The sequence below is a fragment of the Salvia miltiorrhiza genome, chromosome 2, assembly GCF_028751815.1.
Source record: "Salvia miltiorrhiza cultivar Shanhuang (shh) chromosome 2, IMPLAD_Smil_shh, whole genome shotgun sequence".
Taxonomy (NCBI): domain Eukaryota; kingdom Viridiplantae; phylum Streptophyta; class Magnoliopsida; order Lamiales; family Lamiaceae; genus Salvia; species Salvia miltiorrhiza.
The window spans coordinates 63,872,872-64,160,251 of NC_080388.1; the positions used below are offsets into that span (position 1 = coordinate 63,872,872).

Sequence of the window (287,380 nt, forward strand, 5' to 3'; positions counted from 1 at the left end):
TTTTCACATCTAACTGCTCTAGATGCAAGTCCTCCGTTGCAACAATACTCAGGACCGATCGGATTGTTGTCAACTTTACAACTGGAGCAAAGATATCTGTGTAGTCAATTCCTTCTTCCTGTTGGAAACCTTTGACTACCAATCTTGCCTTATATCGCTTTGAACCATCATGCTCTTCTTTGATTCTGTACACCCATTTGTTGTGTAGAGCTTTCTTTCCTTTGGGCAACTCAACTAGTTCCCACGTCATATTAGAGATAAGAGATTTTATCTCTTCTTTCATTGCAAGCTCCCACTTGACAGAATCTCCGACTTGACATGCTTCTTCATAGAATTCAGGTTCACCAGCATCGGTCAGTAACATTTGATTCATGTACTTCCTGTTTGGAACATGAGGTCGAGATGACCTCCTGGGTATAGGAGTTGGAGCTGGAACTGGAGACTGTGGTGGATCAGCCTCAGAGTTGGGCTCCTCCGTCTGCAAACCTTCATCTGTTTGCTTTGATGTACTGCACTCTGCAGTATCATCTGGATCAACGTATGTTGGATCGTCACTTGTTGTGTCGGTGGACTGCACTGCATTCCTGTCCTTGTACATCACATTTTCATTGAATATGACATTCCTGCTTCGAATGACCTTCCTGTTTTTGTCATCCCAAAAACGGTACCCGAACTCATCTCCACCATATCCAATGAAAGTACATTTTAGTGATTTGGAGTCGAGCTTACTCCTGGCATTATCACTAATGTGTACATACGCGACACAACCAAATACTTTCAAGTGAGAAAGTTTAATTTCTTTGCCGCTCCAAACTTCCTCAGGTATTCTGTACTCCAATGGTACAGATGGCCCATGGTTAACGAGATATGCCGCTGTGTTGACAGCTTCTGCCCAAAATTGTGTTGGCAGTCCTGCATGTATCCTCATGCTCCTAGCTCTTTCTGTCAACGTCCGGTTCATGCGTTCTGCAACTCCATTTTGTTGTGGTGTCCCTGGCAACGTCCTTTCTAACTTGATGCCATCCTGGTAACAAAATTTCTTGAACGCCATATCTTCGTATTCTCCACCATTATCGGATCTCAACTTCTTTATCCGTAAGCCAGTTTCATTTTCCACCATGGCCTTCCACTTCTTGAACGCCTCGAACACCTCTGACTTGTGTCTCAAGAAGTAAACCCACACCTTTCTCGAGTGGTCATCGATGAAAGTCACAAAGTAAGACTTTCCGCCATTGGATGAAACTGCTGCTGGGCCCCAAACATCTGTGTGGACTAACTCAAGCTTTACTTGCTTCGGAGTTCTACCACTGGTATTGAAACTCACCCTCTTCTGCTTCCCGTAGATACAACTTTCGTAAAAGTCTATATCAACAGACTGAAGCTCTAGTAGTTTCCCTTTCGAATGCATATACTTGAGCCCTTTCTGGCTCATGTGCCCAAGTCTTTGGTGCCACAGATTTGCATTCTTCTTGCTATCAGCAACTGCAATTGTCACACACGCATTCATCGTTGTGTATAGGCTTCCAGTATCCTTGCCACGTGCAAGAATCATTGCGCCCTTAGTGATTTTCCAATAATCACCAGAGAAGTGTGTATCACATCCTTCTCTTGACAATTGCTTGACGGAGATCAAGTTCTTCCTCAACTCTGGAATGTGTCTCACGTCCTTCAATTTCCATACAGATCCATTGAGTTTGATCTGTACTTCTCCTATGCCCACCACGCTGCATGGGTGATCATCTCCGAGATATACTTCTCCGAAATTTCCCGACATGTAATTTATGAAGGAATTTCGATTCGAGGTGGCATGGAAAGATGCTCCAGAGTCTATGACCCAATACTCGGCCCTTTTCTCCATGGAACATATCAAGGCATCGCCTTCTTCTTCAGCCACAACATTGGCTTCGGTCTTTGTCTCGTTTCCCTTTGAAGGTACTTTACACTGCGTTCTGTAGTGTCCGACCTGACCACAGTTCCAACATTCAACAGACTTTGATTTGTTGGAATTCTTGTGGATCCTGGAGCTCTGCCTGCCATTCCTTGACTTGCTCCGTCCACGCCCTTGACTTCTGTTTGAGTTTCTGCCTCTGCTTTCTGCATTTAAAGCGGCACCTGAAGTGGAGACTACATCTGACTGCCTCCGGATCTCCTCGGTTAAGATCATGCTCACGACATCATCGAACTTCATTTTGGACTTACCGGCAGAGCTGCTAATGGCCGTGACTGTGCCATTCCAGCTCTCAGGTAACTGCCCAAGAATTAACAAAGCCCGGACCTCATCATCGAATTCGATGTCCACCGTGGTAAGTTGGTCCGTCACTTCGTTGAACTCGTTCAAATGTTCTCCAAATCTTCCGCTCTCCGTCATTTTCATATTGAACAATTTCTTGATCAAATGAACTTTATTTGCTGCAGACGGCTGCTCGTACATGCTGGATAAAGCTTTCATGAGAGACGCTGTTGTCTTCTCATGCTTTATGTTGAAGGCGACTGACTTTGATAAGGTCAGTCTGATTGCGCCGAGTGCTTTTCGATCAAGCACCTCCCACTCGTCGTCCTTCATATCCACTGGCTTTTCCTTCAAGGGCTTATACAGGTCCTTCTGGTACAAGTAATCCTCCATTTGCATTTTCCAAAATCCAAAATTCACACCATTGAATTTCTCCATTTTGGAAATTTTATCGTCTGTCGACATTGCTCCCACTCGATCAAAAAACACGATAATTTTCTCAAAAAATTCGTTTCTGATGTGGAGGTTCAGTTTACACTGCAACCACAGAGCATACTAAGAATTTTAAAAGAATAATTACCGTTGCGCACGAAACACTGTTCGCAAAATTCACTATTCACGAATTCACTATTCACATGAATAGTACCAGCGCAAGAAAAAAAAATTTCGCCACCAACGTGGCTCTGATACCAGTTGTTAGGAAATTAGACGCAACTAATTCTGCCCGGGATCTGGTGTGACGCAATATTTTGGATATCGACCGATATGAAACGAGAAAAAAAAATGACACCGATATTTTTAACGTGGTTCGGCCAAACTGCCTACGTCCACGGACCCACACCAATATATTAGAGAATCTCAAAAGGAGGAGTACAACAAAAATACCACACTGTATTTTGTATCTGCCTACGCAGAGGCTATCTCTCAACTCACTTTTATCACTCGTGTATAACTTCCACACTGAAGTTTTCTCTCACAAGATTTTTCTCTCTCTCTCTTTCTCTATCTCTCTCTAGCTGAAAGTTAGATTGTTGTTTGGTGTGTTGTATGCTGCAGAAGAGCTCTCTATTTATAGGAAGATTTGGAGGTGGTAGGTGAGAGGTGGTTGGTGAGAGGTGGTTGGTGAAGAAGGTTGGTGGCAGCCACTTTTGACTAACAATAACAATGACCAATAAATTTTAGAAGTTAAAGATGAACTACAACACAAAGCACCATGTAGTCGTAGCAGTGACGTCGCAGTAGATAAGTGGATAGAGGTGAAGGAAACAGAGGGATACGGGATGATGAAACGGCTGCGCTCCAGTATGATGTAGACGGCCAGCGAGCCGGACCGCCTCTAAGGCGGCTGAGGATGATGAAAGGCGGGCTAAGGGGACTAAGGATGAGGAGAGGCAGGCTAAGGCGGCTGAGGATGAGGAGAGGTGGGATGATCCTCCTCAGCAGCCTTAGCCCACCTCTCATCCTCAATCAACGCCCTCTCGTTCTCGGCCTTCTCAACTCTCTCCTCAGTCCCTGCATATCAGCCTTCTCACTCGCAATCATCTCCACTGTTCAGATTAAATCGGTTGAGAATTGACACTCGAGTTGCATTGAGAATTAGCATCTATATGCCTTGAAATGCATTGGACCTTGTTCGCTATTATTTTCACCATGCCGCAAGTATACGGGTAGTTGCAATATATGGAAGCAAGGTCGTATTCCACAAGGATTAGTAGTTCAATATAGTGATTATCTTAATTCATTTTACTAAGACTATTTAGACTAAACAATATGGTGATTGGTTTGATTATCTAATTAATTACCTAACAGTTGAAAGACTAAGCAAATTAAACAAGCAAAAAGGATTAATGTGATGATTAAGAAGATTTAGGGACTAGGCATTGATGGTCAAGCAAAGGACTTTAATTATAACTCAATATTAATCTTGGCGATCCTAATTATCTAGAGTGATCTCCCAACTAGTTCTAGCCCCCTCCCAGACGACTAAAACGGTAGATTACGGATCATAGTTGCCGTCTCCGGTCAACTTCTAACCTATAACTCCCAATAGCACACAAAGATCGACATACTCTCACCCAACTCTCAACCTCCCGGTTTATCGAATTGATATGTTTCAAACACCTTATCTATTGCAATTATCCTCTCCCGATTCAAATTACAAATTAGAAATGCATAGAAAGTGGCCAACAATCCATACAAGATATAAAGCAAGGGTTTGAAAAGATAATGTGCAAAGGAACAAACAAGATTTATACTGAGCACAAATAATCAATCCATTACAATAATCATCTAGCCTAATCCCCAAATCAAAGGGGAATTTAGCCTATCATGTTCAACAACAACCTACCTAATATAAAAGAAAACATAAATGAAAGAGAGAGAAAGAATGGACAAATCCTATTGAAGGGCTTGCTTCAATCTTCTCTCCTCTTCAATGCCTTCTTCAAATGGTAGCTATGAGTATTAATGGAGGTTTTTGGGTTTTGGATAGAGGTAGGAGAGTGCAATGAATGTTGGAAAGGATGATAGATATGAAGAATGGGGGGAAATGGGGTTTTAGGGCTCAAAATCGTGACTGGGGCCCACTTGGGGGAAGCCCCGCCTTCTTCCCGTGGTCCCGGCCCGTGTCCGCGGCCTTCAAACGTGGGCAAGGATCAGGGGACCCGCGGCCGCTGGTGGTGACCGCGGGTGTGCATTGGAGCTGAGAGACGATGCCCGCGGTCCCACCCCGCGGCCGCGGGTGGTGACCGCAGTCGATGGTGTTCCCACGGGCGCCCGGCCGCGACCTCGACCTCCTGTGCACGGCTGACTTTGTCGGCTCCGTTCTCCCTCGCCCGAGCTCTGATTCGGGCGTCGTTCGCCCTCATGGAATCCTCTCGAGACGTACTTCGATCCTATGCCCTCACAAATCTCCAATTAACTCTTGATTTTCCCTGAAAACACTCCAAAAATTATACCAAGCATCAAATATAGATAAAGCATAACATTTAGATACAAACAAACACTCACAAGCAAAACATGAAGGAAAATGACAACAATTCATACGAAAATGAGGTACGAAAACCATGTTTGTCAGACCTCAACTGACATTCTTCAACCCATTTACCCAAAAAGAACCTACCCTCCCGTACCCAAACTCTAAAATTTGATGTTGCATTTTAAGATAATATTTACAAACTTGCAAAACTCAGTTTTGCTTTCAGCATCCCTACCTCTCGTAAGAATCATTAACATTGTCCAAGACACCTTTCACCATCACTTTTTAAACATTTTCTTACAGTTATATCATGTATCCAAGATCATCACTTCTTCATCCAATAACACTACATGTCACATTTTCCGAAGGTACACAATGAGCACATCTCATTAGCAATCATGTGTCGTACAAAATCCAATACCATTAGAACATTTCGGCAGCATTTGGTCTCGATATGATCGATTTTGGCCGAATTTACATGGATCCAACAATAATTCATTTTGGCAGCCAGAATAAGATGTGTATGGTGTTATAATTTTTTTTTCAAATTACATTAAATTTATTTTGTAATATATAGACATTCCGGTTTCACTTTGTCTTGATAGAAATGGATTTTGGCCTAATTGGCATGGATCAAGTGTGCAACTTGAAGAAATCAAAGTGACAGATTCAACAAAAAAAAAAGAAGGGAAGTTACAACTAGTATCAAATTGATTCCATGAAGAGGCTTTTCGAGCAATAAATCCCAAGTATAGTGGCATTGGACTTCAACTCCATACACATGGGAAAATGACATAATATCTATCAACCTTAGCACCAACCGCAGCAGACGACCTAGGATCAATAGACCTTCTTACAGACCCGAACTCATGTTCATGAAACCACAGCTGTGATCCACCCCAATGTGGACCTCTTCCATAATGTATGAATATATGGCCTAAAATATGGAGTACGTTGTGGAGGAGCAGGCTAAATTTTTAATTTTTTTTTTCGAATGTATTAATTTTAACACTAATTACATTAATTTAATTAATAATAGATGTATTATTCTCACGTTCTCACTAAAGGAACAATTCTCATTATATATATGTTTTTTTTAGGCGCTCATTATATATATGTTTTTTTTTGTTGCTCATTATATATATGTTACTAATGCATGTTTTATAGCATCAGCAGTACTCCAGTTTGGACTTACGTCATTTTTAATTTTTCTTTTGAGAATGGAATTGCGTCAATTTTCCTACTCTACTAGCTTAACGACTTAATTCTTTAATCATTTTGTCATGCAACTTACCAGTTACCAACCTAATTGAGTGCATATTTTCTTTGTTGTTGACCTATCTTAATCTTTGTTACGAGTCTCTCATTTATCTTTAGTTCAAAGTCATAACAATTAAACATTTCGCTTAATTTTGTCAATGCCACTACAAAAATTAATTAGCATATTTGAAATTAGAAAGAGTACTGCTAAACACACATAATATGTGCGCACATAATTGGACTTTTTGGTCATTTTATGTATTTTCAAACTCTAAAACAATTAATTTTATTTATTTGAATTTATGTTTTACATAAATATCCATGATACTATAAAGGAAAAGATTATCCATAATCTTTCCATAATAATTTAAACCTTACTTTCTTCAATTATATCAATCAATCCCACAAATTGTTTAACTATCCTTTTTTAGGTGCAATTAATGTTTAACTATTCTATTATCAAACTCCACCATGATTATATAGCTAAGATAGAATACATGTTATAACTAGTAAACAAATCGTTATCAAACTCCATCATCATAAAAACTCCATTCTCATAAATTTGGAGTTTTCGATTTTCTTATTTATTTTTTTATTTCTTATTTTCTATAATAATGATATATTTATATATTTTTATAAGATATCAATTTTATTGTTTTTATTTGCATATTTTTTTATTACGATAACTATTATGCCATTAAGAAGAATGCGATTAATCCATTTTAGGACTCTTTATTTTCTTTTTAAAATTGCAAAACTAGATTTTGTGTTAATATTAATTTAAAGATGAATAAGTAGCTATATATTTAAAGTATATAATTTTTGGAATAGCTTAACGAAAAAATCATAGCAAATTAGGGAAGTAGAAATAAAAATTAGAAAATAAAAGTGAATGACAATATGAGCACATTGATGGACAACTCAATAGAAATATACTATACAATAATATATTATAATAAATTAGTGAAATTGAAATAATAGAAATAAATGAGTAAAATTATAAAATTATGTCTTACTTTGAGCACATCGATCAGTTGCTCAATGGAATTATAATATAGGACATTATATTATAATGAATTAGTGAATATAAAATATAAAATATGAAAGTACTGTAATAATAGTTCAAATGATAACACACTCTTAGCTACTTTCTTTGATTAATTATTTTATAAAGGTATATATTAACGAAAAAATCATAACAAATTAGGGAAAATAAATAAAAAATTAGAAAATAAAAATGAATGACTATAATTATTTTGGAATAGTGTCATTCGTTGTCACATGCATCTACAATTCAATACAAATATACTATAAGAAAATATATTATACTCCCATACATTAAGCACATCGATCGTTTTCTCAATGAAATTATATAATAGGACATTATAAATTAGTGAATATGAAATAAAAATATATAAAATATGAAGGAGTTTTATAATGGTACAAATGATAAATGACGCTAGCTAATTTCTTCAATTATTTCATAAAGGGAACTTGAAATAAAAAAAATATAAAATAGGAAGAAATTATTTTAATGGTTTAAATGATAACACACCGTAGCTAATTTATTTGATTATTTCATAGAGGTATAGGTTAACAAAAAAACCATAGCAAATTAGGGACATAGAAATAAAAACTAGAAAATAAAAGTAAATGACCATAATTATTTTGGAATAATGTCGTTATGCGTTGATCACATGCATCTACAATTCAATACAAATATACTATAAGAAAATATATTATACTCCCATACATTAAGCACATCGATCGTTTTCTCAATGAAATTATATAATAGGACATTATAAATTAGTGAATATGAAATAAAAATATATAAAATATGAAGGAGTTTTATAATGGTACGAATGACAAATGACGCTAGCTAATTTCTTCAATTATTTCATAAAGGGAACTTGAAATAAAAAAATACTATAAAATAGGAAGAAATTATTTTAATGGTTTGAATGATAACACACCGTAGCTACTTTATTTGATTATTTCATAAAGGTATAGGTTAACGAAAAAATCATAGCAAATTAGGGACATCAAAATAAAAATTAAAAAATAAAAGTAAATTACTATAATTGCTTTGGAATAATGTCGTCATGCGTTGAGCACATCGACAACTCAATAATAAATTAGTGAATTCAAATAAAATTGTATGTCAAATAAAATAAAGAAAAAATTAATAATATTGATACATACTATATCATTTTCCAAAAAAAAGTGGAGAATTTTTAAAAAAAAAACAGATGACAAAATAAACTGACCGTATAAAATTGTATGTTAAATAAAATAAAGAAAGAATTAATAATATTTATACAGTATCATTTTTAAAAAAGTGGTCATATTTAAAAATAAAATAAAAAAAGAAAGAAAAAATTAATAGTTAGAGTCCAAATGATAATATTAAATAAAATAAAGAAAAAATAATAATATTAATACATATCATTTGCAAACAAAAGTGGCCATATTTCAAAAAAAGATAAAGAAAAAATTATAGTTAGAGTCCAAAATAAAAAGAAAAAAAAGAAAAGAAAAGAAAAAGGTGACCATATACCTAGTGCGTTTACTTCTAGGGCATTTATTTACAAAGCTTAAATTAAGGAAGGTTTATTTTTAATGATTAATCTTTATAGATAAATATAAAAAATAAATCTTTAAAAACTTTCCAATTTGAAAAAAATTAACAATATCGTTACATATCATTTACAAAAAAAAGGTGGCCATATTTTAGGAAATAAATCAATAACTTTCCAAAATTATCAAAGTTGAAAAAAGAAATAAAATCTGTAAAAACTTTCTCATATAAATTAAGGGTAATTTAGTCATGATTATAATTTAATTTAGATAATAAAATTTTAAGGGTATTATGTGTGCACATATTATGTGTGTCTAGCATTATTCTTGAAATTATTCCCTAACGTACGGTGATGACCTTCGTATTAATTAACAATGAGCTTTAGAATTTAAACCCCCCAAGTTTCCCATTTTCCAAGGAAAAAAAATGCCTGAAACGCACTACAAAAAAAGTTTCCGCTATTGACAAGAAGTTTGGTAGCTATTATGTGTGTCATAAAAATTAGTAGCATTTAATGGTGTAGCTAATCATTAATAGTTACAATTTTAAATGTCACTAATTTTTGTGACACGCATAATAGCTACCAAGCTCCATGTCACTAGTGGAAACTTTTTTTTGTAGTGAACAGTAGTCTATAACTTTTCATTTTGCTTAAGATGTGGCTCGTGATGAATAACTCGACACACACATTAATTATGCTATTGAATGATTATTTATCACCCAAAAAAATGAATTAATTATTTAATCATTCCTCAATTTTATATCAATCTTATTTATCTCATCCATTAACTCTGAATGGTTAAATTTAGGTCATGACTATACAGTACCATCTGTACCTACATCTTATTGTCGCCCCTTCTTCGTCCAAGAGGAGAATCCCTCTTTCGATCCCTTTTTTTTGCGGTAGAGGTGGATTGTTTTTTTATTTTTATTTATTTAATATAAAATGATGTTTCATATGGCTAGTTGAGAAAAAATACACTTCAAATTCAATAACATAAATCATTTTTTCATTACTGAATTTCATATAACATAACATTTTATGAAAAATATTGAAAATTGGAGGTTTTGAGAAGAAAACAAAAATTAGGAACAATTTTAAAAAAATATTAAAAGTTAAAAGATTCAAAACACTATTACACCTATCATTTTCATTGCTTAACATTTACGTATACCGAAAGTACTGGGATAATAAATTGGATTCGATTTCTCACATTAGCTTTTTTCTGATGTAACAAACGTAATGATTATTTTAAAATCTTAAATCTGACTATAGGGCAAACTGATCAACAACGACGTACAAATAAATGATTCTACATAATAATTAGTTGGGCTAGCAAAGTAGTTATAATGTTAATTCAAAATATTGTTGGCTACTAAAACAAACTCCTAACGACATAGAATTGATGGATCAATACATTATACACGTACACGCACAAAAGTAATAATCTAATTAAATTTGGGATGATTAGGCATCACCGGACCTCAAACTTTTGATGATTTTGATTCCAAAATAGGGAAAAACAGTCTGTCATGTAATTAATTGAGTAAATATATCGAAATCCAAATTATTAGATTGCATGCAATGTATCACCACTATTTATATTGTTACATTAAAAATTAAAAAGTGTGACGCGCGTTGCTAGTGTATTTGGACTTAAACCATTTTTTTTAAATCTGGATTTAACCAAATTTAGTAGTTTAATCTAATTAGTTGTCGTTACCGCGATTTCTCTAACTTATATTCACAATCAAATAAAACCACACGAACAGTAATATTATTATTAGTTTAAACCTATGTTGACAATCATATATCCGACGTCATCTAACTAGGATGTTATTAGTCCCTTCCTGAAGAGAGAAAAAGAAATAGAACTACAAACTAGGATTAGTCAAAATTATACTTTAATTTATAAACAACAAACAACTAAGTAGACAACTAATTGCATCTCAGAAAGCAAATAATACTTGTTAGTATAAATTAAGAAAGGCGACAGTTTTATCTTAAGCTTAACTAATTAAGGAGCTATCAGTGGGTGTAACTAAGTTCAATTCCCCCCACTACCATAACCTAATCCGCCAAACACATAGCAACCTCTCTCTCTCTCTCTCGTTGTGATTGTGTTTTGTTTTGTTGTTGTTGTATTATAAAAGGGAGTCCTCAGCACTTAACTCTGAGAACACAAGCAAGCAATAATATTTTCATCATCTTAAATATTACTTGTTGAAAAGAAAAGAAAAGAAATAAAGCAGCTAGAAATTAATGGAGAAGAAGATGAGCTCTTTGTCTGCGTTGGCATTGTTGCTCCTTTGGATGCCTCTAGCAATGGCCAAACTGCACACCCATCAGTTCGTGGTAAGTCTGTAGCTAGCTCTCTTTTATATATAATGCTATTGCTAATTAATTTGAAGGTTGATCATCAATAATATATATAGCGATTAAGTAGACATTAATATAATGTCATGATATATAGGTTGAAGCAACCCCAGTGAAGAGGCTGTGCAAAACCCACAACACGATCACGGTGAATGGGATGTATCCGGGGCCAACGTTGGAGGTGAACAACGGCGACACTCTGGTGGTGAAGGTTATTAACAGAGCTCGTTACAACGTTACAATTCACTGGTATGTATAGTATTTTGCATGCATGCATGCATGCACACTAGCTAGCTAGCTTGTTGTAAATTGTAATGATCGATGAATGAATGAATTAATTAAGATGTAGATGATGAATGAATTAATTATTGTTAATTATTAGGCATGGCGTGAGGCAAATGAGAAGTGCATGGGCTGATGGCCCAGAATTTGTGACTCAGTGTCCAATTAGACCTGGCAAAAGTTACACTTATCGTTTCACAATCCAAGGACAAGAAGGCACGCTGTGGTGGCACGCCCACAGCTCGTGGCTGAGAGCCACCGTCTACGGCGGTCTCATCATTCGCCCCAAACAAGGCGATGCATATCCCTTCCCTAAGCCCCACCGTGAAACTCCCCTTCTTCTTGGTGAATGGTGGGACGCCAATCCCATTGATGTTGTGAGAGAAGCTACCAGAAGCGGAGCTGCTCCCAATGTCTCCGATGCTTACACCATCAACGGCCAACCTGGTGATCTTTACAACTGCTCCGCCAAACACACTCTTATTGTTCCGATCAACCCCGGGCAAACTAATCTGCTCAGAGTCGTCAACTCCGCACTCAACCAAGAACTCTTCTTCAAAGTCGCCAACCACAAGCTCACCGTCGTCGCCGCCGACGCCTCCTACGTCAAGCCCTTCTCCACCTCCGTCCTCATGCTCGGCCCCGGCCAGACCACCGACGTCCTCATCACCGCCAACCAGCCACCCAACAGATACCACATCGCAGCACGTGCTTACGCAAGTGCTCAGGGCGCCCCCTTCGACAACACCACCACCACCGCCATCCTTCAATACCACAACTTCTCCTCGCCATCGGCAAAGCCTGTGGCCGCCCTCATGCCCGCTTTCAACGACACCCCCACCGTCACCGCCTTCACCAGGAGCTTGAGAAGCCCCAGGAGGGTGGAAGTGCCCACCAAGATCGACCACAATCTCTTCTTCACGGTGGGGCTGGGCCTCAACAACTGCCCGCGCGGCGCCAGGGCCCGAAACTGCCAGGGCCCCAACGGAACACGCTTCGCCGCTAGCATGAACAATGTGTCGTTTGTGCTGCCCTCCAACTTCTCACTGCTGCAGGCACATCAGCAAGGCTTACGGGGGGTTTTCACCACCGATTTTCCGGCCAGGCCGCCCACGCAATTCGATTACACCGGCAACGTCAGCCGCTCGCTGTGGCAGCCTATGAGAGGCACCAGGTTGTATAAGCTGAAATACGGGGAGGCCGTGCAGGTTGTGTTGCAGGGAACGAGCATCTTCACGGCGGAGAATCATCCCATCCATCTTCATGGCTACGATTTCTACATCGTCGCCGAGGGATTCGGGAATTTCAATCCCACCAGAGATACGCCCAAATTCAATCTGGTGGACCCACCTATGCGGAATACGGCTAGTGTACCTGTTGGTGGTTGGGCCGTCATAAGATTTGTTGCTGATAATCCAGGTTACTTACTTACTTAATTACCATGCATCATTAATCTCTCTCTCTCTCTCTCTCTCTATATATATATATATAATACTACTATAAGTTAATTAATTTATGATAGTATCAATTAACACATATATATATATGCAGGAGTGTGGCTGATGCATTGCCACTTGGATGTCCATATCACTTGGGGATTAGCCATGGCCTTCCTCGTCGATAATGGAGTCGGCGAATTGCAAACCTTACAGCCGCCTCCACCGGATCTTCCCCTTTGTTGATTAGAATAGAAGAATTCATTTGCATTATTTCCTTCAACAACCCCAAATTCAGTTAACTACTACTTTTCAATTTGTATTGTTTCCCCAAATTTCGGGAATATTGTTTACTCTTTTCCTGTGGTTTATCTACGGGACTTTGTGTCATGAGAAAGGTTAAGGAATCAAAAAAGAGAGAAATGTTATAAGGGAAGTAGTAAAAGAATTTTCAATTTGTTTGGTTCAGCACCGCAAAGAAATTCGATTGTTTTTCTTTCCATTTTTCCACTATTTAATGATGATGATGATGGTGGTGGTCATAAAAATGAATTTGAAATTCCAAGTAGAAAGCGAGAATTGTGCGAATAGAGAAAAATTGACAATCAAACAGCCATCAAGGGAATCAAATCCTGGATGGTCTCTGGTTCAGTGGTTCCCTTTCTCTTCCCTCATTCTTGTCAACCAAACTTGTTGATTTGAAGAAGGCATAATCATCGTCTAGTAATTGTTTGAAGATATAATTTTAATCAAAGTCATCGTTTAGCCATCGATCCCCTTCCCCTCTTTCTATTTGAATAGTCGTGGACTCTTTCTCTGGATAGCCGTACCCATTGATAGGGGCGTATCCAGCATGGGGCAATGGAGGTATAGTTGTATCCAAAAAAAAATATTTTATAAGTGTATTAAATATATTACTTAATATATTTTTGTACCCCTGCCAATAATTAAATGAGAAAATTAATTGATCAGTCCATAACCCATTCTCCAATTCTATATGTTGTGTGGGCTTGGGCAGTTGGGCTTTGTTTAATTTTCTTTTTTTTTTTTTTTTTTTTTTTTTTTTTTGAATTGAGGGCCTCATATGGTTAAGAAAGGCGGCTGCACTGCATAGATTAATTAATAAAAGAAAATGGGATACCCAAAAAGGAAATGTGACCACTTTTATTGGGACGGAGGGAGTAAAAGAAAAATACAAACCAAACTAAAAATTAAAGACAAACACACAGGCAGTTTTTTTTGACGATTTGAACATACAGTCAGAGACGAGACAAAATTTAAAAAATTAGGGTGTAAATTGCATGAGAGTTTTGGAGTTAACAAAAAAAATTCTCTTACTGAGAAAAATTTATATTTATGAAATTATTTTTTTGTAACTTCAATTTAAAAATCCTATATAGACCATTGTCCATCGACACACGCTCTTTATTTTGAATAGTAATTATGGAAACACTCTCTTTCTTTATGTTAGTTGTCCACTCAATCCTCACTATTTAACTTAAAATAAATATAGTGATTCCTGCGCACTACCCATTACCGATTACATGTCGGATCCTCTATCCCACAATTTAGTGTGTAGTATGTATCATTTTTAATTTATTAGTATTATTTTTAATTATATTTTTCTTCAATTTTAATTTATTATATTTTAATATAATAAAAAAAATAATTAACAAGGGTGGGACTCATCCAATTAGGTTTTATAATTATTTTTTATTATTTATTTGAATTAATAATTAATTATTTGGGTTAATTAATTCAAAGTTAGAGTATATAATTTTTTTTAAAATTTTAATTTTTAGTTATAAATATTAATTAGAGTTTATAATATAATAATATTTTTTATTTTTACAACAAATAATTATAAAATAGATAAATTAAGAGTGGTATATGGAGGTACACACTAAATTGTGGGACAAGTCAAATTTATCTTTTTTTAATAATTAAATTCAAAAAATGAGAAAATTTTCGTAATCTGTCATAAAAATGACCAAATGGGTATTAAGACATCATAGATGGTTTAGTCCATTTGGATAGATTCTACAAGATTTTTATAGATATGAGTATTTTTATCAAAGTGAATATTTTAAATTTTAAATCCCAAATTTCTCCTAGTGAAAGTTAATATGGGGTTAATTCTATAATGTATGTGTGTTTTTTTTTTTTTTTGACATGGGGGAGGGGAGCAGTGAGATTTAAACCTTAAATCTCATTGTTCGCAGACATGAGTTCGCACTGCTTGGTGTGCCCTTAGAGACTAATTCTGTAATGTGGTTTACTATGCATGTTTTATACATTTGTGACTTTTACATGTTTGCTTTTTATTGCAATTAAAGAGTTCTGTGTTTTCGCATATTATTTCGCAGCATTTACTTTAAAAATTAACCTAAAAATAGATAAAAAAAAAATAATATAAATAAATTTATTATTTACTAAAATAGATTGGAATTTTAAAATATTCCAACCACCCTTAATAATTTAATTATTTGAGCCATTCATATCCCATTGAAATAGTGAGAACGAAGAAATTATAATAACAAAAATAAAAAATCAAATAATACGTCTTATCAATTATGACAACTAAACACCTTCTTGATATATATCGGTCATATTTACATGTACAGATGTATTCTTGATGATATAAATTCATTTTCCCCTCATGATTTTTTCATATCCCATTCATGTACTATTTTACATTATCGCAGAGTAAAAGAGAACATTGCAAATCTATAGAGCAGGCGCAGGCAAATCAGGACCTACATAAAGATTGCGGAAACATTTAATTGATTGAAATCATGCACCCAAATTATTTGTTACACGTGGAATTCAAGATCTTAACCCTCAAAACCAATCGAAGATGAACAAACTTTAGAATATGCATGAACAAGCTATGGAAGTCAGCACAGTCGTCAACAGAACCGACACGAAATTTACAGCATTATTGTCGAGTATGCTAAGACCGGAGATCCTCTTCACGGTCACTCCTGCTTTACTAACAACCTGCAATTTCAGGATCACACAACTTTCACTTTACACTAATTTCTTCAAACTTATACTTCGCCCCATCATTTTCATGCAAACCATATAGTAACTCTAATTGATATACCAATTTTTTGTGATCATATCAATAAAACTACTAAGAATTGACATTAGTACCAAGCTAAGCTGTTAATAGGTACACATTATATGGATTTGAATCAAAGACTACATAGTAATTGCAATCGTTTGGTTGACGAGTTAATTTGGAAGACTAGAAAATGACTCATTGCGCAAAAAATCCCCCCCCCCCCCCCCCCCACAAAACTTGTCATGATAACAATTAGCATTTCAAAGCCTTCAATGATATTCCTCAACGGGGTCTCACTAGGTTTTTCCTTATCGCACTCATGGAAAAAAAGAGTGAAGAAATGGGAGCGCACCTGAAGTCTCTAATAACTCAAATAATATATTAGCCAAAATTCACTGATAGATTTGGATCAATTCATGGATGAGCACATAGATTCACCAAACTCATAAGATCTGAAATATTACCTTCTTTCGGACACTGCAGAAACCACTGTATTGGAGGGTTGCTCCCAATAAAGAATCGATAACACTTCCACACAACCCAGAAAGAGCTGAAACTGGTATCAACAATAGCTGCTTCATAGCTACATTGAAAGTGCAGCTGGTAGTGAGAAATCCTAAGATAACAAATGTAAGTCCAAGCACAGAGCCTGCAGCTGCAGCAGCAAGAAATCCTGCCTTTGTCACCCCACCATTAGTACCCTTCTGAACTGGCTGTATAAATGAAAAAACAAAGGGTAAGAGTCAAGACACTAGAAAATAAAATTACATAAAGATACACATCGATTTTTCTAGATAGAAATTTCTGATCTTTTTCTTTCCTGAACCCAAAAAAAAATATCTCCTTTTCTTCATAAGAATAATAAAATTCCAAAATAATTATTTTATAACTAAGATATACTACCTAAATAGAATTTTTTAAATACAGATTTGTGATCTTTCTCTAACCTGAGCCACCAAAAAAATAAAACAAACCTTTTTTAGTTTCATGCAAATAATAGAATTCCACAATAGTTTCTGTAAAACTAAGATTAACATCCTACCATGTTCAGAGAATTGAAATAAAGGGATAAATAACAAATAAAAATGCATTCCTCTAACCATCATTGCACTCTTAGTGTACACAACATCCCATCAAATCTACAAAATGAACTAAATGGATAAACAACCCCGAAAGATCAATTCAACTTAGTATTCCTCTATCGGTATCCACTTGTTATTAGTGCTCATGCAAGGTCTCCAATCACACATAAGAGCATAGTATTGAAAATGAGATAGGTTGAACAAAGTATTCAGATTTTGATCTTTCCAAATTAAAACATGGAAAGAATGATCTGGGAACATGAACCTTAAGGAAGCCAAGGAGACATGCTAAACTTCAATTACAGACAAAATGAAGTAGAATGGAAGAAGTTATATCAGTAAGCATGAGTAAAAAAATAATCATAGTAGTATGTGTCCACCTTGAAGTTCGTAATAAGCCGTGGCTGCTCATCACTGAGAACCCCGAGCTCAGAAGACCATGTGTCTCCATTTGAGCAACAGTAGTGACCAAGAATACCACCAGCTAGAGAGGTCATAAGACGTGATTCTTTTGAATTTAGACAAAAGTCTTGCATGCCCACCTGTGTCCAAGCAATCAGGACTAAAATTGTCGCTATACCACTATTAGAAAAAACTTGTATCCTGTTAAACAAAGACAAGTTAAAGTAATTAAAGTCTCAACTTTACAGAACACTACTTCAAAAACAAGAGAAATAGCTTCAATCACATTAACTAGGTGCAACAGACACATATGTATGAAAATAACTTTTGGATGATGAAACATAAATTACAAACAATTTTAATGAAATCAGCTAGAGACCGAGACTTGATAAGTAACTGCATTTCCTATGTTTGAAGTAGTGGCCAGGTCACTTTCCAGCTAAAGTAGCAACAGTTCATTTCTAGGGCAAGGAAAACTCATACTGAATATATTAATATAAGGCCAAGGCAGATCGTCGTTGATGATGTAAAGTGTAATTCATAAGTCATCAGCAACTTATGCGCGCGCGCGCACACACACACACACACACACATATATATATATATTGAGAGAGAGAGCCAGGGATGATAGAATGATACCAGTTGCGTTGACCACCCTCCTTAAAATCTGCATCAACTTTCTTCTTTTTGTCCTCTCCAACTTTCGTTAACATTGAAGAAGTAACAAAGAAGCCAAGTAACAGAGCACCGAACCTATAATAATGCAAATACCATAAGAAAAGAGAAAAAAGACCATCGGCAAGCACAGGCATGTTAAACATGTTCCAAATACATGGGAGAAGAGATACCTGTAATTGACGGCAATATGAATCGTCATGACAGCAAAACCAGAAAGAGCTCCAGAAAGGTCAAGGGACTTCTTTTTATATGACCTGGTGGAAATTACAGCTGAAAGAGCTACTGCAACCAATGGTTGGACCAAATTTCTTTCCATATCACCTGTTGACTCGTCCAAGTCCAACCTTGGAACAGGCTGAGAATAAAAATGAAAATTTTGAATTAGTGAAGCACCAGCTTTTCTGCATCACTGTCTCCTATGGCTCAAATGCGACTGCAAATCAGACTACGAATAGTTTTATACTAATATGGTATACCACGTGCAATACATATACATGCTACACCATCCAGCTTGTTCATATTTTAATATACCATAATTCTAGTTCAACATATTGGGTGCACAGAATTGCTATTCAACCAATATGTTTCCAGCAAGTTGGCAATCAAATAGGCGTGGTGGAATCACGGAGAAAATGAAACTCAAAACGAGTTTCCATTTCATGGTCCAGCATTGCCACCAACAAGGATAGTAATAGTAAGCTCATAAATTTAATGTAACAACATACATAGTTAGACCCTAGAATGAGAAACAATCATAAGCTATTTTCCAGCAATTCTTTGAGTGAATGGACGTCTCATTTCATCATGGACCATTGTAACATAAAATTTGGGTACATGAATCTTATAGACGTAATGAATCAATATCATAGCAAATTTCTTTAAATCATTCTGGTGAAATCACCGTTGACGAGCATGAACTCATAATACATAATATGATGAGCAACACGTAAAATAACTATATAGGCTTCTGCATGTCATAATATTTGAGCTTCCACGAGATTCATAATACCATATGTTTTATTTTCTCTTCCAGGGACATTTTAACAATATATCTGTGAGGTGCATCAATAAACCGACTACTGTTCTTCTGTCTAGACCTTGTAATCACGGCACAAAAGGCATTCCCTTCAAAGATGGAAGTACAGAAGGAATTAATGAGCATAACAGGTTATCCAACACAAATAAACTGTACGGACAAAAAATCACAACGTCTCAAAACAAATTCTGTGATTTCCACTAAATCTTAGTATCAATATATTATCTCCCCTATAGAAAATAATGCCTACACAAGTAAGATAGTAGATAATAAAAAAACTACTCCATTAATCACGTTTCTGCATTGTTTTGGACCTCCAGCTTAACACAGCAACATTCAATCAAACAAACAAATCCCACAAAAGTTTGAAGCCCTAATGTTAACTTCTCATTTTAAACAATACTATTGCTCACTTGCTTAATCCTCGATCAGTCAAGCAGGGCTTTCTTCACACACACATTCACGCAAAAATTCAACATAACAAAAAATTGAATAAAGATTGAAGTTTTACCTCGAAAACTCCTGAAAAACTGTTATATGAATGAAGTTTCAACTCTGTATTCGGCGGTTTTGAATGGGAATCGAATCGAGCCTCCCAATTTATTAGTCTATGTAGAGTAGAACTGCCTGCTTTGTACAATTGCACCTGCTACTTTTGACCAGTTGCGTAACCCCTATGGAGTATTTATTATTGACATTTTTTATTTTTCATTTTTGATATTCCTCTTATTTTGTGTTGCCTAACTTGGACCAGATGAAGAAATCTTCCCATGGCTTCGTGATGATTCGTATTTTCTTTAATCAAATGAAAAAAAAAAATGTTCAAATAAAAATTTATTTGGCGTATAGCATAATGTTTGATGCGCCCTCCGTTCCAATTTTTAGTATCCAATTTTTTTTTTTTACTGTCTCATATTTTAATATTCATTTCTATTTTAATAAAAATAAATGGGACGCTTATTCCACTTTAATTATTTTAATATTCACATAAAAGGTGAGATTCTTATTCTACTTATTAAAATTTGTGTCACTCTCAAATGGTTACTAAAAGTCTCGAGGAAGGGAGTAATTTCTGTTGACTATTCAAACTTTCATGGCCAGGCGCCGGCCGCCGGAAACGGAAAGATATTTATGAAATTGGAAATTTGTTTGGATTGATATACTTATTAATAGAGTTCCTCACATTTTTAGACATGTGGGTGAGCTGGGACTAAGAAGCTGAGACTATTTATTTCCAAATACTCATTTACTGATCAAAATTAAGAGTGATTGTTGGCATTATAAGGTCATCTGACGAATATTCAGGAGGACTGAGGTCAACCACTTGAGATGGTCTCCCAAATCCCTCTAAGCTTTTCTAATCTTGATCAGTTTTATATTCACTCCATTCACATGGTTTCAATCTGCTCGTTCCACTATTTGATAGTTAATATTATTCCACATTATTGTGTAAATTGTATATACAGTAAACATATAAAACTATTCCTTCTTTTTTATATATTGCAATATTTTTTTCTATAGGATGATTATTGGCACAACATCCACTACAAGAAAACTCACTGGAAGCCGACAAATTTAACGACGGACGTCATTTTGTCTCTGTTCTAGGATGGAATTGCCAACCGTATACCGATGGAATTGACATTTCCGATCTACTGTTGGAATTACAGACGAAAACGACGATGGACAATGACGCGTTAATTTCCCAGTAAATCAACGACGGAAATAATGATGGCAACAGTCATCGACAGACGGTGTCCGCAGTAAATCAATATCAACATTTACAATTTTTTAAATCTAAATTAATCAACGACGGAATCAATCCGTCGGTATATCACTGATGGCAATAACGACGGTCACACGCCCGAAGATGTCACCGACGAACGCTTTCTGTCGGTAAAATAAAATTTAGATTTATAATTTTAAGCTTATGAGATCCTTCATAAGAACAAGGATGACACTTATACAGACGAGAGGTCTAGACATTTTGGACTACGTAGTCAAGTATTATTTGTTTAAGTATTGATTTTGTCGCTCTAATTCTTAAATATAACTCGTGATATATACATTAATGTAGGAAAATGTGCATGAAATAGTTACTTCTCAGAGTCAGCCTGTGGATGATGAGTTTGATCCACCAGAGGTCGATATGAGCAAGGTGTACGTGGAGGTTGTTGGTGGACTCGACAAGAAGAATAGAGTACTGTTTCGAGTTGGTGGACTTGCAGCCAGCTATAGTAGTGAGGAGTCGAGTGGTACATCTCACTTTTAAGGCCCTATTGTCGATCCACAACAACTTATGGAGGTGGAGCAGCAGTTGCAGAAGGCCCTGATATCATGGCTAGATTCGAGGCTCAAGAGAAGGAGCTAACAAGGAGAGACGAGCAAGTGTAGTCTCAGTTTCTGGCACAACATCGTCTTATCGAGATGCTGGCAGCTAAGCTTCCACCTGGACCATCATATTGATATACACTTATATTATTATCATGTTTGTGTTATGTACTCCGAATACTTGAATATTTATGTATGTTTTGAACACTTGAATATTTTTTATTTTGTTATGAATATTTGAATGTTAGTTTTAAAATTGTATTAAATTTTATTGATTTGGTGTTTTGTAGTATTAATGTATTGTTAATATAGTTGTATAAAAGTTTATAAGAGGTTGTTGACAATTGGGTATATCGATTTTTTTTAAAATAAATAACGACGGAATCACATTCCGTCGGCAAAATAGACACGCAAATCAACAACGGAAAAGGAATCTGTCGATAACGTCTGTAGTGGATAAAATCCGACTGACCAGAGGTCAGTGAAATCCTCGCCAGAAGAATCAGCGAATTCTCTGCTCGGGGCGACTTCCCTGCTCGCCGCGATTCCTCTGGCGCCTCGCCAGAGAAATCAGCGAAATCCTCGCCAGAGGAATCATCGAAGTCCTCGCCAGAGGAGTCAGCAAAATCCTCGCCAGAGGAATCTGCAAAATGATCCCTCTGCTCTGGCAGAGGCGTGATCCCTCTACTCTGGCAGCAACATGATCCCTCTGCTCTGGCAGAGGCGTGATCCCTCTGCTCTGGCAGCAACATGATCCCTCTGCTCTGGCAGAGGCGCGATCCTTCTGCTCTGGCAGCGACATGATCCCTCTGGTCGGGCAGAGGCGGGATCCCTCTGCTTTGGCAGCGACGCGATCCCTCTGCTCTGGCATAGGCGCGATCCCTCTGCTTTGGCAGCGGCATGATTCCTCTGCTCTGGCAGTGGCGCGATCCCTCTGCTTTAGCAGCAGCGCCATAGTAAATATCTCAACACGAAAGTATACAAACTGGATTATAAGCTTACAAAGACCTAGTCAACATGAGTGACTAGGTCAAACGAAGGTTACGACGGGTGGACTCCAAAGAAGTCGGAACTGTTAGGGTTTCAAGGAACATTCCAACAAACCCTAACCCTAGTCATCCCTCCGCAGCTTCATAGCCTATATATACTACTTCATTAACACAAAGAGGGGGAGGCCGTCATTAACATTCATACTGATACTTACGATCATTCGCATTTCAACACATTCTCTAGCACTATTCTGCCTCCACGCTCCCAGCCTTAGGTTTTCCGGTGATCAGATCAACCGGGACGACCCAACGGCCCTCGTTCATTGTTCAATCGTCTTCAACTCCGTCGACCAAATCGATCCGATTCACTATTTTATTTACTTTCAATTGCTTTCAATACGATTTTTATTACTATTGTTTACTAACTTGAGCGTCGGAGGCCCTTCCATCGATACCCCTACCGGTGCTCTTCGGAGGGCTCTAACGTTACTTGTGGTCTCAGGTTGCTAGTGCCCGTCGATCCTGACGTGACTGACGTCACTTCCGTGATTGTTGGATTCATCCCCCACAACGTCTGCAAGGTATTTAGCGATGGAAACACATTCCGTCAATTGTAGCGACAGACAAAGTTTCCACCATCTTTGTAGATAATGCCTCAACAATGATGTGGCAATTCGAATTGCTAAAGAAACATTCTCCAGGAGCCGTAAATTGTCATTAGAAGGTCAGTTGTTTCATGTTAGGTGTACTGCACATATATTGAATCTAGTCGTTCAAGATGATCTTTCTGAGATTATAAAATCCATTGAAGATGTCAAAAACAATGTGTGATTTATTAAGCAATCAGAGTCTAGGTTGAACAATTCTCTGTTTTTGTGCATCATTTTGGAATTCATGTGAAAACGTTGATCATTGATTGTCCAACTCGTTGGAATTTTATATATGAGATGTTACTTGAGACATATAGAGTTAAAGATCCATTTCCTATATTTCAACAAGGAGAGCCTTCATATCATTGTTGTCCTAGCCTTGATGATTGGATGAATGTGACATTTTAGAGGTTTTTTATAAAGCTACTCATGTGATTTGTGGAGTTGATTATCCTATCTCCAATGTCTATCTTGTTGTCATTTGGAAAGTCAATCATATATTAAATGAAAAGAACAATCATGTTGATGAGTTTATTAGAGTGATGGTTAAAAAGATGAAGGAAATTTTGAAAAATATTGAAAAAATTACAACCTTTTGATGGCTATTGGAGCAATACTTGACCCTAGGTTCAAAATGAGATTGGTTGATTTTGCTTTCAATGAGATATATAACGAGGTTGAAGCACGCATAAATATTATGAAGGTTTGAGATGCATTATATAGCTTGTACTTTGAATATGTTGAAGTTGATAATGCAAGGTTTGGAAAGGGTTCTACTTCAGAAAGATGTTCTTCTACATGTGCAAACTCCTCATTTCAAAGCAAATTAGTGCCTAATAGTTTGTTTATGTTTGATGAGCATCTAGACATTGTTGAGGTTAATGGTCATTTGAAATCGGAGTTGGACATTTACTTGGATGAGGGGGTTGTTAGAAGTCAAGATGGGCATGGATCTGAAGCCTCTGAGTTTGATGCATTAGCTTGATGGAAATCTCAAGAATTGAAGTTCAAAATTCTATCCACTTTAGCTCGTGATGTTTTGGCTATTTCCATTAGTATTGTGGCAACAGAGGCCACATTCAGTGCAAGAAGTCGAGTGTTAGATCTTTACCGTTCAAGGTTAGATTCTGATATGGTAGAAATTTTAATTTGTGGAGCGGATTGGATTCGCCAACTTCACGGAGTCAGGAAGCCTATTATGCCTCATGTAAGTTCTATTTATTTTCTACTTATTTGTCATATATGTATATTTTCATAAAATTGTGTTCTGATTGTTTTTTGTTGTTTATTTAGGAGGAAGAAGAACATTTCCATGTCATGTTGAACTCCACTTAATTTACAAGCTTGGTGGAAGATTGGATGTTTGACAATTGTTTTATTGAAGTGTTATTTTTATTAGGTAAATGTATTGAAATATACCTCTATATTATTTAGAATATTATTTTATATATTTTTTCCTTTACAATTTCGAATCAAATCGAATCGAATAACATGGAAAACAAATTGAATATTCGAATCTAATATTCAAATTCTTTATTTTGAATATTTTCGAAAAATGAATCGAATAAAGCGAATAATTCAAAAATTAATTCAAATTGCATTTTGAATTCGGAACCTAATCGAAAATAAAAATAATTTCACGAATACGAATCGAATATTGAAATATTCGTCAAGATTCAATTCGATTACAATTCTAGTTGAGACTACATAAATTATTATCTAAATAACAGTATAGTTAATGTTTGATGTCAAAGATCTTAAATTTAAATTTATTGTTAATTATGTCATGTAATATTTAAATTTACTTATTATTTTATTTTAGAAGAAGAAGAAGTCCGTCCATATCGTCAATGGTGGCAGCGGTTGTTAGTTTGTGATCAAATGCATTTCAATAACTTGATGTTTTTTATTTTTTTTAGATTTTGGGATTATAATGAATATAGTGAGTGCTGTTTGAAGAAGTTTCCATTTACATGAAAGTTAGTTAAGATCTGGCCAAGCATTAGTTTTGCAGAAGCTGCCCCAATTACTGAACCCAATTGATATAGATTGGGCCAATATGTAATACGAATATTCTCCTCAACAACACCTATCAAACTTCGATTTTACCAATAATAAATAAGTAAACAGTGAAAAAAAACGCAAATTTGTATTTTGTCAGCATCGTATTGTCCGCCCAATATGTAAGAACCGGACAAAAATTATTGTTTACAAGCCATTCTTGTTAATTTGAATCACAACAAGGAATTTAGAATATGTGTATACACACGATAAAATAAGTTTCTCCTTATCCCCGAATTGGGGTTTGATCTTACTCTTTTAAAGTCAATCAAGACTCTTGGACTACAATATGTCTCTGATAAAATGAATCAACTAAAAGTCTACTAAGCTGTCCTTGAATTAAAAAAATTGAAGTTGGATTAATTCAGAGAAACAATTTCAAATATATAGTTATTTTCAATTCTTTTAACTGGGGAGGAGTATCAATTAGCTACAATATAATGTTCGAAGAATTTAAATTGTAGAGTTTGAATTGATATGATCACTGGAATTTAGTTAATTTTGGATACGTTTCAATTTTCATTTTATAAATACTGCAGTGATTACACACTGCACATGTACATCCAGAGCCAGACAAGCGCATGCAGACATACACACAAATACACACTACACATAATTTAAAAAAAATACACACTACACACATTAAAGAAATTATTAAGTTCAATGGTTGTTATTTTATTTACATTAACATATAAATACACATAGAGTATTTTTACTTTTATATATCAAATAATGATTACGATAAAATAATAAAATCTCAAAGAAAATTGTCAGGACACTTCATTTGAAATTAGTCAATTTTAAATTCAAGAAGGTAATGTAGTTCTCAGTTATAAATAGGATTAAGTACCAATTTTCTCCCCAAATGTTGCCACCCCTATCGCCTTTAGCACCTTATACTCAGGGTTAACGTTGTTTACTATCTCAACATGGCAAAAAGAACCAAATACACCCCCGCTATTTAATGGTACACTTAATACCGTTTTTTTTTTCAATTAAGGTGGACCCCAGTCCAACGATTTAGCATCAAGAACTGTACCTAGCACTTAGAAAGGAAAATGGGGCTTGTGTTATACCTGTTCAGTCTAGCCGGGGGAATGATAACAGCGAGCTCTTGCTGCCTTGCCAGAATCTGAGTATAACAGCAATGGCGGTCTAAACGCAGTGGTGGACTTCGGAGACAGAGGCGAGTTTCAGGTGGCGACATTGGTAGTGGGCGGCGACAAAGCCCAAGCGCTGGAGAAACTGGGCTCAATTTGATTTTAGGAAAAGAAAACAAAAAACCAAACACACTTGAAGTCACAGATCGTAGCACACAACCACAACTTGCACAAAGGCTTCAACCCAAACCATTAGTACATCAAATTTACTGCGCGCGCCAAGTGATCGACGAAAGGCCTTAATGAAAATTTTCCAATAACCTCAACACTCTTCAAATAAACGACCCAGCTCAGCGACAAAGCCTCCGAATCAACCACTCCCAGCGCCACCCATCCCAGACGAACTCATAATGAACAGAACGAGAGTGATGAACTTACGTTGCTGAACAAGTGCTCCGAAGATAAACCTCCGACGTCAAGCTTCGTTGGTGCGGGTGAATATGAGGAGAGAGGGGGTCGGTCTGCTGATTTTTGGAACCTCGATTCACGCCTAATGAATTGTGATCGCCGGCGAGATGGATAATTGAGGCGGTTGTGAGAAAGAAGTACGATGCGGCGGCGAGCGTAGAGAGAAAAGAAAAAAAAAAGACGGAAGAATATGTGCCTATCAAAATAATGATATTATTAACAATAAAAGGAAATTATTAAATACTCCCTCCGTCCCCAAAATAAGTTCCTCTTTGGGGACGGCACGGGTTTTAAGGAAAATGGTAAAGTGTATTGATAGTGGGAAAAAACATATTATAATTAGTATTGGGAGTGGTGAAAAGGTGAAAAAATATTATAATTAGTATTGGGAGTGATGAAAAAGTAAAAAGTAAGAATAAATAAAGTATTATTAGTGGTGGGGTAGTTGTCCAAAAATAGAAAGAAAGAAAGAGGAACTTATTTGGGGGACGTCCCAAAATGGAAAAAGAGGAACTTATTTCAGGGACGGAGGGAGTAAGTAAAAAAAAAAAAAAAAAAAAAAAAAAAAAGGAATTAAGTTGGGATAAAGATTATCGCTCAAGAAAGTCGCTCAAAAACTAGACACCCCTAGAGCTTTGACCCCCCCATTCTCGACCTTGTTGCAAAAACTTCCCCCATAGTCCAGAATAAGGGTGCATTTAAACCTATGAAGAAAACGGTTGTTTAACGCCATTTCCTTTAAAAATATATATTTTTTATTTTGTGGTGGGTCCCACCACTAACACTTGCAACAACCAGCTCCTCCACCTCGCCACTGTGCTATCCTTCCAGAGAGAAGCTGAACGAAGATCGGCACCGGCCTCGCCGAATTTTAGAGCCGCGGCAGTGGAACTTTTGCTGAAGACGGAACGAGGTCAATCCCCAAAACCTCCGTCAATAAAATAGCATTCAACGGCTAATCATAATGCATCGGCCACGCTGCCATCGGAACCCCATATATCATGTTTTTGAAGCACGAATTCCAACCGCAGTGCGTCATGAACCTGTCGGTCGATCGATGCGCGAGAATCTCCAGCTGCGGCGCCTAATCTCTCACTACCATGCCCCTCTCTCTCACCCTCTAGATGACTAGATCATGTGTCTGGCCGATAAAATTATGTGTCCGCCCAATGAAATCATGTGTCTGCCCGACCAGCCACATGATCTAGCCACCCACCAATCATATGTACTTTTGACTGATAGCTATCAAATCATTGACTTTTATGACTGATAGAAGTCAAATCGATCAAATGTGTAAGACTTTCACAAAAAACCAAGCAAACTCATCAACATCAAATGGTAAAATATATACTTCACATAATTTGGGCATAAAATGCTTAAGTTTATAAAGTAGGACATTTTTCATATACAACATAAGGAATATGTCATTTTTGCCTATTAATACAATTATAAACATGTTTAAGGAAAGATAAATTACAATTATATACTTCCTCCGTCCTAATTAACTTGATCAATATTTATTTTTTTGTAGTTTCAACTAAATTAATTAATTTTTTTTTATTTTTTCGTATTTATTTTTTGGAGCGGGGGGGGTAGTATTTGCTACGTTATAAACTTATAATTGTTGCATTTATTATGTGAGTCTTGGTCACATCATCACTTGAATCAACCAAACTTGTTGTGCTTCCTTTTTTTGCATCTCTTTTTCTTCTTCCGGACACATTTCGTGATCGCAACGGGAAACCGGCAATGTCGGTAACAGCCGCCCCGTCCGCCGTCCGACCGTTCCATTTGGCGCGATTGGGGGACGGCCCCCGGCGGCCTAGAATGGCGGTGACGGTGGGATCATTCAACACGGTGTCGGCAGCTTCGATCCTCACCAAGCTGCAGAAGGACTGCGCCACCCCTTTGCCGGTTCTGCAGCAAGTGGCGGACGCCATGGCGGCGGACATGCGGGCTGGCTTGGCGGCGGACGGAGGCAGTGATCTCAAGATGATTCTTAGCTATGTTGATGCCATGCCCACTGGGTACGTTAATAGTCTGGCTTGCATTTTCTATGGCTTTAGATTTGCTAAGACATTGATTTTGAGCTGAATTGAACAAATTCGAAATTGGAGGGCCATCTCACATTCTCAGAATCAATTGCTTTTAATGGTTCTCAAATTTATGATGATGTTAATAGTAGGCAAATTCGACCCTTTTCTGTTGCAAACTAAAAAAAAAAAACTTTTTTAAGATTCAAGATTACAAGTATGCTGTAGTTGTTGAAAATGCATATGCTAATGGTGATGTAGTAATATTTGAGTGTTAATTTGATTAGAAATGGTAATTGATGTTGATTTGTTAGGAATGAAAAGGGATTATACTATGCATTGGATCTTGGTGGTACGAATTTCCGAGTGCTGAGAGTGCAACTAGGAGGGAAGGAAGAAAGGGTGGTCGCAACAGAATTCGAGCAGGTCTCCATCCCTCAGGAATTGATGTTTGGTACCTGTGAGGTTAGTTCAACAAGATGTTGGTTCCATGGTTCTGCTCATTATTGGATTTTATTCTTTAATCTGTGATTCTTGTCGTGCTCTCTTAGGAGCTCTTTGATTTTATAGCATCTAGACTGGCAAAATTTGCTGAGAAGGAAGGCGGGAAGTTTGAGTCCGCCCATGGAAGAACAAGAGAAGTAGGATTTACTTTCTCTTTTGCAGTGAAGCAGACATCAATTAACTCAGGCATTCTCATCAAATGGACTAAAGGCTTTGCAGTCTCAGGAGCTGTGAGTATTCATTCCTCGATTGTTAAATAATTGATCTAAATGAAGAAAGGCCAATCTCAGCTTGTTTACTGATTTTCAGGAAGGGAGAGACGTAGTCGCCTGCTTGAATGAGGCTATGGGAAGGCAGGGCCTAAATATGAGAGTGTCTGCCCTGGTGCATTTTCATTCATGTTGTGACTTATTTTACGAAGATGTGTAGATTCTTGCTCATTATTATTGTGTTTTCTGTATGGTATTAAGCTAGGTCAATGATACTGTTGGAGCATTAGCTGGAGCTAGATACTGGGACGACAATGTCATGGTCGCAGTCATTCTAGGAACAGGAACCAATGCCTGCTACGTGGAGAACGTGGATGCTATTCCTAAGCTGCACGCCCCTAAATCAGCAAGTGGAAGTATGGTATGTACAGCATATACTTGTCTGTCAGTGATTTCGTGATATCATTAATGAGGAAGTAGTGTCGTTTCACCCTCAGATTATAAACACGGAGTGGGGGGCGTTCTCGAGGGGCCTTCCCTTGACTGAGTTTGACAGAGAAATGGATGCTGCGAGTATCAATCCCGGGCAACAGGTATCCAGCCAGCCTCGTTCGCCTCTCTTTTTTCCTTCTTTAATGCATTTCCTGATTGATAATACAACGAAATTGGCAAACAGATATTTGAGAAAACAATTTCTGGCATGTATCTTGGTGAAATTGTTAGACGAGTGTTGCACAGAATGGCCGAAGATATTACATTATTTGGCGACTCCTTACCAGAAAAGCTACAGGAACCGTTTTCTCTCAGGTATAAATTGCACTACCTAAATTTATTCAACACCAAATGGGCTCCAACTACAGAAAAAGGAAAAGAAAGAGTAACATTGTTATATTGTTATGATGAGTGATTTTTAAATTAGCACCCCAGTAAGCAGTAGTAATTTGCATTACTACAGATTTCTTCTCTAAATCCTCTTCATCTAGTTTCAGATTTGTATGCAACAAACAAAATGTTGTTGAGAAATCTGATGCTATTTGGATAACATTATGAGAAGAATTTCCCTTGAATATGTTTAGAAATGACTAAAAATACTAAATCCATTCTCATGCTTAACACACTCCAAACTGTATCTTGTAGGACACCAGACATATGCACCATGCAGCAGGACTCATCCAAAGATCTCGAAGTCGTTGGATCGATCCTCTACGATGTGGCTGGGGTAAAACCTAATTTACATTTCTAGAATCAAGATTTTGATTGTATATCTCACACTTTGATCAATCAAGAGATCTGCTTTGCATATCATCCATAGAAATAATGAACCTCTCAGTTTACGCATGACTTATGAAAAGCTATTAGTGATTGGTGTCACACACTTGTTTGGATTGCAAATGACTACACAGCTAATTTCTCAGCTTGATATATATATATATATAACATATACATATACTTCAGGTGAATTCCAACTTGAAGTTGAGGAGGATAGTAGTAGACGTATGTGAGACTGTTGCAAAACGTGGGGGACGGTTGGCTGGGGCAGGCATCGTTGGGATGCTCCAGAAGATGGAGGAAGATTCAAAAGGTGTGGTCTTTGGTAAGAGAACGGTGGTGGCAATGGATGGCGGCTTATACGAGCATTACCCTCAATACAGAGGGTACCTTGAAGATGCTGTGACCGAGCTTTTAGGACCAGAGTTATCCAAGAATGTAATTGTACAACACTCTAAAGATGGATCTGGTATTGGAGCTGCTCTTTTGGCTGCTACTAATTCCATCTATCAACATTGATTTCTCCATCATCATTGTCAAACTCTTGGTCCATCAATTTCTTGTCGTTGATTGTGAGGGACAATTTTTTGCAGCTCTGTGATCTTTTTTTTTTTTTGCTAGCCCTAGAACAAAATATCAAGTGGTTGAGGAAGGACATCCTAACCTCAGGGCTTGTCTTGCATTCTTTCTTATCTATTGCACTACATTTTAATTGGCCTTTCTTTGCTTGCCTGGAATCATCAAATCAAGAATGTTTATGTATATATTAGAAATAAATGAGGACTTTACGAGGCAAAAAGAAGTGGGTGTTGCTCAAACAAGCAGAAAATAGTTTAATTAAAAAATTAAACAGCCAATTTGGCAAAAAAGAAAAAGAAATATCCAAAATTCGAATTTTATGGATTTGAAGGAAAAAAAATTAAAGAAAGGAGAAAACCGTGTTAATAAATACTGTATTAGCAATTGACGAGTTCTTACTTGACTCCAAGAAACAAGGAAGAAGGTAAGGTTTCTCGCTTACTCATCAAATATGCAACCTACTATCTCTAGTTGTATCATGTTTCTAAGCATATGTTGTTTTCCATGCATCCTTTGATTGGTAAATTTATGTTGAAAATTGGACACAGCTAACTTGTCGAGATGAAAATATCACAAGTTGATAGTTCAATAGATAATCCGTTGTAATAAAATTCACAGATTGATCAACCCATGGTGTAGGAGCAATTCAGTGCCTAAAACTTCATTTTTAACCATCCTTTTACATTGGAAGTCCTGTTATTATAGACACAATCTCTCGTTTCAGTGTGTCATTTGAAAGTAAATCTCATTTACAAGCCCACGTGAAGGAAATGCCTAAAATTAGCAGCAAACTGGATAGTTGTTAAACGAACCAAAATGTGAAGAAATTATGTCAAAGGCGGTGGTTGCAGGGTAGTTGCAACTGCGCTATGTTTTGAGGATGGATTACGCCTCCATTTCTCAAAGGAAGGTTGTGATGTCGGAACGACGAGTCGATAACCATAAACTGCTGCTGTGAAGGTGAGAGTTGTTGATACTTGGCATGCAGATGTGGGAAGAGAGAGTGAGCATAGTTCACCACAGCTCCATTGCTCCAGTCCGGGGGAAGCCGTGGCAGGCCACCACCTCCTCCCGTGTTCTGTTGCTGTCCCGCGAAACTACTGCTATGATATTGAGAGAGCTGCAGCACCTGCACGTCGATGAAGCATGAATTCTCTCGTCATTCGGACTATCATCAAGGCAGCAATGAGAAGTTAAAGAAACACGAGTTTGAAAGTAGCAGCAAGTTACCCGTTGTGCTGCCGAAGCTGAATTATGACTCTGTGAAGACGCAGAATAGCCATTCCGGGGCAGTGAACAAAGCACAGTGGACTGGTTTTGTGACTGCATGTATGGCACACGGTACTGTCTAGAAGGCTCGAGAAAACATCCTGCTTCGTTTGCACTCTCGCTGGTGTCCAAACCACTATGCCCCGTCCCCAAAGATAAAAAGTCGTATCCCTGCAAGAATTTGGCATTCAGATAAAAACCAAATTCTGATTCAGATGGCATCATCAAGGAACTCACCTGTTTTGCAGAGGTTTCAGAAGCCATCTGCTGATCGTGGATGGGCCTCTTATGCAAAAGGATACCATTTTGGGTTTCAGTTGAATCTTTTTCAGCAGCAACTATGTCGATGCCACTAAAATATGTGTCGCCGTTTCTACCATTTATTCTCTGCATTTGGTTGTCTGCACCTTGACAAGTTGTTGGTTGGGTAGGCTTCACTGGCATTCCTTCTTTTCTGTCTGATATTTGCAAGACTTTTATAAGACGACTTATGTAAACGTGTGCTGAACATCTCTTCCACAACTTGTTCGATTCAGGGCCAACTCTTGTATGCTGAACCATTAAAAGGTCAAGGAACATGCTAATAGGCTTGTTGGGTTCAAAACACATGATATTTCCAAATATTATCTTGAAGCAGCTCTAGCATCATACCTTTTCAGTACTAATTGTGTTCTCAACGACACGAGGCTGAGTGGAAAAAAGAGTGCGGCTCCTGGCATTGGATAACTTGAATTGATAAGTTCATGGGAAGCACAATATATATATTTGACATAAGAATTTGAAGTATTCAAGGGAAAAAAGATTGTACCCCAGGCATGATTTGTGCGTCTCAGAACTCGTGGCTCGGGTTGCAGACAAGTTGGGTAAAGGAAACAATTCTATATTTGGAAAGCACGCATACCCCATAAATACACAAGAACATAACAGATGCACCCAAACTAAACTTTCTGGTGATGAGAAAGTTAACTTACCCTTATATTTGTTTTTGCCATGCTGAAATCCAGAAGCTGCAACCTGAAAGATTCAAGAACATCGTCTTAGAAACACATATTTAGATGACAGACCTACCTTAAATTGAATATTGAGCATACCTGATCCAAGTGAAGTTCCTCTTCACCACTTGGGTTCATGCCAAGCATCAATACTAGTGGTCTGCAAGATAAATATTGACCGAGTAAGAACAAAATAGCTAAATTATTAACAATGTGAAGAAGAATTTTGCTTCACCTTGAAGTGGAACCCGGTCTTAAATCAGATTGGTCTCCAGAAGGATTAGGGATTGCCGCCTGCTTGCTAGAGAATAAAAGCTCGGGTTGTCGAGCTTCTAATGTTTGGTATATGACTTCTTCTGCTGTTGAATTCACCACACTTGAAGGACAAACAGCTCCAAGAGTTACTTTTGAGCCAATTTTCCTAGTCTCTTCTTCTAGTGTTGGACAGCTATCTGCTCAAAGAATGGTTAAGCATGTGACGAGAGGATATAGTCATAAACCGATCACAAAAAAAAAAAGCACTGCTCAAAACCTTGTGATGCATTGATCAAGATACCTTCTTCTAGTGTAGCCAAAGATTTTATTTCTGGTTTTTCGTCGTCTATTATTTGCTGATCTGCCTTGTCTGCATCAGAGAACATACCAGCCAAAGCAAACAAGGTTTCAGCCACTTCTTCCTCATCCTTGGTGATGCGTCTCTGCTTCTGAAAAAGTAATTCCGCCGAGAATGTGAAGAATTCATAATTGATGTCTCTCATTCAGTTTTTTCTTTCTTTCTGTCATTTAAGTGAGATATACGACTTAATGTTTCAGAACTGCAATCTCCAACCTTATTCAGTTTGGATTTCTTTGCACCATCTTTTCTGAGCGTATCACCTGTAGTTGACACACGATGCTGCTTCCTTGAAGTTAGGAATGGCGAAGTAACAGACACCCGGCCCCGCTTTTTGATGGCTATAATATTAAAAAAAAGAGATTAATTAAACAAAGCTCAAGCATTGATCATTGCGTATTTGATCTAATTGAACCCTCTACTATGACACACTTCAAAAACTAATTTCATTTGGTTGAAAGAGACTTAAAAATTGCCTTTTAAGCTTCTGCAACCAATTGCAGCAAATATGTGTACACCACAAATTACTGTAACTGTTGAACAGAATAAGAGAAGTAAAAGATGACTACCAAATAAAAGAAATTCCCTCAAAGCATCAAACTCAGTGTTTCCATCTGGTACCCCACCCCCCTCTTCCCTCCCCCACAAAAAAAAAGGATATATTTATAAACCAAATGAAGAAGTCAGTCAGTCATCACGTGGAAAGAGTCAAAGTTACACCACAGCTAAAAAAGACTTAAAAAAATCACATCATTTCCATTTTCCAAAGTACATTCTTCAGTAGTTCAGATAAAGCAACATAGAGAATCTTCCACTGCCAACACCAACAAGAAAAGCCAGTAAAGAAAGAAAAGGTAAAAAAAAGTTTGGTACACAAAAAAGCAACAAGAAGATGAGTAGGAAACTCCAATATTGCAAGAAATAATCAAAACACTAGGCTCCAATCAATCTTCCCTAAAACACAAACTTCAATTAACAAAAACAAATCAAATAATCGCAATGATGAACTTTAAACTTCCATAACTACGCACCGGACCGTAGCTTGCGAGGAATCGAGGCATGATGATTAGCAGCACCACATCCATCAAGAATCTGCAGAATTCGAGAATAACATCATGAACAAACTCGCTGGTTTCATTTCTCACACTGCAATCATAATGTAAAGCTTTTTTTTTTTTTTACCGTAGTTGATAACTTGTAACTCTTGCAATTACTAGTACTAGGCTGAGACTCATCTTCATCAGCAAATGCAGCAGAGCCCATTTCACATCCCCCCTTTGAAAAAGTTGAGCTCAACTGCAGCTTCAAATATCTCTCTCTCTTGTAACACAAACTTCCAAAACTATGAACAAGACGGGATAACTTCAACCGCAAAAAGATAACACGAAAGAGCATAAGAGATAGAAAAGGAAGAATATAATGCTACACGTAGCTCAAGAAAACTCAGTAGCATAACACCAAAAAGCATATCACCGGACAAAACTATAGCCTCCGGATGAAGACAACGCCCTTTTGTTGTTTAGTACCTTCAATTTAATTTGCAAGTTGAGGATGTTTCGGTCATTTCATATCAGATGCAGAGACGAATTTGATGATCGTATTAGTACCGAGGAAAAATATGCATAAAGCAACCGACTGCACAATAAATAATCCCACATTTGTCCTTATCTACTGAAAGAGAAAGACATGTGGGAAATCGGCTGAAAGAATTAGAAAACCAGGGTGTGAGTTTCAGATTTGAGAAAAAGGGCTCAACGGAAAGGAAGAAACAATGGGTTTGGGAAGATAAAGAAGTGCATTCTTCTTTGGGTAATGGGCTTTGTTCAATTTTTGTGTGTGTTAAAGCAAAGGGGGGGAAAAGGAAAGTGATTGTTGTTGTCCTTTTTACTTGGGGGATGTTGAGGGAATCGGGTTCTTCTTCACGCAATTAAAAACGACTCATTTAACTCCCTCTCTCTCTCTCACACACACACACACACGCCTGCACACTCGCAGCTTTGTCTCTCACTGTCTCACAAAAGAAGAAGATAGACAGTGAGTGATGAAATGCGGAGAGAAGAAACGGAAATACAGATGAATAAAACACACGACGAGAGTGGGAGAGAGGGCAACATCGTCTCTTTTGGAAATTCTTGACCTCAATCATGAGACCGAAAAGGGAAGAAAAGAAAAATCTTGCACCTTTTTGCTATGCATTAATATGAACTTAGCTGATCCACAATGCCATTATTGCAAATCAGAAAGAAATAGAATATAATGGCATCTGGGTAAGAAGCAGAAAAATACAGAGAAGGAAATCTTCAAAAATAACACTAAAAAGAAAAATCTAAATCGGAGAGCTCCGATGAGAAATGTTCAATTTTTAAAGACACCTCTTTTTTACAGTCCAGAAGAAAACTCACACAAATTTGAATCAACTACAGGGCAGGGACGTGGCGATGAAAGAGAAAATGCTCTCTCTCTCTCTCTAGTTCGATAATTTGCAGAGAATAAAAGATAGAATACCTCGGTTGAAAAACAGCAGTCACGCTGAGTGTGTGAGGTGAAGCGAGTATTCAAGAGACGGGAGAATTAAACGATACAGTGCAATTAAGAAAAGAAAATAACGACCGCATTATGTAACTGTTGTCAGTGACTTCATTTGAAGATCGACGGCTGCGATCAACCGGATCCCTAGACCCGTTGGATGCATGTACAAGACAAGATCACTGCGTCCGACGTGTCCGCCACGTACATTGCTCTTTCTCACACAGACATAGGTGAGTATTATGGTAATTCCATCGGGTTTGGCCTAAAATTTAAACCCAAACTATCGAATTTTTGGTATCAAATCAAACCAAATTTATTTCGGTTACCCAATCGAAATAATTGACAGTTATTTTTTGTTATTTCGATTTTTTTTATAAAATAATTAAATACTATATATTAAACTAAATATATGTTCTATTAACAAATAAATTAATCCCTCCGCCCGGTCGAGCTTCAGTCATTTCCTTTTTTGATAAAAATTAAGAAATTTAATGTACTAATTAATAAAACTAATTGTACTCCTTATTTGTCTTTAATCATCCCAAATAACTCATTAACTCATTTCTCAAAAAATCAAAGCTCAGTGGCCATTCTCACTTTCCGACAGCCGAAGAGGATGGCGTGCGAAGAGGATGACTGAGGACTATGATTTCCGGCAACTGTTGAGCTGTGGGGGACGGCTGATTTTGCTGGGGATTTGAGGGGGTAGGGGGAGGAATCCCAACCGACGAGATTGCTGTTAATTTTGTGTGGTGGGGTGATGGATTATTATTTTTTAATTAATAAATAAAAAAAATTAAAATTAATTCATTTAGAATTTGGATTTAAAAATAATTTAAAATTACTAATTATATAGATAATTACTTAATCACAAATTTACAAACAAACTTAAATAACTAAAAAATAGCTCTTTAAATCCTGTGTCGAAAATAAATGTCTCAAGTTCAGCGAGACGGAAGGAGTACATTTCATCCGTCCACAATATCTTTGTCACTTTCATTTATAGTAATAGGGTCCACAAACTCCACTCAAAACAATAGTGGGACACAAACTTCATTCATAACAATACCCACTATTATCCATAATTTTCTTAGGGTAAATATCATGAAAACCCCTGAAGTATACGCACTTTATCAAAAATACCCTGAAACTTTTAAAATGTTCTTTAAACCCTCAAACTATCAGGTTTTTATCAAATATATCCCGCATCTATTTTTCGATCACCAAAAACGTGATGTGGCTCGCCGGATGCCACAATGTAATTTATATTTTATTTTTTTAAAATACAATGGCAAAAATGACGTCGTTTCCTACCATATCATGTAAAAAAAAATCCACTATGAAATTTAAAATTCACTCATATCATGTTTGAAATTCACGCTAGTAACATAGAATTATGGATAAAGACGATAGAATATGGTACGAAACGAAGTCGTTTTTTTATGTCATTTTAAAAAAAAATAGAATACAAATTACATTGTGGCATCCGGCGAGCCAAATCATGTTTCTGGTAACTGAAAAATAGATACGGGATATGTTTGATAAAAACCTAATAGTTTGAGGGTTTAGAGAACATTTCGAAAGTTTCAGGATATTTTTGATAAAGTGGATATAGTTCAGGGGTTTTCATGATATTTACCCATTTTCTTAAAACTTGTGTCGTCCACAAAGTGACAACGATATTGTGGATGTAAAAAGTATATAATTTGCAAAATATCACAATTCAACAAATAAAAATAAATAATTCAAAATATACAATCTTCAAAGTTTCAAATACATCATTATCAATAACACAACAATACTTAATATCATCCAAAATTCCAACTTCGAAGTTGCAAACAAATAATAAATCAAGATAACACTCAATATCTTTCGAATAGGCTTTGGGTAAAACTATAAGGGTCAAAATTTAAATATTAGAAAAATAAATAAATATATATATATATAATTCGGTAAAAAAATTATTAATATCCGACCTATTACCGAATACCACAATTTGATTCGATTTTAATCAAATTAACCAAAATTTATAATTTTGGTATGATTCGGTTCAATTTTTCGATTTTGATGAATTATGCTTACCCCTACAAATAGGGACATGGTAGCTTTTCGAGAAACTTCATAATTTACTTTGATTTATATTAAGTTAACATTCAATATCTTTTGAATAGGTTTTCGGTAAAATTATAAAGGTTAAAATTTAAATATTATAAATATATATATATATATATATATATATATATATATATAATTTTTTTTTTACGCGGACAAGATTGACAAGAAAACCCCATGCGCGGTCAATTGGCGGCATTGTACTTCTCCCAAGGCGGAAGGTGGGTTAGGGATTCGTTCTTTCACCACGATGAACAAAAGTTATCTCATGAAGATGGCGTGGAAGCTTGTGAAAAGCGAGGATTTTACCTTTTCTATCCTCCGCACTCGTTATTTGAATTCGTTTGGTAGGGCCAAGTTAAATGTTGCTAACTCCTCTGTTTGGATTGGCTTGAAAAATGAGGTTAATGCGTTGGTTGATGAGTCTTATTAACTTGTGGGCAATGGGCATCATTCAAGATTTTGGATTGATGATTGGCTTGGTTACAGACTCTGTGATAGGTTAGGTATTCCTCGGTATATGCATGACTTTCTCACTCAGTCTATCGCTGATTATTTCTATGAGGGTTGTTGGCATTTTTCTACTAATTTTGTTGAGGCTTTTCTTGACCTTACCTATGATATCCTCATTTTTCCGATTGACTCTGGTGCAGATGTTCGTTTCTGGAAACCTTTTATTCGTGGGGAGGTTACTGCGTCCTTGGCTTTTACTTTGAATTGTCATAGCTTTCCCAAAGTGGTTTAGGGTTTGTGGATTTGGGATGCCTTGGTCCCGAACAAAAGGTCGCCGGTTTGTTAGCGGATCCTTCACAATCGGCTTCCTACTCTCGATTGTCTTATTCGTCAAAGCCTTATCACCCCGAACTTTTGTCCCTTGTGTATGAGTGTGGCGGAGTCTATTGATCATATCTTTTGGCAATGTTCTCAGGTGCAGTTTGTCTGGAAGGTGTTCCTAGGATGGTTTCAGTGTGAGCGGCTGTTGGATTGTATTAACATTCATAGCTTCCTGGTGCAGGCTTGGAATGCTTCTTTTAGCACCCTTGTCAGGAGTTATTGGAAAATTGGGATTCTTTTGATCATTTGGAAGATTTGGAGCATGTGTAATAAGGTGGTGTTTGATGGTGACTCGTTCTTTCCTAACAGTGTCCTTAGCTTCGCTAAGGTCGCTTTCAAGGAAGCTGATGAGAGTTTTCGGCGTTTGGGGAATATGGCTAACTCTTGGCAGGATTATCTCATTATGCGTGCTCTTGGTGTGACTGCTCGGGCTGCGTTTCCTCCGGAGTTCATCAATGTCCATTGGTGGCCTCCGGTGAATGATTGGATTAAGGTGAATACTGATGGGTCAGCGGCCGGTTCTCTAGGTAATATTGCTGCTGGCGGACCCAAAGGCTGTTTCCATATCAAAGGTGGCACTGATTATGCCTTTGAGGCTAAGCTCTTAGTTGTGATTACTGCGATTGCTAATGCTCATTCGCGTGGTTGGTGGCGTCATTGGATTGAGGTTGACTCTACTAATGTGGTTCATTTTCTTGAGACTCGCTCTTCTGATGTTCCCTGGAGATTTCAGGTTTACTGGAAAGACACTTTGATCAAACTTCAGGACATCGATATTATGGTGTCTCATATCTATCGGGAAGGTAACTCAGCTGCAGATATCATGGCTAATCCTGATATAACGGAAGGATGGTGGCCTTATGCTATCGAGGAGATTACTAGTGTTGTGGCTGCCGACATGAGCACTCACAGCTTTATTCGCCGATTGCGATGATTTTGCGCTAGTCTGGCTGCGGTTCCTTGGTGGCTCGGCGGTGCGCATAAGCTCTCTGCTTTTGTTCATCGACGTCGAGCGTGTTTTCCTGCTGCTGCTTGGTTGATCTTGATCTCTCCGTTGTTCAGTTGGACTGTTCTTTTTTTATGGTTTGGTTATTCTTTTATGTCTTCCCTGGCGGCTTGCTTGGTTCACTTTGGGGCGATGGTCAGGCCGGAGCTCTGGGAGTGCGCCAGTGTGCTGTTGGGTTTCTGGGATGACTCGATGCAAGCAATGGTTAGTCCAGGGCTTGCGTCTTTGTCATCCCCTTTGGTTGTTTTCTTCGGTTTCCCGTTATTTATATCTAGACGAGCACTCTTTTTTCTCTTAAGGTTTTTCCCTTTGAGTTTTTCTTAAAGATGTTTTACTGAGACTCGGCCCTTAGTTTGTTTCTCTTTGTGCTTTCAAGGGTTTCAGATTCTTTTTTCCTTTTCCCTTTTATATAGCCTCTATTTCATCGTTCATATATATATATAATTCGGTAAAAAAATATTAATATTTGACCTATTACCGAAATACCAAAATTTGATTCGATTTTAACCAAATTAACCAAAATTTAAAATTTTGGCATGATTCGATTCAATTTTTCAATTTTGATGAATTATGTTTAGCCCTACAAACAGGGACATGGTAGCTTATCCAGCCAACTTCGGAATTTATTTTGATCTAATGACATGTAAAACCACAAATTTTGGGCATATTCTGATTTTAAAATCTAACACGAACTTTAGATATATTCTGATTTTAACCTCTAATAAAATATATGTGTATAAATATTTGAACTTTTAATTATTTTTTATTTTAACTAAAGGAACAGTTGTCGTCCAAAAATAAGCTAACATGGTAACCTAACATCTAGCGTGGCTTCATCGACGGTGACATTGAAACAACGTCATTCCTTTTGGGATTACAAAATAATTGAAGAAAAATCGATGAATATCGAAGTGCGGGCGCCACAAAATTAGGATAGATTTAAGAAAAATGAACGTAAAATTGAAGTTGTTCAGGGTGTTTTCTATCAGTAGAAAATATTTTACCATACTTGGAGAAAATTTGATTTCTATCAGGGTGTTTCTCTTTTAATTGATAGATTTATCATGAAAAACTTATAATAAAAAATCTTCCTTTAAATTCTCTATTTTTTCCCTCTTATTTTCTACAAAATAGAATTTCACTATATTTTATTTCTTTTTTTCACTTCAAAAAGAATAATATTATCACACGTTAATAATTTTAGATCAGATTACATGCATATATATTATACGAGTTGTAGTTAACATGAAAAGCCCATATAGAGTGCAAATTTTATGGTTTAGAACTCAAATTCAATGATCGCCCGAACTTTATCTCATGATCCTATTTATTTAACCACCTTTTTTTTTAATCCATGGGTGGTGCAAATGTGTAATTCCTGAAAATAAAAGTTCTTCCTAAGAGGATGATAGACTTTAGCTAATCTAAATGGATTTAGTTCTCTTGCATGATTGACTACGAGTATATATATATATATATAGTTTATGGTCGCCTCATTTTCATTTGCACGAAATTGAACCGAGTCGTCAAAAGAAAAGGATAGTGAAAATATGCATAACAATACCATCAATCAAGTTTCAAAAATAATTATATTTGAACTTATGCAATTTATATAGGCCGAACAGATAAAATTAATTATAGAAATAGTGAATTATATTAAAATATGTAATAAATTAATTAGGAATGTTTAATAAATACACTCTTCTTAGAACTCTCGTGACAATTTGAACAACAAAAGTTCATATAAATCTTAAAATTTAATGAAAAAAATATTATTTCAAGATTTAGTTGAAATGATGTTCAAAAGCTCAATGTTCAAAAATCAATTATGATCTTTTAAGCTTCAAATGAAATAATACTTAGAAATCAATTAATTATGATCTTTCAAACAATGCTCGAAAGTTTGATGCGGATACCCATAAGGCCATAACTCGCATCTTACTTTTAAATTGAATTTGAGACAAATATAAATGGGTAAACGGGTCCGATCATTAATCTATATACTTACATTGTATTTTTTTCTATTTTTAACCTTTTTTATTATTTTTTTTATTATTAATGTTTACTTTATAGTGTTTCAACTTTTAAGACATATAACCAATTATGTTACTATATAGTTATATTTATAAATTTATAAGAGTTTGGGTTATTAATTGGGTTTGAAACAAGTACGAGAATATATATTTTATACGAATTCAGATGGTTAAATTTAACTCATAAATTCAAATTATCTTGGTGTTTTGCCTCGATCACTAAGATGTGCTTGAACTCTAGTCAAATATAAAATTATTTATAAATTTTTACTTATAAACTGTAATGTAAATTAATTTTCCATCAAGAAATTGACAATATACAACAAATATATAAGACCCAAAAGCATCATCCTGATCATATTGTTTGTTTTTTTTAACGGAGCTACGGATTTAAAAAAAAAAAAAATTGATATTACAACGTAAAAATAATTAATTTCCCACATTGAAATTCCTCGGACTAGCTACTTTTCATATAATGTTACAAATTTTTAAATTTAAATATAAACCATTAATTGTTCAACTTAAAACTAACCCTTATAAGTAGTGGTCACATAAATAGGTTATTTCACAATCAATATTTTGCATGCTCGGGTTTTTCTATTAATTATCACTGATTTAGTTAGTGATGTTCATTTGTAAACTTTATAAGCACAAACTGAAATCCGATGAATATATATAGTGTTGGCAGTAAGAATAAGATTAAAAAAAATAATAAAAAATTATGAAGTGCATAAAATTATGTTCAATACAATAAAAGAAACTTATTACAACGTACAAAATAATTCTCCATCCATACTAGTAATAATTCAGCTACAGAATTCTATTGCATGTTGGCATGAGAATCATGTGAGATGCGCGTCGCCAATTATTAGTAGTATTTAATTCGGCAGAGGCTGAATGGCTCTTTTAACTCTCCAAAACTAGTGGAACGGATACGAAATATACTTCCTTCGACTACTCCCTCCGTCCACTTCAATATATTCACTTTTTTTGGACATGGAGATTAAGAAAATTTATTTTTTAATAGGAAAGTAGTAGTAAAGTGGTGTGGTCCACACCAATTAAGTACTCCCTCCGTCCACGAAAAAGAGTCTCATTTCTCCTCTTTTATTTGTCCACAAAAAAAAAGTCCAGTTTCACTTTTTATACAATTATACCCTTTATAACTTTATGTATTTACTTCATTTGCCATTGAGGACCCACCTCAATAATTAAAAACTCTCCTCACTTTAAACTTAATTAAAGACAATTAACCATAAAATTCTCTCTCTTCTCTCTCATCAGACCTACGCCCTTCTTCCCCTTCCCCTTCCCCTCTTCCCCGGCGTGGTTCCTCCTCCGGCGAGGCTCGGACCCGACCTACGCCCCTCTTCCCCTTCACCTCTCCGGCAGCAGCTAGGTCGTCGCCTCTGCCGCCGTGCCTCGGCTCACCGCCCCCCATCAACTCTTCAAACCCTATCTTCTAGATTTGCGCCGCCTATCTCCGACAAAGGTGACGCCTCTCTCCGGCGAGGCTGCCCCTCCTAATGGCCTGAGTCGGTGACCATTGATGGCCCTCCTAACACCTCCCTTCTCTCACCTCTCGCCTCACGCCTTCTCTCTCTTCTCAAACTCTCACGCACCCTTGAACCCAGACGCCGCGCCGCCTTCATCTACTGCCGGCGAAGGTGACAGCAGCGAGGGCTGCGGCCGCCGCGGTTCCCGCTCCCCTGGCTTCATCTCTCTCTCTCACCACTCAGCCCTAAATCCCCAAAATCCAGAATTTGTGAGAAATTTTAATTTTTGTTTTGTTAATTTGATTTTAGAAATTTTGAATTTCGATCTTGCTTGGAATTTGGTTGTGGAATCTTATTTAGTGAATTTAGTTCTTGAATTTGTTGATTTTGGTCTTGAATTTCGTTCTTGGATATCTGAATTTGGTTCTTAAATTTGTTGATTTTAATGAATTTGTTCTGAAATTTGTTGATTTTTGTTGAATTGTGGTTCTTGAATTTTCGTTGAATTTGGTTCTGGAATTTTGGTTTTAAATTATGAATTGTCATCAAAAGTTAATTGAGAATTAGGGACTTTAAAAGTCATATTAACACTACCCCTATAAATTTATTTCTCTCTCCACTTACACCTACTTTAACAACTTTCTTAAAACCCGTGCCGAGTCCCAAATGGGACTCTTTTTCATGGACGGAGGGAGTACAACTTTTTTACCCAAAAAGAAAAATAAGCCTATTGGAGTGAGACATCCAAAAAAAAAAAATGAGCCTATTGGAGTGGGACGAAGGGAGTATCTTATTTGAAGTTGAATTTTGTATCTAGATAAGTATTAGATTTCATAATTTAATGTATTTTTTTAATGTTTGATGCAATTATTGAGGATAAAAAGAGTAAATTTATTTACTCTCTTAGTATGTGTATTTTGATGATGATTGAAAACACTTATTTATGGACATATTAAGTACATAACTTTTCAAGTTTTTCGATTGAAATTATATTTTGAAAATTATTTTCAATTTGTATGACATTGATGTTGGCCATGGGTTTTGTTAGAGAGGAGGTTGTTCAATGCACATGCTGTTATTATTTAGAAAATGATATTTTAAATAGAGCGAAGGTTGTGATAAGGGACGAAACTAGAATTTAAAAAATGAACGGATGAAATTATATTTTTATATTTAAAAAGAAATTTAGACGGATACAATTATAATTTTATACATAAAAACATTTTTTTTTACAAAATATAACTTGAATATAATTATTTTAAAAAAATTGTCCAAATGATCGATGGGTCGTGCCCCGGGGCTTGGCTCTGTCTCTAAGCTAGACACTCAAGTTTAGAATTTTTTTTTGAAAACATATCATTTTAATTTCCAATATCTACATTCATTACAATTATACTCTAATGTATGCGAGATTGTAAATTAATACTTATATTATCGAGTTTGTCATCTGTAGTTTAACAATTGAATTAGTGACCGCTCCCAAAAAAAGATGTCTTGAGCATTTAAGTATAAAAAGAACTTAATTTAGTGTTTAAAGGATATTTATGTAGTAGTAGTAGTATATATATATAGTGTAGCCAGACATGGGACTAAAATAAAAAAATAAAAGCGCCTAATTAAAAATTAAAAAAACTCGAGAAAAACAGGGGTTAAATCAGACAGTATGCCACAAAGCAGATTTTATGTACTCTGTCAAAAGTTGGTTACAACAAAAGCAACAAACTTATTTATATCAGCGCAAGCATTTAATGATTTCAGGTAATAAGAGTTTGGATCAAGATGAGACACAAAAACATTGTGGTATAATATGCATCAATCTGCAGAATTTTCTTACAACTTCCCATAACAAAAAAAAGAAAGATAGGTGAAGTCCATAGCAGTGCGTTCCATTTGAGGATTTTGACTAGAAATATGATAATGTCAACACATCCAAGAGGCAGATCTTTTGATATGAGGTTTCATCTGCTTGTCTTCTTCGAGTGATATCATTCCTAAATGAGACGGATCCTCAAGCATCATTTTCGCTACCAAATAACCCGCAATCGACCAAGTCTGGTACTTGCGCGCCTGCTTCCCCATGTAACGCCCCAGCTTCCCATCATAGTACTCCGGCCAGTGATCCTTGGATAAACGCGATTCCACGAGCTCAATGGCGCGCCTTGCTAGTTGGGGGCGTCCGGACTTGATGCACGCTGCTGTCAGGAGCCATATGAGGACTGCACAAAACATCATGTCCTAACTTAGTGTCCACCAATATTATATCACCCAAGATCAGGGCATGTAACAGGCCTTTTATCTACCATCATTAAAGCACAATGTGTGACACTCAAATATATATACTACAAACCCCACCTTTTTTTTTTTTTTTGAGAAGGAAAGAGAGAGATTTTAACTACAAACCCCACCTTAAGAGTATAAAATACGAACTATTATCTCATGGTGAATTTGTTGTGAAAATTGAAAATTGGTGAATTCAAAATTAATTGTATTGCTGCCCACCATGGGGCTTGAACCCACGACCACAAGATTACGAAGGGTATTTTGATCAGATATAACATGCTTAAAAATGATGAATTCATAACTCTTTTTAGCATCTACATAGATCTTCATAATCTAAGGTCCAAAAATAATTCCTATTTTATGTTTAAAAAAAGGTTCTTATTTGAACAAAATCATATATATGTATCTATATTAGATTGGACCGGGTCTAGGGTCCCTTGTAATTGTATATAATACTATGGGCAGTTGCCTAATATTTTGGGCTCTGGGCCGTCGCTCACACTCGCGGCTCGCCCACCCTTAGGGCAGGCCCTGCCAAAGATGATCAGTCTATGGAAAAAAAAGACAAGTATGTAATATGTTAAGGTACAGCTTATTGCCATGTGAAAGATGACAAATAAATGTAAATGTTATTGAGGAGGAGACAGCAAGTTACCTGGCCAAGAGCCTCCATTGTGGTAACTCCAGCTAGTATTCTTTGGATCGCAACCTGTTACGATTTTCCATTCATGGTTTTCCATGGACGGATAGCATATCTTCAGCGGCATTTCCCCAACCAGCTCGTCCCAACGTGATTCAATGAGATCCATTATAGCTGAAGCTTGCTCGGGAGTTGCCAAAGATGACAAAATCGCCACGCAGTTGCCCAAGCAGAACCAACGGAAATCCATCCTTGCAGGGCTTACATTCCCAATGAAATAACCTCCACGGGTTGGCATGAAATCAAACACCCAATCAGGGAGGGAATCGGGCATCACATTGAACTTATTCACTGCAGTGTGTGAATACTCTTCAGTCTTGTAACGGTAGATGTCGTTGAGCTGTTTGATGTCCAGCCAAAAGTAGCTTCTCATGTGATAGCTAAGCGCGTGCAGGCGCTTAACTACTCTATCAGAAAAGTCTTTGCCTTCCTCATCATTTTTAAGTAGATGTAAAGCACACCTCAAGGCCATAAAGAACAATGCCTGTATCTCTATCGGATAACCATAAACACCCTGAAAGATGAACATGAAGAAGCACTGTAAGCAGTAACTATTTAAGTTTGGCTAAAATGAGAAACTTGACGAATAGCTAATACTGCTTTGTGGGTGTTACCATACTAGGTCAATAGTACTGTTTCGCGAATTTGATAGGCATACATTCAGATACAAGTTCGACTCAGAAAGTGACAAACAATTTATTTTAATGAATAAAAGTCGAGAGGTTTCATGAGACTCACCATCCGACGATCAATCATACTACAACCATCAGCACACAAAAGAGTTGGGAAAGTATCATAGCCTTCAGATAGGCATAATGCCAAAATTAATTTAATGCCCCTCTGAAATTCCGGCATCTCAGCCAAAGTATTGTCACCTGTAGACTTTGTATATGCTCGTAGCAGAATGATCCACCAAAAACCTGAATCAACTGGAGCCACTCTACCAATAGCACATTCGCCAAAATCAGCAATGATCGTCTCGTTGTTCCTTACAGGATCATGAAGTACCTTAAAACTCGCAGGCATCACCCCAGCCCCTAGAGTGAAATTATCCACCTTTTTCTCCCATGATTGGAGGCGCAACGTTTTCAAAAGAAAGTTTTTGACAATTTCAGGTTCACCGTTCATCAAGAAGGCCAGAGCACTAGGAACAAAGTCCCTCACAAACACCTGTCACCAAGTGAGCTTTTTAGCCTTTTACAACAAAACTTTAAGAAAATATCCAAAAATCTCAAAGACCATATATACACACCATATATATATATACGACACCAAAAAGGTATTATCCTTCAATCCATCATCATAAGCAGCAAATCTTCAAATAGCACAAAGAAGCTTGTAAAGAAACATAATTACTAAAGCTGGCTTTTCCTCTTCATCTAAAACATTATTGGTGCTCTGTGAATTATTTAACCACACCGTTTCAAAGAAGTCGAAAAGGTTTGATGACTGAGCAGAGATGGGAGGAAGCAAAATTCAGATACAAATAGTTTTAGGCCTCAAATCTATGAAGACTTCCAAGACAGCAAGTATTCTTGAAATTTGGACAACAACAAAATATATCATCATGCAAATCCTAGGCCAGAGGAAAATAATATCAAATCAAACAAGTCTTTCTCATATTGAGACATAACATAAGTTATCTCTAAGCAGAAACAATAAGTGAAGTGCATATAAAGCTTCACCTGATCATAATTCAGCTCTTCAGTTGAATTATCCAAAGCGGCTAAAGTCCCCACAGGCTGCTCGCGGAAGTGGACTATGGATCGCTGCAAGGCCTCCCACGCCTCAGCCACTATTGGATGCGTCTCCATACAATAGAACGATCTGGGAGTGCTCACGCCAGACCTCCCTGGGGAATGAATGCTCCCGAAGTTGTCAAAGACACGCGACGAATTCTCACTGTTTTTGTAAAATTGGCGGGGCGGGGATGAGATCGACAGCTCACTAATGGATCTCTCATCAAAAGATCTCTTCCTTTCTATGTTTACAGGCTTTGGTTTCTCCAACAATCTGGACAAATCTGACTCTCCAATCTCAAAAATCGAAGAACTCGATTCGTTATGTTTGGCATTTCCATTACCATCAACAATTGGAGACATCTTGACTTATCTGTTCAAAGATAGATTCCTAATCAATTGGTGTAAAGATCTGCAGTTGAGGACAAAATGAAAGCTTAAGCTCAGTATTAATAAATCCCAAATTCCATAAATGTAAAGTCAAATCAATGCTTTTGAAATCTTTACAACAGCAATAAGCAACACTACTACATCACAACTCACGAGCACCAGAAAGTCAACTCTCACAAAATTTGAATAATCAATAATTCCGCTAAGCAGAGGGCGGCATTCAACCACCCTAAAATTAATGTTAAATATCAACATTAATGACGTAAATGGCATGAAAAGCATGGATCACACATCTAAAAGTTTCTTAATTAGGGATTTATTATATGCTCCACGCTTGCAGCAAAACACATTAGAATCATTAAATAAAACGCATTCAGCAGAGGTGGGAACTCTTCCATTGCTAAAAACAAATGCAGATTAAACTAAAAAGAATATCATTCTGCTGCAAATTTAATTACAAACTTAACCAAACTATCACCCAATCCACAAATCTTGCTATTGCATTTCAACCGAACAACTCCAGAAAAACTCATTCACATAAGTTTAATCGAGTCCCAACATTAATAATCAGAAAATAAAATGGGGGCACCCAAAAAAAAAAGGAAAAAAGAGGAAGTAGAGAAGCTAACCTTATAGGGATGGGCAAAAGATTGAAAATTTTAGTTAAATAAAAACTAGAAAAGGACTGAAATGGTTGAATGAAAGGAGAGAAGAAAGACTTTGTGATGAACGAGGCAATTATTTATACGTTTAAGTACGTAAGCGGGCCGACCTACCGGAATATCCGGTTGCAAATTTGGTGCGACTTGATAAGCCGGTAAAGATCCCACCTAACCGAAAGCAAGAGGTGACCGCCACGTCAGACTTTATGGGAAGGTCCGAAGCCTGGATTGGGAAAATCTCCACAACGACTTTGTCCGTATTTTGGACATCAGTTATTACATTAATTAATTGATAAAAGAAATTAGATTTCCTTTTTCTCATTTTCCACGTTGGATTTCGCACAGAGACCCTGTCACGGTACGTTCGATGTCTCTGTCTCGGTAGTCAGAAGTTATGACAAATGGCATCAAGTCTATATATTTTTTAATTTATGAAATCTATATAAGCTAAAATTGTAATTTTATAATCCTAAACATTTACCATTTTAATATGAAAAAATCATATATATTGACAGTCAATGTTTGGTCAATTATCAAATTTAGGCACCTGCAACTTTGAGTATTTTTTTAGGAACAAATTTGATATTTTAATACATACTAAATTCATATACTCTCCCACCCCAATTCAACGAGAGCAACAAACCATGTTTCATTATTTAAATGTCTCATTTAATAAGCCATTTCATAAAACAAAAATTAATGTACGACAAATAATCATATATAACTCATTATTTAAATTATACTTTATTCGCCCATAAAAAATAATTACTACTCCCTCCGTTCCACGAATCTTAACACATTTGATTTCGGCACGGAAATTAAGGAATTGTAGATTAGTATAAGTGTGTAGTTAATAAAGTATAAAAGTGATAAAGTATGAGAGAGAAGGTGATAAAAGTGATAAAGTAGGAGAGAGAAAATAATAAAAGTGATAAGTAGGAGAGAGAAGTTACCTTATTTGGAAATGTGTCAAGATTCGTGGGACGGAGGGAGTATCTCTCTATGTTTTTTTTTTTAAATTAATCTATCTTCTACAAGAATAAATTAATTCTTATTATTATTTTGAATTTTTTTATCTATCTCTGAAAATTGGACTGGGCTATGAACTGAACTACATAGATATTAAGCTAAATATATTAATATATATAAAACAAAATTTTGGGGTTGCACTGGGTTGGAGCCCAATGCAACTCCAATGAAGATCCGCCCATGCCCGCTGAAGCGCGCACCACCATCGACCCATCTGCACTTTCCGTTGCTCCATTGGTGTTCTGCCGGATCGCCACGCACTATGATGTACTCCCTTCGTCCACTAATTCAAGACTTAGGAGGCAAAACACGGGTTTTAAGAAAAAATATACTTTTATTAGTTGGGTGGAGAAAGGGACCCACAAAATGTATTGTTTATTGGTTGAGTGGAGAAAGAGACCCACAAAGTGTATTGTTTATTAGTTGAGTGGAGAAAAAATATATTGTTTATTGGGACCCACCAATTAAAATATGAATAAAAACTTACTAAAAATAGATAGGCATTGAGTTGGTGGACGGACCAAAAAGGAAAGTAGGCATTGAATTAGTGGACGGAGGGAGTAATTCATTCATTTGCAAACAGTGCATATATACATGCTATTGCTTAAAGAGATACCATGACACTACTGCTCTTGCTTTTCTTTTCTTAAAAGAAAAAGAAGAAAAAATCTATTAATTCACTCCCTCCGTCCGCCAAAAGTAGACCATTTTTACTATATCGGGCGTCCGCAAAGAGTATACCACTTTCCTTTTATAGAAATGGTCCCACCATCCACTTTAATCTTTTATCCTTACAAACACTCTTTATTTACAATAAACCACCTCAAATTCAATCTCAACCACACATCTCATAAAATGGTGGAACCCTTTCTCCACTACATCAAAATTATCACCAATTTTATTAAATCTCGTTCCCAATCAAAGTGGTTCACTTTTGACGGACGGAGTATAAAACATTAATATGTGGCATTAACTTACAATTGAGGCTCTGGCTCAATGGATAACTTACCTATTGAGCAGGGTTCGAATCTTGCAAGCTTCTTCGTATCCGGTAAATACAAAGGTAAAACATCTTTAATATGCTTATTCCGTCCAGTAAGGCTGTGCACGAGCCGAGCCGAATTGAATTACTAATAGGCTTGAACTCAGCTCCTTTAAATATTTTGGTGATCGAGCTTTTATCTTGTTGATTGAGCTCGACTCGTCACCCACTTACCGAGTTCGAGCTCGGCTCGAGTGATGCTCGATAATGTCGAATTCGAATTTGAGCTCAAGTTCGACTTGTTAAATCTATACATATATAAAAGCTGATCCGACTAGCCAAAAAAAATTCCCGCTCTTTTGCTCAATCTATTTTTGGAAAGTTCACTAATCTAGGATGATATATATAAGTTGCCGGGCCCACTTGCTACAATCTATAAAGTGCTCTTTTATATCATGCAATATATAAATATCCGGTATTTGAAATTTAAACCCACCAATATTTTTCGGTGTGAATTTATATAAATTTTGAAATATATATTTTTTCGTGTCAATTTAAATATCCAATATTTAAAATTTAAAATCACCAATAGTAAATTTATGAATTTATACTTAAAATTTATATTCTTTTTGAAAAATATCCTTTTCTTATATTGAAATATCCAATATAAATTTATAGTTTTGTAAAAGTGAATCATATGCCTCTATGCTGCGTGTTTCCTATATAAAATTATGTGAGTATGCATTTAATTTCCTATATAAATATCCAATATTTAAAATTTAAAATCACCAATAGTAAATTTATGAACTGTTTTAAGTTTTCATTGTGTAACAAATAAAGACAACATATATGATGTTGGTCCGATGGTTATGCCAAGATTTTATGAAATATTTTCACATTTCAGTTAATCGTTTTGTGACTATATACTGAATATAATATAAACACACACATCACCCATTTCTAACACAAGTACACATCACACATTTTTAACACACAAATAGATGCCAGAAAAATTTAAGAAACTCACTTTACTTGCAATCTGTATAAATGATTGATATTAGTGCCCAGGGCTAGAGCTCCATACCTCACGACATTGTAATCTTTGGCCTCACGAAGCCGTCAAATTACTGGACGCTCCCAACCCACCCTCAAATCCTTGGCGTCGGCAAGCCGCATCCTGCCTCCACACAAAACCCACCACACAAGATCTCCCTCCTTACCTCTTACACTTCGGACCGGGACTCGCCGGCCCGCCTCGCGTCCTAAGCGAGGATCACACTGGAAAGCGTCGACCTGTTTCGCCTCCATGAACATCCCGTCGTGGTGCCGTGCGTTGATTCCGGCTGCGACTAATTCAAACATTTTTGCCGAGATCGACGTCTTTATGTATTAACTAAGAAAATATATAGTACGTGTGACAATGAGAGGATGATAGTACTTGTGTTGATTTTTTTTTCTCGCGAATATTTGTTGCCGAGTATATTATATCAAGGCTATCTATAGCTATTTTTCTATTTGGCAGCGATATTATCAATTTTTAGATGAACAAATTAACCTCTTAAGCAAGGTAAGATTAAAAAATAAAGAGCAAGAGCAACAATCATGTCTTTTAATGAAATTTTTATTCTAATTCCTTCCAAAGTTGGCTGGTATAAATATAAAATATGGCACCTTCTTTTATTTGATCAATACATTTGTACAAATGGACGTTTGCTTTTATAGATTTTATTATTACCTTTTAGTGCTAAGAGTTTTGTTTCCCAATTAAGTTGTTTCCCCATTTTTTCATAACCAACAAATAAAACGTAAATAAGCATTACTTTGTATTTAAATTGGTCAATGGTTAATTTTTAAATAATCAAGATTATTTTGAATAGTAAGCATGATTCCAAATGCATAGCTCGTATCCGTCAAGCGTTACAATAATTTTGGTTTCGAACTTGTGTTTGCTTTATCGATTTTGATCCTTTGACGTGCTGGCTATTGTAGAGTTTTAAGGCCTCATCCCGACGAGCATGGAGGTGTTCGACAGCATCATGGGCGGCAGCGCCGACCAGATCCAGTCGACGAGGCGCGAGGACGCCAACCAGATCCAGTCTTGGATGATTTTCTCACGCTTCATGCCTACAACCACATCGTCGTCCATCGTCCACCCGGATCTTGGGCTTGTGACATTGAATTTTAATTGTGAAAGCAACTTTCTTACGTTGTGGCTTTTCGCAATTATTTTACCGTGTCTTAGCTACTACAAGTGTAATTCTACTTAATGTTAGATCATTTTTGTATTACTTGTCTCTTAGTCCAACTCCATAATGTTATTTGCTCTGTTAGAATATTAGTTTATTAGTCTTTTAATAAAGTAGATTACTTAAATATGTTGAGAAGACTTTCATTACTTAGTTTTGACATAATGGAATGCATATTCACTTTTCTCCTCAAAATCGCAAGTTAACATGGTATCAGAGCAGGAAACTTGCAGCCGGAATTGGATCTCACCTCCTACGCAGTGAGAAGCGCCACCGTCCGACGACCCGACGGCCGAAAAATCGTCCGTGGAAGCCGCGCGTGTGGCCCACACGCGCCTCCGAGTTCCAGCGACGCCGTCGCCTTCCGCCGGCGCGTGACGGCGCGTCCGGCACCGGACGGAGCTCCGGTCGACGCCGTTCGACTCGTCTCGTCCTTCTCCTTCGATTTATGTACCTGTTTGTGGAATTCCGGATCCGACAGAATATTTGGTATTTTCTTGAAAATTGCTTCGATATTTGATTTTGTTGGTTGGTGATTGGCATTGTTGTTGGTGATCTTGCTTGGTGTTTTGTTGAAGATTTGTTGGTTTTGGGATTGTCTGTTCTTATTTGGTTTTGAAACTTGTTTGGTGGTGTTATTTGCTACTTGTTTCATCATTATGACTTCCGAAAGAGACGACTCGCTTCAGTCTATTAATGTTCGTTTGAATGGGAAAAATTATTCTTATTGGAGTTATGTCATGAAGAATTTTTTGAGAGGTAAAAAATTATGGGGTTATGTGTCTGGCACACATTGTAAACCGATTGAGGAGAATAATGATAAGTATGTTGAGGAGCTTGACTCTTGGGAAGTTTGTAATTCGAAAATTATTACTTGGATAAATAATTCTGTTGAAAACTCCATTGGCATGCAACTGGCTAAGTATGATACTGCAAAAGAAGTTTGGGAACACTTGGGGAAACTTTACACTCAGTCTAATTTTGCAAGACAATATCAATTGGAAATGGATATTCGTTCTCTCAATCAGAGGGACATGAGTATTCAGGAATTCTATACTTCCATGTCAGATTTGTGGGATCAGTTGGCTCTCACTGAGTCTATACAACTTAAGGCTTTTGCTCCCTACATTGCTCGGAGAGAAGAACAACGCTTGGTTCAATTTTTGATGGCTCTTCGTGATGATTTTGAGGGCTTGCGTGGCAACATTCTACATCGCAATCCCCTGCCCTCTGTGGATTCTGTTGTTAGTGAACTTCTTGCTGAGGAAATTCGACATAAGTCAGGAACAGTTAAAGGCACTCAATCTGTATTGGCTGCTCACTCTCGTCCTCAACAAAGAAGCCATGGAAGACCTCCGAGCTATTATCAGAATAAGAATCCAATCTCTGATACGAGCATTTGCAACTACTGCAAGCAACCTGGTCATTGGAAGGCTCAGTGCCCTGAATTGGCAAACAAGTCACACACTACAGCTGGTCGTACTCCTCCTACTTTTGGCCAGAATCAATCTTATAGACATCCCAAACCTCCTCACACTGCTGCTGCCACATCTGAATCTACACAGATAGATTCTGGAATCTCTACTTCCACATCAAATGATCTCTTTGAGAAGTTTCAAAAGTTCATCAACTCTCAACCTCATGCTATGACTGCTACAGCAGGTTTGTCGACCTCAGGTTCCACAGGTACATCTTCTTCTTCTGCTTGGGTTTTAGATTCTGGAGCTACCAACCATATGTCTCCCAATGCAGATACTTTTGCTTCCATTAGTCCATCACATTCCATATCTGTTGCCACAGCTGATGGAACTCATATATCATCTTCTGGAATTGGTCATGTTATCTCACATAATATTTCTCTTCCACATGTTTATCATATTCCTAAACTTGCCTTGAATTTAGCCTCTGTTAGTAAAATTTGTGATAAATATTCTGCTGCTGTCACATTTCTTCCTGATTCTTGTCATATTCAGGATCTACATTCTCGGAGGGAGATTGGGACAGGCCATAGGCAGGGCGGACTATACATTTTGGATCATCTTCGACCCCCAGGAGTTGCTGCCTCTAGTATTGACTTGTCCAATTTTCATTTGAATTCGTCATCTTCTAGTTTTTATTTATGGCATTCTCGTCTTGGACATGTTTCTTCTTCTCGTTTAAACTATATGGCTAATAATGGATCCTTAGGGTCCATCAAGAGTCATGATATATCTTCTTGTAGTGGTTGTAAACTTGCAAAATTTTCTGCCTTAACTTTTCATCACAGTGATTCTGTTTCTCATTCTCCTTTTGACTTGATTCATTCTGATGTTTGGGGACCCTCCCCCATTGCTACAAAAGGGGGGTCAAGATATTATGTCTCATTTATTGATGATCATACTCGATATTGTTGGGTTTATCTTATGAAACATCGTTCTGATTTTCTAGGAATTTATCAAGCTTTTCGTGCTCTTGTCAAAACTCAATTCTCTTCTGTTATTAAGTGTTTTAGGTGTGACTTGGGTGGAGAATATACTTCCAATAGCTTCAGAGAGTTGCTTGCTAATGATGGTACTATACATCAAAGTTCTTGCACTGACACACCACAACAAAATGGTGTGGCAGAAAGAAAGCATCGTCACATTGTTGAAACAGCCCGCTCTCTACTTTTGTCTGCCTCTGTTCCCAATGAGTTTTGGGGAGAGGCTACTCTTACCTCTGTTTACTTGATAAATAGGATCCCATCTGCCATTACCAAAGGTGTGTCTCCTTTTGAAAAACTTTTTGGCTATGCCCCTGACTACACTCATCTGTGTGTGTTTGGATGTGCTTGCTTCGTTCTTCGCCCTCATGTTGAGCGAAATAAGTTATCCTCTCGTTCTGCCTTGTGTATTTTCTTAGGGTATGGGGAAGGTCAAAAGGGTTATAGATGCTTTGATCCTGTTAGTCATAAGTTGTATGTATCCCGTCATGTCTTTTTTATCGAGCATATTCCTCTATATTCCATTCCTTCATCTCCTAACAATATGACTAGATCTGACCTCATACATGTTGACCCGTTTGTTAGCGATTGTGAGCTTGAACATGCAGGTACTAATGATGATGTTACTAATGATATTGCCCAACCTGCCTCTCCTGCTCCTTCTCCACCTCCTGTGAATGTGGATCCACCTCTTCGTCGTTCTACCCGTGTCAGTAAGTCTACTCGTCTTCCTGATTTTGCTTATTCTGCATATTCTCCTTCTTTCACTGCTTTTCTTTCTTCAATCCACAAAATTGTTGAACCCACCTCCTATAAGGAGGCTTCTCTTAATCCTTTGTGGCAACGGGCTATGGATGATGAACTTCAAGCTCTACACAAGACTGGTACTTGGGAGTTGGTACCCCTTCCACAAGGAAAGCATGCCATTGGTTCCCGATGGGTATATAAGATCAAAACAAAGGCAGATGGATCTATTGAGAGGTATAAAGCAAGGTTGGTTGCTAAGGGGTTTTCACAACAATATGGTCTAGATTATGAAGAAACATTTGCTCCTGTTGCCAAAATGACCACGGTTCGTACTCTTATTGCTGTTGCTGCTGCCCGTCAATGGGATCTCTCTCAGATGGATGTCAAGAATGCCTTCTTACATGGAGATCTTATTGATGAAGTCTACATGACTCCTCCTCCAGGGGTCTCCCACAAAGCTGGATACGTTTGTCGGCTAAAGAAATCTTTGTATGGTCTAAAACAAGCCTCTCGCTCTTGGTATGACACATTCTCCATTGCTCTTATTTCTCTTGGTTTTCGTATGAGCGAATGTGATCATGCACTTTTTGTCAAGACCTCGGATTCTGGTATTATCCTCGTTTCTCTATATGTTGATGATATGATCATAACTGGGAGTGACACAACTGGAATTTCTTCATTGAAATCAGATTTAGCATCTCGCTTTGAAATGAAGGATTTAGGTCCTCTTAGATATTTTCTTGGTATTGAGGTTTGTAAATCCCCCAGGGGGTATCTCTTATCTCAGTCCAAATATATTGCTGACATTCTTGATCGTGCTCATCTTACTGATACTCGCACTATTGACACTCCTATGGAAGCAAATGTTCAGTACTCCACATCTGATGGTTTACCTTTGGAGGATCCTACCTTGTATCGCACCATTGTTGGGAGTTTGGTCTACCTAACTATCTCTCGCCCGGATATTGCTTATGCTGTCCACATTGTCAGTCAGTTTGTCTCTTCTCCTACCACAGTTCATTGGTCTGCTGTTCTTCGCATTCTTCGCTATCTTCGAGGTACGATGTTCCACAGTCTCTTGTACTCTACCACTTCATCACTTGAGCTTCGTGCCTTTTCTGATGCTGATTGGGCCAATGATCCTATTGATCGAAAATCTACTACTGGGATGTGTGTATTTTTCGGTGATTCTCTTATCTCTTGGAAGAGTAAGAAACAAAAGGTTGTTTCTCGATCATCTACAGAAGCCGAGTACCGAGCCATGGCCTCCACTACTACTGAGATTATCTGGCTAAGGTGGTTACTCTCTGAAATGGGTGTCTCCATCTCTAAACCAACTCCAATGTATTGTGACAATAAGAGTGCTATTCAAATTGCTCACAACTCTGTCTTCCATGAGCGTACTAAACACATTGAGATTGACTGTCACTTCACTCGCCATCATTTGCAGCAGGGGACACTTGAGTTACCTTTTATTGCTTCTTCTTCACAGATTGCAGATTTGTTCACCAAGTCTCTTCCACTTCCGCGCTTTCGTGCTCTGGTTGGCAAACTCTCAATGCTCGTCGCAGCGACATCTTGAGTTTGAGGGAGGGTGTTAGAATATTAGTTTATTAGTCTTTTAATAAAGTAGATTACTTAAATATGTTGAGAAGACTTTCATTACTTAGTTTTGACATAATGGAATGCATATTCACTTTTCTCCTCAAAATCGCAAGTTAACATGCTCAAGATTTAAATAAAAGATTTCAGCCATTCCCAACTCGACAAAAATTGATACGTTAAATAAAAGATTTTAGTCTGCTTATGTTTTAGTGCTAAAATTGATTTGTTTAGCTGTCAAGATCATAGAAAAATCCCATTAAGCATGCATACCAATCAATACCATACCCTACTTAATAGGTGGGTCATGATTTATGGAGATGTTATGATTTTGGCTGATCTTTTATTCTATTTTTAACTTGGTCTATGTTACCTTTATCATATACTTTGCCAAAATCACAACAAAAAATTAACAGCCGCCTTAATATAGCCCTTATTTTGTTTCATACTTTTTTTTTCTTTAATTCTTTTTATTGATTAAAAAATGTTTGATTCTTGATTCATTCCCATCCTCTATCGGTGCTGATCAATGGTGGGTTGATTCTACTTGGCTCCAAAGAAGACTGTTTTTAGGTAAGTTTTTCTCTTTATTTCTTCTCATTTATTGACTTTCTTGCTTTATTTGTATTTTGTAAGGTCAAAGTTTGCATCTCTAGGTTTGTTAGTGGTGTTTCTTGGTTTTAATGGTGGGTTGCTCATGGAATGAAATACTAAAGCACTACATTTTGAAATTTCTGTTTGTGGTGGGTTGGAAGTTTCTGTTTGTGGTGGTTTTCCATACCATGAAAATTCATATAAATAATTTAGATATCCGATTATTGCTCGAAATTTAGGGATGAATATTGTATCGATTTTTTCTCGAAATTTAATATATCGATTTAAAAGTATTTTTATATCAATTTCATATTATTCCTCCTACCATAATATAATGGAAAAATTAAATTTCTATTTAATTTTAAATATATATTTGTCATAAAGACATATAATATTTATAAAAAAAATTAAATAGAAAAAAAAATCATTTTTCTATTTCATTATTTCCTTATTCATATTACGAGCAATAGTGTTATGAAACTTATGATCCAAAAATAAAAATTAATTAAAGTAAATGAAATTTAAAACATTACAATGAAATAACGAATTTAGAGGTCAATAGAAATTCTATAATTTTTTTTACACAAATTCGTTATCAATTTCGTCCACCCATAAATAATTTATGTAATTTATCCTATATCAATAGGTATGCTTCGTTTGACTAGATTTGATAGAGATTGTAATGTGTGTGATTACTAATGCGTCTTATTTTTGAGGTTTTAGATATTCGTTTGTGTGAAAGATGGTATGTGCATATATTATTTTTGCTTATAACTTTTTATTTGCTCGTATGCTTAAAGTAGGAGAATATATACTTAAGTTTTGAACATATAATATAGATTCAATAGTATATTAACTTGCATGTTTCATTTCAATTTGAATGACACCAGCTGATCCAAGACTACCGTTCAAATTTCAACGGCGACAGTTTCCTATTATTATTTCTTATGCAATGACTATAAACAAAAGTCAAGGTCAATCACTCTCTCATGTGAGTTTGTTTTTGAAGAGGCCTGTTTTTAGTCACGGTCAATTTTATGTAGTTGTTTCTAGAGTTACAAGTCGAAGGGGTCTGAAAATCTTGATATGTAATGAAGACAAAGTAGAATATTCGTCTACTACAAATGTTGTATATAAAGAAGTTTTCCAAAATTTATAATAATAAGATGAGAAGTTTCCAATTGTCTTTTCATGTATTATTATTTTTACATTGATTTTTATGTAATTAAAAATGATAGTCTTAAATATATTTTAGTAGTAATATAATTGGTATAACAATTGTATAATAAAATATTTTTAAAACTAATTTATTTTAGAGATTATACAAAAATGTATTCCAGAATGTTTCAATAAAACTTTAACAACATATGTAATCCCGTGCATCGCACGGGTAAAACACTAGTGTTTGTATATATGATGTTCGAGCTTGAATTCGTTATAAATTTAGAAAAAAAATTAATTAATATATTGTTCGAGTTCGACTCGTCTAAAGCTCGTACACTAACTCGATTGAAGGTTCGATTACAGGTTTGTAAATAGGCTCGCAAACATGTTCGTGAACAGTCGAATTCGAACATGTTCGCGAGCTCAACGAACCGAGTACTGTCAGGCTCGAGCTCGACTCGATAAAAAATTCGAGCTCGAACTCAGGCTCGAGCTCGGTTCGTTTAATCGAGCTACTATTGAGCTTTTTTCGAGGACGAATTTCAAATAGCTTGCGAGTAGCTCTGTTCATTTACAGCCCTATCCGTCCCGGTTATCTTGAGACCTTTTTTCTTTTATACGGAAATTAATAAAATAGTATTTTGTGTGTAAGTGAAAAAGCGAAAAGATGACTTTTTTTTATACGAAAATTAAGAAAGTAGTGTTTTGAGTGTAAGTGAAAAAATGAAAAGATGAATATTGTCTCAAGATAGATGCGACGTTCAAAATGAAAATTATTTCAAGATAAGTGGGATAGATGGAGTATCAATTAAAGTTGAAATTTGAAATCAATTTTAAAATTGAGTGACAATTTTGTTGTTATAACTAAATTAAAGATTTGTTTGTGAATTATATTTTTTCTTTTTATTTCTTTTTTTTATATATATTCTTCTTTTTAAAATTATGAAATTCGATTAATTATAAAATATTTAATAGATATATCAAATTAAAATCACGATAAGAGGTTTAATTTGATACTCCCTCCGTCCACGAAATGAGTACTCATTTGTGGACGGCACGGGTTTTAAGAAATGTATGGAGTGTAGTGTGGATTGTTTAAGGGTCCCACTTTTTGAGAGTATTAATTAAAGGGTTGTGTGGGGTACACTTGCCAAAAAGGGAAATGAGTACTCATTTTGTGGACGGACGAAAAATGAAATATGAGTACTCATTTCGTGGACGGATGGAGTATATTTTATGTAAATATTTGATTTAAAGTATAAAATTTATTATTTATTTAAAGGTCAAAAATTTAAAATAACAGTCTCTCATTTTTCATCTTTTTTTTTGAATAAATCTATTTTTAAAATTATTTTTTTTGCCTGTTATAGTATCAATTAATTCTTGTAAATTTTTCTTTATTTATTTTCTTGTTTAATATTCAGTTAAAATATATTATATAAAATTAATTTTTTATTATATTTATTAATATAATAATAATTAAATTAATCTCAATTTTATATACATATAAAAATATAAAACGTTTTCTATTCATGTGGTGCAAATTAGTGGAATAGTAAAACATAAAAAAATGTTGAAGCCCGCTCTTCTTAAAACTAAAATTTCGACCGTTGGGCTTTATTTCGATCCAACGTTTTCTCTCTCTCTTTCTTCCTCCTATCTTCTCTTCTCTTTACTACTCTTTTCTGCTACTTCGCTGTGAAACCTAAGTTCCTGCTATATTTTTCTCAATTTGTACTGCTTGAAATTTTACCTTTGTACTCGTATAACTGCATTTTTCTCCAACTTTGCAATGGGGAAACGCAGATCCCCCGAGAAAGATTCCGACCGCGAAAAAAAATGGAATAAGATTTTCAACGCGTTGGTTAAGTTGTCCCAGAATCTGCAGAACGAGAGGCAGATTCTTGAAGAAAGAGTTAAATTTTTGCACGAATTTATTTATAAGGTAAAACAATCTTCTCGATTGTGTGAAGCTATATCTACTCTCGGAGCAATAGGGTTTTTTGTATGAATTGCCAGTGATTGGGAATTTTTAATGCAGATGAAAATGGAGCAGAAAGTTGATTCTTTGAAAGCGGAATTCACTCTCGGTTTGAAGGAACGGGAATCTATCGTTTTTAAGCATAGATATGGTTGGTTTTTCTTGTCCCGCAAAGATTTACCATTTGATTTCTTTTTGCTTTGAAAATTATGTTTGTATTTCGGGATTTTAGGCAGGAATGTTAAATAAAGAACACAAGTATGTTGCATGATTTGGAAGCTGTAGTAGTAATTTCATTTAATGAAATCCAAGATTCAAGAATCAACTTTTCTATGGTTCTTTTGTCAATTTAATTTTCTGTTGGATATTTTTCTCTTACTCGGGAAGAGTTGTAATTGATACTAATATAAATTCATTAAGATTCCATTGAGAGAATGATTGAAATTTATGTGAGCATCCATCACCACATTCTCCTAGTAAAATGGCAGTTCTCTTGTTTTGGGGATTTTAGCATGTTCATCCATTCTCTAAGCTTCTAATACAGAGAAGAAATTTCCCAATTTAAGCATACTTCATCTAACACGTTCAAACTTCCTCAAGAAGCTTAGGTAAGGTTGTGCTACAATTTTAGAACTTTCCAATTGGAACACACAGTCTAAGTGAGTGTTGCATAAAAGAATTTCCAGCACTTTTCAACTTTTGGCTTACAGAAAACAAATTAGAGTGTTTGAGAAAGACAAATTTTTCTTCAACATCAGGTCTATACTCTATAGTATAATATTCTCAGTAGCATCTAGAAGCTCCCATCAGATGCTTTAATCAACTTTTGGATTTTGCTCACTAATATAAAGTCTTTTGTCACTGTCCTGTCCCTAATAATGTGACAATATTCCCTAATCTCCTTTTGCATTCTGCACACTTTCCCCATTTATTGTGTTGGATTGAGCCCTCTTCTTCCCATTCATGAAGCTGTTCTTCTCAACTGGGAGGCATTGTACCATCGCCGAAGCATGTAGATCTTTTATGGTCTTTAAAAAATAGTCTATTTCTGTATATTGGTTTTTGTAAGGAATGAGAAAGGAATATCACCATGCACCAACTACCGACTTCAAATGTGAAAAAACAAAAAAGTCACCGATGTTGGTGAACTGGCCTGCCAGCTCGACAGCTGGGTTAGTTGGTGTTGGGGTTCGGTGGAGACAGGTGGATGTACCTTGAGGAGAAAAATATTGTTGGTAAAGATGGGTTGCTGTGGGGGTTTGGTGGAGGCAGGTACTTGTTGGCTGTTGCTGTCAAGCTTCCAATCTGGAGGTGATAGGAAAAGCGGCGGGATTTTAGGCGGTTAGCAATGGACTTACATATGTAGATTGGAGTATTCTGGAAGAAGAGGAAAATTAGGGTGGTGCGAATCTGGGAAAGGCTGGGGCTGGAGGCAGGACATTTATAAATTTCAGTTTATTAGAATAAACTAAAAGTCATAATTACAGTGCATTGAAAGTACATGACTGAAAATGTGTAATGTAAGTTAATACTGGATTATTAGTTATCTTTGTAAAACATTATTATTAAATATTTTCATTGATTGATAATACACTTTATGATAATCATACTAATTTTATATAACTTGCATATATGTATATATTTTGTTTATCGAAAAATCATGGAATAATTGTTACACATGAATTGAGGATCATGTATCGTGCTTCAAATTTGTTTGTTTGTTTGTTTGTTTGTTTTTTCACATTCACTTTTATTGCTGAATCTATAAATCTAATCATGGAATATTTTGGCTATACACGATTTTAGAATATTTTGGCTATACATGATTTTTCCTTAACCTATAAATCTAATCACCATAGAATCACATTTTTTTTTTGTAAACGGGCTCTGAGTCCATTAATATATGTAATCAAAGAATTGGCAATGGCTTTTAATATATCAGAGAACTGTCAAATGTTAGGAAACATTATGGCTCTGATTTCCTAAATTGGGTGAGTTTAATTGAGGTTTTTGCTTCTTTAAATTCTTTCGTCTTCTGAAAACTCTTTCACAGTTAAGTGACTTTCTCACTGGTGTACATGGCATACTGCTTTAAGAGGCCTGAATTTGTGTTCTGTAGAGCTTCACAAAATGAAAAACAAGCAGAAAAGCATAAGGAACATTATAATCTTTCGGATCTGCGCTTCTTCACCTTTCAGTTAAAGCTGTTTAACATGGATTCTTAGAGGAACATTATAATCTTTATGTCATTCTTTATATTATCTTAGTATTGCTTTTCTGTGAAATGTAGAGAATGCTGAGAATGACATGGCTGACTTCAGAGAATGGTGTGACTATCTTGTGCGGAAGTTTTCAGGACTTACTGTACGTTCTATACTTTTTGCATGCTTGATGGCTAACCCATGATATAAATGTACGCATATGTACTTTGTTGTTCAAATTTTTCTTGTAATTTGCAGGGTGAATCAATTGATATTAGCAAAAAAGGTGAGAGCTCGCGAATCAAGGCACTTCAAGATGAGGTGAGGAAGCTAAAAAATGAAATTGAGAAATCTAAAGTGGAGAAGAACGCTGAGATTTCAGCTCTCATGGCAGAGAAGAATTTTATATGGAACCAGTTTGAACAAATGGAGACCAGCCTCACTGAAAAATTAAGAAAGGAACGCGATGAAGTTAAAAATGTAAAGGAAAAGTTTCAGATTCTTGTAAGCAGGGCAGATGAGTTACAAATATCAAATGAAAAGTTGAAGGCCAATATCTTCACGATGGAATCAGAATCAATTAAAAAGAATGAGGAAATCGTCAAACTTATGAAGGAAATTGAAACCTTAAAATCCAGATCTGGGTCAGCTTCGACGTTACTGCGTCCCTGTAGGGCTGATGCTGCATCATCTTCCAGGCGAGGCAAGAAAAGTAGCACAACTCGCGGAAGCATTGGAAGAGTGAAGAAAGAATCAGATCCTTCACAAACCACTGAGAAGGTACGCTGAGGATCAAACCTTTTTGCTGCAAACATATTATGAGTCTTGCATAGCATATAACTAAATGCAAATGTCATTTAGACTCTTGATCGATGAGATTGCAAGCATGTCGTTCTTTTGCTTTCTGAGTGAGTTCTGCTGATTTCAATATATAATCCCATGATTTGATGAAAAATGCTGGTTCCTTTGGCTACTTTGATAACTTTTTGTGCATTTTTATATTTTGAAAACTGAATACAATGCCTGAAAATGACTAAATGTATCAAAATCTATTTCCAAATTTTAGAGTTTTCTCTGAGTATAATATTGGGTCTCAGTTGCCCAATGTTGCTGCGACGTGTTATTATTTTGGTTGCTAAGATCCTAATTATGAATGAAGAATGAATCTTTTCTTGTGATTTTGGTGGACAAGTGCATAGCTCTCAAGTACAGTGGTGGTGGAAAGGGGACTGAACTTGGCTGCTTGTCTCATCTATATGACTGACTACTTGTTGCAGTAATTTTCCTCCAATAGGGCTGTGATTGTGAAATTTGAAGTACAAGTTTTTCAAACTTCACAGGGTAATAGAGGGAATGGAATACTGGGTTATCAAAATTCTATTGTTTCGAGCCTTCATTTGCATGCATGTAACTTGTTTAAACAATTAATGTTTCCATTACGTTACCGTTGTACACCCCAAACCACCCCCAAAATGATACAATAAAATAACAAAAGACTAAAGAAGTTGTTGTCAGAAGTGCCAGTAGGTTCTATGTGATAGAAACCGAGTGCTTTGTAATTGTGAACATCTTCTGAAACTTGTATATGTGGTCCCTTGTAATCCTTTTCTTTTCATATTTTCCTTTCCCGGATTCTGCAAGGAGTATTGAAGCTTCTTATGATAGCTAATAATGAGGGTTTTCAATGCAAAACAACATGTCACATTTTTACAGACGGCTCGTACAAAGCCAAGTGCTCATAAATCAACAGGAGGAAGGGCTCCTAGGAAGCAATTCATGACTAATCCTATCTTTTCTACTTAAAGATCCGTTCATGTAAAAGTAGTCAAGCAAACACCTGACCTCTAGCGAGTACGTCTCTCTCTGTCTCATAATCTGTTCAAACATAGTGAAGCCCTAGTTAAATATGTCTAACTACATAATTTCTCATCTCTATTAGAAGCTTACCAGTGAAGCGCCATATTCACCATAAACTGAACAACTTTTGAAGGACTGAACTTTGAATGTCTAAGTGCGTGGGAGTTTCGCCTGAGGTACTTTTTGGTGTGTCCTGAATGTTTGTACGGCCTATGATCTTGCCATTTTAAGCACTTTCTTTTCTCAAGTTTCTTAAATTTCTGTCTCTCTGGTTTCAATTGAGAATGATTCATTTCTTGACGTGGTTTGCAGGGCAGCAGTAGTTTGAAGAGAAAAGGCATTGATGTTATTATAATCCCGGATACTCCGAAGCTGTTCACTTCTTCCTTTAAAGTTCCCAAATTGAAGAACTCATCATCTCCAGACAGAGTCTGACCTCCATTGCACCTCCTCCTGACTTACTTATTTAAGTAGCTGTGTACATAGTCTTACCAATTTGTTTATGGTAATTATTTAGTTTTCCATTACTGTAACACTATCTTCCACTTGCTAGTATTTCAATCAAGGGGGTGGCGAAATTATTTGTAATTCACGTGTGCAAAGTTCGTGCAGTGTTGTAATATGTAGAAATTAATATCTGAGTTTTGAAATGCTCTTTCTGCTAGTGTGAGACTATATTGAAAAATCTCTCTATTAGCAAGAGTTTCAATCATGCACCCCGACATTATTATGTAGTTAATCTATCTTCTCAAAATATGCAATAGGCCTTACCTAGGGTATGATTTTTTAACTAACTTAAATTACAGTATAAACTACTACGAATTATGAAACATTATGAATTTCTTGAGAAATATGATAAATTTATTGTAAAAAATGATGAATTTAAAAAATGAAATTTTTACCTTCACTAAATTCGAATTCATTATCATGAATTTATTCAACAAACGAATGAATCCACCTAATTTATATTTTAAATTTGGTTTTCATTTTATCTATATTGGAGTATTTTTTACAGCAAATATAGTTTATACAACTTCCTCCGTCTATGATTCAGTGCCTCATTTGGGTGTGGGCACAGAGTCTAAGAAAAGCTGAAAAAGGTGATGTGGATAAGGTATAAGAGTAGTGATTAAGAGATTAGATGACTTTTACTAATTTTGTGTTAAAAGAGTGTTTTTAATTTATGAATTTATTTTTAGCACCATTTGGATTTATTTTTTTAATTTAAAATTTTCAGTTTATTAAATTTCGTTTTTTTGGCCCCATTTTACCTTATATTTCATTTTTTTGGCTAAATTTTTCTGCCATTTATTTTTCCCCCATTTTTTGTAAAAGAAAAAATAGGAGCAGAAGTCATAACGTTCTACCGTGTTTGATTTGATAATACTAAAATATGTTTTAGTGTGTGTGTATATATATATATATATATAGGGTTGGGTTCCGGTGGATCCCTATGCTTATAATAGATCCGTAGATCCAAATCTAGACCACACATTTATGACATGTGGCGCATCAAGATGGTGACACGTGGCAAGGCATTTCAAGGCAAAATCTGGAGAGGGGTAAAATTGGAATGTAATTTTCGAAATTAAAAAAAAAAATTAGATTTTCTCAAAATAGGTATATTTTAGATGCATAAAGTTTCATACGAGAATGCATGAACTTTCATATAAAAATGCATAAAGTTTCATATAAAAATGCATAAGATTTCACCCCACCCCAACCCCACCCCCCACACCCCTGAACCCCACCCCACCCCCACCCAGAACCCCACCCCCACCCACCCCCAATTTTTTTTTTTTTAAAAAAAAAAAAAACTGATTTTCTGACCACTGACCCACCCCTACCCCCCACCCCCCCACCCACCCACCACCCCCCACCCACAATTTTTTTTTTCTCAAAAACTGATTTTCTGACCACTGATCCCCCCACCCCCCCAAATTTTTGTTTTGAAAGTCAGTTTTTTTTTTAAAAAAAAAAAATTGGGGGGGGGGGGGGGGGTGGGTGGGGGGTGGGCCGGCAATCAGAAAATCAGTTTTTGGAAAAAAAAAAATTGGGGGGTGGGTGGGGTGGCGAAACTACCAGATTTATTAAAATGAAATGCATTTTTTGTATAATTTAATGCATTTTTATGTGAAAACTTTATGCATTTTTGTTTGATTTTATATGCATGTGAAACATGCCTATTTTTTTTGGGGGGGGGGGGTAATGGGGAGAGTTGGGGGGTGGTGTGGGCTGGATTGGGGGGTGGTATGGGGTGGGGTGGTGAAAATACCAAAACTGGAAAAATTAAATGCATTTTTCTGTTCAAAGTTATGCATTTCATGTGAAAACGTTATGCATCTTTGTGTGAAACTATATGCATTTAAAATATATCTATTTTGAGAAAATCTAAAAAAATATATATATATTTTTTTAATTATTAAATCCGAAAATTACATTCCAATTTTACCCCTCCAGATTTTGCCTTGGAATGCTTGGAAGCTCCTTGCCACGTGTCACCATCTTGATGCGCCACATGTCATAAATGTGTGGTCAAGATTTGGATCTAGGGATCTATTATAAGCATTGGGATCTATATGATCCCATTCCTATATATATATATATAGATATATATATATATAGGAGGCCGCTCCAATGAAATACTCTAATTTTAGTGAGATCTAGGTCACGATCTGGTGCGTTTATTTTATCTGGAGAGAGATTTTTTTTTTGCAGGGTTCGAATCCTGGAGGGAGCAGAATATTTTAAATTTTGTTATTCATCAAGTATATACTGCATTGTTCATCAGTATATAATGTCTTGTTCATCAGTATGACAGTATATATGTCTTATTCATTACCAATTTTTTAAATTTTATTTTTCATGAGTATATACAAATTGTTCGTTAGATATACGTCTTGTTCATTAGTATTATATGTCTTATTCATTGTCCTCACTGTCTCACGAAAAATAGGAAGTCATACTGGAGCGCGCCCATATATATATATACTGATGAACAAGGGCCACAAGACAGTATATACTGATGAATAATGAAATTTAAAGAATTGGTAATGAATAAGACATATAAACTGATGAACAAGGCAATATATACCGATGACAATACAGTATATACTGGTGAATAACGAAATTTAAAATATTTCGCTCCCTCCAGGATTCGAATCCCGAGGAAAAAAATTCTCCCTCTAAAAGCATCCGCAATGGGGTTACTTGATAGTGGGGGACCATATTGAGTAAGTAGTGCTGCATTGAGGTTACTTGATAGCCTACTTGATTTTTCTAGTTTTGATTTTTATATTTTTCATTTAATTTTAATTGCTCATATTTAAAAACACATTTTACTAATAATTAAAATTCCATTAAAATAAAGATCTTAAAAAAAATCTAGAGATGTAAATTAAAAATTACTTAAATCCTAAAAATGTAATTAAAACTAACATTAAAAATGGAAGAGTATGGAAGAATTTGGAGGAGTATGGAAGAAGATGGAAGGGAAGTATTGATTTAAAGAAGAGAAAAAAGAAAAAAGTTAAATGCTCAAACGGTCATTTTGACCGAAAATTAAAAAAAAAAATTGAATTTTGCCAAAAACGTCACCAATTTCAAATTTCAATTTTTTTTATAAGGGCATCGGGTATACTAGAAGGATCGAGTAGCCCTCGAGTAGGGAGGGCCTGCATTAGGCTACTCGATGCTTGGGCTACTCGAGTAAGGGGCATCGAGTAGCCCAATGCAGATGCTCTAAATATAATATCAGCCATATAATTGATGAAATCAACGCACGAGATTGTGTCTCAGGTCTCACTAAAAATAGGGGGTCTCATTGGAGCGCTCCCATATATATATATCTATTCAAAAAACTCCTCTTAGACTTTAAAATAAGAACAAATCAAAGCCATCTATTTGAGATTTTGGACGGATAAGATTGAATTTGAAGCCATCAGTTACATCTGGATTAGACTCCCTATAATTCATGCCTATTTGTCGCCACAAGGTAAATTAGGTATTGAAAATTAATCTCTTTCATCCTTAATGAACTGATTTCCAAATTTATTGCATTATTTGTTTGGAAAATAAAATGCCAGAATGGAAAAAGTCTACAAGGCAAAAAAGAAGACAATTCCGGAACAAATCTTTAGTTTGAGCATGTAATTGTCGTCGATGCATGGTTATGTGTTGTTACTAATTATTTTGTAATATGATTGCTTAAGTTAAAATAATTCAGAAGGGTGTATATCATAATTCGGAGTGATGTATAATATAATTCATCCGAAATATTATAACTGGTGAGTGTCAAGTTAGGTTATTTAATTCACTTAAAATAATTCAAAATAATTAATTGTTACACTGATAATTCGTCAAGTTAGGCCATTTAATTCATTACAACATAAAATAAATATAAATAGTGAATTAGTCTAAAAATAAATAATCAATATAAATAATTCATATGTTAACGCATAAAAAAAACGTAAAATTAGTACTTAATTAATTCATACGGATTCATACTAGTTCAGGCTAGTTCAACAATAAAATAAATAATGAATACGTCTGAATTAAGAGTCTACCCATGACGAACTATTAGTAATAAAAGAAAAATAAAAGAAATTTGATTAAATATAATAAAATGTTAGTAATAATTCATACATTGTTAATGCAAAATTCGTACAAAGTTACTAGCGAAATTCGTACAGAGTTGTTAGAAAACCTATTTAGTACATACATTGAAACTGTACAAATAATACGTGATAGTAGTGTATTTAACATAATTCATGCATATAAAAAAGTTAGTTCATACAATGAAACTTACATGTATCATTGAACACGAAGTATGAGGGATAAACCCAATAAAACTTATGAAGTAATATGCAAAAAAAATAGAACCTACAAAGTAATATTCCTATGGATTTTTTTTATATTTTTTATTTTGGGTTTCTTGTACGCATGATCAGTTCTATCGCCGTTGCGTACACACACACATTTCTAGCTAGCTTTGCGAGGTTTCATAGTTTTTGAAGATTGATTTTAATTGATTTGTGGGCAATGATGATGTACGCATTATAAATTATATGTTTAGTGGAGAAGAAATAGAGAATATATTAGATTAAATGTAATCCCACTATTTAAGGAATGATATTTATTAAAATAATAGAATTACTTCTTTACCCTAACATCATATCTGTCAAAATTATCTACTGAAATCGGCTTGCAAATCTGACCATTGATTAATTAAAATCTAAGGGCTTATAGTAGTTCCTATTTTATAGTCTAACTTTGATTTTTATTTTAGCCTCCCCCTATATATATATATATATATATATATATATATATGGGTGAGATCCTATAAATCCCCTTCTTATGATAGTATATAGGTTCAAATCTGGATCACAGATTTTGTCTATGTGGCACACTAAGCTCGCGATACGTTGCTAGGGATGACAATCAGGTATGACGGGTACGGATAGTGACTATCCATACCCATACCCACGAACTAAATGGATAGTAGTTTTTAACCACGAAATTATCCATGAATATCAAATGGTATCCAAATCCGCCACCCGCGGATACTCGCTACCCGTCGGGTATCCGCGAACCCGCTACTCGTCGGGTACCCGCCACCCACTATCCATCGGATACTCGCCACTCACTATCTGTCGGATACCCACCATCCACTATCCATTGGATACCCACGAAATAAAATTTAATTATAAATTTATAATATATTTAACGGGTAATTGACGAGTATTTCACGGGTAATTGCCGGGTATTTTCGCGGAAATTTTTTACGGGTAAACGGGTTTCGCGGGTATGGATAGTAAGTATCCAAACTTAGGGGTGGTAAATCGGTTTCGGTTATCCGGTTATAACCGTAACCGAACCGAAAAAACCGATTACCGGTTAACCGATAACCGAATTTTTTCGGTTCGGTTCGGTTACCGGTTATTGCTTTTGATGTTAACCGGTTAATCGGTTTAACCGGTAACCGGAACCGGTTAACCGAATTAACCGGTTTATTAATTAAATAATTATATGTATATATATATATATATATATATATATATATATATATATTAAGTTGTATTAAATTAATTCAAATTTGAAAGAATAGAATAGAATAGCGTTTCCATCTTCTGTAATTCCATTTCTTTCTTTCTCCATTCCAGAGCCGCTTCTGAGTTGTGACTCACCATTTCTCCATTTTTCCACAAATTTATCCAGTAAATAGATACAGATATTCAGTTTGTGTATACATTACATATACATAAAATAGTGCAGAAAGCAAGCTATCACATCCATTGTTAAATATTTAAAATGAGCCATACAATGTGGGGTCTCCCTCTTCCTTTTTTTTTTCAAATCCTTTTTGCAGTGGAATCAAAAGGGCCATAGCAGACTCACCAACTGTAGTCTCTCCTCCATCAAAATCCAATTTGCTACCATTGCAATGTCACCCATGCGGGGCATGAAAATCGTGGGTGGAGGAATGCACGGAGGAATTCATAAATTTCATAGAGTCGGAAGAAATGGCCTCAAAATGATTCTCCTTTCATTTGGGCGAAAATTGAAAACAATTGAATTAACCGGTTAATTCGGTTAACCGATTAACCGGTCCGGTTAACCGGACCGGTTAATCGGTTAACCGAATTATAAATCGGTTCGGTTTTCGGTTATCACTTAGGCCATTAATCGGTTTCGGTTAACCGGTAAATCGGTTCGGTTATAACCGAACCGAACCGATTACCAGCCCTATCCAAACTCATACCCACGAACTAAATGGATAGTGAATTGTAACCACGAAACTATCCGTGGATATCAAATGTCTCTCAAACCCACCCTAATAGGTTCGGATTTTCGCGGGTATCCATTACCCGCGGGTAAATTGCTATCCCTATACATGACAGAGACATTCCAAGGCAAAATACACGTACGGATAATAAATTAAGAATTATGCATGTGACAACATTATGCATATCTGTATGTGACAACATGCATATTTGTATTTAATTATATGCATATTTTTGCACAAAATTATATATATATATATATATATGTATTTAAAATATTCAAAATTGATATTTCATCTTTTACCTCTCTGTGTATTCTGTCTTGAAAGGTCTCTACCAGACTGTCACGTGTCACATTCTTAGTGCGCCACATACACATAATGTGGTCCATATTTGGATTTATATGCTATAATAGAAAGGGGATCTATACAATCCACTTCCTATAAAATTATTATATCTATACTGTAAAAATTAATACATTTGGTGCTAAATTTATTGCACTCGAAAAAAATATAAAAATTTCGCTCCTTTTAAGATGGTGTGTTTCTTAACAAGTATATATCCATACATTTTAGTATTATATATCTTTATACATTAACACATTGTATACAGTATATTGCGAATAAACGATTTTACTTTTATCTACTTAACATTTAGTACTATACCTAACTATAGATGCCGTAGATTTATTAATACATGATGATCTGGAAGACAGGTTAAATATATTCAAGAGCCAAAACATAGAAACTATCAATATATTATTCATAGGGTCAATTGTGTCTGAACTTTTAATTTATTCAATTGTAATTTTGTATAGAAACTAAATTTTTTGCCTTTATATACATTAACTTTGAATTATCATAATTTTTCACACGACTCTCAATTTTCGACGAATTAATGTCATCATGATTATTCGAAGTGGTAAATACCATTATAATTAGGCATAAGCATTCCACTAAATCATTAGTACATTAGTGGTGAATTTTTTTATTTATGTGTAAAGTCAAAAATTTGTGTATTTAAATGCGTGCGATTAAATTAAAAATTAGCTATAGATAATGTTGTTATAAGTTCATCCAATAAAAGGTGAGATAGCCACGGTCGCTAATTAACCGCATAAATTCATTAATTTGCAATTAAACATAGAAAACGAAATCAAAACACAAATTAAATTAAATAAATATAAAATTCAAAGTTACAAGCTTATTTTATTCTGAATTGGGGAATGAAATTCGTATATGGGTGCAACACATCATCATCATCATCATCATCTTATATATATATAGAATCCTTTGGTTTTTCCTGATGAGGAATTTAATGAAGCAAGCATGTATTGAAGATGAAGCTTAATTTGGAAAAGGGTTGTTTTGGTTGGCGAGGTTCTTGAGGCGGGCGAGCTCAAGATCGTTGCTCATCTTCCTCTTATACATCTCCGAAAACGTGATGCTCTCCTTCATTATTGATTCCTCGCCTTCCCCCATCTTCAGCGGGTAAACTTGAGCATCAGGGGCTGGGTTCTGGAACGTCGCTATCGATAATCTGCTGCATTTTGAGTTTACTACAGCTCGATGATCTGCATTCTTCAACCTCCCATTGCTTACATACTGCATGCATAATTCACTTTAATTATGCACTCTGCCTCTATTATTACAAAGTTTGCGCCCAAAAAACACATGATTGAATGTATTCTCATTTCTCACAACATTTATATATCCATTTCATAATCTCATTGGATACATTCTCTCTTAAGGGTTTTGTTTTCTATGTTTATATAAACTATACAATTGTCATGAAAAAAGTAGTATTACATATAAAGAATTAACATAAAAATACATATTGATGTAAAATATCAAAAACATAAACATAAAAGAAGCATTATTATTTGTATATATAAAAAATATTAATGTAAACTCTAGCTAGCTAGTGGAGTACTACTTTAGTTTACATGGGACAACGCGCGGTTTTATTATAACCGGCCAAAACCTACCTAGGATCATTATATTAATGCAACATTTAGTGGAGTATTAATTAATTAATTAGACTAGTACTATTAATTCAATAACTCCGCGGAATAATCAAGATCGTGTTAGAAGATTAATTAATTCTATGTTACCTATGCGTAGCTATCTGGCTTGGGAATTCCAAGGCTAATTACATTAGTTGTAGATAATGCAGAGACATCTAGGCAACGAATTAGAGAGAGAGAGGGACTTACATGAGCATAGTCACCAAGATTGACCACAAAAGCCCCCTGGATGGGTCGAATCGTGATCCATGTGTTGCCGTCATCCCGGGTCGCCTGCAGCCCGCCCACTTGATCTTGGAGCAGAAGAGTTATCAAACCCGGATCCGTATGCCGCTTCAAACCCAAAGTGAGATCCGGCTGGGGGCATTTCGGATAGAAATTCACCACTATTTTCTGATCCATATTAACGCATGCTTTCGAGAGTGCATCCTTTTCAAGATCCATTGCTTCTGATAAAATCTCCAGCAATTTGCACCCCAATTCCATCACCTGCCGGCTATACTCCTCCGTCGCCGCCCGCCACCCCTCCGGCTTGTCCGGCCACCTCGAGTAGTCCCGTGCCGCCACCGGATACGAAAAATAAGTTACTATCTCGCGCCAGTCTTGTACAACTTCTCCCTTTCATCCAAAATATGCATCATCAGCTTTAATTAATTTACCACTCTTTTCATAAATCTATATATCTATATCAAACTTCTTGTCAAATGTCACCACTCCACATAAACGTACTAGACAAAACCCTCTTCAACGAAAAATAAAACTTTTTGAAAAACTCAAAATAATATCAACTTCACACTAACAAAACATCAAAAACCAATTTGGGTAAATATCATTTTAGATCTCATGCTATTTTCGAACTATCAATTATATCTTGAATTATATAAACCTATCAAGTTGTATCTCGCATAAGACTTTACAATCTTTATATCTTCACGAATGATGATTGTTTCATAAAAATCAAATGAAAAAAAAACACTAAATTTTGATAAATTACAGGTCCTTAGAGTTATGTCATGATGATGGTGATCGGAGTAGTGGTGTGTGTGTGTGTGTGAGAGAGAGAGAGAGAGAGAGAGGATGCGTCTGCGTAATTACTACTGCATGCAGCCTGAGGTATAAGAATTTTCAATCTACAATCCTTTACGAATTAAGAAATTTCATAGAATTAATTAAATTTAGTTCCAACAACAGCTTTGTGTTGATGATGATGGCAAATAAATTAATTTTCATTATGAATAGTTTGCAATCTTATTTGAATTAGAGAATTAATTTAGACTCAGCATTAAAAATTAATTAAGAGAGAGAAATGGACAAAAATACTACTACTACAATTTTAATAAATTAATATACTAATAAATTATAACTTTTGAATCTTATTTCTTTTATAATATATAAATATATATGTATAGGGAGAGGTTCAGGAAAGAACCATAAATAAAAAAAGAACGGAGAACCATTTTCAGCCATTCGATCATCAAGATCTACGGTGGATGCATCATCTTGTTGGATGAATGCAGATCCTGGGTTCGAATCCTGAAGGGAGCAATTTTTTTATTTTTTTGAGTGCATTAATTTTAACAGCGAATGCATTAATTTTTACAGTGAATGCATTATGTTTGATGGTTCTCACGTTCTCACAAATAATGTAGTTCTCTCTAGAACTACACCCTGTATGTATATATATATATGTATATATATATATATATATATAATTTGTATAAAAACATAAAAACTTTTTTGGGGGCTTCAGCCCCCTCCGGATCCGCCCCTGCGCGCAGGAGAAGGTGACGAGAACGGCAGAAAGGAGGGGAGAGAAGAAAAAGAGAGATAGGAGAGGTTGGGGAGATTGGATTTTTTAAATATTTTTTAATGACATGTGGTAATTTGATAAACTGTGTTAATTTTGTGGAGCTGAAAAATACATATTGTATAATTGATATAATTTCGACGATTTAATGATTTATAATTTTTACTCCGTTTTGTGTCTAGATAAAAATGTGAATAAATGGTAAAATTTTTGTCAAATAACAAAATGTCTCAAGATAGGTGGGGTACTATCAAAATAAGTGGAACAAATGAAGTATTTTTTTGAACGGTTCATAAAAATTAATCTTTTGTTATTTTTGGACAATCAATACAATTTTTTTTCTTAATATGCCTAGTTATTTACCATTTGTATACCATGATGGGTTCTAGATTTGAAAAGGTGGGAAGAAATGGAAAAGGGAAAATGAAGTACCTGAAGGTGGCTAGAGACGATGAAGCCACCTTTCTTTCCACCAGACATATCGAACCTCAGCTTCTCTTGGGATGGCAATGCAAAGAAGTCTCGAGCTAAGCTACTCATCCTTTGAAGCAGCGTGAAATCCACAGCATGATCAACCAGCTGAAAAATACCCCAATCCTCACTCGCCGCCACGATCCTCCGCCACGCCTCCGCCCTCTTCTCCCCGCTCTCCTCAATTCCGGCGAAAGATATCACCGGTATATCGTCGCTGAATTGGTCGTAGGCCACCTTAGGCCTCTCTTCTTCATCTCTGATGAATTTGGGGTGGAGGGCGCCGGCTTCTGCTTCTTCACAAACACAGATTTTCATTTGTGCAGCCATGAATAATTTCAGCAGTTTGGAAGATTTTCATATGATTTTTATAAGGGAAAACGTGGTTTTGTCTGCACCTAACTTTCTCGGCACTTAACTTTCAACATCGAGTGGGTACATATATGTTCTGTTTCCGCCAAATGAGGATAAACAAAAAAATGAAAAGTTTTTATTTTGAACTTGTTCATCATATTAGGATTTGAATGTTATATCTATAGAACGCTAGGATACAACAAATTAAATTGTGATATTGGGAAAAGTTTTTAAAAACTTAAAAATACTACTTCCTCACTCTATATGAAAAACATGCACATTTTATCATTTTAGATCGCCTTAATTTTAAATACATGCATTTTTTATTTTTGAACACTACCCCACCATAATCCATTTATTTTTTATCCATAATATTCATACTCATTCACAAAAACCATCATAGTACATCATTACTTTTTTGTTAAAGTATCCCTTTTTTTTACTTGGGGAAGGGAGAGCGGTTGGGTTTGAATCCTAAACCTCACTGTTCACATACAGGAGTTCGCACCACTTGGTGTTTCAATGCAGTGATAATGAAATAAAACTTTTAAAATTTTAAAATTTATAAAATAATCAAATAATGAATCCTAAACCTCTCCAAAAAAACGTTGTGGATGGGGATAAAATAATGAAATAAAACTTTTAAAATTTATAAAATAATCAAATATTTTTTTAAAAAAAGTTTCAATGCAGTGATTTTCGTTTTGTTAAAGTAGCATAACATTTTTTTGTCTAAATTTAAAAAATTAAAATTTTCAATTTTCAATTTTCATGGGATTCAAACTCATGACCATAAATTCATCAAACAAATTAAGTCATGTAGATTTTGATGATCTAAGAGCTGAAATTGATCATATTTTGTATTTATCTATATATATATATATGGAATTGTTCATTAGTCTCGCATCTCACGAAAAATAGGAATCTCACTAGAACCTAACCATACACACACGTTAATAATTTTGCGAAATTTAAAATTGTTTAACATATCAATAATTTTGATGAACAAGTCAATAAGAAAATTAGTACTATTATCTATAAAAATATGATTAATTTAATTAATTGCGGTTAGTATTTAAATTACAATATTTAAATTTGTGATCTCACGGTAAACGATGAGAAAAATTGTATTCTATAAATTTCTAATTGCATACTCGTTTATACATACACTGATGTTTACGAGTAATTTGGGCCCTATTAAACTAAAAATTAAAATCACATTTTAGCAAAACACAAGCATTATTAGGAATGACAAAATCTATTAATTAATTCACTCTAAACGTCCGGTACATTCACTCTAATTAGAATTAATCAAATATCAATTAAAATCTATTAACTAATTAATTATAATACATATACCGAAATGTGCCTCACTAGGAACATCAATTAAAATCTATTAACTAATTAATTATAATACATATACCGAAATGTGGCTCACTAGGAACAAATCTATTTGAAAACCAATGCCAATTAAAATAATTATGATTGTGATTGGGACTGTTCATAATTGAGCGATGGAATGCAGAAATCTCACATTCCGGGTGGGTGGCATGCATGCCTACTTACCTTTTTTATTGGGTCAATTGGCAACATTGCCCACTTTATTAAGTGTAAAATTTAAAATGTCCACTTCTTATAAAATTTTGATCATATGTCCAAATTAAAGTGAAAAGTTGAAATTGTCCTTGAATGTTGATGGTTTTGCATCATTTTTTGTGTAATGTCATACACTTTTCTGATACAAGTAAAAATATTTAAAAAAATACTCCCTCCGTCCACGAAAGAACTTCCTATATTTCCTTTTTGGGACGTCCACGAAAGAACTTCCTACCTATTTTTGGACTATACCCTACCACTTATAATCCTCTTACTTTTCACTTTTCACAACTCTCAATATTAATTATAACACTTTTTCACCACTCCCAATACACTCAACTACCTTTTATCCACCCTCAATACACTCAACAATATTTTTTCTTAAAACTTGTGTCACTCCCTTCTAGGAAGTTCTTTAATGGACGGAGGGAGTATAATTTAAAGTAGTCTGCTGTCGGAAAATTTAGGTTGCCATGTATTTAAAAAAGTTAAATACTTTTAAAAAATTGTCAGATTAAAAAAAAGTTAAATACTTTAAAAAAATTGATTTATTTAAAAACCATGTATCATAAATAGCATTATTGTTATATAAATTTACCTGACTCTTAAAAACCATGTATCATAAATACCCATTTTTTTCAATTTATTACATTCTATATCCATTTTAAATTTAAACCAAAATTTTTAAATAAATCAATTTTTTAAAGTATTTAATTTTTTTTGTCCGTACAATTTTTGTCCAAAAAAAAATTACAATATGGAGAAAACAATAAAACTAACCAAATTCTTTTTTACTTTGGACCAAAAAATTTAAATAAAATTATTTTTAAAAATAATTAATCATATTTTTTCCGGACATATTTTGTCCAAATAGTATTATTGATAACTAAAAGCATATAATATTAGCAGGAAAACATATAATAATTAATATGTCACCCTCTCCCTACCACGTCACCCTCCCCATCATCCTCCCACGTCACTCTTCCCTCATCCCCCTCCCCTTCTCCCCGTCGGCTATCCCCATTTCTCCACTGTCGCCACTTCTTCCCCCCCTTCCCTCCCTCTCTCTCTCTCTCTCTCTCTCTCTCTCTCTCTCTCTCTCTTCCACTCGATTCCCGATAGATTCAAGCAGGAAATTGCAAAGGAACGAATGAGAGGCCCAATCTTCCTGCTCCTTCCGTAAGCGGCTGATTTCAGCCCAATTAACCGCTTCCTTCCTCTGCCTCAATTTCATATATGCTCGAGGAACGAAATGAACGAACGAAGAAAATTACAAAGGAACGAAGGGGAGGCCCAATCTCTCTGTCAAGTTCTGCCGCAGCCGCCGCGGCTCTGCAAATCCGGCGAACGCCGGCTTCCTCTGCCTCAATTTCATAAGCCCTAAATCTCCTCACTTCACAATTTGCGGTTGAGCCCTAAATTTTCTCTCTTCCTCAATCTCAACGAAAACACACAATTGGGGGAGAAAAGTCAAACCCCGGTTGAGCCCTAAATTTCCACTCTTCCTCAATCTCAACAGATCTATTGTTGCCGCCTCTGGGAGCCCAGCAAGAGTCGACACGCTTGGGTTTCTCGATTCGCCGTCGGGCTTGGGGTTCGTCCCCAGACACAATCGCCTGGATACCTCCCGGAAGATCCGCCGCCACAACCGTCGCTACAATTTCGTATCTGAAAATTTTAGGACTCGAGAGTTATGTTTGAGGCGATTGGTGTGTCAATTTTGTTGGTGGGGGAGGGCGGCGAAGGGAGAGGTCGGCGGAGGGGTGAGGTGGGAGTTGAGAGAGAGAGCGTGTGTATGAGAGAGAGGGAGTGAAGAGTGGGTAGGTGGGTGTGATTTGTCATTTTTATGCCACGTTGGCATTCCGGCTTCCACGTTGGTGGTCCGACTGCTAACTCAGATTTAATTTAGCCTGAAAAACACCGGGGATGCCAATTGCAATAAATTGAAAGGTCGTTCAATTTCTTGCTACAGTTAAAAAGTTTGTCAAAAAATCGAAATTTGGTATAAAGTGAGGTATTTTTATGCAATTTGCCCTTTATTTTATTATACATGATATTAAGATTTACCAATTTATCCTTTTTGGCTGGACAAAATTTGTCCAAATAGCTTTATTGAAAATTAAATACTATGTTGCATTGTGGTGTTTCTACAAAAGAGTGATGAACAATTAATGATTCCAAATTTAGAGAAGAGATGGGTGAGCTTAATTTCTGTAGCATTATCACACCTGTGCACTTTGATTATTGAGTGTGTATGTGGTGTGAAAGAATCGTGCGAGGACAGTTAAGCTTTGACATTAAATTTAGGGTTAATTGCATGAAAATACACGAACTATAGTCACTTTTTCATTCTGCACACGAACTTTGAAACTTATATTTTTAATCATGAACTTTGCATTTGTTCCAAATTTTCCATAAAATTAAAGTCCGGCAGCTAGAAAGCTGACGTGTCATTAAACATGACACGTGTATGTAACACGTCATTAATTAAAATGACGTGGCACGAAAACGACGTCGTTTTATTACTGGTCTTTCGCTCCTTGCTTCGCCGCCACCATCTCCGGCGAGGGCTGCCATCGGCAGCCACGCCGCGGCGCCTCGCCTTCGTCCCTCGCCCCCTATCTATTTTTCTCACTCTTTATTTTCTCCCTCTGCCGTCCTTTCAACACCTCTCTCTCGCCTGACTCTCCTCCATCGCCGCGCACGGTCTCGGACCGCCGCTGCACATGCAGCGCCGGTCACCGGCGTAGCTACCTCTTCAACCCGACACCATCTTCTCTCTCTTTCTATTCCGACCTTCTACCCAACAAAACCCCGAAATTGAATACCCTAGCCCCCTCAATCTCACAACCCTCTCCCAATTCCAACGACAACCACCCGACGAAAATTGCCGGCACCGCCGTCCCTTAGACACCTCCATCTTGCTTGACTCTCCTCCACCTAAAGGCCCAAATCAAAAATCTTTCCCCCTCAAACACCACTAGTCGCCACTTTTCCTCACGCTGAACTGTACAGCATCAACACCAGTCGACTCTCCTCAAACACCACCAATCGCCTCTTCTCCTCCCTCTTGCCCGACGAGCAGCAGTAACAACCACCATCGCCGCCTGTCAACAACCTCCACCTTGTTTTTTCAGCCATTTTTGGAGCAAAACAACGTCGTTTTGCACTTATAAAAACGACGTCATTTAATTTATCGGACGACGATTTAAATGGCACACTTCTGGTTGCCACATAGGCGCCACATCATCATCAAATTGGAGGTAAATTAATTTTATGGAAAAATTGAAATAAACGCAAAGTTCATGATTAAAAATCTAAGTTTCAAAGTTCGTGTGCAGAATGAAAAAGTGACTATAGTTAATGTATTTTCATGCAATTAACCCTTAAATTTATGTATAAGGGTGCGTTTACTTTGATTGTAAAATTTTCAATGGGAAATGATGAATAAGAAAAAATGAGAAAATATTACTCCCTCCATTCCGCCTAAGATGAGGCGTTTCTTTTCGGTACTGAATTTAAGGAGTTATTGTTTAATTTTTTTTGTAAATTTATAATTAAGTAGTTATCTATATAATTAGTAATTTTGAATTATTTTTAAATTTAAATTAATTAATTTCAAATTTTATTTTTAATAATTTATAAAAAATCCAACCCATCCCCCCCCCCCCCGCATATCCGTCGGTCTTCCACCCCAACCTTGCCGCTCTTCAATTTCAGTTCAACTTAGATCTCCGACAACCGCCGTCACTGATCCCCATCACCATCGTCGGTCTTCTTCAAGCCATACAGAAGCCCCAACCCAGAAAATTTGTAAAAAAAATTCCGCCGGGCATGAGGTAATTAACGACCGTTTGCAAAAAGATGGAAATGTTTATCACACATTTTAGTGGTTCCCACTTTATTTTTTATCTCATGTTCTTTTTGGTGGAAAAATACAATATGAAAATATTATGAAGAGAGAGAAAAGATAGAGGGAGTGGAGAGAGAGAAAAATGAAAATATAGATAGATGAGTTAAACGGTATAAATTTTGATGATAAAATTGAAAGATCATTAAAATATACAATATGAGAAAATATTATCGCACCTATAATTTGTGATAATATTATCATGAATTGGAGTGAAAAGGTGGAAAGAGAGACTGCTCGGGAAGAAACCCTTGTCTAAAGAAAATTTTCCAACATATAGAACATGTGAAAAGAATGGAAAAAAGGGGAAAAGATATGTATTCCGCTATTTTCCATCAAAGAGAACGCACCCTAAATATCATCGAAGTTTCTCGGTTGTTAATTTTGTCGCTAAAATAATAATTTAGCGATCCAAATAGTTAACATAGCTAGTTATGTCATACTCACTTCATAAATGATTGGGAGATGTTTCTTTCAAAATATAAATAATTGAGAGATGTGTATAAAATTAATGGAGAAAGTGACTCACTAATGTTAAATTGTTAGGCAAATTTGTTAAATGAATTTCTTGTAAATACAATGTAAATAAGGTTGAAAATGAAAAGGTATGTGTACCAAAAATTGAAAAATCACATTTATTATAGATGAATTAAAATATAGCAAAAAATCATGTACACTCTTCGTTCGTGGATGGAAGGAGTGTATGATAAGGAAGTTTTTGTCTTCAATTTAGGTTTTGCTTGCTATATCATCCGGTAGGCTATCTTTATCACAACTTACATCAACCCAACTTTTTAATAAAAAAATTATTTCTCTCTTTCACATATACACAACTTATAATTCAACAACCTTTAAAGTAATTATATAAAATTATTAAGGGTTAAGGTGCAGATAGGCCCCTCAAGTGGAGGCCCTTAGAGCGTTTCAGTTCCCTTACTAACTATGTGTGCAAATTGGCCCCCGAACTCAAAAAAACGGTGCAGATCGGCCCCTCTGACTTAACACCGTTATGGGCCGTTAGCCAAGGGGGCGATCTGCACCATTTTTTCGGAGTTCAGGGGCTAATCTGCATCTTTTAACTTTTTAATTAATTCATCTCTCTCGCTCAAAATTTGATCGTCGTTGTCGCTGATTCAAGCTCCGGCGAGGCCGGCGAAGGGCGCCGCCCCTTTCTTTCTCTCTTGGGCCCTAAACCTCGGAGCTCGCTCGACTGCACACGCTTAGCGTCAAGGACGAGCCATAATTCTCCCATTCCGCCAGAAATCGCCGTCGCAATATCCGGTGAACCCGCCGCTTGGCTTTTCTCGATGAGGAGTCGCCTAGCTTTTCTCGATAAGGAGTCGCCTCTTTCTCTCAAATTCGACGAAATCCGGTGATAACGACCGACGATGCTCGTCGCCATCTACACTATCGGCGTGCTGTTGAAGAAGGACGCCTTCAAATCAGAGACCATGGCCAACATGATCTCGATCTCGATTGGGGTCACGATCATCGCCTACGGCGAGGCGAAGTTCGATTCGTTGGGGGTGATTCTGCAATTGGGGGCGGTGACGTTCGAGGGAGAATTCGAGTTTCCATTTCGATTATGTGATTTTCGGGAGCAATGACGCCGATTTGGAATTCCCGATTTGGGGCTTGGGAACTTGATTTCGTGATTTTCCTCATCTGACGGTGATTGACGCCGGAAAAGTTGGTCGGAGAAGATGAGATGTGATTTTTTTTAATGAACGGTGTGCAGATTAGCCCCCGAACTCCAAAAAGAGAAAAGGTGCAGATTAGCCCCTGAACTCCAAAAAAACGGTGCAGATCGCCCCCTCTGACTAACGGCCCATAACGGTGTTAAGTCAGAGGGGGCGATCTGCACTATTTTTTTGAGTTCGAGGGTCAATCTGCACACACAGTTAGTAAGAGGAGTGAAATGCTCTAAAGGCCTTCACTTGAGGGGTCTATCTGGACCTTAACCCAATTATTAAAATTAACTAAAGAATCATTAAATGATAACACATGAAAAGTTGTTGCCACGTGTCAAAAGAATAATAGAGGTTGTAAAATTGTTAAAGAATTGGTCTGCAATCTATTGCATGACCGGTTGTCATTTTCACTCCATTTTAACTTTTATTTATTTATTTTGATTTCGTCTTTTAGCTACAACTTGAGATAATCGGTTGTCAATAAGCTTAGTGATGCGGATGTGTATCTTAACTTCCAATAGACAGAAATTGTAAACGAAAATTAGTAATGCTCTAAAGATTTAGATATATCAATATACCATTTCTATGATGAGAAAGATTTAAGAATTCAAACAAGATATACTCCCTCCGTCCTATGAAGCAAGACCTAGTTCTTTTCGGCACAGAAATTAAGAAATTGATATTTTGTGTGTTAAGTGTGGTAGGTGAAAAAGTGAAAAGATGAATAAAGAGTAACTTTTTTACTATTTTTAAAAATTGGTCTTACTTCGTGGGACAGACCAAAAAGGAAACTTGATCTTGCTTCATGCGACGAGGGAGTACGAAACAAACACAAATCTCTCACAAAAACCAAGCTTCTTATTATGAGAACTAGCTAGTATAAACCCACTGAACTTAAAAATTAAGTACACACCGAACAAAAGTGATCTCCTAGTTATCAAAATAAGAAAAGAAAATTAACCAGACCTTATATATATAGTTCTTATTAAAATGATCGAAACCAAGAGTGGAACGAGGACTGGTAATGAAGCATGAGAAGCAGCAGCCCAAGCACGAGCAACAAACCCCACGGCGAACTTCCCTCCACCGCCGCCGCCTGGTACGTCGGGAAAGTGTTGCGCCACCACCTGCGGTGGAACATGCTCAGATTCACCACCACAACACCCACCACCGGCAGCAAGAAGAGACCGAGTTTCAACCCCATTTTGCTTCTCTCAACTTTCTCCTTATACTCTGAATAAGTTGCAAAATACAACAGCATAATAAACAGACCAAGAAACACCACCAAAGGCAACGGCGGCGCCGCCACTGACTCTAGCGTTTGCTCTTTCCAGCTTACACCCCTTCTTTCTCTCACAAACCAACCCATTTTTTTATTGCTTTTAGTTTTTGTGGGTATATATTTTGCGTAATTGGTGATATAAGGATGCGGCGTAATGCTTTAGCATAAGTTCCATCCTAAAAGATTTATTGATCTAAAACGATAATATTCCTTCCCTTGATAATATATTGATCAATCCGGAAATTAAAGCTCATTTTCACATAAAAAAGCCAAGAGAATATATTCATAGAACAATCTAACGGCCATAATCATGCAACGTTAGATTATGCTTATGTTAGTATTGAATATCGATATTTCCGATAATATATGCAGTTTTAATTTTGAAATACTCAAAAGCTTTAACAGCACCTTTTTTTTTAAAGATCAAAAATATTTTCTCGTCATTTTCCTAATTTTTTAAAAGAATATTTTATTAAATTAATTTATCAGAGTCTCTAATTTAAAATCCAATTCAATTTGTGCCATTAAATTTAATGAATAAACCAATTTGAAGCATTGTGTTTTTATTAATTCAATTAAATCTAATATCGGGTGTTATGATTAGTATGTTTGAAACTAAGCAAAATTATACTATTATAAGCTACAATGTTTATTAATTAAAATTAATGAAAAAAATTAAGTAAAATAATTAATCTTTAATTTAAATTTATTAGTATTATAATTAGAATTTCATGTAAATGAGTTTCTTCTAGAAGGTTTACAGTGTGTTTTTCTATATAAGCAACAAACAAAAAGAACTTATTGGGCCTTTATAAGAAAAAAAGAAGAGCTTATTGGGCTGTGATACCATTATTTATAAAGCCCAGTTCTTAAATAAATCGCGTTGCAAGAAAACCCTTCCCGTTTCGTTTCGTTTCTGCTTCTCCTTGTATTTGCCCAGAAAATCATCCAAAGCATAGTATTACACTTCCACGAAAAATATCCGGATTTTCAATTTCAAATTACTTGGAAAGTTGGCAAAATGCCTGCAGAAGATTCGAAACAAGTGAAGAAAGAAGAAGTCGAAGACGACGAGGACGACCAGAGCTTAGCGTCCGCATTCGCTAGCAGTAGGAAAAAATCGCTCAACAACAGCAATGCCGCCGCGAAACCCAGGAAAGAGCAGCAGAAGAAACTGAAAAAAGAGGAAGATGATGAAGATTTCGAAGAGCCCACCTCCAACAAGCCTTCCAAAAAGATCGAACCTAAGGTTAATTTTCGCGGGTTCTGTTCAATTCTTCGGAATGAATGTTTGCCTTTTGCTTTGCTCATTAGTTGAGGTTTAACCGCTGTGATTTTTTGGGTAAAGGGGCAGAAGAAGAAGAAGAAAGAAGAAGTGGTGCAGAAGGCGAAGAAGGGAAGCAAGAGTAACGATGTTAAGAAGAGAGAGAAGAAAGTGTTCGATTTGCCTGGTCAAAAGAGGGACGCTCCTGAGGAAGTGAGTTTTCTCTGCCTGTTGTGTCAATTTTTATGTAAAGCTTAATCCTATTATGTCTATAAAAGAGGTTTCTGTGATGAATTTGGATTCAGAGAGACCCATTGAGAATTTTCTACGAGACGCTGTACAAGCAAGTGCCAACTAGTGAGATGGCTGCAATATGGTATAGCTTCTCTTTCCCCACATATTATGTGAATGAATGCAAAATACAATCTGTCATAGAATTATGCTTTTCTTGTTTAGCTTTGTAGAATAGTTTACAGTTTTAGTCAATCATATGACTACTTCCATTGTCATCAATTCCTTTGTGCATAGACAAGACTGTCTTGACAACCCGGAGGAACGGATAACTTGCCTTTGGTGGAGCTGATGTGTTGACAATTCTGTCTTAGTAAATATTTGTCTCTGAATGCATCCAAATTGTTAGGGTTAGAATCAACACTAAGTTAATTTACCATTGTCGTAGCTAAAGAGAGATATCATGAGATATTTCATACACGCCCAATCGCCCATTGTGCTTGCTCTGGTTCTTCCAATCCCATATAGTAAGATTGGAATAAGGAGGTGATTGTGTGGTCGAATTTGATCAGACCTGCAGCTTTGTGTTAGTTTAATCGCACTATCCCTAGCATATGCTATATAGATTGGCACAGACGTGTAAATGATATTTCAACAAAATTTTGACCTCTGAAATTTACTTGGCTTCAATAGGTTGATTTTGGCTAGTGGACCATTCATTTTTAGTTCATCTAATCTATCAATGTGTCTCAATATTAATCGTCTTTGATTTGCTCTGCAAGACTATTTCTATGTTCGAGATTCTAGTGCATGAGTGTCATTTTTCTACAGTTACCTATGGTGATATTTGCCTTTTATTTTACCTTTTTATGATTTATGAATATATTGCATATGTAAGAACTAATTCACTGTATTAGTCTTTAGTTATATATAATGCAAAACCTTCACATACTTGCAGCTTCTGGTAAATAGTAATGTCATAGGTTTATACACGATTGCTACTAAACTTTAGGGATTGATTTTATTGCTTATGTCAACCCACAAAATAGTTCTGATCTGAATAATAAAACTATCTAGCTGAAAGAGGCATAACCCCCCCCCCCCCCCCCCGGCAATTATTTTCGGTCCAGGTGCAAATATGTCCTACCATTTCACTCCATTAACATTGTTGATCAGGTGGGTATTTGCCAAAAAAAAAAAATAAGTTCAATAAATTAATAAGCATTTTCTTTAGACATTTGTTCCAAAATGAAGAAAAGGTTAACAGAGAGATTTACCTTTTGACCTAAATGTTAGATGTGTTTTTGTACATTAGCCCATTTATTTTCGTACCCTTCTGTTTGTCAAAACTATGTGAAATATTATTGCTTGATGATAAATAAAAGTGTATTTCACTGAGATTTTTGCAGCAATCTTGATTTGGTATCTTATTCGTATCATAAGAGCTTTCGAAGTTACTAGCAGCAAGTAATGTTAGGCATCTTTCCCGCCTACTGTTTGATGTGGAATTAGTAGAACAACCTGAATAATGGACCTCTATGCTTGATCCTGTCGTCTATGTAGGTGTTTGCCTTTATACTCCATCAATTCCAAAGCTACTACTAGTGCCCCCTAGTAGAACTTTCATTTGGGGTTGGAAAAGTGATTGCAGTTAGTTGTTTCCTGTCCTTGAATCTGTTTCCTGATAAATTTTCCATACGTTGCTGTAGGATGATGGAGTGCGGTTTGCTTCCAAAGGAGGAAGCAAAAAAGGTCTTCGAGAGAAAACAGAAGAAGGCACAACAGCAGAAGCTCAGTTCACCGATGAAAACTGTTGTCACCGTCAAGAAGAAAGCTGAAGGTGTTACTGTCACCAAAAAATCATCGAGCACCCGAGTTTCGACCCAGAAGAAGACACCGGAAACAAACCCTAAGCAGCAATCAAGGAAACGAAAGAGCAAGGAGGACTCTGATGAAGACACGGATGATGATTTTGTACTGAGTGCTGCTAAAAGGCCAAAGAAACAAAAAGTATAGCATCTTATGCTACTAGGTGAGCCAATTGTCCTTTTTTTTATAACCTTTGTAGGAGTGATGTAATGAATCTTCATTCATCTTCAACCTGATGACTTGGAGCTTCATCTTTTAAGGAAAGGGCTTCTTTGTTTGCTTGCTCATTGTCCTACATTCACTCTCTTCTCTCTCTCTCCCGCGCTTATTTATGTAGTTTGATTTTCAAAATAAACTATCAAATTATATACTACTGCTTCTTACTAGGGATAGAAGTTAATCAAATAATTTTGGTTCGATTAGATATTATATACGATTCGAGAATTACGATATCTGATTCGGTATTCGATGTATATATATATATATATATATAGATATTAAAAAATAAAGAATGAAATAAATATAAAGTAAAATAAACAAAAAAAATATTTATTTAGATAAAAATAAACAACAATAAAATAATCAAAGTTTTGAAAATACTTTGATTCCAAATATAATTCAAACGAAAATGTTTTATTTGAAATATTATTTAAAATTTTTCTCTATCAAAATTGTGAATTGAATATTGGATTTGAATCAAATAGTATAAGTTGAATCAAACAGTAGGAATTTTCGAATTGAATATTCGATTTATATTATTTAAAATAAACTTGTAAAAAAAAGAAACGAATATTTAATTCGGTTCGAGTAATCGCGAATCAGTGTACGAATTGAATACGAATATTAAATAAGATTCGAAAGATATTCGAATATGCAATTATTTTTACGAATATGAATCGAATCCAATCCAATGATATTTTGATTCGATTCGTTTACATCCCTACTTCTAGTTACGCCCATAAAAAATAGTCATTTTTTTGTTATTTTTGGACATTCACAAAAATTAATTCATTTTTATTTATGAAAATTTTCTATTACATGGTGAGCCCATTTCTCCATTCACAATACAAACAATTATCATTATCAATATTAGTTTTTAAGTGTGATCCCTTCTCCACTTCAATATACTCAATTATTTTTATTAAAACTCATGTCATCTCATTTTAAAACTAATTTTTGTGCAAGGAGGAAGTTTGTGAAAGATGTGTGCTTTTTTGGTCATGCATTTATTAAGGACGTGAACTTCTGAAGATTAGTCTACATAGATGGAAATAGTATAGATTAATTATTTAATACTCCCTCCGTCCCATATATATAAGTTTGTTTTCCTTTTTTTGAATGTCCCATTTATATAGGCTTATTTTCATAAAAATTAATATTTTTTCACTCATTTACTATTATATCCATATTTAATTCTTTATTTTACTCCCACTTTAATATATCATTAAATAATAAATATGGGCATACTAAGAAATTTACTTATATATTTTCATTTCCAATTATTTTTCTTAATCCTTGTGAAAATCACAATCAGCCTATCCATATGGGACGGAGGGAGTAAGATGGATTGTAATTTTGAGATATCTCAATAAATAATTTATATAATTTGAGTTAATTTTTTTTAATTCATATTATATTTAGAGGATGAAATTGTAGATATTCGAGTAATGAATTTTTTTTTTAATATAAAATTACAAGAGATGTCTAAATATAATCAAATAATTTATATAATATGAGTTAATTTTGTTTAATTCATATTGCATTAAAAGAATGAGATTGTAGATACTCAAATAATGATTTTTTTTAAATTAATTTAAAATTACAAGAGATATCTAAATATAATCAAATAAGCAACCCGCACGCAGGCACGCGAGACCTCCACACCACACAAAGATGGAAAAACTACACCGCACACATGCGGGATTGAACCTAAGACCTCTCATAAAGGAGAGTCTTTGGGTGCCTCAACTTTACTTTACCATTCGAGTTAGGCCTCATTAGTTGAAAAAAAAATATTTAATCATATATCGTATCAATCATGAAAAATAAATGCCCTCTTAAGTGAATATTTAAACTCCTTCTTTCACTAATAAAAGTAAGCCAATTGTTCCACTAATAACACATTCACCTAATATTTATTAAAATTCGTGCCACCAACAATCATGCACGTTCTTACAAGCACATGGATCCTATGTCCCATAATTTAGTGTGTACCACCGTGTACCACTTTTAATTTATTATAATTTTTAATTATATTTTCTTCAGTTTTAATTTATTATGCTTTAATATAATAAGAAGATAATTAAAAAGGGTTCACTCATCCAATTAGGGTTTATAATTATTATTTTTATATTTATTTGAATTAATGATTGATTATTTAGGTTAATTGATTCAAAATTAGGGTAGACAATTTTTTTAAATTTCAATTTTTAGTTATAAATACTAATTAGAGTTCATAATGTAATAATATTTTTTATTTTTACAACAAATAATTATAAAATAGACAAATTAAAAATGATACACGATGGTACACACTAAATTGTAGAACAGAAGATTTGATCTACTTACAAGGGAGTACATCTTTTCAATTTTTGCAATTATGCCTATTTTTCTGACGATCGAGTAGCATGCGTGTGTTCAACATAAAGTTTATATATATATACACACACTAAAATCACTAATATATAGAGTCAAAGGACATCGTATATATAACATTTTTTTGAAGAAAAAGGACACCATATATATAACACACTAATCACTAATAACTCATGAAAAGTAGCTGCTTTTGTGAATTAAACCCCGAAAATGCATGAATTAATATTCAAATTGGATTTAATGCAAAAAAAAAAAAAAAAAAAAAAAAAACTATGTTATTTCATAAGATACCAATGACTAATGTCACCCCGTGTTTCTTTAACTCGATCGGTTGGTGTCGATAATTAATCTATAATTAATTTGATTTGTTGTTGTCAGTAATTAACCTATAATTTTCAAACTAATACATTAGCAATTTACACAAATTTGTTAAAAATACATACTGAGAACATGGTTAAGTAAGAAGTCCCGCATGCGCACAAATTGTATGTGGGTGACTTATTTGATTATATAATGAATACCTCTTGTAATTCTTAAAAAACATAAAATAAAAAACTATGCGATCATATTAAAGGACATACATAGCTCATTTGAAAAAAATTCATTATACTTTATGACTTGACCAAGTTATAAAAATAGCAGTATAAGTTTTTCCATTAATTAACACATATTAATATCGCTTTCAAAATCAGCCCATTAATTCAAAGTTTTGCGCTTATGTTATCAGAGAATTCGGCCGAGTAGACTACTGCATGCTACTGCATGATAAATTAGTTTCATCCTTAACGTTGTTTTAGACATGCTTAGTAAATAATTTGATTGTATGATATTGATTAGCAACTTGGGTACGGTTGAGTGATATCAAGTCAACTCATTAGATAACTTTACATTCTTCTATTTTGTTTTCTTTCTTTCTTTCTTTTTCATTTTTGTATATGATTTTTTTTTCATATCTTTGAAGTAGCTAGGATACTAAGCTCATGTTTGATTGACCTTTTTTGGAGCTTGGAAATATTGGATTCAATTAATTGAATTTATTATTTATTGTTTTGTTTGAGTAATAAGTTAACTATTACCCTTACTTAAAGATATCACAATCACTCAATTTGTTACCCCTTAAAATAGAATAGAAATAAACATTTAATAAAAGTAACAATTATTATTATTATCATGGATCCTCTTTATTTGATTCTATTTTTTTCCATTCATCTATTCGAACCGAACAAGCACTAAATCTCAATCTTAGTAAAACTGACCTAGTTTGTGGACTAATCCCCATTTCATGACTTGGAAACGTCAGGCAACGACTTGGACGTGAATGATTGATGATTCACACCCCTTTAATTAACTATTATCAATTAGGAATGATTTGGGTATTTAATTATAATTAATGATCTATTAATAATTAGAGTTAATATCCCCTATATAATTAGAGTTAATATATTAAAATAGTTATTTTCATATTATAAAAACAAATTAACCGTAAAGATAAAAATAATGATTAAAAACATTTTTTTTAGTTTAAAGTACCATACATCTATATAATATATAAAAGAGCAGTTTTCTCCCTCCATTTTTTCTCTCTCTTCTCCCATCAATTTTTTAACTATTTTTTTTTCTCTTTTCTTTTTTATAATTTTAATTCTTTTCTAAACATGATCAAATTTAATTTATAAAAAAATATTTAATGTGCATCTTAAGCTTAAGTTCGTCAGAAGATCTTTAATATGGTATAAAAAATTATCGAAAATGAATTTAAAAAAATAGCTTACTAAAATTTTAAAATATTTTATTTTCTTTTTCTTTGTTAAAATTTTACAACTTTTTATTTATGTTTGTGAATGAAAATATTTATTTATTATTATTATTATTATGTGAAATACTCTATAATAATAATGTGTAATATTAATTTTCATTATCAAATAATTTAAAATAATTTAATAACTATAATTATCATTACACTTTATACATAATTGAAAATTATGTTTTTAAATTCAGAATTTTATTGAGTAATTAGTATTTTATTTTTAAACCATATTTTGCATTTATTATATTTTATTTCTGATTAATATTTATATATTTTTATTTAAATATATCATTTAATTTCGATTTCGCCGTGCATCGCACGGATGGTCTTACTAGTTTTGCTCTAAATTTAAAGAAATTAGCCATAATTTAAGATTAAGAAACTTTGCGTTTGTGAATTGTATGCAAAATAAAGTCAAACTCACAATTGATAGTGAATTTTAGATATAATAAGAACAATAATACATGTATATGTATTAGAAGTTTTGTGGTTGTGAATTACAGGTAAAATAATACTAATTCACGATTAAACATTTGTGAATTATTGTAATAATAAGGGTAATTCTGTAAAAGTGATTTTTATTTTTTATTTTTTCAGTTATGTGGTTATTTTTATTTTTATAATAGTAAATGCCTATTTTATTAGTTCACTCCAATTAATTAAAGTTAATATAATTTTTAATTAGTGTTGAGTAATCTCTAATTAAAGTTTATTAATTTATAATTTTGATTTATTACTCTCCAATTAAAATTTATTAAGATTAGAGTAGATGCTACATGTATCCTACAGACACACATGGTTCGCAAGTCGCAACATATGAATCTCAACGATAAATTGTGAAGCTTATGCGTCCGCTTGATCACTCAATACGTTAATCTTAATTATGCAACCATCACTTGATATAATTAAAAAGCCAACTTAAATATCCTTTAATCCAGCTGCAAGAATACAACTTAATTCAAAAAGTGGCATTTGATCCAATTTGGAATGTCATATTTTCTAAGAGTCGATAGGATGATTTAAGAAAAAAACTTGAATATATAAATATATATGGTGAAAAGAAAAATGAGTTAGCATAAACCCTAGGTGACCCTCCATCTCTAGTCGATTGGCACGTGGCATCAGCAGCTCCCCTCTCTGGATTTATTTGTCCAACCCCCTTTCCACCACGCTATACCCCTTCTCTCTGCAAATTCTTCGTTACCATTTTCCTCATCCAAATCTACTCAACAGAAAACAGAGGATGCTACAACAGCCATCAATAGTCAGAAGCACAGAGAGCTCTCTGCTCACTTCCGCCACAGACGACGAAATTCATGTCGCTCAAATTCTTCTGCATATGACCACCATGATCTGGGCCGGGTCGGGTCTCAAATGGGGCAGCAAAAGGAGAAGATCTAGATCGGATGAGCCATATCGGAAAACCGACGTCCGAGAAGAGAGGGCCAAGGCGGAGGCCAGCCCCGTCACTCCGCTCGCTTTCCTGCCCAGTGAATCTGATGACAACAAGTCCAACAAAACTTGCAAAAAAAGGGTCGCCTATTTATCTTATCAATGCACCTTTGTTTTGTTATTTTCATCATATTTGTATCTAGATTATCAATGCCTATTTGTATCTTATGTTACTATAAACTTTGTGCAGTCAATGGAGGCGTATGTTGACATGATTGAGGAATTAAGTCAGCAGAGAGATTTGCTTAGAGGGGTGAGTTTGTCAACAAACAGAGGCTTTGTTTTTTGTGGATAAAAAGTGTGAGTTCCTCCAACGTTATCTTTTAATTACTCAATTAATTCCGACTCTTTATTATGACTATAACAGGAGATTGAAAGCGTGACCAACTATTACAACAAGTTGATTAACCACAATTCCCAACTCAAGGCAATGAAGCAAGAGGTAATAACTTACTATATTCTCTCCAAATGAATTTTTTTTATAAAAAAATGGGCACTGTTATGTAATGATAATCATATTTTTGGCCAAAAAAGCATAATAATTGTACATATATATTGGTAAGTATTCATCTTTTATTTTGAGCAATATCGATAAGAATCTTGATTCATACAATGGGTATGTTTATTTCTGCTTTTGTGACGCAGGCATTAAATTCTTGGCCAAGAAAAGAGGAGCCCAAATTGGAAAGTAGGAATCTTGCAATGGAAATAACCTCAAAAAATGAAGAAATGAGTTCCAGTGAATGTGAACCGCTCGTTGAGGATCAGATGGCGGAGATTTTTCGGCGCTCATATTTTGGGCCGATTTCAGCCCAATCGTATAATGGGCTTAAATCAACCAATCATATGGACCCCACTGGGATCCCAGATCTGAATGTTTCTGCTGAAGAGATATCTCCGCCGTTGGATTTGAATGGTGATAGACGGGCGAGATTTGCTGAAGCGAGGAGGAGGAGAATGGATATAATTAGGGTTAAGTCTATGCGGGCTGCTGCTTCTGTTTTTAAATTCCCAAGAAACAGATAATATTTGTTGATGCAGGATTTTAATTTTGAAAAATAGTTTTGCTTTTTGTTGAGATTGAAGTACAACGGAAGTGTAAATTTTTGTAGAATTTTACATGATTTATTATAATTTTAATCAAGTTTATGGAGCAGTTGGGTTAAGAAACTTGACATTGGTGTAGCGAACCAATTAAAATGTGTGCAAGAAATAATTTTATCTATGGCTATCATTCTACAATTCTATTCACCATGTGCTTTATTTAAAATAATACTCTTCCGTTTCATTTATAATAATACACTTTCTTTTTCTAATTTATCTTATTTATAATGATATTTTTTGAAAATAAGATGTGATCTTATACATATAAAATAAATAAGTAGAGATTCATTTTATACTCTTTAACACCTTATTTCTTATTTGTAATCTATGTGTTTATTTATATTGTACCATTATAAGTGGAATGAAGGCAATAAAAAAAATTATAAACTTATTATTTCATTTTATGGTCCATATCACCAAATTGAAGTCGAATCATCTTTTGGTTCGCAAAGTCTTGCCCATTACTTCTTCATGTAGAGGATAAGTGGACTACTTAGATCATGTATTTTTTCAAAAGAATTCATAACGTGGTTAGTTGGTTACCGCCTTTCTAACCTCTTTAGTTTCCTTTTGATATCGTGCAAAAATTTTAAAATCTCATCTTATTTCCTTGATATCTTACTCACCTTAATTATGATATAGATTACATAGATAGGTAGGGATGTATATCGGGCTAATTCATCGGGTTTCGAACTAATTCTATCAAATTATCGGGCTATTCGAGTGCGGGTAAATTGAATAAAAAGATTTCGGATTAGAAATTTTCAAAAATCCTAAACATTTGGGTCTCGGGCTAGTCTATTTGGCTAATCAGACTCGAAAATTTATTTTTTAAAAAATTATTGTTTAAAAATTAACTAATATAATTCTCTAGCTAATATTATATTTTGTAAGAAACAAATACACGCATAAATAAGTAACATTTCAACATCGACTTAATACAACTCTTATAAATATAAAAATGTAATATTTTTGTATCTAAATATTTTATGTTAAGTATTAGATTAAAATACAGAGAAGTGAAATGGTGAGCATAACTTTCCAATATTAAATTTATAATAGTGAATCAAATTTCATTTCACTAACTTTTGAAAAAAAATATCTTATTATATACTAATTTTCATAAGCAAAGTAATGAAGTAAAAATTAATTAACGAGAAAATTTTCATAATCAATCGAACATATTATTTTTGAGTCAGCCCTATAGAGTTTCGGGTTATTTTCGGACCAACCCTATATGGTGACGGGATAATTGAGCTGTAAATTTATCGCATTAAAAATTTTCTACTCTAACCTTCTCGAATTGGCGGGTTAATTGGGTCAAACCGACTGGATTGACATCCCTATATATAGGTTATTATAATATTTTGTGCAAGAAGTTTAAAATTCCCTCTTGCTTCCTTGATATTTTATTCACCATATGTGATAAATTAGCTTAGGCAAAAATGTCCACATTCAGTACATTTTAGACATTTTTATAATAAAAAAAATAATAATAATAAACAACATTTTCATAGATAATATAGTTCTAATACATTTGAAATAACATAGCTATAAAAGTTCAATACATTACAAATAACCTAAGAATAAATACTTGGTGAACTAGTTGTTTCTGTTTGAGAAAGTGATGACAATTGATTGCGACATGTACTCGTCGACTGAAAACGTTGCAATATCTTCTCATTATCAATTGTTGAGAAAATATCCTTTTCAATGTACACGATCAAACTGTCATTCATCCACTCGTCCTGCATATGATTTCGCAAATCACTTTTGACGAGCTTCATTGCAGAAAATGCTCTCTCAACAGAAGCAGTAGCTACAGGTAAAACCAATGTCAACTCAATCATACGATAAACTAATTGAAAAATTAAATGATTGCCACTTTTAACCATTTCTTGAGCAAAACTTCCCAAATTAGTTATCGTAGAAAAGCGAGGATGATGTCGCACAAGTACTATGAAATTACGGAGTTGTTGTGGCAGACATAAACAATCACCTGTTAAATATTTCACATTAATAAAGATATTATGAAATTATTGTAAAAAATAATAAATAATCACCTGCAGAGAAGTCTTCAGGATACCAAGTAGTAAAACGCATGAGTTGATTAATGTCGAATTGGGAGAAAGAATCTCTTGGATCAAGACATGCCATGCATCTAAGTAGATCGGTGCTAGCTTCAGAAAAACGATTATTCATCTCTTGTATGATTAAATCAACAACCTAACATTGCAAGAATAAATAATAACTTATTGTTAAGACATGAAAAATTAAAATAAATAAAATGAATTAAATATTTGAAATTAAAAGAAATACCTCTGTAAAAATCTCCACACGGTAATAATGATCATTGGTGATGCTCTGCCTTCTATAACCAGGTCGTGTTATCGTGTCTTCCATATCAATCAAAGAAATAGCATTCACCTCACAAAATCTATTGACTTCATCACAAATTATTTCCCACCCAGTGTTTCTGAAGTCATGTAGTTGAGATTTCACTGCATCAATCAAAATCATGGCTTGCACAATATTTTGATCATGTGCCTTGAAAAGATAACACCAAAAGCAAAAGCAAGCGTCTTTTGAAACACTATACTCTAACCACACAAACTTTTCATACCACGCATCTTGAAAACTCTTTAATTGAGTGCCGAATTCAGTCTTCGGATATGTATGTCCAACTACTTGACAAGGCCCCATAGACCAATATTCTCTACGTACTTGATCTCGAATAGCAATATCAAACTCATCAATTGGTTTCCTTAATCCCGGATCACGAACATATTCATTAAAATTTGTTTCAGTTTCCACATTTTCTTCAACTTCTACATTTGCTCCAATAAAAGGTGTAATTGAACAACTTGAAGATTCACCTCTACGTTTTTTAGAAAAAAAACATTCCATTTCCTATAAAATTAAATTAATTCAAATTAATAAATTGATTGCTAAGCTGAAATTAATAGATAAATAAGTCATACCCTATTAATAAACGAAATTAATTCACAAATTAATAGACGAAATGGAGAGTGGAATTAATTGAATGTCATAATCACAATTCTCAAATTAATAAATGAAATTAATTGATTCACAACAAAAGTTAAGCCACTGACTCCACCGTCCAACTGTCCAAGGTGGAATAGCAATTTTCAAGGTGGAATGTCATTATCAGTTTATCACAATTCATAAAATTGACTCCCATCTCTAAAATGGAAGGTGGAAACCGTGGAATAGCAAGGTGGGTTTCATCTCACAATTCACAAATAAAATTCGCATATGCTAATTTCAACAAACTACCTATTGATCTCTAAAATGGAAGGTGGAATCAGCAGTTCAGCACAGTGGTGGTGCCGTGGTGAACCGGTGGTGCGACGGCCGACGGCGGTGGCGCGAGCGGCAGGTGGTGGCGGCGCAAGGTGGGTTCAGGCTGGGTGGGTTCTCGCGGCCAGGGTTTGTGAGTCTGTGACGCTGCCCCGTTTTTAGCTTTCGTTTTATATATATATATATATATATATATATATATATATATATAATTTAAATAAATAAAAAAATTAAAATTTGGGAGGGCTCTAGCCCCCCTGGCTCCGTCCATGATTATATGCCCTAATTATGTGAAGTACCTATTTTACCCTTTGATGTTGATGGGTGTGCTTGGTTTTTTGTGAAAGTCTTACACACTTGACCGATTTGATAGCTATCAGTCATAAAAGTCAACGATTTGACAACTATCAGTCAAGAGTACATATGACCGGTGGGTGGCTAGATCATGTGTCCGCCCGGCCGTACACATGATTTTACCGGGTGGACACATAATTTTATCGGTCGGACACATGACCTGCCACCCTGATCATGTGTCCGACCGATAAAATCATGTGTTCGATCGGTGAAATTATGCGTCCGCCCGGCCGGACACATGATTTTACCGGGCGGACACATGATTTTATCGGCCGGACACATGATCTGCCTCCCAAATCATGTGTCCGACCAATAAAATCATGTGTCCGCTCGGTGAAATTATGTGTCCGCCCGATCTAGCGACCTATCGTGCATATGTATTCTTGACTGATAGTTGTCAAATCGTTGACTTTTATGATTAATAGCTGGCAAATCGGTCAAATGTGTAAGACCTTAACAGAAAACCAAGCAAACCCATCAAATCAAAGAGTATTTAAAGAATAGTGCATAGAATGCTTTGTATAATAAGAGAAGGCATTTTTACAAAAAAAATAAAATAAGGAAGTGGTCATTTTTGCCTATTAACACTTAGCTTATTGTCATCATATTTACCCTCCTCTAAATTTCCTACAATTATATGTTGATGGAACATATTGATTTGATCGTCTGGAATGCCAAAAATAAAACTCGTGTTTTATTCTTTTGCTCCAACAAGTATGTTTCTGATGGTGATTTCTTTGAATAATGAATTGCCGCCTCCTGAAATTAGACATTAATAATGATAAAATTTTGATACATTATCATATTATTGCGGTATTTCCAAAGACTTTCTCTAGATTCTTCTCCGTTTCTAACCATCAGTCAAAATATTTTTCTTCATTTTCTAAAGTTAAAATCTGTATGTATTATATCTCGGACAATCATCCTAATTCATCTTGACTGGAAGCCTCCTCCACATTATAATTAATACATATAATACAATCTATATCTATATAATATATAAAACATCAGTTTTACAACTAATATTTTGCCGCCAAATTAGTGTTAAATTTGCAATTATAATCATAAAATAAGGGCAATTTATAAACAAATAATTATACAGTTTTCTATCACATGCCCACTAACTCACCCACTACTAAATACTATTTTTTTAATTGTTATATAATACTAAAATATTATTAAAACAAAATTATGGCTCACGTTTCTTAATTTAAGAAGATAGCATACTATTATTCTAATATTAAATGGTATATTATACTTTATTTATACATAAAAAAAAAAAAAAGTGTAACCTTTTCCATTTAATTTCTCTTTCTTTTCTTATCCTCTATCATTCTAATATTAAATGGTATATTTAATATACTTTAATAATACATAATATAAAAAAAAAGTGTAACCTTTTCCATTTAATTTCTCTTTCTTTTCTTATCCTTTTTTATCTCTCTTCTATTCTTTTTATTTTTATTTTAAATGTTTCCTTAAAATCATTAAATTTAATTCATAAAAAAAATATTCAATATGCATTTTAAATTAAAGATCATAACAAGATCAAGTAAAAAAAGATCTTAACATCTTTAATTTAGTGTGAAAAATATTATAAATACTTTTAAAATAAATAAGTTATAATTATTTAAAATTTTAAAATAAAATTTTCTTCTATTCCTCTCTCCTATCTTCTTAAAGTTGGATTACATTACTTTTTCTTTGATTTTTTTTCTATATTTATTTTATTTTATTTTCTACTCTTTTGCTAAAAATATGTTTTTGTATTTTTTATTTATAAATAGATTTTAATGCAATTAAGGAGAAAAAAATATTGGTTATAAATAAACTTTTAAAAATATAATTTTAATTTTAATACAATTAAGGAGAAGTAAAATATATTGTTTAAATTATATTTAATATTTATATGTAATTACTAAAAAATAGTATCAATTGATTTTATAATTTTCATGCATCGCACGAGTCGGGTGGGTGTCTTGGTTTCTCAATAAAAATTCACTTTGGTATCAAGTATCAAGAAAATCTGGTCCAAATTATAGTCCAGTTAAGAGGTATATATAAGATCATTTAAAAAAGACAAAAGACTAGTTAATTGAAGTCCGAAAATCTATAAAAGCTATAGAATTATTTTGATTAAGATGACGTTCCAAATTTAAAATTTTAAGGCGCTACCGAAATTAATAAGGATAATTCATATAAAACACATTATTGTTATTCTAAAAAAACCGTTGCCGATCCGGATTCAGATCAATTTGATCCAATCAGAGGATAATGGATAAAAGAAATAAAGCCAGATTAACTTTTTCTGCAAATTTAACATAAAAAATGACAATAAGTGCATGTGAAACAAAACAATGATTATGGATACCAAACAAATGCACGCTAATGTTTAATACCAACAAACAAAAGCCAGTAGTAAGATGCTAAGTTCAAAGCAGAAAAAAAAAATGAAGTTGGATGAAGATAATACAGGATCCGATCATCACACAAAAGCAGCAAGCAAAATATTCTTCTTCTTCTTCTTGTTCATACGCTGGTCTGTTTTAGGTGTCATACTGCTCTTCAGCATCTTCTTCATAGTCTTCTTCTTCGTCGGCAGTGGCATCCTGATATTGCTGGTACTCTGCCACCAGGTCGTTCATGTTACTCTCCGCTTCAGTGAACTCCATCTCGTCCATGCCTTCGCCAGTGTACCAATGCAAGAAGGCCTTGCGCCTGAACATGGCTGTGAACTGCTCGCTCACCCTGCGGAACATTTCCTGGATTGATGTTGAATTCCCCACAAAAGTGGACGACATCTTCAGTCCTGTGGGTGGAATATCACACACGCTGGACTTGACATTGTTCGGAATCCACTCAACAAAGTATGATGAGTTCTTGTTCTGCACATTAAGCATCTGTTCGTCCACCTCTTTGGTGCTCATTTTACCCCGGAACATGGCAGAGGCTGTCAAGTAGCGCCCATGGCGAGGATCAGCAGCACACATCATATTCTTTGAGTCCCACATTTGTTGCGTCAGCTCAGGGACAGTTAGAGATATATAGTGCTGTGACCCACGAGAGGTGAGTGGAGCAAAGCCCACCATGAAGAAGTGGAGACGTGGAAATGGAATCAAATTCACTGCTAGCTTCCTTAGATCAGAGTTCAGCTGACCGGGGAATCTCAAACAACAGGTTACACCACTCATAGTCGCAGAGATCAAATGGTTCAAATCACCAACTGCAAACATAAAACAAAAGAAAGTATATTCATTAGCTTTACTCTGAAAAGTTCAATGTCATATTATTGTTTCATAGTCGTGATACTCACAGCTTGGAGTGCTGAGCTTCAATGTCCTGAAACAGATATCATAGAGAGCCTCATTATCAAGGACCATACATTCATCTGCATTCTCCACCAACTGGTGCACTGAGAGAGTAGCATTATATGGTTCAACAACAGTGTCAGAGACCTTCGGTGAAGGGAAAACAGAGAATGTAAGCATCATTCTGTCTGGATATTCCTCTCTGATCTTTGAAATCAAGAGGGTACCCATGCCAGAACCTGTGCCTCCTCCAAGTGAGTGACAAACCTGAAATCCTGGCAAAATTGAAGCCACAAAAGGTTTAGTCACAAGTTTTTCTAAAACATAAATATGGTAGTAAAAAATATTCATCTCAGTTTAAGATAACAAAGAAAAATCTGTTATCATATTTAATTTACTGAAAAAATTACTGCATTGATATATTGATACGCAGTTTCTCAATGCTACATACAGTCGTTAAAAAGATGAATGTAAAACGAAGCTCAAACAAAGTTTGATATTTTGCAAAAGTAGGAACTAAATAAAACCCATACATATCTTTAATGAATGTTAACACTAATCACCAAGCACAGGAAGAATTTATCATGATTTAAAAAAGCAGTGACATGACATCTCTTTGATGTCTGATGATTGACCTAAAATACATACTATTAGTTTCATAAACTAATAAACTAAGTTAAAAAGAAAAAGAACTTGAGACAAGAAAAAAGCAAGGACTCCACCAGATTGGTGCAGCAGTTTCACCACAATTAGTACAAGGGACCTACCAATTCCTAATAATCAATCATCAAAATCAATAAAAAAAGTCGAAATGGAAATGTGCATAATTTGTAGGCAATAGGCATGATTATAATCCAGCAACCTAGAAAATGCTTAAAAGTATAAAATGGCCCCATATACAAAGTAGAAAATCAACAAAGTAGAATACAAGAGCAGCACGATTATTAGGGGGAAAATTGCAAATCTGCAATCATGGTTACCATATCATCATGTCATCAAACATAGATCTCGCAGCCTAGCTTGACATTATAATCTATTTTACATAACCATATCAGGCAATGCACAATATGAATGATTCACAGGCATTTTCATTCAAAATATATACACAGCAGAAGTTACATTGTACAGATCAACTATCTCCTACCACATTCCATGGCTAAGAATCCAATGGTCAAGCCACATCTAATTTAATTCCAAGTTACATATGTACGGTTTAAATCAACCCAAATAAGCATCTGTAACTTGTACTATAATCTTAAAAAATTGCATTCTGAAACTCAAACAATATTTGGCGAATAGAACCACAGAATCTACTTTCAAACAGCCCAGATTCAACACATTCTCTACTAACATAGAGACACAACTATAGAGACATACCAGAGGAAGAAATCAACAAATAGCAAATAGAAACCATATAAACAAAAGGGTTAAACTAAAGAAATGAAACGAAAGTAAATATAAAAAACTTTTAAGAAATTTCAACAGATTAAGCAAAACAGAGCGAAAGTGCAACAGAAAAACAAGTACAACACATATAGCACATTAATACTCATTGGCCGACATTCTCAAATGCAAGTATCAAAGTGAAAGCAAGATCGAAAAAGTTAAAAACCGAATCCAAATCTCAAAACCTTGCAAGCAGTCGCAGTTCTCGGCTTCCTTCCTGACAACATCGAGGACGGAATCAATGAGCTCGGCACCCTCAGTGTAATGTCCCTTGGCCCAATTGTTGCCGGCGCCGGACTGACCGAAGACGAAATTGTCGGGGCGGAAGATCTGACCGTAGGGACCGGATCTGATGGAATCCATGGTTCCAGGCTCCAGATCCATGAGGACGGCGCGTGGGACGTACCTCCCGCCTGAAGCCTCATTGAAATAGACATTGATCCGCTCCAGCTGAGTGTCGGATTCGGAGCCGTCGCCCTTGTACCTGCCGGTGGGATCGACGCCGTGCTCATCGCAGATCACCTCCCAGAATTTGGAGCCGATCTGATTTCCGCATTGTCCGCCCTGAATATGCAGGATCTCCCTCATAGTGTGTGTGTGTGTGTGTGTTTTCCTGTGTCTCACTGGCAGAGATACGAGGGCAGTTGTTTGAGGAGAAGAGGTGAGGGAGAGAAATGGGAGGGAGATATTTGAAGAGAGAGAGAGAGAGAGTGCCGCGATTTTCTCTGCAGTGAATCAAAACGTGGTGCGAGCAGTTGTGTGGGAAAGGCGTGATATTTTGAAGGGGGAACCGGAGGGGTTTGGGTGAATGCGGACAATCGAACCGCTGGCCGTGGGGCCCACGTCGGGGAGGTGGGATGCTCTGTGTCTCGGCTGCATATTTAATGACCTTCTGACGGTGGAACTTACTATTTATTCACTCCGTCCAATTATCGTCACGATCTTCTTTCTCTAAATACATTAAAAAATCTCGCAATCTATTTTTGCAACTGCTTCCTTCAAAATATTATTTTATTCATGCAATTGTTTTACTAGTTTATATCCTTACCAAGATGTTAAAACTTTCGGACTAAATGATGCCTAATTTTGTGACTTATGCGTACAATGATAAAATAGCCGGAACAATATAATTTTATGTTATTCACAGTCTTATCATTAACTATGGTCTATGTAATAGACAAAATTCACCTGCATACTACAATTCCAATAAATAAGCCTAATCTGATAAGATTTCAATAAACTCGTTAATCTAGACCGAACATCCATCCACATCTAGCCTTTCCCAAAAATTCGAGAGAAGAACAAACGACAATGGTCAAATGGATTGGGGAGCGGATGAGAAGGCAACGGGGAAAAAGCTCTAAAAGCATCCGCAATGGGGTTCCTTGATAGCCTACTTGATAACCTACTTGATAGTGGTTGTATTATTGAGTAGGTAGTGCTGCATTGAGGTTCCTTGATAGCCTACTTGATAACATTAGTTTTGATTTTATGTTTTTCATTTAAATTTAATTGCTCAAATTTAAATAAAATAATTTACTAATAATTAAAATTGCATTAAATAAAGATCCTAAAAATATTACATCAAAAAACACCTAAAGACATACATTAAAAATTACTTCAATTCTAAAAAATATATTTAAAACTAACATTAAAATATCTAATTTCAAAGAAAAGAAAAAAGAAAAAAAAAGCTGATTCTCGGGTATACTCGAACAATCGAGTATACCTCGAGTAGGCAAGCTCTGCAATGGGGCTACTCGAGTAAGGGGCTACTCGATAGCCACTCGAGTAAGGGCATCGAGTAGCCCGTTGTGGTTGCTCTAATAAAAATTCTTTGATTGGCATAAGAATATTACTACTACTATTACATTGGAAACGTTATTTGAAAATATACTTTTGTAGAAATAAATTTTAATAGATTTTGAAAAATTCAAATAATTGTCAGGATTATGAATTTGCATTTGACTAGTTAGATATAATTAGTCAATATATGTGATAACTAAATTGTAATTAACATAAATAAAAGAATTTTCTAATCACTTTATGATGAGGATGAAATTAGGAATATCTTTTTGATAAAAAAAAGGCCCAAATAAAATGCTCTAAGGCCTAAATATATAAGTTATACGCAGCTATAAATAAATTATTATTTATAATATTTTAATATTGTCATAGATTTAAAGTCACACGCTCGGGTAGATCTGGAGTTACTACAAATCTAGGTTCAACGTAGTTGAATAATATAATTAGGCAAAACTACGACAAGAACCGAAAGTCAAACCTGAAGACCAAAATTAGGTTTAAAGAAGATACATAGACACCGAACAGACTTAAAAATTGATCAAAGCTGATCACTATTGCCAAATCTAAAAGATAAAAAATATATGTAATTTGAACTTTCTCTTAATTACACCACTAGATTTTCGTCAGAAAATTTTTAACAAGACTTCGACCAGAGGATCTTTGTTAATGGCCCTTGGTATTGGATTTTAGTTAGGTTTAGACTGTATATAGCAAGAGACATTCAAATGTAAGAGCATTAAGAATCCTTCATTCAAAAATGAATACAGAAAGAAAAAAATCATATCTTCTTCACGATTTTTTTATGTTTTGAGTTTGATTTCATCCCAAGCTTATCAATTGGCGCCGTATGTGGGTACAATGAAGTTAAGATGTCCATGTTCCTCTTCGAAATTCTGGGTTTCACAATTCAAGCCGCCTGTGCTCATCTCTTTTCACTCTAAATTCTTCGGCAAAAATCAACCCCACCTCCAATCAAACATTATACAGAAAATCACAAATTTGGACTGGCTTTCATATATGCATAGATTATAGCACCTTAAAAAAAATGAAAGAAAAATGGAACATATTGGTCAGTTAATCCATATACAATAAAATTAAATCCTTAAACGTATCCATCACCAAAAACGTAGCCTAGGAAAAGGGAGAAAAAGAACAATATTTCAAAATACATTAATTTAACAGATAAAAAGGCAATACTCCCCCCCGCAAATATACATTATTGACTACAATACATGTTTTAATAAAAAATTATTTAAAGTATTAATAATAAAGAAAGAATTCCACGTTAGAGGTATTGTTAAATAAATTGTGGGTAAATAATATACTATCTCTATCCTATAACATGTGTCCTAATTTAACCACCACCTTTTACCTTTTTTGCCTATAATTATCTCTACTTTAATTTTATTCCTATCACAAAATAAAAACGAACTTTACCACTTTTTATTTTTTTACTCTTTAATCACATTCACCTAAATTCACGTGCCAAAACAAACTAGGATGCTTGTTATGGAACGGAAGGAGTAAATTACAGGAGTATAATTGTAAAAATTGTCTGAAATAATGTCTAAAAATAAAAACGTACCAAAAAGGAAATATATGTATAAATTTGAAAGGCGTATCAAAAAAGAAAAATATGCATAAATATTGGGGGCGAACACGACATAAGTCGGGTGGTACTAAGGGACAATAAAAGTATAGAATGTACGTAATTTGCAATTAGAGTTTCAAATGGAAGTATGGAAAGGGGTGGGATAGAACAAATTGCACCATCCCTTTTCAATTGTTGAAAACATAGTAAATGAAGGTCAAAAAGGTCAAATTACCAACAGCAAAGTTACAAAAATAAGAGCTTAAATAACAACGTAGAGTAACAATCTTGAGTTTCCACTTTCCAGCTAAAACTCTTCCAATAACGACTATATATAAACTCCATTAAGAAAAGGAGAGGTTAAATTACAAACTTACTGCGCATCAAATTCCTTCACAAGAATACCAATGCGTGTGATCAACAGATTAAATTTTGTAAACAGGCGTAATTCCTAGCAAATGGAAACATTTTCTCATAACAACTGCTGTTGCCTCACACAACAGGAGTCGGCTTGTCTCCTCTGCTGATCCCACGACCTACAATTTTCTCAATATTAGACAAGTTACAGAAACGAACACCAATAATATGTGGATTGTCGAGAAACTAAAAGTCCCATACCTGACAGTTGGTATAAAATCTAGTAAAGTCTTCTGATAAATTGTATAAATATTCACACAACCCATTTGGCAACAGATTTGTGCATGACTCCTCAACAACCTAAAGAAAGCAGAAAATAGTGAGATCCAAATCATAGAAACTACCTTTAAGGATTGGGACAATGAATATCCATAACATAATTACCTCAGCAAACTGGAGCAAATGAAGTCCTAAAACACGTTCATCGGGATGAGCCAAGTCTATTGTCCCAATCTGTTTCAAAGTTAATGAAGATAATAAGATGTGAATAGCAAGTTACTCTTGAAGTTTGCCCAGTATGGATATGATCCTAATTCATGGGGGAATGGAATGCATACTACTTAAGTAAGAATGTGAAACCGAATATGAGCACTTATGTAAGTAGGGAGAGCTTAAAGTCTATTTTGCCTCGTAAGAAAACATTGTGAAATCAATTAAAGCTCATAGTCTAGAAGGGAACTGACATACCTTTTTTAATTCTTCAATATCTTTTCCTGATTTTCTGATAATTGAGCATATCCGAGCATGTGCATATAACAAGTACACTGCAGTATTGCCCTGCACGAGATAGAAGTGCCCGCTTAAGAACAAAATTTAGAGAACACATATGGATTTCAACAGAAACAAAAGCCAACGACTCAGAGACCAGCATTAATAATAATAATAATAATAATAATAATAATAATAATAATAATAATAATAATAATAATAATAATAATAAACTATGAGAAGATTAAATAATAATAATAATAATAATAATAATAATAATCATTTGTTAGCAATAAGCGATGTGCAAATAGTTTAACTATGAGAAGATTAAATAAGAAAGTAGGTGGAGCAAAACATTTATTTTACAATATTAATAACTTGTCATTTAATGCTCTTAACTAATTCTTTCACTTATGCTTATGATCTTTGTAACTCACCTTATCATTGAGCATCTGGTCAAAACTAAATGTATAGTTCGTTGTCCGGTTATTCTTCAGATCAGCATATCTGTTTATGGACAAAAATTGACTATCATGAGAGATCTGGTTAGCAACAGCTAGTGAAAGATTTATAATCTCTCTAGCCAAAACATCATAGAACAACACTCATCAGAGAAAAACAGTCAACGATGCAGGTAACTTACTTAACAGCCCCATATCCAACTGCTTCAGCAGTTTTATCAAGCTCCTCCTCAGTCCATTCTTTATCTTTGCCTGGCATGCATTTAAGTACTTGTTAGGTCCGGTTTTCTCATTTCAGAGCATATGCAGAACAATATGAATCAACTCAGGTATTAGGGCCGAGGACAAAGAATACACAACTAACCTCTTTCAATTAAAGCGGTTTTGCATCTACTTTTGGCTTCAATTAGTAAATCAACCAGTTTGACAGTTTCAGTACTGCGAGTACGGAATCGTTTTCCATCTTCTCCAAGGACAAGCCCAAACCCGACATGACTAGCTTTAGGATACTTACTGCCATCAGCAGGAAGCCAACCGGCTCGTTTGGCCGCCTGAAAGTGCATCACTCTCTCAGCATGAAATTCAGCATGCAAGGGAGTTTATGTAAAGACATTGAAGTGTAAGACATTCAAACTTACAGCAAAAAGCATTTCAAAGTGCTCTCTTTGGCCAACATCAGTAACATATATAATCCATTCAGCCTTTTCCTCGTTCAGTCGGTACCTACATATTGTACATGTAAGTCTTAGAACAAGAACACTTTCCAAGGCTTACATTTACAAGTTTTTTATCAGCACCTGTTATAGCAATAACAGTAAAAAGGCACCACCATTGTAGGTATCTGACCCTATTCTAAACCAGGGGTACACTACTCCTAGCAACTAGTAGTGTGCTACAATAAGAAAAAGGATCAGAAAGAACCTTTGCTAAATGTGGCAACTCACCACAGAGCAGCAAGATCTGTTGATGCATAATTGTACCCACCATCCCTTTTTACAACAATAAGGGGTATGTTTTTTCCTTCAATGAAGATGACACGAGCTCCTTCGCTTTCTTCAATTAATCCCTCTTTATTCAGTAACTCTAGAGCACCGGGAATGTAGGGATTATAAAAGCTCTCGCCCTGAGAAAAGGAAAAGATATGATATGCAATGCAAGGCGCATAGAAGCCAAAAAGTTAGTCCAAATAAATGATTATTATAAGCACGCCTAAGGAGCTGTAGATGTTCTCTTCCAGTGAAAAAGAAAAAAACAAAACTTGCATCAAAGCATATCTTACACCAACTGAAAAGAAATAGAAGGGGTTCCTTGGTCATAATAACAAAAAGGCACATACACTAGTCACCATAGATCTTCTAGGAAATAATTCCATAGATGTTAGAACAACCTTGCAGGATATTCGCCAAATACTTCAAATAAACCAGCCGGAGCAACTTATAACATAGATAGAAGCCTACATACCTTTTCCTCCAACTGAACTCCAAGATGCTCATACACCTTTTCATATCCACATCTACTGATTTTACAAATTTCAGCCCATGCCTTCCGGTACTTCTCCTCCCCAGCCTGAAGTATGGATACATATAAATATATAACATCACGCAAGGAAAATATAAACAGACACTTCTGTACACTTTTGGGGATCATTCAGACAAGACAAGTTACTATGTAGTCTACCTGAAGGCTGACAACGGCCTGCTGAGCCCTTTCCTTGAAAGCAGGGTCACTGTCAAATCTTAGCTTCGATGCCTTATAGAATGCCTGAAAAACCAGCAATTGGAAAATAGTTGACCCCATGCACTATAACTCATAGTAATTTTTATAAAATGAGCACTTGTATTTATTTTAAAATTACAAGCATGTCCTGAAAAAGCACTATCAAAGACTTATTAACTGACTGTTACCCAATTTGATAAATATTTCCATATTAAGGTGAATATTGATTCTTGATATAGTTCTCAAATATTCACATAATTCTATCCCCAATAAGCTAAATCCAAATAGGACATTCTCAATTTAAATGACTACTACAACTAGAGAGTAGCGCAAGACAATAATTCTGATTGAGTGGTATATGAAATCGCAATGAATATAATTGAAACTTCCAAAGATACAGTAAAGAATAAGAAAGCTTCAACAAATGTTGAAAAGCCTAAAATCGACACACAAACATGTACAAAGAAAAGGATTAGAGTAATTTAAGGTCAGATCAGATATTAATAAGTATATTGCATATTGGGAAGAACAGCATGTGTCTCTGCTGAATTTCAATAAGTAGATCATGATTATACATGAAACATCTGATTGGTGTTTATATATAAGTGTTTGTATTACTATTACAAAAGAGGTTATAAGTTTATTTGCAGTTAAATGTGTAATTTCATTATAAAAAAATATAAATAATCTTCTACTGCATGGTGTTTGTTGATGGCTAACCAATCCAATGAATCTAGGAAAATCAATAAATTTACATAATCACATGCTCCCAACTCAAAGTGAACAGGGATACTCAAATTTGCATCTCACCTCCAAGTCTCCTATGGCTTGATCATTGACAACTTCCAGGCTGGGAAACTTTTCGAATAGGAACTCTATTAACATACCAAACTAGAAGACAACCAAACAACATTAGTATCTAAAAGAATTTATAAAGAACAATCATAGCTACAAGGAATTAACTAACTTCCTAATAAGATAGTGATTAAGATCAGCATTGGAGCCCCACAAAGGTTTCTCATCTTCAACCAAATGGGAAATTGTAGACAGTTTAAAGGAAAATCCAATAAAGAGAAAGATGTTTGACCAATTAAGGTTAGAAGTTCAAATGTTTGATTTCGCTTAGGTAAGTCCAATAAATGCAAAGTTTTTAAACAATAACTAATCAACAACATCAATCGATAACAGTAAATCAATCACTACTACTTATAATTGGCAAAAAGGATATGTACACACCTGTGTCCCCCAGTCTCCAACATGGTTTCTCCTAAGAACCTCCACATTTGAATACTCCAGCATACGGGCCAGGGTGTCTCCAATGATAGTTGACCTTAAGTGACCAACATGCATTTCTTTTGCTATATTAGGTGATGAGAAATCAACCACAGCCCTTTTGACCGAAAGCTTAGGAGCCCATGTTTCAATACCATCCATTAGCATGTTTTGAATGCACTGTAACAATTCGTGTAAGGTCTTTATCCATGCAACTTATAGAACATTTAACTAAAGGTCACTGATATTACCTTGGCTATCCATTCCCGTGACAATTTAACATTTACAAAACCAGGTCCAGCAATTGAGCTTCCATCTATCATTTCTGATGCAGGGAGATTTGCTTTAATGGCCTAGAAAATAAACAAACAAATGACTACCTCATATAGTACCAACTAATGGTATACTACATTTACTGCATGAGATAGTATATCTATTATCATCCTTTAGCATATTACAAAATGAAGGTATATATTATAAGTGAACATATTCATCAAACCTGTCCTATTTGTTGGGGATTTTTAAACTGGGTACTCCTTCCTTTAACTTTTGACCACAAGCCCATTGCATTGTTGCTGTAGATAAGAAGAATTCAACTTTATTTAATAATAGCTGGGGTTAATACAGAATAATTACATATTAGTTATAACCCATATATAATGCTTTCAAAAATTATTAATCCAAAAGTTTAAGACCAAACAAAATACCCTATTAAAAGTATTTATTAAGCAAAAAGGAAAAGGTAATACCATTGGTAATCACCAAATTTGGGATTTTGACAAGGAGCAATAGCAGGGTCGATATCCAACTCCTCCGGGACTGTGAGTCTCAAAGATTCTTCAAAAAGTTTTGCGAGCTGTTGCTTAGGACTACCGGCAATCCCTTGATCCTGTTAATGATACATTAAACAAGAATTAACAACAGGAAAATCACATTTGTAGCCTGTTTCAGTTTCTTTAACTGTAGTAAATGCGTGTGCATATATAGAGCTTACATTTAAATAAACTTTCTTTGGATGTACAAGCACCAACACATAATTTCTTAAATATTATTTAAGTTTCTGTGACAAGATAGTAATATGAACTTACATTTGCCATAGTCGTCAATGATGATGCCTTGGTTCTGAAGAATATTCTTTTAGAAGTTCTAAGAATACCTGTCTAGTTTTATGAGAACCAGAAGAAAAGTTACAATGTGTAAAGCTAAACTCACGAAATGAAGATATTGAAGCATATTAAGAAGAATCAGCCATCTTTCCCAAAATCACCCAATGACAAGTGCAAAGAAATACTTCATTGGCCAACTCTGCATTTTATTTATTTTTGGTCATTAACGAGTATACATCCCCAACTGACTTTCATCAGCAATTGTTGCCTCTACGGACCCAGTAAACTAATAGAAACTACACCAAGAATCTATTTGCGTTTATTATAGCATAAAGTATTTTATTAGCATGCACTTACTTATTCTGCGGATTGGATTGAAATTTTAGCATTTCATAGCCCTCAGTCTACAGAAAATCCTAATTCCTGACGCAGAGAGGAAAGAAAGACCCCAATTCTAAACAAAATCTCAACACAACAGAACTCTCGCCATCTCATCTTCATTCACTCTAAAAATGAAGTAATATTGACCCAATTTTTCAAAAGCAGAACAAAAGCAAATGGGTAACAATCCCCGATATTCACACGCATAAGAAGAAGCAAGCCTAAAATCAAATCGCAATCTATTTCCAACCAGCTAATTCAAAACTAAGTTCGGAATTTCCAATGCAATAATGCCATGATTTTCAATCTCCTCGACATAGAGGCAAGGCGTCGCACTAACGCAAGGAATGTCCTCCAACACATGCAATCAGAGAGAGAGAGATAGACTCTTACAGTTGGTTGATAAGTTAGGGAGCGAGAAAAGAGGAGAGAGAGGCAGAGGCGAGTGAGTTGCAGAGGAGAGAAAACCGGCGCGGAGGAGACTGAAATGCGAGGAATTCATTAGTGTGTATTTATACACAGATGAATTGCATGTATGTATATAATACTGTGTGGGAGTCTGACTCAAATGGGGTATGGTTTGGGGTTGAGGGACTGAGGTGGAACTGCGCTTGCTCGATTAGGGTTTAATAAACTACGATTGTCTGCGACGACTTCAAATATTTGGTTGACAACAGCCAATGATGTAGCGCCACGACAGAGGGTGACGGCCTCATCAGAAAATTTAACCTCTTGGCGTTTGGCATTTCACAGCTACAGTGTTTTTCTTTCTTTTGTTATATTTCTTCTCTAATTTCTTTTCTTTTAATCTTAACTTTTGCGTTTCTTACAATTTTTATTTTAGCTTGAAATAAAATTTTGTATCCCTTAATAAAAAATTAATTAGAATGTCGAAGCTTTTTAGTTTATACTCCATATTGATAGCTCAATCATCGATGCTAAAGAAAAATTATTAGAAAACTTTGTTCAATATCATCGATCTATTCTAGTTTATTATATTTTGGAGAATAGTTCTTGCATTAAATATATTTTGTGCATTTATTCATTATAAATCGTAATATAGTGCCGAATATATATAATAGTATCAATCCCAACTTGTTATTTGGTAAATACATTTGTCACCTTATTTTTTATTTGTATATAATGTAATGTTTAACTTGCTTGCAATATATATATAGGGAAGGCTACGTACGGTATAAACATTTCTTACTATATAAAATACGAGTTAGCTAAAATATATGAATTTTTATGAATTCGCTGTGTAAATGTATAAATTGTGAAAAATAAATTTTTTGCTACATATGAAATTCGAACTCATGACCATGAATTCATCCAACAAGGTGATTAATTAATCGTAAATCTTGATGATCTAAGGGCTAAAAATAATTTCTATTTTATATTCTAAAATATGATTTATTTTAATCGACTCCTATATATATATATATATATATATATATATATATTATGAGCATGGTATATCGTAAAATAGTCAAAGTTGACGTTTGTAATAATGGAAGAGAGAAATTTGGTTGAGATAATTCTAGAAAATGAAGAGTAAGCAAAAAAAAAATTATTATTGCATGTGTAATTTTCAAAAACTGTATCCTTAAAATATTTGTTAGTACTTGTTTTTCATTTTTAAAAGGCATACAAATTGATGTGTACAATTTGAGTAAGCGGATAGAATAGAAAGAACATTTGATTCTCGAAATAAGAAATGTAAGTATCATAATATGTAAAGATATGAGTTTCAATTTAGTCTCTCTATTTCATTTCAATTGGTCACCTTATTTTATTTGAATTTTCATTTCAATAAGTAGAAATTCAACACATAACAAATATCCCAATATAATGCATTATTTACATTATATATTATTATTGTCCACAAATAATTATTTAATATCACTCGTAATTAATTCTTTCTCATACTTATTTTGACAAATGAACCTTGGAAAAACTTACATTCTCTCTTTTATTTTATACAAATTACTCATTTCTTAACGTCCAGACCTTAAAATGTACTACTCCCTCCCTCCCGGCCTAATAGTCTTGTTTTTTTGGCACAGAGATTAAGAAACTTATTTTTTGTATAAAAAGTGGTGTTATCCACTTTAATTTAGCCATTTAACTACACTCCTAATTTTTTATTAATCTTCTTCATTGAATTAGTTCATTTTACATTAAAAACTGAAAATGATAATTTTAAAAGGTTATCAATATTAATTTGAATTTCTTGCTGAACTCTACATATGAAAAACGAAAAAATGTATCTTGGTGCTTCAGATACAGATGCAAATCAACAAAAAAGTAATTCATCCAAAATTAATCTATTTACAAGCTAATAACTCAAAAATTCAACCCAACTCCATCAGCAAATTACTCACATAATTTCTTCATAATTCGAACCCAGCAAAAGTAGTTTCTTTTCAGCTACATCATATTAATTTCTCAAAACGCAAAAAACTTCCGAGACTGCTGCTTACTGAGGCTGATCTAAAAATTAGGTACATATTTTTTTCCTGTTTTTTTTAAAACAATCGAGTTTCTCTTGAAGCACTTAGGAAACCTACTATAGCAAAGATACATAATTACGGATACTACAATTGGATCACCAATTGAAGCAATGGAGACACGGGAAGAGCGTATGGTACAAGACTCCTCACCCGGTAGGCAAAGCAAAACTGTACCCCTCATTGTTGATTCAACTGATTGCAATACTTCTTGAAATTCAAGGCCTCGTCCGCCAGAAAGTCACTGCCACAATAAATACCCAGGGAACATCATCAAGAACACTCAAGGATCTGTTAGAAAGGTTTTTTTCTTCGCCTACTCAAAAGCACTACTTACAAAATGCGATCAGCCTTTTCTGATGGAGTCCATCTAGGACTCCATGGATATTCTGATAGAGTAGGTGACTTGACAGGTGCGCCATGTGAATTGAAATGCTGCAGGTGTATAAGCTAACCTCATTAGTTTATAGTACGAGTGAGAAATGGCATAGGCAAACACTGAATTTTATCAAATGATAAATGGATAGAAGGTTGATTCCATAACTTGTGAGTAATACAATCGTAATGTAAGCCATCTCAAACTAAAATATAAACTGGGAACTACTGTGATTTGGAAAGACTCTTGCCTGGGAACTCTGAAGTATCAAAGCTGGTTGCTGCTTTGGGAACTGAAGAGAGAGAGTGAAATGAACCTGACAAGAAAAGGATGAAAGGATTAAAGTCCATCACTGTAGCACAGCACCATCACTATAGAGTAATTCTCTCCCTAGTCCCTAGTAGTAAGCACATCTGGTTGCAGTATGCTAGTGCACCTATATTCAAGCAAACAGCAAGCTAGACCGTAACGGGCTATCAAACCAACATAACTTGCGGTATCATATCCACAATCATATAAAATGTACAGTGCAGAGAGGCCGTTCCTTTTCATGTTCATTGATAACAAAACAAGGTTTGAACTATGGGGTGGAGGAGAGAAGCCAGAACAGCAGGACGAGTTGGAACAATAGAGTGAAAACCTTTAGGCAAAATCAGTTAGAAAATTACCACATTGTAGTGAGAGTATCAGAAGCTAGAATCATTAGCTATTATTGCCCTTGTTCCTCCAGACTCATCATGACAAATATTTTGTTTGTACTAGAAAATATATATATATCTATCTAAAGATTTAGTATCAGTACAAGCATCACGATATATCCATATAAAAGTTAACGCAAATATTGCATGAATAAAAGGCTCATGGAATGAGAGAAACACCCAAAACCAGAAAAGATGAGGAAAAAGAAGAACTCATCATCTGATGTTTCGTTAAATGGTAAAGTCATTTAAAGAAGAAAGACACATTGCAAAGTTTTACAACAACTTTAATCAAACTGGAGTTATCACTTCCAGGGCTATTCCTTTGAGGATGTGAACTTTTCAATCCTTGTTTCTTGGTGAAAGATCAGGCAACAAGGGGAAGATAAAAGCCAACAATCTTCCAAGTATGTTCAATGCATCCCAAAGAAATGGGAACGATGACTTCAATAAGAACTTGAATGGTCGTAGAAACTTAGTCTTGGAGAATAGGGCTAGGATTGTAGACGAAGCAACATAAAACAGAAAGTATAGAGCCTGTTAGAATATCCTACCTGAAAAGTGAACACCCCAGATGAACATAGGAATGTTGCTTTTCTGCAAAAGACCTGGGATGAAAGCAGCGGCGATCAGTTTTATATTAATAAAGATCCAGCCACAGATAAATGAAATCCAACAATAAGAAGTTTCATTGGTCAAGATAAAAAAAGGCAAACCGGATCAGCCTCTATGGGCCTTCCAAGATGAGGAGCCAATGACTGGATAAACTTCCTTCTAATTTCAATGGATGAGACTGCATCTTTAATCTGTCAGAGAGAAGGGAAGTATTTCTTATTATTAGCTTGAACTTACAGTATGTTATCAATCATTAGAAATGGAAAATTTGAAATTTGTAGCAAACCTGCGAATTCAGCATTTGTTCCAAATTTGGAAGATATTCAGCTGTGCACCTGTAAAGGTATACACGGATCAAATAGAGAAAAAGGACACTACAAAAGTCAAATATATATAAAAAAGGGAAAAGTCAGTGTTTCATACACGACATTTACACAAAACTCTCAATCTAAGAATCTAACTATAAAAAGAACACATACTCAACCAGAACATAAACTTACATCCCGTCCACCCAAGTAGGAAGTTTGAAATCTTCAGTAGAAAATAAGGCTTTCAATTCCGGAGAAGAAATCAACTTTAGACGTGGAGGTGGTGGTACAGCTGAATACTTCTTCCCAACTGGAAATATAACCTATTAACATTATAGAATGGATCTTGGTCAATAAATGGAAGATGATTGAATATAGTTAGTATAAGGGAAACAAAGATGTGAACATCTATATGTTTGTAAAGTATCATTGTATTAAGTAGTCAAACAAGTATAGAAGATATGGTGGGTGGGACTAAGAGAGTTAGAACTAAAGCCCAAAGGCTCTAACAGTTTCCATTGATTGCTGATGTTGTAGCCTCTGTGTACCATAGGACAAACTATGTTTACCATTATTCTTGGTACTCTTTCTACCGACAACAACAGAGTGCTTATCTGGCTTTCCCTTTTCTTTCTGCCCCTATTTCTTTAACATTGCTAAGTAAGACGAAAGTGAAGCTGCCAACATTGGCTGGCTTTCCCTTTTCTTTCTGCTCCTATTTCTTTAACATTGCTAAGTAAGACAAATGAAGCTGCCCCTATTCCTTAATCACGTCAATGTCATTTAGATTATTCCGAAACTGAAATTACTTCTAAGCACTGTATGATTTCTTCTACTTACAAGAGGCTAAAGGCCAACCAATTTTTCCATACCAACCTGTAAGTATACTTTCTGTGGATGTCTCCAGGTGGATCCAGCAACCAATCTATTTAAATCCATATCCAGTAAAGGCACTGCAAATTTAACCTCTTCTGGCTACACTACAATCAAATGGAAAAATACCACCAACCAAGTTAGAGGGTATATATCAATCTAAGATTCTCAAATGATACAAGATAGGGAAAAGGTTATGATTAGGACCCAAACACATTTATCATCTTGAGTTACCTTGTCAGTCCCTAAACTCATGTACATCTCAATTCCCTGTAAAAGAATGGAGACGATCAGAACTTATTGAGACATGAAACTGCTGCAAGAAACAATAAGGAAGGAGGAGAAGCGTTCAAATGAGAAATTAATTAGGAACCAGTTTCTAAAACAAAGATCGGCAAGTCAAGGAGGGCTCCATAAAATCCTATATGCACAAATGGATGTATCAGTAAATTTATTGAAAAAGGACATGAAGCAATTAGTAATAATATCCCTAATAGACATCCAAATTTCACAGGTAATGAAGAAGAAAACGATGCAGTGTTGGTTTAAATTAGCTATTCACTTTAAATTGTTCGCCAGACATAATTGATGACTTCCAATCTGACTCCTAACACCCTCCGACACCAAAGTTCCAGGCATTGTTTAAACTACATATCAGGGAAGAAAGAATATGTGACATGTGTTGGATAAAACAATACCGAATTTCAAAAATGAAAAAAGCCAAATGCTTTCTTGTAATTTTAATATTATAAGATAAACTGTGCAAGAAAACTAAAAAGCATGGCATTATTGATTTCAAATCAGACCTTTAGGAACACAACTATAAATCCAGCCTTGACATCCATCACAAATCAACAAGTAGCAAGTTAATATAGGACAAGGCGTTGGAAAAGCCTAAATGCCAAGGATACATGCATGATTAAGACTCTATCCCAGGTTAAGACGCATAGGCATGGCAAAAAAGATTAAAACATCATTATAGTCCTTAATAACAAGGCTACATGATTGCATGTGAGGGATGTCAATCGGGCCAACCCACTCGGGTTCGAGCTAACTCACTCGGGGTTGTCATGTTATTCGGTTCGAGTTATTCGGGTTGGCATTTTTTTGGGGTTAGAAAATTTCAACCCTAACCCTAAACTCTTGGGTTTCAGGCCAACCTATCGGGTCAATCAGATTCAGGCCAGAAAGCTTATGAATAAAACTTAATCTATATATTTTTTTTCTTAATGATCCAACTGAATTATATCACTGGAAGCTACCATTTCTAACTCATCCTTGTATTAAAGAAGAAACTATTCCACAATCCGATTAAACCTATGAAAGATAGTAGAATATAGCTGTTATGAGATTATATCCAATTAAACCTATGAAAGATAATAGAATATAGTTGTAACAAGATTATTCAATTGATGGGGTAAAGAAACACACGAACTTACAACATAAGATCTCATAATTATATTATCTGTCCATTTTTCTTCACTTGATATCTTCCTATTTCATCTAAATAAATGCTACTTTACCCGAACTAACACCATTAAATGTTAGTTTTAGGATAGAGGTATGTGATTCTTGTCTAAACGGTGGAGAAAGCAAAGAAGCGGGATCTAAAGTGGTGGCTACTGGCTACTACAAAAATAGACTATTGCTTTGCTTACCCCAGTCCATCGGGTCAACCGTCAACCCGTAAACTCATAGGGTCAGCCCATCTAACCTGTTGACCTAATCGGTCTAGTAGCCCGTTTTCTATTTCAGGTAATAAAAATTTGACCCTAACCCTTCAATTGTTTTGGTTTATTCGGGTCAATCCATAGGTTTCAGGCTGGATTGACATAGTAACGAATGAATAATCTCATTATCAAATTCCTTATTGAGAATGAAAGACACAAACACAAGAACATAAGTACATAACATGACATCAAATTGCATTAGAAGAACATCAAAATATGTGTAAATGAAGACATGAGAAGCTAAATGCACCAGAAGGTCACTGCTTGTAAATCTGAAAGCAAATAGCAAACTTAAATATAGTAGCCTTTTCTTGCAAAAACGGAATATATTAAGTTATTAACACTAACCTCTCTTGAAAGCATAGTACTGATTTCGAATTTTACTCTCTCATCGTCAACCTCACCTATCCGTTTCCTTTGGTACGCCATATATGCATCCCTACAACATTAATTCAGCAAGGAGACAAACGCCTCATAAGTAAAACACAAAGAAATTAACCATCCTCCCTTGCATTGCAGTCAGATGTAGACAAAAAAGAAAAAAATAAATAAATAAATAAAAGAACCTTCACCTTAGCTCAACAATAAGAGAATGTAGCTGAGACGGATCCCTACTGTTCCAATTGGCCAAATAATTTTTACTAGATTTACCAGTGCCACCGACATACGGCTGGAAACTTTCATCTTCAGGTCCAAATATCACATCGGGCGCCGCCAACGGATACATAGCATTGAATGTAACATCCCCTAATATTAACAATCAAATTTTATAATTCAACATATTTATAGAAATAGGCCATAAAAAACACAGAAGTAAAACGAACACAAGATGAAAATGTTCTCACTCACATTTTATATGGTCAAGGCAGTACGGGATAACTAGAGTGAAGCGATCAAGAAAGTTAGGGCTTTTGCATCCCGACCACATTTGCTCAACCTGCAATGTCATTTCATCTTCTTGCTGAATTGAGACTTTAGGTATTCAAAGAAGATTCCAATTTGTCAAGTTACAACGGTAAAGTAGTAGGTGCAACGCCGTCTACATAGGGAGTAAAGTGCGTTTACATTTGTGTTTCAGAACAACAAGGTGCGTACCTTGACGGAGAAAGGGCAGTGGCTGAGGAGATAATTGATTTGAGCGGAGATGAGCGGCGGTACGGTGTCGATCGCCATGGCTCCGGTGATTAAGCGGAAAAGCTTAGAAGCTGAGGTTCAAACCAGTGAAGGATGACGAAGAAACATTTTAAATGGGCCGTCACAGCTACGGGTTGAGCTTCGTGTTATGTAAAAAAAAATTCATCTACACCTTTACTTCCCAAATAACTTTTCAATAGTGTACTGACTCTATAAAAAAAATTATAGTAATATGTATTTTATTTTTATTTTTCTATTTAAAATTTAATATTTCATTAAAATTAAATTTAAAATTACATTAATTAAAATAAAATATAATAAATAAAAATATTACAATAATTAAAAATTAGGTAAAAAAAATTAAAAGAATTTAAAAAAAATAAAAATTAAAAATAAAAGAAAATATATTAAAAATAAAAAACATAAAAAACAACCATACTAAACCCGCCGCCACCACCCCTTTCTTCTTCCTTTACAAGCATCGGCATCGCTGGGTGCGATGGCCGGATCGAACCCGGCCTATCGCACCCAGCGCCGTTGCTGCACCCGGGTGTGAAGGGGGGGCGATGCATTGCACTCGGCGGAGACGGGAGCGAAGGAGGGGGCGTATAAACATGCGCCCCATTTCAAACCAAAAAAAAAAAGGAAAATTAAAAAACAGAATTTAAAATGAATCAGTAGCCGTTTTGTACCGTTTTTTTTTTTCCGTTGGCGTTTTTTTTTTTTTTTTTTTTTGCTATAGCCCCTCTATATATACATATACAACCTCATTTTCTTCTTCATCCTCAAACATTCATTCATTCTCCTCATTTTCTTCTTCATCTTCTACATTATTTCAACAAATGGAAGGCGATTGGAGCAACTATTGGCGTGAACACCCTCAAAATCCATCCCCCGGCGAATCAAATGCTTCCAGGCAAGGATTCTCGCCGTTCACGCAAGAATCGAATGCCTTTCAAGCGGCGGCCACCAATTTGAACCCCCGCTTTGCCGTTGTTGCCGACCCCGATCCCGACGTGGAGGAGATTGCTTCTATGCCGGTGGCCAAACATAGCAACTATTATCCGCCAGAAACGGTGCTAATTTACCGTTTGTATTGCGAGCACACCCACGACTCTGTGGTGGGTGTCGATCAAAAAGGGGCGAAGTTTTGGGGCTCCCTCTGCACCGAATACAACGCTAAAAGGCCCCAAGGATCTATTTCACGCGACGTCACGCAAATCAAATCTCACTTTCAACGGGTGTCGAAGGATTCGAAGAGGTTTGAGGCCATGCACAAAAAATGTCACGATCAATGGAAATCAGGCATGAGTTTGGCGTTTCACATGTGCAAGGTGGCGGAGATCAAGCAACGAAACAACATCCCGTAGATTTTTAGAATTTTTTATTTTATGTTTGTTTTAATTTAAGTAATTTAGGATTTTAATTTCTTGTATTGCAACTTTATTTCTATCAATGTAGGATTTGAATTTTAATTCAATGAAATTTTAATTTATCAATTATTGTAAATTTAAAATGGAAACTAGAATAAAACTAATTCAAAAATAAAATAAAATCTATTGCACCCGAGTGGGTGCAATACCATTGTTGGAGTGGGTGCAATAGAAGTGAGACACATTCTATTGCACCCACTATGGGTGCAAGCATTGTGGATGCTCTTAAAGGGGACGTGCGTAAACACGTGCCACGCATTTGCTCACTCACACCCAGCACTAGCCATCGTTCCCGCATCGCACTCAGGGGTGCGCCAGCGCGCGACCGCCTCCACGCTGCATTGATGCGGCTCAGCCACCCTCATTGGAGGTGTTCTTAGAAAAAGAAACACGAGTTTTAAGATGAAAGATTAAAAATGTAAAAAATAAAGATAAATGAAATTATGAAAGTTGCGAAAATGTGAAAAGTAAAATAAATAAAAATTATTAATAGTGATATATATTTGAAAAATGGAAAAAGGAAATTATAGGGACAAATAAAAAATAAAATATAAGAAGTTACCAATCTATTCTATAATACGATTAGGCCTTAGCCTACGTGGCAGGCCTCAAATTCTTTCTTTTCAATCTCAATCTCGAACGTGACATTTGAGAATCCAATCTATATATTTTCATTCTCACTTTTAAAACAAAAGTCATGCTTCCCTCCCCATCGCCGCCGTCCCTGAATCCGGTCGGCGTCGTCTCCCCATTCACTCTCCATCTCTTCTCTCAATCCTGTTCTCTCTCTAAAGTCGATTGCACACTCAAATCGAGCCCTAATTCCCCCCTTAAACTGCCCGCCTCTCTCTCCCTCTAAATTCCAGCGTCGCCACCGTCCTAAGGGCGGCGTTGCTCCGCCTCATCTTTGACTCCCTTTTCCATTCCTTAATTAGTTCGCTTCTGTTTCCACTTCTTAAACCCACGAGAATTCTCCATTCGAAGCAATTAATACAAGAGCCCTAAGATTTCTTTTTCCTATAACCCATTGTCGTTCCTTCTTCTAGACTCCGGCGAAATAGTCGCCGCTGAGCTTGCGGTTCGTCCGCCGCCGAGTCATCGCTGAGCCCTGGAGTTCGTCCACCGTGCCGTCGACCCCCACCCCACCGACGACTTCTCTGTTTTGATACCTCTATTTCCGGATCTGCCGTGATTCTTCCTACACACCTATGGTAGGTATTAAATTAGTTTCCTAATTTAATAACACGTTTCACTATTTTAAATATAGAATGATTATTATTTTAGAAAGAACAAATTTTGAAAAGAATTTTAACAATGGAAACTTATAACCTAGATTTTTAGCTATAAATTCCTTAGTTAATAATGATTTACGCTGCATCGTGTTTTTTCAGCCAACACGAGGTACTTTAATACTTTTGTTATTCTTTTGTTGTGTTTATGGAGCAAAGCAAACCGTTTGCTGTGTAATTTTAGTGCTTCGTATTTGAATAAAATTTGTTTCTGACTTGTGAAAGATATGTTATAAGCCTTTCGACGAAATATGTAAATTACAGTTGATTGGGTCCATATATTTCATAGTGATTTATTCTTCTTTTGTTGTGTTTAGGGAGCAGAGCAAACCTTACAGAAAGAAGGTCCGAGTTTTGGCAAGACCATTCATCACCATCACGTTCATGCTCTTAATCTTAATTAATTATATTTGATTCATAACACATCGATCACACTTCAATTCCTAGATGCTAACTCTCTCCACTGATTCAGAAAGAAGTGTCGGCTGACTGCTCAAGATTCCTAATCCAGGTTACAAAGTACCACGCTGCACGAAATTGCAAGGTTACATTCTTAATCCTCGCTTTTCCGATATTTATAAGTTTTAATTGCATACCTAGATTTTTAGCTATAAATTCCTTAGTTAATAATGATTTACGCTGCATCGTGTTTTTTCAGCCAACACAAGGTACTTTTGTTCTTCTTTTGCTGTGTTTAGGGAGCAAAGCAAACCTTTTGCTGTGTAATTTTAGTGCTTCGTATTTGAATAAATTTTGTTTCTGACTTGTGAAAGATATGTTACAAGCCTTTCAACAGAATATGTAAATTACAGTTGATTGGGTCCATATATACCATTTTGAGTTGCCAGAGTAAAGCTTCCAGAGCAGAGCTGCCAGAGCCAGAGCTAACCAGAGCAGAGGGCCAGAGCCAAGTTGCCAAAGCAGAGCTGCCAGAGCAGAGATGCCAGAGCCAGAGCTAGCCATAGCAGAGATGCCAGAGCCAGAGCTAACCAGAGCAGAGTTGCCAGAGCCAGAGCTTCCAGAGCAAAGCTGCCAGAGCAGAGTTGCCAGAGCAGAGCTACCAGAGCAGAGCTAACCAGAGCAGATCTTCCAGAGCAGAGGGCTAGAGCCAAGTTGCCAGAGCAGAGATGCCAGAGCAGAGATTCCAAAGCTAAGTCATTAAAGTCAGAGCCCAAGTCACCAGATTCAGAGTCAGAGCTAAGTCATTAGAGTCAGAGCCAGAGCCAAATCACCAAATCCAGAGTCAGAGCTAAGCTATTGGAGCCAGAGCGCGGAGCCACACGCCAGAGACAATTCGCCAGAAGGCGGAGCTACTTAGCAGAGCGGAGCCAAAGAGTAGAAGTCTGCCCCAATGAAGGAAATCCAGAGCGGGATGATGAGGACTGAATCCAGCTCTGTAATTAGGGGACAATAACCTGACAAGTTATAATCTAATAATAGCCTTAATTAGTTTAATGGCGAGCATGCGGAATAGATGACCAGACGAATTTATTACTTTACCCCGACTGTAATGCCTATAAATACGTACGATGATGAAATAAAGCACACGCTTTCTCTTTTACTGCTTTAAGAACTCTTCTCTTTCCTTTCTCTCTAGAGTTTGAACTAATAAAATTACATATATAAATAAAATATCTAAATTGTTAGAGTTATGTTTGTTAGATAGTTAACAATTGGAGTCATGGTTGAATATAATTTCATATTTGATGATGCTCTCTCAAACTCTAGATGAGATGATGCTCAAAACTCCAGACGAGATGATGCTCTTTCAAGTTTTAGACGAGATGATTCTCTTTCAAGTTTCAGACAATGATGCTCAGAAGTTAGAGGTGATCTGTCAAGTTTGCGACGAGATGATGCCCACAACTTGGTTGGTCTTAAAACTCCAAATGATACGATGTTCGATAAATCAGTTATGGTCTTTTAAATATCAGGCGAGAAGTTCGGAATTATATGATACTCACAATTCAATTATGATTTTTCAAACTCCATATAAAATTATGGTCAAAAGGTAAAATAAAAAAATTGAACAAAATTAATAAATCTTGTAACAACAAATGCAACAAATCAATCCTCCATCATACCTATGTCAAATTTATATGTATTTCTACTCTTTTTTTTTTTTCTTACGCGTCAACTTTTTATAAAATTTCATATGAAAACTAATGGGTATTTTTATGTTCTCAACAAAATTAATAATTTAATTGCTAAAAGTTGTTGAGATTAATATAATTTAAAATGTATTACTAATTTAATTTAATTTAATTTAATTAATTATATAAATAATTTACATAAAAAATTATTTTATATAATTATCATAAGAATAACATAAAATATATAAATTACAAGAAAATATGTACCGTCGAATTTCGACAGGTAATACACTAGTAATCAACCATATATTGCTATTTCAAAAATGTGTAGTTGGCGTTGAAAGTCTTGATTGGTCCACAGAGCTATTGATATTAGTTTCTTCACTACTAATGTTGCATGTATGGAATGTTTTTGAAAAATTATCTTTCTGTTTATAAAAGAAGACGATACAAATTTTAATAAAAATAATTGAATGTATTATAAGTGATCGAAAGTTTCATTTGAATAATAGTATTAATAATGATAATTAATTATATTGTAAATAAGGAAAGATGGCCATCGTGTAAGAGAATAGATAAACAAATTGATATATTGAATGTAATATATTATTGACTCGTGTCTATAAATAAAAATAGACTAGTAGTAGTATATTATTTTAGACGTACCAAAATGATAAAAATTGAGTATTTGTAATATACGAATGGAGTATAATATTGAATTCTTATTTCTTAATGTCATTATTTGTAATTAATAATTATAGAGTGTTGTTTTTTGTCAACAATATTCATAGTGTTGTTAATTACCGTATATTCACAATTTAAATTATTCACTTATTTAGAATTGATATTTATCGCGTATAACTTAATTTTTAATTTTTTCTTTTTTGAACCAGAACTTAATTTTTAATTGTTGATCAAATACATTTCTATTATTTTTTTTTATTTTTTAATTATTAATTAGTATTTGTAAATGGAGTAAAATCTAGGGCTGGTAAACCGGTCGGTTCGGTAACCGAACCAGTTTATCGGTTAACCGGAACCGAATTAGGCCTTATGGAGTAACCGAAAACCGAATCGGTTAATCGAATAACCGGTCCGATTTATTCCAAAAAAATCGAAATTAATGAATTTGTAGGAAGTGGGATTCGAACCTTGGCCTTTCAAAAAAAAGATGAAGTCCTATCCACTCCACCAACTAATTTTTTATGTTTATTTAGAACAAAAAAATATTTTATTAACCGGTTTATTGTGAGAGTACTAATCGATAACCGAACCGAATCGGGAAAAATCGATTTTCGGTTAACCGATAACCAATTTTTTCGGTTTGGTTACGATTTTAACCGAAAAATCAGCACCGGTTTACCAGCCCTAGTAAAATCTAAGAATTGAAAGAAAATTACTATCCCCTTCGTCCACGACATCGTTCCCACATTTGCCATTTCGATCTGTCTGCGATATCGTTTCCACTATAGTTGTAAGATTCACATAACACTTTATTTTCTTAATCTTATATTGTCATTAAAAAATATTTTATTGTGGGACTCACACTCAACTCATTACAATATCCACTATTATCTACTATTATTCATCACTTTTTTTAAAATTTCTGTTGTTTACAATGTGAAAACGATATCGCGACAGGGAGTATATTTTACACCTAACTCAGTGGTTGAACTTGAGACTTGAGAGAAATATTTTCAACATTTATCAAGAAAACGGTTGTGGGAGGGAGGGTAAAAATGAGTTTACACAAACAAAACAGAATAACCCTAATTCAACAACGCGCCACTCTCTATCTCTCCTTTAAATAACAGTGTTCGTCTTTCATTCCCCATCCTGAAAGAAAAATGGATTCCACTGTTTCTAAGCTACTGAAGCGCACTCGCTGCGCGAATCCACATCTTTATTCTTTTCGGTACATGAATCTCATAAAATAAATACTCATATTTTGCTTATTTTATTTTTGTTTGCATATTCAATTTTGGGAGCCAAATGATGAAGTTGGATTACAATATCTCACGACGGTCGTCTGATACTTTGATGTAATCATAGTCCAATTTCCTGATGGATTTCTATATCCTCACGCTACTTGAATATTTCCTTATTATTCTATAGATTTCTTACTATTTCCATTTCACAGATTTGCGAATTTGATCGCGAGAAAGTTTCAGTTTAAATTTCATTCAATCCGTTATACACATCATTAAAATTTTATTAAATTTGAAAGAGAAATTAGATGGTTTATATTTGATATATATAACAGATTTGATGAAAAGTTTTGGTAATTAGAATGGGGCTGAAGTTTGACTCTCTGGCGTATAATACAATGCCTTTGGGATGAATGCAGCACCCTATATTAATTCTTTCTCCCGGATGAATTCAGATGTGATTTTTCTTAAATTTCGTCACAACATTCATGAGGAAAACATCAATTATAATTACCAAAATGATTTCCACTAACTACTTTTCTTTATACCGAAGGGAGTATAAACCGCATCCAAGCGAGAAACACACGAGGGAGTCTTTGGGTACCGCAGCGGTTAAAGTTAATTGAGATTTACTTTAGTGAAGTGACCCGGGTTCGATCCCTCTTGGGAGCGAATTGGAGATTGGAGATATAAGGTGGATTTTGGTGAATGGAGAGATAAGGTGGTTCTTGGAGTGGATGGGGAACTAACTACTAACATCTAACATGACTTTGTCCGATCAAAAAAAAAAAAAAAAAAAACTTTAAATTTATTATTTTAGAGAGTTTAGAAGCTTCAATATCCATGGATCTTAACATTTCAAGAGCTTATAAGATTTAAAAAATAATTGAATGATTTGTAATAATAAATTATTCTACATTAGCGTTATTTTGCTAACTAATTTTTACTTATTAAGTAAAAAATTGATAATAAAGACTTTCTTGTATTATTCATACATTAGATGATGGGATGCAAATTGACATTGATATTTAATTATCTAAAAGCATTTATTTTGTTAGTTATGTGTTGTATTAACAAGTAAATGAGTTGAGCAGAAGCAAGTTTGTGATTTTTTTTAATCAAGTGCAATTCGAGCTGATTACACCCTTAAGTTGAAACAAAAATTGAAAATGCAGAGTGATGACATCTGCGTGGCGCAATTGATGATTCAGAAAATTTTATTAGTCCAAGCTCCAAACCTGCAAATAATCGACAGAAAAATAGGATGAGATAGCAAATGGTAAAAGAGTGTTTTTTTGGTTGGTTGGTTGTGAAGACGTTACCTGCAGCCTGCCGTCAGACATTCCGGCGAAAAGCTTTTGGCCGTGGGCATCTGAGGCGATTGACGTCATTCTTGCATGGCCTGCGCTTCCCATTTTGATGTAAGCAATCTTTGTGACTCTTTCTTTAAGCCACACTTCTATGATCCCACATTTTGTGGCTGTGAATATGTAGTCATTGTTAACACTGCTGTGTTGCACATCTACACCAGTTGCCAAAGATCCTACCACGGCCTTGCTCGACAGTTTAAACACCTAATGCAATCTTAATTTAGTAAACATTTCCCTCACTTTTAAAACGTTTTAATTGTCATACCTTTCCGGCTACACCATCAACGGTGGAGCCGCTGGCGTATAGAAGACCATCTTGGATTTGTAAGGAGTGGATTGTTTGTTTGCCTAATAACTTCTTGGCGCCAGAGTAGAATGCTGATGATGAATATGTATTCAAATCCACCTCCTGTTATCATTTTCCACATTCTTAAAACTTGAAGATATATATATGTACCAAGTTGTATTTCTTACCTGGATAGAGTAACCAGAACAACCACAATAGAGTTTGTCGCCTTCCAGTCTCAGGCACTTCACTTTGTTGCTGAAGCTAATGTTTTTTGGAACACCTGACCAGTTATACACCTGTACAACGTTGGTGTTCTTTAAGCATTCTCATTATACATTGTCTTCTTATAATACATCAGCTTTGATTTGCTAGAATGGAAAAATCAGGATGAAATTGCAATAAACGTAAAATTTGTGTATTTTAAGGCTATTACTCTTCTACTAACCTTGACTCCATTTCCTTGAGTTGAGAAGCATGCCACACTAGCATTGGCTGCTAGAGCCACCACTGCCTCCCTCACATCGTGCACTTGGATACAATGAATCTCCTCTTGTCTGATTGTCCAAACCTATTATAATAAAAATGAAACAAGAATCTTGGGTAAATGGTAAATCATAGTATTAAACAACTCTTGTATAGAACAATGTAATAGAAATTTGCTTTTGGAGCTTGTAATCTGTAGAGTGGAGGCCTTACTCTGATTGTTTTGTCCAAAGATCCACTGTATAACTTGTCGCACGAAGGAGGAACGTAAAGGCACGTGACAGCCTTCGTGTGCTCACGCGCCTCTTGAATCAGTCGGGGAGCCCTTTTTCCAGTGTCCCATACCTGAAGTGCAAACAGAAAAACTTCATAGAAGGAAACTAAGAATGTGGTAATGTTGCATGCATCTCAACATTCAAGAACTGCACATATACATGACTTAAAACACCATTCATTATAACCTTTATAGTCCCATCAGAGTGGCTGCTTATAAGCCGATTTCTAATATGGAGCATCGATAGGATCTCCCCATTCATCGACATATCCAATTCAGGACCTTCGACACAGGACCACAGCTCTGCCTGCACAAATAGGGGTATGTTTTACTCTTCAAGTATGTGAAAAATTTACAATGACGACAGATTTATCATTTATACACACTACTTACAGCATCCATATAGGGCAAGTTCATCAATGCTTTCATTATATCATGAACCACTGTGCAACTCTTTTTAAGCCGCCTCAACGTCTTCCATATACTTTTAGCATACGCCCCCATCTCATTCAGCCCTCCTTATGCATGAAAAAAACAAACCTTTAGTCACTAACTCTTACAATTTTCATGCTTGATAAATAAAATAAATGATAATCATACTTGTTTCACTGACAAATCCTCGCAGGGCAAGGGCAGCCAGTATCTTCTCCTCGAGGTTCTTTGATGATTGCAGCACACTGATGAATTTCTCAAGCAAGGATTTGCGTGCAACGTCTCTTATGCCACAATCAGGAAAGCTATAGAGCATGTACACGAGCCACGTAGCCACGATGAGGCTAGACTTGGCAATCTCTATTGAGTTACTTACTAAGCATTCCTCCAAAGCTTTGAAAATCAACCCTTTCTCATGGTTTGACAGCACAAATGCCATCCTCTTCTCCCAGTTTCTTGATGCTTTCTCTTCTTCTCTCTAAGAATATGCGTTTTCAAAACAAAATCAATACACCATAGGAAAATGAAATCTACATAAAGTCATAAACAGGACCATTTCTTACAATTTCAGCATATTCTGCTTCATTGGTCTTTGTTTCTTCCCCTCTCATCATAGCATTGTAAGGCTGGTCGAATCCTGCGATTTTTAGTAGCCAACACTCCATATATGTCTTCTTAGAGCCAGCAAAATGCCCCGAAAGAGATGACAGTGTGCCAAGAGCCATGACTTGAGAAGATGGAAAATCTTTTCTTTGAAGAGCTTCTAGTAATGCTTCCATGGCTTCTTCTCTGTAGATGCTCATCTTCCGTGGAGCAGTCTGAGATGAAAAAGGTACGTTGAAATCAGAACACCTTACTACATCAGACAATCTGCATTACTTGACCTCGATTTTACATGAACGAAAGAAAACAAACCAACAGGTCAAGCTGAAGAAGAAGGGTGGCGATGGCTGGTTTCTGCACCATCGGTGACATTTGCAGGTAAACCAAGAGGGTGTGCATGGTGCTAAATGTTCCTTCATCCTTTATTATTTGCAAAATCTGGTTGCTGAATGTTCTCCTGAAATTTTGGAAGGAATGCATATCAAAGTTTACATGGAGCAAGTATGTATATTTTGGAAGTTGAAAAAAGGTTAATGGCCTTGAAATGCATTAACTTGTGTCCGTTCTTGGTTTTGCAAACGACTTTGAATTTTTTTCCATTTGTTGCAATTTTCATGATTCAACTATTCCTGGCAAACCAAATCTGATGTGGCATTGACGTGGCTACTTGGAATACACGTGCATAACGATGTAGTATAGGAATTAAGTTTTAACGATGTCCTTCTTACCCTTAAAATATTAATTAGTAGCTTAGCCCTTAATTCAACATAACACGTCGTTCTGAGTTTTAAAGGTAAGAACAGCGTCGTTTTTCACTTAATTCCTATACTACGTCGTTTTGGACTATACACATGTACTCCAAGTAGCCACGCTGATGTGCAGTTTGTGTATGGCAAAAAGTTTGTGTATTTTAATGCAATGAAAATGCAGAAGATGTGGGAATTGTGATATACCTTCCCATCTGTACCAACTCACAAAGAAACTCTATGCATATCCCTCTCACACTGTCATTCCCACCATGAAATAATTCAAGAATTGGAGACAACTCAATCTTGCTTGCTACAGTTCTCTTGCATGCAGTATCAATTCTGATGCAGCATAAAAGAATCGACAGAATCGACTCTCTTCCATCCGCCTGATTAAGGCAGTTCAGCAAAGCAGGAATCCCATTCTCCTTTATGACAGTCATTGCATTGTGCGATCTCTCACTCTCATCTCCACCAGCAACAATTTGTTCAAGCAATGCCATTGCAGCATCTTTGGGTGCTACAGCATATTGGAAACCAATTTGATCTTCACTTTTCTTGGAAATGATATGGAGTAGAGTGGTTACCAGGTTATGCGAAGAGAGCTGCGAAAACGACGGCCTCAGCAGGTACACAAGAAGTGCTGCCTCAGAGAGTCCTTTCCTCAGCAAATCAGCCAAGCAGTAGAAGTCAGAGTCTATGCTCGTAAGCAGATCACCGACACGATCATCTGCACATATCAGCTGTGACAGAATATATATGGTTGTTTTGAGTACTTCCTTGTTCCGAGAAGCAGACAGTATTTCAAGAAATCCATTCACTATAGTTGGTGAAGATAGGTAGGAGTGAATTCCTGAGCCCACATTGGATTCTAACCAAATCTTGACTATTTCCAAAACAGCAGCTTCACATTCTTGCAAGTCCTCAGAGTTACAAAGACATAGAATGTAAGGTTTCAACACATTGATCACTGCTTCATTGGAAGTTTGAGATATTACACTGGTAGGCGACGTTGATAATGCAACAGCTGCTCTTGTGAATCTTTGAGTCTTACGGCGATCAGCTTCACTGGTGATGTTTCTTTGGCTTGGAAGAGTCGATGCCTGAGATGAAGGAACGTCGCTGCAGCTTGTATAACTTCGCGGTGTTTCAATGCATGAAAACTCCTGAGCAAGCTCAGGGTGCTGATCTGTCCAAGAGGTGATTAGCCTCTTGAGAACATAGTTGGTTTTGGGGAGTGAGGCTGCAGATAGAGGCTGCCGTGTGATGGGACAAGTTGTGTTTCCTCGACTCATCCATTCTTGAATGGCTCTCCTTTCGTACGTCTGGCCTGTCTCAAGTGTGACAGGATCATTGAAAATCTGGCCAGTGATAGGGCATACAAAGTCCTTTGGCGGCCTTGACTTAGGAGTCAACATCTCAGATGTTGGAGATGACATGTAGCTCAGGCTGCCATCTTCACCTTGATTAAGCGAACTGGAACTCAACAAATGCAAATAACAGAAAACATGAATTAGTATTTCTACTGCAAATTGAGTTGAAGAGAATGAACTTGAACAAGTGATTAGCAGTTAAACCTCTTTGGTAGCGCTTGTCTCTCGCATGGTGTGTGATGAGTGCTTTTCCTCGGAGATTTGATCTGTTCCTGCTCGTCTATTCCACTTTCAGTTTAAGTCCCAAATACGAAACTACTTTGAAGTAAGATGAGGTTTAAAACGTACTGTCGTTTCTTCATCAGTCTCTGTTGAGCTAATGCTTGAGTTGTCATTACATAATATAGGCAAAGAGTTGGAAACTGAGTCCATTGCACGGGTGGAGAGAAGGCGGAGCATAGATGTCTGCATCTTTCCTGAGCTTTTGGCTGATTTTGGAGATGAAGTCCTCGAGCAAGGAGTTGTAGGAGAATCTGTTGGAGAGCTATTATGAGGAGATTGTCTTCGACTGGTAGCCCTTACGCTTTGCCTCTCCACCTCCTTGCTTGATCTGATGCTTCTGCTGCTCAAAACTGACACAATGTCATCATCCTTTTCTTTTGATCTCTCCATGGCTTCCATACATCCATCTGAATCTTCGCACTCCTCTGGAATCTCGTCCTGAGAAATCAGAATATTCGGACATGAAAATCTTATCCATTCATTCACAGAAGACGATGCGATACTGCTCAAGAGTTAAGAGTTAATCATGAATCCATAACAGCCTTACCACAACATCCCAGCCAGCAGAGTCTTCTACATTTTCTGAGGTGGAGACGGCCTTCGTTCTGATTGAAGAAAAACGAAGAATCAGTTTGGCTACACACTTTTTTAGTCTGTGTCAAGTTACATAAACAGGCCAAAATATGAATACCTAATAGGAAAACCAGCACTCTTGGGCAAGATTGGACCAAATTTTACGTAATCTGGAATTGAACGACTGCTGAAGTCGTGCAGAGGAGTCGTGGGAGGCTCTGCAATTGGCAACATAGGGACCACCCTCCTGCTGGTGGCAGCATCATAGTTCATGCATTCTTTATAGTGCTTTGCATATAGCCTTGTATTCTCATCCAAAGATTGACCATAGAGCTGTTCCAGTTGCTGGATTCTCTCTGCTTGCTCGGGCCTCACGGATAACAGTAGAGACTCGTCAAAATCAACGGTGAAGGACAGGTCCGAGGAATCCGGGATCACATCCATCACTATGCTTTTCCTCTCCTCTGTATACCACCCAAGGATGGAGCTCATATGGGGCAGGAAAATGGATTTCCAAAGCTCGGGAGCAAAATCAATACGCGAGAAAAAGGGTTCAACGATGAACATTTCAAGAATGTGAAGCACAGCATTGTGACTCTCATTCCTCAACTTCAACAAGTATGATAGGTTCAGATGAGCCCAAGCTGAGAGGTAGGAGTTAGGGACTCCAGCTGTTTGTTGGGTCGAATTTAGCAATGCACACACTTGCAGCATCTTCTCAGCATAGTCTAGACGTGCCATCTTGGTCTCCACATGGGAAGTGCTGATCGCCTCTTCAAGGGCATCGATCCCCCAGTCAAGATTTGCTAGAACTGCTTGATCAGAGTAACGGACCTCTGTGTCGTTGTGAGGGCTTCCGTTCTCAGCTGCTAATCTCTCCGCGCACTGCTCCTTGTGTCGGAGCCTCTGCTCTTTGTCTATCAGTCTATCTTGGATGAAACTCCCAACAATGGAGGTCAGTGATCCAACTATATCATTTGCTTCCATTTTAAACCTATGGTTACCAGCCATTACTCCTAGTTTCTTTCTTTCTTTTCCTTTCCTTTCAGGAAGAAGATGAAGAGCAGTTCAAAACTCCATTACTGCCAACCTACTGCTACAAGCAAAATTGAATCATAATTTAGAGTCTTTATTCAGACCACCTACAGCTATAAGCAAAATTCAATCATAACAAATAAAAATACGGTATGATGAATATATGGCTGATGAAGATTTGGATTTCATCACTTCCGTATTTACCATGGTATCATTGCTTCTAAGCAACACCATTTAAACAGAAGAATTGGGTGTTCTAAGCTTCAATTTAGCCTAACATATAATCACCAAGATATTGAATACCAAAATGCACAAAATAACGCAATAATCTAACAAGAACTCATTTCAATGAGGTAATTAACTTACATGGAAATATAATATTTGAAAAAGTAAAATTAGCGAACAGAAACTGTGTTGTGTGTGAAAAAAAGCTAATAGAGAGAATAGAAGCAGTAATTTGCAGAATCAAATATTGAGAATCCGAAAGGCTTACCTGTTGAAAGAGTATAAGCATCTTCTGAAATGGATTTCATTGATAATAAGGACAAAATTGTGCTAACAATGATTGATCACTTAATTAATTTATATTTCTAATTTCATATTCGGACCAAGAGCACTATGGTTTGAGTAGTTCTCCATGGAGATTGTCCTACGTATCAAAAAAATAATAATAATAAGACTTAGTAATCTGATTTTTTAATAGAAAAAAATTAATATACTTTACTATTATTTTGATTTTTTATGTCATGTTTTTTGATAAATTGAGTCTCTCAAACAAGTTTTAATGAAAGGTGTTGTTCATGCACAATGGGTGGGCAATAAAAATGAATGAAAGCCGGCTTGGGCCGGCGTTTGAATTAGCCTTGAGATTAGGCGTGGATTCCGTCATTAGCATAAGATTAATTCTCTGCATAGCTTAATTAAGACAGCAATATGGCATGATGGATGACGACATTTGAGAAAGGGCTGGTGCCTATATATTCAATCATTGGTATTGTCACATCAAATAAATAATAAATATAGGTAACGACGAGACGATCGATTTAAGTTTGGACTCATGGAGCTGCAAATTGTTTGATTTAATTAAATACACTATTTAAAAGGTGACAAGAAGAATATGGCAGCAATTACATGCACTATCAGCTTCAACTATATGTAATTTTATTTTTGGCGGGAAATGGCCCAACTATGGAGAAGAAAAGCCTAATTCTTGTAAGCAATGAAGTAAGAAAGAAAAGTCCAAATTAATGATAAGATCAAGTGGGATTTAGATTGTAGAGTAGAGCCAAACTCATATATACTCACTACTACAATAACCCACCCCATGAAGTCGAGAGTACAAATACCAAACTCATATATATGCTGAAATTTTTTTGAACTCATAATTTTTTTAACTCATTTGTGATTCCATGTGTGTGAGAAAATTATGTAGCCCATAGATTTTTCATTAGTTTAAAAGAAAGGCAATTGAGGATTGAAAGGCGATGAATAAATTAATTAATGTCGGGCTTGAATTGGATCCATGCCACGTTTCTCCCAATAAGTTGGCAATAAACCTAAGGGATGATTGCCTAATATATCATGTTTTTGTCATGTTTACTAAAATTTAACATGTAGTATCAAACAATTTAATAACACCACCCGCTTTTATTTCCTAACAAATTAATGAGAAAAAAATTTCAGCATAAAAAAGATGCCGTTGGATAACTTTCACACCAAAAAAAAATAATACTAATAGATATATCAATTTAATTTGTTGTTAATCGAATGATATACTCCATTTTAGTTAAAAATATTTTAACCGTTGTATGATTTTGCAAATTTGGATAATTTCATATTTCATCACAGCGTTTTATATTTTTGAGTAATGTCATGTTTTTTTTAGCTTTTGACAAATTTGTCTTTCGGGCGAAATACTATAGATTTTATTTCATGCCACGCCGAACAATGTCCAACAACCATAACTGAAAATTCGACTTTTAGCTCATTACATCATAAAAAAATAACGAAATCGCTAAACAATGCGTCACTCGATTAGCCTCCCTTCGAACGTGGTAAAAATAAAAAACCACATGCTCCTTAGAGTGCATAAACATCTAATGGAGCTCGTCACAAAGAGAGTTGACACTCCTATAAATAAATATTATATATCTATATATGTCAAAAAATAGAAAACATAAATTATCAAATAAAATAAAAATAATACTATATCAGTCCATCAAAAGTATGGTGTGATCTTTAGGGCACAAGATTTAATAAATGGTTGATAGATGTGTATAAAATGGAGAAATGAACTCACTATATAATTAATTTGTTCGGTAAATGATTTGTGATATGAGTGTTTTTATAAATATTGAGTGCGAATGTATCAAACTGAAAACATCTTACTTCCTCCGTCCATTAAAAGCATGTCACTTTTGTTATTTTTGACGTCCACCAAAAGTATGACACTTTCATTTTTAGGAAATGACTCTATATCCCCCCCCCCCTAGTTTGACCTCTACAAAGTACCTTTTATTTAGAAAAAAAATCACTGACGACCACACTTAATTCAATCTCAACCACTCATTTTATATAATGGTGAGTATCCTTTTTTCCACGATATAGAAATTACTAAATATTTTATTCAAATTTATGTCAACTAAAATTACCTTATTTTTAATGGATGGAGAGAATAGTTATTAACTTATTATGAATGGAGTAAAATACTAGTACTACTTAATAAACATATACTTCACCTGTCCACAAAAGAACTTCGTACTTTTTCTTTTTGGTTGGGATGTCCACAAAAGAACTTCCTATCTATTTTTTGATTATACCCTATCACTTACTTTTCACTTTTTCACCACTCTCATACTAATTATAACACTTTTTAATCACTCTCAATACACTCAATAACACTTTCTTCATTTTTAATATATTTAATAACTTTTTTCTTAAAATTTGTGTCACTATTTCCTAGTAAGTTCTTTCGTGAATGGAGTATTTTGTAGTAATAGGAAATATATTATGAAAAAGTAGGGTATTTCTTTTAGTGAAAATATAACAAAAATCATTATTGGTAAAAAAAAATATACGGTTTTAGTCTTAGAAATGTGAATGTGTGAGATACTTGGCGTGCCGGGTGGACCCGTTGTGTTGAAAGTGGAGTACATGGGAGGCACCCACCAATGGGAGAATGCCACGGTGTCATTGCAACTACCTCACGCCACACTAAACAAATCCAAGTGAAGACGTACCACTTTCCTCATTCTTCGCTATTTCTTCTGACCATTTCAATTCAAAGCTGGGCTCCACCTACCACAACTCACTATTCCTACTGACGCTTCTGCCCTTCACATTCCCATTCCTGCCTTGTCAATTAATCAAATTAATACTACTCCTTAATTACTACTACTACTCTCTCCTCCTCAACCTATTTCTTGTAGGCACGAATATTTAAAAGAATAAAAGTAATACTAGTATATAAATATGTGTGGGGTCATATTAATTATAGTGTAAAATTATTATAATAAATAAAAACAAGTCAATATTAATTGAACCCCTTTAAAAAGAAAATATGTCAACAATAACGAGAGAGATGGAGTATATCCGTCCAAATTTTTAATATCAATATTTTCATTTTAACTTTTAACAAATTTTTAATATCAATATTTTCATTTTAACTTTTAACATTCACGTACAAAATGGAAGTATAACGATTAAACTAATGACGACTTAAAACATACAAAAGTCAAATTTTAGGTGCTATATTTGCCAAGTTGTTTCGGATTTAGATGAGTAATTTTTGTATAGTTAGTTGTTTTTCTTTCAAAACCAATTCTCTGGGTACATAATTATGGATATTAGCCTATAAATGATCAAATTTTGGCTAAAATTTTGTTTCCAACTACATAAAAAATTATCCATGTAAGTTATTATACTTATAAGGTGCATTTCTTTTGAGGTATAAGAAATAAATAAACTTCATATTTTATACCTCATTTATTTTGACGTAAAATATTTCTTTCTTTCTTGGGTAATAGTAGGTATATAATTTTATATCACCTTATAAAGAGTCAGATAAATATATTATCATTCAAAATAAATAAGATAAGTGATAAATTTATACCTCATTATATCCCTATATTTAGAGTGTGTTCTATTTGATTTTAAATTTATCATTAAAAAATAAAAGATAAAAAAATAACTATAAAGAGAGAATTTCACCGTATCACATTCATCGTTTTCACTTCAAAAGAAAATAATATTACCCCTCCATATTTTGAATTAGTAAATGAGGAAATAATGAATCTTTCTCCAAAAAATTGTCTCTTTAAATCCCTTCATTCCAATGAGAAATAGTGAAAAAAAGTATTCATCATTTTTCTCATAATAAATTTACAATAAAAGATAACACATCCTTAAGGATTAATTATCTATAAATAATTGAACTTTCATCGAATTTTAGTTTCGCATACAAACTTCAAAGTTTGTGTGATAATTAATCTAATTTGACTATCGATCAGGATTCCAACCAAACTTATCGTTGGCATGACTAGCTGAATAATTGATGATGTTTCATACTAAAAATAACGTCGTTTCTACCAACCGATTGTCATGTGAAAACGATTATGTTACGTCAATTATTCGGCTAGTCATATTAATAGTGAATTTAGTCAAAATCCTAAGTGACAATAAAATCAAATTAAACTAATAATTCAATAATTACCACATCAAACTTCAAATTTAGCATGCAAAATCAAAATTAAAAAAAAATTCTTAATAATGTATAGACAATTAACCTTACTTTTAATTGATTATAATTCTTAGATTGAGATTGGTTTATCTCCAAATTAATACCGACATAGCAGTTAGGGTTGAGAATCGGTCTGATTCAATTATAATCGAACCGGTTTTTCAATTAATCGGAACCGATTAAGACATAATTTACTAACCAGTAATTGAACAGATTTTCGTTTCGATTGATCGATTAACCAGACCGGTTAATCGGTTAACTGGAAATAACCACTTTACTGGTGTTTGGTTCGTTGGATAGGATAGATAAGATTGATAAAAGTGATAGGATTTGAGGGGTGATTAAATAATCCACCCAACTTTGGGATGATAAACAATCACTCATTTGAGTGATTAGATGCGGGCCGAATTATCAGTCACAGACTCTATTATGCAAAATAAATACTTAATTAAGATGAATTATTTTATCAACCATGCCTTATCACTCAAATCAAACGCTTAAATGTATAAACACTGATGAAGAGTCGGAGACTCCCAAGTCTATGAAGAATGCCGACCTCTCTGGAAAAAGATAACGGCTAAAACTTATGATTCATGAAATATTATTATAGCAGATATCATATAACACAAACACATATATAGTATTAAAAGTTCAAGCATAAAAAATTAAGGGTTAATTCTCTCTAAATCCTTAAACTATAGTCATTTTCCGTTTTTTCCCCCAATCTTTGAACTTCCCACAGAAAATCATCAACTTTCAATTTTTCCTAATTATCCCATGTCGGGTTTTCCGGCCAATTTCGATCACACGTGGAACCGGAATTAAATGACGTGGACTCGCCGGATTCTTAATAGAACAACGTAGTATCTAATGTACATAAACGGCGTCGTTTTTAGCTTGTTCTTCTTCAATTAAAATTAGGGCTCTCGCACGTAAACCCTCATTCCACAAATCTGACGAGTTCCTTAAAATCTTGCAAGGATTGAAGAAAAAATTTTGTGCGTTTCCAAAAATTGAAGAATTCGCAGCTCTGGCATGGGGTTGAATCGATCTTCCGGCAGCTCCACCTCAAAATACGATTTTGAGAAAAATCAACAGAAGATGTGTAATTGTAAGGTGCCTGCCGTGATTTTGACGTCGAGGACGACGGCCAATCCGTTCCGGCGTTATTATTGTTGTCGGTACCATCATCAAGTGAGTTATTAGCTTGATTTTGTTAGCAATTTTCCCTCACTTTCACCTTTAGTAGTCACTGCGATTGAGCCCTGCTGTGTAGGAACTCGACTGCCGATTTTTTGATTGGATTGATTCAGAGGAAAAGTAATCACTACCCTTTCTGCCATTACTTCGTCGCCGATCAACACTTCGCACCTCGTCGCCGATGAACCAGAAACGAGCAGGAGGAACTTTGCTTTGCTTTCGATTCAACTTCCTCTCTTGTGTTATGCGGGTATGTGTTTGCAGAAGTTGGTGGTGACCATTCAGATTCTTAGCGCCATTTACCCCCCCCAACCATTAAACGACGTCGTACTAGGTGATTAGGCATTAAGAGTCCACGTTAGAGCCACGTACCGCCACGTATGAAATGACAATTGCCACATAAGAAAATTCCGATTCCAAAATTGGCCGGAAAACCCGACATGGGATAATTAGGAAAAATTGAAAGTTGATGATTTTCTGTGGGAAAAAACGAAAAATAACTATAGTTTAAGGATTTAGAGAGAATTAACCCAAAAATTAATCATCATTTACCAATAAGATTCGAGAAGAAGCAATATGCTATTACTATTATTATTATTATAAATTATCATCCTCAATAGGGATGAGTGTGAATCGATTAGTTTGAGTTTTGACATAAAAATAATAACATATTAATTAGTTTATGTCTAATTCGGTTAATTCGATTTAATGGGTCGATTACCGATCAAACTGAATTTTAAAAAATTCAATAACCGGTAATCGAATCAAACCGATGAAAATTGGTTATCGGTTAATTAACCGATAACTGAAAATTCGATTCGACTACGGTTATAATCGAATCTGTTTTACCACCCATAGTAACAGTATACATGGATTTTGACCACCTTAAAATTTTAAACAACCATGTCAGATCTATTTGGGAGTAAATTAATTTGAATAACAGAATAAGGCCCAATAAAGAATATAATAATTTAGAGGAAAAATCTTTTTGTTAATCAATTCTTCTTTACGCATAAATTTATTTGGTACGAAATCAGCCTACAGATAAGTTTTATTGCTTTCATCCATATGCAGAAAATCAGAAATTGGCCAAAATTTAATGATTTACATATTATTCCCTAGACAGTAATTGGACTTGATTTTTGATCTAAAGCTAAATGGAATGCAGTGATTATCATTTTCAACAAAAACGAAATTCTACTTCATTCTCCTTTTTCTTTTCTTTTCTTTTCTTTTGGTGGTGGTGGTTAAAGATAAAGGTGCAACGCAAAGTGCCAGCAAAGTTGATGGATTTGTTCAAATTGCACTTACCTAACTTGTTACACCGTTCCTAAAAAAACCTGTATAATAATAATAATATTAATAAACTTGTAATTACAATGTTGGAGCTTTTTCACTGCATCTAAGACATTAATTTTAAAATTCAATGTCAATTTTCAATTTATAATGTAAGAAATTAAGGATGCAAGTGTCTAAGACAAATTACCTCACATTTTTTTTTACTATGATTTTCTTTGAGATGATTCTACTATGAAATTTAAAATAGTATAATTAGCGCTAAAATGCATGAACTTTTATCAGATTTTGATTTTCACCACGACTTTTAAAATTTAGAAGAAAAAAATACATAATCTTTTAATTGGTTCTGATTTTTCCCACGACGAACTCCTCCAGCCAAATCAAAACCAACTTTTCCCTCGAAAAAAGAACAGAAAAATTAACTTACTAATGCTGACTGGGATACACCATCACTTGTGATTAAAATTAAAATGCAGCCATGTGATAATAAAATGACATCGTTTTATTGCATATTTTTAAATACACCCAGTTTTATCGGATAATAATTCTCTCCCTCTCTCATTCGTGCGCAAACAACAGCTCTCTCTCGTCACTTTTTAAATTAAAGTTTGTTTATTTTCTTAAAAATAGGCCACACTTTCGGCATCGATAGAATTATGCATAGTAAACTAATTTTGTTTTTAAATTTGTTGTATCCATTACATCATATTCGCGATTGCAACGAAAGATTTTAATGGAGTTAATACTTGAATAAAAATAATAATGTACTAATTTTTTTCCACATCAAATGAAAACAACTCCCTCGTGACATTAGCTTAGCTTTATGCACGGCACGGTACGGTACCGAAAAAAGTATACCGTTTTTGTTTTCAAATAATTTCACATTTTTTTTTGATAAACTGATACACATGTAACACATGCATCGCTTATATCTTTTCAAAAATATCACAAGCTCAAATTACTGCATTGAAACATCCACTTGGCACACCGGATCAGCCGTAGAGTGGGTGCCACGCCACGTCAGATCTAATGTGCCATGTAATTTTTTGATAATGATTCAATTTTTTTGAGCATGCATATTAAGAGAGGGAGAGAATTATTAATGAGACACATGAAATGAATTTGGACTATTATTAGGGAAATGGAGTAAATAAAAAACATAATATTAGTACTACAAATATTGTGAGAAACGAAAACAAAAGGATGTGGCGGATGATCCAGAAGCTTTTCACCACACACAAGGAGAGAATGGCTGCTGTTGCTGTATCTGTATAAGAGAGAGAGAAGAGAGGGTTGTTTGATTTGAAAAGTGAAAAGCAAATAAATACACAAAAAAGGGTGGTCAAGTCAAAGCTCAACATCATTATCATTATTAAAGTTTAAACCAAAAACAATTAGCAACGTGGATGGAAACACAAAGGGGTAGAATAGTCAACCCAAATCCTTCGACGACCGACAGCGACAGCTACCGGCGGGGACTCTCTCCATTCAACTTCACAATTAAAATCCAACAACTTCCTTTCATTCAGATTGGAAAATTTCTACATCTTTTACTAAAATTCATTTTCTGCTGATAAATAAATAGCCGAAAAAAGTCAAGACTTCACTACTGCTGACCCCGTGTTTCGTGTCCTTTTTCTTTGCCATTCTTCTTTCCCCTTAAATTCAATCAACTCTGTTTTGTTTAATCAATTCCGATCCCATCCCGATCTCATTTCACGCGCTTTTGCTGATTCCGTATTTCAACGCTTCGTTTCCTGATTTCCGATTTCTGTTAACCATTTTTTCATACAGGTATTGCTCAATGTTTTTTTTCCTTCAAGTTTTTGCTCTCGAATTTCCGGTTTTTGTTTGTTTAATCTGATGACGACTCAGCGAGTTTCAATTTGCGCGGATTTCGAGGTCTGATTTTTGCTTGTTTCAATTGAAGTTGATGTGAATAGGTGTGGAGTCGTGCACAGTATGGGAGGGGTTTGTTCAGGAGGAACTGTTCATAAAAATAGAAAACCTGTGGACGTTGAGCATGCGAAGAGTTCGGGGTTTTCGGGGAAGCTAAAATCAGTTGGGAGTTTTGGGAGGCAGAAGAAGCAGAAGAATGATGATAATGATGATGATTCGTTTTCGTTTCCTGCTGAAGTCGATGATTTTAAGAAGGCGGCGCCGCGCAGATTGTTTGATTCCGGCGAGCTGCACCCGTCAATCATGTCCGGTGATTTGAAGTCATCAGCGCCGGCCAGGACACCAGCGTACAAGGTATGATGTGTGCTTTTTAAATGTTCAACGTGCTTTTGATTTTTTCACTTTCCGATGTTTGGATATAGTTTGTTGCGGAGGAAGTGCCTAATTTCACAAGTAAGAATGCGGTAATGGAAGTTTTAGATGTCTGTTTTCTTGAGTTGGTTGAGGAATGGGGTTGTAGTTGTGTCGTGAAGATCTTTGCAAAGAGGTGAACAAGCTTTGTCTTGATTGAGCTTACTTCTGCAGAAGGGGAGACGGTAAGTGATAGAATAGGCTGTAAGAAAGAGGAGTTGGAAACAGACTAATCCTACCAGATTCTAGCGTTTGTTATGGACGTGTGAGATTGTAGTGCATGAGGCATGTTGATCTGTTTGGTGGTGGATTGTTTACTGTCATGAGAAAGAAGAAGCCTTTTTGGAAGCCCTTCAAGATATTTTCCACGGACAACTTTTCAGTTTTATTCTTTGCAAAACTTGCAGAGCAGATGCATGAGGAAGGGAGAAATAATGAGAACTACTATTAGTGCTGCTATATCAATTTGCTACATCTCTTCCTGTTTAAGTGAGCTGGATTTTAGAGTTCTGATGAGCTTTTCCAAAAGTTTTTTCAGTTTTAGTTCAGCTGAGGGTATACCAACCGCCGTTGGAACATGTGGAGAATGCCTGGAGTTGTGGGCATACAACCTCTCATATCTTAGTTTGTTTCATTCTGTAGCAGATTTAGGGAGACAACTGCTACAATACCTTTTTGTTTTGTTGGTCTTACTTTACAGATTTATCGTTCTCTTAAAGAGCAGAGTAGTGGATACTTTTCGGTTTAATTCTTTTCTATTAATAGAATCTATTGTAACTGAGCTGCATGCTTCACAAGATTTTGCTCTGACATTAACTCCAGTTATTTCTTATGCTAGACACCTCAAGTGACATCGTTCCTTGGAAAGGCGGGCATAGTAGGTCTAGAGAAAGCAGTGGAGGTTCTAGATACTTTAGGTAGTAGCATGACCAACTTCAATTCTGGTGGATTTACAACTGGTGTGGCTTCAAGGGGAAATAGAATTTCTATACTAGCATTTGAAGTTGCCAATACCATAGCCAAAGGGGCAAACCTGTTGCAGTCTTTGTCTGAAGAAAATGTCCAGTTCCTGAAAAAGGAAGTTTTGAATTCAGAAGGGGTGCGGCAGCTTGTTTCTACTGATATGGACGAACTTCTTAGGATTGCGGCTTCTGACAAAAGGTATCATTTGCATAGTTTACACCATTCTTGCTTATAAGAATCATTCTCTCTCTCTCTCTCTCTCTCTCTCTCTCTCTCTCTCTCTCTCTCTCTCTCTCTCTCTTTCTATATATATATATGGGAGGGTTAAAATAAAAACACTTCTTAAAATATAAAATATAAACAATTTTCAACTCTTAGATCATCAAGATCTATGGATGATTCGTAACCCTGTTGGATGAATTCGTGGTCGTGAGTTCTAATCCCAAAAGTAGCAAAAATTTAATTTTCACAATTCGTAACCCTGTGGGTTGAATTCATACGTGTTCTACATATAATTCGTACATTGAAAACGTTTTTATTTTTATTTTAAGAAGTGTTTTTATGCTTCTTTTCCTGATTACTCATCTGTCTAAAGTATCATGTTTGGTTTTCTCTTTGCTGATTATCTCTTACGCCTGTATAGGGAAGAATTTGAAGTATTCTCTCGTGAGGTTGTCAGATTTGGAAATTTGTGTAAAGACCCACAATGGCACAATCTGGATAGATTTTTTTCTAAGTAAGTGGTCCTTCAAGTTATCTTTAGTCTACTCATTTGTGTCTTGAAGAATGACATTGATGTTAACACCTGTTGTCTCGTTAGGTTGGACTCAGATACCGATATCAATAAACAACTAAGAGAAGATGCAGAAATGACTATGCAAGAACTGACCTCTTTGGCCCAGCATACATCTGTAAGTTTAATTGTAGTTCTTGATTCAAGTTAAGTGTTTTATCGTTGGAAACAAACAACAATGATTCTAAGCACCTACATGGCCGAACTTTGTCATAAAGAATTTTCCTTTGGCTATTCCACACTTTGACAATGTTTGAGGTTTTCACTTCAATACCTGTGGCTCAAAATCTCCCACATGAAGATAAGAAGGGTTTTTATTCATCTTTTAGTTATGTTTTGGTTCTGTTTGCAATTATGAATACAAAGGCCTGCTTTTGAGGTGTAAATTGTAATGCAAAGATCTCTTACATGATGACTTACTCCCAAACATTTGCATTTAAGAATTTGCTGCCTTGATGGCTCTATTAATTGCAGTAATTCCTTCCAAAGCTGTCTTGCATATGAAATGGATTTGTTGACGCTGAGTTAAATAAGTGTTTCCTCCAAGAAATTCGGACATGATTGATGGCAGATTTTAATCAATTAAATCAAAACTTTTATTGATTGCATTAATTAGTGCTAATACTAACACCTTTTCATATGATATACGTCGAGCTCTTGTATTCTTCTGTTATTAAAAAAAAAGTTAATGTTGCTGTGTTTGCAGGAGTTGTATCACGAGTTCCATGCTTTGGACCGATTTGAGCAAGATTACCAGAGGAAGCTGGAAGAAGTAGATTCATTGCACCTTCCTCGAAAAGGTTTGTGATATTGCTAATGTATGGTTTCATTTTTATAGATCTCAAATTGCATCAATGTTTATTTGGCAGCCTTTCCTATAGATCTCTCATTTATATGTAATTTAGAGGCCTTTTGCTTACTAGTACGAGTATTTTTCCATGAGCTCACGTATACTCTCATCATGGAGCCTTATAAATTGTGCACTGTTTTATAGTGTAAGATGCTTCTTTTGTGCCTATATGGCCTGCTATGCTAAAATTTTCGAAGTGTGGCCTGGTATACTAAAATTTTCAATATAGCAATGATATATTATGTTCAATGAGGGAAACGAGCTGTCATGAATTATTAGTTGCTGCTTGATGTTTTTATTTAATTTTCAGTTATGTTTTGGTTGCAGTTACATTTTCATTTAAGTGCCAGGCACATATTTTGCACGGGTTTTGGAGTAGGGTTTGCAACTATAAGTTATAGCTTCTATTATCATTGTGGGGGTGTCTTTTGTTTATTAGTATGAGGAGATTTCTTTGCAATATATCTTTCGTTTTCCAGTGTCAAACACCTTTACTCTATCAGATCTGATCAATAGAATACTTACGAGCTCGTTATTGTAACTAGAAAATGGTGGTAATACATGGAATTTGTTCATCTCGCTCTTTGATAACCCTGGAACTAAATATATTTTTCCTTCTTTTACGACACCCCCTGCCTGCAGTGGTACCCATGCATGACAACCAAAATGTCTTAAAGAGGATGCTTGCTTATTTTGATGCACATGCCCTTTCTATGGTTAAAGTATTTTCTGTTGTTGTTGTTTTTTTTTTTTTTTTTTAAATTCTGCTTCTTCCTGTTTTATCAAGAAGTTTATTTTACTTTGTTGCATATGTTTCCGTAGGAGAAAGTTTGGCGATGTTACTGAGTGAGCTAAAACATCAAAGAAAACTTGTAAGGAGCTTGAAAAAGAAGTCCCTGTGGTCTAAAAGTTTAGAGCAGGTATGCACTCAAACTGACTAGCTATCATAGTAATTACTAAACAGGTTGATGAACTAAAATTTTGAAAAGCAGGGGACTGAAACTTTAATTTAAAATTATCATAGTAATATCTTTTATCTATTTTTGTGATGGCTAGTTAGGAAGAATTTTTTATAATAGTCACCATCTTTATATACGTGATCTCACAATAAATGATTCAGAATCATGGCTGATCGCCATAACAAGTGCAACCTAGAAACAACAATAGATATGTTTGACTTCAAATAAACTTTTGAATAGCTCATAGTAAAGTCTCAAAGATGACTGCAATTGGCTTCATTATGTATTATTTATACTCTAGCACCCAAGTTGAAAAATGTCTTAACAATTGTTGGTTTCTTTTTTCTAATTTGGAATAGAAAGAAGAAAGATTGTGTGATGAGTTCCGCATGGATAAAATATTTTATCATACATAGCAGAGGAAACTAAAATAACAATACATCTTATACCTCTAAAAAGATCTTTCAGAGTCAAACTGCCATTTGTCAGTATCTTGGAAATAGCATCTCTTGTTCTTGATTCCCATTTCCATAGGGATAAGAAGATTTACATTTTGAACATGCATGAACACAATTTTTAGGATAATGACATCTTTGTAAGATATACTCTGATTTCTCTCAATATCAAATCCAGTACACAAACAATTGGTTCTTTCAAGCGAGGTATGTGTTGTGTACTGTCATTTTTTTCTATAATAAGGTGGTAAGATGGTATCTCGAATATTTACATGTCCAGGATTCCAAATAAATAGATGCATCACAAGTTTCATATAGTTTGCTTCTCAAGTGCAATTTCTTTCATTTTTTTTTTTTAAATCTTGAGCTTAATATTTTAAATCTGCAATACAAATAGAATTGTTGAGAATTCAGAGGGGCACACGGTAAATGAGAGAGTTTTTTTGATAGGGTCAAAAATTTATATTTAAAATTGTATCAATACCAAAATTTCAAGGGGTGCAGGTAGGGATCACTGATCAGGGCTTCAGCACCTTTAGCTTCATCTCTGAATGCAACGACAAGCAATATGAATCATTACTGTTATATAACTTATATTTCTAGATAAGTTTTTGCCTATCCTTAAAGTGGATTACTTAACATCATTATTTTTGGATTTTTTGGGTGATTCTATAGCTACGGTTGACACACAGGAGAGCTCAAGATTATATATTGTGATGTTTATCACTGATTAAACTTCACATCTCTATTTTATCATGCATAGGTAGTGGAGAAGCTTGTTGACATAGTTACATTCATTCATCAGGAAATTCCAGCAGTTTTTGGAGATAGTGGTAAGTATATATTCTACATTTTCACCATTGTCCCTGTACTTAACATCTTCATATAAAGAAAATGGGGAGGGAGGAGTTTCTAGTGATTTTTTTACTTACTTTCTATGGGTAATTTTTATTGCGCATCTCATATCTTTCATTGGGCTACATCATTGAAGGAACTGTGTCATGGTATTATGTAATGACATTACTGCTAAAAAACTTTGCAAATTGGCAACCAATTTATCTATTTATTCTTGGGTTAATTACCTATAAATTACTGAACTTTCATCAAATTTTGATTTGGCATACAAACTTCAAAGTGGCCGGTAATTATTGAACTATTGATTTAATCTTATTTTACTACCAATCAGGATTCCGACCAAAGTTACTGCTGATATGGCTAGCTGAATAATTGATGTTGTTTCATAAAAAACGGCGTTGTTTCTGCCAACTGATTGCCGTGCGAGAACGATTATGTCAAGTCAATTATTCGGCTAGCCATGTCAAAAGTAAGTTTGGTCGGAGTCCTAATTGGTAGCAAATCAAATTAAATCAATAGTTTAGTAATTACCATGCCACAGTTTGAAGTTTGTATGCAAAATCAGAATTTGATAAAAGTTCAGTAATTTATAGGCAATTAACCCTTTATTCTTTTGGTGGTTGAGTTCTATTTGATAATTCTTAGGCTCCCTCAGAAATTCCGATTTATGTAATTCCTATAAAATGGCTCACCTTTTCTGGAGTCTGTTTAAATTATAGTTTATTTTGTATGTCAGTATTCAAATGTAGTGGTACATTGGATGATGACAATACCATTTTGAGTCTTTTCCCTGATCACCTTTTCTTTTTTTGTTTCTTTCAAGGTGAATTTCACATGGGACAAAGAAAAATCCCTGCTCGATAACTCAATTCTTACCATTTTTTTGTTGTGCGGGGAAATTTTTTTATACAATTTACAAATCAGTCTCCACAAAATGAAAACATAGTACCTTTGAACTTTAAATTGCATATATAATTTATTTTTCATCCATATATACTCGCACCTAATTTCCATTTTTAACTATTTTCTCTCCTTGCTCAATTCATTTTTGACTTTATTCTATTATTACATGTGATGATGTAAAGAACATAATTATCTCAATAGTCATGTTTTATGCCAATGTTTGGTTCTGATAGGAATGAACTTTTTATGTATCTCTTACTTTGTATTCCTTAAATATGGCAGGGTTGTCACAAGCTGGAAAAGTTTCTAGCAGTAAGCCAGAGAGACTAGGTGTTGCCGGTCTTGCTTTACATTATGCTAACATAATTACTCAGATTGACAACATTGTGAGTTGATCAAAGGCTTTAGTTCTTTCATATCTAGTACATGGCAGATTTTCTTTTTGTACTGATATTAATCTTGAATTGAATTCATTTAAGGCATCCCGCCCTACTTCTCTTCCCCCAAATATGAGAGATACATTGTATAATGGATTGCCACCAACTGTCAAGGCTGCTCTTCGCTCACGGCTACAGACTGACATTAAGGAAGAGGTATGTCCTTCAGATGACTGCATCTAAATTACCTTTCCTATTTTCAAATTCTTTTTGGCAGTATTTTGATCATCAATTTTTGGTGTAGAAAAATATGCATTGTCTTGCATTGGTGTAGAGAAATTTGAAAATGTTCTGTTGCATCTTTGAAGGGCTAAGATCATACTTTTTTCCCATTGATTTCCTTCCACAATCTAATGGTTCACATTTTCTTGCATAGACTTGACGTTGGAGGTGTTTCGTAATGCAACAATTAAGCAAATATGGAAGATAAACCTCATTTTCTTTATTTTTTCATTCATTATCTAGAATACACTCCCATATATCAAGCAACTTTTTCTTTTTTTTTGTACTTCTGGGAGATGTCTTTGATTGCCTGTGGCCTAGGTAGATGAAAATGAATTTGTAATTTATATTTTTGAATAGTAACTTATACTGATTTATTTTTAAGAGTTAAAGTTTGTTTTGGTGGGGAGGAAAAGTTATCACAGATGTCATGACTTGTAATAAAAGGTAGTAGAGAAGAAAGGCATGCTCTCTTGGTCATCTTTGAAATTGGGTGGGCATATGCTTTGAGGTTTCCTCTCTAGATTTTAGATTGTTCTTCATGCCTTATCATCTTCTGTTTCTTTTTGGTCTGCACATTGATTTCATCATGCCTCATTGCAGCTCACTGTTCGTCAAATCAAAGATGAGATGGAAAAGTCTCTACAGTGGCTTGTTCCTGTAGCAACAGATACTACCAAGTATGATAAATTTAGTGATGAACTTGGTGTTATCTTAATTTGAGATTTCTTTTCCACCTTTGGTGTGTGCTGATGAAATAACATAATTTCTTTTCAACTGTTATCAGGGCACATCAAGGTTTTGGATGGGTTGGAGAGTGGGCTAACAATGGGTCAGTCAACACACAAACCTCTTTTCTTTATTCCTCTCTCCCCCGCAATATATGTATATCTTGAATCTCATCTATCTCAAGCGGTTTAATTGTTGTTCCTGACAGTAATGATTTCGGAAAGAAAACCACGACACCCAGTAACCTGATTCGCCTCCAGACCCTGTATCATGCTGACAAACGTAAGGTGGATTCCTGCATCCTTGAGCTAGTGACTTGGCTTCATCGTCTGGTCAGTCTTGTGAGGTATAGAGATAACGGACTCAAGGCTCTGCCACTGCGCTCTCCAACTGGCAAAGGATCAAACATAAACGTTGACAAACATAGTGACAATGCCAAAGGCCATAAAGCTCAACTCTCTTCAGAGGATAGAAATCTGTTAGAAGATGTGATGAAGAGGCGAAATTTGGTCCCTGGGCTGAGCAAAAGCCAAGAATTCGCAGTGGTGAAGAGCAAGAAGAACAAGGTTTGGGCACTAAGCAGGAGCACCGGGAACTCGCCGCGAAGAGAAATGAAGCATCACACTGCCCATGTTTTGGATATATTAGATGGTTTAGATTCATCTTTTTCAGTTCCCAGTGGAGATCTCATCAGGTGAACATAAATAATCCATTCTTTTATTCCATTCTGCTCAAATATATGAATCTTGGGCCATATTGTATATAGTCGTATCGTTCGTGAGGAATATGTTATAGCGTGGTATTAATATATATGATATATAATACATCTACAATTTTTGTATTCAAAATTAATTGGGAAGAAAGTTCAGAAGTTTGCTGCTTAGTTAGAGGTAGTATTCCCTTTAGCAGCTTAGCTCTTCATTAGTGTTCTTGTTTTTCTGTTTTCTTATAAACTACATGAGTTTAAGGAGGGGAACTGGGAGTGAACATCATATTTATATCAATAAGAGTGATTAGGGATGATCAAAGTATCTGGAACTCGAATAAAACCAAATTGAAATATTAAATCGGTTCTTATCAAGACTGAAAATAACAGCTGCTGTATTGTGTTTTGTGAATGAAGTGCAGATGGCACAGTTATTATTAAGACTGAAAATACAAATATGGCCCATGGGTGCTGAATTGGGCCCACATGTGGCCCACGAATGCCAAATTTTAAACGCTATTAATGTTCACTTCTTTCCGACTCAAAATAGATGCATAGCCTGACTCAAAACATGTGCAAAAATCAATAACATAAAAATCTCTGGTGAAATGCAGCAATGTTATCAATAACACGGCATTCTCTCAGAAATCCTCTCTATTTAGTTTGTTTCAACTCATCCATGCCTCACTCATTTTGAAACTTTTAATATGAGTCGCTCTTTTTGCGCTGATGATCACTCTTGACTTGTGTTATATATGTGAATATTCTTTGCGCATCTAAAAACATGATCATGATACATTATGATCCAAGGAAAATTACTAATGTGTTAGGAGATCTTCATCGAAATAATCCTTCTATAGTTGAGTGTGTTCCTCCTCGCGATCTCGATGCACCCATCTTTTCGAGAGCCAAATATTTTCCTCTAGAATCAATATTGAAGCATTCTAAAATCCTGTCATTCTCACTATCATTATAGAAAGAAAAAGTATATATATATATATATATATATATATATATATATATATATATATATATATATATATATGCGATGAAGACATTTTTTATGAAGATGGAGAGATTATGAGTTCCCGAATGAAAATGTAATAGGAATGAGAATGAATAAAATTTAGAGGTATAATAGCAAGGGGGGAAAAAGGAAAATGATGGTTTAAACTACGGCCATTTCTTTTTTTTTAAAACGACACTAACGGCCATTTCTTGAAAACTGAATAACAGTAATTGATTCGTCAACGATCATTGGCGGAGAAAAATATCACAAAAAACAAGGAAAAGTCAACCCACCTAAAACTAAAAAACAATAAGGAAAAGTTAAAATTTGGGTACCCATTTATTCGAACGTGTGACGTAAATACGGGGCACATAATACTTTCATTGGTACCCATTTTCTTCTTTACAGATACAGAATATATATCATATTATATTATAATAAAATAATAAATTAATCAATCAAATACAAACTAGATCACACCTTAATCAACAATCAAATTAGATAAACAAAATTAAATACCTGAATTTACTCAAAAAAAAAAAATTAAATACCTGAATAAATAAAAAATACAATCTACGGGATATCAGTCCCATTATAAATGCTCCACTTTTCATAATGGAATGTCTCATTACAAATGTCTCATTCTTTTTTGATAACATATTTTCTCTATACTTAATTTTTAAATAATTTTAACTAATCCACTTTATCTACTAATTATATATTTTTTAGTTTTCGTACTTAAAAGTAATGAGACATTTGTAATGGAAATGATGGAGTAATAATCTTTTGTAAATGAAAAAATTGGTGACTCATCGTTATCCAATTCATGGTCTCTTAGGCATTAATTTTTGGCCCGATGTTGCAAAAATTTGGCATCCAATTGATATCATGTCAACAAATGCCAACCTATTGTGGGTGATCCTATTATCCTTATGCATTATATGGGGGCACCACACCACCCATCACGTGTTGATGACTACTCATGTCAACATTTGCACATATTCAATCGGATATATTAAATAAAAATAGAAATTTCGTAAAATATAAAGAGCGATGTCTCAACACCTCGTAATCATCATATAACATAGAGATACTTGTATATTTTGGAAATTATTGCAAATTCAACCTAATTTTTGAAATTAACCTTTTTACTTTTAAATTTGTTTTTGGAGTTTGAGATTTTAAAGATAATGCAATTATCTTTAATATAATTGTTTCCCATAATTTGAAAAAGAAATACAAATTAGTTAGTCGATTTAAAATCCATAAAATTCAATCCGCAAACCTAGGATCTATGCAAGGTGAGCCAATGAAGAGGCCTGTGTGTTTTCAGACATTGAACGATAATTCTATTAATCCTAATCCTTAGATGAGTGTCGCCTGTCGGTGTGGCTCACCACATATAGCGCCGCGTATTAACATAGAATCTAGCTGTTTATTTATTGATGGTGCCATAACTCCTCATTAATTCATTTATAATTATTAAATTTCACCGCCAAACTCACAGTTTAGATTCCCCAAATTGAAACACACATGTTCGCCCGCCGACCATAATTTCCGATTTTTTTTCTTTCTTTCTTTTGAAAACATAATTTCCGATTCTTAATTAGTCCATTTCTTAGATTAGTGTTGGGTTGACTTTTTAAAAATCAAAATAATTTATAAGTTATAAAAGAGTTGTAAATGCTTCTTAAGTGTTGGCTGTTGTTCGTGAAAAATACACTTTAAATGTGTATATTGTAAAAAGAGTTATAAACTCTTATTTATCATTGGTTCTTGTTTTTCAAGAGATTAATTAATTAAATGCGTCTAGAAAGTTAATTGTTATTTAACTTTCAGTTATTCACGGTTGATGAGATTTTGAGAAGATGTATAGGTTAAGTATGAGAGAGTCTTATTGTGTAAGTCCTTGTATATCTTAACTTCATATAGTTGATAGTTTTTCTTGGACGATCTCAGATGTAGGTTGTTTAACCGAATTGAATTATCATTCCCGATATGCAGAATTCCTATATATCATATGCAATTTTATTCATTGATATATGCATTCTTCTTTGAGATTATATACAGGATAGTATTATTGATGTGTATATAACTAGGGGTCCCATTTTTCTTAGGAAAAATCTTTAAAAGGTACATGAGGGTGTGTTTGATACACAACTTGAGATAAGGGATGATAAATAAAACATAGATAAATAATATAGATTAGGTGAGATTGTTAATATTTTATAGGTGTTTGATAAATAAGATGTCTAAGATAATTAATATTATTGTCCCCAAGGGGACACCAAGCGGTGCGACATTCTGTCTGTGAACAGTGAGGTCTCGGGTTCAAACTCCACTGCTCCCCCTCCTCAACTCCCCCAAGTCAAAAAAAAGAAAAAGATAATTAATATTATTATTTGATATAAAAGATACAACTATAGATTAATGAATAAATTATAATTTTAACCTTATATTTAAATAAATAAATTAAACAAAAGAAAAATAAAAAAATAATTATCCCATCCCATCCCAACCCCAACACCAGTACCCCCAACCCACGCCCCTTTCTTCTTATATGGGTAGAGAGATAAGTTATCCCACCACTTTGGTGTAATTAGTAATTTCATTGTAATAGTGAAAAACATGCGGGTCTGACCTTTATTGCGGGCTTGGACTACTATATAAAATGCCTATCAAATGGAAGGAAAATGTGAGAAATACAATTTATCTAATCTAATAGCCCCTATCAAACGGATAGGGGCTATTAGAAATAACATATTTTATCCACTTGAGGTCCAAATATATAAATTCATATGCGATTAGAAATAACATATTTTATCCTTTTTGAGAGGAAAATAACATATTTTATTAATATTCTTTTAATAATTTAAAATTATAGACAAAACTACAACGTTTATTATAAAACGACAACATTTTAAATTAAATTGTAAACGACGCCGTATCCTCGTCAGCATTAGTAAGCCACATCAGTTTTAATTTTTGTCGGAGAGGTTCATCGTGAAAAAAATCAGAATCATTTGAAAGGTTATGCATTTTTATCTAAAATTTAAAAGTCATGGGAAAAACGAGAATCTGGTAAAAGTTCGTGAATTTTGGCGCTATTTGCCCTAATTAATACTCCCTCCATCCACGAAAGAAATTCTTAAGAGACAGTGACACGGATTTTCATAAAATGTTGTTGAGTATATTGAAAGTGAAGATGAAGCTATTGAGTGTATTAGAAATGGTGAAAAAGTATTAGTAATTTATCGTATTGGTGAAAAGGGAAGGGTAATTGAGGTATTTTTAAGTGGTGGGGTATAGTCCCAAAATAGATAGAAAGTTTTTATATGGATGTTTCAAAAAGAAAAAAATAGGAAGTTCTTTCGTGGACGGAGGGAATAGTAGTGAATATAAAATTAAAGTTATTTGAATTGTAACACTAGATTCTTTGAGACAACAAAAAGTTATTTGAATTGTAACACCATAAAATTCTAACAAATTAAAATGACCCCATAAATCATCTGATAATAATTGAAAAAACTCATTCCAAAAGATATATCCCTTCTATTCCCTATAATTATGCATAGTTGAACATGACATAAATTTTAATAAAAAGTTATTTAAAGTATTGATAGTGAAAAAGGGCTGCACAATAAAGATATTGTTAGGGCTCATTTGGTTTTCTTTAAAGGATTATGTATGATAATTTGTAACCAAGATATTTAGCGTGGATAATGACAGATTATTAATACTGAGTTGGTGTTTGCATGGCTAAATACAGAATATCCTGATTTAAATTAATCCTAGGGGGATATAGTATTATTAATTCTAAGAAATTTGGATTAATAATACTGGATCGTGGGATTAAACCGAGTCATCCACATTATTACTAAATACTAGTACCAAACACTAGACTGATCTGTACTAAATTAGCTAATACAGTGTATTAGCCAATATCAAACACACTCTAAGTAAATTGTGGATCGGATAAATAGTGTAATGTATAAGTTACAAATGAAAATTGTGAAAATTATGTGTGCAATAATATCCAAAATTAGAATGTATCTAAATTTAGGGTATATACAAAAAAGAAAAAGTATGCCTTGTTAAAATTAGGGTATATAAATATCTTGTTAATGCTCCATAGACTATAGTACGCAAACATCGATCATTTTGAAATCCTGACCTTAAATACTATTAATGGCGGTTAATGATGTCATCAACTTTTGATCTGCAATTGATCTATTTTCCTTAAATTAAAGGATGAACTGCTTTAATCACAACACTATAGTTTAATCTTCTATAAAAAAAAAAAAAACACTATATTTTAATCTTGTGTGTAAATCCAATTTTTTTCATGTGAAACTTTGTCGGGTGCCAAACAAACTATGATTTGTTACCTCTTGAAATAATGTAGTTCTATCACAAAAAATAAAAATAAAAAATTGAGTTACTGTAGTTGGGAAAAACATAAACAATGATATTATACTTGCTGCGTTGCTGGTGTGTTTTAATAGTCATATAATAGTTGTAAAATAAGATAAAATAGTTGGACAATAATCCAAAAGGGACGTCTTTATCAAAGTTTTCCGAAATTAACGTTTTGAGTCAGCAAATCAGGGTTTTATCCACATCCTTGGTCGACATATGGATAAGCGCAGCCTATTACATTGCCAACGAATCTCCTGCATGTGGTCCACTGCCATTTATGTACTAAAGTATTAAAGGATAAACTTATTCTATCCAGAAAAATGGATAAATTATTCATTTTCGATCAATCATAAATAGCAACTACCTAATTTTATAATGTCCAAAAAAAAAAAACTACCTAATTTTATAAAAGTATGTAAGAAAAACTTACATTTAACAAATGAGCGATTTTTTATTTCTATTGAAAAATATGCCTGCATCATATATATTTATATCGAGTTTAGATCGAATTGATGGGATCGTCTGAATTTGATGGAATCAATTGAATTGAGATTATCAATTGATGCAGGGGCGGGGCTAACCTACGGAAGGCCCGGTACGAAATTTAAAATCGGGCCCTTTTTATTGCTAAAAATGTGTCAAAATTATAAAACAAAAAAATATATATTACCGAACGATAGTTTTTATTATTATTATTATTATTATTATTATTATTATATTACACAATAAGCATGTAAAAACTAAAACATTTACTTGAGAAGTGTTGCTCTCCTTGTAAATTTTGAAACAAAATCACTAATAACACTTTGATCATCAATTTCACACGCCACTTAATGAAGGAAAAGAGCCCCAAAGCAATAAAAATATAAAATTATAACTAAACAAAATCACTAATAACACTTTCATCATCAATTTCACACACCACTTAATGAAGGAAAAGGGCCCCAAAGCAATAAAAATGTAAAATTGTAACTCTCAAGAATCGAACCTACATCAACAAGATTTCACATAACTTGAAGAGGGCATCTTTCCACTGAACTAGTTAATAAATTTATTTATTTTTTAATTATTTAAGTATATATAAATATATAGACCTATATATAATCGGAGGCCCTCAATATTTCGGGCCCTGTGCGGTCGCCCACCCCGCACACCCTCAAAACCGCCACTGAATTGATGGATCAGTCGAGTGTGATAATCTTCTGATATAAATTCATTAGCTGACGAGTTAATTGATTGGTTGATTTTGCGCAACAATTATTCTATTTATTTATTGCTCTCGTTACAGCTAGTTTCGAACGAATTTTTCAATTATAAATATGAGTTAGTATAGTACAATTGGTGTGGGAAAATTTTGTTTATAGTTTATGAAAAAAATAGTTAGAATTGAGAAACAAAGAAAAATAGTAGTCAGTATTCCTGACTTGAGAACCACTCAGTTCTTTTCTATTCAGAAGAAAATTGTGTGATAATTTTATTAAGTTAAGTACATCCATCTTTTCCTTCCCATAAACATATTATAATCGAACCATGTAATTTTTTAGGTGGTGTTTTTGTTTTTAAGTGATTTGGGTTTGATCGAGGCCAAAAAAATTCTAGAAGGTCATATGTAATTTTTGTTCTGAATTTGTGTTTTCTTTCTTACATTACAGACAATTAAACAAGTTTGCATCAAGACAATAAAGTGCAATCTGTTGATAAGACGCTTCTCCTTCAACCAATAGATCGGGGGTTCGAGTCACCCTATGAGCTTAGAGTGTGAGTGAATTTTTTTCCTTTTTTTTCGGTTGTAATATTTTTTTTTTTTAAAAAAAAAAACAAGTTTGCATCGCTCTTCTATAATACTACCATATAAGTATTTTAAGTTTAAACCACTACTCTTTTTTTTTTTTTTTCCATTGCGCGTCTTCGAAGTTAGTCATGTGTTTTTCATCATCAATTTAGCTGAAGTTAAGTTTAATCAATCAAATCCATTAATTTGGTTGGAACAGATAAAAGAAAAAAGAAAATAAACCCAACAATGAATACCTTCCACTACTACTCTATATATTCCACCTTAAACACAAAACGCATCAATCATCACCTCTCACACATTTCTGCGTTTTCCTCCAATGGCTTCCTCCACATCATTTTCCCTCCACAGCAAGCTATTCTCCCGCCGCTTCACCGCCAATCCGCCCCCGCATTCTCCGATTACTCTCCGGAGCTCGCTCCGCATCTCCGCCGGCTACGCCACCGCGGAGATAAGCAGGACCGCCTCCCAGGCGGCGTCGTGCTACGACGTGCTAGGGATCGACGCCGGCGCAACTTTCCAGGAAATCAAGTCCGCCTACCGGAAGCTGGCGCGGACTTTGCACCCCGACGTCGCCAACAAGGGCGGCGAGACGGCGGACGAGTTCATTCGAGTGCACGCCGCGTACTCCACACTCTCCGACCCGGAGAAGCGCGCGGTCTACGACAACAGTCTATCCTGGCGGCGGCGGCCGGCAACGGTGACGCCGCGGGGGCGGTCGTGGGAGACTGATCAGTGCTGGTAGCGGAACATCTCCCAATTTCATTATTGGATCTGTACATATAGTTAGTTTCGAGTAAAAAAGTTTATGAAGATTTGATTGACGATTAATAGATCTGTGAGTCAAATTAAATTAACAAGCAGTGGAGTAGATCATATTTGTAATTCGTTCCGCTGTTATTCTAATCTTAGCTTATTAAACAATACGAATATCGCCAATTCTGTTCGATTTGTTTTGTTTTTGTTTTGCTGCTAAATGAATAGGGTTCTCTCTTTTTGTCACTGCCACACGTTTCCTTGTATCCGAATGTGCGCTAATTTTAACCTAATTGAATTCTACTGGGTACGTTAACTTTATCCTAGGAACTTTTATTGCAATTAACAAATTCTAATGAAAATTTAATAAATTAAAATTAATGTTTATGTTAATTAGCTAGTGTTTGAGTAGGTGCTCCAAGGCATTGGATCAAATAAAAATTTCACTTAACGTACAAACTAAAAATCACTTACACTTAACTTATAAAATTATTGCACTTTACACTATAAAGTATCTACACTTTAGTGGTCTTGTGTTTGAATTCCAAAATTAGCATAATTATAGTGCAATTTATTACTACAAAAATACAGATATTTTATACATTAAGTGCAATAACTTTATAAGTTAAGTGTAAAATTTTTAATTTTTACATTAAATGGATTTGTACTTGAACTCAACCTGGTGCTCCAAAACCCAAAAGTTATAGTAGTAGATTCGAATCTCACTAGCGCACTCAATTTACCAATTTTTTAAGGTTTGCGAGTTACTGTATAAATTCATGAGTTTATGAAGTTTATCCTATAGGCATTTAAGGTAGAGTTGCCGGGTTAGCATGAACATAAAAGGAGGCCCAAATGAAAAGGACCAATTGTAAACAAAAATTGATGAAAGTATATAAAATGAAACCCAATACAATGATAAAAAATAAAAATAAAAAGGCCCAAATCAAAGGGACAAACCTTATTGTATGAGCTATAAACTTCTCAAATTGGGCATTATATTATTTATCATTTGCACTAGTTCAACATATATTACTTATACATTTGATAATAATACTTTCTATGTCCACACAAATAATTCTTAATGAAGGGCGGTACGACTTTTTTTTTAAAAATAATTATTTATTTAATGAGTAAAAAAAGAAAAAAGATCCCATAGATTTAAAAAATAGAAATAATTAGTAAGAGAAAGAACCCACGAATGAAAAATGTTGTAAATCTATAAATGATATAGACAAACGAAAATAACAAATCAGAACATATTTTCGTAGACAGATGAAGCAATAAAAACACCTTACATGGACCCAAACTTGGGGAAGACTTTTAGTCTTTTGTGTTTTGGGGCCCTATGGTATCCGGCAGCCTTTACAGGCCCAAAATGGCCCATGGTCGGCTTGTTGGAAGTTCAAGTTTGTCGCTCAAAATCAGGATTAGATGTTATCTTATGTTGCTTCTTTGAACGCCAAGAAACCAAAAATGATCCAAGAAATAAGCGAGAAACAGTGACAGAGCTTCTTGTATCAAGGCATGCACCCTAATTTGCATTGCAAATGCGGAGCAACACGGGGACTGGGGGCTGGAGCACCCCCCAAATTTTGAGTTTAAGTATATATGTCTTATATCTACTATAAAAGAACTTTGTCTTATAAAAGTTGATTTACTTGTTACGTCAACTCATATATATTTAATTTAATGTTAATTATGTTATTTAAAATTATATAATCTATAAAAATATTATTCGTATCATAGTTATTATGCTTTTCTTTTAATAAAAAATGCTTAAAATGTACAGAATGTCTCAAAAAAAATTGTAGTATATTAAAAATAAATAATTTATGAAAATAGTGTTCGTTATTATTATTATTATGCTTGTTTTAAATAAAAAAATGCCTAAAATATACGAAATATCCCAAAAAAATCGGGGGTACCGACCCCCAATCCGTATAAATTCAGCCCCCTCAATTAAATTCCCCAAGATGGAGCGATGAAGAGCCTCACCACCAATTGTCTTTTAAGTATGCATTCAAGCATATGGCTTAGCCAAGAATGGGCTCAACCTATTTCCCATGCTAGACTTAACAACATATGCTACTTTATTCCTTCGTTAGGGGTATATATTTTAGTTTATCTCAAAAGTCGCTTAGAAAATCGAATGAGTCGGCCTAATTAATGAATATTTTCTTTATTAATTGTCAAAATCAATTATTTTACTTGTAAATTTGATAATAAAGTTTAGAAGTATATGAAATACTAGTATGTTTTAATTTTTCTCCAACAGTTCATAAAATAATTTCTGACACTAAAAGTAAAGAAAGATCATAACTTATATTAAATGTATGCCCCATTCTTACCTCATAACAAAAGTATTTAGTTACGATATATTACTACAATGATATTCAATTTTGAATATAACACAAAGTTAATTGTTTTAGTTCAAAACATATACGACCTATTTTGCGATACAAGAATACGATTATTGAGAAAAGTTAAACCTGTAGTGACTTTTATTTGTAAACATTGAAGTTATGGCCGAAATTTCATTTAAATAAAATTTAGCCCGAATGAAAAAATAATCCAAAATCGAATGACCAGCTCGAAATCGAATGGCGTGATGGGATTAACATCGAGTTTTAAAAGATTATAAAACTATATGTGTTGGCAAAATAAGTCTAAAACAAAACTACAAAAACCATGAAAGTCCGAATGAGTTGGGTACTACTGTGTCAAGTGCAAAATTTTGCCATCACATGAGCACCATAACATCTACAGAATTGTGTGTCAAGTGCAAAATTTTGGACACAAAAAAAAATTATATTTCAAGAATTGATGAATTGATTCAGCGTAGATATAATTATATGTTCCATACATCTGACAATATATGTATGTACATACACTACACAGGCAAAATCTCAAGTCCCAAATATCCATTTATCTATGCACGAGCCATTACCTTCTTACTTTAAATTTCAATTTACAATACCAGCAAAAACCTTTCCACGCACACAAGAATTTTGCATCAGCTATTGAAAAGCATGTGTAAGATTTTTAGATGGAATAAAACAAGAAAATGCGAAGAAAAGCAGAGGAGAAGATGTTTTTTTATCTATATATTTCCACCGATATATATGTACACACATATTATATACTCCTATGTTTACAATCCCTAAAAATTCTGCTGCAAAACAGATTCTCGACACCGATTTGAATAAATTTTATAATTGAGGAATTATCAATAATGATGATGGTGAGGGAGGCGGAACCGGACCTGAGAGGCCGGCGATTTGACGGCGACGCCGTGCCAGCAGATGCCGCCGCGACACATTTCGTGTGGGTGATCGCGCGCTATGAGCGCCTGCGTGACCTTCCGCGAGACGTCCCAGGTGAGGCTGGCGATGACGATGGCTGCCACCACCGCCGTGGAGAGGGCGAGGACGTAGCCGCTGCCGAAGCTCCGCCCCACGGCCAGGCCGTAGGCCTTCATCGCGGCGATGACAACAAGGTAAATCGTCGTCAAATTCCCCACCACCGCGTTCGAGATCGTCATAGCGCCGAATCTTCTAGAGCATTCGGGTGCGTCGGTGCGATTTTTTGTGTGTTAAAATCACAAATCAATACGAGTTTTGATTGATTGGTAGGTGGAATTTAATGGCTGCGGGTGAGGTTTTCTTATTTTTCTTTTCTTTTTTTTTTCTTTTTTTGTTTTTGAAAGTGAAGGCATGAAGATTGAAGACGTACGAAGCTGTGGTCGGGTGGGGAAGGTTCGGGTCGGGTCGTATGGTTGTGATTTTCTTCTCCAATAATTAAATTTTAATTTGAAAATTTGGTGTTACCGAGTCCGAGAAAGTGAAAGGGAAACAAACCATTTAACAATCCACAGTCTCTGCGCCGCTTGATTTTCATTATCATGCCATCAAAAAATCATTGCATACGTGGCGCAATCAGATTTCTTCGCATGCTTACCGAACAACATGTGGCCTAACTTGTCATTATTGTCCATTACTTAAATGAAGCTACAACACAGTAGTTATTCTCGATGTATACAAAAATGTCACTTTATTAAGTGATAACGAAAAAAAAAACATTTCTATAAAAATATTAATTTTATATTTAAGTTTAAGTGAATCGTCTAATATATTTTTAAATATTAATGGATTGCTTTGTTTTTAAAAAAAGTATTACACTTTTTGTATATAATTATATTTGTGTCAGAAAAATACTAGTTTAAGAAAAATATGTAATAATAGCAAAAGCATTGTATCAGTCAATGATTATTTTTTAATTGGGAAGATTTATTTAATTTATATGATTAAATAATGCATTCGATCATTTACTAAAATCTTGAATTATTTCATTTTATAAAAAAATATATAAAAATTAGTTTCTTATTGAATAAAGTGTGTAGCCAGGCGGAAAATAAGCATCCAAAGAGGTAGCCGCTCGGACAGCTACTTTTCAGACATATAACCTACTTTTTTGATCATATAATCAATTATTATAATTGAAAATCATGTTTTTATTTTTTTAGAAAAAAGAAAAACATGAAGTGAAGGAATCGAGATTTAATAAGAGAAAAAGAAAAATAAATATATTGCAAAAGGTTCAAAACATACATTTATGATTAAGACATTAGTAATTTAGTCAATTTGAACACAAATACAGGTATTTTTTTTTATAAAATTGGGAATTGTCACTACAACCTAAGAATAATGGGCATTTTTTTTTGTTTTTGCTCTAAAAATAATATTGAGCTCCTTTAAAAAATAAAAAATAATAAAAATTGGGAAAAGATCGCTGGTTAGATTAGATAAAAATAATATTATGAATTGATTTATTATATTAAATTGTATTGTATTATTTGTATATTTTAAATTATTTGATAATTTTATCATTTAAATTAAATCTACTAATTCATATCTATTAAAAATTTGAAACTAAATATATTCTACTGAAAATACTCAATTATATACTCTTTTCGTCCCATTTGTATTGACACCCTTGCTATTTTGGGTTGTCCCAATTATATTGGCTTCTTTATTAAAATAACAAAAATAAGGCTCCTAAGTGGGCAAAGGTAAAGCATTTCACCTACTTAACTTATAAATAAAGATTTTTTTAATTTTCGTGTCCAAAAGTAAGAAGTCAATACAAATGAGACGGAGGGAGTATTTTTCAGGTCATGAAAAGTATACACCAATAAAATTACAGCTCATCTATATGGTATGTTTGGGACCAATTAAGGTTTTTTTCTTCACGTACTTACTCGTCGACTAACATGAATTGAGATGCCGTTATTAAAAGAAACATGATCTCTCATAATAATAATAATAAACATGATCTCTCATTTATTTTAATAAATTAATAATTAAATAAAAAATTTAAAAACCATGTAATGATAGAGTCGAAACTAAGAGCATTTCTACCGAGGCTCGCGAAGCGGGTATGCACGAGCCCCGTTTGCGTCCCCTGGTGCGCTATGATTGAGCAACTCCGCGACCTTCATGGTTGGAAAATTTGGCCCAACATTTCTAATTTGAATGTTATTTTAATTTTAGTTTTAATTTGGCCCAACATTTTATTTTAATTTTAATTTGGCCCAACATTTATTTTTATTTTAATGTTATTTTAATTTGAATTAATGTAGGTTTTTATTTTAATGTAATTTTAATTTTTAATTAGTGTAGTGTTAAATTTTAATTTAAATTAATTTTATGATTTTAAATTTAATGTTTAATTTAATTAAAAAGTACATTAAAAATAAAGATAAAATGAACAAAAATTAAGAGCTTGTTGTAGGGAAATGGCTCCAAAATGGTGGAGACCATTTAAGAGCCCCTTGAGGTGCTCTAAGTCAGGGGCGGATCCGGGGGGCCCCCTCCCAAAGTTTGACTTATATATATATTCCTAATTATAAAAGAGTATTGTTTTATAAATTGATTTGCTTGTTATATTCTCTCGTAGAGATTTAATTTAAGGTTAATTGTGTTATTTAAAATTATATAATTTATGAAAATAATAATAATAATAATAATATTATTATTATTATTATTATTATTATTATGCTTGTCTTTTAATAAATAATGCCTAAAATGTTTGGAATGCCCCCAAAAAATTTGTAATGTATTGAAACTAGTTTGAAATGTATTGAAATTATATCACCCATGATATTATTATTATGCTTGTTTTTTTGAAGAAAAAATGTCTAAAATGTACGGAATTCCCCAAAAAAATTTGTAATGTATTGAAGTTATATAATCTATGAAAATGTTGTTCTTTATTATTACTCTTATGTTTTTATTTTGATAAAAAAAAATTGCCTAAAAAAAACCGGGGACAACCGCCCCCGAATCCCGGTAAAAGAGTAGCCCCTCGAACAAATTCCTAGCTCCGCCACTGCTCTCAGTTGTGGATGCTCTAAGACCTTTGAACTTAGGCACTAAACACTTTACTGATCTTTCATTTTTATTTTTATTTTGAAAAGTAAATAAATTATTTAACAAACTGCAAATCGCGAGAGCTGAAACTGATTAACTGTCCGGACATGATAAAAAAAACTATCAAGAGCCTCCTCAATTTTATTCTCATAATAGCGGTTGTATTCTATTTTATTAAATGTCACTCCTAAAAGAATCAATATTAATATCTCAGTTAATTAGTAAATTAGAAACAATTAAGTTGTTGATGCATGGAAGGTCCCGGCCCTACCTAGCTATGTCATCATCACACAATATGATCGATTTCATCGTATAAGTTTCTGTTTGCTTTCCAAAAGAATCAAACAACTACCAGTCTAGCTTGTAATTCCAGTAAAGTAGCAAAACTTTGCTTGAAAGAGCATCCCCAACAACCACTGTCGAAACAATTTGAATTCATCCCGAAGCAATTGCTAATTTTTTTTCTCTCTTATTAACTAAATATATAACAAATTAAAAAAAAAAAAAAACTGCTGAATAACATGGTCCTAAACAAATAACGAAATTCTATTCACATGTCTTGCAAAAACTGAGCTTATCAATCTGGTCGTAATTAATTTGGCGAGTGTCTAAAAATGAAGAAATGAGAGTGACAGAAAAATTGTGGCAGCACAAATAATAATATGAGATGGCATCATGGTATCTGGTGATGAGCCCCCAATCAAAAAATTGGGCAGCCAAGAAGGAAGGCTTCCGTCGGCCGGCGGAGGCAGCCAACTTGGCATTCCGGTAGTCGTCGTTGCCGGTGATGATGTAGAGTCCATTGAAGATTTCTGACTGCACAAAAATTATTCATTCCTTAATGGTCTGATAAATATCTGAAGTACTTTTGTGCACATAATTTTAGTGGGAACACGAAGAAAGTAAAAGAGGAGATTTTTTAATTAAAAGTACAACTAGATAACACACTCTGATAAAAAGGGAGAAAGGCTGAAAAGAGAGATATATTATGATGCAAGGAAAGTGAAAGGAAAAGCACTACTAAAAGATTCTTCTCGTTAGCCACCGCTGCTAATACGATTCTTTGTCGTTCAAGTAATAATATATCAACGTAGAAAAGTTAAACAGATCAATATCCCAAAACATTAATTGATCGATTTTGTAATAGTGCTAAACATTATGGAACACATATAGCTGAGAGATATGCATGCAAAAGAAGGGATTTATAAAATATAATTGGAATGAATAAGAATATGTTGGATTTGAAAGAAAAATGAATCCTAGTACCTTGTCCGAGAAGGGCAGAATGTAATCTTATAATCTGCAGCAGTGCACGTAAAAGTACTGGTAGCATCATCATAGGCGTAGCTATAGGATCTCGGGCAGGCATTCTTGAACATCTCCGAGTAGACCGACGGCCGGCAGGTTGCGGGTGACCCATACGCGCCGCTGCAACAATACTCCGGATTGCCAAACGCCTCGCATGCACTCTTGCACGCCTGCCCGTCCCCTGCCCGCAACTCGTTCGGGCACACCCGGTTCAAATCACTCACGCACCCGGTCGCCCCGCAGCCACCCGAACCGCCCACCGCTTCCACAATCATGGGCAAGTTGTAGCCGTCCACCAGGCTGACGTCGTAGAAATCTTGCGTTCCTGAACCGATGGTGAATTCGGCTAGGGTGGCCGGCGGGGCGGCGCCGGCTCCATTGCACTCGATTTGGTTGGAGCCGCAGTCGCCGGTGGTGCAGCTGCCTTGGCCGCTGATTGGGTCGAACGAGCAGCCGGTTCGAGCCCAGAAGCGGCCGGACCATCCCGGTGGAGCTTGGAAGGATTGGGTGGCGTGGGGTGTGAGTTGGAAACCGGTCGTGCCTAAACCGGAGCTACCGGCATTGGATAGAATACCGGGCCAGACTGTGTAGTCGCACCGGTTTACGACGGTGAATGTAGTAGCTGAAGTAGCTGAAAAATAAAATACAAATAAGAGACATGCATCATTAATTGTTGAATGGGATCAAATGAAACAGTGTTTGGTTAGGTGCAATAATTATAGAGTGTACGTACCTTTGGGCAAGAGGAGAAAAATGAGGGTGATGTAAACCGCATAGCCAGAAGAAGAGGTTGAGTACATAAACATTTGAGGACAGGCCGGGGAATTAATTAACAACACTGAATGTTTATTGAAATTTGAGATGTTTACGGATGTAGACTAAACTAATATGGATGTTTAATTGGGTGTAATTTGTTGTTTTCAATCAAGCCCATCAACTTAGAGAGAGAGGAGAGATGATAGAAAATAAAAAGTTTCGGTCTCACTCAAACCATATATATGTATATACACATTGAATCTGCTGTGAGTTAAATAAGATTGAATAATTTAGAAAATTGAAGCCTGATTACATATCACATGATATATTGTGCATCAAAGAAAGTAAGGGTACTGACGGTGGGATATTAGCTGTGAATCTGTGATGGTGAGACGAAGGTTTTTTTTTTTTTTTTTAAAGATAATTAAATAGCATATTATGAACTTATATAGTATATACTATATATACAATAACTAATTAGATTAATACAAATTAAATCATATCTAAATCAATAATTCAATTAGTGTAGATTTTACATTAAACCATAGTAGTATTTTGGGATTATTTTGTCGTCCTCCAAAAAAATAATTTAGTTTTAATTGATATTTTAAAATTACTTTTTAAAAAAGTAATATAAAATTGCAAATTTTTATATTAGTGTTTATATTGATAATCACAATCAATTTGGGGGAATACAATTGTCGATACAGAAAACTTGTATGTGAATGATAGAACTAGTAATTAAGATTCGTAGTAAAGTTGGTAGTATGGTATAAATCATTAAACAAATAAAATTGATCGCATAACATCATATATAAATGGATCACAATATGAGTGAACTTGAAAACTCATGGAAGCACTATGCTTTAAATGGAAGCAAGTGACATTAATATATTGAGATACCATAAACTCCAAATCGTTGATTAAGTCAAAAGGATCCCTCGCTACCTAGCTCCTTATCGTTCCTAAATAAAAGTTTTCAAACTTATGCAATATGAACGCATCATTGAAATTTTAGGACGAATAAAGCTATCAGCTTTAGAAGGAATTAGATTCGATGATTACTTAAATATGTCTGACATTGATTTTTGGATGCTATATAGGACCACGCTTAAGACAGTTGATAAATACTCTACTATTACTAATATCAGATATGCCCATCTTGCAACAATCAAAGATAAATATTATCTCTCTTTTACTTTTTCACTACTCTCTCTATGTCTCTCCCTATTTACTTTATTTTTATTTTCTTTATATATACATTTTATTAATTTACGTGTCCCATTTTTTGGGACTCTATTATTGAAACGGATGAAGTATTTTTTTTCCATTTTGACAATTTCAATATTAGAAAATTATACTCATCATTTCGCTTCTTTGTGTTCTTAATTTAATACTTAGCATAAAATGTTTATATGTAAAAAATTTAAAAATGATAATCATTTAACAAAAATGTATGCATCTTTATATCTCTATAAATTGCATATTAGTTACTCTGATCGATGTTGAAATGCGACTTAATTATGTGTGTATTTATTTGTTATAAATATAATATTGTTAAGAGAAATATATTAATTAATTTTTTTTAATAAATTTTAGAGTCCGTTTAATCTGAAATCCGAAAATTTAGAATTATGGTTAAAAAAATTAGCTTGAATTTTTTTTTAAACTCAAAATTTGATGAATTGGTCCGATTGACGTCCCTAATTGCGGGCCAACAAATTGTTGTTTTCATTGGAGGAATAAAAGTTGTACAACCAGTTTAATGTCTGCAGACTGCACGCACTGTATATCGGAGTCGGTGTAGAAAGCGTTAGTTATATTCGAACTTGAAAATATTTGGAGTAGAAAGCTTAATTAATTTATTCCATCTCCCGTGATTAGGGTAAACTTTTTCCCACTTTATCAAATATATTCCTCTAATAAGGGATATATTTAACCTAATTTGGTGCTTTAATTGCATAACAAAAGTATGATTAGATTAAGAGGGTGTTTGGCTAAGCTTATTTTAAAGAGCTTATAAGCTCTTGGAGCTTATAAGAGCTTATAAGATGTAATTTTTAAGAACTTATAAGCTATTAAAGTGTTTGGATAATTGAGCTTATAAGCTAGAGAGATAATTTTTTTGCTAGAGAGAGAAAATCGAAGAAAAATGAACTTGAATGTTATATGATGAAAATAATAAATTATAGTTGAAAAATATTTGTAAAAAGATTGTTGCATATGAGATTATAAAAAAATAAGTTGGGGTAGAGGAACTTATTTTTTGGGGAGCTTATAAGCTCTTGGAGCTTATTTTGAGAGCTTATAAGTTGTTTAATTAGGAGCTTATTTTGTCAAACACTTTGAAAGAGCTTATAAACTCTTAAACATCTTATAAGCTGTTTTGAGGAGCTTATAAGCTCAACCAAACACCCTCTAACAATAAGAACCAAGTTGCTATATATCAATCTATTGAGATTCATTACATTCACATGGTAGAAACTAGTTTGCCCCTTAACTCGAACAAGTATATAATAAACCTTAGCTTGTATCGACCACAAATATAAGGTCATCCCAAATTAAGGATCGAAAAATCGAGCACGTAATTTTTAGTTATTTTTGGCAAATGTTGTTTGACGCTTCTTTCACAACTTAGGAACGTGCATGGTCGTGATTTCCATGGTGTAAAGGCCCACCAATATATATGCATCTTCTTTTCACCCTACGCAAATTATTTTAATTATTACGGGCATTTTGGTAAGAATTAATATATTTTGACAAAAACTTATATATTTTTAAACTTTAGCTATTATTTATATATTGACTAAGTAAAATGACTATTGTAGTATTTTTTGCATCTTTATTTGTACTTTATGAGAAATGGATTGGGTACAAAGTTGGAGGAATGATTTTTATTTTATTTTTTTGTTTCTTAAAAGAAAGGTCAATTTAAAAAAAAAAAAGAGAAAAAGAAAGGTCAATAATAATTCTTTATTTTTCTTCTGTGATGACTCAAATCTCAACTTAATGATTGGAAGGGAAACGTCTTACCAACTTAAATGTGTCTTATTTTCTTAAAGATTGATTTTATATTTAGGTAATTTACAATTTGCCATTATAGGCCGGATTTGGTCGTTTTTACACCTAAATTTGTAAACCACATTTATGAAATTGAACTATACGGGAAATTTACGTACACTTTGCAGCCTTTCAATTTGTGGTGGTGTTACTACAAGAAAAATCTTACAAAATATAAAGATTAATTAATTTGATTTACCCTTTCAAATTTATATTGCAATAATCCTTATATGTACTACAGTCTAACGATTAGATTAGATTAGATTAGATTAGATAATCTGGTAGTTGTCATGCAATTAGTTTCCCAATTGTAGATATGTGCATTATGGAAATACAGATGGATAAGATTAATGGAATGAAAGGGTGGTTATTAGTAAGCAAGCAGGTGAAGGATATATAATGATACGTAAAGCAATTTTGGTGATGTGGAAACAGTTGAATATAAAGTTGTCCACCACTTTTTCGTTGCTAACGAATACAAGCTTCTTTATGATGCAGCTATATCCTATCAAATTTGGAAAAAAGGTTGGATCCTTGGAAGTGGAGTTGCATATATACAGATACAATAGAGAGAAACACACACACACATGTGCTACGTAACCAAAAGTGATGGTGATCGATGGAGAATGTTGGAAGATCTCTCAACTTTTACTAGCAATTTAAGACAAGTGTATTTTCATTCAAAATATAAAGGGGAAAAGAAAAGACAACTTTTGATCCATGCAATTGTTTAAAAGAAAATTTATGCATGCATGAGTAGATTTTCTTCTCAACTAAGTTACTACCTCCGTCCCATTAAAGTTGGCCACATTTCCTTTTTGGGCGTCCCACTAAAGTTGGCCACTTTCTAAATAAGGAAAATTTTAACTTAATTAGATCTACTAATTAAGTTACTAAAGCAAACCCTAATTTAACCTACTTAAGTCTAATTTTCCATCATTTACACTTAATCATAGCCGCCCACTCTCTAGACTCTCCTTCTTGCTTCTTCTCCGGCGGCCGATACCGCCGCCGGCCGTCGGCCCCCGCCCCCGCCCCCGACCTCTCTTGCCTCTGCTCTCCCCCTCTCTCTCTCTCTCGTTGCGTGCGCGCGCGCGCGCACAAACGTCGCCTCTAGATCTGCTCTCTCCCGTCTGAATCTATCGTCGTCTCTGGTGAGCAAGGGTTCCGATTCGCGCGATTTAGGCGTGGTTCGCCCAGATCTGAGGTGGTGCGATCCCATGGCCGCCGTCTCTCTGTCTGCGCCGCGACCCCATGGTCGTCGTCCCTCTGTCTGCACCGCGACCCCATGGCCGCCGCCTCTCTGGTCTGCGCCACGACCACCGTCGACCCTTTTCCCTCTCTGAGGGTGGCGCAATTTGGGGGGTATTCGCCTAGATCGAGGTGAGGCTGATGAGCTCTAGTTCTCTCGGCTCAGGCAAAATCATTGGAAGAGGGGTCAGGAGCAAGGGCTGGAGCCGGAAGGGAGTAGGCGGCGGTTCAGAAAGGAGTACGCGGTGGCGGCGGCTTCTGGTTTTGGGGCGAGAAACAGGGCTGAAAATCTAGGGCTCCAGTTGGAGCGAGCGGCGGAAAATCGAGACATGGGGCCGTTGAACATCGAAGTTAGGGAGGGTTAGCGGCGGTGGGATGACCGCCGGCGCCGTTTGGTTTTGATTGGGGTCTGATTTGGTTTTGAGGAAATTGGGGTTTGATTTGGTTTTGGTTTTTTATTTTTTTGGTTTTTTTGGTGAGAAACGAACTCGCATAGCCAGAAAATTTGGGGCGATTTTCGTCGGCGGCGTCGCGGTCGCCGGCGCCGGCGTCGCCGTCGCCGTCGGCCGGAAAATGGGGAAGAAGATACAAATTTAGATTAAAGAAAGACTTAATTATCTCTTTAATTTTGTTGGACAACATTAATCTCCACTAACTATCTCTTTCTTAATCTTCGTGCCGAAAAGAACGTGGCCAACTTTAATGGGACGGAGGGAGTATATCTTATCCTTTTAGGTGTTTTGAACAATATAATATACTGAGAAAAACAGAAACGCCCTTTGATCATTTAACATTGAGTAAAAGTTTACTTTATATATGCTTATATTGACGAGCTTCTTCATTTCTGAATCAGACAGCGTTAGTATATTAAGAGAATAATTAATCAAGAGAATAATTAATTGGGACTCTAGAATGATTTTTTATCCCTACACGAAAGTTTTGTAGAGATCCTCTTCCTAGCATGTTCATAGTTGAGGATGAGCTACTCAGTCTCATAGGGAAAAACTATAGAATGGATCGGAGCTCAAGGAATTAGTTGAGTCAAACTCGAGTTTCACCGATTTTGAGCTCAATGACTCACTCGTGTCAATTCGGTCAGTTCATTCAATGCACCAGACTTGTTTGAGGTATTTTAATTAGAGTCAATGTATGAAAATACCACTTTGTTATAGTAAAAATAAAAAAAATAAAAGTACACATTTATTTAACAGAGGATCGGAGCATTCGAATTAGAGAAGGCTCTCTGAGAAACGTATTGCAGATGAAGGTGTGGACTTGAGCGGCACGAGGAGATGAAGACCACGACGACGATGGTGTTTGCGGTGAGAGAGAAAAGATGAGAGCAGAGCTAATTTTGGCACCAATCGAATTAACAAATGTTGGAGGAAAATTTGATATCTAGGAATTTTATTTCTCGGTATGAGAGAGAGAGAGAGAGAAAGATGACAGCACATATGAAGAAAAGATTGATTCCCAAACTTTTTGATCTGCAAAATTCGATATTTTATGCTGGACGCGTCAAATTAAAATGGGAGAAAAAATTAAATCTCGGTTTGATTAATTAAAAAAATACAAGTGAGGGAGATGATGTAGATTTAATTAAATATGTGAGGTTGTGCACTACAAAAAAAACGCATAATTAGTGACGGCGGAGACGCCGCCGCTAATTGCCGGCGGCAAAAACGACTACCCGTTTTTTGGAATTTACCGTCCAATTGAGTTTGTGTTCTTAATGTTCTTCAATTCACAATTAATTCTATGAATTCACAATTGACTCGTTAGTGTTTTATAGCTTGAATTCATAACCAACATTATTGCTAGTTGTGAATTTGAGTTTTAAATCTTGAATTCAAGACCAACACTATTTCTATTTGTAAATTCAAGTTTTAAAACTCGAATTCACGACTAGCACTATTTCTAATTGAGTATTCAAGCTTTAAAATCTGAATTTACAACTGAATAGTTAGTGTTGATTGTGAATTCAGGTCTTAAAATATGAATTCACAACTAAAATTAATGCTAATTGTGAATTCAAGTTTTAAAGCTAGAATTCACAATTATAATAGTCTTGGTTGTGAATTTGAGTTCAAAAACTCAAATTCATCACTAAAAAGTTAGTGGATAATTTTCAAGTTTTTATGTGAAAGGTAAAATAGTAAATATGGCTAGTCTTTAAGTTTTTTATTTTAGTGAATAAATTTTATTTTTACTATAGTAAAGTGTCATTTTAAAAGTCCACTCTTTTTTTTTAAAATAAAATCTAATACTCTACAAGCCAAATTTTTGAAATTCTGATATGCCGGTTCAATCGGTTTAACTGCGAATCGATTAGTTTTTTTCAATTGACCCGTGCAAAATTGCTACTAATTGGCAAATCCGGTCAAAATCGGCCACTCGGGGTAAGCTGGATCCATAAGTAAGAGCGACATGTGCTTTTAAAAAAATAGGCAAATATCGTATTAAAATCCCAAATTGTCTCCATTTTAGTAAAAATATTACTCTCCCCATCCCACCTCACTTGACCTACTTCTTTCCAACACAGTTATTAAAAGGAATAAGATTATAGTGTAAAATAGTGTGAAGTATGTGGGCCATATATATATCTATTGTAGTGAAAATTTGTTACTCAAAAACGAAACACGGCCAAGTCGGGTGGAACAGTTTGAAAAGAAAAGCAGGCCAAGTGAAGTGGGACATAGAGAGTATGAATTATATGAAATGTTTTTTAAAACCTCCAAACTATTAGATTTGTATCAAAATTGTCTTGCGTCCATAATTCGATCTTCGAAATCATGACGTGGCTCATCAGATGCCACCGTGTAATTTATATTTTACAGTTTTAAAAGACATTGTTTTGTGTCACATTGTTGAGCTTAATATACCGTTGGAAACTGTAGGCACAAATGGTCTATAGATGCAATCATGCCTACAGTGCATATATCCATGTCAATTGTATTTATGAAGCAATCATGTTTAAATATCTATAATGTCTACAAATTAAAGCAACTGTATCAACAATGTAAGCCAATGTATCCACGGTGCATTTGTGCCAACTGTATATACAGTGCAATCGTTCAGCATTTGTGGAATTGTATTTTTTATTTGAAAAAGTGAAAAATTGTTATAAAATAATAATTCATGCAGATATAACATTATACTATATGTTACCTTAATGCGTAGTAGTAGTAAAACGATAGTCAATACAGTGTTCGAGCTATCGTTCCTTGTGTAAGTCGAGCTAAGCGGTCAATTGAAAAAAAGAAGATTAGGTACCCTCATAAAAAATACAGAGAAAGAGGTTCTATATTTATAACCTTAAGATCAAATGGATTAGGCAACTACTATATATCAAATGTCCTTTCTATAGAAAATTGCATATTTCGAGTAATTTTTAGTTTTTTTTAGAATTAGTAAGTTTTAGTTAAGTAGGCATCATTTTAGAATTTAATGATGTGAGTGGACTCAAAGTATTGCTTCGCAGGAACCACGTGTTATGCATTGTGTTAGAAAAACACACAAGTGCACACTAAGTCCACGTTTAATTGGGTAATTTTAGAGGTTGGAAAGAGATTTAATTAATTGAATCCATTACTTGTTGTTTGGTTTGAGTAATGAGTTAATCATTACTCTTACTTAAGCGTAATCTAATCACCCAATTTATTACCCCTCAAAATAGAGGGGAAACAAAAGAAAGAGATCGAATCTCTTATTAATGATTCATTTTCACTGTTTAACCAAACACTCAATAAAAGTATTGGTTATTGTTATTGTTACCATTCCACTCTTTTATTTGATTTAATTCTCTTTCCATTCCTCTACTTGAACCAAACGAACACTAAGAGTAAAGCAACGGAAACAAATTGAAAGACACAAGAATGAAAAATCTTCTACAAGTTATAAAATATATTCTCTCCGTCCATCAAGAGTATGTCACTTTGGTTGGGCACACAATTTAATAAAATGATTGATGATTTTTATGTAGTGGAGAAAGAGTATCACCATTATTTGAAATGGGTAGTTGAAATTGAATAAGAGGTGGAGTTTTTTTTTTTTTTGTAAATAAGAGGTATTTGTAAGAATGAATGATATGGAAAAGATGTGGGACCATGTCCTAAAAAGGAAAATGACATACTCTTTGCGGACGCCCAAAATAATAATTGTGACATACTCTTGATGGACGGAGGGAGTAACTTGTAGAAGCCCTATGACAAAACTTCACTAAACAAGAGAAAGACTTACACTCACGTTCAATACCTTTACAAAGGCTTAGGTATTGGACAAAAGACTCTCTCAAACTAAAGAACAAAACTCGATTCAAGAGCTATACTCTGAAACCTTACAAAACAATATGCATAATGCTATACAAAATGCTATCTAGACACACAAAATCACACTCGTACACAATTGCTCTAAATCACTTGAAATCTCTCCGTAAGTTCTGAGCATAATGAGGACTCTTCCTTTGCTTTTATAAGCATCTTCAACTTGTTCCCCAAACTCCAAAGTCGTGGCTAGAAGATGGATGAAGTGGGTGTAGAGGTAGTTAGGCTTAGACCATGTTTCCTTCTATGTAGGAAGTAACTCTCTCCTCTATCTTTCAATGTCATTCTTCTTTGTAGAAGTCTTCAACAATTTTTGACTCCAGCTTTTTAGGCCCTACAAAATACGCTTGAAGAAGGTAAAATAAAATATTAACAAATCCCATTAACATAGGAAAAATTTTATGGAGTTAGAATTAACAATAACAAAAAACAAAGAGATAAGAAAACCTAAGCCTGGTGCGACAATGTTGTTGGAGTCAACGTTGATTTGAATAATGTTGCTCCAAACTAAAGAGGCCGGTACGGCTAGCCTAGAAATAGAATGGCATGGGTGAGCTTGATGGATCAAATTTGTTTGCGTTACGTCATTAATTATTAATTCAACTTCATTAAACTATTGAATATGATGATGCCTTGATTTACATACTTGTGGTTGTGGATGTGTTTTAGGAAATAATATGATGACGATGTCTTGGAGTCATCAACAACAGTTATTTGTCTTTTTATTCCAATACTTAGATGAAAATTTTAATCACGTGAAAATTAAAAAAAATTGATCATTTAGGAAAAGATTATATTGTGTCCGATTGTTACTTCTCATGGAGTTATACTTATTTTTGCATCTAAGGCTGCGTTAACGTTATGCAAAATGAGAGAAAATATATATTTCATCCATTTTTCACTACTTTCACATATTTATTATGATGGAATATTGTTTTCAGGTGTGGTGGGATATTTTCTCAGTAACTCATTTTCTTTCCATTGTTGGATAATATTATTCTAGAGTGAATAGATGTGTGAAACCTTTCTCATCTTTTCATCTCTTGTAAACATATGTTAAAACAATAAATAAATAAAAATTAATATTTTCTCATCTTTTTTTATCCTTCATTTTCCAAAGAAAATTTTACAACCAAAGTAAACGCACCCTAATAAGTGTCATAAGGTAAAAGTGTTTGCCAATGAATTGTTTGATACAAGAATAAATTTATCAAGGAATTCTATACATTTTTTTAATGACCTTTTCGCTCGGTAGAGTTGCACAAAAATTGAAGGTTTTAGAGCTAGGATTGAAAACTTGTTGCTAGAGAAAAAAAAAAAAAAAAAAAAAAAGCTTGATTGACCTTATTTGCATCCCCACATCTGAATACACACTGAAAAGAACGTAATCTCACACTCTCGTAAATGATAAGGGATTTAATAGATGTTATGAAGAAACTTGTTCAAATAATCTCCGCAACACGAATGTAGCCAAACATCTCACTGTTAATACACAGATGTTGTCAAATCTAATAAAATCCACGCAACATGATATGAAATTTACAAAATCCTAGTGTTTAAACCAATACATTAAATATTGACTAAAAAGCAAACGTAAAATCAGTCATATGTGTCGCCACATCACTAATAAATCCATAAATATTTAGTACATATTAAAGAATGGCTTCTTCGTTGAAAAAATAAGGTTTGCGTTATTTTAAGTTACCTTCTCGAGTTTAATCATTAAGATAAAGTAGAATATATTTCTTTTTCTTTTTTTTATTGGTACAAAACTACAAATACACCGGAATGGACCGATCGATATGCGAAGATTTTCTCACTTTGACTACAAGTCTACAACTATACATTGACACCAACTTAATTCTTCTTCTTCCCTTTTTTTTTGAGGTTTCAATATTGACCAACTAGAATATTAAAATTGTAATTCAATCTTTAATTAAAAGGTATAGAAGTTCAGCTATGTATTTAAACATGCAATCTCAATCAAGAAAAAATAATGCAACTTCTATGTTGCAGTTAGATCGTGGGGATTTTAAAATGAGTTCCGAATGCATTCAAATGTAGATCTCAAATTTATACCAATTACTTCATAATATTAATTTAAAATAAGAGTCGTGAATTATATGTTCATTTCAATCTAAAATTTGGATAAAAAATTCTAGCTATGTTGATAAATGAGTCATTTTAGTATGTCACTTAGTAAAAAAAATCTAGCTATGTAGATAAATGAGTCATTTTAATTAGTATGCTACTTAGGGTGCTTTCTCAATTAAATTTGTCCTACCAGATTATTTTTGGTGCAATTTGTCTCATCATATAGTATAGTCGTGAATTTTGCCAAAAAAAAAACCAATAACATTTTCTAAGCTATTGTTAATTAAGTGGGAACTGTTTTCTAATTACAAATAGATCATTAGAGTTCAGTAGCTGTATGTGAATATGAGATATTATGTGGAGTGGCCTCTCAGCTTGCGTGCACATTACTTAATATCCACTAATTGGACCTATGTGACTCTGATTTAACTTTCTTCTAAGTTTCTTTTGTGTCCAAGAATTCATACTAATTTGTTCTTTCTTATATTTTAACACGTTTCAAAAACACATTTTATGGATTAGTATTGTTTGATTAAAACATGTGACGTGCACTGTGTTACGATCTACAAGATGTAATGGCGTTTACTATAACCCAACTTAATTTGCTCAAGTTTCCATATACTATAATCTCCCACACCAAATTGATGAATCCACGTTTGGATAAATCAATCACCGAAAAACCAACAACAAAAGGCATGAATTCCGTAAACTGTATTTACTAAAAGTGCGTTTATTTTGATAGACAAATTTATCATGAGAAAATGACGTTTAACAAAAATTTATAACTTTAAATGCCTTCTTTTTCTTTTCATATTTTATACAAAAGAGAAGTTCACTATTTTTCCTTCTTAGATGAATAATATTATTCTTCCAAAAAATGAGGGATGATATATTATCCCTAGAAGGAAGAAAAGAAAACGTAAAAAAAACTACTAATGTACTTCTCAAATGTCCCGCTGTTGTCATAATTAAAAAGGGTTAATTTGATAATTTAATTATGATCTTTACAATATTATAAAAATTACTTGATTTTTGGATACAAGTTGCAACTATATATGCCACAAGCTTATTTTCAGGCTTAAAAGTTAATGTGGAAGACCTGAAGACGTGAATATTCTTGCAACTCGTGTTTCAAGGTTGAAATATTTTTGTAATGATATCAGACCATTAATTTTGCAACTAGGTCAAAAGATCAAGCCATAACCAATAGTTAACCTTAAATTCAAATCAAAATCTTTTTACTCTACAGTGCCACTTAAAAATCATTATTGGGATACTAGTGGTAGATATTTATAAGACGATTAAAATCGTAGGTTGTCCACAAATAGTTGTTGTATCTATAATAACAGCTTCATTCTCAGTCCATAAAAAATAATTTTAGAAGGAAATGACATGAGTTTTAATAAAGAGTAAAATTTTGAAGTAGCCAAAATGAAGCATAAAACACAATTTATGGCCACACATTGAAAAAACACAAATTTTGGTCATTTTTATTGATTTGGACGCTTTTGCCCTTAATGAGGCGGACTGGGTAGGATCAGACACGCGGGTCGCGTGCCGGGTCGGGTTAGGCACTTATGGCACTATTAGTGCCATCGAAAATCCAAAATAAAACCAAGTAAAATAGTCATTTTGGCACTTATGGCACTATTAGTGCCATAAGTGCCAACGAAATTCAAAATAAAACTAAGTAAAATGGTCATCAGCACAAATACAGAAACAACAACATCATTTAAACCCTAAATGGAACATCTAAACCCTAAATGGATAATCTAAACCCTAAATGGAACATCTAAACCCCAAATGAATAATCTAAACCCTAAATGGAATATCTAAACCCTAGGGGGAAGTGTGCACTTATGGCACTTATGGCACTATTAGTGCCATAAGTGCCATCTTGGCACTTATGGCACTAATAGTGCCATAAGTGCCTAACCCGACCCGGCACGCGACCCGCGTGTCTGATCCTACCCAGTCCGCCTCATTAAGGGCAAAAGCGTCCAAATCAATAAAAATGGCCAAAATTTATGTTTTTTCAAATGGTGGACAAAATTTGATTTTCATTCTTCATTATGGCCATTTGGGTGGATTGTTTCTTTAATAAAAATAGTTACATGTATTAATGTGAGTGGAGAAAAGGTCACATTCAAAAAGTAATATTAATTAATAATAATAATTAATTGTATTGTGAATTGAGAAAATGGCTCACCACCATATAAAGTTTTCAAAAATAAAAAAAGATTAATTTTTTTAGACGTTAAAAAATGATAAAAATGGACTGTTTATATAAATAGATGAAATAATTTTTGTCTACAAACATATTTTTAAGACGCTCTTACAATACGATTTAATCTTATCTAATAATAGTATATGATTAATATTAGAGTTTAAAAATCTCAGGTTCAATTTTTTTTCTAAATATTTGTTTTTGTTGTAGTCTATATCGCATGACATTTAATAAAAGTGGACGTACATAAGAAAAACTTAAAGCACATAAAAGAGAACTATGATCCGAATAATTTGCGTTTGCTTTGATAATCAGGTAAAGCCCTCCCAAGTCTTTGAGTAAAATTTGTCTGTTACCTAATTAAAGTGAGATATTACGTCTGCTTTTTGTTGACAAAAAACTTCAATCGTAATTCACACAAGAATTGAACATTCTAGCTTCCATAAAACATAGTAACGGAGAAGCATTATTGATATCCATAATTAATTAGTGGCCATAACAATAACAATTGCTTATTATGTCACACATCTGATGTGAAGTGTGTGCTGTGCTGAAAAGTGAAAACAAAATGGAATGGCGGTAGATCATATCATAACAATATGATACATACGTCACATGGTGCCACGTTCCTCATCCTTCCAAAATTCTCTTTCTTTGTTAATTCAAAATATAATTGGTGTTGCCATTGGTGTGTAAAACCATGATTGCTAATTACTCCGTATTTAATTAAAGAGATATAAAAATAATAAGAAGATAATAAGAAGAGAGCTAAGGTGGGCTCTTAAGCGGTGGAGACCATATTTAAGAGCTCATCTTTCATTATGGGAGGGCCAACACCTCAATTCTTAAATTTTAATTTTTAATTTGTATTTAATTTTAATCTTATTTTAATTAAAATTAACGTTAAATTTAAAAACTTAAATTTCATTGAAATTATATATATATTTTATATTTAATTTAAGTATACCTTGAATTTTTAATTTCAGATATATACTTAATTTAACTATAACTTAATTCAAGTAAATTAAGGTATAATTTAAAAATTCTGTAGTTATCAAATATAAAACGTAAATTAAGTAAATTAAAAAATTGTAGTTATATACCATGCATTTTCAAATTTTTATTTTAATTTTGGAAATGAGGCGTGATATACACACGCCCATCAATTTTTCGGTCTGCACAGGGTGCGCAGGGGAGGGGCTACTAGGGAAATGGGCAGCTTGGCTATGGGGAAGAGGTGCGCCGGGGGGAGGGGGCACCGGCTTCCGCACCCCCCCCCCCAAATAGTGGATGCCCTAAGAAAACAAAGGTAAATAAAAGAAACAAAATACTTCATCCGTCCACAAATATGCTCTCTTTGTCCTTTAAAAATTTGTCCCCAAAAAATAGCATGAATTTTAATAAAAATTGATAAAAAAAATTATTTAATGATAAATCACGTACAAAAATAGTGTTTAAAGAGTTGTAATTGTAAAGTTAATAGTTGAGTAATGTACAAAATAGAAAAAGAAAATTGGGACAATTTTTCTAAGGACGGAGCGAGTTTTCAATATTAAATTTGACATAAATAAAATAGTTAATAAATATGTATTTAGTGAATAGAGGGTACACCATATAAAAATAAGTGATTATATATGATTGAATTGTGCGTGAGCAAGGATGATCTTTTTAATAAATATTAAATAAAAGGTGTTTGTAAATATGAAATATAAAGAAAGAATGTGGGACTATATCCTAAATAAGATCATTATTGTATATTCTTGGATGGAAGGAGTATTAAAAAGACAATTATTACTAAGAGAGAGTGTCATTTTTAGTTAAACATTCCATAATAGTGGCATGTTAGCTTAAGCTACCACCGCGCCACGAGCACTGATATCAATATTTTATTTAATCAATCATTTATTTGATAATTCAATAAGTTAGAACTCATTTCACAATGAAAGCACAAAAATGATGAACGAATGAAAAATATGAACACTACAAATTATCTTAATAATATATTGATTTTACAAACTATTTTTCTAAGCTGCGAAAATGAATACTAATCACTATCACCCAATTTCAATAATAAAATTTCCTCAAAAAGAATATACCCCAACCACCAAATCGTGTCAAAATAATCCTTCTGTGGTGAGCTTTGCTCGTAACCCTACTATTAACCCTTCAAAACTAAACTTTTTTTTAGGGGCCCCTCATAACTAAACTCCTACTACTACTATTTTTTTAAATTTCCTTTCAAGAATTTTCAATTATTGAATTCGGTTGGTATTGGGCATCGGGTGACTCATCGCCTCGTCACATGGGCCACACGACCCGCCCCTACCTGTATTAATAAACGGGCCCAGTCCAAAAGTATTTTTTTAGTAAAAATGACTCCACCGCCACATTGCCGCCACGACGGCGACGGCTCCGCCCACCACGTGCGCACACGTGGACGACGCAGAGGCAGAGCTCACGTCCAACGCACCTTCGTACACCATGTTCCCGTCGAACGGTGAATTGGCCGATCCCGGGTTCTGCCCGCTGCCCGATCCGGATGAAGATTTTTGACTGCAACACCAAATACCAATATTGCTTTTACAAAATAGATACCAAATTATCATGTCTTGCTTTTTCAAAGAAATTCTTGAAAAAAAGAACACGTTAAAAATTGCATTTAATGGAAATAAATATTTCCTGGATTTTTTTTTGTACGGGAAAATAAGTACAAATGTTAAAACGGATAAATTCTTTATTTTGCAATCATAGTACTTTTAGAGCTCTGACAGGATAGCAAAGTGTTTGTGCTGGTTGCCATAACGCATAGCCGACCGTTACAGTAACGGTATAAAAATGCCAGTTAAGCAACAGTTTTACTGAGCTAAATTTACTAGATTAATGCAATAGCTTAATTTAAAAAAAAAAGATTAATCCAATAGCTAATTACATATAGTATAACTTTTTGCAGCTCGTTTTATAATTTTTTCCTAGCTAACGATACATCAACCTCATAATGAATAATTTCACCGGCTGACTACGAAATATGACCAAATCTGTCAACTAGCGTTACATTTTTTTTTATTATTATCACATTTATGAAAAAGACTCGACTTTGATTTGATTATTTAACCAATCAAATTATTCTCACGTACACTCATTCATATCATAAATACATAATTATTGCTTCTTACGGTGGTGTTTCTGAAGAATGTGAACAGGCTGGCCTTAATTATGTGCGCCTACAAATAATTCATTTTGCAAGTGGAATTCATTAAAATAATAATCATTATTGCTTTCATCCGACGATTTTATTTTTCCGATAAACGGCAAAGTGATAAAATGAATGGGTATTTTTGTAAATTTACCTGGTGTTAGGCGAGGGGCAGAAGGTTATAATGTAGTCGGCGGCGATGCAAGTGAAGGTGCTGGTGAGATCGTCATACGCGTAGCTGTACGCTTGCGGGCACGCGCGTTTGAACGTCTGCGCGTACTGCGATGGCTTGCACGCGGCCGGTGTGCCGTACGCGCCGCTGCAGCAGTACTGCTCGCTGCGGAACGCCTCGCACGCGCTCTTGCACGCCACGCCCTCACCGGCGGAGCTTGTCAAGCGCAGCTCCGGCGGGCACTCGCTGTTGAGGTCCGCCACGCACTCCGCCTTGGTGCAGTTGGTGCCGGAGCCTCCCTGCGGCGCCACCATCATCGGCAGGTTGTAGCCGTCCACGAGGCTGAGGTCGTAGAAATCCTTCCCGGCGTCGCCGTCGAGTGTGAACTCGGCCAGTGTCGCGGGGGGCGCAGCGCCGCCGCCGGCGCATTCCAGCTTCCCGGAGCCGCAGTCGCCGGTTAGGCAGGAGAATTTTCCGGTCGGATCTTCGGAGCAGTGCGTGCGCCCCCAAAATCGGCCGCCCCAGGAGGAGGGCGCGTTGATGATTCTGGATTCGCCAGTCTGCAGCACGAAGCCGGTAGTGGAGAGCGGCGAGATTCCGGCGTTGGACAGAATGCCTGGCCACACTGTGAACTGGCATTTGTTTACGAACGTGAATGTGGCTGTTGAATAAACTTCTGAGACAAAATTTTACAGTAAATCGTTAGAAATTAAATCGATATAATTTGATTGAAGATTGGCGTAGAATGGTGTGATGCAGCTCAATATTTTGTTGATGAGGATTACCTGCTATAAAGGAATTGGAAAGAATTAGGAAGAGAATATGGAAGCAAAGTTTTCCCATTATGGTAATGCGTGAATTGTTATGTATAGAAGATAAATGTGTTAAGAGGAGAAGAGGAAACAGAGGATGGAGAGAGAGAGAGAGGAGTTTCTGGGGGATGGGGTGGTGGAGAGGTATATATAGGCTATTAATGAATAATGATTTGTGTATTTCCAATTCCGTGTGCCATCGTTGGTTGAAAAGCCATAGCGTTGCGCTTGCAATTTGCACAACATTTCGTGTGTGTTGCATATGTTTTTTAGTATAAATGAAAAGCCATAGATAGCGTTGCGCTTGCAATTTGCACAACATTTCGTGTGTGTTGCATATGTTTTTTTATATTTTATACTAGTATATATTATTTTGAGTCAATAGCATTTTCCAGATTAAAATTTAGAATATTTTTTATATTGACAGATTAAAATTTAGAATATATTATTCACTTTCAGTACATATAGTATGGTTGATAATATGTTTAACTAATACTCGAATAAAAATAATTGACATATAAATTTCTTAATTTTCACGTAGAAACGACTTCGTTTCGTTTAAGTGCATTTAGAATTTTGAGTGTTATTATTTTATTATTATATCGTAAAAGCATGTTTATTCTAGATTTGAGAACGAAATCAAAACACTGGGATACATACTATCAGCATCAAAATTGTCGTCTATTTATAATAGAAAAAGGGGCTACTTTGGTGTAGGAAGCTTGTAGTTGGCAAAATTTGTCAACTTGGCTCAAGCCCGATTAACCTTTCAAGTTGGATCAATGAGCTAAACAGCCCGATTAATCCAGCCCGACAAACTTCGAACCAACTTGGATCAATAACGGGGCTGACCCAATTACATGAGAAAACTTGTTCACCCAGCCTGATAAGTCAAGTTATACTTATCTCGAGATCAACCTGGACCGACCCAGGATGACTACCCCACTTCAAGTCCAACTTGTCTCTACAGTCCGGTTGGATAATTCGCACTTGGCCCAAACCCATCAAGTTAGTTCGCCAACCTGGCATGACCCTAAAAAGTCCAATTGGTCCAACAGATTGGTCCATCTAGCATGGAAAGCTATAGACCGACTTGAGTCCACAACCAAGCTGAATATATCGCATACGGCCCAATGGTTATTGTCAACCTAGAAGGACAAAGTTACAAGGCCCAGCCGTCAAACCCTAAAACACGTCTCCTACCAAGCTGACGCGGTCAGACGGGTAAATCTTTGTGATCCCGTCCAAATCACAACATCCTGGGAGATAAGGGCCTTGACGAGGCCAGACTGTAGAAACCCTAGCGGCTGGATGTCCACTATATAAACAGCCCGACTAGGTCATCAAAGGGACACGAAAAAATCTTACTTGCTATCGACTCCTTGAATTCTCTCTACTCCGCCGCCTAGCCAACTTGGCCTATCTCCGCCTCCCATATTCCATTATCATAACACACTGTCACTGTTTCCACCCTCCGACGCCGCTTACAGCCTGGAATAACCGGGCACTCCAGCCTGCCTTTCTCTCTTATTTCAATTTGCTTATCATTCTATTTTGCTATTCCGTTACTGACTTGAGCGTCGGAGGCTCTACAGTCGACACCCCCACCCGGTGCTCAACCTAGGGCTCTTACGTGTTCTTGTGTTGACAGGTTGCTAGTGCCCAATCTATCCGGACGTGCAGACGTCAACTTCAATTGTAGATTTTAGCCTCTATAAAGCTTTTTTATTTTATTTTGGGGTTATGACCAAAAAATACATGAACTTTGAAAAAATTTGCGATTTTCACCTGAACTTTCAATTAAGCCTCAAAATACATGAATTTATATTTTTATTGCAATTTTCACATAAGTTTGACTTTCAACAAAATTAGAGCTTAATTGACAGTCGGAAATTCACCTGATGATCTAACTTCTAATAATGATGAGTATTTAGAAGCTCTGAGGTCTAAGAAGGCAAAAATTAATATATTTAACTTAAGCCTCAAAATACATGAATTTATATTTTTGTTGCAATTTTTACATAAGTTTGACTTTCAACGAAATTAGAGCTTAATTGACAGTCGGAAATTCACCTGATGTTGATCTAACTTCTAATAATGATGAGTATTTAGAAGCTCCGAGGTCTAAGAAGGCAAAAATTAATATATTTAACTTAATTTCGATTGTCAATTAAGCTCCAATTTTGTTGAAAGTCAAACTTATGTGAAAATTACAACAAAAATATAAATTCATGTATTTTGGGGCTTAATTGAAAGTTGGGGTGACAATTGCAACTTTTTTCAAAGTTCATGTATTTTTTGGCCATAACCTTTTTTATTTTTTAAGAATAATATAAATTCATGTATTTTGGGGCTTAATTGAAAATTGGGGTGAAAATTGCAACTTTTCTCAAAGTTCATGTATTTTTTGGCCATAACCTTTTTTATTTTTTAAGAATAATTATGTAATGTATAAATACTCCACTTATAAATGGCTCTACTTCCATATTAATGACGAGGAATCCTGCCTGCTAAATTGCATGAACACGAAATCCCCATTTTAAGTCTTATATATTTTTTAAAAAATTAAAATTATTTTAAAATCCACCTCACCGACATGTGTAAGGAAAGCCACATCGAAGCGCAACTCAATTAGTAAGACGCTTTCTCTTCAATTAATAGATTGAAGATTCGAGTCACCAAAGGAAAAATAAATAAAATTATTATTAATCCTCTTTTAAAAAAATATACAAAGAAAAAAAACAAACAAACAAACATGCGCAAGGGAAGCAAGCCATGCGTGTTTGGTTTGTTGGATATGATAGATAAGATTGATAAGAATGATAGGATTAGAGGGGTGATTAAATAATTCACCCAACTTTGGGGTGATAAACAATCACTCATTTGGGTGATTAGATGCGGGCCGAGTTATCAATCGCGGGCTCCATCATGCAAATCAAAACACTTGATTAAGGTGAATTATTTTATCAATCATGCCTTATCACTCAAATCAAACGCCTCCCTAGGCGAGAAGCTAGGTCCATTGTCGAGGGGATGAAGAAAATCTTTGTGGTCAAGAGGAAACTCACCTTATTAGTATTAGAAAAAGTATAAAGAATGAATAAATCAAGAAAATTAATAACATTTCTTAAAAATTCGGAGTAACCAAACCACTACAAAAAAAAAAATTACTTTTAGTGGCGACAATACGAGTGACGATCTTATTTATGACACAAAAAAAAAACGTTGTCACAAAATAATGTATCAACGAACATAACTAGAGTTTTGGACCTTTTAAAAAAAATTCCATTGTCTCTCAAAAAAAAAAAAAATTCCATTGCACTATAGTGTAAAAAAAAACCCTCTAGATCTTCTCTATTATTTTATACTATCGCCTAATAATAATAATAATCCATCTGTCCCATTAGACAGTGTGCATTTTTTGTTATTTTCGGATATTCCATGTAAGTGGACTTTCTTTTTTTGGATTTTTCTTCCCCTTAATAACACATTCTCCTAATATTTTTTAAAACTCATGCCATCAACAATCATGCACATTTTTATAGGGCGGAGAGAATAATAGTGGCAACAGTGGCACGTGAAAATCGCGGAAGACACTCGTTACAATGTACGGTTCCAAACAACCACTAATTTGAGATGTTATCCGCCTCTCGTATGTACAAACCACCACTAATTTGGCAAAAAAGGTTCATCAAAATGTCAAAAATATCTTAAAGATTTAAGTATAATGTATTATTCATTTGTTTATTTGTAATTGTAATTGTAATTACGTCTAAAATGTGTGTGAGAGAGAGAACAATAAAATGGACGAGTGGAATTAAAGAATTCGATAGCTCGTAAAAATTTCAAAAGTCATATACTATTTGGTAATTAAATGATTAGGTCAATATTGGGGGAGAAGAAGAGCACTAATATGGCTGCTGGCGGCTCTCTCCGCATCCACTCTCTCATTCTATTAAAACTCTCAATAATGTTAATCAATTAACAAGTTTATTAAATAGATACTAATTAAGTACATCAAATCACAGTGCTGGTTTTGATTACGTTTTGTTACTATAAAAATCATGGGATAATGTTTTTTCTTTGTTAATTATATCCACCTTCCTCAAAACCTGGACAAAAAAGGTTTATATATAGAGAGTTAGAGAAATTCGATTGAATTTCTTCTCTGACTTTGTATCAACTAACTGCTGCATAAAAATCTAACATTAACGGTTTTGCTTTCAGATGGAACAAGTTACAACACTCAAGTCAGAAACAAAAAGAAATATCACATCCTATTTATGTAAATTTTGTTTTGGGAGCCTACGCACTTTATAAAAATGCATGCCCTCTCGGAGATATACACGTCTGCCAATTTTATTATCGGTTCATGATATATAGTACTTGATGAAATTGTTCAAATTAAATTAAATTAAATTAAAAATAAGACAAGAAAACACAATTATACAATTTGCGTGATCGCCACTTTAATTGTACGGCTACTATTGTATCTTGCATATTTATGTTGCTGCACTGCAACTGCTAACACTAGGTAATTACTGCACATTTTTTAGGGTTAAATATTGCTAATTAATAATCACAAACTTTGATCTGATTGTGAATTTCATCACATTTTATAAATTGTTGTTATAATAACAATATTTTGGATTTAATTTGTAACAAAATAGACATACATATTCAATACATTTGAATGATGTCATTTTGAACTCAATACTTATACAAATTGTTATAATTAATATATCATAAAATAAATAAAACACGTGCAACAAAAGATTATCGTCTAGAGTTTTTTGTTCTATTTATTTTCCCCAATTTCATTTAATTAATGTAAGATATGGCAGGCTATGCAAAAGTTACCTAACTTTAACACGTATAGCATGAATGTTTTCTAGTTGTTGCTCAAATTGATTAGTTTTGCTGTTAATTAATTAGACGATAACTGCTTTACATTAAAATATCCATTCCATTAGTAAATAATAAATCGATCACATTAAAGCAGGTAGTCTTGTTTTATTTCAATAATGTTTTTCATTTTGTAATAATTTCCAATCAGATGAAAACAATTTAAGATTCCCTAGAAATGCCGGCAACATTAATACCTTGACAAAGATCATTAGATATGCGAATGTAGTCCAAGGATATCAAGTTTTCTGGGTTTGATATATCAATCGTTCTATAACTAAGTTCAGTTGGGTTAATTTAAGACTAATTCTAACAAATGTAAAGTTAATAGAGACAAGCTCAAACTTATTTTGGTAGCTAGTATTGAAGTTCGTGTTGGACCTCAAATAATAAATAACATACCATATGCAAAGATATTTATTAAAATTGCACATATCGATTTTTTTTTGGTAGTCCATTCACAATAATATGATGAGATCATGGCTTGCGTATGGCGGCCCTTCGTCTTATCCAATTGTTCCCACTTCCCACTTGCCCCTCAAATATCAAAATCCAGCCAAATTAATTGATACACGACTTAGTTAATTGCATGACAATAAACCAAGATATTTATTTGGTAAAGTAATAAAGCTGACTGATTGTATAGTACACAACAACTCTAATTAAATGTGGGAAAAGTTTATATCAATCGCGCCAAAACTAACTACATCACAAAAACTACTTGAACTATGTGCACACCACAAAAACTGCAATAAGATTTATACTATTTTCTGATTGGAAATAATTAGGTGGTTTTCTGCCAATTTTGGCCATTACTACTTCGTTGCTATACGTAGCAGACCCAATTCACTCACGCAAATATATCTGTTTGATTATTCTCGTTTGATTGAATCACATAGTCAAAAATAGAAAGAAACAAAAAAACAAAATGGCAATGTACGTGTTTGGATGATAATGAAGAGTAAATTTGGACAAAAAGCTTTAACAGAAGACTATTTATATCCAACAGATTCACGACCCCTTGAATTTGGAGTTGAATGTTGACAATTACCAAATTATGAAAATTCAAAGAGATTACATTCAGCTAATGGACGTTTCCATCTCTTTCAATAAATGAGATGTTAGAAGTGTAGGGTATGTGCAATTTCACATTAGACCCATTCTTGAGAATAGAACGACAAAAGAAATTTCAATCTCTAAAATGGAGAATTACGGTATACATGTCGTAGTTCTATAGATTTTTTTTTTCCCCTAAAAAGAAGATCTATAGATTTTTCTTTCTTTCTTTCTCTGAAGTCAGCTTTCTATGATTATTGGGCCCTAATCGTCGAATTAACTTCTACTCCCTCCGTCCGCAATATCGTTTCCACATTGTGGATGGCACGGGTTTTAAGAAAAGTGGTGGATAGTAGTGGATATATAGTGAGTGGAGTTTGGGTCCCACTATTATTGTGAGTGGAAGTTTGTGGACCCTACTTCTATAAATGGAAGTGGAAACGATATCGCGGACGGACCGAAATGGCAAATGTGGAAACGATATCGCGGACGGAGGGAGTATATGATACATTGATACAAATACTTGATTGAGGCATGCACCCTGTCCTTGTCGCCTAATTAGTAGAGTGATAATTTTGTCAGATGATGAATTTAAATCCAACCAATGTCTTCTAAGTTACAGCATGTGTGAATACATTAAATGGTTGATATTGTATAAAATTTATATGATATCCATTCTATCATATAATGTTACAAATTACTATGTTAATACATATAAAATCACAAAATTTAGTTATTTGCAATTTAATGAAATATGTCCTACTTTAGCAATTAACTGGAAGTGATATAAACTCTCTTTAGTTCTGGTGCTTGTTGTGTGAATATAAGATTTCTCTACACTTTTCTCTACAATAGCGTATACAGTTCACTCTATATCGAAGTAAAATTAAATAAATAGCAATAGAGAAACAAATACCCTAGCATGCCGGCGCTTCCATTCACAAAGAAGACCTCCATTCTTGCAGTCCACCATCCACTACACAACCAACTATCTATTACCTCTTCTATCATTATTATTATATCAATAGACAAGATTATGAATGTTTTCCTTCATCACTGAAAAACTGAGAAAAATTGTACCAATAACTATAGTGATGCAGAGGCGGCAAGGCAAGCCTGCATGCTACTCATCTGGAAGTTGATCTGCAAGACCTCGCAGAAAACGAGTGAGAGACCTTCGTGCATTGGCAGCAGCCGCATCTGCTTTTCCGGTCTCTTTTAAACCAGCTTCCTGTTCTAATGCAGACTGCACTTTCCTAACCAATTGTCGAAGTTCCTAAAAATAATAAGTGCAGCACATTCTGAGTGTTCCTTTATTTTCAGTCAAATCCTTCTGTTAACAAACAAATCCAGCAAGCACTTTGTTGAAAATTTTGAAACATGAAACGTAACAAAGAATGCCGTACTTCTCCTAAATATAATTTAATAGGGAAGAACAAGGTGGAGATTGCTGATGATAAACATGGTCAGATAAATGAAGAATCTGGTTTCTAGACTATTAAAAAAGCTATTAGAAGTTTCCAGAGAAATGACTTTACAGTCAAGTCAAAGCCTTCCTTGACACACATAGGTAAAGTTTTCGACTGCTTTTGGGTGTTCTAGGAAAACATTTTGGGAGAAGAATTCGAAAATGAATGTATTGGAAAATGTGATGTGTTGAGAGAAATTATACAAGGAACTGTTAATATGTGGTTGTGTTATTAGCGATTTTCAAGTTTGCTAAAGGAATAAGAAAATCAAAAACATTATTATCCCACTTTAACATATGGAATATAACAACAATTAGAAAAGTTACCACCCAAGTAATTGAGTGGATCTGCACATACTCTTCAATTAGCACAAGCATAGTCTTTAACCAAACTGACCTGACGATCAAAGTCAACCTCTCGAAGTGAGTAAATCTCATTTGTAATGTCAATATCCTTATTAATTAGGCCATCAAACCATCTGGTTACCGCAGCCATATTTGTGAAATCCTGTGAAGCAAGGCAACTGTAGAATATAATCATCCCTTATAAACATGTGACATAAATATTACACTTATTCAAAACACGATAGTCGAGGCCATCCAGAAGTGAATAAAACTCTTTACAAATCAAGACGTGAACTGGAAATATCAGGAAACACCCATTTTGCATGAACATGCTTTACAGAAAGTGTAGCTTCTAAAATGACACTAATATGAGTTAACGTTTCAATAGAGATAGGGTTAGATTGTTTCATGGCACTAAACCAAACCCATCCAATTGTTTATAGGTCTCATCTTTGCTGTCCAACTGTGTTTTTGCTCTGTCATCCTATCCTCGCTGGGGGGAGGGATGGGTGAGAGAGACAGAGAGTAGTAGGTAAGAGGGAAATATATTTAGACACTTAAATTCAGGATTTTTTTTAGAATTTATTTTTAATTAAATAAAACTAATTGAGGGCTTGTTGCTGAAAGCCTGAAACAATAGTGTGATGATCATTGCAAACAAAACAATAGTGTGATGATCATTGCAAATGAAGAAAAAACCATTACGTATTGGCCAAATAGGTAATTTCTAACTGTTCAGTGGGTAATGACACGGCAAAATCAACCTGGTCTTAGCAACTCCACAATTTTGAGATGGGGTACCTAAGATAGAACTTATGAGCAGCCATTTTGATAAAAACTAATGGTTAGTACCCAAATGGTTACAAAATATAAGTACTCATTTGATACATATTAGTGTCAGTAAAACACTTGATACATGTGCATAGTTTAATTAAATGTTTGTGCTACAAACTCATATTCATTCAAGATCTATCACTAGAAGAAACTCTTAAATTTTAATATCAAAGAAATACCAGGGGAACAGCTGAAGAAGAGAGGTATAATGGTTTCATCGATATCAGTTAGGGAGCAAATTCTCTTTAAAAGATATTGATCAGAAGTCAGAACTGCCGACATATTAAATATGTACGTTATCTTGTCTGTAATTTTTTTCCTCTACATAATGAATGAACAATGACAAGAATCAAAATATAGCAAACAGAACTCATGAGCTTATTTGGCTATCAACTCTTTTCTAAGATTATTACACAGGTCAGTGAGAAGGCAGATATAAAAACTATGACCATTGTTTAGAACTATCTGCAGCTCAAATTTCGTTTCCTAAATAGCATAAAGATGCACAAATAATTCCACTGGGTATTATGAAAAAAATAAAAAGTTTTCTACGTGCCTCCATCTCTACATTATGATTATAAGAATCAAATGTTGTGGGATACTTTGGCTATCCACCTTTTCAAACAATTGTTATAAAGCTGACAGCAGTTGAGTCACATTGATTCATACCTCTTCTTCTTCCTCCTCTGAAACTTCCCGTTCTGCCTCTTCGTCATTGTCAATTGGCAATTCTGTACCTGATAAATCTTGAAACTTACTCTGGTCCCCATCTTTTATCGCCTGAATTAAACCATCCATTAATTCAGGCTCTACTCCCCGTAGCAGTCTTCCTACCATTTCCATCAGTTGTAATATGAGCATAAATTTACAAAATACAAGTTGAGATGAAGCAGATGAAAATATGTTCTAGTAACAGAAGTCATCTAACAGTCTTCACCCTACAAGAAACTAACACAATCTCAGCAGGGACATAATGTGGCATATGAGTAATATTCTAAATCCATTAGACCACAGACTGAACTAATTTTCAAGTATCATACTAAGCATCATTTCAACTTTCTTCCAGGAACGCTTCAGTTTTTAATCAGAAAAAAGGATATTGTCTCACTGAGAAATGAATTCAAAAGTTCCAAAGTTAATTGCTTTAAGAAAGATAGGAGTGCCATTGTGTCAATCAGGTAAACTTAATACCTCTCGTAACTAGCAAATTTGATTCTTTATCTCAAATAGACAAATTTATCTTTCACTGCTTTCTTACCTATATAATTATATTGTCTGCGCTTTCCTTCCCGAACATCACGGCCAAGTCTCTGTGACAAAAAATCAAACACGTTATCTTCATCAATACACCAAACAAATCCACTGAAAAATGTAGCAACGTAACTCAATCAGATATGTGAATTAACCGCCAATAGTACAAGAAAGAAAAGACACTAAGTCATCACCTTCACTACCATAATTGCCTCAAACACCTCTTGCTCAAGGTCAGCCACTCTGCCAAAACAGACACGAAAAAGAAGAGGATAAAACGGAAGTAAATAGAGCCAAATCCCTAGCTTCCACTATGCAAACTGAACACTTCAAATAAGTTGGGAAAAAAGATCTCGAATTCACCTGAGAATGCGCTTGATTTGAAACGGAGAGAAGTTGGCTAGGTCCATACCCCAGCGAACGGCGCGCCTAGCCTCCCGCTTTTTCTCGTTTCGGCTCTTCTTTACATCGCTACTACCATCAGATGATTCATCGTCGCTCTCATTAGCGTCGGAGAGCGGAGGAGAATCGCGCAATTTCGGAGCGCGTGCGCGGAAATGGACTTGGCGGCATGTGGTAGAGAAGAATGCGAGGAAAGAAAGAGTAGTGGTGGCGCGTGGCGGAGACGAATGGAAGCTGAGGATTTGCGAGAAGGTGGAGCAACGGTGGCGCCACCGTGGCCACTGAAAGAGCGGCCGCAGTAGGTGAGCCATTCTCCGGTGCGGTTTCACTGAATGAAATCGGGCTTTCTGTGAAATTGTGAAGCTTAGGTCCAGTTGGCTATGGGCTAATATTGGTATTATTAATAACGTGGGCCTTTTTTGTCTTTTGGGCTAATACTATGTTTAAATCACAACCTATCTCAATCTAATCTTTTAATAAAAAAAAAATATTTTTCTCCTTTTCACATTAATACATAACTTATAATTGAACAATTTTTTTATTTATTACATTATGAAATGTTGATTTGGCAAAGATTGGTCTGTCAATTTTATCACAGTTATTTATTATTCATTATTTTATCTTTTTTCTTTTTTTCTTTTTTTTTGAGAAAATTATCTTTTTTCTTTGTATTGCTGTTTGACTTCTAGTTACAACCCACAAAAATCAGTTATAAATAAACATAGCGTTATATTGTTCATATTTTAATTAGGGGTAATTTTAAACACAACCTCAAATTTCTCACTATAACTCCTTATTTTAAAAAATTATAAAAACAATTATGACTGTACTATTTTACTCTTACAGTCCTCATTTAAAATTTATAATAAATAAGTAAGTTTATTAAAATTAATTTGAAAGTATAATAGGTGCAATTATTATTATTATTATTATTATTATTATTATTATTATTATTATTATTATTATTATTATTATTATTATTATTATTATTATTATTATTAGTTCACAATATATTTTAAGCAAATTATAACTTAATTCTCATAGCTATGAATCAACTTTATATTATTAATTTATTATTATTATTATTATTATTAATATTATTATTATTATTTTACTTTAAGAAAATCTTAATTTATTTCTTTTTAAACTATAAATCATACTTTATGTTGTACATTGTTATTATTATTATTATTATTATTATTATTATTATTATTATTATTATTATTATGTACGAAAATTTGAATTTAAATTTAGAATTATAAATCATATAATTAACCTTAATAATGTTGTTTGTTGTTACTAAAAAATTTAATTAGTGAAATTTATTATAAATATTAAATTACAATTTAATTCTTATATATATAATGATAAATTATATTTATTTAATGATACAAATCCGGAATCCTAACAATTATTTTTGGTATTTCCAAACACTGGAGAATGAATCTATTAGGATTCATTTTCCACATAATCATTTTTTAGAATAACAATCACAATTCTCATTACTTTCCTGGCAAACAAACATGTCTTTAATATGTTTTTAAAAATCGTTTATGAATAATGATTTTTTTGTGGACTTTAATAATTTCCTTATCTTGCCATCTAATAGGAGAAATCTCATATCTAAGCCCCAAGACTAATCATACTTGAATTTGAGAATCCTCAATTGAATTTTTACGAATCATACTTGAATTTTAGAATCTTCAATTGAATTTTCCACTAATCATATTTGAATTTGAGAATCTCCAATCAATTTTTCACTAATTATACTTGAATTTGATAATCCCCAATTGAATTTCTACTAATCATACTTGAATTTGAGAATCTTCAATTGAATTTTCACTAATCATACTTGAAATAACAAGTGAATCATTTACTAACATTATAAACATAATTAAAATTTATACTTATATTTTGATATTCATAAAATAACAAGTGAATCATTTACTTACATCTCAAATATAAGTTTAAAACCTATACTTATAATTTGATATTCTTGAAATAACAAGTGAATCATTTACTTACATCTCAAATATAAGTATAAAATTAATACTTATATTTTTATCTTCATGAAATAACAAGTGAATCATTTACTTACATCTCAAATATGAGTTTAAAACTTATACTTATAATTTGATATTCTTGAAATACCAAGTGAATCATTTACTAACATTATAAACATAAGTTTAAAATTTATACCTTATAATTTGATATTCTTGAAATAACAAGTGAATCATTTACTTAATTACATCTCAATATAAGTTAAAAATTTATACTTATATTTTTATATTTATGAAATAACAAGTGAATCATTTAGCTACATCTCAAAATAAGTTTAAAACTTATACTTATAATTTGATATTCTTGAAATAACAAGTGAATCATTTACTAACATTATAAACATAAGTTTAAAATTTATACTTATAATTTGATATTCTTGAAATAACAAGTGAATCATTTACTTACATCTCAAATATAAGTTTAAAACTTATACTTATAATTTGATATCCTTGAAATAACAAGTGAATCATTTACTTACATCTCAAATATAAGTTTAAAATTTATACTTATATTTTGATATTCATGAAATAACAAGTGAATCATTTACTTACATTTCAAACATAAGTTTAAAACTTGTAATTATAATTTGATATTCATGAAATAACAAGTGAATTAAAATTCAAATTCAAATTTTTATTACAATAAAATTCAAATTCAATTTTTTAATTTTCAATTAGTTTCGAATGATTTCGAATGAGCAATTATAAAATCGAATAATGGCTACCGATTATACACTTTTATTATTTTATTTATAATTCCAAATTATACATAAATTATTTATAAATTAAATTTCATTCAACCTACAAACTGAATACATACATATACATATACATGTACATTTAATTATTTATATTATTATTACACAACCATAATTACAAGTGCTTAATTATGCATAGTTAAAAAAATAAGTAGTACAACATTTTCTAATAAATTAAAATTGTTGTTAACATAAACTCAAAATAATATAAATATACAATTTCAAAATATATACTATATTACAAAGGGAGTTTCCAATTCGAAATCAATTTCAAATTAATTTTCAAAATTGAGTGGCAATTTTGTAGTTATAATAAAATTGAAGGTTTATGTTTAAACTATATATTTTTCTTCTTATTTTCATTTTCTTTAACTTCTTACTCCCTCCGTCCCAATGAGAAAGTCGCCGAGAACAGGAAATACACCGCCGGCGGTTCACCCCAAGTCGAGAAATCCTCCTCAGTGTCGGGAATGTACGTTCCGCTCAGGAAGCCCTCCCAAGGGTTGCTCATCACCGCGGATTTACCAATCGGGGCCTCTTGGCGTCGATATGTGCAGATATGAACGGAGGGCGGCGATTGAACAGATGGGTCAAGGGGGTAGGCGGCCAAACCACGAATTTACCGAAATAGAGCACCAATCGATGGTGATTTACCGATCCAAGCCGGCGCCGGTACACCAAGATGCGGTACGCCGTGAGGCGCCGGCGGAACGTAGGGGGAAAGGGGGAGGCGGCGCCGGTGAGATTTAGGGTTTTCTAGGAGGAAGGAGAAGAGTCGGCAGTAGAGAGAGAGAGAGAGAGAGAGAGAGAGAGAGAGAGAGAGAGCCGAATGAGAAATGAAAATAGAGTAGGTAAAACCAAGAATTTAATAGGTTTGACTTAGTTAGTAATTTAATTATAATCAGCCCCTAATTAAGTTACTAATTATCCCCTAAAATTTACCCAATTTAGAAATGAGACAAGTTTATTGGGACAACCCAAAAAGAAAAATGGGACAAGTTTATTGGGACGGAGGGAGTATTTGTTATTACATTTCTTTCCAAAATTGTGAAACTCGATTAATTAAAAAATATTTAATATGCATATCAAATTAAAGATCACGATAAGAGCTTTAATATGATATATTTTAGGGTTAATAGCCGGAAAATACACGAACTATTTTGAGATTTGCATATTGCACACGACCTTCAAAATTAGCCCCAGAATACATAACTTTTCAATTTAATCGCAATTTGCACCCGCGTTGACTAACATTTTGATCGGTGGTGACGTGGCCGCCGGATTTTGTTGACGTGGACGATTTTCCGATATAGTAAAACGACGTCGTTTTGTCAAGCTCTTTTAAATTAAAAAATAAATAAAAAAAAGGAAAAATCCTTTTGTTTCGTCAACCACCGCGTCTCCGCCTACCTCTCTCATCACTCCAAGTCTCCAACGCCACCTTCTTCCCCAGCCAACCGCGAAAGGCGTTGCCTTAATTTCCGACGCCGAGCAACTCCACCGCCACTACTGCTCTGGCTGCTGTACTACGAACACCGCGCTCCTCCAATCGCGCCGCCGAGATTCACCACCCTCTCTTACTTCACAATTTTAAGATTTTCGGGCTAGGGCACATCAGAGTTGTGCTTGATACTATCACCATCGGACCCCCAAATCAGAATTGCAGGGGGGAGAGAGGCTGAGGTGGGCGCCGGTCTGCTGCTGCGTCGACGTCGGAGTTGTAGGCGGGGGGAGTAGGGGTTAGGGTTTCTTCCGATGGAGAGGCAAATGCTCGAAGGGGCGTTGGAGATTTCTTTGATTTTGATGTTTGATTTCTTCGATTCAAAGGGATGGTGGTGGTGGTTATTTGGAAATCTGGAGATCTGGAGATCTGTGGCGGTGGTTATGGTGGAGGTGAGGCGGCGCAACAACTTCTCCGACGCAATCCCCATCTTCCTCTCGCCCCGTCTCGCCGTCGTCGATCTCTCCTCCAACTCGCTAGCGACTCCATCGCCCCGTGTTGCTCAGCCTTTGAATCGGAAGGGGAGGCCGGTGATGGCTCGCCGAATTCTGGAAATGGTGACGGCGGCGTGGCGGACCGCCCAGAGCAGGAAGGTCGCCGGAAAACAAGGATTTTTTTTTAATTCTTTAAAATATCAAAACGACGTCGTTTTTCCCACGTGACTTGCCAGCGTGTAAAAAAAGCCACGTGACTGTCCATGTCATCGTCGGTCAAACTTAAGAGTTGCCGAAATTTTTGCCGTGTGCAAATTGCGATTAAATTGAAAAGTCATGTATTATGGGGCTAATTTTGAAGGTGATGTGCAATATGCAAATCACAAAATAGTTCGTGTATTTTCCGGCTATTAACCCTATATTTTATATAAATATTTGATTTAAAATGTAAAAATTAAATTTGTTTAAATATTAAAGTTTTATAAATTTCTCTATCCTCTCTCATCTTTTTTGAATGAACATATTTTTAATTCTTTTTAATTAGTATTTTATTTTTAATTTTTTTAACTTATTTTTTTTTGTTTTTGTTTTCCATAATATCAAATTTTATAATTGTGAAATCTTTTTTATTTTTTCAATATTCAATTCAAATATATTCAATTAAAATTAATTTTCTTATTATATTTATAAGTATAATAATTGAATTAGTATTTATTTTATATAAATAAAAAAAATATTTTTCCATGCATTGCACGTAGGGGTGTAATCGAGCCGAATAGTGTCTTGTTCAAGCTTGGCTCGTTTAGCTAATCGAGCTGTTTGATTAATTATCGATCGAGCTTTAATCGAGTCGAATACAGTGCCGAGCCTAATCGAGCTTTTTAAATTTAAATATTTATTTAAAATTTTAGTTATTTTCCTAATACATAAGTTAATTTTCAAATATATAAGTTATTTTATTCACAAAAATATAATATATTTACCATTTTCTTGTAAATAAATGATACTCCCTCCGTCCCCAAAATAAGTTACTCTTTGGGGACGGCACGGGTTTTAAGAAAAAATAGTAAAGTGTATTGATAGTGGAGAAAAATATATTATAATTAGTATTGAGAGTGGTGAAAAGGTAAAAAAATGTTATAATTAGTATTGGGAATGATGAAAAAGTGAAAAGTAAGAATAAATAAAGTATTATTAGTGGTGGGGTAGTTGTCCAAAAATAGAAAGAAAGAAAGATGAACTTATTTGGGGACGTCCCAAAAAGGAAAAAGAGGAACTTATTTTAGGGACGGATGGAGTATTAATTAGATACTTAATCCAAATATTACTACATATAGTATAAAATATAGTAAGACATTTAATGAATAATCTTATGTTTTTAAGATAAATCACTTCACGAGCTTGTTCACGAGCTAACGAGCCGAGCATCGTCATGCTCAAGCTTGGCTTGTTTAGCTAAACGAGCTGTTCATTAAATTATCGAACGAGCTTTTATCGAGTCGAACGTCGAATAACTCACGAGTAGCTTGGCTCGTTTACAGCCCTAATTGCACGCGATGCAAATGCTAGTATATTATAAAAATTAATTGAAAAAATAAATTATTAACAAAATCTGACATTGAAAATCGTGGCTCGCCATGGTTCACTTTACAACTGCTTATTATCCTATTAAATAAAAATAAAAAATAATTATAAAATCACTTTACACTAAAGGGCCTCATGTATTAACATTTCATGTCGGATGAACCTTTGCCCTATAATGGACCTCTTGTTTTAAACTAACAAACCGCCTACTTGTTTCTGTGATGAGTACGGTACGGCCCAACAATCATATATTTTCATAAACCCTTACCACTGCAAATTCCTAAACCCTTCATCCAATATCCACGCTCGCCTCCAATGGAGAAATTCGTCTTCGAACCGCCCAGCGATGAGGAAATCGACCATAACATTGAGACCGAGTCCGAAGAAGAAGCTGAAGATTCCGACAACGAAGAAATAGTACGGAAAAACAAGAAAACCTTGCCTTGGGACTTCTCCTCCTACACTGAATCGATCGCCGACGAGCACGCGAGGCGGAGAACCACTTCGGTGGACTACAAAATTAGTAAAGCTCTCGAGCGCCGCCCGATCGCCGCAGGATATGATGATTCCGAGGAGCGTTCGGATTCCGAAATCGAGATCCAAGTAATGCTTGCATGTTGTTGATGTTGAGCTAGAATTGGAACTGTGAGGCTGTGGTGGAATTGTTAACTGATTGAGTTTCGTGGTTGGTTCTCTGGTACAGGAGGGTTATAGGTCTGAGGAGGAGGACGCCGTGCCAACGACAAGTGGAAATGATGCAAAGGCGTTCTTTTCGAACCTGGATGGTGTGTTGTTCAAGGCTAACTCGTTTCTGGACCTTCATCTCTCGAGGCCATTGCTTCGGGCGTGTGAAGCTTTGGAATATAGTAAGCCCACTCCCATTCAGGTATTCAAATGGCAATGTCCTTTAATTTTAGTTACTTGGTTTCATGTCATCAGTCAATTTCGTTAATGGATGATTTGTTCTTTTTGTTGCAGGCTGCGTGTATACCTTTGGCCTTAAATGGACGTGATATATGCGCGAGTGCTATTACTGGATCCGGGAAGGTATTTCTAGTTTGTATTGCACGATAACTACAATTTGAATTTGATCTGTTTTTCTCTTGAATCGACTCACTTACTGAAATGATGGCACACTGGAGTCCTATGTCTCATTTTTAGCTTCTATTGCTTACTTTTGTGTCAATTTTCAGTGAAGAACATATTCTGAAATAGAAGTGTGTACTTTTTGGGATGCATGGATTGATGAATTTATTTTGTAATCATATTCAGACAGCTGCTTTTGCTTTACCAACCTTGGAGAGGCTTTTGTACCGGCCAAAAAATAGGCCAGCTGTTAGAGTTCTAATTCTTTCACCTACAAGGGAGTTGGCTGCTCAGTAAGTTCTGCTTCAAGTGGAGTATTTTAGATTTATACTATTTTTTTCAGTTTAGCTCAGTTTCTATGCCATTATCATGATGAATAAGTTTGCAACCTATTTGCATTCTGTGCTCTTCAATATGTAAGATCTTTATTATATTATTTTATGTCTTATTTCACTGCCTGTAAACTGAACAAGTAAGAGCCATGTATCTTCTTTTACTTGTTTAAAAAATTTATGATGATTGTCAGATTGTGGACCTAGATATTAATAAAACCTATTCTTTTGAATGCTTAGAATGATTGTGGACCTCAATTCACTTCTGTTTTTGAGCTGTAATATCCCCACTATTTCTCAATAGGACGTATAAGATGTTATCATGTGCAGTTTAAACATCATCTGGTCAAACTTTAATACTATATGTTATCTATATCGACACTGTAATTTTGTCTTTCCATTTTGTATTCATTATTTTAAAGAACTCATTTGACTTGCATTTGCATATATTCTAATTTCTAGCAAGAATTATATCTTCCTGTCTAGATGTTGTGTTGGATATTTGATTATGGTGGACATGATTAGCTATCATCTCCATTATGTTTGGTTTTAGTCTATAAGCAAACATTTGAGTGCATGAATAATTGACTTGCACTAATAGGAGAGTTTCTGAAAGTTAATGGAAAACGTGAGGCCTATTCAAATAAAGATTTATGATCTGGAATGCTGAAGCAATTTGAGAGGTTAATGATGTTAGACCTTGCTATAAATCAATTTATCATTATTCTACATTAGGCCGGTATGTTTCAGTTTTAGAAGGTCTTGCCCAGCATAGATGAATGACTGAGAAGTAACCACAACATGTACAAATGAATGGTAACAAATGAAAACTATTTCTTCTTGTAAGATCTCAGCAGACCAGTATGAGTAACGTGCCATGTAATGGTTACAGTTGTCTAGAACTTGAACTTCAGTCTCACTGAAGTGAAGTAGGGAAAGGACTTGTATGAATTATCATGTTGGTTATACCATTTTTTTCTCTCTTGGGAATTTAGTTTACTTTATCCTAAAGTACCGAAAACTATTGTTTTGCTTGAGTTCAATTAATTGTGCCACGTGCTCAACTCATGTACTCCATTGCATTTGCAATCCTTGGTGCTGCCTTTATTTTTGGAACTATCACTAACAATTTTAATTTAATATACATTTGATTCTCTTTGTTTCTTTTTATCCTAGCTTTTTTGACAAATTGTAGTTTTTGACTTGGTATATGACTTAATTTTTCAGGATTGGTAGTATGATCAAGCAACTTGCTCAGTTTACACCGAACATCAGATGTTGTGTGATTGTTGGTGGTGATTCAACAAAGGTATGCTTGCTGCAATCTTTTTTTTCTTTTGTCAAGTTTAACCTGTTCAGCCTGGTGTATAAAATAAAGATAAAGAACTAAACCTGTTTCTCCCCCCCGGGTAGACATGAGATTTAACATGAGTGTGCACTTATGAATGACATTTTTATGTGTACAACTCATGTAGATTGCAATGTCTGCATAATGTCGTGGAATTATAACCCTTGCAAACTGTGTTTGGAATTACCGCCATCTTGAGAGTGAATAGCTAGCCTATGTATTATGCAATTAACCTCTACATATTAGTCCCTTTCTCATAAGCTGCAGTTAGGGTTCTCACAGAGATAGTTGAACATGAACAGAGTTAACAGCGTATGTATGAGAAAATATTAATGTTGCTATTGAGAATTATGGCCTTTTATAGAGTAAGGAGGAGAGGAGTGTAATTTTTTTTTCATGGTCCTTGTTTGCCTGAAGGGGAAGTACTGAAAGAGGCATACACTAGTTATACCCATAAAGTCACCCCTACCCTTATCCCTTATTCCCTTATCCTTGCTCTATGACAGAAGAATTGCATAAAAATTACAGTATAAGTTAAATTGGTGTAAGAATAGAAGAATATCATCAAAAATCTTGTGAATTTGTGTGTAGCATACAGTTTCGGAAAGAGAGAGACCCTACCTGTTGGAGTTTGTTCCCCTATCTCAATGGGGTGATAGAACGAACAAAGAGGTCTCTCAAACTATGAACGGAAGTATGAGTTGATACAGGGTGCGCTTGTAGTTGAGGATGATAGGTTATCGCTTGATATGTGTCAGATGATTGTTGAATCTGGTTGCTAGATTCTAAGTTTGATAGTAGTGTAAAATGTATTCTTTTTCAGCAGTTAGCGATATGGTTTATTTGTTTTTCCACTACTTATATTTGTTTTAACAAATAATGAATGATCTTAGGCGCAAGAAGCAGCTTTAAGAACATTGCCGGATATAGTTGTTGCTACTCCAGGACGTATGATAGATCACCTGCGTAACTCTATGTCGGTACATCTGGATGAGCTTGCAGTTTTGATTCTTGATGAAGCTGATCGGCTTCTTGAGGAAGGATTTAGCCCTGAAATTAATGAACTGGTACATTTCCCATACTTATTTCTTCATGTAAAAGTAATTCATAGTTCTGTTCTGTTTAGGACTGAGCATAGGAGACACATTCTGGGGATGGTTTCTTGATTATGAACACCTTGTGTTGCAAAGAGGAAAAACCCTGGAGTTTGATGGATTATTTCTAATTGATTTCTTTGGTCTTTTGGTTACTACTGTTGCCAAAAACCAAATACTGGATTGAAGATTTTATTTGTGAAGGTGTTGCATGTAGTTTAATTTTGAGAAGGAAGCAATAAAATATTACAAGAAAGTACTTCCTTTATGGGCATTTAGTTGTAAGAGAAAAACTTAGGATTGCTCTGTAACACCCTAATTTTTAACAAACTAGAAAATGAGTACAATTTAATAAGTAAAACTTAACCATAAAAGTTTTAACAATTTATAACCAACTTGGTTAACTTTAACAAATGTACTGCTTAAATTGAACAATCCCTTAAAAGAAATAATCATAATTTAGGAAAATCTTACTAGGTGATACTAATTTAAACATAAACTCCATTGAAATTAAAAAAATTTATAACCAAGATATAAAACTTTTCGCACTAGTTATTCTCGGCTCCTAGGACTGCTTCGACTCTTGAATCTGCAATACTGAAATGAAAAGAGAGTGGGCATATTGTAAATATACTCAGTGAGGAACAATGCAAATATCCACATACATTTAAATATGCTAATAAAATCATGTTGTCATACACCTATACTGAAATCTGAGTTTGCAGAAACTGAAGCCCCTGAAACTGAACATGTACCTGAACATGATAAACTGGATATGTATCTGGACATGTAACTGAATCTATAACATGTAATCTGAACATGTAAACTGAACATGTATCTAGACATGTAATTGAATCTGTCACATGTATCTGAATATGTAATTGAGCAGGTATAATCAAACATGAATTAAAAACATATACAAACATGCATGGATATAACAACAAGCATAAATTTCTCACCTTCAACTCGTCTTGAATTATCTTGATGAATGAAGATTCGAAATAACTAAATGCCTTTAACTCCAACGTTGAACCAAATAGCCACCAAAAACCCCTCTGGCTTTAATGGAAAAGGGAATAATTTTTTTTACCTAAAGCTATATATGTGTGTCTTTCCTTGTACTTGTAGTAGGAATTGGGTCCCTATTTATACTAGTTCGGGGAGGAATTTGATGAACATGAACATGAAGATAACTTTGAACAATAAGGCTAATGATGAATGGATTAACTTGATATACTTCCATGACTCACATTTACATTAGAAGTTTGAAAACATGAATCTACATGTACCACAAGAAAGAATAAAATAATTAAATATACCAAATTTCATCTTTTAAAACTCTTAATAAATTTTTGTTTGAAATAACATAATCTGATTTTATTATTTTAATAAATTTCTAAGTATTCCTATTTTTGCACAAGAATTTAAGGCCGAAAAGTTCCCCTTTTTTTATTATTATCTTTGAGAAAAAAAAATGTTCGGCTAGAAATCGGGGTGTTACAGCTTCTATTGTCTGTCTTTGGTTCTTACATTAGTTTTAGTGATAAAGAAAGTTCTTGTGTATCCACTAAAAGTAAAGGATACTTCTCCTTGTGTGAAATGGTTGTCTTCAGTGAACACAAATAAAGTAAAATAATCTGCTGAATGTTTTAATGCATAATGGTTCTGAATACTAACACCCCTTTGAACTCTTATCCTCAACAGATCTTTTAATGCTGCTCCATATCTAGAGGGATTGTGGCTGAGTTTTAAAAGCTCTCTGTAACAGCGTATAAAATGTTTTAGAGCTTATAAGTTCCTTCAAGTATTTGAAAACTACTTTATTAGAATATCATAAGTGTTCCCAAAATAAGATGCTAGGAACTTCTAAGCTTTTTTGAAGAAAGTAAGTGGTCTCCAACTTTTAATGAAAAAATTTCTTATTTGTCAAAACTCGTTTATGTAGACCTGGTACTTGCAGTTTTACAGTTATTAACATCTTACTCAATCATCTTAAGATTCCGACTGTTGAAATATGATTTAAAATCTTATAAGCTCCAAAAACATCTTCTAAGGTATAGCAGCTTGTAAGCTCCTTCAGATAAGTTGATAAATTGCATCCTCCTGCAAAGAAATTGCGACATCATTGCTTGTTTGTAACCTAACTTTTTGGACATTTTATGTTTACTTTACAATTGCCGATGTCCTACCTAATGTCACCTTCTGGAATTGTGCGTGGCCAACTATCCGTTGGATCAACATATGTAGGGGACCTGTTGCCAATGCGAGTGCTGCAAACCATAAATCAATTTTTGAAGTGTGTATGTTTTCAGATGGCTATTCTAGCCATTAGATGAAAAGAAAGAAAGATAGACCAATAGAACTGTCACATCATTCTTCAGGTTTAAGCCGAGAAGCCAAATCAATTGCTTCCCCCTCTGAAAATTCAATATGTAAATTATGTATAATTGCAAATGAAGTACTCATTTCGTTGGTATTTCAGGGCTTTGAAAGTGTGAATTTTCACAGAAACAGAGTACTTGAATGCTTCTCTACTTATAAGTTATTTTCATCCTTGTTTCTTTAAGCTGCTCTTTTATGTTCTTCATTTTTTGCTTTTCTAAGGCCAATTTAAAGTTTTTAACTGTCAAGTATTTTATGCAGAATTTGCAGTTCTGTTCTGAACTTATTTTATAGATCACTTGATTACTTGTTACTGCCATTCAGGTAAAATTATGTCCTAAAAGGAGACAGACCATGTTATTTTCAGCAACTATGACTGAGAAAGTTGATGAGCTTATCAAGCTTTCCTTGAATAATCCTATACGCCTGGCAGCTGATCCAACAGCAAAGCGGCCACCTGGGCTAACTGAAGAGTGGGTCATTAGTAGTTCTACTTAAATTTTGTGGTTCTTTCATAAAGACCTTTGGAGGCTGTTTAAAGTTCTGGTTTTCTTTCTTCCCCTTGTATAAACTGTCTAACAAAACTGTATCTCTATGCAGGGTGGTTCGCATACGCCGAATGCTTGAAGGAAATCCAGAAGCAGTTCTTCTTTACTTATGCTCCCAGACCTTTACTTCTAGAGTGATTATTTTCAGGTTTTCATCTCAAATGCCAATATTTTGTGGGTGATAATCTTGTTTTCAGTTTGCTGTCTTTGAGTTTTTATCAGCTGTAATGTCTGATGAAATGCCACTCTACAATGAGGGATCAATTTGCTTAGATAAAAAGTGAACTAGTTGGAATATTTAATTCATTTTCAATCAGTAAATCAGATCTTAAATCCTATTCCAAGGCTCCCTGGTAGATATAATCTAATCGTAAAGAAAAATGAGCGGGGTGAAATCTTCAACTGCGGAGATTTTCGACAAAGAAGGCTTAAGACATTTCAAATAATTGGCCTTTACCTTTTGCATCTGCTGACAAGGAAAGCAGAATGCATTTCTTTCTTGATCTTAGTGTTATATATATATATATTGTTTTTTTACTTGAGCAACTCACGATTGCAGATGGAAAGGCCTGTGAATTATAAGATGAAAGCTGGGCCAGGGTTCCTATTAATATGCCATTAATATGCCATATGTACTATGTAGTGATGACCTAAGAAATCTTCTTTGATGAAACCTATGACATTTTATATACTATTTTCAGTGGTACCAAGAAGGCAGCTCATAGATTAAAAATTCTATTTGGGTTAGCTGGCTTGAAAGCAGCTGAGCTTCATGGAGACCTCACCCAAGCCCAGCGTTTGAATGTAAGTACCTCTGAGCAATATTTTATATTGTTGTGTTTGTACTCATATATTGATGCTTTTACTCATTCATTTGTAGGCCTTGGATGTTTTCGGGAAGCAGCAAGTGGACTTTCTAATTGCAACAGATGTTGCTGCTCGTGTAAGTATAAGATGTAACCCAAATAGCTGTGCTAAAACTATTGTCCAGAGATTTAAAAGATTGTGATCGTTGAGGCTCTTTGTTCATTACTTGTTTGCAGGGTCTTGATATTACTGGTGTTCGTACAGTCATTAATTTTGCATGTCCACGTGATATTACAAGGTAACGGTTGATTTCCTGTGATTGGTTTGAAGATTTATTAACTAGTTATGTAGCTCTCGGTTTATTAATTATATAGCTCTCAATTTAGAATTGATTTTTCAAGTCTAGGTTCTTATTTTTCTCGTCTGCAGTTACGTCCATCGAGTGGGTCGCACTGCCAGAGGTGGTAAAGTAGGATATGCTGTTACCTTTGTTACTGATGAAGATCGGTCTCTCCTACGCACTATCGTAAGGAGCACCCAAATTGGGATTTTGTCTCATTTTACTTGTTCTAGGTTGTTTAGTTTGAGAACCTTGAGAAATTTTGTTTCTAGTCAGAATTGGGATGTGTGTTACCATTATTTGAAAAAACTACATCGGGAACCGAGGCGTTTTCTTATAGCACCATGAGGCGTAGGAATCAATTCAAACCGAGGTGTAGGAACCGATGAGGCGTAAGCCTTTAAAAAAATTATATGTTCATAAATATAATAGGTTCATAATACCATAAGTGAAAAGCTATATCTAAATACCAATTAAACAGTGATAAATCTATATAATAGGTTCATAACACCAAAACTATATCTAATATTCTAACTTAATTATCATCGTATCTGTAGTTTCTACGTTACAACCTTACAACTTACGTGTATTAACTATTAAATAGACTCCAAATTTTAGGGCTTTACTCCAAAAAAAGAAGCCCATGAGTAATTAAGTTACAATTTACAAAGCTGATTCAAATTGGGCTGAAAAGTTCAGATTTTAATTGAGGCTTAAGGTTCGACTGAACTGGTTCTTTGCTCCACCTCCGTTCGCCTCAGTTCATTGAGGCGCTCATTTTTGTTAATTCAACCGAGGTGCCACCTCAGGTGCGATTTCCGGCAGAACGGACCTAAGGCGCGCCTCGGTTCCTACGTTCCAAGTGATTTTCAAAACAGTGTGTTACAGTTTTAAACATGTATGTGGTAAGATGTTTCTTAACTGGGCTCTTGTGTGCAAATATTTTTTTGAGGATGATGTTTCCCATTTAAATCAAGATTCTTGATGCTGTAATAATTTGCTAACACTGTGGATGTACAATTTAATCATGTATGAGTTATGCAATCATAAAATATTTGTACCCAACTTGTCTTTTTGCAGGGAACTTCAAATGATGTAATTAGGGCTCCAAGACATTTATATCAAATGATCTTAACCTTGAGGTCGAATATAGTAGATAGAACAATTTGTTTTATCATTAACTAAAAGTATTCATGTTATCTAGGATATATTATAGTTGGAACTAGTTAGATTGATTAATAGTTATCGGTAAGAATAGCATTACACTGAGCTGACCACCCAATGCATATTCTAGCAAGTGCTGACCTTTTGTTTTAGTTTGTGATACATTTTAAATTGGTAATCTTCTTTACGATTTTATCAATTTAGGTTCTTGGAATATTTAAGTTTAATTTGCCTTGAAAAAATTTATTGTAGAATCATTGCCCCATTTCACTCTATCCTGAATATGTATCAGTTCATTGCCACCCGAAGCTATTTTTTCACCGTACGTGTACGTTCTTTTGTTTTGATTTGTATGCTTTTATATGTTATTGTTGTTTACATGCTTTTTACATCATATATGATCTCTATCTGAATAAATTGTTCTCTGTTCATTCTACTTTACCTTCTGCAACTGTTTCTCCACCTTTTGTGCTATCATATTCTGTGTTAGGGGTGCTTAGAATGTGTTAGTGCAGATACTTCACCATTTGCAATTTTGAACTTTTGAGGATAAATTGTGCACACCAAAATAGCCTGTAAAGATGCCTCTTTTACCTCCCTTGTCATCAATGTGCTTGTTTAATGTTTCAAAATGAACTAATGAGTAAATAATCTTCAGTGCTATGCTGCAAACAAGTTGCACCCAGTAAATATATTAATATATCATGTAATTTTGTACCTTACATTTCTTCAGCAGTCACCTACTATATGCATTATGTTTTTGCACACTTTTAGCCATGTCGATTCTTTACCCTTTTCTAAATGTTGTTGTTGGATTAACTTTTTCTGTGTTGAGATTCTTGAAACATTTAAAGTAACTTACTAAGAGAATGGTGTTTTTTACCTGTGCTATGATAGCTTAAACAAGTTGGTTCGAGGATGAGGAACCGAATTGTATCTGAACAATCAATACGGAAGTGGTCTGAAATAATTGAGCAAATGGAAGATCAAGTATCATCAATTATTCAAGAAGAGAAGTAATTGATTAATCTTGCCGCCTTATCCTACAAATGGAACATGGTATTCACCACGACTTGTCCTTAATTTTTGCAGGGAAGAGATGGCACTAAGAAAAGCTGAAATGGAGGCTACAAAGGTTATTGTTTTAACTTTTATGGCTTTTGTTTGGTTTTCAATAGTTTGTAGCTTCTTTTGGTGCTACAAATATTTAATCCATCTAGGTTATCAAAAATAGAAACCTTAGCCCAGAAAAGCATTCTGTTATCTGTAGGTGAGAATTTACTCTCTTAACACACAAATTCCACCCTATTATGCCAGTGGGTGTGGATTTTGTGAGAGAAGAATATTTAAAATTAAAAAAGAATTCAAATCGTTCATTTTTCTGCATGGAAAAAAAGGAAAAAAATGATGAAATTGAACAGGGCAGATCATTTTAATTCCAGCATTACAAGTGAGCTTTTATGCTTAGGCACACAGACGAGCCACAGTCAAACATGATATTACAAATTTGACAGAAGAAACTGAACAACATTGAACATAACAACAAACAGTATTATACATATTAAATACTAGTGGAAGTCAGTCGTAATACCTATTCCAAAATTGAAAGGCATGTGTTCCTCTTGACTTGTAGGCAGAAAATATGATCGCACACAGAGATGAAATTTATTCACGCCCTAAAAGAACGTGGTTTGCTACTGAAAAGGAAAAGAAACTTGTTGCTAAGGCATCGAAGGTATGTTTCTGTTGTCTGTAATTTATGTTGCAAGACTCGTGAAGATTGTGGTTTTGCAAGGTTATGTCAACTAATTTAGCTGGTTGATAGCTAGTTAGTATCTATGTGTCGTCTTTCTCTCTTAACATTATAGTGATTCAAAATGGGTCTTATAAGATAGGCTCCTTTAATTGAGGTAGCTGCCCGAAGCTCTTTATTAATTTATTTATTCTGTCATTGTGAAAAATTTAATTGGCAGTCTCTTGCCTTATCGAGTCCCTTTTTTCCTTTTATTTCTACATCTAGATTCATTTCCGTTATATGTTTTGGATCTTTTCTACATTTTAATGCATTCATTACAACCTAATGGATGACCTGATGGTGATTTGTCAGTAATAATCGAATGAAGTAATAATCTTATGGTTAAAGTGTGCTATCCATGGGCGTCTGTACAGTTTTTTTTTTTTTTTTTTTGAGGTCTGTGTCTGTACAGTATTGATAATGTCTTTTTACAATTTCTGTTGGTTACATCACTAGCTAACTATTTAAGTGGCATCTATAATGATTTACTAGGAAGCTTTGGATAAGGGAAAAGGTTCTGGACGTAACACAATTAGTGCAGAAGAAGCAGAGGAGTTGAAGATGAAGGAAAAGAGAAAGCGAGAGCACGAGGTTCTTAGCATACCATACTTGTAATCTGATCTTATTGTCTGAGAAAATTGATTTATCTAGAGCTAATTTTTCTGGCAGAAAAACTTGCCAAGGAAAAAGCGAAGGAAATTGGAAGCGGCTAGAGAGATGTTAGAAGATGAGGATGATGTCAAGGTATATTTTAATTTTCCTTCTGTTGTATGATTGTGGTCTTTGTTGATATAATTTTTGGATAAGATTTACATTGTGCTGTGTGAATTATCTGTTTCACATGACTTAGCCTTTATATTACTTATAATTTTTCTATGAATTTGGAGATCCTAAAGTTTCAGTAAAGTCCATATTACTTAACAACGGTCTCATACAAGCAATATCTGAAATGACCAGGGTGGAGAGAAAAAAGATAAAGGGAAAAATGGTATTTCTCTTGTTGATGTGGCATATCGAAGAGCAAAAGCAGTCAAGGCTGCAACAAAGGCTGTTGATGCTGGCAAGATTGTGAAAAAACACATTAAAAATCCCAAGCATCCTTCACAAACAACTAAATCGAGAACAGATGAAATGCAAGAACTTTTCCAGGATGACATGAGTGAGAAAAGGCAGAAAAGAACCCTAAAAGGTGGTGCGAAGAAGAAGTCCTCATTCAAGAGCAAGTCACGGTAATAAATATCATTTGACATGTTGTTTACTTGTGTAAATTTCTGTTATTTGGAGTCAGCAGGTAGCATATGGCAAAGCTGCCCAGTTTATTTATTTGTGAAATGGCTGTTCTTCCCCTCATAATGTTATTCAATTGCATTTGAGATTTGTACTCTTATTCACATTCATAAACTCAGCATTTTTGTATCTGTACTGATTTACATTTGAAATATCATTCTGATTCTGCTACTCTGCAGGTACAAGCGCCGGTAGGTTATAAGCGTTCAGAGGCTTAGGATATTGGAATCTTACCCATCTATGGCATTTGAATACGGTACCGTCAAATTGATGTTACTTCTGAAGTGATATTGCTGTTGTTATATCAAATTTTGAGTATATTTATATTTTCAAATTATAATACTTTAGTCCCTTATTCTACTGACGAATACAGTACTGAAAGTTCATTTCCTTGTAGTCTTTTTTTATATCCAAGGTTTAACTGGAATATTTGCATTTGAGAAATTTTTATAAATAGAATCTGCATTTTTGAGATTTTTTAGGAGAACCATTTATGAGAAATTTAAGTAATTGTCTCTGTCGATTTTGAGGTATAAAGCTTGCAAAGGTTTCGGGCCAAAATGTGCACACGATCAAATGTGTCGGTATGAGATCATGTCTTGTGAAATGCGTGCCTCTAAATATTTAAAATATTATCATTGGGAAATAGTAAAATGGTTGTAACAATAACTTTATATACTAGTTTATTATGAAAAATGTTACTTGGTAACTCATGTGCTTATGATGCAATTTTTTTTTTGGTTGGTTAGATATTTCTTAACAGGATCAATAATGTTTATATATTTTGTCTAGGTTGTTTAAAAAAATTTAGTATTTGAAAAATTACTACGATTAAATTGTGTAACATTTAAGAGTAATGTTAATAGAAATCTTGATAATATTCAAGTTAACAAGCAAGAGAAAATAAAGAAAATGCAGGATAAATTTCACGATTACATAAATACAATTTGTGAGTGCTTCATACAAAATATCTATCTACGAATTGCACCTAAAATGTTTATTCAGCACAGAAATTTTGGTTGGATAATAAAAGGTTAAACGATCAGAAAAACCTGCTATGCTCTAGTGATGCTTTGGTTTTCGATAATTGCTTCTGCCATCTCATCAATATGTAATAGTACTCCCTCCGGCCCTTAAAATTAGGCATTTTTTTTTGTGCGCCCCCAAATATATTACTTTCTATTTTTAGATACCACGCCACACATAATTTGATAATTTAATTTTAATGTGACCTTTTCTCCACTGACCACTGTCAATACACTCAATGTGAGATGTTTTTTCTACAATCAATACATCTTATCCATTATAAATACCCTCAACAATTTTCTCAACAATTTTTTATTAAAATCTGCGCCAAAAGATTCCATGCATAAATATAGAGGACGGAGGGAGTAGCCTTTACAGATTGGTTACCTAAGACTTCTCCATCAAAATAAGACTCGAAACAATCGTTTCACATTTATAGCAAGAAAATGACGATAGGTTGCGGTGAATGTTATCTCTGTGAAATAACGATTTCGAACTGTACGTATGAAGAAACTATCTTGCAGCTTTTATAGAGGTATATTTCGTGGTCAGTAAGCTCAGTTTTCTACTCTCAGGTTCTGCGTACAACAACTGCAATCCACTCTCGAAAACTACCAATCAGTCAGTTTGCAGAATATTGGATGAGAGCATACTCGTGAAAAGTAGGAACAAATTGCTCAAGTATTTTTAGATCATGATAAAATCGCATTCCACTTATTCAAACGTGACCAACTGCAGGATCCACGTTATTCAAACTCTAAAAAAATAAAAAATAATCAAAGAATAGAAATACAACTTCAAAGTACTCCCAAAATATTGATTTTGTAAATAAAAAATATTTACCACAAAAAACAACATCCAATTCAACGTTTACTCTAAGAATACCTTTTGAATAATGATAATGTGGAAATACTCGATGAATATATACAAGTACACAAAAACTAAAATACTATATTAATATGAAATGATGTTATATTAATTCATCTTTACTCAGACAACGCTTGCCACAGTTCCTAGCACCGTGGTTCTTGTTTTTATGATTATTTTCCTTTATTGTCTATTAATTTTTTTGCATTTGTTGCACCATGCATGTTCTAAGCTACACGAAAAACACCATTAACTGAATTGTCAATCTCATATAAGGAAACGACCTGACTACTTGAGATTTTCACATGATGACTACTTGCATATTAGAAAATATTTTATAGGTGTATACATTAGAAAAATGTTTCTTAAACAACATTACTGCTCATTTTATCATTTAAATTTATCTGAGCATCCAACTCTCAAAATACATTAATAATTTCACATTGGCTTTGTGTACTTGCTGAAGCAAAATGTTCTCACTTTCAGACATCCAACCAACTCACTCATTGGAATATGGCAACAAAATCAATATTATCTCCTTCACCAACCCCCATTATATACTAAATATTTATATTGCCCATTATTTAAAATTACACATGTTTATGTAGTACAAATATATAGAATGATAAAATATTTATATCCATATGCTTAATAAGCGTAGACATATAGTTATTTAAGCATCAGATTAGTAATATAATCTCATAAAACAAGCCTATTCATATACATATTTAAGCGTCATAAATAGTATATTACAAGAGAACATATGAACTCATAATCTTTTTTTTTTGTTGGACAAATATATTTTTAAAAATCGTGTAACAAATAATAACCACTATACCATTAAGTCGACAAATTCACTTACCAATAAATTGAAAGAATATATATATATATATATATATATATATATATATATATATATATAGGGAAGGGCTATACAGAAAACTCCTTTTAGACTATAAACTATAAACTAATTAAAATGTATGAATTATATGTAGAATACCCATGAATTCGCTGTGTAAATGTATGAATTACGAAAATTAAATTTTTTGCTACCTATGGGATTCGAACTCAGGACCATGAGGTGATGAATTAACCGTAGATCTTGATGATCGAAGGGCTGAAAATGGTTCCTATTTTATAGTCTAACTTTGATTTTTATTTTAGCCTTCCCCTATATATATATATATATATATATATATATATATATATATGGAGAGGATCATGTGCGAACTGATGAACAACGATGTTCATGTGCGAACCAATGAACAAATACATAATATACATGAACAAAAACGCATGAACAACGATGTTCATATAGAAACCATGAACAAATACATAAAATACATGAACATAAGCACATGAACAACGATGTTCATGACTTAATGTTGAACAATCGTTGTTCATGTCCAAATAAAGGGCTGTGATTGGTTCCCCATTTTCACAAAAAGATGTAATCCTCACTTGATCTCATCCCTATATATATATATATATATATATATATATATATATATATATATATATATATAGGGAGAGGTTCAAATAAGAACCACTAAATAAAATTAGAACGGATAACCATTTTAAGCCATTCGATCATCAAGATCTACGGTGGATGCATCATCTTGGTGGATGAATGCAGATCCTGGGTTCGAATCCTGAAGGGAGCAAAAATTTTATTATTTTCGGATGCATTAAATTTAATAGTGAATGCATTAATTTATATAGCAGATGCATTGATTTTAGTGATTCTTATGTTCACACGATAAGTGTGGTTCTCATTATAACCACACCATATATATATATATATATATATATATATATATATAATGATGCTCGTACGACAAATTAACTTTATAGAAACACCCAAATATTGTAAGAGAAAAATACATGGCAAAACGTTGTTCATAACTATTGCACAATTATATGTGTATATGTTGATCTAACGATAGAGTGGTTAATACATAAAGTCAAAGTTTATGGGTTCAAATATATCGTGACACTATCTTTAAATTTAATTTTGTTAGTATTATACATATAAAAACTATCATATAGTTACATAAGGAAATATCGCATTGATAAAGGGAAAAAGTAAAATAAAATCAACAAGAACTAAATTAGAGATAATCTTTAATTAACTCCCAAATTTTGGACATTGTTACAAATTCGATCCAGTCTTTGACAAAGATTGTTGCAATTAAGATCCAACCTTTCAATTTATATAAAATTAAACCCCCCTCTATTTTTTTTCTTTTTTTTTGGATAAATTAACTATATTAAATAAAGAATTTTAAAAGCCGCGCCACAGGGTACTCGAACCCAAAATTTTTAGCATTAGGCATTAACCTCTTACCGTTCGACCAACACACGCACACAAACCCCATACCCCCTCTAAGATTTTCGATCATTGGTTAATTGACGTAACACAACTCATTTACACGTAGACTAAATTTTTGGTCACTTTCTCACTTCATGTCATTAAAAAAAATTGTGTCATGTTAGTTAATAAGTGATCGAAAAATTTAAGAGGGTCTAATTTATCACAAATTGAAACGTTAAGTCTTAATTAAATAATTCAAAAATTGGATCGGATTTGCAATAATGTCCAAAGCTTGAAATTTATTTAACAATTATCTCATTCGTAATCCCCCTCAAAAAAAATTATTAGGTGTAATCTAAAAAGTGAAAGGATTTAGATTAAATTATGTAATTAACAGAATCATTATTTTGAAACTTATATAATAATAAGACATCTTAGTATTTTTGCATAATTAGTGATTAAGACGTCATTGATGCGGATGAAATGAATAGAATTAAAATTTCAAATTTCGAATGCCATATCTTTCTTTCCACAATAACTAAAGAATTTTTGCAAAAAATTAATTGAACTGATTAACTCAACTTTCGGATATCTTTAGCTTAATTTGAGTCCATTAGAATTCGTATATCTTCTGCGATTTGACAGGAGAATCGGTTTCCAAGTTGGGCATATGCAAGGGAAGCCTTAGTAAATGGAAATAGAGGAAAGAAAAAGGAGGAATAGATAAAGACAAAAAACAGGAATTATTTACAGCTCCAGAATCTGTTACACGTGAGATGAATATGTAAGAGGCTTCCATTGGAATGTAAGAAATCAGTACTACTATTACTATATGACAAGTTCCCTGTGCTTCCATAAAAACGTAAAAGACCACGAAAACAAAAAACCAAACTTTAAAAACCTACCCCCTTTGTTTCTCTCCTCTCATCTAGAGAATCAAATCACTTCCCATCATTATTTGGTTTCTAGAAACCCTTTCCCAGCTACGTCAATATGGCTTCTTTTGCTCCAGTAAACCTAATGTCATGAAATCACTAACCTGCTCTCATTTCTCCTAAATCCAATCAACTTTGTTTCCATGGTGGTGTACAATGTCTGAATGGATAATTATCCCATCCATTTTCTGGTTCTTTTCGCTTCCCACTGTACACAGAGTTGGGCCTCGGCTGCTCGTCCACCGACCTCACTTGAGCCGAGTTTAAGAAGAGTCCAAATCCTGCCGGGTCTTTACTTCCACTTTCCAATAACATACCAGAATTGAGATCAAAACTGCTCCTTGACGGCCCAACACCATTTGAAGGATTTGAGGTATTCAAGTTTACCAAAAAGGGTGGTTGCGAGAAAGCAGGTGGCAAAGCTGAAGCAGAGCCCACAATCTGTGGGAAAACAGGTTGTCCTCTCGAATCCACCATGTAAGGAATGGGCCCTCCGGATCCATATATTGTCGAGGGAAAAGGCATAGGAGCCCCAGGTGCAAAATTATTAAAACCATAGCCTGGTGAATTGGAATATGAAGGTGCAGATCCAATGCCTAAAAGGTTACCTGTTCTGCCCAGGTTAACCTCAAACGGAAGCTCCGGGGTCCGGCCATTTGCTAGCTGTGGAATTTGCGAAACAAAATCTTTCCTATTGACTTCCACTCTTTTGCCCATTATGGATATTACAGAGTCATCTGACTTGATACCTCCAGATACATTGAAAGTCTGAGATACCGGACTTAAATAGGTAGTGACAGAAGAATCGTTGAGGTAATTTGGCTGATCATTCAAATCAATATCCCTTGTCGGCTGCTTTGATGAAATTAGAGAATGAGGCTGACTATAGTGTCGGCGTTCTTGGGGAAAGAACTGCCCTATCCGCCAATCTAATAGCGGACCGCCATCTTCACTTGAATGATTCAGGTCCAGTGCAAGATGTTCGGATCTTCTGGAGCTTGTTTCAGCAGAAGATTCACCAGAAGCAACTGTAGAATACAACTGAGCATGTTTATCTGCTGTCCAGTCTCCTGTTTTGGGGTCGATGCTTTCAGCCACATTCAGATCAATATCAAGACATCCTTGTCGTTGCTTTGAACTGCTACTGCTTCCCCCAGTTGAAGGATCCTTGTCACTGTCCCGCATTCGGCGTGGTGATGCTGGGCGGAAAGCACTTGTTACAGCTGAGCCTTTCCAGCCAAGATTCCCCTCAAATTGCAAAGGAGCACCAGGTTGACCAGGAGCTGCTGCAGCTCTTGAAGCAGAAACAAAAGAGACCGGTGCAAAAAATTGATTCTCAGGACGTTCAGGATCTTCTGAACAAACTTCTTCATTCAGGTCAAATTTACAAAGGCCTTTCTCATCGTTGGCTTCTTCTTGAGCCACCTCTGTGACTTGAGAAATTGCCATATCTTGTGTACCATTTGTCTGTTCAGCATCTTGGTTATCAGAGCTAGTTGCAGATTCTTCCTGCATGGGTGAAGATGCATCTGATAGATTTGGCTCATTTACCACCTCCTTAGGTGAGCCCTCACTGCAACGGGATTGTTTTTGACTCACAGAGTCGGGGCTCTTTGGCTGCCGTATATTACCTTCTGGTAGTTTCTCTGATGAACCGCAACTCCGTTCTCTGTCATCTACAACTTCCCTCTCCACCTCCATGGCCACCTGCATAGCATATTCCAAAGGATCTAGAATTCCATAGTCTATTTCAACATCAGACTTCTTGCCAGCTCGATCAAGTCCCCTATCCATTAATTTTCTGCTGAAACTATAACTACTTGCTAAATCATTTTCAGCAACATGAAGGCCACTTGTGTTAATCTTTCCTTTACCTTCAGTCCCTGAAAGGAATCTCCCCAATTCATTAGGATTTCCCCAACTCTTCTCACTGTTCGAGGACCTTGGCAACAAAAGATGGTTACTATTACCCCCTGCTTTAGCAACAAATGCTCTAGAAGCTTTGTGTTGATTTGAGCCATCTCCTTCTTGCTGGACACCATTTGCATCAGAGTCTATCTCCTTCGAGTCAGTACATGAGAAGCCTTCATCAAATGAGTTTTTTTCCCCAGCCGTGGATTTCTTTTGCGGACTCTCAGTTACGCTATTCTTTTCCTTGACAACAAGAGAACTTGAAGTAAAAGATCTGCCTTTTGATGTTTCAAGCAATCCCACTTTATCTGACAAACTTTCAATCTTCATAGGCTGCTTAGTATGAATAGACGACTCTGAGTCATGAAACTCTCTGCGAGTGTCAATAGCATCTTCCCCAGGAACAGCTGCAACACATGGCTCAGAGGTAGTGTTATCTGGATGGCACAGAGGAGGCTCTGTTGAAGATGCTTGTAAGGATGATGAGGTAACATGGTGTAATGATCCTTCATTCCGAATTGGGAGATTTACACTTTTGTCCACATTGTTCGCACTTTCAACTTTTTCATGATTAAGAGCATCATTAGAACTTGTAGAGAGGACTGGATTATCTAATTCATGGCCCTTTGTGTTAACAGGATTTTCTTGGCAGATAGATGCATCTCTCAGGGGAGATTCTGAATGTCCTATGCCCCTCTCTGTATTGTCACTTTTTCCGGGCTCATTAACAGTTGAAGCTCCAGCCTTATCAACATCCGGTGCAGATGTGGTACTATCTATCTTTGTTTTCCAGCTTTCAAACAGTGCTCGGGCCTTATCCTGAACCCTGGAACAATTGTGCATAAGCAGATTCTGAACAGTTTCCCAGATTCCAGAAGCAAGCAGTTTTTCATGGTCCACGTCCAGCTTTTCAAGTGCCCGCAGCAAATGGGTAAGTGATTCTTCCACAAAGCTGCCATTTGTGTCATCATCAAGCTTCTGGGCATCCTTCAACCACTTGGAGATGAAGTTGAGGCCATCTAACTGAAGAAAAAGATCAAGACACTCCTTGTTCTCAGTGGCAACTATAGCACTTGCAACTGCAGACCACTGCCTTGTCGAATCAGCCGCATTCTTCACCGTACAATTTCTTTCTTTCTCCATAACAGCCATAAGTTCCCTGACTCGAGAAGGGGCTGCAAGCCCATTATTCATCTCAGTCAAGGTAAAGAAGTCGTCTAGTGTCATAATCTCTTAAGGAGTAACAGCCACAACAGACTACTGTAATTTCATGCGGCCTCTTGGTTCTGGACCCTGCAAAAGTTGTTCCTACATTTGGTCAAATGATATAATCAAACCTCTTAGTTGGAAAAATCAGGTTGCAAGTTCTAATCCGTCAGCAATTATACAATTTATACTAAAATAATATATGGGGTAGATATCAGGGAAGATACCTTGGTTTCAAGCAAAATAAATTCAAATCTAATACTGGAATCAAAAATTTGAATTCCATTGTCTAAATTTGAGATAATCTTGTCTTTGTTTGAAAACACCCATGAAAGGGTCATCCACCTAAACCGTTCCACATTATTTGACTCATCATCTATAAGAACATTAAGTGCAATATCTAGCAGACTAGCACAACTGACCTGCAAATATATCTACCACAAGAAATGTCCCCCTCAATTCTCTAAAAACAAGATGATTGGACAAGATGAGAAGAACCCAATTTAGTTGATAGTATTCAACAATTCTATCGCATTTATGATCTATCAACTGGCAAACAAGGCTACATGCAGCAATATAGAGGCTCATATTATTCTACACCAGAATGCAAGTTTCCCACATCCGGTCATGTCTATCCAGCATAAATCCAAAGAGCAAACTAGGCTTTATCCCCAGGGATGGTTAAAAGTTTAACACCAAGTAATATCATAAAACACTGTATCCATCAACCATATCATTTGAAACTTCTGTCTCGACACTCATCATCTTCCAAGAAGTAGCAGCAGGCCATATTAATCTCTCAAGAGAAGCAAGTATCAAATAAGTTGTATTTTTGTCATATTTCCAGTCACAGAACAAAACAAATAAAGTTAGTAAAAACCAACTACTACTAGAAACATTTATCAATAAGGAAATCAATCTACAAGTTACTAACGAATGGGTAAAGCCAATCCCAACCCAAATTTTAGTCACAATCCCCAATTTCATGTCAAGGAATTGCAAGGTGACTGATAGAAGTTGGGGTTTATGTAAATGTAGAAACAGAAACATCATCCACTAAAGAAGAAGACTAAGATACACCAGGAACCAATTAACATTTGTATTTAAATTTCACACAAAGAAGCATCATGATATGCAGAGAAATATATTTACTATGACAGTAGTTGGGCAAAGTTTACACTTAAAAAGTTCCCTGGTGATCCAAAATAACAAATCCAACTTGATTCGAAGAGAACTAAACAGCACTGTATTTGACTCGTCAAGGGAGGAAAGAAAAAGCCATGATCAAAATCAATAATGCACAATTTAACAGAATAAATTTTCTGTCAGAAAAGAGCTGGGACCAGCAAATGAGATTAAATTTAGCTAGTTCGAAAAATACAATTTACCATAAAATAAGACTGAAAACATAATAATTACAATTACAATAATATCGAATCTAGGGCTCCCATAATATCAATCGAAAATTTAACTGTAAGAGACTGAAAATTGAAAACACAGACACATACGCATACACACAGCCCAACAACATGAATACAGACCGAACGAAACCCTAGATTACAATTTTCCTTTACCTTGGCATCAGCAATTAGCGTCTTCAAAACACAGAGAGTGCGCATAGACCTGCAATTAACAGGACACAAAACCTAGGGATTAGATTAAAATTATGGTAATTAATGCAGAGAAAAAATCATATAAAAACGCTTAAATTCAGAAAAAAAATCTTCGCCAAAAGATATTCAAATAATTAAGGAAAGAGACGGAGTTAATACCCCTTTCTGGAGTTGTAAAAAAAGTCACGATTTCAAAGGCTTCAGCTCGTCTTCAACTCCAACCAAGAGCTCCAATTTCCCAGAGGTTGAGCGCCCCCAAAAATTATTTTCGTCGGAATATAAAAAAGAATAATCAGAAAAATTGAGGAAAAATAAAAATTGGTTATGGAAAACCCTATTTTTATAATTTATTAGTTGTTTGAAGTGTAATGACTAATGAATGTTATGTAATTCTTGTTCGTGTCTCACTGATTTTGTTGGTCAGTTTTAGTTCACAAGTGGGTGTTGAACACGTGCGCCGCGTGTGACTTTCTCTAACATTACCCACCGGGTTTCGACCCATTACCCAAATTTTCAATTTAATATTGCCCGGTCAACTTTATTTAAATCTGACTTAATGTGATCTTCATCAAAATTTGTGTTCATCACGGACCAAAACTTAATAAATAAATAAAATAACACTTTGTAAAATATATACTTTTACGTTCATATATTAGTATTTTTTTTTTTATTTATGTCAAAGGGAGTCTATTTTTGAAATTAAGTTGGCCTAAATCGATGAAAATATAAGTTATATTATTTGAATTATTAAGTTTAATTGATTCATATTTTACTGAAAGGATGGAATTAAAAAAATCATAATAATAAGAATAAAAATATTCAATTATATCTCATATCAATCATTAAATAGTAAATGCCCCAAAATATATATATTACTTTGAGTATTTGGTCAATAAACTTAATTAAAATCATTTTTATGATCTCACATTTGGTACATGTTTTCAGAGTTTGTGTATTTTTTATTTTAAAAATGTGTATGTTACTATAAAATGTAGTTCTCCTTTTTAAGAGAAAAAAATTAATTACATACATAAACTCGAATATGTAATATTTGGATATTTTTTTTTAATGAAATGTATGTTACTATGGAAAGTCCAATATACCTTGCTTTATCTTTAGCAAATTCAGTTAAATTACAAGTTTGCACCATTGGATTGGGATGTCAATCAAATTAATTTATCGAATTTTGGGCAAAGCTTATCTTTTTTTTTTTTTTTTCGGAAAAAGAGCAGTTATATAAAAAAAGGGGAGCCGGCACTAGAGATGCCAAAAGTCCCGAAACACTTACAACAAAAACACACAACAAAAATAAAAAGACGGTGACGCTTACCACCAGAAGAGAGAGTAGAAGAGGTCAAAGAGAACTGGCAATGAGCTAAAGTTTTGCATCTAAAAACCAGCTCCTAAAATCTCTAGAACTCGGCTGCTGACAAAACGCCAAGAACCATCCCCACGTTCTTGTTTTAATCTCCGCCAATACTCTATCAGCTTTCCATTCTTCCTGCTTAAACTTGCATCCGTTTCTCCACTTCCACACACACCAAACGAAACAAAACCAGATAGTCGTTAAGAAAGGCGTGTCCTCATTTTTTCCCAAATTTCTGAATGCATTTAGGTGATCCTTTGCTTTGTATGGGAGAGCCGATTGTTTTCCTAACCAATTGAGAACTGCATACCAGATTTCTGATGTCGTTGAACATGAGAAGAAAACATGGTCCCAGGATTCAATCTCTTTCTTGCAAAGAATGCAGGCGGTGTCTGTATTGGGGTTAATCACTTTGCGTCTTTGAAGATTATCACACGTCGCCATCCTTCCCTTCAAAACTCTCCAACACGTTGTTTTGGCCTTGAGCGGCACTTGTGCTTTCCAAGCGATCGAAAGTTCTGCCTCTTTGCCTCCGCTTCTACCATCATTGGCTGCCAGACTGAGCGCCTTATAAGCCGACTTGACCGTGAATTGGCCATTCGATTCAATGCTTCATCTCCATCTATCTGGTTCTCCTGCCAGGACAACAATATTTTGCAGCACAGAATCGAGGTTAGATAAAACATCAAGATCCCTCCCCCTCAACTCTTGAGTCCAGCTCAATTTCCAGACCCAGCGTCCCTCGGCCCACACTTCCATGTCTTTAATCACCCCCTCCTTGATTACTGCTAATCCTATATAATCTTGGAAACGCCTCCCTCAGACTCTGCCCCCCAGTCCAGACATGATGCCAAAATAAAAACACATCTCTCTCCCTAATCTGGACAACTAAGCTTTCTCTCAACCACTTCCCATTTTCTCCCCGACTCAAATCCACCACCCTCTTCCACCAACCCGGTTTAGAAGCTTTGTTTCCTTGTAATTTGAAACCATCCTCATCCCAAAACAAGTCCCCCCCAACACTCTCTAATCACCCTTGCCCAAAGGGATTCACGCTCCGACAGAAAACGCCAAATCCATTTGGACATAAGAGTCTTATTGAACCACCCAAGGTCTTTAATACCAAGCCCCCCAAGACCAAGATCCCTACATAAAACCTCCCATTTGACCCAGTGAATCTTCCTAACCTCCAGAACCTCCCCCCCTCTCCCCACAGGAATTTGCCCATAAGAGAACGAATTTGAGACAACACACAGTTATTCATCAAGGAGAATGACAGTTGGTAGATCGGGATAGAAGACAGGACTGAACGGATAAGTGTGAGTCTCCCAGCAAAAGAGATTTTCCTGTTCTTCCACTTACCGATTTTATTTTTAACCTTTTCCACCACAAAGCTCCAGTCTGCCGAGCGAGAGAGACTTGTTCCAATTTTGACACCGAGGTACTTGACTGGTGCACTCCCCAACTGGCAGTCGAGAATCCTTGCCATGTCATGACAAGTTGCTTCCTCTAATCCGATACCCACAAGCAAACTTTTGTCAAAATTCACTTTTAAGCCCGATAAAAACTCAAACAATTTCAGAATGCTTTTGAAAGCCCAAGCGTTTTCACTCTTTCCAGTAGCTACAAACATCGTATCATCAGCGTATTGCAAATGGGAAATGCTAAAACCTCCATCGCCGACTGGAACCGACTCCAACAAGCCCTTGTGAACAGCCTTTTCTACCAACAGATGTAGCCCTTCGGCCACAATAAGGAAGAGAAAATGAGATAAGGGATCACCTTGGCGAAGACTCTCCTGAGGGACTGCCGTTGTGAACAGCCCTTTTGTCGAGGTGAAACTCTCCTGAGGGACTGTCGTTAACCAAAACATTTGCCGAAGCCGAACTAATGCAACCCGAAATCCACCTTCTCCATCTCGGATTGAAATTCATCTTCTCAAGCATTGTATCAAGGAAATCCCAATCAATCGAGTCATAAGCTTTGGCAAAGTCAATTTTGAACATAGAAATTCCCCTCTTCCTCCTCTTTGCATCAGCGATGATTTCGTTGAGTACCACAACACCATCAAGGATGTACCGCCCCTCAACAAAAGCACTTTGGTATTCAGAAATGATAATGAGCATTACTTTTCTCATTCTAGTTGCAAGTACTAAGGAGGTGATTGGTATGATGGAATGGAATGAGGGTGGAATGGAATGGAGGTAGGAATGGAATGAAGGGAGGAAAGGAATGACAAACTTTGGTGATTCCTTTGCTTGGTATGCATAAGGAATACAAAAGGAATGGAATTGTAATTCATTGTTTGATTCCATTCCTATGATTGGTATCTAAAAATAAATTTTAGGAATGGAATGAAATTATTTTGTTTTGCTAAATTAACATTTACATCATAATTTATCAAATTGGCATTTTTTTGCATCTCTCTTCCACCTCTATTTTGTGTTATATTTATAGGGACAAACCAAAATATGCACTAGGGTAAAATCGAAAATAAAATAAAATTGAATATTAATCAAATTAATTTATTTTTATAAAAAGCTGACTTATTTTCCATGCATATTACTACTACACAGAAACATGCACCCGAAAAAAAATTAAATTTTTCTTGCCACCCACAACCCCACCCCCCACCCTACCCCCTATCTTTTTTTTTTTTTTTTAAATTTTTCTCGTCACCCCCAACCCCCCTCCCCCAAATTTTTGCTTATTTTACTCACCACCCCCACACCTCCCCTCAATTTATTTTTTTATTTTCTAAAAAAAAATCTCGCCACTCCCACCCACCTCCCACTAAACCCCCTCCCCCTACACCCCCTCCCCCTCCCCCCTTACCTCCCAATTTTTTTAGGGTAAATTTGGTTTAAAACATTAATAAATTTTCAAATTTTGGTTTTTCCCGCAAACTTTCATTCTTGTTTCAATATACATAATAAATCACTTTTTTGAAATTTTCCATAGTGTGATTTTTCGGCGAATTTTTTAAATGACCTGGCGCCGAACTTGATTGATGTGGCATATTTAAGGGTTAAGTACCACTTTTCCCCTCAACGTTGACACCCCTGTCACCTTTAACACCCTAACGTCAGGGTTGACGTTGTTTACTACCTCAACGTTTCAAAACTAAATCAAAATGCCTCCACGTTTTAAAGGTCGCCCCAAGCGCTGCTCTAATGGGATCAATCACCGTTAAAACGCATGGGGCAATTCAATTGTCATGTCACATAATTTTCATGTAATTACATTGTATTGCCACGTCATTTAAATTTTTGATCGAAATATGTCATCGTGGGAAATTCCAAAAAAAATGATTTGTCATGAATTTTGAAACAAGAATGAAAGATTGTGGGAAAAACTAAAATTTAGAAATTTATTATGATTTTATACCAAATTTACCCCTTTTTTATTGCATGTTCAGGTTCACCATAACTTTTCCCTAGGAATTGGATCTTCTTGAGTTGCAATACCAATGGGGCATGTATCTTTGTCGCATTTCGGCATCATGAAGGATGGGTGGGGTGGGGTGGGGGTGGCGAGTAAAATAAATAAATAAAAAATTGGGGGTGGGGGTGGGGGGTGGGGCGAGAAAAATTTTTAAAAAAAAATTTGGGGGTGGGGGGTGGCGAGAAAAATAAAAAAAAAACAAAAAAAAAATGAAATGTTGGGGGGGGGTGGGTGGCAGATGGGGTGGGGAGAAAAAAAAATTGGAGGGGAGCGAGGGGTGGGTGGGGTGTGGTGGTGGCGAGAAAAATTAAAAAATATATATATCTTTTTGGGGGGTGGGGTGGCGAGAAAAATTAAAAAAAAAATAAAAAATATTTTTTTTGGGGGGGGAGGGGGGAGGGGGGTGGGGTGGGGTTGGGGATGAGGGTGAAAAATATATAAGAGTAATTTTGTCAAAACCTAAATTTAGGTGGAATTAGAAATGGAATGGAATGGGTAATACCATGTTGGAGGGAAGGAATGATGATTCCTATATGTAAAGGAATGGTGATTCCCTTAAGAATGGTGATTCCTAAAATAAAACTATACCAAGCATAGGAATGGAATGGAGGTAGGAATCACCATTCCATTCCCACCTCCATTCCACCATACCAATCACCTCCTAATTGTCAGGCGTCAATTAATTGATTTGAAAATTTTTCGAGTTAATTTTTTTTAACCCAAATCCTAAACACTTAGTTTTCAAGTTAGTCGGACTCAAAAATTTATTAAAAAAATTAATTAATATATGTTTTTTGACAATATCATTTTTTAACAAATAAATACACACATAATTAAGGTTGTAAACAAACTAAAATGCTCGCAAATTATTCGAAGCTCGGCTTGAAAAAAGTTCATTCAAGTTCTAGAAAAGTTCGATAAATAAACAAATCAAACTTGAACTTGATAGTATTCGGCTCGTTACCTCATGAACAAGTTCGTTAACTAATTCAACTTGAAAAATATAAACTATTAGTATCTATTAAAATTAATAATAATTAATTGTATAAATTTCTAATTAACAATATTTGTTAGTATAAGAAAATAATTAATTCGAATAAATAATTTATTTTTAAAAGAAAATAATCAATATTTTGAAGATGAATTAATATAAAATTAGAAAGTTCATATAGACTCAATTAAGTTCGTGGGTCTCAAAATATTCAATTTACAAAGTTTGGGATTCGACTTGATACTAAACAAATCAAACTTGAACACATCATTATTCAGTTCGACTCAATTCGATTACACCCTGCGCATAAATAAGCGACATTTCAATATTGACTTACATAATACCCCATGCAACTCTTAAAGATATAAAGATGCACACATTTTTGTGAACTAATTATTACTCCCTCCGTCCACCAATTCGTGTCCTAATTTGTCATTTTTGTTTATCCACCAATTCGTGTCCTACCCATTTTTAGTAACTATTTCATTAACAGATAAATTAATTTTTCTTAAAAGTTGTGCTCTCTTCTTCACTCAACAAATAAACAATACATTTTTTCTTAAAAATCATGTCTCCTTCGCATAGGACACGAATTAGTGGACGGAGGGAGTATTTTCTAACTTTTACATCTAAACGTTTATGTTAAGTATTGGATTGAAAACACAGAGAAGTGAAATTTATAATAATGAATCAAAATACATTTCACAAACATTTAGAAAAAAATCTTACTGTACTAATTTTTAGAAGCAAAGTAATGAAGTTGAAAATCAAATAATGAGAAAAAATTCATATAATCAGGCCGACACATTATTTTCGAGTCAATATTATGGGGTTCGGGCTATTTTTAGGCCAATCCTATCGGACACCGGGTTATTCAGTTACAAAATTAGGCTGTAATTTTATCGGATTGAAAATTTTCAACCCTAACTACCTCGAATTGTTGATCTAATCGTGTCGGTTCACGAATTTCGGACTAGATTGACATCCCTATCATTACCCTTTCTACAAGCATGCGAGAAATACACTAAAACATACTTTTTTTAAAAAGACATTTTATAGTTGTATACTCCATCCGTCCCATATGTTTAGGCTTGTTTTCCTTTTTTGAATGTCCCATTTATATAGGCTTGTTTCCATAAAAAGTAATGTTTTTTTACTCATTTACTATTATATCCCTATTTAATTCTTTAATTTACTCCCACTTTAATACATTATTAAATAATAAACATGGACATACTAGAAAATTTACTTATATTTTCATTTTCAATGATTTTTCTTAATCTTTGTAAAAATCTCAATCAGCCTATCCATATGAGACGGAGGGAGTATATTTCAAAGAAAGATATTAGTAGTATTTTGAAATTTTCTTTAAGGGGGAATTAATTATAATTTCACATTTCCTTAAAATTTGGTCAGTTGACATCCTATTTGGTGCGTAGGACGAAATTGTGATTTTGGTCCCGTAACGAGGAAAAAAATGAATAATCAATTCAAAAAAAAAAAAAATCCTTCTTACTTTCTGAGATAAAATCGCAGTATTTAAATTTTCAAATTCAAGTTTTAATTTACAAAGGAAAAAATTAGTACTATATGAATTCAGTCTTTCTTGCGATGTAGTCGAATGTAAATAAGTTGACTAAATTTAAGAAAAGAATTTACGTACGTAACAAATCCTTTAAGCGATACAATACATTCATTAATTAGCTAGGTATTTATTGGTGTATATATATTTATAAATTATATAAGGAAATAAAAAAAAATTAAACACTCCACAACAGTGGATTCAAACTCAGGTTCTCAGGCCTTCGTCATTAACCATCTACCATTAGGTCAACACATACCAGCACACTTATCATTTGATATTTGTATTCTTACCCACGTGCTACATCTATTAATTTAGAACTTCATAAATTTTTTTGATTGTGGAAGTTTTTAAAGACTCTTTATCTTCCAAATTAGGGGAATAAAGAAGACAATAACACTTTTTATTTTGTACGTAAATAAATTTTATTATCTAAATGGTTTCAAAGGATCAATTCTATACGAAAATCATAACTATGAGGCTATACGAGCAAAGCAATACAGATATAAAACACACTGATTGGGAAGGACTTTACGAGAAAACTGTTGGAATATAAATTTGATTTGTATAGATAATTTCTAAAGAGTATTCTAGAATAGTTGAGAATGAGATAGAAAAAGAAGAGCATTCTAGAATGATTGTGAATAAGTTAGAATTAAGAAGATATAGGTAGATTTAGAGAAATCTAGAGTGTAAGTTAGAATTAAGAAGATATAGGTAGATTTAGAGAAATCTAGAGTGTATAGAGAGTTCTAGAGAATGTAATAGTTGAGAGAATTCTAGATAATGTAGGAATTATCTAGCTACGTACTACTACTTACCACTATAAATATGTAACCATGTAAGTGAAGAAAGTAATGAAGTGAATTAAAGAAAGATTGTGTTAGTAAACTACAATCCTCCACTCAAATTCCTAAGCGCACACACGTCCACAACCAATTTCTCCAAATTTCCTCCTACCAATTAAATAAATTCTCCATTATATATACTTATATTCCAACAAAAACTCCGTATTAAGATAAAATAAGTAAGAAACAAGAGTGTTTGTATTATGAAAGTGTTTGTATTAGGTAATTGCAATGGTAACATCTTTTTTTTTAGAAGTTGGAAAGCTAGGAAGCCAACTCACAAATTTAGAAGCCAAATATTCCGACTTGCATGCACTTGGATTCCACAACTATAATACACACCATTGATCATGATAAATGTTGTAATTTGATACTTTTCACAAAATATTTTTTTAATAATATTTTTTGGTCTATGTTTAAAAATTTTCATACCCATTTTTTGAACATAATTTTACTAATGATGGACAGTTAAATTTTTCATATATTTACATATATTGTCACTAATGGATCCACTTTTTCTATTGTGAAATCTCTTCTACACTCACCAAATACGCAACTAAATTTTCTTAAAATATGTATCCACCACTATAAGTAAGATGTTTCACAAATGAAGTATATTGAATTTAAAATACTAAAAATTATAATTATTAAAAGTTTAAAACTTAATAAATAAAAAAATCTCTCTTTTCACTCCTCTATTTTTAATTCTTTTTATATCACCTTTCTTTATTTTTTTCCTTTGGCTAATTTTCTTTATTTAATTCTTTTTGTTTTTTCATAATTTCACAACTAAACATTGACTCTGGATTTTATATTTTTAATTATGTAATATTGATTATGAATATTTATGTTATTTATTGAATTAAAATTCTGTATATTAAAAATACAATGAATAATAAAAATTTTCACACACATATATATATACATAATATGAAAAATATAGAATGGTGTATAATATTGTTTTTTTAAGTTCATTGTTACATAAATAAGTTTGTTAAAATGATTGAGTTCAAACCTTTTTTTTTTTGGAATCGAATTCAAACTTTTGATATGTCGCAGATGTGACAATATTGAAATTGCTTTTGTGAATTTACCATTCAAATCCCCATTAATAGCTTACTGGGTGGGTGCATTAACTTTAGTTGTAAAATTATCACAAAAAAAATTAGAGATATATTTTTTTTCCGAGTTAATTCGCTCTAAATCCTTAAACTATAGTCATTTTCCGTTTTTTCCCTCAATCTTTGAACTTCCCATAAAAAACCTCCAACTTTCAAATTTTCCCAATTTTCCCATGACGGGTTTTCCGACCAAATCCGGGGTCGGAATTTTCCTATATGGCGTTATTATTGTCAAATCACCGTATACGTGGCATATCACCCCCACCCTTCCCATCTCTCTCTCTCTCTCTCTCTCTCTCTCTCTCTCTCTCTCTCTCTCTCTCTCTCTCTCTCTTCTCCCATCCCCCTTCCCCATCTGCCCCCCGTCTGGCTCTCCCCCTCCCTCTCTTTTCCTCCACCGCCGCCATAATTGTCCAGGCTGCCGTCCAAGTTCCCGGATCCGCGCTCCCAAGATCCGACCTAAGAACCCTTCTCTCTGACCTACGTTTTCAGACAGCTAGGGTTTCGTCACCTCTTCGCGCCGCCTAGGGTTTGTGCCGCAAATAACGGCGCCGCCCTGACCTGCCTCCCAGTCACGCCGCATAACGCCCCGACCTCCGGTCTTGCTTTCTGTCATTGTGCCGGCCGTAAGTGGGTTTTCAAATTTGGTATCTGAAATTTGGTATCTGAGTGGAGGAGAGAAGGAGGGGGGGAGGGCGAAGTGGGTTTTCAAACGTGGGTTTTCAATCGGTGGCAGAAATCGAGTGGAGGACAGAGGGAGGGCCGAAGGGGGGAGAAAGTGCCGGTGGTGGGCGATGGGAGAAGAGGGAGAGCCGATGGAGGTCCCAGAAAACGTCGGCCTTCAAGCTGGCGCCGCCTGAGCTCGCTCGCCACCTCTGAAATTCCGGCGGAGTCGACACCACTCTTCGGCTTGGCGGAGTCGACACCACTCTTCGGCTTGTGCCGTCTCCTGGAAACCGTCGTCCCGAGAATCTGGGCAGTTGTGGCGGTGAGAGAGAGGGGGAGAGCCAAACGGGGGGCAGAGGGGGAAGAGAGAGAGAGAGAGAGAGAGAGAGAGAGAGAGAGAGAGAGAGAGAGTGACGTGTGAGGGGGAGGGTGGGGGTGATATGCCACGTATACGGTGATTTGGCAAGAAGAATGCCACATAGGAAAATTCCGACCCCGGATTTGGCCGGAAAACCCGTCATGGGAAAATTAAGAAAAATTGAAAGTTTGGGGTTTTTTATGGGAAGTTCAAAGATTGAGGGAAAAAACGGAAAATGACTATAGTTTAAGGATTTAGAGCGAATTAACCTTTTTTTTTTCCTTAAAACTTTTCCTTTGTTTTTCCTCGTTTTACATGTGAAAAAATTTCACCATTTCTTATTCATCATTCTCACTCCAATGACCCTCAGTTTATATAAGAAAAAATTTCAACCCTTCTTGTTCATCATTCTCAAGTTTAATGAGGAATGATATTATCACACCAATAACTCATGATAATATTATTTCTCTTTAGAGTGAAAAGTATGAATAAGAAATTGTGAAATTCTATTTCATAAAAAATAAGAAAAAAAATTAGGGATTTAAGGGAATAATTTTTTTTAATAAATTTACAATCGGAATGAACACATCCAATAAAGAAATAAAAATTTAATCTCAAGTGTATGTGTTGGTCAAGCGGTAAGAGATTAATGCATTAGGTCTTGGATTTGAGTCCTCTGTGGCGCGACTTTTATTTTATTTTTATTATTTAATATTGATAATTAATCCAAAAAAAATAAATCAATCTCAACTGTTTGTTTGTTTTTTCTTTTTCGAATGGGAACACACTCATTATATTTTAAAATATCAAGTTTGGATCCGAATAGATAGCTATCAATTATACTATCAATCAAGGACCTGAAAATATGACACTATCGATTCACGACTTCAGTGATTGTAAAGTAAAAAAATCACGTATTTTAATCATTTTTAACAGATAATTCATCTTGGGATTTTCATTGGAAATTGATACAACTAAAAAAATATATCGAACAACATGATTAATTATTTGTTGTTGTTAATTGATAGCTTCAATAATTAAGATATGAATATTGTTAATTTTCATTTTTCACTTCGCGGACTCATACGAATAGCTTATTTTTTCGGGTCCTGTTAAACTCCTAATAAGAAGTATATATACGATAAACAAGTGATGATTTTTTACGAAGTATATATATTTTAAAATGTTCTAAAGTGCAACACAACACCTAAAACGTAGAAAACACTCATGAGTAGCCGGAAATATTGAACAATAGACTTCAAGCAAAAAAATAAGATGATTTTTGTTTATTTAGATGACATTTATTTTTTTAGGATTAATTCAAATAGATAAAAATAATATAAGCTATTTTATTACTAAAATGAATGGGAATTCTTTTAAATATCTCAACACATTTGATATACTCCCTCCGTCCCACGAATCTTAACACTTATTTCTTTTTGGGTCGTCCCACGAATCTTGACACATTTCAAAATAAGGTAATAATTATTACTTTCTCTCTCCTATTTTATCACTTTTATTATTTGCTATGTCCTACTTTATCACTTTTATACTTTATTAACTACACACTTAAAACACCAATCTACAATTCCTTAATTCCCGTGCCGAAACCATACGTGTCAAAATTCGTGCGACGAAATGAGTATTTTTTTTTATTAAGTGACATGTGTGGATTAATTATTTGATTATATAATAGATATCTCTTATAATTCTCAAAAAAAAAATCCTATATCAATGAAATTCAAATAATACACAAACTTTCAATTTTATATCTTAATTTAAGATTTGTTTTTTATTAAGTGACATGTGTGTTAGTTCTTGCTAACACGAAAAATCGGTTCACCTTGGAATCCAAATGGCATTCATCTGTATTATTTTGAAATGAGTTGTAATAGAATTTTCTTTTTCTAAAAAATGAATATTGAAATGTGCATTAAATATTTTTGATACGAATTTGCGAATATCTTTTTAAATTAAAGAAAAGGTTGGTACAAACATATCCTCATTCGCATTTCAATGATCCAGTTTTTCATGAAATTCATCTATGATTTGTTGTAAATGCATGTACTGTCCTTTTGTATTCCAAGTGAAATGTTTTCATCAAGTTAGCAAGAATTCACGATTCTATCACTCAATATCTAACGAATGTTAGAATAGTAAAAAATATTCCGAAGAATTAATGAAGAATGTGATTAGTATAAGAAAGTATATATAGAGTTATATAGATGCGGCGGCTGCCACGTCCTATTTCTGGAAGGTCCGACCCGATATCAGAGGTCAAGTTGCGGGTATGGGTTGCCTGGTTGACCCGTTACATGAGTAAAAAGCTATTGAAATAAAATATCCATTTTCTTATTATAAATAAAATATAGAAAGAAAAAGGTTGGTGGGGATAGCCTACCACACCAGAGGGGATGGACAAGAATTGAAGTAGACTGCAAAAACAAACAAAATAAAGTGTCCAAATCAAAAGTTTGGGTATTTTTATAATGACCTTTCACGAAAAGGAAAGAGAACAAGCTGCTTTCTGTATCATACATATACCCTATATATATATATATATATATATATATATATATATATGGTGTGATTCTAGAGAGAACTACATTATTTGTGAGAATGGGAGAACCATCAAATCTAATGCATCCACTGTAAAAATTAATGCATTCACTATTAAAATTAATGCACTAAAAAAATTAAAAAAAAAATGCTCCCTTCAGGATTCGAACCCAGGTTCTATATAGGGAGAGGTTCAAGAAAGAACCATAAATAAAAGAAGACCGGGGAACCGTTTTCAGCCATTCGATCATCAAGATCTACGGTGGATGCATCACCTTGTTGGATGAATATAGAACCTGGGTTCGAATCCTGAAGGGAGCATTTTTTTTTAATTTTTTTAGTGTATTAATTTTAACAGCGAATGCATTAATTTTTACAGTGGATGCATTAGATTTGATGGTTCTCCCGTTCTCACAAATAATGTAGTTCTCTCTAGAACCACACCCTATATATATATATATATATATGTTTTAATTTTTCTTATTTTATTTTCTATTATGTTTTAAAATATATGTATCTTACGAAGCTCAAAAGTAGGGATGTCAAAAAAGCCCGAAACTGACGGATCAATCCGAATAGACCGATAAAAAGGAGGGATAGGGCTGAAAATTTTTAGCCCGATATAGCTCGTCGAATGGCTCGAACCGAAAATAGTCTGGGTCCGATAAGGTTGGCTTGAAAATCGAGTGGGTTGGCCCGATTAACCGAACATTTTCTTAATAATTGATTTTTAAACTTTAATACTTTACTTTTTAATTTGATTATAACATTTTGATGCTTATATATAGAATATGTTTTGATTTTTTCCAACGGTTAATAACAAACATCTATGATATAAAAGTCAAAGAAAGATAGTCGTTTATGTTAAATTTATATACAATTTTGATCGAAAACGAAGTTAAAGTTAAATATTACGTAAACTTACGTTAAAATAACACTAATTTTTGTATCTAAAACAATGTGAAATGTCTTGATTTAAAAGATACGATATGTTTATCTATGAAAAATTTAAACATATAAAAAAATCGTAAACTTGCGGACCCGAACAGACTAGCCCGAAACTGAGTGGGTTAGGGTTAGAGTCGAAAAATTTTAGCCCGAAAAATAAAAAAATCGACTAGCCCGAACCGAAAATAACTCAAAATCGAATAGACTGGCCCGAAACCAAGTAGGTTGGCCCGATTGACATTCTTACTCAAAAGTATTAAATAGAAGCAACTAATCATTTTTTCTATTTGGATAATGATCATCCATCCATTTATCAAACACAAAATCTCCTGTACACCCGAGTGTACGTACATCCGGGTTAGGTATTGATCCAGATCTGACTCAATTGGACTATCCTACCCAAATGTCAAGTGTTAGTGTCATTTCGATAAAGTGTTAGTGTCATTTATATGTAGTGTTAGTGTCATTTTAATATAATTTTAGTGTCATTTTTGAAATAGTGTCATTTGTAAAACAAAATAGTGTTAGTGTTATTTTCGAAATAATGTCACTTGTAAAATAAAATAATGTTAGTGTCATTCTAAAATCGTGTTAGTATTAGTGTCATTCTGTGTTAGTGTTACTGTCATTTAAAAAAAATGAGTTAGGATAGTTCAATTAGATCAATATCCGAATCGGGTGCAATTCGAATATACGGTACACCTGAATGTACAGGAGACCACATCTTTATCAAATTGTATTTACTTCCACATCAATGATGAGAATTTAAGAATCATGTTTGTAATAATTTATAGAAAATTAATTTAACAATGCTGACAGAATTGCCCCACAATTTATAGTTTAATGGATTGCGAAAATAAAAATATAGCCCTATTTCAAGTAGGGAATTTTTTTCTTTTAATCAAAGTGTAACTGTGGTAAAAGATTGAAACAAAATATGTAGGTTTTCTTTTGTTCGAAATGATCTCTCTCTCTCTCTCTCTCTCTCTCTCTCTCTCTTCCTTGTTATCATCATTTTTGAAAGTCATTTTCTTGTTCTTTTAGAGAATTTGATGAATGGTATAAAAAAGTTTAATTAAGAAAATAAGATTTCTTTAATAAAAAAGTTGAACCTTTGAAAAGGACTCTTTGACTATATACGATTTCCAAATGTGGACAGCTCATGTAAGACATATCTAAGAATGGGAGTATTATGTTGCTGTATTGCGGAAAGTTGAACACAAATCATTTAAATTTTTCCTATTTTCCACTTGCTACTTTTTTCTTTAGTGCATTGCATTATTTGTTCCATTTTAGTGCATTGCATTATTTATTCCATTATTTAAATGAAATTTTAGCTGTAGTAATATGTCTTATAAAATAATTCGCTTCTCTCGAAGTATAAGCTGATTAGACACAAATTTTAATAAAAAAATTAAACAATATATTTTTAATAAATAAAGAGTCACACCATATATAAAAATAAAATAAATATTTGAGATTGAATTAAGTAGGAGTCACGATGAGTTTTTTATTAATATGATAATGATTAATGGTGGGGTAATGTCTTAAAAAAGAAAATGCTATATTTTTGACGGACATTAAAAATAACAAAAATATTATAATATTTATGACGAACATAGAGAATATTTATTATTTAGGTATAAAAAATGAACTAAGCACCAAATATACAAATTAGAAAAATGAAGAATTGCAAAAAACAAAAAGAATCAAGTAAGCACTAAAGATACATAATAGAAAAATCCCTTCTACTAATGGTTCATGAAGATGTAACATTTTTGACTTTTTAATTAATAGGGTTCCACAATCAGTTGGCATCTATTTTCTTAATCTAGCATGAAAGTGCTTTTCAAACTTTAGTTTATATCCAAACTTCACTTCGTAGTAGTCTATATAATCGCTTTGCCTCTTTTACATTGGCTAAACTCATTCAAAATTTCAAACCATAAAATAATTTTGACAATCATTTTAAATTTTTTATTATGCACGGCCATTTTGGTTGTGTGTTTTAATTATCTAAATTTGCATTCTTAATTTGTTCACTTATTGTTATTTACAGTGTCGCTATCATCAGTTACCATTAACCGACTGCATTTTATAGGAGTATTTCAATATGATCCCCTTAACACCAAAATTACTAATTAATAATTGTGATTCTTTAAATACCATTCTTCCCCAGCACCACTAACGACTGTATCATCATAATTTTCAACTCATATTTTTACTGACATCATTCATAGTTGTTTCATCCTGATTCTCTAAGTCTATTTCTTCATCAATATAACTCATTACAATATTTAAAGGTCGTTTTTGGAGTTGAGTTAGAAAATAATTGAAATCAACAAACATCTCAATTTGGTTCATCTAAATCCTTTAATATACTCTATAGATTTTGCGGGTCCACCATGTTTTTCACATTCAGTTGAACTCAAAATTGAATTCCCCAAATCATCATCAATGAAAATGTCAACATCCTCATCTTCATAAACTTGAAAGCCATCGTAATCTTATATCCAATTTCAGAACAGCAATTTCCAATTTTCCATTCATGTTATAAAAATAAAAATAAAAGTCAACATGTCAGTGGTTCGAGCCATCTAGAAGGCTAGAGTGTGAGTGTGTTTTTCCTTTATTTGGTTGTAACAATTTTTTTTTAAAATTCATGTTATAAAAATAAAAATAAAAGCCAACAGCAGAATTGCGGTTGCTACGTACTTGCTACTATTCTACCACTCGATTGGAGTTGCTCCAAATGAATTATTCAATGCACATAAAATCTATTACAGGTAAGAACGATTGCATAATATGAAAATATCTTAAAATTTGTACAAGATCTAAGTCTCTAAATCTAAGAAATTCATGAGTGACAAGATCTTGAATTTCAATTGGGTGAATCAATTTTGTTTTATTTTTTGATAGGAGAAATAAATATTTTAAAACTCAAACCTGATATATTTATCTTTAAATATTAATCACATTACCACTAGCCCAACATACATTGAATAACTCAAATTTGTTTTGGCTTAAGTTCACGAGCTACGATATACTAAATCCTTGCTTTTGAGTTTTGATATAATTTTGGTTAATTTATCTGTGAAACCTATCTTTCACTATATATATTAAAAATAATGTTAACAGTGTAGTTAGTATAGTAAAAATCAACCGTTGTTAACAAATATATTTTTAATAAATTATCGTCAATTTTAACTGAGCGGATGAAATTACCCCTACGTTAACATATAAAAAATTCGGTATCTTTTTTCATCACTTTCGCAATCTCTCTTTCTTTGAAATTCTACCTTCTCCGTCGCGCCGCCGAACTGCTATTTTTCTCTGTGACTGCTTTCGATGTCACAAGTATGCCGCTGTCAACATCCTCGTCTCCGAATACACTTCTATTCAAGGTTTACTATAGTTATGAGATGCAAATATAGATCTAAGAAATTTGGCATTTGTGCCAAGATCTGTCAAGTCAGCTGGTCTATTCTGTTGCATTGGCGGGAGATCTCCAATGGCACCCCGTTTAGTGCTAGCATATAGTTAAGATTCGTTGGTGAAGATCTAGTTGTATCATTTTCAAATAATTGTATTGGTTCTAACATTTATAAGTTAGATTCGCGAGATTTGGTTTTACGTTGTTATTATTTTGTAAAATTTGTACTTGTATGTAGTTGAATTTGTTGTAAAATGAAGAAAATGAATAAAATATTATTTTAGAATCTGTGTTATTTTCAAATTAGTGTTATTATGTGTTCTTTCACATTTCTGTCGTGCAAGCACATGGGACGAATGGTACGAATATTCCATTTTGCACTATTCGTCCCAAGTAATATACTTGTCAAGTGTTGGAACGAATGATACAAAATGTCATATTCGAACTATCCATCCCAATTGTTGTCTTGCCAAATATTGAGACAAATGATGCGAAATGATCTATTGCACCTTTCTTGCTACGAGTATGTCATTTTGCATTTTGTAGCATTCATTGTAACATTTGTCACAATAAAACTTGTATGAATATGCTATTTAGCATCATTCATGCCAAATACTTGGCACCACCGAGAATGGGACTAGTGATACGAATATGTTATTTCGTAACATTTATTTTAAGATACGTCGAGCCAAGTGTTGGAACGAATTGTATGAAGTGTGAAATTGCATACTCATGTCAACTCTAGCGTGAAATAACATATTCAAACAACTCGTACCAAATATTTGGTGCGAAAGACATTGAGAGTTTGGGATGAATTGTTCGAATATGTCATTTCGTATCATTTGTCCCACAAGAACTACACGATAAAAAAAATATACTTTCAGTTTGTTCTAACAAATTCAATTATAATTGATGAACAAAATTTGAATCAACGTTGTACCAGTCTTTGTCCTGACATACTCTTGGTACAGACGATATGGATGGGGCTAATGGGTGTGTTGGCCTCATCCATTCCTCCATTTGATGATACGATTGATCTTGGAACGGATGGTACGAATTTGCACCATTTCGTTCCAAATCTTCTTAGATCTTGATTTGCATTTCATGATTTTTGTAGATTTGGAACTCTTCGAACTCATATTTCGCCGGCTTCTGGAATGAGATGATGTCAACGGCGGCGAATAAAAAAATCAAATATAGAATAACTTGTTAGAGAGAGAGAGAGAACGACAAGAGGAACAAATACTTTAGAATGGATGAGGAGCGACAACAAACTAGAGCATGAGAAAAAGAGAAATTATGAAAGTGAAGAGAAAACGATATTTTTTTTTACCTAATTCCGTTCAGAATATTTATTTTAACTATAATTTATTAAATTTATATTTATAAATAATTATTAATTTTCAGTACTATTATCTTACATACCACCTCATATTAAAAAGTACTGACATCGGGTCCTACAATTTGGGAAAATAAATTATGTGACAATTTGGCAACACTTGTAATTGTAATACACGAAGTACAAAGTCAAAGATAGAAAGAAAAGAAACACACACACACAAGTACAAAGTTTGTTAAAATAGGAGATAATAATAAAGCGGATACCTTAACTTGGTCGAAGTAGGGCCCAAGTTTTACAAATGCCCCTATTCTTTTAATAATTCTTACTACACATTTTTGTGTTGTAAATAATAAAATTTGACAATAACATTTTTCCATGGTCAATTGGGATTAGGTAATCGAGCTTGAGTGGTAAACTATCTGCAACGAGTTTGACCTAAATTATATTAGAATTTGATGAGGAAAATGCATGAATTTTATATTAAACCAGCTACTACGCAAATCATTAATAAATTCTAGATTTTGAAGTTATTAAGCAAAATTAACGTTTGTAGTCTATTTTAAATCCCTTCTCTAAATTATCATATTACAAAAACAATATTAAGGTCTATGAAATCTTTCACTAGAGATGGTCCCACTAACCAAGAAGACCTCCCACAAATCAGCAATCAAATATCTAAAACACGAGTGTGCGTGTGTTAACCAAGCGATAAGGGATTAATGCCAAAGACCAAAGCTCCTTGAGTTCAAGTCCTCTGTGGTGCAATCTTTAAATTTATTTATTTAATATTATTAATTTATCCCAAAAAAAAAAATCTAAAACACTATTCGAATTCTACTCGCATAAAATGCATTCTAAAATACTCTATCCCATTTGTATTAGCCCCTTACTTTTGAACACAGAGATTAAGAAAGCCTTTATTTATGAGTTAAGTAGGAGGAAAGCTTTACTCCATATTTTTGCTATTTTAAGGAAGGGGGAATGGGCCAATACAATTGGGACAACCCAAAATAGCAAGGAGGTCAATACAAATGGGACAGAGGGAGTAGTATTTTTGTCGAGAAAATAGTAATAATATATGCTGATGAGTTCTTAAAGCAAAAGAACCATCAGATGAAATAATGAAGATTTGTGTTTTTTCATAATGCAAAGCTCAATAGAAACCTAATAGTAAGATGAGACGATTTTTTATGTAACAAAATGATCTGTAAGCAGGTGAAGAGTGACTTTTGTGGCTTCAAAGAACAGATGTTTCCAACATACGCCTGTACATACAACAAAAATTTATGAATGAGACCTTCTCATCGATCAAGTTTACTCGTAAGCAAATTAAGGAGAGATAAGCTGCCTTGTGTTCTGCTCTTTTCATCCGTTGTCGCTCTCTTCCCCACCTTGCTTCCCTGAAGTCATATAGCAGTTATAGAAGTTGTCATCATCCATATAATGAAAGAAATAAATATCCTTCAACACGGCTATATGTCTGCTGAAATAATAATGTGCACAGTATCTGACAAGAACCATGAGGCACTATTTATCAAGGATAAAAGAATATTTTCGTGCTTTCATGTTAAGAGAATCAGAGGAGAGGCGTGCAGACAGTTTGAATTTCACCTTTGGCTTGTCATTTTCATCTTTGATGTCCAACATGCTGAGATCCTTTAACAATATAGACGAAGCTGGTTGCAGTCTCCTGAATAAGTTGACAGAAGTGGTTGATATGAGTTATATCAAAATTGGAAAAGTAATCACAATGTGAAGCAAGCACTTCCAGTAAATCAATCATCAATACCTTCTCGGTTTCTCTGTAAGTTGATTGCTGCAAGAAGCAACTTTATGAGATTTGGACTTGTTTTGGGCATCCAATACTTCCTTTGGCAGTATACTAACCAGTGATTCCACCTGCTACCATTAGGTAAGATTATCAGTTCTTTTCCGAAAGTCAAAAACACTGAAGAATTCTATAATTTTAGCACCAGTATGAATAAGTAAATACATGCCTTTATCACATTCCAGACTCAATTAAGTTGGATATAATATAAGGTTTTCTTTCCATGCATAAAAAAGGTCAATATTGAGTGGCAGAAGTGAGATTTAGAAGCAACTGAGAGCAACATGAGGTGAAGAATCAGTTTATTGAAATGTGGACAACAGACACCGGTTGACTATTGATTTGTACAGCTAAATCACCATGTTACAGATGCACGTGCAAGTGTGAGGTGAAGAATATATTGAGCTCACACAAAGATATCTGAGAGCAATGACTGTCTTGTCGCAAGTTGCAACAATGAACATACACATGATTCGCAAGCATATAATAAGCAAGGAGAGCTCTAATAATGATACTGATTATTTCTTATGAGAGAAAGATGGAAACGCAGCAGATCTGTTGAAACTTCTGCTCTATCTCATGTTTGTGTCAATTCTGCCTGATGCAAGTAATAAAATAATGCATTTTTGTTGATGGAGAATTTAAGGTTTAATCCCTTTGTGCCCCCAATGGTCCCCTCCTAAAATAGAACCCGTAAAAGTTATCATCCTCTAGCACAAACGCGGAGTAACATCCTATAACAAAACTTTAAAGTTATCCTTCATGAATGTGCAGGAATAACTAAGATGAAGTGTTAAGAGTGAAATAGATATATCATCATTGCTATTACACCTTCATTTTGACTAATGGAGCGGAAGAAAAATCTCGTAAATGTCCCCCATGGTAAGCAAAGGCTAAGCATTGTCTGTTAGAAAAGACACAAATCCAGAATATTAATCTTTTCATCAGCTATTTCAACCAAATAGCTACACAGCTGGACTAATAACTGAATTATGTTTTCCAAAGACAATGGCATATTATTCAAACAGATTACGAAGAAAGAAGAATGCAATTATGATAGGAACTTTCAAATACTTGAAGCATCAAACTAACCGTGCGCTCTTCCTTCACATGAGTACACATGTCACCATTCTGAGGAGACCCAGATGACTTAAGGTCAGAATGCAAATGGTCCGACATTGGAACATTTTGTTCCTCAACCAATGATGTATCATTATCTGCAAAGTTGACATGATGATAAATGTCACCAATCTGACGTGATTCAGAAGACTTGGAGTCAGCATGCGAATGGGCTGCCATTGGAAGATTATGTTCTTCAACCAAGGATGTGCCGTTATCTGCAAAATTGGCATGAGTGAGAAGGGTGCAGAAGATGAAAGGACTAAAAGCTAATTAAATGTAAGAAAGGAAGGGAGATTTTGTGTTTTGAAATCGAGGATATTAAGAATCATGATCTGGATCATGATCAGGGCAGCAGAAAACGAGGTTTTTTTAAAAGTGTATCAATATTATTATCTCAGTATGGATTTGTCTTGCAAGCAAAAAGACCCATGTCCCATATTAATCCATGGATATCAATATATAATGTGCATAAAAATATCTTATTCTATAAGCACAGAAAGATATATGCACTGTGCAACCTAGCTATATTAATTGTATTATAATATTATTTAAAAGATGTTACTGAAGCAGAGAAGTAAGTTCTATATCTAGCATGCATAAGTGAATCCCTAGATAGAAGCTGTATAACAATTGAAACTTGTCATACCATTTTGCAACTGAGTCAGCTCTTGTTTTGCTTTTGCATCTTTTAGATCTTCATTATCATATTCAAGAGAAGACAAAAGACAAGATCCATCCAGTGCACATTCACTCTCTGATTCCAAATTCTTCACACCTTCCACAATTTTTGGGGCATCTTGTTCAAACTTGTGACTAATATAGAGGGACCCACTTGTCGACTGAATAGCTGCTTCACTTGTGCAAGGGATATCCACTGTGGCCATATTCTCACAGCAAACCAATTCTCGGGAACTGTCAATACTAGGTGGAAGTACCTTATTGCTAAAGCATGCATCTGTTTTGCTTGTATCTCTAACGCCCTTTGTATTTTCAGTGTCATTGCTACTTTCTAAGAGGTCTTCAAGTTGCTGATGAAGAAGCAATTACAGATAAGTGTGACACATTGTAAATAACATGAACTATACTACTGTAGAAAAATCTTGCCCAAGTAAGCAAGTTCCAGGGGAAAAAAAAAACAAATGATTGAGAACTTGCTTAAAATCTGTACCTGTGGGTGTTGCTCATCGCCTCCATCAGAACAAGAAGCTAAATCTCCAGCCTGACCATTAATAAACTAGTTTCAATATCTAATAAAGCAAAATATAAGGTGATATTAAATAGAAATGATAATAGCTTACTGAGGGATTAGCCGCTTTCTCATTTTCAGTCTTTTCCAAACCTCTCAAGGAAGGAGATAAAATGTCTGACTTCACCTGGATGAAATTTAAGAATGAACAAGAAGATATGTGGAACAGAAAAAGATGTCTCTTGTCAAGGAATTTTAAACACGTTTAAAGAGTACAGTCTACATAGTGTCATGCATACAACTTTCATGAACCGTGCAGTTTAATAGTATCTGCAATAAAGATGTATTCACTTCAAGGCTTGAGGAAAAAGATTGGACCAACTATCAAAGCAATTTAGATAACAAAATTTGAAAGTTCACTTAGGCTTCTTTGGATGTTAAAAAAGAAGAAATTAATTTGCTGAAGAGTATGACGCGTTAGGTGGAAAATGCTTCCAAAAGATGAAGATATGCATAGTTTCTTTAATAAAGAATTGGGAAAAAATCATTCCTTCTTTAATTAATAGACTACACCACAACCCCCAAAACCCCGATCTCAAAGACAGAAAAGGAAAAAGGAACTAAAAGAAAACCAAGCATAGCCTAGATGTTTAATAGTACTCTGTTTTGAATCTTTTGACATCTCTCATATAAACTTTAAGAAAAGAAGAGATACAAACACAGAAACAAGGTAGATATGAGATCTTGCAGTACCTCCGAAGTTTCAGCCATTTGATATTGTGAATGATCAAAATTTGAACTATGTGTTGACACTTGAAAGACATTAGAAGAAGGTTGACTACAAGTACATCGAGATTTTAACTCTTTTACTTCATTTTCCAGATCCAAGATCCTCATCTTTTCACTGGTAAGTTCATTCTTGAGGTCCAGGCATCTTGTCTTTTCATTGGCTAAGCTGTCCCTGAGAAGGCAATTTTCTATTTCCACTCCCTGTTGAGAAATATTATAAAAAGTACGTATTGGATGAAGAATAACCCAATCATAAGAAAGCACAATATTAGTTCTCTTTCGAGGATATAGCTATTACCTCAAGTTTTTCCTTGTACTGTTTCAGAACATTCCATAATGCTTTCGAAAGTCCTTGCATGACTTTGTACTCCCTGTCCTTTTTAACCATTAGCTTGCTGTCATTTCCCTTTAACAACAATTTTTCTTGAATCCTCAATCCAGAAAACCCATTGGATAGAGCATGAACATTTATGTTCTCATCATACACGTCTTGAATGTTTTGATCAAGGGAACCCTCAATTGCATCAACAGGAATGTCTGTCCACAAGATAATACCATATCAGGAATTTTAACATAAAAAGAGGGCATAATACAAGGGTTACTACAATAAATTGCAGCATGATTTAAATGAAGTAGGCGTCATAAGACAAAGCTATAGCTACTAGAACAACCTTTGTGCAAATTTTGGGGGAACCATCTGTCAATTTTTCTTTCATTAATCTGAAAGGTAACAGGAATAAGTCAAACTACATACACAAGATACCCTTGAAAATGTGGAATAGATTTGCAGTAATATTTGAAATTAATCAAATAACTGCTGGCAGCTCCACTGCCAGCAGTTATTTGATTGGAATGAATATCTGTGAATGCTATACCAAAGAAATTTCGTTGTTGCCAAACTTCATTTTCTTAAGTTGCCCTGCCTGAGGTAATGCTTGGTTGGGCCTCTTGTTGGTCAAATTTACGGTCTCTTCCATGGTTTTAAACCTACATTAATTCCAATGTACAGTAACTATTTTAAGGAAAGTTCAAGGTGCTATAAGGTAATGATCACATGGAGATGCTTACTTTATTTTTGCAAATGGTGAAGCCTGCCTCAACAGGAATGATGTGTCAAGATAATCTTCTACTCCAGGTTTGACAGTTAAAATCTGCAGGATTTCATACTTAAGATAAACAACACAAACAATTAATGCTGCAAAAATGAAACAGCAAGTCCACACAAACAGGAGAGCTTACCAACATCATCCTCTTCTTGCCTTCTAAATAGTCTCGCAAATATCTAGTTAGCTGATCAAAGTAAACCAGTGTAGATGCTCTTATTTACAGATTTCAAACACTAATTTAGGAGATGAAATGGTTCCAAATAAAATTTTGTCACCAATGCAGCTAAGAGTACCAAGGAGTTTTTGTAGTGCTTCTGCAGTGTTTTATTACGATTCTTCTGGTGCTCCAAGAGTGACTGGAAGAAAAGAATAAAATTAATGACTAGATAATGAGATGCTTAACTGCTGAAAATGTGTAAATCCAATGTGTGTGATGATAGAGGTCAAGGGATAAGTTTAATAGCAGGGTAAAATTTACTACGATGCAATTTTCTTTCGTACCCTCAAGCATTGCCCAAACACCATTGATGTATTGTTGATGAAATTACTTTCAAGCAATCTAGCCCCCTGAGAAACAACATAAGAACCATACCATTAACAATAAATCAGTTTGAGTTGTATAAACTAAGTTTGATCAACTTAATTGTAACTTGCTTTGTATTTCACTATTTTGGCTTGATTATGAATTACAACACGCTTTAATATATACAGTGTTAATCATTGAGTTGAGCTCAAGCTTAATGAGTTTGTCATCTAGTTGAGCTTGAGCTTGAAAAATTGGGCTTGGCAAGTTACTTGAGCTTGAATTCAAGCTTTAAATTTTTCCATCAAGCTTGACCTTGAAACTATATGACTCGCCTATAGGCTAGTTGTTTACAATGATACAACACTTGAATGGAATTTATCGACAGAACTAATACCTGATTCCCAGTCTTCTTTTCCCTCTCTGCTCCAGCCAGATCTACAATTGTTAATGTAGTGCTGCTCGTGTTCTCATCAACTTCTTCACCATCTTGCTTGGGACCACACCGTATGTTAATGATGCATTGTGAGCGGCTACAGGAATTACAGCCACCATTCAAACCAAAGAGAACTATTATTAGTACAACTACAACAGGAAAAGTTGGAAAAGACAATAAAAATACAGAAGAAGATAACACAGATAATATACCAGGATTTAACTAAGCGGCAATAACTATTATCTGGTTCAGTTCACAATGACCACTTGTAGATTGAACTTGGTTAAATTATCAATTCAACTTTGAATTTTTTGATCAAAATCGAAAAGATAACAATATCCTAGCTAAATTGTCCGTCATATTATTCCTCCAGGCTCATAGTATTTTGCCGCTATCATTTTAAGAGAGACGCAGTTAGTGGAGAGCAGGAAATTAAATTTTCACATGGAAGCAGTCATGCAAACTATATTAGTCATCATACTAAGCTAACTTTATTTAATTTCAGCACTTTAGTCCCATAGAAATATTTGATATGCCTAAATAATTAAGACTGGCATGCATAAAAAGCCATTAGTGTTACATACATCAAACACAATAAAGTCAAATGACAGTCTTGCTTAAAATGTAATAGGAAGAAAGCTACATTGCTGAAATACAGACCTTGACTGGCTATTAGAATTTGTCATGGCTGTTGCGCGTTTCAGCATTCCACGTGCAATCAGAGACTCAGCTTGCTGAGCATCGTAAACGACAGCCTATCCAATACAACCCAAAATGGTCACATGATCGTCAATATCTCTGCTTTTCATTTCAAGATAAACAGAAGTAACTAGTTAATGAAAATTGAAATAGTGGGGAACAATTCTCTCCAGAAGTAACCTCTCCAAGTCCCTTGATAACTGAATGCTGCAAGCTGACATCACCTCCATCATGCAGCAAATCAATCATCTTCTCACCCTTTCCTCTCTCTGAAGATATCTCAAACATCGACAGGTAGACGACCCTGCTCACGTAATAAGTCAGAAATTAATGAGCAATAACTAATGCCTTTTATTCTACCCAACATTTATAAGAACCTGAACTAAAAGTTTACCGAGATAATTGAGATGTGCTGCTCTCATGTTGACTGAAAATACGACGAAGGGCAAGAGGTACCATACCAGGTTCCCGGGCACAGCCGAAAACAGTGTGAGTTTTCCCCGAACCACTAGGTCCCATGGCGGCCAACATCCCACTTTTCCCCATCGAAAAGTCTTCAACTAAAGGCTTCACCATTTCCTCATACACATCATTCTAACAAACCGCAAAAAGGACATCACTTTAGCTATTATTACTCTAAACACGATAACAATATGAACTTAGTTAAGCAATATTAACCTGAGATGATTCAGCAGAAAACACATGGGAAAACCCTTCATATACTTCCGACTTGATCCTCTTCATCTCTTGCAGCGGTTGCGGAGTCGAAACCGTGACGGAACGCAGATCCTCGTTCGCTTGTACGCAGATTTCAGGGCTCTTCTTCGTCTTCGGCCTCGCATTGCTCTTAAGTTTTGCATTTTTCGGCCAAGCGTTCTTCGATTCTGCAATAGCTCTACTGGTTTTCTGAATAATGGAGGGGCGAATTCTTAAGAATACCTTGAGGTTCTCGGGGAGACTTGTCGTCGAAGAATCGGTTTTAGCAAGTTCGGCATTGTTAGGGTTCTGCGCTGTGTCAGTGGCAAAAATGTCTCGTAAAAGAGAAGGTGAAGAGAGCGGTTGACGGAGGGGAATGGCAGATGAGGGCGTGGGGCGTGCTTTTCGAGGTGGGTTGCGGCGGATGGTGACGGTGGCGGGACACGGCGGAGGAGATTTCATCTCCATTTTTCACAATTGGAAGAGCCGTTAGCTATTTGGATTTGAATTATATGAGAGGGAATTCAAATATCAAAATGGCCATTAGATATTGAATAATAGCGGGTCGGGTTATTATTATTACAAGAAATTAATACTCAATAATTCAACATTGAAAATATATCCTCTCGAAAAATACATTGAAAATATTAGAGCATCCGCAATGGACTTACTTGATAGCCTACTTGATAGTGGGGGACCACATTGAGTATGTAGTGTTGCATTGAGGTTACTTGATAACCTACTTGATTTTTTTAGTTTTTAAAGAGGAGAGAGAGATTTTTAAAGAGTAGAAGAGAATTAAAAAAAAAAAAAATTAGATCGCTCGTGTATACCCGAAGACTCGAGTAGGCCTCGAGTAAGGCCCCCCCGCAACGCCTTACTCGAGTAAGAGCATCAGCATCGTTGGGTGCGATGGCCGGATCGAACCCGGCCTATCGCACCCAGCGCCGTTGCTGCACCCGGGTGTGAAGGGGGGGGGGGAGCGATGCATCGCACTCGGCGGAGACGGGAGCGAAGGAAGGGGCGTGTAAACACGCGCCCCTTTTCGGCCAAAAAAAAAAGGAAAATTAAGTAATTTAGGATTTTTTTATTTTATGTTTGTTTTAATTTAAGTAATTTAGGATTTTAATTTCTTGTATTTCTTTTATTTCTATCAATGTAGGATTTGAATTTTAATTCAATGAAATTTTAATTTCTTAATTATTGTAAAATGGAAACTAGAATAAAACTAATTCAAAAATAAAATAAAATCTATTGCACCCAAGTGGGTGCAATACCATTGTTGGAGTGGGTGCAATAGAAGTGGGACCCATTCTATTGCACCCACTATGGGTGCAAGCATTGTGGATGCTCTAAGCGCTCAAGTAGAAGCGTGGCAGATGCTCTTAATATATAGCTCACGATCATCATTTGTGAGAATCTTCCACGCTGCGTTACTTTGATGGATAAATTTATTCATAGAAAAATATGAATAACAAAAAATTATGCCTTTAAATGTCTCATTTTTTTTCCACATTTTACACATAAGAAAAGTTCACAATTTTTCATTCCTTATTTTCACTTCAAATGGAGGGATAATATTATTCATCTTTTGTGTCAAATGTTAGAAAAGAAATGAGACATTTAAAGACATAAATTTTTGTTATCCATCATTTTTCATGGATAAATTTATCCATCAAAATAAATGCAGCCTATATCGATTTACATTTTCTTTAGGGGATATTAAGCCCTTAAAGTTTAAACACATAAATTTTAGAGATTCTTTTAAATTGCATACGATATTTTCTAATACATAAAAATACTTGATTTATAAATTTTTCTAATTTTGCATATGATTTTAAATTTCTACTAAATCAAAACTGAGTTGACAGTCACAAAAATTCAACCTGATCAAATCATCGATGAGAAAAAATGATACAATATTGGATAACACTAAAATGTCATTGTTTATAATTAAATGTATATGAGTTTAAAAAGCAGCTTGAGGTGTCATTGACGAGCTCGACGATGATTTTGAGAAATGCAACATCCCTCTCAAAAATAGATTGTTCACGGATCCTTTCTCAATGAGCTCGACAATACTGAAGTCTACCTCTCAATTTGGTGGTGAATCTTTTCTTGAACTATGTCGTGAACTCCCCTCAATTTATCCTAAGTCTCATCAATCAAATAATTTGTAGATCTAAAATTAGTACTTAGTTATAAACTATAAACGACAATGTTTTAATATGTTCTAAAAACTCAAAGTGTAACTGAAAATTTGAATTATTACCTAAAACATGTAGGAATGTGAATAATGGTAGTGAGAAAAACCATAAAAAGAAAAATAAAGTGAACAAAAATAGCACCTAGTGTTTACATCTTGAGGAAGATTTAGGAGAAGTAAGGTAGCATAAAATGAAAGAGAGATGACGCTCGTCATATTTCTTTGCTTATTTGTGAAAAATTCATAAAGAAAATTGAGATAATTGAGAAAATCGCATAACATGATTTTGAAAATGATGTAAAAATAAAAATTACTATTATTTGAAGATTATGAATTATATGATATTTAATTTAGGAGCTATGATATATAGAGTTAATTAGTAACTTCATAATTATTTGTTATTATCATTTTATGAGGAGATATATTATAATATAAAACAAAGAGTGTATAAAATTAAGTAATTAACCAATGCCCAAACGGCACCCATTTCATGTGTGATGGCACGGCCCAAGCCCGCCCACTTGCTCTATCTAGCCAGACTGCTCAGCCCATACCGGGCTTGGGCCGAGCAGGGCACTACCAAAACTGGCCAATTGACATTTGGCGCAAATAAGTCGTTCCCATATTTATGCATATCTTTCTTTTTTAGACATTATTTATCCAACAATTTACTTTTCAATACCCTTCATATAAGATCCTTTTTCCATTATTAATAATCTAAAACAACTTTTAACTATATTGACAATTTGACATGTATCTATATATACTTCATTGTAATGGATTGCTGAAGTTGCTGGATGTTATTTAAGAACAGAAAGAAAGCAAATTCTTGATCGAACTTCAACAACTAAATTAAAAACTAGCCAAGTACACATATAAATAAAACTATACAAATTATCTTACACTCACGGTCACAATTCATCAAATCAGTCCAGCAGAAATGATCTTATCACTCTTCAACACATACCATATAGTATTATTAATAATACTAGAGCTATTAAGCTACAACCAAGTTTATTTCCTTTAAAAATAGAAGTGCAGAGGCAGAGGCATCAAAGAGTGATAAGTTTAGGGGTAGCCTGCGGTGGATTGGTGAGCATTTGAACGACTTGGCGCATAGTGGGGCGGGCGGAGCTCTCGTCCTCCACGCACATCATCGCGATCTTGAATAACTTGACCACCCCCATCAGAGGGTACCCGGTGAGCCTTGAGTCCACCACTGCCAGAACCACGGCTGCATCCGACGGCTGTGACAGCTCCGCTCTTGTTTTGAACACCCATCGCACAATGTCCACACCTTCTCCAAACTCCCCCACCGGCCTCCGCCCCGTTATGAGCTCCAGCAGCACTACCCCAAAGCTGTACACGTCGCTCTTCTGATCTACTTTCAATGTGTAGGCATATTCTGTGCATACACCCAAAAAAAAAAAAAGCATTATTACAACCTATCAAGATTGGAAACACATTCAACTTAGAATATTTTACCTCCAATGCATGCTACTACAAGCTTTAGAAAGAATAGCTATGTAAAGGAAATTATTGCATTCACGGATAATAGTCAGATGTCAAAGAGATTTATTAATCTATCGTGTAAAGGAAATTATTGAAAATCTTCCATAAGGAAAACTATAGAATTGATGACTCTGCATAACATAAGCAATATATATGGTGCAATTGAAGATCCGGAAATGAATGGAATGATAGAAATTACCGGGGGCAATGTAGCCGTAGGAGCCAGCGATGGAGGACATACACTCGGATGCACCGGGATCATGCAAGAATTTAGCCAAACCGAAATCAGCAACATGAGCTTCATAATCGGAATCAAGCAAAATGTTGTTGGATTTGACATCCCTGTGAATGATGGAAGGCGAGCAATCATGGTGCAGATAACACAGCCCCTTGGCCGCCTCCACGGCAATCCGGTACCTCGACTCCCACTGCAGATGAGCCCCCTTGGACCCATGAAGCATCTCTCCCAAGCTCCCGTGCGACATATACTCATACAACAAAAGGTTACTATCCTTGTTCGCCACGTATCCCAAGAGCCGAACGATGTTCCGGTGCCTGATCCCTCCCAGCGTCTGTATCTCCGCCTTGAATCCGTGATCGTTGCAGCTGTTAGCACGCCCGGTCAGGCGTTTAATGGCGATGTCAATCCCATTAGGCATGGATCCTCTGTACACCACTCCGGCTCCGCCTCTACCGATAATGTTCTCCTCTTTCAAGCACTCCAGCACGTCCTCAGCTCTCAACTCCAGCCTCTGGAATGCGGTTAGCTTCGGCTTCTCCTGCCGCCGCCGCCTCAGCATGAACAGCGCACCCGACGCTATTAACAGAACAGTCACCAGCACTACGATCACCACGGCCATGCTCGATGGATGCCGCTTGTGAGAGGAGGACTGTGATGGAGTCCAAGCCGTCGCGCAGAAGGTGCTGCGAGGCGGGCATAGCTTTGGATTGCCGGCGAAGAACCGATCATCGAGGTCTTTCAGGAGTCCGGTGATCGGCCGTCGGCCGGAGAAGTCGTTGTAGGAAAGGTCTAGAACAGTCAAGTGTTTCACCAGACCGATTTCACCCGGAATGGAACCCTGCAGCCGATTTCTCGACAGATTGAGGAGATTCAAATTCTGAAGCAAGGAAACACTCCTAGGAATTCCACCGTGCAAATCGTTCTGGCTCAGATCAATAAATGTTAGATGAGAGCTTTCATCGATGGACAGAGGAATCTCGCCGGTTAAGGCGTTGCTACTCAAGTTCAGCTTCGAGAGCTTATTCAGATTAAAAATTTCCACCGGAATCTCGCCGGAGAGTTTGTTCATATCGAGGGCTAAGATCTCGAGGTTGGGTAGTTTCCCGATCGCCGGAGGAATCTTCCCGGTGATCCAGTTGTTGGACAGCGTGAGACTACCCAATTTGTCGGCGAAAATCTCCTCCGGCAGCTCGCCGGTGAAGTAATTATCGCTGAGCTCGAGCATATCCAGCAACGGCAGCCGGAAAAACCCCGCCGGAATTGTGCCGTTGAGGTAGTTCTTCCGGATGCGTATCCTGGTGAGCGATTTGCATTGCCCTAACTCGTGAGGCAGAGGGCCGTAGAAAAAATTCTCCATCAATATCATCATCTTCAACCGCCCTCCTCTGCACAAGTCTTTGGGAATCGGTCCTGTGAGATGATTCTGGGTGACGTCGAGCAGAAGGAGCCTGCCGTTCCGGCCGAGATTCTCCGGCAATCCGAGGGTGAAATTGTTGCTCCATATCTGTAAAACCTCGAGGTTGGGGAGATCGCCGATGAAGGCGGGGAGAGGCCCCTCGAAGTTGTTCTGAAACAAGTTGATCAACGTCAAGTTTCTGAGCTCCGCGAAACTCTCGGGGATTCGGCCCGAGAGATTGTTGATGGAAAGGTCCAGCGACATGAGGCTCGTCATAGCCGAAAAAACAGCCGGAATTTGGCCGGTGAGATTATTGATCTACCACACAACATATACATATATTATAACAGTGTAATAATATATTCAAATATGTTTCCATGAAAATGATGATGCCATGTATTTAGTATTCCGTGGTGGCACCTGAAGGAACAGAGAGTGCAAATGCTTGAGATTCCCGAGACTCGCCGGAATCTCGCCAGTGAGATTGCAATGGGCTAGGTCGAGCAGCTTGAGAGTGGATATGGAGCCGAACTCCGCCGGAATTCCGCCGTCGTACGCGTTGAAATAACCGAGATACAGCTCTTGCAAATTCGGAATTTTAGCCAATCCCGCCGGAATTCTCCCGGTCAAACAGTTTCCCTGCAACGCCAAATGCGCGAGGCTCTCGAAATCGGAGTATATCTCCGGTATATTGCCGGAGAAGTAGTTCCCAGCAAGCGACAGAACTCTCAACTTCTTCAAACTGACGAACTCCAGCGGCAGATTCCCCGTGAAATTGTTGTTGTAGACGTCGAACACTTGGAGCTCCGCGAAACTCAGCACCATCTCCGCCGGGAACGTGCCGTTGATCGAGTTCCAGCTGAGGTTGACTTGCTTCAACGAGGAAAGATTCGACATCTCAAGCGGCAGCGGGCCGGTGAGGTTGACGGCGGCGAGGGTGAGGCTGACGAGTCTGTCCAACAGACCAATCTCCGGAGGCAGAATGCCGAGGAGCGGGACGCCAGTGACGCTGAGCGACGTGACATGCGATCCATCGCACGTGACGCCGGAAAAGTTGCAGTGCGCTAAAGGGGAAGGAGACGGCGGCGGGGCCCAGTCATGGAGGCCCGAGCCCGAGGGCCCGAGTAGGGATGATTTGAGCTTCAATAGCGTGTGGAGATCGGATTGTGCATGGACGAAAATTGACGAGAAATTGATGAAGATGAGGAAACTGAGAAACTTTTTCATGTTAAGATTTTGGCAGTGCGAGATGGATACGAAATGGTTAGACAGGTTTATAGGGCAGCTGAAATTGAGTTTTGAAAGAAGCGGAAGAGTTAATGATAGATAGATATATATATAGATAAATTACTAGTAATGAATGATGGAGAAGGCCAAGGGGATTGTGGCATTTTGGGTAAAGGGGTGGCGGCATGTGAAACTGTTAAGTCAGATTCTTCTCTCCTGAGACTTCTGCATTTCTGCTGCTTCTACTGTGTTGGACTTTCGTATGTCTAGCTGTTGTAGCCACCGTTAACTATGTCACGCCGTTAGTTAATTTTCCAACATTTTCGCCAATTCAATTCATTTTTTGACATATTTATCTTAGATTGAAATTTAAAAGATTATTCAAGCCCATGTTATTGTTTACTGCAGCAACTCTCAATTCAATTACTCATTTATGGAACATCTGATGACAAAATTGATAACACAAAAGACAACCTATACAATCAACTTTGAAAGTCATCAATTAATTCTGAACGAATTCATTCAAAAATAGGTAAATATCGTGAAAACCTCTTAATTATACTCTTTTTTTTATCAAAAATATCGTATAACTTTCAAAATATTCTCTAAACCCTAAAATTATCAGATTTTTATCAAATATATTTTGTATTTATTTTTCGGTCACCAAAAACGTGAACTTTCAAAATATTCTCTATACCCTCAGACTATCAAATATATCCTGCATTTATTTTCCGATCACCCAAAATATGATGTTCTTCGCCGGATGCCACAATGAAATTTATTTCTATTTTGTAAATGCAATGACAAAAACAACGTCGTTTCATATTATATCATTTTTAAAAAAATGCACTCAGAAATTAAAATTCACTTCTATCGTGTTTGAAATTTACACTAATAACCTAGAATTAGGGATAAACACGACAGAATATGGTACGAAACGAAATCATTTTTGTCATGTCATTTAAAAAAAATAGAATATAAATTACATTGTGGCATCCAACGAGCCACATCACGTTTCTGGTGACCAAAATGTGGATATATTTGATAAAAACCTGATAGTTTGAGGGTTTAGAAAACATTTCGAAAGTTTCAGGGTATTTTTGATAAAGTAGGTATATGATAACACTCATATTTTCATGGTTTTTAGTGTTCATACGATGTCAATTTTATAGGGAATTGAGTGTTGGATGGTTGTTTTGTGTTTATATTGCTTCATCTTGTGAAATATAATACTTGCTCGAACTTTGATGGAATTTATAGGAATCTTGAGATTGAATTTGGAAAACTTGTCAGAAATAGAAGTTGTAGTTCATCTCGAGAGGAGTTCGTGAGCGCAAACGGATTCCAAATCGGAGTTCAAACGAGAAATATATGGCTAAACCAAAAACATCGCGCGTAGTAGTCCAGAAACAGCGACCCACTGGTGTAGGTCGCCGAAAACCAGCATTTTGAAGAAGAAAATCGACCTAGACGGCGATCGCCGACTAGGTAGCCGAAGTCCCTGTTTGAGTTTTACACTATGGTGCAAATAATCGACGAGCGCCGATTTGGTGGTTTTTGAAGGCATAAAACGGCGACCCACTCGACGGTCGCCAAGTTGGTCGTCGTACGTCTGATTTTGCGAGATTTTTTCATTTTCTAGAGTTCTTTTTTGTTTTAAAATCTGTATTTTACCCTGGCACTATATATAGGTCTTTTTTTTTTACCTATTTAGGGTTCCCAACTTTATTTTCACAGTTTGATAGCTTTTAGTTTTTATTGTTTTCCAGTTTTTAGAGCTTGGGTTGGATTTCTGCGAAGATTGAAGATTCAAGATTATTCTTCCAGTTTTATTCAGAGTTTTATTTAATTCAGTTTTTACAATTGTTTTCTTATTAAATATGTTTATGTTTTCTTTTACTATGTCTGTCTAAGTTTTTTTTTTGAGGAAATGTCTGGATAAGTTTTTAATCTGATTCTAGAGTTTGTAAATAATTAATTAGATTCATGTGATTAATTTGTTAATGTTTATTTGCCTTCCATTTTATGATTCATAATTACTGGTGCTTAATTTCTTGTTGATTATCTAGCTAATAATTTGCATGTATAGCTATTTGCTTTGAGACCTGACGGAGATAATTGTTTACCGGATTGAGGAATGTATGATTTTCACCTTTAGATCTGGCGGAGATAGGTGGATCATAGGTAGGGATGGCAATGGGCCGGATCTGGACCGGATCCTGCTTGGTCCAGATCCAGATCCGAATTTTCTTACTTAGGTCCAGATCCGGTCCAGATCCATTGGATCCAAAAAAATAAGATCCAGACAGATCCATTAGATCCACAGGGTCTCGGGTCCAAATCCAGATCCATACTTTTTACTCTTTTAAAACATTTATAAATTTTGAATTAACTAAAAAAATTGAATTTTGTCTAGAGTATCAACAATTATTTAAAAATAAATATTAAATCATAACCTATATAAAAATATTAGTATAAAATTTCATAATAAGTAAGAATATGATATTCAAGTACTAAATAATATATTAGTAGATACACACTTATTTTAATTGTATATATAAAAAGGGATGAAAAATTAATTATCATATCATTACAATCAATTTTATCTCTATCTTCATCACAATATTCAGTAACAGTGGAACAATGTGTCTTCCATTTTTACATTGAAAACAAAAACAATATGAGTGGATTTTGAAAATAGCCACTTTTATATAGTAAAAATAAATTTTACCCACTAATATAAAAACTTAAAAAAATACCCACAGTTACCATTTTACCCTTACATATAAAATTTTTATAAATACCCACGAATTCACAACCAGTGAATTCACAACCAAAATAAATTTTGGTTGTGAATTCAAGCTTTAAAACTCGAATTCACAACTGAATAACAAGTATTGGTTGTGAATTCAAGTTTTAAAGTTTGAATTCACAACTATAAATAGTGTTAGTTGTGAATTCGCGTGAATTCACAACCCACAATATTTCAAGTTGTGAATTCACAACCGATAAAACTTGAATTCACAACCAACATTTTTTCAAGTTGTGAATTCACAACCAATTAAACTTGAATTCACAACCAACACTATTTTAATTGTGAATTCACAACCAACGCTGATAATTCAGTTGTGAATTCATAAACCTGGTTGTGAATTCAAGAACATTTGTACAAAATATATATTTGATATATAGTAGATCTACTGTAGGCTAAGATTTGCAATATGATTTATAGTCTGATTTCACCATCTCAAATCCATAAATCCTCTCAGATACAATGGGAACGAGCCGCGAGCTCAATCAAATGGAACAATCCTCTGTCACTGCCCTAGATTCAGCTGGTCAAATCGACGTTGAAGTTTCTGGCAGAGCTCCGCCTGTGAGGGAAAAGCAAGGCGAAGGCATATAGAGAGATTGTGAGCGAATTTGGAGCGGGGAGGAAGAGGTAGTTGGCGGCGGCGATTTTGCCGGAGAAGGAGAAGTGGCAGCGGGAAGCAAGGGAGGAGAAGGAGAGAGAGAATTCTGGAGAGCGAGAGCAGATCCTCCGGTATCCGCCGTCGGAGAACGCCAGGAAGTTCCAAGCTCTCATCCGCCGCGAAAAGAGAGGGAGGAACCGCTGCCGCCGCTGCTGCTGTTGCGGCGGCGCCGCTTGGAAAAGAGAGAGCCAGGGAAAGAGAGAGTGCGTAGAGAGAGAGAGAGAGAGAGAGAGAGAGAGAGACCGAGATTGGAGATGAGGAGGGGAAGTCGTGGCGGCGACGCTGCTGTTATCGCGGCCATGTCGCCGGCGATGGACGGCGGCAGCTGTCAGCCAAGAGAGAGAGCGAGCGAGCGGTGGGGAAGGAAGGAGAGAGAGAGATCGAGAGAGTGTAGAGAGAGATTAGGTGTGGGTAGTTTTTAATTTTAATCTTAGGGGCAGTTTAGTCATTTAACACAAAAAGTGGGTAAAATTTTAAGTTTTAATTTGAGTGGGTAAAATTTATTTTTGTTATAAGAAAGTGGGTACTTTGATATATTAACACAAACAATATTATCAATATAAATAAAAGATATAATAATAATAATAACAACAACTAAAATTTAAATTAAGATAAAATAAAATATTATTTTTAACAGAATTATATACATTATTTATGAAAATTGATGTTTAGATTAGTAATAGATCTTTTAAGGTAGAGTTTGATAAAAATAAAATAATATATATATTTTTTATATATAACCGGATCCGTGGGCCGGATCTGGACCGGATCTGGGTCTCAAAACTTTTGCTCCAGATCCAGATCCGTAAATCTTAAGAGTAATCCAGATCTGGTCCAGATCCATTGGATCCATTTTTTACAAGGTCCAAATCCTGTAAAAAGGATCTGGATCTGCGGATCTGGACCGGGTCCATGATCCATTGTCATCCCTAATCATAGGGAGCTATTCTTAGGAGCTATTGAGAGTTAGTAGATTATCTTGAGACCTGAAGGAGATAGATAATTTATTAATCTACGATCTTTGCTGCTCTGACGAGAGTAATTGATTAAATGTGTGATCTCTCATCATAACTGGATTAAATTGGTAAATATGATTAATAGGTTGATTGTGTGGATTTAGTTAACGACTTTACTACCCTAGTAGGGAATTAATAAGCTCTTTAAAATAAGCTTAGCCAAACACATAAATAAATAGTAAGATAAAAGTTGAGTTGTGGATGTGGAAAATAGATAAATGAATATTTTAATTAAGGGTTGACTCATAAACAACTTATATACTACTCCCTCCCTCCTACTAGAATATGCTCAATTATTTTAGTCAAGGAGATTTAAAATTTTACTTTAATTTGATGGAAAAAGTGGAGTGATCCACAATAATTAAGTACTTTTTTTTTATTAAAACAAATAAATCTATTTAATGGGATATTTTAAAATAGAAAATAAGCCTATTGTAATGGGACGAAGCATGTATTTTAAAGTACTTATAAGTTATAACCTAAGCAAAACAGCATCTTAGATTATATGCTGAACTAGAGGTATTTTTGGAATCTAATATTGAATGGATCAATGAACTGAATGTATTACCAAAAAAGGGGGAATATAGTATTGTAGTTGAGAAATGAAAATGCAGAAGCAGCAGCCTAGAACCATAAATTCAAAAGCTAAAGCAGTAGAGTCTGTGTGTCTCTGCATTGACGGCGGCGTCAAATTATAAGCTCTGTTTAGCCGTACTTGTGACGTGGCAAGGCAAACGGCGTCGTGTTGAGGGTTTCCGATGAAAAGATAGGGGGCCTGTCTTTACCCGAAAAGATGTAATCACTCTATTTTGGTTGTAATCACAAAGTCTACTCTATTCTATTTTGTGTTTGTTGCTCTCCTACTCTTTCAACTTCCAACCAATCAATCACCACCACTCTCATTGTGGGGCCTGCCTACAAACACTTGGACTTAGAGATCGGAAAGAGATTCAATTAATTGAATTCATTTTTACACTAACATCACGTTAAGCACACGTCCGATTTGGTTGATATTTAGAGATCGGAAAGAGATTCAATTAATTGAATTCATTATTTATTATTCCCTTCGTCTCAAACGAAATGTCCTATTTTGTTTGGGATAGCCCAAAAAAGAAAACAAGACATTTCGTTTGGGACGGAGGGAGTATTTTATTTTGGTAATGAGTTAATCATTACATTTATTTGAGGATAACTCAATCACCAAATTTATTATCCCTCAAAATAAAGGAGAAACAAAAAAGGAAATCTCTTACTAATGGTTCATTTTCATTGTTAAACCAAACACTTAATAAAAGTAATTGTTATTGTTACTATTCCACTCCTGTATTTGATTCCATTCATTTTCAATTCCTCTACTTGAACCAAACGAGCACTAAATGAAAAAGAAAAATAATTATGTGAATCTTATGTAGTCCCTCCCACACCGATTCCTCCAGGGTGCATCGGCTTTGTTAGGGATAATCAAAATATCCAAAATCAAATACTCTGTCTATTTCGATTATCTTGAGACTTGTTTTTGCACGAGAATTAAGAAAATACTTCCTTCGTCCCATAAAAATATATCTTTATTTCTATTTTGGAACGTCTCACAAGAGTGTGCATTTGTCATTTTTGAACACTACTAACTCCTTACTTCTTACTCTTATTTTATAATAAAATGAATAATTTTTTCAACTCCCAATACACTCATCTAACTTTTCATTAAAATATGTGCCACCAAAAATGATGTACACTCTTGTGGGACGGAGGGAATAGTATTTTGTGTATATGTGAAAAAGTGAAAGGTGAATAAGGGATAATTTTTTTGCCAAATAAAGAAATGTCTCAAAATAGGTGGGACGCCAAAAAAAAAGTGTCTCAAGATAAGTTGGACGGAGGGAGGACTATCTTCGTCCATGAAATAGGGTCTCATTTAAAAGTGAACATAAATTTTAATAAGGTTATTGTAAGTAGAATAAAGATACAATTTATATGGATAGTGTTAGTACAAAATGTAGAATAAAAATACAATTTGTAGTTAAATATAAAAGAAAATGTATGATGTGATGATTCAAAAAATTAAATGAGATATTTTTTTGTGGATAGAAAAATGGTTAGTTGGGACTCTTTTTCGTGAAAGGACGAAGTAATTGAATCTGTTCAAATTAAATTAGTAATTAAAATACTAATTTAATTTTAATTTGACTCATTTTTTTTAAGTTCGTTTTTTAGTTTGATTCGATTTGATTTTGAATACTAAGAGCACTCCCAGCAGATCATCTAAATGCATCACTAACTCTAAATTTAAGCTAAAACAATTGAAAATGAAATAAAAAATACATCCAGCAGATCCCCTAAATTAGAGGGGACCCACAAAAAATTTTACACTTACTTAAATTCAATCTTAAATTTACACCCACCCTAAATTTATTTTAAACTTATAATTAGTAGGGCTCGCACATAATTATTGTTTTTATGTAGAAAATAGGAGATCTGGTGTATGCATTTATAAAATCGAGATCCTAAAATTAAATAGGGAAGCTTTAAGAAGGAATATAAGAGCATAATTTTGAGATTTTTGCTGGGAGTGCTCTAATTTTTGAACTCTAATGCCTGAGCTTATTTTCACAACTCCGTAAAAGATGAATAATGATTATAATTTCATTTAGCATTTTTTAATTCTCAATTTCTTTTTTGTCTTTTTCGAGTTTTTTTATTTAGTCGAGCTTAATTTTAAATTTTGATTAATTGAATTTGGTTTATTTAATTTGAATATTTTTTTCTCAAGTAAATATAAATTTAGTTTAATTCGATTTTAACAAAAAAATCGAATGCACATCACTAATCTTTGTGGCATGAATTTTAATAAATACTACTCCCTCCGTCCCACGAATCTTGACATGTTTTTCTTTTTGGGTTGTCTCACGAATTTTGACACATTTCCAAATAAGGTACTCATTACATTCTTTTTCTTACTTTATCACTTTTATTACTTTCTCTCTCCTACTTTATCACTTTATTACCTTCTTTTTTCTACTTTATCACTTTTATACTTTATGTACTTAAAAACTAATCTACAATTCATTAATTTCCGTGCCGAAACTAAACGTATCAAGATTCGTGGGACAGAGGGAGTATAAACTTAGTGTATTATGAGTGGAGAAAGATGATCATTTTTGATGTAGTGTTATAATGATAATAATATTAAGAAAATATATAAGAGATTTGTGATAAGACATGTGCGATAAAGTCGTGAATAAGTTGATAAATTGAAAGTAAAAAAAAAGGGTATATCAGTATATACAAGCTCTTGTGTGACATGTCAAAAAAACAAAATAAAAATGCACTCTTGTAGGATATGAGGAGTAGTAAATTGCAAATTTGTTATAACAAATAAACGATAAAAATTTGAAAAAAAAATTATCATATTTATTTTTTTATCTTATGTTTTCTAAGCTGAAAACCATAAAAAAATATTTTATTTTTACAAATCAATTATTTGGTGTTTAACCAGTTGATTTTTGTGTTTCTTCATGAAAAACTATTTTTTAAATTTAATCGTGATGTTTGATCACCTGTATTTCAAATTTAAATATATGGTACATTTAATACGAAAGAGGATTATTCGTACCAAGCGCGCAAGGACACTGCGTACCTAACTTGTACGCTAATTCTTAGAACGAATGGTACGAATCGGTCTCGTGCCAAGAGATTGTTCGTCAGTTCTTGGGATGAATGGTAACAAATAACTCATTCGTATCAGTCGTTCCAAGTATTGCGCACTACCTCTTAGAACGAATGGTAATGAAAGAATCTCATTTGCACCAGTCGTTTCAAGTGTTGGACTCTACCTTTTGAGACGAATGATACGAACTCCATCCATACTTGTCGTTTCAAATGTTGTTCAAGGAGCTCGCACTTAAAAAAATAAAAAAAATTCATAGCCACATTTGAAGCATTAAACGAGCACTTTTGAAGATGAAGTGATGGTGATAGCAAACGTCGGCGGAGTTCGCGGGTTTTTGTGGAGGCAAACAGTGTTTCTGCCAAGTTAGAGGGGAGCGTCGATTGTCGGCGAAGTTGAATCAAAGAAGAGGATAGTTTGACGTAGGTGATGGGGGCAATGTCACCAGATTTTCAGAGAACAACGACGACAACCAGGGAAAACAAAAAGAAGACCGTGAGAGAAATGGCGAAGCAGGAAGGGAGAAATGAGAAATGAGTTTCAAAGTAAATATTTAAATTTGAAATGTGTTTAGGGACATTCTTGTTCGAATATTCAAAAATTGGCTAAATTGGGAAATAATGTCCATGAACAACTATGAATTTTGTGGTTATTTGGTCTAGTTTATACTATCTTGATTTTAGCTTGGTTAAATTATTGTAATGTATATTAAAATTATTATATGATATTATAACATAAAAACTTGGATACAATCGGGTTGACCCGTACTCACACCTTAATCTAAATCGTGTAAATGACACTATTTAATTATACAATATAATTGATACTATTCGATTATATAAATGACACCGTAATATTTTAAAATATTATAGTGTCATTTTCAATCTTATATTGTCATTTACAATCTTATATTTTTAATTATAGGAAGTGTCATTTATATTTTTGAACAGTGTCATTTACAATGTTATAGTGTCATTTATACGCATTGTCATTTGTATCTCAGAATAGTGTCAAGTACATGCAATGTCATTTGTGTAATCGAATAGTGTCATTTACACGATTTGGTTCAGGATGCAGGTTCGGATCAGGATGTGTGGGTTAGGGTTAGAATGCGGGTCAATCCGATTGTACCCAAGACCACCTCATAATATAATATGTACTTGTATCTAAAAAAATATTACTCCTTCTGTCCCATGAAGCATAACCAAGTTCTTTTCGGCACGAGTTTTAAAAAATTGATATTTTGTGTATTTAATGTGGTAGTTGTAAAAGTGAAAAGGTGAATAAAGGATAATTTTTTTGCCATATAAGAAAACTGGTCAAGTTTCGTGGAACAAACCAAAAAGAAAACTTGATCATGCTTCGGGACGGAGGAAATATAAATTTAGGTGAGAAATTATTTAGATGTGATTCAACTTTAATATATGTACAGATAGATTATACATATATATATATATATATATATATATATATAAAGGATAATTGTCATATATATATATATATATATATATATATAGGGAATGGGAGAGGTTCAAATAAGAACCACTAATAAAATAAGAATAGAGAACCATTTTAAGCCATTCGATCATCAAGATCTACGGTGGATGCATCATCTTGGTGGATGGATGCAGATGCTGGGTTCGAATCCTGAAGGGAGCAAAAAAATTATTTTTTTTGGATGCATTAAATTTAATAGCGGATGCATTAATTTGTATAGCAGATGCAGTAATTTTATTGGTTCTTATGTTCTCACGATAATTGTGGTTCTCACTATAACCGCACCCTATAGGGAATGGATCAAAAAAGAAAGCTAAATGTAGGAAGAATAAATAATTAATCCTATTCATTAATTTAGCTCAATCACACGGCTGAGCTTTGCCAGATTTTATTACCATCTTAATTTCGGAAAGGTTAGATTAATCATTATCAATACAATTAGTAACCGAAAATATCAATGAAAAGTATGGTAAGATTTGGTGTATCCCATAGTTTGTGCTTAATCTTTCTATTCTATCTCTGCATATTTTATTTTCTCTCATGTCTTCTTATTTTTTATTTTCGCACGCCATTGACGTCTTCACAAAGAACCATTTTTTAATGAGAATCTGGAGTTGCGGTGGTTGAACGACATGAGTCGGAGCGACGGAGGCGGCGAGCTTGAGAGGGATGCATTCAGTGCGTGAGCTCGGGGAGGGGGAGATGGAGCTCGGTGGAAGGGAAGACATATGATGAAGTAGCGGTGTAGCGGCTGTTTCTGCGCTGCTGCCGTGCTAGTGGTGTGCTTCTGCCGCTACTGTCCGGAGGTGGCGATGGCATGAGGCGGTGGCGGCAGTCCATGCGAGACGGGGAGAGAGGCTCGAAGGCGGTGGTGAGCAGTGGTTGCTGCTGTTGCACGAGTATTGATGTTGTCGTCCTCAGACGGTGCTCGGCGGCGGCGTGGCTGGTGGATGATGGAGATGGCGGCTGAAGGTTTAGAGGGAGTTCGATTGAGAGAGAGAGAGAGAGTGATCATTATTCGTGTTTTGAAACATATTCAGTAGATTGTTCACATTATTCGCACAACTTGAAAGTTTATTCAGTTTATAAATACAATATGTTAAATTTTTCAGATCAGTTAAAGGTTCATTCAGCAGAGTCTGTATTTCATATTTTGTAACATGTTCAGTATATTTTTAACTTTATTCTCAAACATTGAAAGTTTATTCAGTTTATAAAAAAGTTTATTCAGTTTATAAATACAATATGTTAAATTATTCAGATCAGTTAAAGGTTCATTCAGCAGAGTCTGTATTTCATATTTTGTAACATATTCAATATATTTTTCTCTTTATTCTCAAACATTGAAAGTTGATATGTTAATATAGATCCATTCAGTAAGACTAATATTATAAAATGAAATTATATCCTGATATAAGTACACATATATATATTTATAGGTGCAAAATGATTTATAATAAATTTTGCAAATACAACTATAAATTATACTGAATAAATATATAAATTTAACAAATAAACTACAATATATACTGAATAACACATAAGCTAACTGCATAATTCACTAAAATTATAGTAAATAATATTGAAAATTCATCGAATACCACTTTGTTATTAATCGAATAAGTGAAACATGAAACTGAATAACATGAATAAATTCTGAATAACATGAATAAGTTCTGAATAAATATTATTCAGTAATGAATATCACACAATAAATTCTGAACAATAAGTTAAATTAAATTAATATATTACATATTTTTATGAATGAACATATTATGAATAAGTAAACAAAAGAATCGAATATCTACTTTGACATTATGAATAGTTGTTCAACTCATTCCGAAGCCACAAATCCTGCTTGCATATCCCTTTTTTGGACGATCACTCATCCCACCTTGACAACTTTCACTAAAACAATCATCTTGTCTTGCTCATGGAATCAGACTCTTCCATATACCTAATGGAGCCTGATCGATAGATAACAAATCAGAAAAAATAGAATTCAACTTCAGCTTAGCAATGCTATTAAAAAACAACAAGAATCTCATCTTGTTCAAACATCAAAATCACAACATATACTACCAATTGGGCTCTAATTACAAGAACTAATCATTCAAATACATTCATCCAAAACCCAAATTAACAAGAGCATCAACAGAAAAGATAGTGCAGTCCAACAAGAAGAAAGCTAACTGCTCAAATTTAAGCCATAAACCAACAACATTATCTCTGCTAGAAGTAACATAAATTTAGAAAGCCATAAAACCGATTTTCCCAACATAATGGCACGTCGATTTGCTTGGCGATAAATCACCTTCTTTTATCGTGTCCTCGCCGGAAATCACTGGAATCAATCGGCCGTTCAAGCTTTTGGGAAAATCGCCGCTGCACAATGGTTGGAGTGAGTCGTCAGTTTGGTATACCTAGGGTTTCAGACGTGGGTTTGTTGAGGTAGTAAATCCCGAAATTACCGCTTAGTTATATTTTTAGCTGTTATTCAGTAAATATGCATTCTCCAAAAAACCCTTAAGCGTATTTTAATATTAATTTGTAATAATTTGTTGTGTTTTTCTCATTAATTGGACCGAGATTAATTGGGATCCCAACCATTGATTTTCACTAGATTAATGGTCTAGATTTATTCTTAAATCTCTAATCTAAGGGCCTTCTTCATAGATCTCAACCCTATATATATATATATACATATATATATATATATATATATATATATATATCAACTTTAAAAAATTGAAATATACAGTTTCCAATGAAGTAAATAGTTGGTTCAAAAATATTTTGAAACCTGGACTGGAGGATGACTTCCTTTGAAATGCTGACTTGGATATCACACACAAAAAAAAGAGGCGAAATTTAAAGTGCCCTTTCTCTTATGAATAATTTGAAAAATGCCCTCTCTTACTATGTAAAGCACTACATGCCCTAAATAAGTGAAGAACCGAAAATGCCCTTTGAATGTGATGGATGTGCATTGTTTTCCGCAAAAGTTTTTACACATCTATGACAAAAGTTGTTAAAGTGTAAGAAAAACATCAATTCATCAATTTAAGTGTTGAAATCGGTCAAATAAGTGTTGGAACATGTGAAAGACTGACATAAAAAATAATATTTATTTATTTTTGAATTAAAATCGAAGGTTTTACAAGTAAATCGTAGGCTAATTAATCAATGGAATATAAATACTAAAAATTAACACAATCGATATTAGCACTCAAAACACACATTGAAAAAAAAAAAACCTGTCCGACCGGAAAAATAAAGTGTCCGACCGGACATAAGGTTTCATCGGTCGGATGTATATATGTTCCGGTCGGACAGATGTTTTTTTGGTTCCGATGTGTGTTTTGAGTGCTAATATGGATTGTGTTAATTTTTTGTATTTATATTCCATCGATTAATTAGCCTTCAATTAAGGGACATAATTTTTTTTTTAAATTGATGATAAACGACAAATATGATGTGAAATAGCCTTGTCAGTAAAGTATTCATGTCAAACACTCTAATTTCATTGAAATTCACGTGAAATGAAGGAATTTTTGTTTATATATGAGTGAATTCTCTCATCCTCTCATCCGAGCACTCAAAGTGAAAAAACACTCAAACTCATTAGAAATTCTAATATTTTCCAAGTGGTGAAGCTATTATTTGTGAATTCTCTCATCCGAAAGTTTAAAGGTATGTCATTTTACGCTTGAAATGTAATTTAAGTTGGTTATTGTTTATTTTCAATGTTTTGTTTGATCCTATATGCTTATGTGAATTATTAGCATATTATAGCATACTATGATTTAAAGCCACGTTAGAAGGAAATACATGTGAATTAGAGCACATTCTATCATGTTTTAAAGTATTAATTAGTAATTATTAGTTGCATTTTAGTTCTATACATATATATTTCTACATAACTCATGTTAATATGCTCGAAAATCATGTATCCGCCCGGACAAGTGTCCTTGAAAATGTGTCCGGCCGTGTGTAATTATATATCATGTAATACACGGCCGGACACATTTCCTCGGAAACTTCCCCGGGCGGATAGATGTTTTTCGAGTGTATTAAAATGTTATATGTTGTATTTTAACATTTTATTCCCTTTACATCATATATTTATTTATTTATTATTTTTTCTGTAGATGAATGAATATGGGAGATACTTTGTGGTTAATTATGGAGGTGCCTTGAATGGTTATGAGTACATCGGCGGCTCTTCTAAGAATTTGCATATTTTCGGAGACACAATGGCCAGTACGGTGTACATGATAAATCACCTGATGTTGGAGAATTCATTGAGCACTAATTACAGCTTGTATTATTTGACGAAGAGATTAAATGGCAGGGTATACAGTAAAAATACTCTTGCCGATGACAATGATTTGCTTCAGTTGCTGGCGTTCCAGCCACATTTTCCTGAGATTTATGTTGTCGAAGACGATTACAGTGGAGGAGTGTATGTTCCTTCGTTCGATCTCCCTCAATCTTCCGGGTATGGAGGTGAATCCAGTGCAACATTCGAAGGTGGGGACAGATTGGAAGCAATCCAAAGATATGCTTATTTAGACCTATCAGCCGGAGATTCACCGGCGCAACAAAGTGTTGAACCGTCGGTCACTTGGGGTAATGATCAATCAACGGGTTGGCCTTCATGGGATGAGCCAAATCCGTACCGTTACGATCGCCTAACAACTGATCGTTGTTGGGGTCCAGCTGATGATCAATATACGTACGAGCCTCAGTTTGTGGAGAATGCTGGTAATGTAGATGAAGATTATGTTCCATCGTCTGAAGCCGAGACTGATACAAGCGCCTCTGAAGACTTGTCGGAGCCAGAGAACGTGAGAAGGGCGGGGATTGAATATGCAGGTTGGCAGAATTTGCAGATCGACGATGATGATGACGAACAGGTTCCTGGAGCAGATGAACTAACTAATTGGTTAGTTCCGGTTATCCCGTTGGACGCTGCAGCGGCACTTGTTGATATTGAAGATTATCAGCTATTGCCTCGGGAGTTGTCAAAGAATATGTATTTCAATAGCAAAGATGATCTGATCGTTGCAATCGGTCTGTGGAACATGAAGTAGGGCAAGGAATTTTCTGTCAGCAAATCAGACAGCAGACGAGTCTACTTCAAATGCAAGCATTCAGATACGTGCCCCTTCAAGCTCCATGCATCGTCACAAGATGGAGCCATTTGGGGAGTGTATAAGTTCACCAATGAGCACTCATGCGGTTCCTACATCTGTCGTATAATGGCATAACATCTTATACTAATACGCGCCCCAGGGGAATCTATCAAATGCAGCCAGATCATCCACCAAAACCCAAAGCCACGGCTGTACCCGCGCATCCAACCCAAGAACAAGGGTGTGAGCCACACACACGAGGACAGCACGAAGGTACAGGCTCTCATCCTCATCATCCACTCGACGATCCAAATCGCACACGCGTTTGATGAGCGACTGTATGGTCATGCTTCGCGTACCGTAGAATCGTCGGTATGCCTCCACGCGACTGCAGTCGTGCTGTAATGTCGCATCGAACCTCGATCCCCCGAAATTGAGCCCAGTCACTAATGCGTAGTCCGCAGGGGAAAATCTGACTCGTGCTCCGCACAGAAAGAAGCACATCTCATTTTCTTCTGACACAATCTGCCTCGATACAATCTGGTGTAATGCTTTATTGCTCTTCGGGCCGGGCCTCCAATCAGTGAAATGCCCAAAACATGATGCTCTAAATCTTCCCAATAAATCTGAATTGCACTGTTCGCCGACCACATTTAAAGTTTCAACCAGCTCCGGAAAATGTGAATCCCTATAGTAGGTGCTGATAGCAACCTCCGTCTGGTCTATAGTGTCGCGACGAAGATATGGGACATTCGCCTGTTCATTTACAAAATGAAAACATATTAAATTCAGTAAAATATTTAAAAATAATACAAATAGGCATAATTAAAAAAGAGGCGAAATTAATTAATACCAAGCAATTAAATTAAATAATATTAAAATTCAGTAAAATAGTAAAATTCAAGTAAAATATTAAAACATTTCCTCTGAGTAATATTAAAATATTAAAATTCTGTAAAATTCGAGTAATTCAACAATTTAATATTAAATTCAGTAAAATTCGAGTAATTCAGCAATTTAATATTAAATTGAGTAAAAATTCAGTAAATTATTAAACTGCAATTAATACCAAGCAATTTAATTAAATTCAATAAAATATAAAAAAACTGCAATTTAATATTTTACCAAGCAATAACAGTTTCAATAATTAATAATTAAACAATTAAATATATTTATTTAATAACAGTTTCAATAATTAAACAATAACAGTTTCAGTAAAATAACAGTTTCAATAATTAACGTAAACATACATATATATTTAGTAACGTATTTTAGGCCTAAAAAGAAACTATCCGGCCGGTGAAGTGTCCGGTAAAATGTATCCGGCCGGGTACATTTCAGATTGAAACTGTTCCGGCCGGACGCATTATTCCGGGCATAGTGCCGGCCGGATAGTTTCTATATAGGCATAAAATACTTTATTTTATTAAATTACACAAAAACCACACAAACAATGCAATGTAATACCCAGCAAAACTCGCAATAATAATTCAATAATGATTACTTAAACAAATATAATTAAATTAAATTCAGTAAATTTCTAATGATTAATATAAACATACAACTAATTAAAATGGAATAATTTATGCTAAAACACGATCGGTCCGGCTGGTGAAGTGGCCGGATAAATCGATCCGGCCGTATGTTTCATTTAAATAATGTTCTCGGCCGGATCGATTTATCCGGCCACTTCACCGGCCGGACCGATCGTGTTTTAGCATACATTATTCTATTCTATTCAATTTCATGAAAATTAAAAATAAATACCTGTGAAGAAGATGCCATGGATGAGTCCGAGTGTGCTTCAATCTTTTGAACTCTCTGTGCTTCAATCTTTTGAACTCTCTCTCTCGGTGGGTAAAAGTGAAGAAGCTCTCGGTGGGTAAAAGTGAAGAAGCCGATAGAGGTGTGTGGTGGAGTAAAAAACCCTAGTATTTTAAAGTAAGTGGGTAAAAGTGAAGAAGCCGATTGTATCGGCTTTATGTCTATCAAAAGGGAATCAAATTTTGAAGGAAGATATTTTTACCTTTATGTATCGGTAACATGCATGATTTTTTTGGGTAACAAGCATGCATTTATTTGGGACGGATATTGAGTATATTTTAAATTTAAAGATATCAATTGATTTACACGATATATATAGTGTTATATAGTACTATATATCAACATTCAAGAATAACACAATATATATATATATATATATATATATATATATACAAATAATTTCAAAGAATATATGTATTGAAATTAAGATATTAAAGGGAAAAAAATAAAAAATTTAAGATAGATACGCATGGATATATATTATTAGCGTCTTGATTTTTTTTTTTTTTATGAAATTGAATAAAATAGAATATTTTATGCCTAAATATCATCGATCCGGCCGGTAATTGTCAAGGAAAAATGTATCCGGCCGGGTCATTTGTAAATTGAAATGTACCCGGTCGGATACATTTCTCTGGCCATTTTACCGGCCGGATCGATGATATATCGACATAAAAGTTTGTATTCTATCTATTTGTATCTTTATATTAATTTTTACTATTTTGTTGAATTTAATTTAATATATTGTTTAAGTGTTAATTAGTGTCCGGTCGATATATTTACAATTTAAAGATATGAACACTATATATATATATACAGTGACTTACAAAATCATTGCATGCACAGATTGAAATCATTTCGGTCATTATTGTAAAGAAATGCATTGAAACTAAAAAATGTGTAAGATTGTGTAAGAGAACCGAAATCATTACATTTGATGTTGACCCACTTAAGGGTTAATTAGTAATTTAGGGCATTGATAGCTTTGCATGATAAGGGTGGACATTTTTCAAAATATGAATAAGGAATGGGGCACTTTTGCCTATTAACACCAAAAAAAAGGGGTAAATAGAGGGAGAGACTTGTGAGATTCAAGATTGGGTCATTGGGTGTAACAAAAGATTAAAAGCTCTCCGACGCCATGTATATAGTTCAGGATTTTTTTTCTTCTTAAGTTTACAATTTATTCTAAAGTTGGGCCATAAACTATAATTATCACTATTTTTTTTTAAAATTATGTACTTTAATTGTTATTTTTTATAGTATAAATAAACAGCTCTCCGACGCCGCCATCTATAGTGAAGCTCTCATGCGGCTCATCTTATAGATGATATATTCATGTAATATGGAGTACTACCATTTAAGTCTTTTTCGTTCCTTTTCTTTTTTCCATCTAAGACTTTTTTCAATTAATGATTAGCTAAACTCTCAAATAATCATATAGTAATGCTAGCTCAAAACGATTTTTTCAATGACGTGTGGATTGCACGCGCCTGTATAAATAATAAAAAAAAAAAACGGAAAGAAGCAGGGCAATGACTGTTAACAATTATTTCACTGTTTTTAAATATTTGTTTTCTTTAATTAATCTATAAATAACACACTCCCGCCTTGTATCTAATCTTATTCGGCGAGATATTTGGCTCTCAGAGATAGGCGAATGGCTGCAACGCATCAAGACGATTTGATCGAGTATATTTGGGCACTATTTGGACCACTAGAGTCGGAATAGTCATTTCTATATTTTTCTAAAAATTTATGTGTGATTCTTTTAGTTGATGTATTTTTCTTATGTATATTTGTTAACATAAGTATTATTTTATTTCAATTATTGTAATTTTTGAATTTAAGTTAAATCAAAACTCAAAAATTCAAAATTAATTCATATGAGTCAGCATGATGACTCATCACATACCAATGTTGCAGTTTGCAAAATTAGCCATTTTTCTCTCAACTATTTTATCTCGCAGACTTGCTTAATTAAAATAACCAAATTGGATTCAACTGTTTGATAAAGTAACTTTACGAGAGAATTGGTCCTCACAAATTTAAGAAAAAAGGCAGCATATATTCCCTAACACCAATATTTATCCACTACCAAGCGGCACAGATTCACATTCCAAAATTAAAGTTTATTTTGTTTTGGTGGAGTGAATTTTACAAGAGAAGTTATAAAGAGATTGATGGGAAAAGGGAATAAATAAAGATGTTTGTATATATATTTGTTCCAAAGTAACTAGTCCAATTTGAATGATGATCATAGGTGCTTACACTTTGTGGTGAAGAGCAGATGCCCATTACGTTGTGAATATTTGACTTTTTTTTAAATAATAAATAATCAAATTCATTATTTGGTGACATGCTGTATCTGGGAATTGAAAACTATGCCCATTTATTTGATAGGCAGTATATTGTGCAAGATGCTGCATTTTCTCATAATTTTGTGGAAGCCAGTTAAAAAGGTTGCATCGTTGTTGTAGACTTGTATTTTAATAAGATAATTATCAGTTGTGGTGCATCAAATATATTGGCCAGCTTGTTATTTGTTTTTGTTGATCATCGAATCCTTGGATAGTTCGAGTTAATAATCAATATTGAATTGAAAGTTTAAAATAAATTGATGCTGAAATGACTTGGATATAGCACGAAAAATCTCACTAATATTATCAAATATTCCCCTAGGCTTTTATATCAATGCTTTTTAAAAATCTCACAAATATCTTTAGATACAAAATCAAGATTTCCCTCAGAACGAGCATGAAATGCAGTTATGTTAAAACATATTGATGTTGATATTTAAATTTAAGTTTTTATTAATTAATTACTCCAGTATTATACTTAGATTATATCGTGGGTTTGTAGCTATTTTTGTTCTTCTCCAATATAAGGACGAGTGATCAGGCTATGAAACTCAATTTTCACATCATCAATTCAGAGGAAAAGGGAAGAAAACTAATGACATTTTATGTCCCAATTTACAAGTATTGAACATCAAGTTATAACATTTCTCTCATCCAAGATCGAAGCCTAATCTTTGATATATACGTATTTCTCAAATTAAAGCCTCAAACTATAAGAATGTGTATGTAGAGAGTTTGACAAATCGATCAAATTAAAGTTATGGGTGATTCTAATTGCAACAACCATATAAAAATATGGAGTATTATTCTTCTTTCTTCTGAAAATATAAATATATAAATACATTAGGTGCATTCTTCATGATGTTTAGATATATTTATATATGCTAATTTTATGAAATAAAATATATAAATATATTACTTTTTTTTATTCTATGTATTAAATAATAAGTACACTATTAAAATTAACACATGACATAAAAGCTGATCTATTTTACATAAATTATGAAATAGTAGGAAATAATACCATGCATGACGTGTACCGGCTTATATTGAACAAACATATCACATGTACCAAATACATAATACAATAAAAATCTTCAATCCTTACATCTTTTAATCACATATGATGCATGAATAACACCAAAGCGCCACACACATATATGGGAAGTTTGACAAATCGATCAAAGTTGTGGGTGATTCTAATTGCAACAACAATATAAAAAAATATATAATTCTTTTATCTTCTTTAAAAATAAATACTCCTAGATACAATAGATGCTGCATCATGTTTAGATATACTGATGCTTTTATGAAATAAAATATATAAATATATCACTTATTTTTTCTTAAAATATAAACATATTAGATGCATTCTTCATATCGAGATACATTTTCATCTCACATAATATATAGCACGATTGCTATTGAATTAATTTATCAATGTAATATACAAGTTCATGACATGATATGTATTTTGTATTAAAAAAAAAAAAAGATACATTTTGATCTCTATGAAACACCTATATATAGGGAGATGTTTAAATAAGAACCACTAAATAAAATAAGAACGGAGAACCATTTTAAGTCATTCGATCATCAAGATCTACGGTGGATGCATCATCTTGTTGAATGAATACAGAACTTGAGTTCGAATTCTGAAGGGAGCAATTTTATATTTTTTTAATACAGTAAATTTAATAGCGAATGCATTAATTTGTATAGCAGATGCAGTAATTTTAATGGTTCTCATATTCTCGTGAAAATTGTGGTTCTCACTGGAACCGCACCCACACACACACACACACACACACACACACATATATATATATATATGTATGTATGTATGTGTGGAGGGGTTAGGCTAAATACAACTCTTAAAATTAAAAATGTGAATATGTTAAAATGTATGAATTCTATGTAGAATACGCATGAATTCGTTGTGTTAATGTTTGAATTTTGAAAATTAAAATTTTCGCTACATATGAGCTTCGAACTCAAAATTATGAATACATCCAACAAAGTGGTGAATCAGCTATAGATCTTGATGATTTAAGACTGAAAATGATTTTATTTTTTAATTTTAGATATGTTTTGATTTTAGTGACTCCTATATTTTTTACACGAATTTTAATAAAAATTTGTTTAAAGTATTGACACTGAAGAAAATGAGACATTTGAAATGGGACGGAAGGAGTTATAGGTAACCTGTGTAAGTTACAAGAGTAAAATTATGAAAATTACTTATATTGAGTAATGTTCAAAAGTAAAATATACATAAATTTGTGATAAAAAAAAAAGATGTATACAAATTTGAGAAATTTACTAAAAAGAAAAAAAATATGGATAAATACGAGGTAACGATAAGATTTAATTACTCCATCCGTCCCATGAAGCAAGACCAAGTTTCCTTTTTGGTCTGTTCTACGAAGCAAGACCAGTTTCTAAAAATAGCAAAAAATTTACTCTTTATTCACCTTTTCACTTTTTCACATACCACACTTAATACACAAAATACCAATTTCTTAATTCCCGTGTCGAAAAGAACTTGGTCTTACTTCATGGGACGAAGGGAGTACTCCCTCCGTCCATGAAAAAGAGTCTCATTTGGGGTTCGACTCGAGTTTTAAGAAAGTTGTTAAAGTATGTGTAAGTGAGATAAATGTATAATTTGTAAGAGTATTATTAGTACAAAAAAATAGAATAAAAGTACATTTTTAGTTAAAAAGTTGAATAAAAGTACAATTTATAGTTAAATGTAAGAGAAAATGTATGATGTGATGATTCAAAAAGTTAAATGAGACTATTTTTCATGGACAAAAAAATGGGGTAAGTAGGACTTTTTTTCATGGACGGAGGAGTATTTTAATAAGCTTATTTTGTAGTGGTCTTGAATAAATGATTATGCGTCATGTGAGAAAGCAAAATTAGTAGGAGAAGTGCTATGCTCATATATATAGGCCTGCGGATGGATTGATTTGTTGTTGTGATATTGGCGAAAGTGGATAATAAATAAATAAATTAAATGTCAATTCAATCAAATAAAATGTTGATAGACAGATAGATAGGGTGGTGTTGATGAACCTGACGACTGCGTCTGCATAAGATTTAGATTTGAGAGATTGAGAAAAGCTCGTTTTCCCATGTTAGCCATCAATTAAACAAGAATACATAGCTGATAGCTTCCACAACTTTTCAAACTCCAGATTATGAATCTTTGAAAAGGGAAAATTCAGAGCCAACCATATTTTGTTACCCTTTAACGGGAAAAAAACGAAGAAAAATATTAGTCCTATGATTTAATTTTAGAGTAATGCTAACGGCGACGGATCCAAATTTTTTATATTGAAAATACGAAAAAATAATCTCATAAATATAAATATAAATATAAAAATCACTTTAATGTTAAAAATAATATATCTTAAAATATTATTCAAAGATAAAAAAAAATTAAATAACTATTAACCAATCTTTATTTCTTCAAAACGTTTGACAACCTTGTCATCGGAAATTTGTAGAAATGTATTTTTCTCACTGAAAGTGACCAAACGATCATTTAATAATTGATCCCTCATGTTATTTCGCAACTTATTATTGACATAACATAAGTCATTGCAGAATACACTCTCTCCACATTTACAGTGGCAATCGGAAGAATTAATACCAACTTGGCAACTTAATTAGCAAAAACACTAGAAGATATATCATATGTCTCTTTGTTTCGTCAAGCTTCATCGAAAGAGAACTAATATCATCAAATTTTTTGAAACTCACCATCTCTTAATTAGCAAAAATATTTAAAAGAAGAATTAATTATAATTTATAATTTAAACTTTGATTTATTTATTTTATATATTTAAATTTTAAGAAACTATTTAATTATAATCACAATAACATTAAGTTTGTGACGATAACTATTCTTTGTTGAAATTACACTCGAAACGATAGTCAATCGTCACAAAATAGAGCATATCTATTCTACACTAAAGTGAATTTTCAATAATAAATAGCCATCATCATCGAGCTACAGGTGTAGTAGAATTGCACTTAAAAGTTGACGTTGTTGCACTAATTTTCAGAACATATAAAAAAATAAATTTAAATTGAAATTATAAATTAAAATTTGTTGAAAGTTACCATAGAAAATGAATATCTAACTTTGTGTATGTTTGAACTTTTCTGAATTTTATCACACAAGCATTTGTTGTTAATCTTCATTCCTAAAAGATGAATAACTAACTTTTGTGGAAGTTCAATATCTATTCATATTGAAATACGAATATAAAAATTCAATTTTGAAAGTTACTCTATAAAATTTCAATATTCACAAATATTCTTTTTTTCATTTGGTGTGATAATATTATCCGTTCTCGAAGTGAAAAAAAGAAAAAAAAATGATAAAATTATCTTTTGTAGAATATAAAAAAGAAAAATGGAGGCATTTAAATTACATAAATTTTATTATTCATTCTTTTCTCATGATAAATTTATTAATCAAAGAGAACACACCCTTATTATTAATATTAATTTTGTTTCATCATTTTTAATTATTAATATACCACTAACTTTTTCTTAAAATCCTATGGGGCCCAACCCAATGCACCTAGATTCCCCGGAGCTCACACACGCCCACAATATAAGGTACTTGACGATCATTTTAATACTTTAACCTATTCCAATGCTCAGACACTGAGGATATCCAGTTCTAAATAAACTCTTTCTACCGTAACACTCTAACAGTAACAATTGGTAAAACCAAACACAACTTTACCTATCAAATAAATTCAATCAAAAAACTTCCATCTTTTCTTCTCGCAACCATCATCTTTTTTGAGCAAACATGTTTTTATCTTTCATGTTGGTTGCAAGATTTGGTTAGTCAAATAACAGTTCAAAACAAAGTATTTAAACCCCCCCTCATTTCAAATCTTGAATAGTATCATATTAAACAACTTTGGAGAATTTCAAGGAATAATTATACCCATATTTTATAAATTAAAATTATTTACTTCTTTTTTAGGAGTTGTAAATTCATTAACTCGTACTTGTACTTGAAGACAGTTTGTTGTGATGATGAGAGTAATTTCAGATACTGATGAGCATAAGATGAAGTGTAGGATACATTCAATTTCCAGCAAAGTACATTTTTTATTATCAATCACAGTAAACTGATCATTACAGAAATATTCTAGGACAAGTTCAAAGTGTTGAAGACTAGTCACGGCCTAACTTTCCACATTACAATTTTCACAAAACAAATTCATTGCTGATCGAGCAATATAAAAAAAAATAAAAAGAAAAAAGGTTCTAACCAGAAGTTCTCCACTGCATCTCAACCTGAAGGCGACCGTTCTTGGAGTCGATGAGATGGTACCTCTCATTGATCCGCTTGTTGCTGACAACATCGGATAGATGTATATCAACATACCCCAGAGTTTCCTATGTTCAAAGAAAAGGATTAGTTGGACTCTACGAGTCAGTCGTGTATTGGTGAAATGAAACAGACGTACCTTGGGATGTAGCAGACCCATCCTCTTTGAAGTACTAATGACCTCGACGTGAACCCTGTCATTGGTGGGAGGCTCGTCAAGCGTGAACTGGAACTCCTCTTCCCATCTTGGATCTCTATTTTTCTTCACAACCTGCATCAATTGTACCAATGGAATAATGAACCATTTGTATCAACTATGGTAAATAGACAGTGTGAGATGCTGAAGTTATGTCAACCTTAGTTTTTCGTTCCTCCCCACGGAACAGTACACGTACTGATGGATTCGTGTGGTTCTTCCCTTCCAAATCTTGAGCTTCGTGGACTATGATGACCAGCAGACCGCCACCCTCAGGAGTTCCTTCAGGAGCCTTCTGCACTGCACCATCTGCATCCTCCACATTTGTGGGCATCTGGTCATCCTTGAATGGTTTGTAGTTGACTTCAACTACGAGCTGCCCTCGCGACTTTTCATTCTGAACATCATCTGGGTTCAGATTTTTAAGAAGATCGAGAGTGAGGGTTTTTGGCTCCTCTGGGGTCAGATCTTTTAGTTCGATCACGTTCAGCCCCATTTTGTCATGTGTCCCAACCTCGAAAAGATTCAATCAGTGTGAGAAGAGGACATAGATATAACTCAATCCTCAATCAGGCGAGGAGTAACATGACTTTCTGCCCTCGATTCAAAAGTGAACGAAACAAGAAAAGAATAGTACCTGTTCCCAGTCATAGACGTTTAGCTCTAAAACTTGAGTTTCGGGGTCCTTTATCACAAATGTGAATTCCTCGTTCCATTCAGGATTCAGGTTTTTGTGTTTAACAGTTGTTTTCTTGGATGGAAGTTTATCGTCTCTGAGGCGTAGCTTGACATATGGGTCGGATGCGCCTAAGAGATCTTTCTTTTTTAGTTTTATCGCTCTGACAACATTTACATTAAGAATTCCAACTGGTTTCTTCATGGCTCTGTCAAATGACAAATCAGAATATGATTAGAAATTAGATATCAGTTGGCAAAAACAACATTTCAACTTACTTTGAGGGGTCCATTATCTGAACTTCAAGTCGTTTTGGCCATAAATACATATTTGCCACCTGATCTTTGATAATTTCCTGAAGAAGCATAAAATCCATAACGTCAAAAACTAACAGGAAACAAAGAAAATCACTGGGCAAAATATAACCACACATAAGCTCATCATTTTCATCAAAAACCCAGTTCAAAAGAATAAACACTTCAGCCAGAAGATGGAAGAACTCTAAATTTGTAAAGAAATTGAACATTCGAACAATACCTGCACAAGTCTGTAGACCCCAGGTATGGACATAGCATCAGCACCTAGCAGCTTCACTCCAAAATCGACATGAGGCTACAATAGAGATAAATAAAAAGAAACTTATAGACCTGCAAATGGATGAACTTTGGTATTCACACCTAAATCTTAAGATTGAAATCCTAAAAAGAAAGATTCAGATGTTAGCCTAGAAACTACTACATTTTCTGTAGTTTGTGTATTTAAATTCAATAAAGAGCAGATGCATCCAATACTCACTCACCTTCTCCATTAAAGAAACGTATATGTTAGCAAAACACGGAAAGCTTGGAACCAGTGGCTTCAATGTGATGCGTGGACAGGCAAATACTTGTAAGTCAACCACCTGAAACCCTCCAAAAAACGAAGCAAAACACTCAGACAGGAAAATTGTTATAGCGACACAGATATTATCTACAAGAAGCTGATAACAAGGAAAATGTATAGAAAAGGAGTGACTAGTCTTAACCTATTAATTTGTCACATAACCATCTAGAAAAGGTACCTGGACGGTAGCTCTCAGACCAAATGCTTTTGCAGCAACAAGGATATTGGGGTTAGCTGCCCACTTCAAGCCCAGTTCCATAATCAATTCTTTTTCCTCAGTGTTGTAGACTTTCAT

General features: G+C 34.8%; 27 protein-coding genes, 1 long non-coding RNA gene and 1 other non-coding gene across 57 annotated transcripts in view; 10 read left to right on the forward strand and 19 right to left on the reverse strand.

The window, feature by feature from the left end:
- Positions 1–11,051: 11,051 nt before the first annotated feature.
- Positions 11,052–13,622, forward strand: LOC131011079 (laccase-12-like). The gene is made up of 4 exons (XM_057938832.1): positions 11,052–11,401; positions 11,520–11,671; positions 11,805–13,123; positions 13,256–13,622. Exons 1-4 carry the CDS (start codon positions 11,309–11,311, stop codon positions 13,384–13,386), a joined length of 1,695 nt encoding a protein of 564 aa, XP_057794815.1. The 5' UTR covers positions 11,052–11,308; the 3' UTR covers positions 13,387–13,622.
- Positions 13,623–15,907: 2,285 nt separating this feature from the next.
- LOC131011080 (protein PGR) lies at positions 15,908–20,203 on the reverse strand. The gene is made up of 6 exons (XM_057938833.1): positions 19,917–20,203; positions 18,540–18,724; positions 18,331–18,444; positions 17,670–17,892; positions 16,672–16,920; positions 15,908–16,140 (listed from the first exon to the last, which is right to left on the reverse strand). Exons 2-6 carry the CDS (start codon positions 18,683–18,685, stop codon positions 16,009–16,011), a joined length of 864 nt encoding a protein of 287 aa, XP_057794816.1. The 5' UTR covers positions 18,686–18,724; positions 19,917–20,203; the 3' UTR covers positions 15,908–16,008.
- An 8,433-nt stretch (positions 20,204–28,636) lies between these two features.
- On the forward strand, positions 28,637–31,611 carry LOC131011081 (hexokinase-2, chloroplastic). The gene is made up of 9 exons (XM_057938834.1): positions 28,637–29,031; positions 29,352–29,502; positions 29,589–29,771; positions 29,851–29,925; positions 30,016–30,171; positions 30,248–30,343; positions 30,427–30,557; positions 30,888–30,969; positions 31,206–31,611. The coding sequence occupies exons 1-9, from the start codon at positions 28,754–28,756 to the stop codon at positions 31,536–31,538; spliced, it is 1,485 nt and encodes a 494-aa protein (XP_057794817.1). The 5' UTR covers positions 28,637–28,753; the 3' UTR covers positions 31,539–31,611.
- A 623-nt stretch (positions 31,612–32,234) lies between these two features.
- LOC131011082 (uncharacterized) lies at positions 32,235–37,071 on the reverse strand. Of its 6 annotated transcripts, none has more exons than XM_057938838.1 (13): positions 36,978–37,071; positions 35,655–35,834; positions 35,504–35,564; positions 34,689–34,813; positions 34,416–34,563; positions 34,095–34,311; positions 33,959–34,019; positions 33,839–33,881; positions 33,676–33,745; positions 33,519–33,579; positions 33,105–33,419; positions 32,829–33,038; positions 32,235–32,727 (listed from the first exon to the last, which is right to left on the reverse strand). In XM_057938838.1, the coding sequence occupies exons 2-13, from the start codon at positions 35,733–35,735 to the stop codon at positions 32,431–32,433; spliced, it is 1,689 nt and encodes a 562-aa protein (XP_057794821.1). In that variant the 5' UTR covers positions 35,736–35,834; positions 36,978–37,071; the 3' UTR covers positions 32,235–32,430. The 6 variants fall into 6 exon arrangements, with proteins under 6 accessions (XP_057794821.1, XP_057794820.1, XP_057794818.1 ...); XM_057938837.1 differs by having other exon boundaries at positions 35,655–35,814; positions 36,978–37,054; XM_057938835.1 differs by having other exon boundaries at positions 35,655–35,998; positions 36,978–37,054.
- Positions 37,072–46,262: 9,191 nt separating this feature from the next.
- LOC131011083 (probable alkaline/neutral invertase B) lies at positions 46,263–50,500 on the reverse strand. Of its 10 annotated transcripts, none has more exons than XR_009096733.1 (5): positions 50,059–50,177; positions 49,148–49,613; positions 48,201–48,632; positions 46,888–47,976; positions 46,263–46,834 (listed from the first exon to the last, which is right to left on the reverse strand). XR_009096733.1 is itself a non-coding variant. In XM_057938849.1 (5 exons), exons 2-5 carry the CDS (start codon positions 49,562–49,564, stop codon positions 46,403–46,405), a joined length of 1,704 nt encoding a protein of 567 aa, XP_057794832.1. In that variant the 5' UTR covers positions 49,565–49,574; positions 50,368–50,500; the 3' UTR covers positions 46,263–46,402. The 10 variants fall into 10 exon arrangements, 9 of the variants coding, with proteins under 9 accessions (XP_057794832.1, XP_057794827.1, XP_057794824.1 ...); XM_057938849.1 differs by lacking the exon at positions 50,059–50,177 and adding an exon at positions 50,368–50,500 and having other exon boundaries at positions 46,263–46,698; positions 47,418–47,976; positions 49,148–49,574; XM_057938844.1 differs by lacking the exon at positions 50,059–50,177 and adding an exon at positions 50,368–50,495 and having other exon boundaries at positions 46,263–46,698; positions 47,418–47,976.
- Positions 50,501–62,693: 12,193 nt separating this feature from the next.
- Positions 62,694–67,829, forward strand: LOC131011085 (uncharacterized). Of its 3 annotated transcripts, none has more exons than XR_009096734.1 (7): positions 62,700–63,023; positions 63,120–63,210; positions 65,350–65,423; positions 65,519–66,040; positions 66,974–67,111; positions 67,200–67,293; positions 67,430–67,569. XR_009096734.1 is itself a non-coding variant. In XM_057938851.1 (5 exons), the coding sequence occupies exons 1-5, from the start codon at positions 62,871–62,873 to the stop codon at positions 67,550–67,552; spliced, it is 963 nt and encodes a 320-aa protein (XP_057794834.1). In that variant the 5' UTR covers positions 62,694–62,870; the 3' UTR covers positions 67,553–67,829. The 3 variants fall into 3 exon arrangements, 1 of the variants encoding a protein (XP_057794834.1); XR_009096735.1 differs by having other exon boundaries at positions 67,203–67,293; XM_057938851.1 differs by lacking the exons at positions 66,974–67,111; positions 67,200–67,293 and having other exon boundaries at positions 62,694–63,023; positions 67,430–67,829.
- Positions 67,830–75,042: 7,213 nt separating this feature from the next.
- LOC131011084 (naringenin,2-oxoglutarate 3-dioxygenase-like) lies at positions 75,043–78,640 on the reverse strand. Its single transcript, XM_057938850.1, has 3 exons — positions 78,165–78,640; positions 76,115–76,543; positions 75,043–75,503 (listed from the first exon to the last, which is right to left on the reverse strand). Exons 1-3 carry the CDS (start codon positions 78,531–78,533, stop codon positions 75,246–75,248), a joined length of 1,056 nt encoding a protein of 351 aa, XP_057794833.1. The 5' UTR covers positions 78,534–78,640; the 3' UTR covers positions 75,043–75,245.
- A 7,952-nt stretch (positions 78,641–86,592) lies between these two features.
- On the reverse strand, positions 86,593–87,236 carry LOC131011086 (uncharacterized). Its single transcript, XM_057938852.1, has one exon. It carries the CDS (start codon positions 87,121–87,123, stop codon positions 86,740–86,742), a length of 384 nt encoding a protein of 127 aa, XP_057794835.1. The 5' UTR covers positions 87,124–87,236; the 3' UTR covers positions 86,593–86,739.
- Positions 87,237–87,872: 636 nt separating this feature from the next.
- LOC131011087 (uncharacterized) lies at positions 87,873–90,687 on the forward strand. 2 transcript variants are annotated; one of them, XM_057938853.1, is made up of 4 exons: positions 87,873–88,285; positions 88,385–88,513; positions 88,606–88,676; positions 90,241–90,687. In XM_057938853.1, the coding sequence occupies exons 1-4, from the start codon at positions 88,058–88,060 to the stop codon at positions 90,545–90,547; spliced, it is 735 nt and encodes a 244-aa protein (XP_057794836.1). In that variant the 5' UTR covers positions 87,873–88,057; the 3' UTR covers positions 90,548–90,687. The 2 variants fall into 2 exon arrangements, with proteins under 2 accessions (XP_057794836.1, XP_057794837.1); XM_057938854.1 differs by having other exon boundaries at positions 87,877–88,285; positions 88,391–88,513.
- A 5,187-nt stretch (positions 90,688–95,874) lies between these two features.
- Positions 95,875–97,407, forward strand: LOC131011088 (uncharacterized). 2 transcript variants are annotated; one of them, XM_057938856.1, is made up of 4 exons: positions 95,880–96,336; positions 96,445–96,507; positions 96,622–96,696; positions 96,900–97,407. In XM_057938856.1, the coding sequence occupies exons 1-4, from the start codon at positions 96,046–96,048 to the stop codon at positions 97,278–97,280; spliced, it is 810 nt and encodes a 269-aa protein (XP_057794839.1). In that variant the 5' UTR covers positions 95,880–96,045; the 3' UTR covers positions 97,281–97,407. The 2 variants fall into 2 exon arrangements, with proteins under 2 accessions (XP_057794838.1, XP_057794839.1); XM_057938855.1 differs by having other exon boundaries at positions 95,875–96,507.
- Positions 97,408–98,851: 1,444 nt separating this feature from the next.
- On the reverse strand, positions 98,852–100,265 carry LOC131009879 (uncharacterized). Its single transcript, XM_057937283.1, has 2 exons — positions 99,678–100,265; positions 98,852–99,584 (listed from the first exon to the last, which is right to left on the reverse strand). The coding sequence occupies exons 1-2, from the start codon at positions 100,263–100,265 to the stop codon at positions 99,387–99,389; spliced, it is 786 nt and encodes a 261-aa protein (XP_057793266.1). The 3' UTR covers positions 98,852–99,386.
- Positions 100,266–103,378: 3,113 nt separating this feature from the next.
- On the reverse strand, positions 103,379–106,700 carry LOC131011089 (tubulin beta-1 chain). Its single transcript, XM_057938857.1, has 3 exons — positions 105,973–106,700; positions 104,347–104,616; positions 103,379–104,256 (listed from the first exon to the last, which is right to left on the reverse strand). Exons 1-3 carry the CDS (start codon positions 106,373–106,375, stop codon positions 103,580–103,582), a joined length of 1,350 nt encoding a protein of 449 aa, XP_057794840.1. The 5' UTR covers positions 106,376–106,700; the 3' UTR covers positions 103,379–103,579.
- Positions 106,701–109,289: 2,589 nt separating this feature from the next.
- Positions 109,290–115,762, reverse strand: LOC131011090 (arginine--tRNA ligase, cytoplasmic-like). The gene is given in 19 exon segments (XM_057938858.1): positions 109,290–109,720; positions 109,803–109,901; positions 109,986–110,054; positions 110,289–110,378; positions 110,747–110,816; positions 110,953–111,022; positions 111,135–111,321; positions 111,409–111,493; positions 111,715–111,893; positions 112,232–112,336; positions 112,448–112,531; positions 113,297–113,377; positions 113,723–113,938; positions 114,010–114,111; positions 114,258–114,333; positions 114,508–114,647; positions 114,847–114,918; positions 115,639–115,720; positions 115,722–115,762. Coding segments are annotated over 19 exon segments (1,944 nt in total). The 5' UTR covers positions 115,748–115,762; the 3' UTR covers positions 109,290–109,609.
- A 1,851-nt stretch (positions 115,763–117,613) lies between these two features.
- LOC131011091 (uncharacterized) lies at positions 117,614–123,682 on the reverse strand. The gene is made up of 13 exons (XM_057938859.1): positions 123,451–123,682; positions 123,205–123,292; positions 122,928–123,102; positions 122,704–122,794; positions 120,860–120,895; positions 120,629–120,727; positions 119,945–120,075; positions 119,731–119,779; positions 119,546–119,635; positions 119,384–119,437; positions 118,382–118,447; positions 118,093–118,190; positions 117,614–117,999 (listed from the first exon to the last, which is right to left on the reverse strand). Exons 1-13 carry the CDS (start codon positions 123,526–123,528, stop codon positions 117,936–117,938), a joined length of 1,119 nt encoding a protein of 372 aa, XP_057794842.1. The 5' UTR covers positions 123,529–123,682; the 3' UTR covers positions 117,614–117,935.
- Positions 123,683–130,289: 6,607 nt separating this feature from the next.
- Positions 130,290–130,374, forward strand: LOC131013750 (small nucleolar RNA Z161/Z228). The gene has a single exon (XR_009097834.1). It is a non-coding gene; the product is annotated as a small nucleolar RNA Z161/Z228 (small nucleolar RNA).
- A 944-nt stretch (positions 130,375–131,318) lies between these two features.
- LOC131011093 (putative E3 ubiquitin-protein ligase LIN-1) lies at positions 131,319–138,637 on the reverse strand. 4 transcript variants are annotated; one of them, XM_057938861.1, is made up of 17 exons: positions 138,186–138,637; positions 136,776–137,750; positions 136,632–136,689; positions 136,151–136,522; positions 136,007–136,074; positions 134,637–135,905; positions 133,996–134,140; positions 133,644–133,898; positions 133,249–133,558; positions 133,042–133,166; positions 132,836–132,955; positions 132,588–132,719; positions 132,337–132,459; positions 132,077–132,187; positions 131,868–132,011; positions 131,555–131,806; positions 131,319–131,470 (listed from the first exon to the last, which is right to left on the reverse strand). In XM_057938861.1, exons 2-17 carry the CDS (start codon positions 137,666–137,668, stop codon positions 131,453–131,455), a joined length of 4,395 nt encoding a protein of 1,464 aa, XP_057794844.1. In that variant the 5' UTR covers positions 137,669–137,750; positions 138,186–138,637; the 3' UTR covers positions 131,319–131,452. The 4 variants fall into 4 exon arrangements, with proteins under 4 accessions (XP_057794844.1, XP_057794843.1, XP_057794845.1 ...); XM_057938860.1 differs by lacking the exon at positions 138,186–138,637 and adding an exon at positions 138,059–138,183; XM_057938862.1 differs by lacking the exon at positions 138,186–138,637 and adding an exon at positions 138,059–138,152 and having other exon boundaries at positions 136,776–137,753.
- Positions 132,836–134,320, forward strand: LOC131011094 (uncharacterized). Its single transcript, XR_009096736.1, has 3 exons — positions 132,836–132,969; positions 133,274–133,912; positions 134,002–134,320. It is a non-coding gene; the product is annotated as an uncharacterized LOC131011094 (long non-coding RNA).
- A 7,418-nt stretch (positions 138,638–146,055) lies between the features above and the next one.
- On the forward strand, positions 146,056–155,288 carry LOC131011095 (protein PSK SIMULATOR 2-like). The gene is made up of 13 exons (XM_057938865.1): positions 146,056–146,723; positions 146,860–147,182; positions 148,078–148,400; positions 148,846–148,938; positions 149,023–149,113; positions 149,702–149,795; positions 150,668–150,765; positions 152,023–152,092; positions 153,300–153,403; positions 153,497–153,610; positions 154,280–154,356; positions 154,464–154,508; positions 154,614–155,288. The coding sequence occupies exons 2-13, from the start codon at positions 146,892–146,894 to the stop codon at positions 155,101–155,103; spliced, it is 1,890 nt and encodes a 629-aa protein (XP_057794848.1). The 5' UTR covers positions 146,056–146,723; positions 146,860–146,891; the 3' UTR covers positions 155,104–155,288.
- Positions 155,289–162,390: 7,102 nt separating this feature from the next.
- Positions 162,391–163,280, forward strand: LOC131011096 (chaperone protein dnaJ 11, chloroplastic-like). Its single transcript, XM_057938866.1, has one exon. The coding sequence runs from the start codon at positions 162,651–162,653 to the stop codon at positions 163,074–163,076; it is 426 nt and encodes a 141-aa protein (XP_057794849.1). The 5' UTR covers positions 162,391–162,650; the 3' UTR covers positions 163,077–163,280.
- Positions 163,281–166,169: 2,889 nt separating this feature from the next.
- Positions 166,170–166,958, reverse strand: LOC131011097 (uncharacterized). Its single transcript, XM_057938867.1, has one exon. It carries the CDS (start codon positions 166,629–166,631, stop codon positions 166,317–166,319), a length of 315 nt encoding a protein of 104 aa, XP_057794850.1. The 5' UTR covers positions 166,632–166,958; the 3' UTR covers positions 166,170–166,316.
- A 2,994-nt stretch (positions 166,959–169,952) lies between these two features.
- LOC131011098 (thaumatin-like protein 1) lies at positions 169,953–171,912 on the reverse strand. Its single transcript, XM_057938868.1, has 3 exons — positions 171,560–171,912; positions 170,785–171,457; positions 169,953–170,334 (listed from the first exon to the last, which is right to left on the reverse strand). The coding sequence occupies exons 1-3, from the start codon at positions 171,630–171,632 to the stop codon at positions 170,127–170,129; spliced, it is 954 nt and encodes a 317-aa protein (XP_057794851.1). The 5' UTR covers positions 171,633–171,912; the 3' UTR covers positions 169,953–170,126.
- Positions 171,913–186,493: 14,581 nt separating this feature from the next.
- LOC131011099 (thaumatin-like protein 1b) lies at positions 186,494–189,045 on the reverse strand. Its single transcript, XM_057938869.1, has 3 exons — positions 188,687–189,045; positions 187,884–188,577; positions 186,494–187,089 (listed from the first exon to the last, which is right to left on the reverse strand). Exons 1-3 carry the CDS (start codon positions 189,033–189,035, stop codon positions 186,900–186,902), a joined length of 1,233 nt encoding a protein of 410 aa, XP_057794852.1. The 5' UTR covers positions 189,036–189,045; the 3' UTR covers positions 186,494–186,899.
- Positions 189,046–195,450: 6,405 nt separating this feature from the next.
- LOC131011100 (uncharacterized) lies at positions 195,451–199,360 on the reverse strand. Of its 3 annotated transcripts, none has more exons than XR_009096737.1 (7): positions 198,936–199,360; positions 198,767–198,815; positions 198,580–198,631; positions 197,991–198,151; positions 196,540–196,650; positions 195,755–196,007; positions 195,451–195,650 (listed from the first exon to the last, which is right to left on the reverse strand). XR_009096737.1 is itself a non-coding variant. In XM_057938870.1 (7 exons), exons 1-6 carry the CDS (start codon positions 199,283–199,285, stop codon positions 195,798–195,800), a joined length of 876 nt encoding a protein of 291 aa, XP_057794853.1. In that variant the 5' UTR covers positions 199,286–199,358; the 3' UTR covers positions 195,451–195,650; positions 195,755–195,797. The 3 variants fall into 3 exon arrangements, 2 of the variants coding, with proteins under 2 accessions (XP_057794853.1, XP_057794854.1); XM_057938870.1 differs by having other exon boundaries at positions 195,755–195,950; positions 198,936–199,358; XM_057938871.1 differs by having other exon boundaries at positions 195,451–196,007.
- A 6,106-nt stretch (positions 199,361–205,466) lies between these two features.
- Positions 205,467–217,968, forward strand: LOC131011102 (DEAD-box ATP-dependent RNA helicase 28). Its single transcript, XM_057938872.1, has 19 exons — positions 205,467–205,914; positions 206,015–206,197; positions 206,290–206,358; positions 206,584–206,690; positions 207,957–208,038; positions 208,971–209,144; positions 211,878–212,026; positions 212,154–212,249; positions 212,803–212,905; positions 212,982–213,044; positions 213,145–213,206; positions 213,338–213,434; positions 215,310–215,428; positions 215,505–215,547; positions 216,046–216,147; positions 216,700–216,798; positions 216,877–216,951; positions 217,165–217,436; positions 217,674–217,968. Exons 1-19 carry the CDS (start codon positions 205,627–205,629, stop codon positions 217,687–217,689), a joined length of 2,199 nt encoding a protein of 732 aa, XP_057794855.1. The 5' UTR covers positions 205,467–205,626; the 3' UTR covers positions 217,690–217,968.
- A 4,457-nt stretch (positions 217,969–222,425) lies between these two features.
- LOC131011103 (uncharacterized) lies at positions 222,426–227,772 on the reverse strand. Of its 2 annotated transcripts, none has more exons than XM_057938873.1 (3): positions 227,526–227,772; positions 227,328–227,376; positions 222,426–225,840 (listed from the first exon to the last, which is right to left on the reverse strand). In XM_057938873.1, the coding sequence occupies exon 3, from the start codon at positions 225,772–225,774 to the stop codon at positions 222,766–222,768; it is 3,009 nt and encodes a 1,002-aa protein (XP_057794856.1). In that variant the 5' UTR covers positions 225,775–225,840; positions 227,328–227,376; positions 227,526–227,772; the 3' UTR covers positions 222,426–222,765. The 2 variants fall into 2 exon arrangements, with proteins under 2 accessions (XP_057794856.1, XP_057794857.1); XM_057938874.1 differs by having other exon boundaries at positions 222,426–225,855; positions 227,526–227,753.
- Positions 227,773–247,075: 19,303 nt separating this feature from the next.
- LOC131011104 (kinesin-like protein KIN-6) lies at positions 247,076–254,976 on the reverse strand. 4 transcript variants are annotated; one of them, XM_057938876.1, is made up of 21 exons: positions 254,392–254,933; positions 254,108–254,307; positions 253,894–254,017; positions 253,675–253,769; positions 252,976–253,111; positions 252,557–252,622; positions 252,349–252,411; positions 252,189–252,239; positions 252,018–252,100; positions 251,825–251,936; positions 251,621–251,669; positions 251,248–251,486; positions 250,914–251,150; positions 250,273–250,347; positions 250,143–250,208; positions 249,621–250,002; positions 248,945–249,189; positions 247,814–247,923; positions 247,636–247,714; positions 247,373–247,424; positions 247,076–247,289 (listed from the first exon to the last, which is right to left on the reverse strand). In XM_057938876.1, the coding sequence occupies exons 1-21, from the start codon at positions 254,875–254,877 to the stop codon at positions 247,213–247,215; spliced, it is 3,027 nt and encodes a 1,008-aa protein (XP_057794859.1). In that variant the 5' UTR covers positions 254,878–254,933; the 3' UTR covers positions 247,076–247,212. The 4 variants fall into 4 exon arrangements, with proteins under 4 accessions (XP_057794859.1, XP_057794860.1, XP_057794861.1 ...); XM_057938877.1 differs by having other exon boundaries at positions 250,143–250,193; positions 254,392–254,932; XM_057938878.1 differs by having other exon boundaries at positions 247,076–247,424; positions 254,392–254,976.
- Positions 254,977–257,444: 2,468 nt separating this feature from the next.
- On the reverse strand, positions 257,445–261,236 carry LOC131011105 (receptor protein kinase CLAVATA1). Its single transcript, XM_057938880.1, has 3 exons — positions 260,185–261,236; positions 258,327–260,082; positions 257,445–258,020 (listed from the first exon to the last, which is right to left on the reverse strand). Exons 1-3 carry the CDS (start codon positions 260,989–260,991, stop codon positions 257,668–257,670), a joined length of 2,916 nt encoding a protein of 971 aa, XP_057794863.1. The 5' UTR covers positions 260,992–261,236; the 3' UTR covers positions 257,445–257,667.
- Positions 261,237–275,864: 14,628 nt separating this feature from the next.
- Positions 275,865–277,926, reverse strand: LOC131009880 (uncharacterized). Its single transcript, XM_057937284.1, has 3 exons — positions 277,547–277,926; positions 276,057–276,535; positions 275,865–275,895 (listed from the first exon to the last, which is right to left on the reverse strand). The coding sequence occupies exons 1-3, from the start codon at positions 277,562–277,564 to the stop codon at positions 275,865–275,867; spliced, it is 528 nt and encodes a 175-aa protein (XP_057793267.1). The 5' UTR covers positions 277,565–277,926.
- A 7,162-nt stretch (positions 277,927–285,088) lies between these two features.
- LOC131011106 (synaptotagmin-2) overlaps positions 285,089–287,380 on the reverse strand; it is a 5,775-nt gene continuing 3,483 nt past the window's right edge. The window contains exons 5-12 of one of the 2 annotated variants that reach the window (XM_057938882.1): positions 287,264–287,380; positions 287,003–287,104; positions 286,741–286,815; positions 286,482–286,558; positions 286,165–286,411; positions 285,688–286,041; positions 285,471–285,602; positions 285,089–285,399 (exon numbers count right to left, since the gene is read on the reverse strand). The exon at positions 287,264–287,380 is cut by the window's right edge and continues 2 nt beyond it. In XM_057938882.1, the coding sequence (XP_057794865.1) occupies positions 285,268–285,399; positions 285,471–285,602; positions 285,688–286,041; positions 286,165–286,411; positions 286,482–286,558; positions 286,741–286,815; positions 287,003–287,104; positions 287,264–287,380 (1,236 nt within the window). In that variant the 3' untranslated portion in view covers positions 285,089–285,267. Of the gene's footprint in view, positions 285,603–285,687; positions 286,042–286,164; positions 286,412–286,481; positions 286,559–286,740; positions 286,816–287,002; positions 287,105–287,263 lie in introns of both variants that reach the window. The other variant, XM_057938881.1, reaches the window with a different exon arrangement.

Bases quoted from the DNA above. Each gene is read 5' to 3' on its own strand.
- LOC131011079 (XM_057938832.1), top strand. From the start codon at position 11,309: ATGGAGAAGAAGATGAGCTCTTTGTCTGCGTTGGCATTGTTGCTCCTT. The intron at 11,402-11,519 runs GTAAGTCTGTAG...CATGATATATAG, and splicing joins TGCACACCCATCAGTTCGTG to GTTGAAGCAACCCCAGTGAA. The intron at 11,672-11,804 runs GTATGTATAGTA...GTTAATTATTAG, and splicing joins TACAACGTTACAATTCACTG to GCATGGCGTGAGGCAAATGA.
- LOC131011080 (XM_057938833.1), bottom strand. From the start codon at position 18,685: ATGGAAAGAAATTTGGTCCAACCATTGGTTGCAGTAGCTCTTTCAGCT. The intron at 17,893-18,330 runs GTATCATTCTAT...TTTGTTTAACAG, and splicing joins GAGGGTGGTCAACGCAACTG to GATACAAGTTTTTTCTAATA. The intron at 16,921-17,669 runs GTGGACACATAC...TCATTTATACAG, and splicing joins GGCTTATTACGAACTTCAAG to CCAGTTCAGAAGGGTACTAA.
- LOC131011081 (XM_057938834.1), top strand. From the start codon at position 28,754: ATGTCGGTAACAGCCGCCCCGTCCGCCGTCCGACCGTTCCATTTGGCG. The intron at 29,503-29,588 runs GTTAGTTCAACA...GTGCTCTCTTAG, and splicing joins TGATGTTTGGTACCTGTGAG to GAGCTCTTTGATTTTATAGC. The intron at 29,772-29,850 runs GTGAGTATTCAT...ACTGATTTTCAG, and splicing joins GCTTTGCAGTCTCAGGAGCT to GAAGGGAGAGACGTAGTCGC.
- LOC131011082 (XM_057938835.1), bottom strand. From the start codon at position 35,867: ATGCTCTTTCGTGTTATCTTTTTGCGGTTGAAGTTATCCCGTCTTGTT. The intron at 33,420-33,518 runs GTATGATGCTAG...TTAATGGTTCAG, and splicing joins ACACAATTAGTACTGAAAAG to CATACAAGAGTTGGCCCTGA. The intron at 33,039-33,104 runs GTGAGTTCCTTG...AAATTCTTGCAG, and splicing joins CTGAAACCTCTGCAAAACAG to GGATACGACTTTTTATCTTT.
- LOC131011083 (XM_057938849.1), bottom strand. From the start codon at position 49,564: ATGTCTCCAATTGTTGATGGTAATGGAAATGCCAAACATAACGAATCG. The intron at 48,633-49,147 runs GTGAAGCTTTAT...ACTTGGTGACAG, and splicing joins AAGAGCTGAATTATGATCAG to GTGTTTGTGAGGGACTTTGT. The intron at 47,977-48,200 runs GTGAGTCTCATG...TTCATCTTTCAG, and splicing joins GTATGATTGATCGTCGGATG to GGTGTTTATGGTTATCCGAT.
- LOC131011085 (XM_057938851.1), top strand. From the start codon at position 62,871: ATGGGGAAACGCAGATCCCCCGAGAAAGATTCCGACCGCGAAAAAAAA. The intron at 63,024-63,119 runs GTAAAACAATCT...TTTTTAATGCAG, and splicing joins TGCACGAATTTATTTATAAG to ATGAAAATGGAGCAGAAAGT. The intron at 66,041-67,429 runs GTACGCTGAGGA...CGTGGTTTGCAG, and splicing joins CTTCACAAACCACTGAGAAG to GGCAGCAGTAGTTTGAAGAG.
- LOC131011084 (XM_057938850.1), bottom strand. From the start codon at position 78,533: ATGGCTGCACAAATGAAAATCTGTGTTTGTGAAGAAGCAGAAGCCGGC. The intron at 76,544-78,164 runs GTACTTCATTTT...TTTGGATGAAAG, and splicing joins TCGTCTCTAGCCACCTTCAG to GGAGAAGTTGTACAAGACTG. The intron at 75,504-76,114 runs GTAAGTCCCTCT...TTATGCATGCAG, and splicing joins ATCTTGGTGACTATGCTCAT to TATGTAAGCAATGGGAGGTT.
- LOC131011086 (XM_057938852.1), bottom strand. From the start codon at position 87,123: ATGGGTTGGTTTGTGAGAGAAAGAAGGGGTGTAAGCTGGAAAGAGCAA.
- LOC131011087 (XM_057938853.1), top strand. From the start codon at position 88,058: ATGCCTGCAGAAGATTCGAAACAAGTGAAGAAAGAAGAAGTCGAAGAC. The intron at 88,286-88,384 runs GTTAATTTTCGC...TTTTGGGTAAAG, and splicing joins CCAAAAAGATCGAACCTAAG to GGGCAGAAGAAGAAGAAGAA. The intron at 88,514-88,605 runs GTGAGTTTTCTC...ATTTGGATTCAG, and splicing joins AGAGGGACGCTCCTGAGGAA to AGAGACCCATTGAGAATTTT.
- LOC131011088 (XM_057938855.1), top strand. From the start codon at position 96,046: ATGCTACAACAGCCATCAATAGTCAGAAGCACAGAGAGCTCTCTGCTC. The intron at 96,508-96,621 runs GTGAGTTTGTCA...TGACTATAACAG, and splicing joins AGAGAGATTTGCTTAGAGGG to GAGATTGAAAGCGTGACCAA. The intron at 96,697-96,899 runs GTAATAACTTAC...TTTGTGACGCAG, and splicing joins TCAAGGCAATGAAGCAAGAG to GCATTAAATTCTTGGCCAAG.
- LOC131009879 (XM_057937283.1), bottom strand. From the start codon at position 100,265: ATGGAATGTTTTTTTTCTAAAAAACGTAGAGGTGAATCTTCAAGTTGT. The intron at 99,585-99,677 runs GTATTTCTTTTA...TTGCAATGTTAG, and splicing joins GTGTGGAGATTTTTACAGAG to GTTGTTGATTTAATCATACA.
- LOC131011089 (XM_057938857.1), bottom strand. From the start codon at position 106,375: ATGAGGGAGATCCTGCATATTCAGGGCGGACAATGCGGAAATCAGATC. The intron at 104,617-105,972 runs GTTTTGAGATTT...CAATTTTGCCAG, and splicing joins GAACTGCGACTGCTTGCAAG to GATTTCAGGTTTGTCACTCA. The intron at 104,257-104,346 runs GTGAGTATCACG...TTATGTTTGCAG, and splicing joins GAAGCTCAGCACTCCAAGCT to TTGGTGATTTGAACCATTTG.
- LOC131011091 (XM_057938859.1), bottom strand. From the start codon at position 123,528: ATGGCGATCGACACCGTACCGCCGCTCATCTCCGCTCAAATCAATTAT. The intron at 123,103-123,204 runs GTGAGTGAGAAC...TGTTAATATTAG, and splicing joins CTGCCTTGACCATATAAAAT to GGGATGTTACATTCAATGCT. The intron at 119,438-119,545 runs GTTTGCCTTTTT...CTTTCATCCCAG, and splicing joins GGCCCATAGAGGCTGATCCG to GTCTTTTGCAGAAAAGCAAC.
- LOC131011093 (XM_057938861.1), bottom strand. From the start codon at position 137,668: ATGGCTGGTAACCATAGGTTTAAAATGGAAGCAAATGATATAGTTGGA. The intron at 135,906-136,006 runs GTTTAACTGCTA...GTTGAGTTCCAG, and splicing joins AGACAAGCGCTACCAAAGAG to TTCGCTTAATCAAGGTGAAG. The intron at 132,188-132,336 runs GTTAGTAGAAGA...AACGTTGTACAG, and splicing joins CTCAAGGAAATGGAGTCAAG to GTGTATAACTGGTCAGGTGT.
- LOC131011095 (XM_057938865.1), top strand. From the start codon at position 146,892: ATGGGAGGGGTTTGTTCAGGAGGAACTGTTCATAAAAATAGAAAACCT. The intron at 149,114-149,701 runs GTAAGTTTAATT...CTGTGTTTGCAG, and splicing joins CTTTGGCCCAGCATACATCT to GAGTTGTATCACGAGTTCCA. The intron at 150,766-152,022 runs GTATGCACTCAA...TATCATGCATAG, and splicing joins GGTCTAAAAGTTTAGAGCAG to GTAGTGGAGAAGCTTGTTGA.
- LOC131011096 (XM_057938866.1), top strand. From the start codon at position 162,651: ATGGCTTCCTCCACATCATTTTCCCTCCACAGCAAGCTATTCTCCCGC.
- LOC131011097 (XM_057938867.1), bottom strand. From the start codon at position 166,631: ATGACGATCTCGAACGCGGTGGTGGGGAATTTGACGACGATTTACCTT.
- LOC131011098 (XM_057938868.1), bottom strand. From the start codon at position 171,632: ATGTTTATGTACTCAACCTCTTCTTCTGGCTATGCGGTTTACATCACC. The intron at 171,458-171,559 runs GTACGTACACTC...TTTATTTTTCAG, and splicing joins TTTTCTCCTCTTGCCCAAAG to CTACTTCAGCTACTACATTC. The intron at 170,335-170,784 runs GTACTAGGATTC...ATTTTTGTGCAG, and splicing joins TTCTGCCCTTCTCGGACAAG to TCAGAAATCTTCAATGGACT.
- LOC131011099 (XM_057938869.1), bottom strand. From the start codon at position 189,035: ATGTTGTGCAAATTGCAAGCGCAACGCTATCTATGGCTTTTCATTTAT. The intron at 188,578-188,686 runs GTAATCCTCATC...ATTTTGTCTCAG, and splicing joins TTCCAATTCCTTTATAGCAG to AAGTTTATTCAACAGCCACA. The intron at 187,090-187,883 runs GTAAATTTACAA...TTGGTGTTGCAG, and splicing joins TGCCCCTCGCCTAACACCAG to TCAAAAATCTTCATCCGGAT.
- LOC131011100 (XM_057938870.1), bottom strand. From the start codon at position 199,285: ATGGCTCACCTACTGCGGCCGCTCTTTCAGTGGCCACGGTGGCGCCAC. The intron at 198,632-198,766 runs GTGATGACTTAG...TTTTTGTCACAG, and splicing joins AGGCAATTATGGTAGTGAAG to AGACTTGGCCGTGATGTTCG. The intron at 196,651-197,990 runs GTATGAATCAAT...CTTGCTTCACAG, and splicing joins CAGAGGAGGAAGAAGAAGAG to GATTTCACAAATATGGCTGC.
- LOC131011102 (XM_057938872.1), top strand. From the start codon at position 205,627: ATGGAGAAATTCGTCTTCGAACCGCCCAGCGATGAGGAAATCGACCAT. The intron at 212,250-212,802 runs GTTTTCATCTCA...TACTATTTTCAG, and splicing joins TCTAGAGTGATTATTTTCAG to TGGTACCAAGAAGGCAGCTC. The intron at 216,799-216,876 runs GTTCTTAGCATA...TTTTTCTGGCAG, and splicing joins AGAGAAAGCGAGAGCACGAG to AAAAACTTGCCAAGGAAAAA.
- LOC131011103 (XM_057938873.1), bottom strand. From the start codon at position 225,774: ATGACACTAGACGACTTCTTTACCTTGACTGAGATGAATAATGGGCTT.
- LOC131011104 (XM_057938876.1), bottom strand. From the start codon at position 254,877: ATGGAGATGAAATCTCCTCCGCCGTGTCCCGCCACCGTCACCATCCGC. The intron at 254,018-254,107 runs GTAAACTTTTAG...TTACGTGAGCAG, and splicing joins AGCACATCTCAATTATCTCG to GGTCGTCTACCTGTCGATGT. The intron at 247,924-248,944 runs GTTAGTTTGATG...TAATGGTAGCAG, and splicing joins ATGTGAAGGAAGAGCGCACG to GTGGAATCACTGGTTAGTAT.
- LOC131011105 (XM_057938880.1), bottom strand. From the start codon at position 260,991: ATGAAAAAGTTTCTCAGTTTCCTCATCTTCATCAATTTCTCGTCAATT. The intron at 260,083-260,184 runs GTGCCACCACGG...GTTGTGTGGTAG, and splicing joins TGCACTCTCTGTTCCTTCAG to ATCAATAATCTCACCGGCCA. The intron at 258,021-258,326 runs GTAATTTCTATC...GTGTATGCACAG, and splicing joins CTACGGCTACATTGCCCCCG to AATATGCCTACACATTGAAA.
- LOC131009880 (XM_057937284.1), bottom strand. The intron at 275,896-276,056 runs GTACCTTCGTGC...ATTATACGACAG, and splicing joins GATGATGAGGATGAGAGCCT to ATGTAGGAACCGCATGAGTG.